Raw genomic sequence first — 275,248 nt, forward strand, 5'->3', positions numbered from 1 at the left:
CTTTATTTCACTTTTTAAAAAAAATCTGTTTTGTGGTTGTTATATCATTTAATCCTTACCAAGGCAGGTATTCTTAATTGCCTTTTTCAGACAAACAAATAGACTTCAAAGAGGTGAAATAACTTACTATAAGTTATATAGCTAATAAGAAAGGGTAATAAGACTTGATCCCAGGTGTCTTTATTATAAATTCTGTCATTTCTAAATTATTTCATCTTCATTTTTTTAGCCACAGGCTGTGATAAATAGTGTACTTTCAGGCTTTATTTTTTCTTTTTAGTTGCTAGGATATTGAAGTTTACGGTTATCATATCCCAACTCTAAGGTCATTTGTAGTGTGGGGGGGGGGTGTTAGACTTTATTCATTTAGTTAAAACCATTGCATCTAAAATTGCTAAAGTTTTCCTGGGTTATAGTGAGTTTGAGCTGAACTTTGCTGATAATGAGAGAACAACAGAGCAAATGACAGAATAAACAAACAACTCTACCCTCCACCCTCTATCTCAAAAAAAAGTTTGGAAAGCAATTCTGTAGTGGAGAGCTGTTGAAGATTTTATGCATGGAAGAATAGGATTTGCATGAGATCTCTTAGCATCTGCTTGTAATCAGGGAAAGAGTCAGCAATCCAGGTGGGAAATGGGCCCTAAATTAAGCCACTGGCTATGGGGATGATGACCTAAATTCCAATTTATTTTTAGGAACATAACTGACAGGGATTAGTGGCCCGTCATGAACGTGGAGGTGGTGAAGGTTGAGGGTCGACTTGGGCAGGGTGGAGGAAGACGTGCTTAACCTGGAAGCCAGGACATAGTACCTTTCTTCGATATCATAAGTGAAAACAAATAATTAAAGTTAAATATCTTACTTGCTCCTTTAGGAGAATAAGGCTCCGTGACTGGGAGTTAAACAGAAGCAGATTTTTTTTCAGTACACTGTAAGGAACCCATTTATGATTAGAACTCTTTTTGAATGGAGTGCATTATCTTGTGATTTGGTGAATTCCCCCAAACTGGAAAAGTGTTCAAGGCAAAAACTAAATAACCTCCTATTAGGATTGTTATTAGGGAGGAAATTGGGCTAGATGATCTGTAAATCTTTTCAAGCTCTGACCATGATTCTATGACCTTGAATTTAAAGTGAAGGAGATGTTTCTCAGTGCTGCAAATCCTAAAATCACTACATTAAGCAATTTCAGTATTTTCATTATGCCACAGTTTTTTTTGTTTTTTTTGGTTTTTTTTGAATTTTTTTTTAATTTTTATTTATTTATTTATGGCTGTGCTGGGTCTTCGTTTCTGTGCGAGGGCTTCCTCCAATTGCGGCAAGCGAGGGCCACTCTTCATCGCGGTGCGCGGGCCTCTCACTATCGCGGCCTCTCCTGTTGCGGAGCACAGGCTCCAGACGCGCAGGCTCAGTAATTGTGGCTCACGGGCCCAGCCGCTCAGCGGCATGTGGGATCCTCCCAGACCAGGGCTCGAACCCGTGTCCCCCGCATTGGCAGGCAGACCCTCAACCACTGCGCCACCAGGGAAGCCCATATGCCACAGGTTTTGATGTCAACAAGGAAGCATTTAAACTTCATTACCTACAGGACATCCTTAAAGTGCTAGGGGGAAAAATGTTAGCCCAAAATTCTATATAGGGTTAAAATATCCTTCAGAAACAAAACTGAAATATAGATGGTTTTGACAAACAAAAAAGAGAGTTGGTCACCAACAAGACTGCGTTAATCGAAATTCTTTAGAGAGGTCTTTAGTCAGAAGGAAAATGATCCCAGATGGAAATACAGAATGCAGGAAAGAGTGAAGACTTCTAGAAAAGGAGAATATAAATGAATGTTGCCTGTTATTAAAAAATACTGGTAATGTGGAGTATAAAATTTATGTAGAGTTAAAATACATGACAACAAAAATGGAAGAGTCAAAAATGGAAGTATAAAGTTCTAGCATTATCAAGGAAGTGGTAAATGTAATAATTTTATTAAATGTAATTCAGATGTAAGTTGTAATATGAAAAAGAATGGTAAAATAGGGATTTCCCTGATGGTGCAATGGTTAAGAATCCATCTGCCAATTCAGGGGACATGGGTTTGAGCCCTGGTCCAGGAAGATCCCACATGCTGCGGAGCAGCTAAGCCCGTGCGCCACAACTACTGAGCCTACGCTCTAGAGCCCACGAGCCACCACTACTGAGCCTGTGTGCTAGGACTACTGCAGCCCATGCGCCTAGAGCACGTGCTCCACAACGTAGAGAAGCCACCACAATGAGAAGCCCGTGCACCACAACGAAGAGTAGCCCCTACTCACCGCAACTAGAGAAAGCCCGCACGCAACAACTAAGACCCAATGCAGCCAAAAATAAAATTAATTAATTTTTTAAAAAGAATGGTAAAATAAAAGGAGAGGAAAAATGAAATATTTGAGTAATCCAAAAGAAGGCAAGACAGAAGAAAAAAGGTAAATGAAACAGTGAGTCAAATAGAAAACAAATAGATGGTAGATATAAAAGCACTTAAATCTGTGATTACATTAAATGAAAATGGACTAAATAAACTAAGTAATAATAAACCAAGACTAAATAAACCAAGTAATAAACTAATGTTATCAGACTAGGGAAGAAAATAAAACCTATGTTCACAAGAGACATATCTTAAGATGCACAGTAAGTACCAGGATGGAAAAAGATAAACCATGCAACTACTAATGAAAAGACTGACATAGCTATACTAATGTCAGATAAAACAGATTTAAATCAAGAAGCATTACTGGAGATAAAGAGGGATATTCTGTAATGATAAAGAAGTCAATCTACCAGGAAGATTTTATAATTTATAATAACATTGTTTCAAATGTGTAAGGCAAAAATAGACAACTAAAAGGAAAAGTGGAGAAATTCACAACCATAGGGTTACTTTAACATACCTGTGAACAGACAAAAGAGTAGTAAAAAGATAGATCTGAAGAACACAGTTAACAAACTTGACCTAATTGACATGCAGGAAACACTGTCAACAATGACAGAATTCATATTTCAGTTGAGCCCATATTTAAAATTTACCCAAACTGATAATAAGCAGGCCATAAGGAAAGCCCCAAAACATTTCAGAGGATTGAAATAATTCAAAATATGCTCTCTGACCTCAGGGAAATTATGGTAGAAATCAGTAACAAAAGATAACTAGCAAATCCTCAAGTGCCTGGAAATTAAACAGAACATACTTCTAAATAACCCATAGATCAAAGAAGAAATAACAACAGACATTAGAAAATATTTTAAGCTGAATGATAATGAAGATGTAGCATATCAAAAATTGTAGGCTGCAACTAAAGCAAAGCTTAGAAATTTATAGCCTTCACTACATTTACTATAAAAGTTTAAAGGTTAAAATCAATTAAACTTCACCTCAAGAGTCAAGAAGAATAGTAAATCAAATCTAAAGAATGTAGATAGAAGGAAATAATAAAGATAAGAAATAAGTGAAATAGAAAACAAAGCTAAAGAAAAATAATAAAGCTAGAAAGCTAGTTCTTTGAAAAGTTTGATATACCCCCAGTAAGACATCAGTAAAAGAGAAAAAAAGGAACATTAGGAATGAAAACAAGAATATCATTAAAGACATTACAAACATTGAAAAGATGTAATGACATAATGAACAACTTATAATGAAAAACAAAATTCGAATAAGGACAAATTCCTCAGAAAATTAAACTGACAAAATAAAGAGAAAAATCTGGAGAGTTTCCTTTATTAATGGAAACTGAATCAGTTATTAAAAGCCTTTCCACAAGGAAAATGTAAAGCCTTACCAGTGAATTCTTTCAAACATTTAAGGAAGATATTATCCCAATTTTATACAAATTCTTCCAGTAAATAGAAAAATGGAACACTTCCAAACTAAGTCCATCTACTCATGATACCACAATCTGACGAGGACATCACAATACATAGAAAAGGAACTTGCAATATATAAAAAGGATAATGTATCACTACCAAGTGAGGTTAACTCTCCATGTATGCAATATAGTTTAACATTTGAAAAGTCAACATAATTTTCCACCTTAATTTCTTAAAGGGAGAAAAATAGGTATCTCACATGCAAATTGAAGAAAGGATTTGATGAATTTCAAAATTTACTATACAAATTCATAGCAAACTATGAATAGAACTTCCCTAAACTGATAGAAATACAGTCTATAGCAGATATATTTAGTGGTAAAGTATTGAAAGTTTTACCTCTGAGATAGAATACCTGCAATCACTACTTTATTCAACATTGTACTAGAGAGTCTAGCCACGCAATAATGGGGAAAAAGAGAAATGAAAGCATAAAGATTGAAAAGGAAGAAATAAAAGAGCCATTTGTTTGCAGATGATATATAACTATGTACATAGAAAATCCAAATGAATTTACCAACTATTAGAATTAGTAGGTGAATTTAACAACCTGCTTATCAGTTCAGTACTCAAAAGTCATTATTATTTATATATCAACACCAAATAGAAAATGGAGTTTAAAATAACATTGAAATATCAATGAGCTAGGATATCTAAGGTGGGATATGTAGAGATGTTTATACATTGAAATACACAAAATATTTTGGTATAAATTAAAGAAGAACTAAACAAATGAAGGATATGCCATTTTTGTGGATTGGAAGATTCAATATTCTGAAGATAGGTGTTCTCCCCAAATTGGTCTGTACATTCAACCCAGTCTTCTTTATTCGTGTTAATTTTTTGACAAATATGCTTTAAGGTACTTTGATAAAGATAGTCTCATGATCCTCAGAGAGGCAGAGCAGGTGTTTTGAACTTGCCCTTAGTGGCTTCAAAGAGGATAACTTGCCATGGGATATACCGCTAGCAGGAGAAGAAGGCAATACATAAACCCATGGGATTCTTACAGGGACATTCTTTCTTTCTCCTTCATTCGTCCACCAAAGACTGCTCCAGTCCTGTTCTTCCTAGTTACGCTCCTTCCTCCTAAGATCTTGGCACTGCTGGAGATACATTATAGGATTTGACCCACCTCAAAGTCCAAGGCTTTTTTTTTTTAGTGTTCTACGTATTACAGAAAGTTTATTCATATGAATAAAGCCCTTGAGGGGCTTCCCTGGTGGCGCGGTGGTTGAGAATCTGCCTGCCAATGCAGGGGACGCGGGTTCGAGCCCTGGTCTGGGAAGATCCCACATGCCGCGGAGCAGCTGGGCCCGTGAACCACAATTACTGAGCCTGCGCGTCTGGAGCCTGTGCTCCGCAACAAGAGAGGCCGCGATAGTGAGAGGCCCGCGCACCGCGATGAAGAGTGGCCCCCGCTTGCCACAACTAGAGAAAGCCCTCGCACAGAAACGAAGACCCAACACAGCCAAAAATAAAAAATAATAAATAAATAATAAATAAATTTTTAAAAAAAGTAACAGCTAAAGAATAACCACGATTGATTAACTCTAAAAAAAAAAAAAAAAAAAAAGCCCTTGAATTTAAAGTTAGAAATGACTTCCATGCAGCACTAAGGTTTATAGGCAGATTGTCAGCAACTACTTTTGAGTTCTACTTTAAAATTATTGCTGTTCAGGGACACTCTGAAGATGTGAGCCTAAATATTTAATTAAATATTTGTAATTAGCTTTGTAAAAACAAGGTTCTAGGTATCCCCAGAAATTAAGACCCAATCTAGAGCAAGCCCTATATTATTTGGGATCCTGTGAAGATTTTATGTAATAAAGACAAAAATTTTCCTAGCATGAGGGAGTTGAGTGAATTGTGTTAGTCACAAATTCTTTTAGTTTATTCACTGAATAAGTCTTTTCTTTCCTTATTGCATCTCTCTCTTTAAGCTAAGTTTAATTTCAAAGAGAATTTTTTAAAGCCCATAATCTTATTTGGGCTAAGCTATTATCTGACACAAGTCTCCCCATAAAATAATGTGCCCAGAGCTGCACAGGGTTTCGTCAGTGTTATCTGACTCCCTTGCGATCACATTGACGTCCTCACCGGTCAGATAATATTTGAAGTATAATGTGTAATAATTCAATGTGTAACTTTATAAGACTGTCAACATACACCTGTTGGCAGTGGGGATGGAACACTAAAGATTTACTCAAGAAACTGAGGAACTATAATTGATTTTAGTGACCTATTACGAAAGTGGAGTTGGGAAAGTTGAGGCTGTAGCTGGACAAGGTAGAGAATAGTCAGAATCTGGAAAATGGTTGCATGATAAATGGGTGAAGACTGAGGGATGCATAGTCTGGGAAAGAGGAAACCTGGGGATGTGACAGCTGTCCTCAGACACTGGAAGTGTAAAGGGATGAGAGTCATAGTGCTTGTTTGCTCCTTTAGGGAGACATGTGACCAAGAGCTGGGATTTATAGGTGGCAGGTTTCTGCTCAGTAATACAAGGAAGTCATTTTACAGTTAGAATAGTTCTAAAATGAACATGTGGTCTCATGATTTCTTAGTCATTGGGGGACACATTCAAAACAAAAACTAGACCACCACCTTTTAAGCATAGTTTGAAGTGGGGGGAATCTTTTGGGAGAGATGTGGTTTAATAATTTGTAAAGCCCTTTCTAACTCTGAACCTAAGGCTGTTAAGGCCTTGAGTTAAGTGTAACCCTCCACTTAGACACAGCCCTGTGTGTAATATCAGCAGGGAGCAAATAAACCTCATTACCTGGTCGGGCTGCTTCCAAACATGCTTTGAGACACATGGCAGAGTCCTTGGCTGACAGCTTGTATCCCATGCTCTCAGCCCTGCCAGGATCATTGGTCCTGGTTCCCGGTCTCCTGTCTTATTGACAACATAAATGTGACGGTACTATTGTATTGCTATATTTGTAGATTTTTGTATATTTTAGAAAGCTTTAGGTTACATTATAAGTATTTCTTTATCACTTAATTCAGCAAGCATTTAATGACAACTTAGCATGTACCATCCATCCACTAAACCAGATCATAGAGACAGAACAGAAACTAAAAAATATTTCCTGTCCTTGCAGACCTTACAACCTAATGCTATCAGAGGGTGGCTCTTGGTGGGTTCTATTTTCACATTTAGAAAAGCCAGAATTGTTAAATACAATTTTTTTTCCAGGAATGAATAGTAGAATTTTTCTGTATCTAGTCTGAGAATAGAAACATTTTAAATTGAAGCTAAAATAGTATGACTTGTATTATTCCTAAAATATTGTCATTACCCATTTCTAAAATTCTGCAATGAATAATTAGGATAGTCATGTCCACAATTTTCTTTTAGGAGACTTTAATTGAAAACCATCATGAACTCTGTCTAAGTGGAAAGATGTCTTCTGCTGCTGATCTAGATCTGAGTTGTCAATAGAGTAGCCAGAAGCCACATATGGCTACTTAAATTGAAATTCATTAAAATTATATAAAATTAAAATTTTAGTTCCTCAGTTATAATACCCACATTTCAGGTGCTTTAGCCACATGTGTCTGGTGGCTACCATATTTGACTGTGCAGATTTAGTACATTTCTATCATGGCAGAAAGTTCTATCGGTGCTGACCTAAAGAACCATTACATCTAGAAGCTGGTATTGTAGATGTTTAAAAAAACAAACATTTGATAAACTTAATACCCCTTTATGATAAAAACTCTTAGCAAACTGTGAACAGAAGAGATTGTCCTTCAACTGGTTTAGTTCTCAGTAAATTACTTGAATCAGTAGCAATACATGATATTAGGAAAACAGATAATTTGAAAAATAGTCACTTTATTGTGTATATACAAAAGGCATCATAATGAAAAGTATATCTTGATGGTTTGTATAAATATGCATTGATAATGTATTAATCAAATGTTACAAATTCAAGTACAAGAATACCAGTAAAACTAATTTATCTAATATGTTTTATAACAAATGGGAAATTCTGCTGTGAATCAACACCAAGTAAGGAATGTGTTGTGTAAAGTGAGAATTCTCTAAGACCTCTCTGGTTTCACAGTTAAGTATATTGGTCTAACTGCTCAAAAACAGGGGTCAAACTAGACTTCTGAAATTCATAGGTGTTTTTTTTTAAATGCTTTTGGCTGTGGTCAGCCTTGAGCTCATTATGCACACATATGTATATGTATATTTTTTATTTCATTAAACGTACCACTAGGTTCATTGTTTTTTTTTTTTTAGTTGCAGAGTTCATAGACGCTGATGGAAAAGTCTCCACTGTTAACTGCAGTTTTATACACTAGTAGAACTAAATTCCATTTTATATTTGAAAATACAGCCCTGTATGTTAAGTTTGATCTGCAATCTAGTATCAATAATAAAATAGTATCAATAATCACAGGGTCCAAAAAGGATGGCAATAAAAAATAGCAACTTCTTACTTGCTCTATGCTGGGCATTGTGCTAGGTGCTTAATTCCATTTATGTTATTTCATGTAACAACTCTGAAATATAAAAAAAAAAAGGTAGAATTAGCCCCATTAAACTCATAATCCAGCAGGCCAAGATCAGTTTCATAAAATGGCCCATATCATGACCCTAATAAATCGTTCCGTCAGGATGTGAAAACCCAGTCTGATTCTTATATCTGTGCTTATTTCATTATCCCATTATCTAGGGTTCCTGGTTATGAAGAATAATGTCTTTTTTTCTTTTTTTTTCTTTTTTTTGGCTTTAAAAACAGACATTTATATCTCATGGTTGTAGAAGCTCGAAGTCCAAATCAAGGTGTTGGCAGATTTGATGTCTGGGGAGAACTTTCTTCCTAGTTTCCAGATGGTTATTTTCTTGGTATACCCTAACATAGTGGAAAGAGAAATGTCATTTTTTGAGTGCTTACAATATACTAGATAATTCTAAGCACTTTTCATGATTAGATCATTTAGGCCACACACCATAGATTCAACTATGATTCCTTTTGACAGATGAAGACACTGAGAGACAGTGAGATTGCCTTGCCCAGTGCAAAAGGGATAGAGCTGAGCTATAGCTGGCCACTGGGCTTCAGAGTCTCCACTCTTATCCATTACGCTATAGGTTTTTCCCTTAGAACTTAAGAATGCACTTTGGTACCTACAGCCCGACAGCAGTGTGTCAGGTCCCTTAGGGTGTTCTATACACATGGGGAAGGACCTGGGAAATCAAAACAAGAGAGCATTGCCCTGGAAACCCAGAGAAGAGAGGTCCACAATCTCAGGTAAGGAGGAAGGTCAGATGGAAAGACCACTGTCAAGTCATTTTGATGAGCTCCTGTCTGCAGACCGCTGCCCAAAAGATGGGAGAAGAACCTGGCAACAGGGAAAAGGATTGCATGCTGTGCTCAGGGGCAGTTGAAGTCCAAAGCCAGAATGCTGCCATGGCTCAGAGTTGTTTGATGTTTTTCAGCTATAAAAATGAGTGTGAGCAAAGAGCTGGAATTTTCCAGAAATGGGAATTTTTTAGGAGAGACGCAGCAAAAAGGGACAGGGTTTGAAGGAGCTCAGGGTACTAGTTTGAGAAAACATGGACCATGGGTCCAGACTTGATTAAAAAGAGAAGAAAGTTAAGTCTGGGAGTAAACAGTAAATGGGGAGAATGGCAATTTTTACTGAAAATAAAACTATTCAACCTTAATCAGACTGGATGAATATTATAGTCCATGTATTAGTTGATCAGTTAAGAAGGGCATCTAAGGCATTTAATATGATGTGCTCTCACTGTGGTGTGGGTTTAGTGTATCTGAAAAGCGGATTAAGTGAGTTGACAAAAGCCTTGGGATTCAGGGCATGTGCATTTGGTTGGTGTGTAAATTGGTGTAACTTTTCTGAGGTTAATTACCAATGTCTGCCTATTGAAATTATGACAACTCTTTGACACAACAATTTCACTTCTGTGAATTTGTCTTGTGGGATTTCTTGCTGAAATTTTTATAAATGGAACTTCATAGAAGCAAAATTTTTTCAAAAAACAGTATATTTTGTAGTCATTTGTTACATTAATTTAAATACACACACACATATATATAATTTTACAATTTCATTCAAAGTGTAGCTTTAATCTTTTAATGTAACTTTAGGGATAGGGATTCCTACAGAGTAGGGAGCAGTTTTTGTCTACTAAGCAGAAAGAAATATTCACTAATTCCTATGTATCCTATAAAGTGAGAATAACTTGTTTTAAAAAATTATATAATGTCTTTATTGTCCTGGGAATGAATCCATCTGTCAACTCATGCTTTTTTATCAAGTGCCACCCGAGTTTGATTCTGATATATAAAGTGACAACTCTTTCTTTTCTTTTCTTGTCAAATGACAGTATATACCTACTCAGAGACCAAGAGCTCAAAACATCATTCCTCCCTTAAAATGAAAAAGTCTGAAAAATCCCTAATCAGCTTCCTCTAAAATCTGACTAGACCCATAACTCTGCCTGTAGACAGACTTCTTACAAGTCCTCCTAATGAGAGAGAGGCAGAAACAGGAAATGTAAATTAAGACAAGTTTTGCAAGTGTTCTTCTATAGAATATGGAATATCACCATCTTGCCCATCATGGTGAAACTATCCAAGGGAAGTTAAGTAATTCAGTTGGCTGGATGTGAACCTAGGCTGGTGGACTTCTAAGCCTGTGGTGATTCTGCTATCTCATGATATTGAGTACATTATAAGAAATGTTGATCAGGACTTCCCTGGTGACACAGTGGTTAAGAATCTGCCTGCCAATGCAGGGGACACGGGTTCGATCCCCGGTCCAAGAAGATCCCACATGCCGTGGAGCAACTAAGCCCATGTGCCATGACTGCTGAACCTGTGCTCTAGAGCCCTCGAGCCACCATTACTGAGCCCGCATGCAACAACTACTGAAGCCTGCGCACCTAGAGCCCGTGCTCCACAACAAGAGAAGCCACCACAATGAGAAGCCCGCACACCACAACGAAGAGTAGCCCCCGCTCACTGCAACTAGAGAAAGCCTGCGTGTAGCAACGAAGACCCGACACAGCCAAAAATAAAATATAAATTAAAAATAAAAGAAATGTTGATCATAATAAAATAGCTAGGTGTACTGAGAATTTATTAGGTCAGGTACTGTTCTAAGCACTTTGCATTTATCTCTCAACAAACTGTAGTGAGTTCTCTATTACACATCTATGAACTCAGTCACACTTGGCTACTAATTAAATGCCCTTCAAGTTTGGTCTGTAAAATATTAATTGACATTTCCTTTTTTTCAAAAAACATCAGGTTTCTGGTCTTGAAACAAGATATTCTTTAAAAAAAAAAAATCAGTGAATATCTAGATCTCTCTCAGCTTCAAATTCTTGAACTACTTTCAGGGTGCTGAGAACATTGCAGCCCAAACATGCAATGACGTTCTATTAGTCTCCTGAGTGACTTTTAAGCAGTATGAACATCAACACGTTTTGTTTTTGAAACATAAATACAACATGCTGATTTTCAAGTTGTAAAGTTCCATTGGTTTTTTTTTTTTTTTTTTGCTCCTGTAAAATGATCTCTTTTAATCTACCTTCAAAAAGTACTGTTGTCAAGCAGATAGATACAATCAGTAAGAAACAGTTTCATTTTCTTGAATGCAACTAAGTGCTTATTTATAGAACTAAGTTTCTGACTACAGTGGTTAAAAAAAAATTAGAAACCTCTTCAGTATAAATTATGAAGTTATAAAAAGAGATAACAGGATTTTTTTAACAGTTGTCCTCTGTTAAATGTAAGCTTTTGTATTCCAAATGACAATTTACAGCTTCATTTTCCAATATTTTCTATAATAGTCAAAGGCTAGCAACTATATTTATATATTTTCATACCAGGATTGAAATTTTTACCAGCGACAGTCATCTGGATAGCACAAAGAAAATGCACTAAAACCTGTTTCTGAATCATGTGGTTTAATCTTCTTACTTGGATTTTAAAATACATTAATAGCTTACCTTTCAGCCCTTGGGCTTTGACATATGTAAATTTTAAATTTCCAATTAAATTCAATGTGGCAACAAATATTTTATATAATGGTGAAAAAAGTTCAGAACTGGGTTACAGATTTAAAAAACAAAGTGTACATAGAACAAAGAAGAAATATTGGAAGAGAGATGTTTTAAGCCATCAAACCATACTTCAAATAATATTTCCGTAACCTCACAATTCAAAGACCATCTTAATTATATTTTTTCATTGTAAAAGCACACAATATAAAACTGTCAACAACATATACACAGTACTATATATAAAATAAACAACAAGGATCTATTGTGTAGCACAGGGAAGTATATTCAATATCTTATAATAACCTATAATGAAAAAGAATCTGAAAAAGAATATATATATACACACACACACACATATATATAACTGAATCATTTTGCTGTACACCTGAAACTAACACAACATTGTAAATTAACTCTACTTCAATTAAAAAAAAAACTGTTAACAATTGAAATATGGGCATAAAAATAAATACAATACAGTTTTAAGCTTTTTCACAATTATATAAAACATTTAAAACATCATTATATATTTATAACATATCAATTATAATATATAATGATATATTTTTATATGTGAACAGTGCACAAATTGTTAACTAGTATAGAGATCAGATTAATTTAAGCTTGTTTCTGAGTAGCTGAGTAACTCAGTGTTATTTAGAGTATGATATATGGTTTAGTCCAGACCACATCTGGCCTGCCACCTGTTTTTGTTAATAAAGTTTTACTGGAATCCAGTCATGCCCATTCATTTACACAGAGTCTGTGGCTGCTTTCCTGCTACAACATCAGAGTTGAGTAGTTGGGACAGAGACCCTACGGCCTACAAGACCTAAAATATTTACTATCTGTCCCTTTACAGAAAAAAGTGTACAGACCTCTGGATTTGATGAATGAGTCAGACTGTGAGCTAAATATTACACTTGCTATTCCAATGTCTGTTTTACATACAGGAATTGCCTTTTCTGGGTTTTGACTAATGTGTCTAAAATAGAATATAAGACTGGCCAAGATAGCCTAAATGTCCATATTAGCATGTGCATATTATATGTACCAGTAGTAAAAGTTTTGTATGACCTTGTTACAGTTGATATATATGTAAACTCAGTTTTTGCAACCTATTTCAAGGACTCATGGCTCCTCTGAAGTCGTGATCTCTTAAGATTTTATTCATATCTGTGAGCCATTTGCTTGGTTTTCACTAGTATCACTGACACACCTGTTGATAATTGTCTCTGTTGAGGTATAAACACAAAATTGACTGTTTTGTTTGGATTTTGTGATTTTAAAAAAATATGTTTATCCTAACTCTGAAAAATTCTCTTCAAGTCCAAGTCCTCAAATTACCCAACAGAATCTTCCTGAACCAATACAGCGAATACGATAAGTTAATTAAGCAAGTTTTCTAAGCAGCCTATTAAAAAAGACTCAATGGAATTTTTGGCATTTTTATCATGTGAGGGCCACCTTGGTTTGTTCCCTCCCCTATAATAATAGGGGCCCTACCTGAAAGTTTTCAGTTTATGTGAATTGGGCCTTTTGAGCATCTTCAAAGAAAAAGCAACTTTCCAGGCAAGGTTGTTGCAGCTATTTCAATAATCATTGTGCATATGTCTCCTGTAATAATACTTAAAATCAGATGATGCTGACCCAGTTAGAGCTAAGGATTAAAGAAATCTGCTTAGAATTGAACTGAGTCCACTAGAGCAACTGCCAAGAGAAATACATTCCACTGAATGCCCTTCAGAGAACCTCTCATTAGCCAGACTGCAAACCTTTGATTTCTTTTCACCTAATATACAACTGCCTGGAATTCATTTAAACATGGATGTAATATACGTTCATATATGTTCACAGCATGTTGGTTTAGTCTTTCAATTTTTTTGTGGACAACATATGCAGTCTTATGCAGAACTTAGTTATTTGCAATTCTACCCTAAAATATAAAGGTCATATAATTTTAATACAAATTGCATACACTCTAGGTACATTTTTTGTGTAATTTTAATACAACTTCCAGTGCATCAGAATTCTGAAGAAGTTAAAGCATTTCCTTTTAAACTAGAACCACTTTTTCTGACTATAAGCCTTTAATTTGAAATTCACACACAAAACAACAACAGCAGAGTGTATTATTCCTCCCATCAACTAGATGCGATAGAATTTGCCTAGAGTTATCTCTGTGCTTCCCCTAACCTCTGCCAATTTTGCATTTATCCTTTTGTCTACACATTTGTTTCCTTGTCAGACTTAATGCTATCTACCGCTATTGTGTTTTTCCTAATATGTGTTCTTACTATATGCCCTATGACAGATGTATTTACATCAATATTACCTATTGTAGATTAAAAAATCTCAGAAGGTAAGATTTTTAATACCATGGCTTTGAACCTTGGCTCTGCATTAAGACCACCTGGGAGGTTTATACATTTGGTCATAAGGATATTGCCCCTGCTGGTTCTGATTCGGTAGATCAGATATAGGGTGGGCCTATACCTCAGTATTTTTAAAAAGCTTTATAGGTAATTCTGATACACAGCTAAGAGTTGGGAGGCACTCTTTTTAATATTATGCTTAATTCCATCCATTGCACCCAGTGTAATCGGCACACAGACAATCCTCAAAAACTGTTTATGATATGAAGACTTTCGAGTTGGGTTTCAACGAAGGTCCTCCTGCCCTGTGTCACTCGCGCCAATAGAAGAAGACGGAGTTTGGTTTAGAAGCAAAGGAAAGCGTTATTCTTTGATCAAAGAATGGAGAGGTGCAACTTCTCACTCTAGAATACACGCTCTCCAAAAAGGCCGTTGGCGGCGCCGCTTTATACGGTTCTCACCAGGGGCGGGGTGGGGGTGGGGGCAGAGCGCTTGCGCGTCCTGCGCAGGCGTGCTGCTCACGGCACTCATTCCAGATCGCAGTGCCAGAGGCGGCGTCTCTGCGCACGGCCCGCTGCTGCCATCTTGAATTGAGGTGTCGTGCGCAGCGCTGCTGCACACGCCCGCCAAGCTCTGTCTGGTGCAGCCGTTTTGCACTTGGAACGCTGGTCAGAAGCTGGTCTCTGCATGCGGGACCCTATGAGCAAATGAAACTAGACGAAGCACAAAGGAAAAAAAAAAGGTTAGACTTTATTACCCAGATTCTATTTTTATTTCCTGGGAATTGTTAGTGGGTTTTGCCGGTGACAAATCCTCCCTCTGCCGTTTGTCCTGCTCCTCATTTTTGAGGGCCGCTGACAGGCACAGGTTGGTCTTCTGAAACTGCTTCCTGCTGGTTTGGGCATCGTTATAACCCGGTTAGAGGAACAGAACTTCTCCCAAGCTACCTTTACTGTCACCAGGCCTCAGCCCTGATGTTCATGTCACTGAGAGACCACCATTTGTTTAATCTATGGAGACATAGGACACCAGACAGTTTAAGACACATGGCCCAAATATTAGCAAGAGAATAATGGTCACATGTCAAATTCTTCCTGAAAGTGAAGGTATCTAGGTCTTTTGCCTGTAGGCAAAAGTGTGCCCTGATGTCGTGGCTCACTGTCATGGCCAGAATCTCCATGGTCATTTTTTGTTGTTCTTCAGAAGAGAAGCTTTGTGTCGGAGTGAGGTTCCCGTGAGTAGCCAAGGGGGTTCATTGCCCCAGGTTGTGTCTCTGGAGGCTGGGGTTTAGGGGCCCTCTTCACTCGAGTGTGATGTGCCCACAGAATGACCCCTGCAACCTCAGGGCAGAATGGGTGGGGTGGTTAGGATCACCAAGTGGGGTCCGTTCTGCTTACGAGTGAGCTGATCTTACGGGGTACTGGTTTTCCAGTTTTCTAGATACACACAGTTTCCTGGCTGGAAGGCAAGGTCAGTGGGTGTGGGCAGCACCTGGTTACCATATTCCACGAGGGCTTTCATGGTTTCTCCTACCTGTAGGGCACACTTGAGTTGTTCCGTTTCAACTAAGGGGGTTAAGGGGGCTAAGGGAGTGAGAGGGTTAAGGTGTCCTTTCTCTCAGGCTTGGGGAATGGGTCTACCATGCATTAGTTCAAATGCTCTTAACTTTAACTTATTCCTTGGTACTAACCACATGCAGAGCAAGGTGATCCAAGTTTCTTGAGTTTCCTGACATTGGCTAAGGCCCATATCTTAGCCATGACTATTGGGGTCTCCAGGCTGAGTGCAAGGTCCATTTTATGCCCAGGGCACTTGTAATCCCCTTTGTCACTTGAGATTCAAATGCTAGACCATTATTGCTTTGGAGGGATCCTGGGAGCCCAAACCTGGGGATTATTTCTTTTAGTAATGCCTTAGCCATTTCAGCTGCTATTTAGGTTCTAGCAGGGAATACTTCTATCCACCCAGAAAATGTGTCCACTAGCACCAAGAGGTACCTGAAATTGCCTGGGACTCTTGGCATGACAGTGAAATCAGTCTGTCAGTCTTCTCCAGGGTATGTCCCTCTGGTCTGAATGGACCTTACCTGGGGGTCTCTGGGAAGTCTGGTGTTAGGGTTGGTGTTAGGGTTGTTCATTGAGCAGATGGGGCAAGTCTCAACTATTTGATTATACTTTTCATGCCAGGAGTTACCATGATCTCAACTAACCAGTTATATAGGGCTTCCCTCCCATAGTGAGTTCCTTGATGAGTCTCCCTGATGGCCTGACAACTGCAGTTTGGGGAAAGAAGTATTGCCCGTGTTCATTAACTAGTCACACGTGGCCTCCTGGATCTCTATTGAAGCCCCATTTTCGGACTTTGTCTAATTCTTCCTTTGTGTAGGTTGGGGAGTAATTGGATGGATCTGGCCTTCTGTGTATGAGGAGTAGTTGCCAAGTTACTGGTTTCAGGGTCCACCTTTTTGGCAGTTATGTCCGCCTTGTTCCCCTTTATTACCTCCCCATCCCTCTTTTGGTGACACCTACAATGAATCACTGCCACCTTTTTGGGAAGCTGTACTGCTTCTAAGAGCTTCGATATACTTAAGCCATGTTTTACCTGTTTATTCTCCACAGTAAGCATACGCCCTTTCTTTCCAAATAGCCCTGTGTGCATGTAGGGTGGCGTATGCATATTGGGAATCTAAGTAAACATTTATGATCTTCCAGGTCCTGAGCTCTAAGGCTCAGGTGAAGGTTATCAGCTCAGCTTTTTGGGCAGAGGTCCCGAGGGGTAGGCTTCTTGCTTCTATGACATGGGTCTGGGAAGTTACTATGTATCCCACCAGCCCTTTCCCCTCTCTCATAAAACTGCTCCCATCTGTGAACCATTCCTCTTTGGCATTTGGGAGAGGCTCACTTCCTAGGTCGGAGAGACTGGAACAGACTGTGTCTATGGTTTCTACAGAGTCATGCTCCAGGGGCCCCCTTTCTGTGGGTAGTAGGGTGGCAGGATTTAGCATGTAACATGTTTTTATGGTAGCCACTGGACTGTCTAAAAGCCCAGCCTGAACTTGCACCGACCTTCCAGAGGATAGCCATTGTGTTCCCTTAGAACTTACTAAAGCCTGTGGGGTCCATATAGTGATTGGCTGACCAAACGTTAATTTTTCAGCCTCCTTTAACAGGGTTGTGGTAGCTGCTACTGCCCCTAGTCAAAGTGGCCATTCCTTAGCAGTTTGATATAATTGTTTAGAGAAATAAGCAACCACCCGAGTAAGTGTTCCCAGTTTTTGAGCTAATACCCCTAGGGTGATTCCCCTTCTCTCATGCATGTAAAGGTCAAAGGGATTAGCTAAATCTGGGAGGGCCAGGTCAGGGGCCTGAAGTAATTGCTTTTTCAATTCTTGAAAGGCCCTTTTGCGTTCTGAATTTCATTCAAAAGGATCATCATCTTTCAACTTTTCATATAGAGGCCTAGCTATTAGACCATACTTAAGGATCCAGATGTGGCAAAACCTGGCCATCTCCAGGAAACCCCTAAACAGTCTTCTAGTTTTAGAAGGGCTGAGGCTGCAAATGGCTTGTAACTCTGGGGCTAATGGAGTACAGAAGAAGCCATCTTTTAAATCTAATACAGAATAGCAGGTCCCGGTGGACAGTAGAGTGGGCAGCAGAGTGTAGGGATTAGGAATACTGGATGTTTATCCTTGGTGGCTTCACTGACTGCTCTGAGGTCCTGTACCATTCAGTATTTCCCATTGTGTGTCTTTACAGGGAGAATGGGGGTGTTACAGGCTGATTGGCGTGGTCTAACAAGGCCCTGGTCAGTTAGACCCTATATAGCAGGGGTGATGCCCAAAAAGGCCTCACAGCAGAGAGGGTACTGTTTTCTATTGGGCCATGTATGTCAGGGTTTTAGATGGACTATCTCGGGAGTGGCTCCTACAGCTCGTCTCGCCAGTCCCTGGGCCCAGGTCTCGGGATTTACTCTGGAGAGATCGATTTACTCTGCCTGGAGAGGTTTATCCTCAGCCGCTAACATTATCATCTTGTGCCCTTTGTCTGAGGGGATGCCAGTCTCCAGTTTGTCTCCCATTAGGTGGATAGTAGCTCCCAATTTATGTAAGACATCTCTTCCTAGCAGAGGTATAAGGCATTCAGGGACATACAGGAAGGAATGGGTGAGTGTGTGTTCATCCAATTAACATTCTAATGGCTCTACGAATGCCCATTCTTGGGCCTTCCCTGATACCCGCATTGTTTTATAACTCTTGTGACTGAGTTTGCCTGATCTGGTGTTCAGAACTGAGTAAGTGGCAATGGTGTTGACTAAGAATTCAACAGTCTTTCCTTCTATGTCCAGTGTCAGCCAGGGCTCCTCAGGGGTCAGCTGGAATGCCAGCTTAGGAGTCTCCTGGCCCCATCATTCTTCATCTGTTTGGACTATCTGCCTTCAAGGGTAGTGGCTGGGATCTGCCATTTCTGTCCTCCTTTGGGGGCGCAAGGGCATTCTTGTCCCTCTTGTTTACATATGGCAAAGATTGGATCCTAGTTTCCTTGGCCCCTCGGTGGGGACCAGGGGTCACTCACGGGAGTTGAGAGTCTCTATGGGTGGTCAGTCCAGATCCCTGTGCTGACCCATTGACACTGGAAGGCAATAGGCTGTAGGTGGGCTTGCCTCTGGGCCTTTTTATCCTCTGACTTTTCCTTCTCTAAATCTCAGTTGTTAAACACCTGGTAGGCAGTCTTGAGCGGGTGAGAGGTAGGGGTATCTGGTTCTATTTCCAGAAGTTTATGTGCTTTGGTAAATGAAATATGACCTCGGGATTGTATTTCCTTCCAATGAAGGAAGGGACCCTGATACTATAGATACGGAGGCATCCCCTGAGGCACTCTAGGAATGCCGAAGCGTTTTCCATTGGCTCCTGATTGATTTCCTTTATCTTATTCCAATTAACAGGTTTCTTTCCTGCTGCCTGGATTCCCTTGAGGATCATATTTTTATAATGGGTCACACTCTGTCTTCCACCCCCTTCTTCATTGTCTCAGTCGTCTCAGTTTGGTTCATTATCTGGGACCACTTGATTCCCCAGTCTGAAGATAGCATGACCTAAATTGTTTCTCTTCTCTTTGTCTGCTTCCTCTCAGGCTTTTGAAAAGATTGTGGCCTTTTCTTCCCCTGTTAGGAGTACATTGAGGAGGGTCTGGATGTTAGTCCAGGTGGGGTCATGGGTCTGAAAGGTTCCCCTAATCACATTCAGGAACCCCTCTGGATCTTCTCTCAACCCCTTACTATGACTTTTCCAGTTATACAGATCAGAAGTGGTAAATGGAACATATACCTAGACGAGCCCTCCTTCTCTATCGGGGACCTGCCTCAAATGTAGTACTTTTCCTGGTGGGTTGTTGGACCCTGGCTGGTAATTAGTCCTGCTTCATGTACTTGCTGGCCTGGGTTCTGGGGAGGGGGCATCTTGGGCCTGTGGCCCAAATCGGAATATATGAAGGGGAAGGGCATTGGGAGGGAGCTGTAGGAGGAGGATTAGGGAAGAGATCAAGAAGGTCCTTGGCGGGGGAGGGGGGCGGGTCAAGGACTGGTATTACCTCAGTGGAGGAGGGTCCACATCCCTTTTGAAGGCCTTTGTTCTGATATAAGGCCATAAAAAACTGGACATAGGGAAAACTGGACGTCCCATTTCTTTTGTCTCTCACATAGCAGGTCCAATTGTAAAATAATATTATAATTTAGAGACCCATCGATGGGCCAACTTTCCCATCTCCCAGCCAGTATTGGGGTTAGGCTGTATTACACAGGATTTGTAGCTCAGGAAATTTGGAACCAGCACCAAACTATTAATGGACTCCTCAAAAGATCAAAATAGGGGGCATCCAAATGGCATGGACTCTGATATAACGGGGGGTCCCCCTTGAATTTGTAATGGCTTGTACTTGAGATAGTTAGTCCCTCTTGAGTCAGAATGTCCCACAGAATGGTTAGACAAGACTAACGGCCCAGATCGCTGGGGCAGCTGGTATTCTGTGCTGATACCAGGAGGAGAGCCCTTGGAATCTTGGCCAGTAATCACCCAAGATTTGCCTCATAAGCAGAGTGGGGAGGAAAGGTCGGGTGGTGGTGTTTCCTGTTCTTGTCAGTAGCTCACAGGGCTTCCTGATAATGGGGATCCTGGTCCTGTGAGCGGCTCACAGGGCTCCCCAGCCCACTTTAGAGAAACTAGAGCTGCCTGGAAGAGGTCAAGTCACAGTCCCATACCTACCTTGGGACACTTTCATACTGGGACATCAGATTGAGTGTCCTCATTCCGTTTTGTCAAGTGGCCCTTATTACCTAGCCCTTTTCCCAGTCTCACCTCTTGGCTCACAGGGCTGGCCATTTTCCTTTACCAAACCAAAAGTGATGATGGAGAATGCTACTGTTGACCCTGGAGGTTGGCAAGGAGGACAGAAAGCCCTGGTGCAGCCACTACTGCCTTGTATAGGGGTCCAGAGGACAACACTGCTAGCAAAACAGCGGGCAAGACTGCCATGGCTCCCTCTCATCCATAGGTTCCCTTCGCCCCCGGGCATCTGGTACCATGAAAGGCCGGCCAGAGGCAGCAGGCAGACACGTGTGAGTTTCAGTCTCCAATCCCCAATGATGCCATATTATGATCCCCTCAAGGGGGCACAGTGCAGATTACTCTGGGAGCTACACTGTGTGTGCACCACACCCAAGTGTCGGGTTCCTGGGCAGAGTTGCTCTGAGTTTGGCTGAAGGCTGCTGCTGTTCTACCTCATCAGAGTATACTCAAAGGCTAGAGTCATTCATCCTCACATGAGCCTCCCAAAGCATCTGCAGTTCTTCCTCTGGAGCTGGGGTGGGCCTGGAACCTAGTGGGTAGGTGCCGGCAAAAAGCCACCATCCATCCCTTCATGGTCACCAAAATTTGTTATGACCTTTTTTTGTCAGGCCCCAGTAAGGGTCGTCCTACCCGGTGTAGCTTGCAAATAGAATGAGACCAAGTTTGGATCAGAAGCAAAGGAAAGCTTTATTCTTTGATCAAAGAATGGAGAGGTGCAAGCTCTCGCTCTAGAGTACACGCTCTCCCCTAAAGGCCATTGGTGGGCTGCTTTATAGGGTTCTCATCAGTGGGGAGGGGGGCAGAGTTCTTCCAGGTTGGGTGCAACTGCCCTGCTCAGAGTGCTGCAGATCCAAATGCCAGGTGCAGCATCTTTGCACATGGCCCACCACTGCTGTCTTGAACTGAAGTGTCGTGTGCAGCACTTCTGCACACAGGCCACCCACAGGTGCAGCCATTTTGCACTAGGAACTTTGGCCTGAAGTGCCAGGTGCAAGGCCTCTGCATGCAGTACCCCATGAGCAAGTGAAACTAGACTAAGCACAAAGGAAAAAAAAGATTAGACTTTATTACCCAGATTCTGTTTTTATTTCCTGGGAATTGTTAATGGACTTTGCCGTTGACATTTACATAATTGGTGAACTGGTTTAAGGTGGAGCTTCATTTGAGGGGTCATTGGCAGTCATAACATCAAGTAAGTCCAGTGATTCTAAGTAAATAAAATACTGACAAAGCCACAGCTGCACTTGAGTTGTGTCATTTGAGCCCACCAAATTATTGACTTAATCTGGACAGGCCCAACATTTTGTAATTAAAAAAAAATTTTTTTTTTGTAAGGAGATTCTGGTTGCTAACAATCTAAGACTGCAGAAAGAATATAACTTTTTTATCATAAACAGTCTTTATGGAGTCCTTTTCCTTGAATTAAAAATGGGTTAATAACTGTGTGTTCAAATAAGCGCTTCACGTAAAAGATCCCAGAGCTGAGTTACATGATTCAATAAGTTAAAATTCCCAAAGATTTGCAGGTGATGTAATGGACGTTAATGTTATATTTTCTTAGTATAAACCAATTCCACTCTTGGTGGTTCCTACAACAGCGATTGGTTTGTAGCAATGCTAAAGCCATGAAAATTAATAGGGCTTGGATGACAGTGTCTGAAGGCAAACCCTGGCACCCCAGTGGAAGACAGGCCCATCTTTTTGATCTCTAGGGTGCTCCTCAAATGCTAAGTGCATCAGAATCACCTGGAAAGCTTGTTAAACATGCAGATTCCTGGGCCTCACCCCCAGAGATTCTAACTGAGTGGCTTAGCCACCAAGCCTGGGAATCTGTATGTTTAACAACTGTTCCAGGTTGATTCTGATGCAGGGGGTATGACACAGAAGGATTGGATTATGCCTTTTTTTCCCCCTACTTCCAGTATCTGAAGGTAACTTGTGCAAGGGCTTAACAGCCTAGGCCATTATGGGAGCTTTCTGTGCTAGGCAGGTATTAAACTGTTTCTTGTTTTAATCTGTTTTTTAACAAGTGTATTTGTATACCAAAGAACTTTATATGCCCCTTGGAAACATTTATTCCTGGTTGAAATTCAGTCTTGAAGCCAATGTTTTCAAGTCCAGTGAATTAAACTGTCTTACCAAAGCGGTTGGGAATGTTTTACAAATCCTACCCTTTAATCCAAATGAAAATAGAATACAGACGCCACTAAAACAACTGCAGATATAATTCATAATCTAATCAAGAGAGAACACCGCTAAGTAATCTGACGCGGATAACACTTCTCTACAGTGGGGAAGCAGTTGGTAAACAATGTTGCAAAAGTGCTCAGTTGAAATGGTGATTTAGACTGTGAAGCCTTTGTGGGAGGAGAGGAGAGAAGAATAGTGATGCTTTCCAACTGTTTGAGTACCACTGGGATTTTCCCTACTTGGGGTTTAGGGACTGTGAGAAGGACCTGAGGTTAGCACCTTTCCTTTCCGTCTGCCCTTAACTTTTCTAGTTATTTTCCCCCTCTTTCCCTTGCTCTCCATTTTTGCTTTCCTTTGCTTTTTCTCAGAGTCATGAGTGAAGTCTGGGCCCTAGAGCCCATTGAAGGGGGTATTTGACCTTTTAAAAAGATGGCTGGGTGATACCTTGACCTGCAGGCTCTCAGTCAAAGGTCTCATCTTCAGGATGGAAAGGGCACAACAGTTTGTAAAACCAACCCATTTTTCTCCTTCCTTTGCATGCCAGCAGAGGTAATTAAAGTCTACTGTGATACTTTCTGAAACAAGGAGGAAACAGGAAATTAGCAACCTGAAACTGAATTGGAATCCCAGACAAGCTGCCAACCTGTAGCTGAGTCACTAAATGGCCTGGAAACTATTTGCCATCTAGCAAGACAGAAGGAGGTTAGGATGGAAATCATCGAAAAACAGATGACTCAGTTTTCCATTTTATAAACTGTTCAATTCCAGCTGCCTGATTTCCCTGTTTAAACAAAAGGGATAAAACCATGACAGACCAATGGCATCTTGGATGGAGAGTTAATAACTGCTTCCTGCATTGGTGTCAATCAAAAAAGGGGATACTTCCCACTCACTGATGCATTGGGTAACTTTTTGCAGAAGCTTATGACATTATGTACCAGGAAGAAGAGATGTAAGTCAAAGGAAGATTCAACCATGTATTTATTTCCTGCTTTGTCAGAGACTCATGTGGTGGGAAAGAATGAGAAGGCCTATGTTTCTGCCCCAACTTTTCTATTTACACACTATGTGACCTTGGCAGGTCATCCAACCCTTCTGAGAGTGTTTCATCATCTGTGAAATGAGAATAATATCTGCATCACAAGGCAGTGGTGAAAGACAGGTGAGTTAGTATACCTGAGTTAATGTACATTGTAAGCCTATAAAAATGTAAATATCTTTGTTGCTGTGAAGGTATTTGGAGGGGTTGGCAATGGTTACTGGGTCACAGAGAGAGGTCAGTGTATTATTATTGCATTTAGAGGGGAAATAGTGAATGTTTGAATGGACTTACCCATTATCACAGGTGTATTTTTATATGTATGAAGATGGACCTCCATTTGAAACGTTCAATTATGTCACCATTGATTTCAAAATATTAGATAGCAAATGCATCAACAGTAGGCGTTTCTTATCAAAGTAATAATAGCCATCATTTAATGCTCCCTTTAGACTGAGCACAGTGATAATAAGCTCTTCTTTTCATACCATCACATTAAATCATTGCCCTGTGATGTAGGAGTTATCCACAGCCACTATCGACAACACCCCTATGCCAATAGGTATTATTATTCCCACTTTAGAGATGATGAAACTGATCAAAATTCAATTAAAAAAAAATTTCCCGGGGTCATACACCTAATAAGCAGTGCGATAGAGTTTCAAACCCTAGTATGTCTCACCCTAAGGCATGTGTCCTTAACTACCAAAATCTTGAAGAGAATGGAAGTCACACTATTTTCCATTGAATTGGAACAGAAGTCTTGCCTCTGTGACAAGTTGACCTTAAGTTCCTGTCTTTGAAATCAGTACATGATGATGAGAGTAGCTTAGACACCTGTACACACACACACCCCTCCCTCACACCTGGCTCTTGTCAGCCATGAGTTTGCTATGAAGGAGACGTGGGCTGTTACTGACTGATAAAGAGTCAGAAAGCTTAGCTCTTATTCCTGCCTTATTGCTGACTACCTATGTATCTTTGAGTAAGTAATTTAAAATATGAGCCTTAATTTCCTCTTTGAGTGAAGGTCATAATATTTATCCAGCCCACCTCACAGGGAGTTGGGAAGATCAAGTAGAATGGTGCACATAAAAGTATGTTTAGATATTAAAGAAGCTGGGGGGAGGGGGGGTCTTTGTTAAAAGTTTCTTCAGCCAGCAAGAGACTGGGAAAAGTTGTGGTAAGTAATACAGAAAAAGAAAAAGAACTCTTAATCCCCTGTAATAGTCACTCCTTTCATGATACATTTGATCGTCTAAAAAAGTGTTCTTCAAAGTATGGTGTGCCTACTGGTGGGACACAAGATTATTTTAAGAGGTACTTGAAAAATGTATTTTAATAGTTCTGTGCTCTAAAGTACTCTAGAAAAATAAAAAACCCTGTGATTTCCCAGGTTATTGTTGAGAATTCAGCTAAGTATAAAAAGTAAGTCAATTTAAAATGAATTAAATAATAAAGTACAGGTATTATGTGGATCTGGCAAACATGGTAAAAGTAGAAGGCGAATGATTTTAGGAAACACTGACAAAAGTGCTCTGTTTGAAAACACAGTCTTATCTCGGAGGAGCTTGTCAGGGCTGTCTCTGATTGATCTCTTGATCTCTTCATGTCTTCAACAACAGTAATAATAACAGTAAAGAGCTCTGTTGACATTCTCTCCAAAACTCACCCCCCACCGGCACCTCCCCAACTCTGTGTGAATTCACTTACCCCATAAGGAAGGCAGTTCGAGCCAATGGGTTGTTTTATTTTTTCTCCAAGAAATACGCTTTTTACCCTGCCTTACACAGAGGATTCAAACCAAGGATGTACCTCTACTCAGGGCATGAGTCTCTACTTTGAAAAGTGAAAATTTACTCTTGGTATCTTAAACATGTTTCAGAGAGAAAGCCTAAGTGCTCTGGAAAGGTTTGTAACAGCCGTACTGGGATTGATTCCTCAGCTCAGGCCCTGAGTATTTGCCGGTCCCTAGATGCATCTTAGCTGCTAAAGGTTGAAAGCTAGTGACAACTATCCTACTGCAAGGCTTGTTTTGCAAGCCTTTGATACAGGGCTTTCATTTAAGCTGGCTTCTCCAGGCTTGCTGAGAAACCAATATTGGCCTGATGTGACCTCAAAAGAAAGCAACATAGTCTTCTGTATTAAGGGACTTCAATGGACCATGTTCAGTTTTTCTCCAAATATAATCTAGCAACTTAAACAGCTGTTGAGAGTAAAATAAAGAAGCATCATTTATTAAAAAAAAAAAAAAAACCCCTTCAGGTATTTTCTTGAGAAGTTCCTGGTCTAATACAGACATTTTCTCTCACCAGCAGTCACACAGCTAGGGGTAGTCTGAGATGCGAAGCGGGGTCTCTCTGGTTCCAAAGACAGGGACTTTCCCCCATACCACAGTCCTTGTACTCAAACTCTGATTGATTGATTGATATAAAGGAGTAGCACTTTTAAAATAATTTAATTTCATTAAAGAGAAAAGAGAATTTGATTAAGCTGTGGGGACGGAAGTGCTTGCACACCATTCATGGGGGCCCCAGGGAGATTGCTGGGGAACTGCTTGGACCCCAGTGCTGCCAGGGCTGTCTGTGTTTGCTAAAATGGCTAAGCCACGCTCCCACTGGGGTTGAGCTAGGGATGAGCCCAGAGCAGGGACTGACACACAGTTTGTAGCTCTGCATGTGGACCTCTTACCCGTCCCCCTGCCCCAGAAGATGTAAAGAGGGGGGAAACAGAGGGCCAGGGGTGCTGAGTCATTAAGGAGTGGGGGTGATACGGAGCTGTTTGAAGAGAGAGTTTTCCCTCACCCGAGAGAGGTTTTTCTCCCTTTGACAAATTTAGCTGAAGGAATCTGACAGCAAACCACAAGCTTTCTTTGTCAGGCTGAGCAGGCAAGAACCATGTGAAATATTTTCCCACGCCACTTCCACCATCTCACAGAATGCTACCTAAGTAGTTTCCATTTTCCTCCTGTTTTCCTATGCTCAAGGTCAAACAGTAACTGGGAAGCTGACACGGTTTTTGGCTGTTGTGTGGTTTTGCCACTTGGCGGGTAAATTGGAGCAAGCTCTTCCTGATCGTTGGCCCGTTGTGAGGTTGCCCACGAGGCAGTCTCTGCACCTGTTGTTGGGTTATGCAGACACGCTGGGCAGGGTCTGCAGAGACTTCACTCGTTAACCTCCTGGCGGCAAATTCCTGAGGATGGGTGCCAAGTCTTCCTTAACGTTGTAATGAGCACACACCTTCTACACACGCACTCAAGTTATCCCTATTATTTGTCTTATTAAATGGATCACCACAAAGAACTTGTTCTGAGTTAGTCCAGGTCCCTGATTCTCAGTTATTTTTGGCACTGAAATATCTCTTTCCCTCCGCTCTTTAAGCCTGTCCCTTGCTTTGTTGCTTGCCTCTAGCCGGAGCCCTTCGGAATGTCTGGTTCTGGAAGCCGAGCCCATGATGCCCTGAGGTTGCCGAGTGGCAGGTCTGGCCCCAGGAGAGAGGTTATTCAGGTGATGTCAGACTCTGGGCATAGCCAGCAGCTCAAAGCCCTGCTGAGGCTCGTGTGATAACATCCCAGACTAATGGTCTGCTATGAAACACTCCTCAGCATCCCCTAAAACTCTGTTATCTGGCAAGTATTTTGTACTTAATACCCAGAAAATGTGAAATCTCTGGGCTCTTGTGGGTTTTCTGAATGTCAAGTCAGCAAAACTCTAAACAAATTTTGAAGTGAGTGCATAAAATGTGCTTGGGACAGCGACCTGCCTCCTCATTTCTGATAACAGCTTGATTTAGTCTCACTTATTCCGCCAGAGCAGAGTCCTTTATACTGGGGTATGTGGGCTACCACCCCCGCACCCTAAAACTCCTTGAAGATTTTCCAAAGGTATCACGCCAAGATAGCTGACATGAATACATTTCTAGAGCTTAAATTTCCATATGATAATTTCCCCGAATTGATCTGCCTTTGATGGAAGTGAGGATGCCAGTAGAAGTCCCATTGCAGTCTGAAGAATGAGAAGAAATTCAGACCAACTCCAGTAATATGGCGCTGGGTATCCAGGAAAGAGAAGAGTACTCTAGGGAAACCAACGAGGCCTGGTGGAGCAGCCGCGCAGGTTGAGGTGGAGGGTGAGACCCAGGGACTCAGACCTTGTTTTCCCAGGGACAGCAGACCTTTCAAAGGGCCCTGCCCTCCAGAGCAGAAGTAACTGTAACTGGGAAAAGAATCTCCAGAAAACACTTTTGTTGGTGCCGGTTATTTGTTTAAACTCTCAAGCTGAATTGATAACAAGTCTCTACCTATGATTTGCCAATTAATTAGGCGAATATAATAGCAAGTATGTGGGGGGAGGGAGATTTTCAATGAATAATTTGATTCCTAAGATTTCTACACACTGTAGATAAATAACTCTCCCATTATAAATGGCTAAACATATACTTTGCTTAACAAAAGCTCAAAGGGGGACAAAGGAAAGATGAGAACTAAATTTGCACGTCTGTTACCCATTTGTAATTCTCAAGGTATTTTCACATCATCTCATTTAATCCCCTAATATTTTTCCTTTGCCACATTTAAGATAGGAACCACTAGGGTGAGCTCCCTCTGCTCCCAGCCTCCGCTCCCTAAGTGAATCTGCACCTGCACCTTGCTGGCCTCCTTCCCACAGTATTCGTGGGATGCAAGGTGTCCCTGCCCCTGCCCACGGCTAATTCCACCTCCTCCCCTTCCCTGGGGCCCCATTAATCATCCCCACTAACTTTAGCATCTTCCTTTCAACGGGCTCTTTCCCACATATTAACATGGTCAAATCTCTCCTGTCTTCAGGGAAAGAAGACCTGCCTAACCCGATGTCCCTCTGTGCTGTCTGCATCTCACTCTTCAGTCGTCTGCTGTCTGGTTTCTGCCTCCCATAAGACTGTTCTGTCAGAGGTCAGTCATCAAATCCAGCTGACAGCTTTCAGTCTTCATCCTACTCAACGTTTCTTGAGCCATTTGGGGCTTCGGACCAATTCTTCCTCCTTGAAACCTCCTCTTTCCATGGCTTCCAGGGCACCCCTCTTTCCAGACCTTTTCCCATCATCTCTAGCTCATCCTGCTCATGTACCTTCACTGGGTTCTCTTCCTTCACCTGCTTTTTAAGAAACTATTATTATTGAAATATAACACACATACTGAGGAGTGTACAAATCCTAAGTTTACAGGCTGATAATTTTCACAAGCTGAACACGCCAAAGTAACTAGCGCCCAGATCAAAAGACAGACTGTTTCCAGTGCCCCCAGAAATGGCCCTTGTACCCCCTTCCAGCCACCATGCCCACAAAGAGTAGCTTGAAAATCAAGCATGAGTTTTGCCTGTGCTTGACCTTTATGTATTGATAAATGTGAACTATGAATGCTTTGTATCTGGCTTCTTTTGCTTAGCATGTGTGTATGGGAGAATTATCCATGATTTGCTAGATGTAGTTTGTTCCTGCTCATTGCTGTATGAGCTTTGACTGAGAGAATACACCACAATTCATTTATCCATTCTTCTGTGACGGGTGTTTGGTGAATTTCCGAGGTTTTGCTATTAGAAGGCATGGTGTGATAAAACGCTTATGTACCTGCTTTTTTAAATGATGAATTCCCTAGATTTCCATCCTAGACCTCTCCCTCTACATAGTCCCCCAGTGAGAATCTGGAATATTTACAGAGTAGATGGGCAAAGATGGCTTAGACATGAAAGCAGTGTCCCCTCTCACTAAATAAGAAAGAAGCTGTTAGAAATGTTTCACGTAAATTTTTTTCAATTGCTATTTTCAAAATCTAAAATTCAATAGCTGCGCATTAGCCCAACAAAAACCTGAAGTCCAAAATTCTTACAGGAAGGATTAAATTAGTACCAGGTAATGTGCAAGATTCTCATAGGAGAGATTAATTTAGTAAAATATTTGTTTTTCAGCAGATGGGGCCAATGATTCCATAATACTACTGAAAGCTCACGTTCTGTTAGTTTGATCATTAGTTTCTACTCCATGAAAATTAGTGATGGGGCCCGCACCTCTTTTATGACACCGTGTAAATGTTCTAGCAAGGCAAAGTAGAAAATGAGCATGCCAATCTTGCTGCGGTGATCAACCAAGTCAAAGCAACATATGATAGCCCCAAGCAACAAGGCTCATTAATAAGACCACATCAAGCAAGAGTCAAGATTGATTAACAGATAAAATTGAGCTGTAGATACTTTAGGTAAAAGCAGAGTTCTGGGATTACACTTGCATCAAGTCTGTAAAGGAATTTTTAATGTATTTTGCTACTGCTTTACTTGATAATTCAGAAATTATTTTTATTTTGGTACAACCATTCTCAGGAAAAAATGTCAATTTAAATGCAGTAATATAATTAGCAATCCATATTAAAAGGTACTACTTTTTTTTTAATAGCATGATGGTAAGTTTTTTTATTTATTTATTTATTTAGTTTACTTGGTTGCATGGGGTCTAGCTTTTGGCACGTGGGTTCCTTAGTTGCGGCTCCAGGCCTCCTTAGTTGCGGCAGGCGGGCTCCTTAGTTGCAGCTCACCAGCTCCTTAGTTGTGGCATGCATGTGGGATCTAGTTCCCCAACCAAGGATCGAACCTGGGCCCCCTGCATTGGGAGTGCAGAGTCTTGTCCATTGCGCCACCAGGGAAGTCCCAAAAGATATTAATTTTATACTGTCCTGAGGAGGTAGAAAAAAAGCATTGCCAAAAGTCACATGATTTCATTATTTTTCTCCTCCAAAGATATTTTTAAATACAAGACATGTAGAGATTATTTTTTGAAGAAAAATAATTATCTCTTCTACTCTGTGCCAAATGGTTTGGAAATATTCACCATTTCTCTCTGATGATAAACTATGTGCTATTGCTTCTACTTTTAAAAACAAAGAAAAAATGTGTTTACAGTTTCCCTTTGAGGCTCTTTAGAAAGAATTCTTGAGCACTTAGTGAACGGTAAATAAATGTTAAACAAAAAGCTGGTTCAAAATTGGAAACAAATAGCAATGTCCCACTTGATTCATTGGCCACCAAAGTACAGTATTTAAAGAATCAGTTGATATAATTTTCAGTTTTGATAAACTACGAAAGAACTTCAGTCCCAGCTAACAATGCACAATGGCTGGTGTGTTTTGAACCCGTCACACATCTTCCCACTTGTTATGCCTTCACACTGATTAGCATTTTTTTTAATAACCCATTAACTCATTAATTAATTAATTTATTTATTTTTGGCTGTGTTGGGTCTTCGTTTCTGTGCGAGGGCTTTCTCTAGTTTTGGCAAGCGGGGGCCACTCTTCATCGCGGTGCGCGGGCCTGTCACTATCATGGCCTCTCTTGTTGCGGAGCACAGGCTCCAGATGCGCAGGCTCAGTAGTTGTGGCTCACGGGCCTAGTTGCTCCACGACATGTGGGATATTCCCAGACCAGGGCTCGAACCCGTGTCCCCTGCATTAGCAGGCAGATTCTCAACCACTGCGCCACCAGGGAAGCCCTAGCATGTTTTTAAAAATTGTCAACCTTTTCCTAATGGATACAGGAATTGACGACATTGAATATTTTGAAATTCTTCTGCTTTCTTAAAAGATCCTTATGGCAGTATAGCTCTTCTTTAAACTTTGCTGCAACTCTATTGGGTTTTCTGCTATATTAATATTGCAATCATGTACCTACCCAGGAAATTTATTCAGATACATTCTATAGGCTGAAAATAAATTTTTTTGCCCTATGTCAGTTGTCCAGGTCATATCCTCGCCTGGATTAAGATAACTCACAATAGTCAGGAGTCTTTTGGTTGCCAGTGATAGAAGCCAAACTTGAGCTAAGTTAGGCAAAAGTGGATTTTATTGGAAGGATTGGGGTGTCTCACAGCTAAATTGCCTGAAAGAAAAGCAGGGGAGCAGCTGTGTCCCAGGGACAGCTGGAAACAGGGACACAGCTGCAGCTGGGACTCATGCTCTCTGCCTTGGCCTCTCCTGTGCATTCCCTTCATTCCCTCTTAGATTTCTCTAAGCGGTGGATCAGATTTCTCTCAGCGGTGGGGTACACAGCCTTGGGTCCACTGCCCGTCCTATGGCACTTTTGTGCAAATTAGAAGGCGGAGGCAGCTTCACAGTTGCATAGTTTGGTGAGCAGAGGCATCTTTGTGAATTGAAAAAAAAACACTCCTTTTTCTTGGATGCACCTCTATACCAAGGCCCAAGGTTTGGTCAGCAAAAGTAAGTGAGATTTCAGCCACTCCACTCTTCTCCTGCACAAACTACAAACTGAACCTAGTAACCCAGCATGGCCTCTGATTTCTCCAGCAGCTTCTGTACTTCTGTAATGCCGAACTCAAGCTTCTCTCAGGTCCACAATAAAATATTCTGTGACTAGGCTCTGATTGGCCCAGCTAAGGTCAGGAAACCACACATGACTAGTCAACTATGGCCAGGGACCCGCAGCATTTACTAGTCTACTGTAGACCCTTCCCTTGGCGTTGGGGCCACCCCCAGAAGAGAACAAATTCTTTGTGAGTTAGGCAGCCAATCTGTTGGCAGCTCCTACCCAGGTTTCGATATTTTTTTCGGAGAAAATTACATAAACTGATACTCACTTATTTCACTATTATCAAATATTATTGAGTACGCTGAGGCAATATTTATGTTTTTCATTATGATCGAAGGAGTTTGAGGATTTAACTGCCAATGATTTAGTTTTAAATTTGGTAGGAATGAACTCAAAGTTAGAAATCAAGATATTTTCCCTTTATCTTACATTGTGATGTCTCAAAACTGTCTTTATGCTTATGACATAGATTCGCAATGCTTCCCACCCTACCTATAATCACCGTTTTCAAAGAAATATATTTTCAGTGATGTGTTCAGGGAACATTTTACTTTCTTCAGCTTGTTTGAAATGAACTATGGCTATTTGTTGGTATTAGTTCATTATCAAATTTATCTCCACTCCCAAAATTACAGTGATTCTAACCATTTAACTTATATATTTTTCAGAGTATTTTTTCCAAATAGAAACTTTTTAAAATTATAAATTATTTTTCTCTGCTGCTGAATTTTTGCAGAATAATTGGTACAAATAACAGAATGTCTCTCTTTTTTTCTTTTGGCCATGCCACGCAGCTTGTGGGAAGGGGTTGAACCCCGGCCATGGCAGTGAAAGCACCGAGTCCTAACCACTGGACCGCCAGGAACTCCCAGAATGTCTCTTTCTTGATAACACTGCATTTCAACCTTCAGAAATAGGAGCGAGGAAGTCTTTAAAACTTCATCAATTGTCTTAAATTTTTGTACTTCTGAAGGTAAATATGGGTTGATATGTTAACTTCACAATTCCCAAACCATGCACAATTCCCAATCCACATGGAGGGTCCTAGCCTGAAACCACTGCATTCCTTACATTTATGTCACTTCTAGATTTACCCCAATCAATTAGTGTTATTTGTGATAATTATAAGAATAAAATACGAAGTTTTTAGCACCATTCTTGACTAGGCATATTCTCAGAGGTATCTGAGAAAACTAAGAACACAGCCTTTTATTTTGACATAATTTTTAAAAAACTGTAGTTACCTGGGGGGAGCGGTGGTGGTGAGGGTGGGGTGGAGATCACACCTAAGTGTAGTTATAATATTTAAAGAGCCTCAGCATCACCAGTCATTAGGAAAATGCAAGTCGAAACCGTAAGATACCATTTCATACCTGCTAGGATGGCTATTATAAAACAAAACAAAACAAAACAGAAAATAACAAGTGTTGGTGAGGATATGGAGAAATTGGAACCCTTGTGCACTACAGATGGAATGTAAAATGATTCAGCTGTTACGGAAAACAGTCGTTCTTACGAAAATTAAATATATATTTACCATTTGATCCAGCAATTCCACTTCTGGGTACTTACCCCCCCAAAAAAATTGAAAGCAGAGACTTGAACAGATATTTGTGCACCTATGTTCATAGCAATATTATTCACAATAGCCAAAATATGGAAACAGTGCAGATAACTAGGGATCAATGAATGGGTAAGCAAAATGTGGTATATATAGACAATGAATATTATTTAGCCTTGAAAAGGGAAGGAATTCTAACATATGCTACAACATGGATGAACCTTGAAGATTACACTAAATGAAATAAGCCAGACACAAAAAGAACATCATATTTGATTTATGTGGGTACCTACAGTAGTCAGATTCATAGACACAGAAAGTAGAATGGTGCTTGGCAGGAGGAGGAGGGAATAGGGTTATTGTTTAATGGGTATAGAATTTCAGTTTGGTAAGATGAAAAATTTCTGGAAATGGATAGTAGTAATGGTTGTACGACAGTGTAAATGTACTTGGCACTACTGAACTATACACTTAAAAATGGTTAAAACGGTAAATTTTATGTCGTGTATATTTTGCCACGATAAAAAGAGGGTCTACATCAAAAAAGCATTTGTGCAGGCAAGAACATCAGTTAGGTAGGAATAATGCCATTGGAGTATCATCAGTTGAATTGAACAAAGTGCTCATAGTTTAACTTTTTCTATTGTAACTCAAAGAAAAATAGAATATTTTTATACTATGACAGGACACAATTTACAAAGCTGATGTCTGATGACCACCACTTTTTTTCTTCCCTTTGGGACTTTGGAAGGAGGCATATTTCTTCACCAGCTGTAGCTCCCCAGAGCAATCCCACATACTCTCCAACTTTATCCTCCCTGGGAATCTACTTAATCACTCCCAGGGCTTAATCTTCTGCTTATATGCTGATGATTCCCAAATCTATGTTTCCATCCCAGAACTGCCTGCTGAATATCTCCACTTAGATGTCGTCATAGGGACCTCAAAATCAATATATCAAATCCAAGCCCATCTTCTCTCCCGCTTCTTCCTAATCCCCTGGCCCCTTCTCTGGCATTTTCCTCTCAGTTATGGGCACCACCACCTCACTATCCAGCGAGCCAAGCCCTAAACCCCAGTCATTCTAACTGACTTCTCCCTCCTCTTCATCACCCACTTCCAATAAGCCACCAGCCTGCTGTGTCTCCAGTCCCTTCCCTCTTACTGCCTTTGCTCAGGCCTCTGCTCCCCACCCCACCCCCACTCCACTGCCAGAGTGAATTTACCACTCTTGGCAGCCACTGGATTAAAATCTGCAATAGCCTCCTGCATGATAGAATCCATATTCTGTAGCATGCAACAGTGTCTTAGCGATTCTGCCCAGAGCCCGCTCCTGTTTGGGTGTGCCCTGCACCTGTGGGCCACTCAGAGATCACTTCATAGGTGCTCAGGAAATCTTAGTTGAGTCAATAATAATCATCAATTCATCAGTCTGGTCCCTGGCTCCCTTTCTAGCCTAGTCTTTCAGCACTCCTCCATCCATACCCTCCACTCCAGCCTGCTTTACTTCTTGGTGTTTCCCTGGGCAGGATAAGCTATTCCTGCCTCCCTATCTTTGCAGGGGGGTTAAATGACTTGTTTAGGAACCCAACGTTGTCATGTGTCACCCTGAGCAACGTATTTAACCCCACTAGACTTCAGGTTCCTTGCCTGTAAAACAGAGTAAATGCCTACCTCACAAAATTGTAGTAAGGATATAATGAGATAACATATTCAAAAGTGGTCTGTAAACCATAAAAATGCTATAAAATGTTATTTTGTAATTCATCAAAGCCTAGCTTTAATGCCACCACTTCCAAGAAGCCTTTTTGATATCCTAAGCAGAAACCATCCTCCTCCTCTTGGAAGCCATACATAGCCCGTATGCTCTCATGGATTCCATCACACTCCTTAACTTATCCAAGTTCATGTCTCATGTGTACAACCAGATCACAAACTCCATGAAGTCAGCATCCATTCCTACTCCATGACTCTCCCTCCACCCTATCAAGGTCTCAAGGGTCTAGAGTCTTTCAAAGAGAATCAACTTCTAAGATTTGAAGAGGTGGAGACTAAAAGTTCCTAGTGGTGAAGTAGCAGGAAGTCTTCTGTTTGTGATGCCCCTTGGGATCACGGATCCACCTCCAAATGACAAGTCCATCCACTGTGAGCTGGAATGACAGTAGCTGACCCACCCGCTGCCAGTCCTCAAGCCTGGACTGCGTCAGACATGGCTGGTCAGTCACAGGCCCTGTTCTGCTGAGCGTGGAGGGTTCCAGCAACTTTTCCAACACAGCTCCAGGTAGCCATGACTAGTTGATCAATTTCAGCCCAAGAGAGAAAAATCCTTTACCATCCACTAAGCTCAGAGATGCCTGCAAATAGCTGGCCTAAAGTCACTACAGAGCAAGATAAAGGGTTAAAAAAAGGGAGGGATGACTTCAGATCTGGCATGTGGGCTAGTTGGGCTTTAAAGTAGATGTCAATCCCTGGGTGCTGGCTCAGGGCAGGCTATTTCAGAGGACATGGCCCGCACTATATTTATGCACAGAGATTTTGTCCCAAACTGAAAGGTCGAAGATTCCCAAAGCATCCCCTTCAGGAACCCCAGAAACCCCTTTGATGGGGGAGGGAGCCTGAGGGTTTTGGTTTCCCACGAAATGGCCCCACCTCAGTTCACTTAGTGCTCAGCCACTCCTGTCTTCCTAAAAAGGTGCCAACGGAGTGTCAGCCTGTTTTCCTCCACAAAGGGATTACGTGTAATTAAAAGGGATTATGCTCTGAAGGAAGAAACTAGCCTTTAATCAGCCAGAGAAGGACACAGCAGCCTGAGCTGGAGGTGCTCTGGGCGCCATGTATGCCTGTTGCTGCCTGTGAGCCCCAGCCGTAGACAGAGGGCTAGGAGTGGTCTCCCGGTCTTCCGTGGTCAACAGCATGGGCTTTGCCAGACAGATCAAGCTTCTGCTCTGGAAGAACTGGACCTTGCGGAAAAGGCAAAAGGTAACAGGTGCAGCTTGTGGTCTCAAACTGAGGAGGTGTGGAGCAAATAGACAGTGGAGAGAGTGGGTGGGGTGGGAGTGGGTAAAGTGAGTAGCCAATGGGCTGGTTGCCATTTATCACTGAAGCATCAGGTAACTGTCTGGCTCCTCTGTGAGCCTCTCTGACAAGTGTCCTTCACAGGAAGATGTGCTTCTCTGTCCTGAGGTAGCTGCCTTCCACCTACAGCCCAGCACAGCCATATGATAAAGTTTGCTTTTGCCTGCCCTGAGCAGGAACCCACTGCCTGCCCATCCCTCCCCTGCCCCTGGTTTTTAAACCTGCTCCTCTGTCCACATGCCCTTGTGCAGCCATCCTGTGCGGCAGGAAGAGCCCTAAGTCCTGAAGATCAGGTGCAAAGGAAAACCATGCTCTCTAAGAGCTTTCCAATCCAATGATACTGTGTTTCATTGGTTCTACAAAGCACACTGGTTTTTCACATTTCTGAAATTGGACTGCAGCTCACAATCAAGTGACACGTTCTTTTCTTAGTGTGCAAAAAATAACAGTGCATCTAGCAATTGATGGTGTCTTAGATTCAATGAGATATCTTATCAACAACCACAGACGTTTACTGAGACTCCAGTGAGCACACATGGGACTGGGCTGGACCAGGGACTTAAAAGACACAGATCCTACTCACTTCGAGTCTGGCTGTGAGAACCCAAAATATGTTTTGAGACCAAGAACAAGAAAAAGGAACATAGGCCAAATATCCCCTGAGAACAGGCAAGAGCCACAGGAGATCAGAGGATCCCAGGGGTGTACATGTAAATCTGACTGGCCTTTTAAAATTTTTTCTAAGAAAGGGTAAAGAGTGAATATATAACTATAAAGAAATAATGCACATTGCTATGGCCTCAGGGGCATGGCAATGCCAGATGACTAAACGAGCCGAGAGAAGATGAAGGGGGGAGGATTGAGGGGTGGGCAGGGTTGAGATTAGAGGGAGCCAGGCAAGGCAAGAGAGCTTGGAAGGAGACAGGGAGGAAGACGGGCTGTAGGGAAGAAGAGGACAGATCTGTTCCAAGCCTCGATTCAGCGTGGGTTTGTGTGGGCAGGACAGGGTTTGTGTGGGCGTTGGAAAGAAGGTTAGAGAGGGAAGGGGGCCAACAGGTGGAACATCTGAAGACCTATGATGAGTGTCTCAGTCAGGGTCCAGTCGGAGGGACTCTAATACAAGGAGGTGTTAGCTAGTACAAAGCTGGTAACTGAGGATGTAACAGAACTCCAGGGTGACATGGAGGTAGCAATTGCAGGATGCAGCTACCACCCCTGGAGCTGAGAGAACCAAAGGGAGAAAGCGGAATACAGAGGAGAAGAACACAGAGGAGATGTTAGCAGAGGTGGACCTCAGACCTGTGAGTAAGCGATGCAATGAGGCTGCTGCTGGGGTCTCTGAGCCCAGTCTTAGGCCCAGACCCAGGAGGCCCTCACAGTCTCTGCTTCCTTTTGCTGGTGTTGGTAGGTGGCCCCTGTTCAGGGACTCTGTCTTCTCCAGTGTGCTTCCTAGGGGAGCACATTGCCAGCCCCTCTGCAGCGAGACGGGGCCTTTCAGGCTGAGGACCTTGACTGCAGGAATCTCCCAGGAAGCACCTAGTTGGGGCTGACATTTGTATGATGACATCATGATGGCCTGGAAATTGAGGTCTCTGTCTGGTGTGCCTCCAGCTAGCTTCCCCTCTGCCCCCACGTTCTGGAAATTTCCAGGATGTCTGGGTATGATGGAGATATCCCCACAGCCCCTAAAAGCTCTGATAGGGATCTGTGGCTCCTTCTGTAAACTTTTGAAGCTGTAAACTTTCTGGAAGCTTCTGCCTTCACAAAATGGTGACTCTAAGAAAGAAAAATACAACACACGCAGCCCATAACTCAGCTCCTAGGTTTTTAATTCCTCAAACTTTCATGGTTTTTGATGTTTACTCTTGTGAGCAGAGCAGGAGCAAAAACCAGATACCAAATTTCCCCATTCCTCCTCTTTATCACTAAGAGCATAAATGAAAGTCTTCAGATCTCTGCTTTCCTCCCTCCCTTTTTTTCTTCCTCTGTTGACATTATTAAGTATTACTAAGTGCCTGGCACTGCACTAAGTATCACCTCATTTAACCCTCACCTCAGTTCCGTGAGAGAGCTACCACTATTATCCGCCATGGGTACAGATGAGGTCGTTGAGGCTTCAGATGTTAGTGACTGGTGGGGCTGGATCCAGGACTCCAGGACAGGCAGACATGTCAGTTACCCCACACTGCCCCCATGTATAAAGCCCCGTCTAATAAGCTGGTCAGGAAGACCACAAAGATAGGGTGACTGTATAATTTATCATCCAATCCAGGGTAGTTTTAAAAGTGAAAGGAGGCACTATTAATAATTAATAATAGTAATAATTAATAATTGCACCAGCACAGTAAGTGTAAACTGATACTGGACCTAGCAAACTGCGCTGTATGGTCACCCTCTACGTCCTATATAGCCAGGTGAGTTAGACAGCCCCTGCCCTCATGGAATTCAGAGCCAGGTGGAAGCAGGTGTCTGTGCACAATTACTGAGCTGAAAACCATGTGCAACTGTGGAGTAGAAGGAAGCATGGGGTGGGGGATGAGGATGAGCTCTGGGAGCTCAGAAGAGAGATTGGGGTTGGCAGGAATAAGAGAAGGCTCCACAAGGAGTTCATTCCCCAGAGCATGCGTTTCCAGTGATAAGACCTCTCCCACTGGTGGGGACAAATACATGTGCGCCCACATTTTCGATGGGTCAAGCACTGTGTTGGGATGGTTTATAAAGACCATTAGATGTGTCTCTTGCCCCTTAGAGCCCACAGTCTAGGGCCCCTTAGTGTCATCTCCCTGGTCCCAGCTTCCGTATCAGGGCAGGATACTTGGGGAAGCCTAAGGATTCATGAGAGTACGGGGCTTATCATTTCTTGGACCCCAGACCTGGACATCTGGTACCGCTGTGACCTTTGACTTGGGGCCCAGAATTAGGTGAGGAAAACCTGGCAGGTGTGGAGAAGCTGGGCAGCCAGCTCCAAGCCTTCCCAGGTCCTGGGTCATATTCATCCAGATTAAGAACCCTGTTTGGGCTCTCGGTGCAGAAGGGAGAATCCTGCAGCTCATTTCAAAACTTGGCCACCCGCTTTCAAATTGAAAACAGAGTAGGAGGGAAGAAAACCTAACTGGCCAAGATTTAAAACAACAAGCACGACTCTGCCCTTCCATGTGACCCCTCCTCCCCTAAGAAGGTTGAGTGGTAAAGAGAGGGGGAGGGGAGAGGAAAAAAAAAAGGGAACAAGGAAATACCAGTTTGGAAAAAAAAATTTCCACCGGCCCCTTCTGAGCTTCGGCTGGGCTTAATTAAAGTTACAGACATGTTTAAAGAGAAGGGGTGTGGGGAGTCAGAGCTGCTCTGAAAACATGTTTTTAATTACACTGTGGAATTTCTCCCTAGGGTATGCCTGTGCACAGTTGAGCATCAAGGACAAAGATGCCGCTCTGGGGTCGGGGTGCTGAGTCCACAATTCTGGGGGAGGGAGAAGAGGTTGTTGTGAGGACTTGCCGGGCTAGAAGGGCTAGAAAAGAATTGCCGGTGGTCTTTGTGCAGGGAGTGAAGTGTGAAATGCAGCCCTTCCAAAACAAATGCTTGCAGAGTTGGAGCAGTAACACCGACTTCTCAAAAAATGCTTTTCAAAGATTACCAACCACTACCTGTGCCAGTGGTTCTCAGGCCCGGCTGCACGTTGGAACTACCTGAGAAGTGTTAAAAAACAAACAGAAGACACCGAGCTGATGTCCCACGGCCAGGCATCCTGGTGTAATTGATGTGGGGCATGGCCCAAACTCCCCACAGGATTCCTGCCTGCAGCTGCGTGAGAACCGCAGACCTAGGTCAACGAAGGTGGTCACTGGAGAGGCAGGGACTATAGGCAGAAAACAGCAGCCCTAACTCAGCGATATGGTGAAGAGGAGCTCCTGCAAATCTGTACTAGTCCTAGCACTAGGCAGAGGATGAAGGAGGAAAGGAAGATTCTGATCTGGCCTCCTCCTGCTGGGTGGACTTCCAAAGACCAGATACTTCAAAAACACAAGAGTGAGTGAGTGAGTGGGTGAGTAGATGAGAGAGGGTGTGATTCACATGGCAAAGAGGGATGAGATGCACTAGCTTAAGTTTGGGAATTTTATCCATGGGACAGTTAAGACAGGCTAGCTGACCCTCCCATGGTCCAAGGTCCTCTAACATATGGAGTAGGGGACAGTGTGTGGTTAGTTTTCTCAGGAAGCCCCGTGTTTCCAAACTGACAACTGAGCAGTTCTGACTCCAGAAAGGGAGAAAAGGAGGACAGCATGAATGTGAGTGGAGGGCAGACCTAGGAGTTGCAGATAATTTTAATTATAACTCCTTGCTCTTCAGACTTTATAATGTGCTGTCACCTACAATGTCCCTGTGACCCTTGGGAGAAGTGAGGGTCAATAATAAATGGCTTACGTTGATAGAATGTTACCATGTGCCAGACTCTGCTTTAGGTGTTTTACACAGTGGACTCATTTCATCCTTACAGCTGCTCTGAGAGGTAGGTCCTGATATCACCCCCATTTTACAGAAGAGACCCTGAGGCATGGAGAGGTAGAATGGGTTACCCAAGGTTGTACAGCTAATAGTGAAGTTGGCTAAGAACCCCTGGTATTGACACACTCTTAACCCTCAGTATAAGCTGTAGGACAAAACCCATTTCACAGATGAGAAAACTGAGACTTGGGGATTAAGCAAGCCCCAAAGTGACTCCTAATCTAGATCTTTCCATTCCCAAATCAACATCAGTGTCTCATACACCAGACAATTCCCAGATAGACATTGCTCTATGGAAGGTGGCTGACTTACTAGGTAGGAAGCCAGTTTTGCAAGTAGTTGTCTTAAGGAAGAGTCAAATGTGTAGAATCTGGACTGGTTGTCTCATTTCCTTGGTGAGGACACCACGAATAAGTTTTGGTTTCATTGCTTGCATGTATCACTCACATTGCTATCTTGTGGAACTTGCTCCCCGACCTTGCCCACTGACAGGGTGACCTGGGATGGAAGGCGTGAAGCCAGCATACATGTCCCTGGGGGAAGCAGTTTGTTAAGTCTGCAAACGGTTGTTTACCTAAGCCTCTAGTCACCTCCAGCTTTCCAGAGAAGCCTCCTAGACCAGTCTTGACAGAGACTCACTCATTCCACCAATATTTACTGGGCACTTATTATAAGCTTGGCCCTGTGTTGGGTGTAGTGACAAGAATAGATGTGGTCCCCGTCCTCAGGAAGCTTATAGCTAGTGAGGGGTCCACCTTCATGAAGGAGTAATGACTCTGAAGTACGATGAGTGATAAAACAGGGGAAGTGCGCTGCTGTGGGAACAGCTGTGCTGGCTAGTACCCAGCAAAGATGGATGAAGCTGTTAACAGTGAGATAGGGTCACCGGGGACAGTCTTTACCCTTCCTCCCTTGATTTGCATGACCTGGGGGGACTGCCAACATTTCTATGGCTATCAAGTATGCTTGGGGTCAGTCCTCTTAACACGGGATGGGACTTGTCCAATACTGGTGTTTTGCCATTTTGGGGGAGAATATGTGCCTTAAGGAAAAATCTTCTTTCTTCTTCCCATAATGTTTGTGTGAGTTTTTCCTCTAAAACATCCTCCCTAGACATATTTTGGATAAAACATTTTGTAAAAAGTTACAACTGCATAATCACCACCTACCCTGAACATGTTTTGCTTTTTCTTCAATGTATTATCTTTTTTCCGTCTTCGACTTATGATTTGTCATAATTCAGTTGCCAGCAGACCTCACCAACAGAAAAGGAACAAAGATTTATTGAGCACCTGCTATGGTGTCCACTACTTTGCTGAGAGTTTAAGTACATTTCTTTGGAAGGAACAGCAAAGGGTTAAATTTAAAACCATGCGAATAGCCCCTAGCAGATCTATATATACTTACATTTCTGTTCTTAGCCATCTGCCTTAATTCTCCTTTAAATCTTATGAGTTTCCTTCCTAAGGTCTCTGGAATGGGGGTTGAGTAGAAGAACTATTACATTCCCCAATACATACCCCCCCACCCTCCCCCCAGTAATCCCACACGTCCAACCATACCCTCATGTGCAATGCCTCAGGGTGTGGGCTGTAGCAACCAACTTGTTCTCCTTCCTTTGGAGCCAAGAGTCCTTAAACTCTAAATTGAACCTAAATTTAAATACCTACTTTCAATTGTATGTTGGTACCAGCAACCTCTTCCAGTGTTATAAAATCCCATGGCGGTATAAGTTTAAGCAACAAGAAATTGTTGAAGGAAAACGTTGGTATACCCAGATTTCTGGGTTTGACTTTGCTATGGATCACAGTATTTCACAGAGGCATTTGCACCTTCATTCATTCATTCATTCATTCAGTGACCACATATGCAAAGTCTAGCAGCACTAGAAGAAGACAGGGCCGGTGTGTGTGTGGGAGTGGGGGAATGTGGAAGAGCACTGAGCCGGGACACAGGAGGCTGGATTTTGGTTCCAATGCTGTCACTGCTGATGAGACACTGCACGGGTCACCTGCCCTCCGTGGGCCTCTGTTTCCTCATCTGCAGAAGGAGAGGTTACAAGGAGACCTTTACTACCTGCAGTATCAGCATTACCTGTGAGCTTGTTAGACATGTGAGATCTGATGGGGTCTTACAGAATCAGAATTTGCATTCACATGCACAGCAACGTCCAAAAACATCGAAGCGCATATCTTGATGACTTTTAACGAAAGTACTGTGCTAATGCAGTTTTCTAAAATAGAGGCAGAATGGAACCCAGAGGGACACCAAGTCTTGGTAGTCTAATATATCAAAGTAGAGGCAGTATGGGAGATGGGATTTTAAAAAAGGAAGTCCTTTAGGTAAATATACCACAACCAAAGTCCTATTGCATAGACAGACACTGAAGTGAAGTATGTCTGCTTTGGGTATGTTTCCTGTAATCTCGTAGCATCACTGGTCTTTCTCTCTTTTTTTTTTTTTTCCCAGATTCGCTTTGTGGTGGAACTTGTGTGGCCTTTATCTTTATTTCTGGTCCTGATCTGGTTAAGGAATGTCAACCCACTCTACAGCCAACATGAATGTAAGCATAATGGGGGTGAGGGTAGGGGGAGCCTTGCCAGGCCTGGAGGTCCTATCCATTTGTTTAGAAAGGTTTTGGGGGCTGGGGGTGCCAGGATCTGATCTGCTTATCATCATTTTATGCCTACGATTCAGAAAACAGAGATTCATCGGCGTTATGCAAACTAACTTTTAAATCCTACACATTCTATGCAGATACTTACATATGGTTACTGAAGAATTGTGTAATTATTTTTTATTTGGTTGTTTTTTTCCTATACCTAAACTCTTCCTGACTTTAAAGGGAGAAGATTATAGATGAGTTCTCTGAAATATTTTGGAGACAGTTCAGAGATATGTTAGACATGGTGCTAAAGAAAAATGAGAAGGGACAAAAAATAATATATTAATAATATAGTATTTCTTGGACCCCAGAGGTGTCCTGGGACCGAAGGTGAGCCTGTAAGTGCCTCTTTTATACTATGCCCCTCAGAGAAAGCCTTCGTCTGGGTTCTGGCCAGGATGCCATCTTCTGGCTCTAGACAGCTGATGGGAGGGCCTCAGGAGTTATGCACAGCTGCTCAGTCCCCTATTCTTGCTCCTCAGCCTCTTGTTTTTAAGTTTCAGGCCCCAAGTTCTGACTCAGCCTTCTACGCATCAAACTCTTGCCTTTTTACCTCACCCCCCAAGGAGCCCATAACCTGCGCCTGGGCCCCCTCTTGCATGCTTGGGGGTAGATGCTCAATACAGAGTTGTGGAAGGAATAGATGGACCTCTTCTCCTCCTCAAGCATCAGCAACTCGCGGAGGCTTCTTGCGCTAACATCTCTCTGCCTCTCCCCACGCCCCCACCGAAATGATGTGCTCCTCCTCTGTTCCCCCTTCACACTTCCGTCCATGCCTCTATTACGACATTTGTCCATCTCTCCACTACACTGGGAGCTTGAGAGAAGAGACTCTGTCTCCAGCAGATGCTCCTGCTTCTTTTTTTATTTTTTATTTTTTTAACAAATTTATTTATTTATTTTATTCTTAGCTGCGTTGGGTCTTCGTTGCGGTGTGTGGGCTTTTGATTGCAGTGGCTTCTCTTGTTGCGGAGCACGGGCTCTAGGCACACGGACTTCAGTAGTTGTGGCTCCCGGGCTCTGGAGCGCAGGCTCAGTAGTTGCTGCACACGGGCTTAGTTGCTCCGCGGCATGTGGGATCTTCCCAGACCAGGGATTGAACCCGTGTCCCCTGCATTGGCAGGTGGATTCTTAACCTATGCGCCACCAGGGAAGTCCCGCCCCTGCTTCTTAAATGTTGGTGAATGAAGGAAAGCACCAGAAGGGCAGGGGTCCTTCCTGCAGAGGCTCTAGATCCTAGGGCCTGCATCCTACTTAGCGTCAATGACTAACTCCTTGTCTTCATTTCCTGTCTTAAAGGCCATTTTCCCAACAAGGCGATGCCCTCAGCAGGAATGTTGCCATGGCTCCAGGGAATTTTCTGCAATGTGAACAATCCTTGTTTTCAAAGTCCCACCCCGGGAGAATCTCCTGGAATTGTGTCAAACTATAACAACTCCATGTAAGTGCTGAGATTCCCACCATACTAGGAGGAGGCTGTGCACCCTTTATTCTCATCTTGCCCTGGAGTTCATGTGTGAGCACACAGAGCATGTGATGCTGAATGAGTGTTTCTGTGGCTTGCTGAAGCCTTAAACTCAAAGGAGCAGGGCATGTTTCCTCCTTGGAGCATTCTATCAGCTGTCAGGGCACTTGAGGAAAAGGCTTCAAACTAAGACCACATAACACAATTTCTTGTTCCATATATCCCCAAGATGTGACTTGGAGTCTGACTTCAGCCCCCTGCTGAGATGTGTCCACTGCCTCCAGGCCATTCACCTGCTTGGGTGGAGTCACTGGATGAAAACAACTCAGTTCCCCTTCTGTTTCCTTACATCGCTCGCCACGCTGGATCAATTCTGAGAGATCTCTGTTCCTTTAAAAGCCTTCTTGGACATCTAAAGGCTAAGAAAAATGTCAGGGAACCTTCTGAGGGTGAATGAAATCAAGTTTACAAGGTGAAGTTTGCTTCTTGGAAGACAAAGACAATTTCCAAATCCTCTGTCATAAATGCCATCAGTTCCCTTGGTCGGCAAAATCTTAGTATACTGCTTGAGAGCAGAAGTTCTTAACCTGTGGGGCTGACGACCATTCCGAGAATCTGATGGAAACTGATGGCCCCTCTCCCAAGAAAGATGGACACACACACACACAAAACATTACACTGTGCATATGATTTCAGGGGACTTGTGGACTCCAGGTTAATGACCTCTGGTCTGGGATCGAATTCAGGTCAAATTCCATACGAAAAGGGTCTATTTTTGGAATTCCCTCTCAGAGCAGGAGGTAGGGGGACTTGATGTAACATGTTCTATAGACAGAGGCTCAGGGATGAGGACAGGATTGTCCTTCAGCCACTGGGCTGACCTCGAGCTGCAGCTTGTGGCATTTCACCAACAAAGGCTTGTTGGGGAGTAGGCTTCACCTACTTGTATAAACATCAAGTCAGAGGGAAACTGAGATATTTGGTTACTCCAGTTCTTTCCTTAGAGGAGATCTGGATATAATTCCTCCAGGACAAAACTGCATTTTGACTAAAATAAAAAGAACATTTGGTAATTCAGCTTAATACTCAGAGGTAGCCTTCCCCACTGGGAACAAACTGCGACTGCTTTTGCCCTACAAAGGCAGAGGTGAGTAGTTGTGACAGAGACTGCACGGTCCACAAGCCTATAATCTGTTTGCTAACCCCTGGATTATAGGAAGATGGAGGAGGGAACACAGAACACCCACCTTCCTGGGAAAGTCAGCAGATGGCATTTTAGCTGGGCTCCCATGGCTGCAAACACCACCTGGAAGCTTTAATTTACAATCTGTACTTTCAGCTTGAGCCTCCTTGAGGTGCCTGAGAAGAAACACCTGCCTAGAGATCCCACGGGTCCCATGATGGGATCGGGGAGACTTGAAGGCATTTCAGTGGAGGCTGTATGGAGCTTTGGTGGGACTGGCACTGACAGTGTCTACAGATTGAGAGGTGGGAGCTGGGGAAGGGAAGGGGTTTCGGACTCCAGCTGTACTCAGCATGTGAACAAGGAAATCTGGGTTTCATGTTTCACACACACATTATGAGTGAAACATTCATTTGCTTGCAAGGCACAGAAACACATAAACAAGTTTAAGCCTCAGAGGGAAAGATATAGTTTGGACGCCAGATCTTCTTGAAAAGCCAGGAGCAGCAAGGCAGTTCTCAGGGAGTGGGAGAAGAACTGGAGAGCCGTCAGGAGCTGCTCCCTCCCGTCTGGGCCTACAAGGTCCAGCCTCTCTGCCTCCCTCTGGCCTTCTACTCCATTTGCCTCTCTCCATGGACCAGTATCCCCTGCTTCTCAATGCCTGGGCTGGTGCTAGTTGCCCAGTTCATGGCCCCTCAGCTTGGGCAATCAGAAGAGCATCCCTGAGTACCATTCAAATTCCTGGGAACAAATCTGCTTAGCCCAGCTTTATTCTCCTTGTCCATCAGCCTTGGTGGAGGTGTGTGTGTACATGCGTGCAGAGAGGACTTTGCGGGTTAAGCATGGCTGTTAGAACCTGCTCATATGAATGGCTGGTCTCAGAGAAGTGGGTACTGGCTGGGAAGAGCCTCCAGTAATATCTCCTAATATCATCCTATTTAAGGGTTCTTGGGACAGGACACACATAGAGAATGGGGTTGAGAGGTGACCCAGCCCTGGCAAAGTTGGAAGACTTTTGACAACAAATTTCTCACTGCCCATGTTATCTTATATGTATAAGGAAGTAAAAATATCTTTCTCCTTTGCCTTGGCAATATTGAGAGAATACATAATGTAATAGATAGGTCAAGCAGGTGGTATGTTAAAAAATTATACAGGTATTATGATGATGATAATGATGTTGATGAAAATGACAGCTATGTCTTTATTGATGAGGCTCTTTCTTACAGCTTGGCAAGGGTGTATCAAGATTTTCGAGAACTCCTCATGGATGCACCAGAGAGCCAGCACCTTGGCCAGGTTTGGACAGAACTCTGCACCTTGTCGCAACTCATGAACACCCTCCGGATGCACCCCGAGAGGACTTCAGGTGACGTGGGCTTTAGTGTTCTTACTATCACTTGCCTCTCACTTGCCTTCTCCATCAGAGAGACTGAAGATTACAGGAAAGAGTTTGGAGATTTGGTTGCAAAAGATACCAGAGGGTGCAGGAAGGTATGGGACCTAGAGGCAGCATGAGGCTTACCTTGGCAAGAACTCCTCTTCCTGCCAGGCTTGAAGGTGGGAAGTTGGGAAAGAAGGCAGGAAAGGTCTCATCCCAGGTAAGTCCAGAGATAGGAGAATGCGGAGAGAGATGGTGCTCTGGGAAGTCTGAGGCCAGATGAAGGGCTGGGAGCAAGGGGAGGAGTGTGCGGAGCATGGTAAGGGTGTGGAACACTTTCACAGAGTCCTAGAGAGTGACCTACCCAGGACCGTGTGGAAGCAATGCCAAGTAGCAGTAAGGAGCCAGGGAGGTCAGAGCACATGTTTATCATGACATAAATATGTACAGTTATTCTGTTTCTTCTGGTAATATTCAGCATCCCAGGCCCTGAGGCAGAGCAGGTGCAGAGTGGGGGGATGCAGGGCTGGGGGCTGGTAGGGAGGTGCCACAGAAAGTCCAGGAGTCCAGGGGGTTGAGGGTGGTGATTGGACTACACGGATCGGGTTCAGGCTGCATATGGATGGAGGAGAAGCCAGAAGTACTGCAATTGCCCAGGGGAAAATGGAGGGGCAAGAGAATAGAGGTCTTGGAGGGTTCCATGACCCTGTTTAAGGACTGAGGAAATAGCAGGATGGAAAGATTGACAGATGTGGTCAGAATGTGAAATATGCGAATTCAGGATTTCAAAGGCATGCAGGACAGATGAAAACAAGCCCCCAGGTGTGGCCATGGTTGTTGAAGTGGAGCGGAGGTGAAGGTTAGGTGATGGGGAGGGGAAGGAAATGAGAGGCCACGCTGGATGGACACTGAGGTGGTGTGGGTAGGAGAGCCCGTTGGAGTCCAGAAGCGTGAGGAGGAAGGGTGGAGGAGCTCCCTCTCCCATGCCCCTCCTCCCCAGGGGAAGAACTAGAAACAAGCAAAACCCAAACCCAGTAACCACTCTGACATCTCTTTTTAGAGCACAAGTTAATGTTGTGTTTGTCACATCCGCCATAGACTCCTCTGTAGGTGGCTGGAGAGACTGGCCATGGCAGTGGCCTGGGCACCAGCTGGACCACATCCCCTTGCAGGGGCAGATGAGCAGCTGGAAGAGAACAGGGCTGCCAGGACCCCAGGGGTCACTGCAGTCCTGGGAGTGGAAAAGTTTTTTCAGGGGTGGGGCTCAGAGGCTGCGAAGGAAGTGGTTTGTTGCTGCTGCGAGATGTCTGCTCCTAGGATGGAGATGGGGAAGTGACTGTCAGGATGATCTTGGAGGATGACAAGGTTGAGGAAGGGGACATCCAAGGGGACAGGAGGGGCTGGATAGAAAAGCTTCTGCTCGGGGAGAATGGTACAAGCCAACCCCCCAGGGCTCCTCACCCATGCTGCACAGTCAGCAGATGTTTGGTGAGCACCCACCGAGCCAGGCAGTGTGCCAGTCCCTGGGGACAGAGAGGTGGTCAGACCAGTGCTCTCCCCTGAGGGGTCCCTGGGCAGAAGTGGAAGGACCAAGTGGTCAGTGACCACACCATGTGGGGGGCTGGTGGAGGGAAGCAGGGGGGCTTCAAAGAGCACAGGGGAGTCAGGAGGGGAAAGTTGTCCAAGGAGAACCTGACCCTCCTCCCACTGGGCCACCTTCTCCCTTCTCTCCCCATTGGAGTAATAAAGGACACCAGTGTGATCAGATGACCGTTAAGATTACTTCATTACATTCTAATTCTTTCAAAGATAGTAATGCATATACTTTAAGTAGTAAAACCAGATTACAAACACTGTCTTCTTTGCTACTCGGAAGTTTACTAAGATTTTACTTAGCTCAAGCTTAAAGGGCCTTGCAGGGTATGAGCACGGTTAGCATTTTAATAGTGAGGGAAGTAAGGGGAAAGCACAAACAAGAAAGCATTTTTTTCCCCAAGGTTAAACAAGCGGATGAGAACACGGGCTTATCCGACCCCTGGAATGACTGTCTACCTCATTCATCCAGCAGATATTTCATTTTGTTTTCTGATTGTCGGATGGAGTCCGGCTGGGAGGAAATATAAAGGAAGTCATTTCAAACCACAATGTCTCTGTGGTCTTTCAAGCCTGTATATGGGAACCAAAACCACTCCTTCCCGGCCCGACGCAGGACTAGTTTTGAATTGGCACGCAGATGCTCCTTCTGCTGGCCTTCAGGCTGTCGGCGAACGTTCCTTTCAAGAGGGCAGCTTCGGGGCGCTGGGAAAACTGGGTCAGGGAAGGCCAGCCAAGGCTCTCCAGAGGACTTTGGGGCCCGAGAACACAGACTCTGCAGAACCCCTGACCTTGGTGGCCATGAGAGGGTAGAGGGGACCATCCCCAAGAAAAGAGACAGAGTCTCTGAAGGAATTCCAGGCCGGGGACTGAAGTCCACCGTCAGAACTGAAGACGGTTTCAGAGTCTGTCCCAGGGTCCCCTGGGGACCTTGCCGGCTCTGAGCATTGACTCCTCAGCCCAAAGCTGCAGTGGAGGGTTAAGCCTTTGAAAGCGAGGTGGGTGGCTGTAACTGGGGTGTGCTTTTGCCTGTCAGTTCCCGGTCACCTGGGAAAGTATGCCAATGGTGACCCAGGGCATTTTCCTTTCCCAGCAAACCTGTAGTACTGCATTCTCCGCAGAGGAGGATTAATGGTAAAAGACCAGCCATGAAGCCCCCTCCGCACTCACCCCCAAGCAAGCTTTGCGGTCTCTCAATCATCTTTAAACGCTGTCTTCCCCTTAGCCTCACGCACACCTTCTCCTGGCTTCCCCCACCCCAGCCTCAGCTCCCCTGACCTCCATGGGCCTCAGCGGCCCCCTCCCCCAGCCTCTAATCTTCCCAGGGAAGAGAACAAGAAGAACCACATTTTAAACTACATTTATTTTTCTTTCCTCAGGCCCCCAGTTCACATTTCTCCCTCGGGAGTCTGGTGTAGCTGCTGTCTGGTATCGGCCACTGCTTACGCTTTCGGCCCCACGCTCTCCGAACAGGGTGGCCCCCAGCCCTCCTCAGGTGTGCTGAACCAGCACGCTCCTGCCCCTTCTCCCTAGGGCCACGGCAGCCCAGGCACCTGGGTGGGAAACTGGACCAGGGCAAAATCACTCCCAGCTTCCTTTGTTTTGTCCCTTCTCCCCAGCAAGGTATTTGTATGTAAGGTCAGGTGAGGGAGTTAAAGAATAACAAAGAGTTACACTAGTCAGATAGGGCCCTGACTCTCAGGTCAAGACAACAGATATTTATTGGGTGTCTCCTGTCATTCCGCAGACATTTACCAAGGACCTGATTCCACGTCAGGCTCTAATGCTGGGTGTCAGATAGAGGTGACTTGGAGAGCTTACATCTCTGTGCCCAGCATTGCTCAGTATGATGGGGAGTATAATAAAAGCAGGATCCTTAGCTCCCTACTCTCAAGAGCCTCTGTGTGTGTGTGTGTGTGTGTGTGTGTGTGTGTGTGTGTGTGTGTGTGTGTGTTCGGGGTTGCATTGCTGGAGGCCAGAGGATGTAGTATAATGCTGTATACAAAGAAATGATTCAGAGATGAACAACCAAGCTGGTGCCCCAGGGGAAGAAAAAAGGAAGCTGGGTTTGGAAGATGACAGGCATATGTTATTGAAAAGGAAAGAAGGCAAGAAGAAAATAGACCAGCCCCTCTCAGAACCATCCCCCTCTCTTGGGGGAATGCCCCCAATCCATGGTTTCAGTTATCTGTGGTCAACCACAGTCCAAAAATATTAAATGGAAAATTCCAGAAGTGAACAACTCATAAGTTTTAAATTGTGTGCCGTTCTGAGTAGCATGATGAAATCTTGGGCTAACCTACCCAGGATGGAAACCATTCCTTTGCCCAGGTATCCTGCGTGTTAGTCACTTACTAGCTGTCTAGCTTAGCTTATCAGATCGACTATCGCAGTATCACAGTGCTTGTGTATGAATAACTCTTATTTTATTTAATAACGGCCCCAAAGTGAAAGACCAGTGATGCTGGCAATTTGGGTATTCTTTCACTGTGCCTAATTTATAAATTAAACTTCATCATAGGTACGTATGTATAGGAAAAAACATAGTATATATAGGGTCTGGTACTATCTGTATCCACTGGGGGGGGTGTCTCAGAATATATCCACTGAAGATAAAAGGGACTATTATATATTATAGTCAGTTTCCCCTAAAGGCTTTGGGCTTTTCCTAAGCAAAAGGTAGTGATACTGAGCTACCTGGCAGTACAACTCTAAGGGACATCCATTGTGGTGAGAGAGGCTGCTGTGTGGTGGGACCTCGGGGCTGGTTCCCCTGCCCCAGCTGCACGGGCAGGCCTGTGGCTGGCCCATCCCCTTTCAAGAGGAAATTAGTAGCGACATCAATCTGGATAAGACATACACAAAGAAAGTCACAACCTGAACATGAAGGGTGACTGTCAAGCACTTGGGGGGCTAGGCCTCTCGGGGGGCTAGGCCTCTCGGCGACCTGGGGAGAATTTGGGGAGGAAGAGCACTGTGGTGTTAGAAGCTGGAAGGAACAGGGGCATTTGATGATTACAGTTAGTTAGTTAAAGAAGAACTAAGAGATAAGCAGTCAACCAGGCTCCCGGAGACGTTGGGATGTAGAGATAACTGTTTTCATGCAACCCAAATGCTTTCCCTTAATGTTGAAATGATTTCATAAATATCTGGGCCCGTCCCCCTCTTCTCTGGCTGGTGCCTCATGAACTGTAGCAGTGGCCAGCTTCAGAGTGAGTGTTGGCCCTGGAAGCAAGCAGAGAAGGTGGGTGTGCCTCCCCTGGGAGGGGTAAGAATAATATTAATGCAATCAGGTCAAGCATTTTTTTGAGCTGGGAGCTAATAAGCACTTTACACTCCTTATCCTGAGTCACCCCACAACGATCCTAAGAGGTAGATGTGGAAAGTGCAGACACAGAGAGGTTCAATCACTTGCCCCAAGGTCACCTCACCTGTTAGAAGTCCTTTATGCCTCCTTATAAAGAAATTTCTGCTTCCAATAGGTTTTGAGTGGAGCTGAAAGAATGTGACTGAGCTGATCAGGGCATGAAACTGCAAGCCCAGGCAACAGTCCATCCCCCTTTCCCCACGTGAAGATTTTCTTGCCCCAGACAGCTTGATCTCTCTTAGTACATGTCCATACCCTGAGCTTAGAGCCATAGCTGAGATGACAGAATCACCAAGAAGGGTTCTGTACCCCATGACAACGGCACTAATTCCCCTCCAATTCTAGACTTTCTCAGCCTTAGCACTATTGACCTTTTGAACCAGATAGTTCTTTGTTTTATCAGAGAAACGGGGTTGTCCTGTGCCTTGTGGGATGTTTGGTGGTATCCCTGGCCCCTATCCACTAGTATCAATACTTCCCCAGTTGTAACAACCAAAAATGTCTCCAGACATTGCCAAATATTCCCAGGGGGGACAAGACTGCTCCTCACCCCCACCCCATTGTCCAAGACCAACTCCACAAAGCATCCGATGGCCACCACCCCGACCTAACTTTTTCCACCTTGTGTGCCTTCTCACTAAATTTGGCTCGTCTGCTCCAGCAGTAAATGCTGTGACTGCCACTGGCAGGGACCCTGGCTCTTAGGCGCTCCCAGGGAACCCAAAACAGAGCCTTCCTCTGAGAGTCAAGTTAGAAATCAATTCTAGATGTTTTCCCTTTTTTGACCCATCTCTCCTCCAACACCCTGTTCTTTTTTTCATTCCTACGCAGGAAGAGGAATACGAATACGGGATGTCCTAAAAGATGAGGAAACACTGACACTGTTTCTCATAAAGAGCATTGGCCTGTCTGACTCAGTTGTCTACTTTCTGGTCAACTCCCAAGTCCGTCCAGAGCAGGTAGGTGGATGTCATTGGTCAGTGGTCCCTGGAGGGGAAGGGTGGGCACTGAGCCTGAGCCTGAGAAAGGCAAAGGAGACCTTGAGTTTCTTTTTTCCTTCTTGCTTTCACATTCAGAATCATTCACATTCATGCCGCACACTCAGGAGAATACCTGGGGGTCACTTGTGGTGATGAGCATTCCCATCGCAGGATTCTGGAGCGGCGCAAATCCTGGCAGCCCTTAAAACATCTCAGAGTTTATGACTGGAAGGAACCTTAGAGACCATGTGGCTCAAACTCCTTTTATAGTTGAGGAAACTGAGCTTTATTCATGTATTCACCAAATACGTAGAGATGTTTTAGGTACCAGAATACAGTGGGAACAATACGAGGAAACCCCTGACTCTGGGAGCTCATATTCCAGCGGGGGCGACAGGCAATAATCAAGTAAGCCAAGGGCACCTACGTGCGTTTCCAGATTGTGAAAGGGGCTGTGAGGAAGGTCTAGCAGGGTCGGAGTTAAGGAGGGACTGGGGGCAGTTTTAAATTCGATGGGCAGGGAAGACCTTCCTGAGGAGGTGCTATTTGAGCAGATCTAACTGAAGAGAAGGCACCATGCAAATGCCTGTGAGAGGAGAGTTCCAGCCAAGAAAAAGGCAAAGCCAGGGTCTGAGTGTGCTGAGGTGACCTTCGAGGTCACAGAGCCCAATAACGGCTGCAAGTAGAAGCAGACCTCTGATTTCCTGGACCATTTCTTCCCAGTGGCAGGCGAACTCCTTCTATTCCCCCCAAATCGATTTTGTCTGTTTTCATAATCTCCTGTATTTATTCAGAGTGTTTTTACCACTAACATATGACTTTCACATCTGTTAGCGCCTGTGCTCCTCACATTAATCCCGAGATGGGTCAAACAGATGGGGAAACTGACGTGCCTGGTGATTGACTGACTTGTGCACAGCTGTAGAGCTAGAATTGTCCGAGCTGGCACGGAATCCAGGTCTTCTCGTTCCTAGTCCCGTGCTCGTTCAGTGGTTCTCAGGGTCCAAGACCAATAGCCTCAGCAAGGACTGGGAGTAAATTCTCAGGCCCCATCCCAGACTGACCAGCAGTCTCTGCTTTAACAAGCCCTCCAGGTGGTTCTGATGGCTCAGGGATGAGAACCACTGCTCTAGTTTGGGGCCTCATGGGCTCCTGGCCCAGCATCCTGGGGGTGTGGATTCCTAGTGTGATGAACATGGTGAGAACGCTTGATAAGCAGGGGCCTTAGCACAGACGCCCCGCCTGGCTCTCCTGGCCAGGACTGCACCTCCTCTAGACTCCAGGGGAGACGGAGACGTAAATAGAGAATTTCAGGGCCTGTGTCAGTCCTGAGGCAAAGGTCTGCACAGGGTGCTGTCTGAGCCCAGAGAAGGGAGGGGACCCACCTGCCTGGCTGAGATTGGCTCCTTTGAAGGGGGTTTTCAAGCTGGTTCCCAGCACAACAGTGGAGAAGCCCATACCTGCTTTTCTGGCTTCTCAGACCCTGAGGTTTTCACTGAAACTAGACAAGGGGAGCTGAGGTTCAGCCCTGAGGCAGAGTGTCAGGGCCCTTAGAACCCGGCACCCCCAGTGCCCAGGCTTGGCCACAGTGCGCTCCTGGGGCGGCCCTTGGGGTCAGGCCTGGCTGCCCGGCCCTGCTTGGCTCCCCTCCCATCCCAAGCCGGGGGCGGGGGGTGGGCAGCATCACTTGCTCACTTTCCCCTTTGCTTTCTCTTCAGCTCATAAAACTCAAGTCCTGGAAATGCCTGTGATGACTTCCAGTTGGTAATAAAAGGGAGATGGAGATAAGGGCAGGAATTTAGGGGAAATTTCTTTCCAGTTCCTCACCTACGTGACATTTGGGTTTCTAGTTGCTGTGCTGCTGGCATTAGGGCTGAGGCCTTTCATGTGGGGAGAAGACAGGGCCTGGGCCACTGGGGTGTGCCTTTATTTAGTGTTGCAGTTTCTGATTAGCTGATGCTTTCCTGATCAGCAAAACTCAGAGCTTAGGAAGGAGCCCAGCTCCTGCACTCCAGAGGCCGGTCATGTGGACCCAGCTCCCTCCATGCCTCCGTGCCCACCCTGCTTCTTAGCCCGACTGCCTTGTGTGCCTTCCTCCTGATCTCTATCTCGGTCTCCTTGACAGAACTGTCCACGTGAATTTTCCTCCATGACAGTAGTGCTCTCTCTGTGCTGTCTGTAGGGTAGCCACTAGCCACATGTGGCTGGTGGGCACTTGAGATGGGGCTAGTGCAGCTGAGGAACTGAATTTTTAAATGTTATTTAATTTTAATTATTTTAAATTTAAACAGCTACATGGAGCTTGCAGCTCTCTACCCGATCATCCTCATTATACATGGAATTTCGTTTTTTACCATTAGAACTGGATATCCCTCTGCCTAGTGTCTGAGCACAGCTCCAAAGGGAATAACATCATTTGGTCTCTCCCCATTGAGGGAATTATTAGGCAATTAAAGTAATACGGTTCTCTGGTCCATCCCTCATCACACCTCTCACCCCCAGCCGTGCAACCTCCTGAACATTCTTCCAGGCCCAGCTCAAGTGTTGCCTCCTCAGTGAAACAGTTCATAAACCCTCCCTTCTTTGTCCTGCGCCCTCCCCCTTCCCTAATCGACAAAGAGCTAACGGGTAATGGTTAAGCACAAGCTGTGTGTTCAAATCTCAGCAAGGTCACAAGGTTCACTGCAAGTTAATAAGCAATCTGTTTCTTCATTGGTAAAATGGAGATAATAAAAGTACCTACCATATACGGTGGTTGTGGGGGTTAAAAGAATTAATATCCGTGAAGCAATTAGAATAGTGCATGGCACATAATAAACACTCAATAAATACCAGCTAATTTTACTAGCAATTCTCAACACTCCCTCTTCTGCACTCTGGTTTCACGACGTTCAGTCTAGCACCTCCTGCTGTTTAAATGCCTGCATTTCCAGCTAGCCTGGAAACTAGCCTAGCTAGTTTTGGGGAGGGCAGAAAATTCATCTTATTCTCGTTGTATCCCCAGTAACTCTCCTAGTCCCTGCAGAATGGGAACGCAGTGAATGAGCATTGAATGAATGAGTTGCATTTTCATGGTGTCCCAGCTTTCTCCCTCGCCTGTTGTGTAACCTTCTCAAGTCACCTAACCCCTTTTCCATCACTTCCCTCCTCTGGAATATTAGAGGTTTGGACTCTAATGAGCTCATTAATTCCCTCCACCTCAAAATGTTTCAGACTCTGGGAATAGAGTTGGGGTGAGGTTTTGCCTGGAGATGAGAAGTAAGGTATGGACAAAACAGGAAGGCTCTGTTGGAATATGCACCCAGTTACAGGCCCCTGAGATCCACGGAGTCCACACCCACTCAGCACCAGCTGTGACCTGGGCCTCATTTGGGGACTGGGCTTCTGTGTGTGGTCTGGACAGTTTCCATACAGGGGGCAACAGAGACCCACCTGCTCCGTTCTCCAGCCCAGAGGATTGTGTAGAAGGCATGGGACTGTGGAGGCCAGGGAAGTTCATGAACCTGTTCTATTTATGGTATTTAGGGTTTTGTCCACTACTGGGAGTCCAGGACTCCAGGAGGCCAGTTACTGTGCTGGGTGGACAAGGGTCCCTGGCCAGGGTTGAGGCCTCCTCGGCCTCTGGAGGCCATCATGGGGATTGTGCTCCACAGGAGCTTCCGGATGTGGGAGCTCCAGGGGTTAGCATCGTCAGATAAACTACAGGGTGCCTGGTTAAATTTGAATTTTAGGTAAACAACAAACAGTTTTTCAGCATGAGGATGTCCCATTTGGACTCTGTTTGGGACATAACTTGTACCAAAAATTGTTCACTGTTTATCTGAAATTCAAATTTAACTGGGCGTGCAGTATTTTTATTTGTTAAATCTGGTGAGACAGGAAGGCAGGGGTGGTCATCCACCATCACTCCAAATGCATTCTAGCCAGTCCCCCACCTCAGCTTCAGGAAGTAGTTCCTGATGGTACCTTAGCATCATGTGCTAAGAAGGGATGGCTTAAATTGTAAAGTCTCTCTGCTAAAATGAGGCCTGGGAATATATTCGTTTTCTATGGCTGCTATAACAAATTACCACAAACTTAGTGGCTTAAAACAATACAAATTTATTATTTTATGGTTCTAGAGGTCAGAATCTTTAAAGTCAAGGAGCCAGCAGTGCTGTGCTCCTTACTGAGGGAAGTAGAGGAAAATTCATTTTCTTGCCTCTAGAGACTGTCTACTTTCCTCAGCTGGTGGCCTCCCTTCATCTTCAAGGCAGACATTGTTTCTTCTGCTTCCCTCTTCCACATTTAAAGGACCCTTGTTATTACATTAGGCTCACCCAGGTAATCCAAAATAATCTCCTTATTTTAAATTCAGCTGATTAGCAACTTTAGTTTCGTCTGCAAGCTTAATTCCCCTTGCCGTGCCACATAACGTATTCACAGGTTCTGTGGGTTAGGACATGGACATCTTTGGGCGGGCCAGTCTTCCTCTGCGACAGGGAGGTTTCCAGTGTTGCTTTTCCTTTCTGCAGTTTGCTCATGGAGTCCCAGACCTAGTGCTGAAGGACATCGCCTGCAGTGAGGCCCTCCTGGAGCGCTTCCTCATCTTCCCCCAGCGCCGTGCGGTGCACACGGTGCATGATGCGTTGTGCTCCCTCTCCCAGGGCACCCTACAATGGATGGAAGACACCCTGTACGCCAACGTGGACTTCTTCAAGCTCTTCCATGTGGTAAGGGAGGTATCCAGCTGCCCGCCCCTTGGGGGGTAATTCCTGGAGGCAGTAGGGCCTGGTGGCAGGCCATCGGGGACTCACAAATTGACAGTCAGGGAAGGCACGAACCTGGTGTTCCAGACATTCCTTGTTCAAGACAAGACAAGACAGGCTCCAAAGGCCCGGGAATCAACTGATAGTATTTCCAGAGCCGTGGCCCAGACATCCAGGAGTCACCGTTAGGATCACCATTAGATATGTGCTGTGGCAGGTCTGGGTCCCCCCCCCAGATGTGGGATAAGCCCTCTTCACCACCTCTGGCAGTGTGGAAAGGAGGAGCTAGGTGATCGTGGAAAAATTGTTAACCTTTCCTGGCCCCATCACTCATCTACAAAACAAATATAATACTTTATAGATACATTAAAAATACATGCAAAGCATTTAATAAATTTCAGTAAATGAGAGCTTCACATTCCCTTCTCTGGGTCTGCTCTTGACCCCAAACTTTACTGTTTCTGGATTAAAAAAACAACAACAACAAAGCAAGAGAAAATGTCATAGAAAATTTCCAAAAATTTGGAAAGCCTGACCTAGCTCAGCACTGTGTTCAGAAGTGCATCCCAGACAGACTTCTTGGGATCCAGTCATATCTTCTCTTTTGCTAGAAGGGTAAGATGAGAGGGAATTATATAAAGGAGGCATCAAGCATTGGTTCTCGTACTTCAGAGTGTAGGAAAATCATCAAGGAAGCCGGTAAAAGATGCAAGTTCCACATTCCCACCCCCAGAGACTGATTCAGGAGACCTGGGCTAGGCCAGAATCTGACCTGTTACCTTAGGTGATTCTGATGGAGGTCATCGTAGGCCACGCTTTAAGAAACACTCAAAATTAGAATTAGAATTTTCTAGCATTGAATTGTGTTTTCTCTTTTGCCTACGTTTTAATTTCTGGAACTATGTTTCGGAGAGTGTCAATCAGTGAGAACATGGCAGAGGAATTTGTGTTTTGTCTTTTTACATTTGCTCTCTCAAGTCCCAGGAAACTTGCTCTAGCCTTGCCTTCAAAAGCAAGGTGAAGGCTTTTAAAAACAAAACAAAATAAAACAAGACCCCACAGTTTCTGGCAGGGTTCGCACCTCATCCCTTTCAGTGTGACTTTTCCTTGGAATGTTACTCCATAATTTCCCCAGCTCATCGGGGGGCCTCCAGGATGGGTAAGAGGGGTCAGATCTATGGATGCCACCAGCCCTGAGAGACAAGGGCCCCAGAGAAGGTCTCTGCAGGGAGATTAAAAAGCCATGCAGTTCAAACTTCTCTGTCCGAAGTTCCATGAGGAACCCGATTTTAGACACACTTCTTAGCTTGTTTTCAGAATCAGACAGGAGAGTGAGTAGGTGATAAAAATCCTTATTCTGAGTGGCTGAACCCCCCCCCCCCCCAGCACAGTGGGAGCCCAGTGCCTGCGTTTGCAGAGCTGTGGGAGCTTCCCTGGGTGCCTGGGATAGTGCAATCCTCTGGTCACTAGAAAACGGGCAGGGTCCTGCCTCTCTTTTTGCAGCACCTTGGCCACTGGTATAGTACATGTACCTTTGGGGCATGAGGACAGCCTGGATAATAGCAGGAGAAAGGGGAACCTGGGCAAAACTTTTCATTAGGGTCTGAACCCATACCTCAGGCTACTGGCTTCAGGATGTTTATTTATCAGATAAGAAAGACTAGACTGTCTTTCCTGCTGCCCTTACATGCTGCTCTGGCAAGTGTTAGAGTTCAGAAACCAGAGGAGAATTTTGGCCGGTCACCCTCACCAACCCGAGATGGACCCTAGGTACTCGCCCGTGTCCATGCACTTAAACCTGAATTGGGCCAGGCACTGTGCTGAGGCCAAGGGCCCAAACATGGCTTTCATGCCCTCACTGAATTCCCAGTTACCCTGAGACAGACAAACAGGCCATGTCACAGCACTGAGGCTTAGGACATTTGGCCCCTAGAGCAGTGGTACCCAGGCCTGGTTGCACACCGAGTCACCTGGGGAGCTTTTAAAAACTACAAGTGCCCCCCCCCCCACCTTCATCCCATAGATTCTGATTAGTTGCCTTTAGCATTTTTAAAAGCTTCCCAGATCATTCTAATGTCCAGCCAGGGCTGAGAATCACTGACCTACAACATAGGAGTTTGATTTACAGTCTCAATTTCTGTAGAGCAAGCCCAATAATAGTAGTCGTACCCAAATGCCCCTAAGGCTTCGAAGTACTTTCATTTGATCACCCCTGACGCCAGGATGCTATGCAGATGCATCCTGCCTGCTGTCCTCCTAACGAAGCCGCTGAGCGACCCCAGAGACTGCCAAGAGGAGCAAGTTGTGGCAGGAGACAGGCTTAGCCAGGAGATAGTGCTGCCCCTACCTACCATCTTTTTGTTCCTGCTGGTCTCTGTGTGGGAAGACCTAACCAAGACAGGACACATCGGCCCCAAGCAAAGAGGACAAACGCCCTATGTGGTGCCCTTGAAATGGGCTTTTCCAGCTGACAAATGGACTGAGTGGCTACACATTTTTTTTTTAATTACTAAGAAGGAAACCTAAAAGCAATTGCAGGCAGTAAGATGGGATTTTTCCTCCTGTACCCGTCCTATTGTGTTTTTAGTAAAATAGCCCTGAGGCGGGCACAGAAAGGCTCAGGGCAGAGCCTCCGACCCTCTCAGAGGGGCTTGGGCCAGGCGGGAGGCAGGGGCAGGGGCCTCTCTGGGACGAGTCTGCTGTTGCAGCTGGTTGGCGAGCAGCCATGCTTAGGTCCAGAGCCCAGAATGTTGTGCCTTGTGTTCTCCTGGGCTGTTTCTCACGCACACGTACACCAGCGTATAAATAAGGTTTCAGTAAATGCCAAGTTGGTGCTCACTAACAAAGAGAGAGGCCATCTCAGCAAACCACCGCACGGCTCCTGCCTCTGTTGTGTCAGGACCTGGGCGTGTGGGTGGAAGTGTAACCTCCAAACCTAGACCTTGGAGCCAAGAGACTCAGAGAGGGGCGTTGGGGACTCAGCACCAACTGGGGCCAGCTGTGTTTTTCCTCAGCCCCTTGGAGATCAGAAGTGAGTGTTTTCATCCTCCAATAATCCAAATGCAGTACCCTCGCCTCACTCCACCCCACCCATCCCCATATGTACGCTCGCGCCTGCGTGCCTACACATGCACGTGCACACACGCTGGATGGCCAGTGACCTAGGTGGGCTGGGACGAAAACAGCAGCCAGCTGGCTGGATTTTCTCCAAGGAGGTTTAGCCCCTCTTGGTTTCACCTGGGTTGAGACAGTTTGAAAGAGCTTGTCTTCTCCTGTGGCCTTTTTGGGCTTAACGCCCCCAGCTTGAAACCCCAGAGCTCAGACCTGGGTCCAAGGTACGGTGACTGCCAACACTACCTGAAACGTTTCACACCTCATAAAAAATGGTGTGTCAGTTTCGGGTGAGGGGTTGGGCCATTTCCCATCTGATTTGGCCCAGGGCGTTCGTGTCCCTCCCCCTCCTCCCCCTCCTCCCTCTGCAATCCTTCCTGTTTTCTCTCCGACTCTGGTGCACAGCTTTGAAATCTTGCTGAGAAGAGAATCTGTCCCCTCGGCTCTGCATGTTTATTTGTGGAAGTTCGGCGGGGAACTGAGGAGGTGCCAAGACCTGCCACATTGCTGGGAAATCTGTGTTCCCTCCCTTCCCCCTTCTCAGTGGATGTTGATAGAGGAAATTTGGCCTCCCCGGCATTTTGGCCCATGGTTTTCCCCTTTGCAGTTGCTTCCAGTGTGACATGATTCAGCTTTCTTTCCTTTCCCTCAACTGCTACTCAGTCAAGGTTTTTACTTTTCTGACTTCATTTTCCCCGTGTCTTTGTGACTATGGGGTGGCTGAACACTGAGTTCCGCAGAAGAAAGGCCGGTCTTGGGGGTGCTTGCTGCATGCTCTTTTCAGTGTCCCGCTTTGTTCTTGGCTCTGCTCCCTAAATTCCTGAATCATTGGGAATAAATGTGGGTGGAGTGCCCCTGCCCAGTGTGAGCTGGCCATGGTTTCTGCTCTCTTGGATCATTCGTTGCAGTTTGTTAAATTTCAACTATGCGTTTCAGTTTTCAGGTGATACTGCTGCGTCAAAATTCTCTGGAAAGGCCCCATGTCTCCAGGATTTTACCATGAGGTCCCATTAATGACTTAATTTCATGATCTCTCTCCCTTCTGATTTCTGAATCTTTGGACTGTCAACTTTCTCCCATTTCTGTGTGGGGGGTTTAGGGAGGGAAGAGGAGAAAGGAGTGGTATCCAGTGCCAGCAGTGTGGAGGGAGGTGCAGCAGGGCTGCTGAGCGAAAGCAAAACCAAGTCAGCAAATAGGATTTTTTTGTTTTTTGAAAATTATTAAGCCACAGCAAGTATAGTTGATTTACAGCATTAGTATTTGTTCTTCCTACATCTACAAAATTATGTGTCTATTATATTTCAAAATTTTGGCGAACTGATTTTGATAAGGAAGAAATAAAAAGGAAATAGAAGAGAGGAACATTAATGTACATTAAATATATATTAGGCCCATGGGCTTGATTGCCATTCGCCTGCCTTGGTTTCTTTTAGACTCCAGGCATGAGTAGGCTAGGGCTTATTTTCATGCCAGATCAGATGCTGTTTTATGAATTTAAAAAGAAAAAAAAGACTGAGAGGTCAATACTAAAGTCACTTAGAACACAAACAGGCCCCTACAAAGACTGCTTTTAGGATAATGGGTCCTGGGGTTCTGGCCTTTATTCAGTAGCTGTAGATTGAGCACCAACATGTTAGGCATCCGGTTTTCTCCAAGGTAAACTGGTTTAAAGAAGGATTTTGGCCTCTGACATTTCTTATCTCTCCAGAACAGTAGTTCTTAATCTTTTTATGGATTAGAACTGCCTTTGAGAACCTGACAACAGCTCTAAACCTTTTCCCTAGAGAAACGTAAGTTCACACAGACACACAGAGGGTGGGGCTCTTGGAGCCTCTGAAGTCAGACCCCAAGTTAAGAGCTTTTGCGTTAAAATTTCTTTCCTACTTACCATTAATATATGTCCTTTCCTAAAGGCTCTCAATATAGCCACAGATTCTTCCTTAACTCTCCTTATGAAGTAATCAGCTTCTCCCCTGAGCACAGGACCCAGTAGTGAGAGGACCAGAGGGTGGGCAGCCAGCTGGGGCCCACAGAGATCTCCTGGTGGTCAGGGACTGGGTCCTGGCTCTGCACTGGCTCCTTTCTTGCTGTCATTGAAAAGGAACTCAGCCTCTCCATCTGTAAACTTGAGATCGCAAAACCTATTCCATGTATCTCATGGGATCCAGGGGTGAAATTCACATTAGAGAAGAGTTGGAAAAGTGCTTTGAAACAAAAAGCATTTTTGCTCTTTCAGAAACAAGAGTGCAGCTGCTTTGTGGAGGGCCCCACTGTGCCCCGCCCCCATTGCTCCACTCCCAGAAGCGTCCTCCTCAAACACTTAGGTGGGACATTCTCCTTCCTCCGACCCTCAGACTAGGAAGAGGTCTATCTCATGGGGTCGCCTTTTGACTTCCCATAGATTCCAAAACCAGTTTTGCTTTCATCAACCACACATACCAAGACTGAAGTCACCTCAGAGAGAAAAAGGCCCAGTTTCTGTTGAGCCAAAAAAAGTCCCATAACTTGTCTGTTCAAGAGCCCACCCTCTCGTTCAGACTCTCTGCCCCCTCCAGTCCTGGGAAACAGCATGTCTCTGTGACCTCTCCCGGTAGAGACAGTTTGGCATTTCCCCCCTGCTCTGAGTGATTTAGTCTGAATTCTCCACTCCTGACGCATTTCCTGGTACTCAGGGTGTCCCCTCCTGGTCGCCCCCTCACCACTGAAGCTGGCTTCCTCTCTTTTCATCTGATGCTTCACAACTGTCAGGTTGCAGCAAACATGCTTCAAATCTACATTCCTCCAGTTGCCTAGCAACAACTTCCCTACCGGATAAATCTGGATTTCCTGTAGCGGCCCACAATTAAACACAGTGGGCCCCTCACTGTCTGTCCACCGTTTCATCTGTTCTTCACCTCTGTCTGGGTGCTTCAAAGGCAGCAGCTCATCCCTTACTCCAGAGCCTTCCACCAGCTCCCGGAGGCCACATTATCCCTATAAAGACACTTTTAACCCAAGGCTACCTATTTACCCTTGTGTTAGATAGATCCTCAACTTAGAAATCAATACTGTTTTCCAGATGGCCTTCTTTGAATCAGAGAAAGTAAAACAAAACTTTCAACTCATAAAACATTCCTTTTGTGTGCTGGCAGAGTGACATCTGTTTGATTAACCCATTGGATCCAAAGCATCAGCAAGAATTGCTCAAACAAGACTTTTTTAGTAGCTAATATGCCTTATTCTGCCGTAGGAAAAAATATTACACAGTCCCAAAGGACAGACATATATCTTGTCCCTTGGGAACCCAGAGACCTCATGTAGCCAGAATCTTCTTGGCTACTGTCTAGGACCTTGTATCCATTTCTTAAGTACTGGATCAAGGCCCAGGGACCCCTCAAATCAACCATAGCTGATGGGAGATGATAGAGACATACCTTTTCAAGAGCCCTATTTGTATATCCAATTTTCCTTCCTGACAAGGTCTAATCAGACCTTGAACTTGGGTTGGCAGTGCTGAGGCCAGTCGTGACATGGAAGGGTTGCTTGTTGTTTGGGAAATTAAGAGAACTTATTTGGCATAGGAAGCAGTGGTGTGTGTGTGTGTGTGTGTGTGTGTGTGTGTGTGTGTGTGTGTGTGCGCGTGTGTGTGAGTGATGATACTTGCCATTTTGGTCTGTGACCTTTTTTCCAGAAATGGTTTCACATTTCCATTCAAATAAATTTACAGTCCCTTCCGGTTCTTTTGGCAAGAACAGTCCATGCGAATTTGAATAGATAATGGGAGAGGGAGCCCTGGGAAATTTATTTTATAATTTATGGCAACATCAGTCAGACAATTGGTGACCAGATACGTATGAAGTGTTCCCTGGGGGGACGGGCACTGTTCTGAGATGTAGGTGGTATCTAAAACGAAAGTGTGAGTATAAGACCTTCATTATTTACCATCTCCACTGGAAAGAGCTAGGAAAGACATTGCAGCTATGGTACCCGGCACACAGCTGGAACTCAGTAAATATTTGTATAATGAATATTATTAAATTATTAACAAGACTGAAAAAGAAAATGCTAACCAGACACACAAGTGCATCTCAAGCAGTTGTTCCTCCTGTTTCTTCTTCCCCAAATTTCTGGTCTTATTCTTATCTGGCTGTCTCTCCAGTCTCTCTTGCCATCTCTCCTTACATTCCTCCCTCCACCTGGAATTCCTGGTCCTCCCGTTCTGTCCACAAATACTGCCCTCATCCTTATGATCATCACCTTGTCTTCTTTCAAACATTAGCCAAGTGTCACCTTCGCCATCCCCAGGTGGAACTGACCACCCCCTTCCTGTAAGTCACCATCATACCTTGTAAAAACATCTCTCATGAAATGTAAAATCACAATAGACTCCGTCTCTTTTCCACTAGAGTATATTTATTTCCTCATTAAGTAATACAACACATATTTATGGAGCATTTACTGTGTACCATACCCTGAAGATATAAAAACAAAATAAAGCCTATTCTTATGCTTAATGAGTTTACAGTGTAGTAGAAAGACAAATATCTTAAAAACTAATAGCAAACCAATATAAAAGTGATAAATAAATGCACTGAAGATTATAGAAGCAGCTAGGAGGGGCATCTACCCCATGGATAAGGAGGGCAGGAAGAGCATGACGGTGGGGGAAGGAAGGCTTTCTGGAGAAGGTGAGGTGGTTTCACATGAGTTGACTATGGCCAGTAGGGGTAAGGTGAGGATGGGGTGGAATGGGGTAGGTTGGCTGTCTTATCTATTAGGCCCTAAAATGATAGGCGTAGTACCTAAGGGAAAAAGGGTTTTCAGAGGCCTACAAGAATGTTTAAGAATTGAAAATTTAAAATTATGGCTCTGAAATACAAAGAAAAAGCTTTAGAATTAAAATTAATAAACATTAAATTGAATGTTTGAGAAAGGTAATATTATTCAACTTTTTGGTTAAATTTAATATTCATGAAATTTTAAACTAAAAAAACTGTTTTATAGTTCAGGTTTTCTACCTTTACAAACATTCCTAAGTATTTGCAATGATTGCTGAGAAATTGTACCAGATCATTCATTTAATGAGTTAGTCAAGGTCAAATAATTTCAAAAGCAAAATTAAGAACCTTAAAAAATTATCTATCTATCTACCTACCTATCTATATCAATATATAGATATAGGTACATATAGCTATAGATAGAGACACAGGTGCTTTTAATGTGTTGAATTTGAGGCAGGATGGAGTTTTAAGGCCAGAGTGTGCCTAGAGCCTATGGAGATGAAGGAGAGGGGATGGAAAGAAGATGTCCACTTAGGCAAAACATAGGCATGGATAATCTCCAGCCCACAGTCAAGTGAGGAAAGCAGACAACAAACTCACACAGATGAGAAAGTAATTAAAGGCGATAGGAGCTGTGACTGATTGATTGCTGTCCAATCTCTCTGGACACATGAGTGTGACAGTTGCTTATTTTCTGTGCCTCTGGGTTTCTAGTCCCTCTAGGTACCTCCCATTGTCTAGGACCCTGGTTGTTTTTCTCTGCACAGCTTCTCTAGACTCCATTCCTTGATTCCAGCTTCTTCCTAAGGTGGTCTTTCAGATATCTCTTTGCTCCCCTCTCTGCAATCTGAAGGCTCATCCTGCTCCAAACTCAGACCCAACACCAGCTCCTAAGTCACCAGGCTGGGGATTTTGACAATGGGATGGGAATGGGGAAGCATCAGTGATGACACTCAGGCTTTCAGCTCTGGTGAGTGGGCAGGAGGCAGTGCCACCAATTGAGGAAGGGCATCCAGGAACAGAAGCTGGTTTGGGAGAAGATGATGTGATCAGTTTAGGACAAGTTGGAGTTATGCAAATGTCCAACAGACAATTGAGGGATGGAGATGCAGATTTAGAAGTCATCGACAAAAAAGTAGCAGATTAAATGAGAGAGGGAATGAAAAAACCCAGAGAGAGTGTACAGAATGAGAAGAGTGAGGGTGTGGAGGTGGAGAATCTCAGCATATAAGGGGAAAGTGGAGGCTGAAGAGCTTGTGGGAAAGGCAGGGAGGGAACAGAGAAAACCAGGTGAGATGAGTGTCATGAAGGTAAAGAACATGACCAAAAGTGTCAAGAGCAGAGAGGTCTGAACAGACAAGAACCAAAAGCATCCATTAGACTTTAAAATTGGAAATTCTAGTGAGAGCATCTTAGTAGGATGATGCGGGTGGAAGACTGGGAAGTGTTGGTGAGGAAATGAATCACTGAATGTGAACTGTTCTTCCAAGAAGTGTGGGAATAAGGGGTGGAGGAGGGAAGACCCTCCCGCAAGTAAGAGAGAATTCTTCCTGCCTTACTGGCTTTGATATGGGACATTGATGTTTTTTTCTGCCTTTGGACTCAAACTGAAACACCAACTCTTTGTGTGTCTCCAGCCTGCCAACTCACCCTGCAGATCTTGGGATATGCCAGCTTCCATAATTGCATGAGCCAATTTCTTATAATAAATCTCTTCCTATTTATATACATCCTATTGGATCTGTTTCTCTGGGGAATCCTAACTAATACACTGCCCTTAATGAGCATACCATTTCATGGAGTATCAGGCATAGAAACATTTATAGTCAATCTGCTTCTTGCTAGAATATAAGTATTCATTCATTCATCATATTCAATATGTGCCTGAATGTCTACTATGTGCCTAGCACACAGACACAGTTCTTGTCTATATGGAGCTTAGAATCTAATAAGAGAGACAGATAACACGTAAACAGTAGAATAATTACCAGTGGTGAAGAGTACAAGGAAGGAAAAAAGGAGGACACCTTAAAAGAACATAACAGGGCAAGGGCAAGCAAAGAAGCATAGATAAAGAAGTATCATCTAACTCTACCGTGGGGACGCTGTCTTTCACATAGATAGTGGTATCAGGACTGAGACTTGAGAAGAAAACTTTACCAGGCAGAGAAGGCGGGGAGGGGGAACAATGTGCAGAGCCAGGAGGCATGAGAAAGGGACCAACACGTTAGGGAATGTAGAATGAAGTCTGGATGCCGGAAGAGAAGCAAGAGAGAAGGCTAGAGAGGGAGCCAAGCACCAGCTCACGAGAGGCCAGGTGTGTCCAGCATGGGTATTGACCTTCTCTCCTGGAGGCACTAGGGAGCCATGGAGGATCTTTGTGCAGGAGAAGTGACATGATTGGATCGGGCTGTTGGGTAACTCAGGCTATAGTGTGGAGGGTACATTGGAAGGAAGGAGACTAGGGGCAAGGGGACAGGAAGAAGGCTGTTCTGATAGAATGTTCTGAGACAGAAGCAAGGAGAGCCTGAGCAAAGGCAGTCTAGCGAGGAAGGAAAAAAGAGAGGAGAGAATATTGACTTATTCGTTCATTTATCCATTTATGCATGCAAAAATAAACTTTTTTAAAATTTTGAAATAGAAATAATTATAAAAGTAGAGAGAATAATATAATGAACCCCCATGTACCCATCACCCAGGTTCAACTATTATCAACATTTGGCTACTCCTGTTTCTTCTGTTCCTTTTTTTCCCTGAAGTCTTTTAAAGCAAACCACAGACAACATTTCATCCTCACATACTTCCCTATGTATCTCTAACATAAAAACTTACTTGTTTTAACAAAACCACAGTGCTATGATCACACCCAACAAAATTAACATTAATTCCTCAATATTACCTAATACCCAGTTATGTTCACTTTCCCTCTGATCGTTACAGCTGGTTTGTTCAGATCAAAATCAAAATAAGGTCCACAATGGCATTTTAATTGATGTGTACCTTAGATCCCCTTTCATCTGTGACAGATCTTATTGGAGATAGCTAGGAGGGAGAGTCAACAGGACTGAGTGATATCTTGCCATTGGCACACATTTTTACCTGCTGGCTTTCTCCCTTCCTACCTGTTCTTCTCGGCAATTAAAGTGCTTTGCCCAACATACACTGAAGCTATTTTCGAGGAGTTTGAAAAGTAGACTATGGCAAGACCAAAGCCTAGGCCCAGTGTTAAGGTTAAGGAGAGAAGACTCTTCTCAGGGGTATAGTTTCAATGGTGGCTTTGCTGCTCCTTCCTCTAGAAAATTCTCCACCTGTCTGCTTTGTAGCTCTCATATGTAACAAAGCCTTTCATTATTACAGTTAGAAAGTAAGCCTGAAATGTTGATGCTCCAAGAGTGTATGTACACTTATTCTTCAGTTCAGAGTCAGAGAGAATACGAGGGCTCCTGCACCTACAGCCGGGAGGGAGAGAGGGGAGCAGGACCACAGCTAGAAATAGGAGGCTGGGCTGCTCAAAGCCTAACTCCACCTGCTTCTCTGCTCTGCCACAGCTAGATCAGTACACCCATCATTTAGGAGAGCCACACTGGCAAATAAAAAGGCAAGGCTTGTGGCTTGTGGTCCATAAATGCATGAATCAGAATTATATGTTGAGCTTGTTAAAATGAAGATCCACTCAAGGCCTACTCAAGATGCACACTTGAGTTTGAAAATCGCCATCTTAAAAGTTAGAATTCAGTCCTAAAAAACAGACTCGGTGATTCAATCATTTTTGAAACTGTAAAGAATGAAGTTATTCATTCAGGACTTGAACTTGATTTCCGGAAAACAAGGTGTTCACCTCAGGCTCTGGGACTTGGAGCCAGCAAGCTTGTGAACTTCCACGTTCCCCACCGCGGTGGAAAACGCACAAACAGCTCTGTGTTGCCGCGTGGGCCTGGGGTCACCAGAACACTGGCGTCACTTAGAGAATCTGCAAGGGAACTTCTCTCTCTTTAAGGCTGCCAGTCGCAGCTTTAAAAAGAAAGGTTCTGGAGTTGGCCGAATCTTCCATAAGAGTGGTGCTGAACAGAGGAAGAGACACAACCTGTCTGGAAAGGACATAAAGGGACAACAATGACAAGGAAGCCCGAGGTGAACAGGTGGGCACCCTCTGCACGTGGCCTTCCTTTACACCCCAGCAGCTGTGCTCTGTCTTCCTGCCTCCAGGAGCCTTGTCTGGTGTTGCTAAACCAGCAATCAGAATCACTTTGGTGTATTTAATGTCACCATGAAACTATTTGTGATTGCCTAGCTCAGCAGGGCTGAGAATAAGAACCTTTGATTTTCTCGATTAGACAAAAGAAGTTTGTTTCTGAAAGCAATTTTTCAGAAGAGGTTCCGTGATCAAAAAGAAGGGAGGAAATGTTTTTCAAGCATACAGGAGATCAGATAGCACCCATGTATATATGTAGAACTATATATATATATATATATATATATATATACTATATTTTTTAAAATATTTGTTCCTATCAATTACAGCTTCCCAGACTCCTGGACAGCAGTTCTCAAGGTATCAATCTGAGATCCTGGGGAAGAATAATATCTGATATGTCGCCAAGAATTCAAGAAGTAAGTGGCTTGATGGTAGTAATATAATTTCATTATATCTTTCCACCATTTTATCACACTTATTATGTCAAATAATTTAATTGTACCTCAGACCTGTTCAAGGAGTAATATATTTGATCTTTCCATCTAGCAATTTCAAAATACCTGTTCATATCCTTAATTATCTGTGCTCCTGGGTCGGAGGCAGCAAGAAAGGAACTGTTCGTCTAATTTCACACCTAGAAAGAAATAACACTCTGTCTGGTGTAGCAGATTATCAGTGGACTGACAGCTGAATCTAAGTCTTTCCACTCTTTCTGATGTGATCCAATATTCTATTATGCTCTTAAAATCCACATAAATCTATACCATTAATAGTAATCGCATACACTTACACAGTGCTTACAGGTACTAAGTGTCTTACATACATATTACATACTCATTTCATCACAAAGATAGTGACTTTTTTGTGTTGTTTTGTAAAAGATGTGCACATATTAATCAAATGCCAAGCCATTGCCCATATATAAAATGATTCTCCACTCAACAGATGAGAGGTGCTGGGGTCATAATGATGAAGAGACAGATATGGTCACTGCCTTGTGAAATGTATAGTCCAACAGGGAAGAGAGATATGAAATGAACAATTATCTTCAAGTGTAATGAGTATTATGAAAGAGAGGCAAAAGGGGAAATATAATTTTCCCCAAACTTTTTTTCCCCTTCAGTATTCTCAGCTGACTTGGGCTTTGCCAACCTGGAAAACTGCATGGTTAGAATCTGTCCTCGTAAAACTAAGCTCAGCCTGGGCAGAGTGCTGTGCAGGGAAAGTTAGAGAAGGGCCCAATATACTGATGGCCACCTGCTGCAGGGGGAGTCTCTGTTTAACATTCTTTTCTTCATAAGCATTTTAAAAATTCATATCAGTATAATAGGGTTGAAGTTGATAGAGAATTTTTTTTTAAATCTCCAAAACATATTAAATTCCATGTGGGAGTTGCAGAAGGTTTCTTGCCTGTCTAGATAGCAAGTCTAGCATTCGTGAACTGGGTTGAAGCAGATGGCCCAGTTTATGTTAACTGATACTAGACTATTTGACCCTGGAACAGCCCCTTCATCTCGGAGCGCTTTGAATAAATGAGCAACATAATAATGGTAATAACCCCTTACAAGACTGTCGTAAGACTTACTGTTGTTGAAGCAATTTGAGATTCCATCTTTATTATTGAAGCCTAGACTGTGATTATAGGCATGACTCAATATGTGGATTCTACATGGCGCTCAGCAGTTTCAGAGAGCAAGTGTTGGCATGTGGACAGAGAGGAGATGACAGGTAAACATCACTTATTGCAGTGGGAGAACTGTTTTCAGTCTCACCTGTTTGAATCCTAATGGTTTTTTAAATCCCCAAGTGCCTTTGAGAATAAGTAACCAAGTGTGTTTTGGGAATAAAAGTAGCATGATTTTTATTTTGTATTTTCCTTTAAAGTCAAATGGTATTTATTATGGGAACTGAGACCCTGGCAACTCTGGCAGCCCTCAACTTAGTTCTCAGCATTTTAGATCTACCTTCAAAAAACGAGGCCACTGAGTGCCACCGGTACCAATATGGAGAGATGACCACCAGCCTCTTCTTAGTTTGGTGAAGAATTTAAAGAGAGTTTTCCCAAGAATGGAGACTTCATCTGTTCTATATTTGCTTAGATCTTAAAACATACATAAATACACACACACACACACACACACACACACACACACACACACACACACACACAAACAAACACTAAAAGAAACCACAAGCCACACATTTCAGCGAAATGGAAGAGTTCACATTTGGTAAAGCTAAGCTAATAAGAAGATAATTTTCCAAATATAGAAAGCTAAATTCTAAACTATTTGGCCAAAGAAATTTGCCCTGACTTTGCCTTTCTAGGACAGAGCTACTCCTCTATTTTATTTCCCAGTTTTCCAGTAGCTCCATCTTGGTGGGATAACAGAACCTAAGAACTGACTGATAGAGAAATATTCTCTGTGTTTCCCCAAGGACACATTCCCAAGGAATTCAAACTAAATGGACTGGAAAAGAGAAATAATATTGAAATACTTTGGAGGTTAACTCTTTTATTTTCTTTAAGGCTCATCCTAGTTTCCTCCTAGGCCCTGAGTGGACGGCAGTAGAATTTATTTCACAGCTGGATTAAGGATTGCTAAGCATATATATGTTTTCTTTTAAACGTGGAAATCAAATGCCTATGCCAAGGTCTCCCCAAACTTTGGAGCTTTGACTTCCCAGTGGATTGTGACTCTGACTACCTTAGCATAACCTGAAGCCTTTGCCTTGCCTCTCAGTTCATCCACCGACCAAGTGTTCAAGACTTGCTGTGGGTGACCAGGCCACTCGTGCAGACTGGCGGTCCAGAGACCTTCACACAGCTGATGGGCACCCTGTCTGACCTCTTGTGTGGCTACCCAGAGGGAGGAGGCTCTCGGGTGTTCTCCTTCAACTGGTACGAAGACAATAACTATAAAGCCTTCCTGGGGATTGACTCCACGAGGAAAGATCCTATCTATTCTTATGACAAAAGAACAAGTAAGTTTTCTAAGTCCTGCATATAAATTGGCTTCTGATGTTGGTTAAGCTGATGGGTTAACACTTCCAGGTGAAATTAATCCTGGGGTTGATTTTCCCCTGGTCTTGTTGAGGGGCCTTGGGCAAAGAGGTTTCTCCTTCCAGAGAGTCCACTTCCCCAAGTAGGAAGCGGGCAGTGCTCATAAAGAATTCTGGAAGTGAGCCATGGAAATGACTGAGACCCACTTGGAACGGGAACGGAAGGGACATTTCCCACTGATCTGATTGAACTAGGGTTACGTTCTAGAGGAAGAGAAAGATAAATGAGGAGGCAACCCAGAGTTGCAAGCAGAGCTGGGGTCAGAAGGGCTCTGGAGAGTAAACATAGCTGTGGGATGTTTTTACAAACACAATGTAGTGAAAATCCGTGTGTGTAGTACTGAATTACGTTCCAAATGGCAAGTTGCTGGCAAGTTATCTTTCCCACCTTTCACTATTTTTTTTGGCTCCTGTGGGGTAAAGGAGGGTGGGGTGTGGATGAAATGCAGCTGGGCAACCCTCTAGTTAAAAATTGAAAAGCAGCAGCAAGGCACACACCAAAAGCAGCTGGGCCCTAAGACAGCCACACACAACAGAGAAGTTAAGCAGCTAATTGAAAGGAAATTATTGGGACTAAAGCTGAGATTGCAAGGGGAGGCCTTGTTTGGCCTCTCGGTTCCTTTCATCTGAGAATGGCCTCTGTTCCTTGCAATAATCATAAGCAGGCTTCTCAACCTTCCTCTAAAGCAGAAAAAAAACCACAGGGCAAGCCCCATCCTTTGTTTCTCTGATGAGGCCTTTATTGAGATGCAGTGTGGCATTTTTACTTACTAATGATGAGCTTGTTATTTGTGGGGTACAGCCTATTAATTTAGGTTATTTGTCAAATCCTCCAGCATACAGTTGAATGAGACATGTGATTTGAACACACTAATGACTATGTTTAGCTCTGAGCAACGGGGAGTTTCTATAAAATCTGTCCCTTCTCTCCTGACAGCAACCTTTTGTAATGTACTGATCCAGAGCCTGGAGTCAAACCCTCTAACCAAAATAGCCTGGAGGGCAGCAAAGCCTTTGCTGATGGGAAAAATCCTCTTTACTCCGGATTCCCCCGCAATACGCAGGATACTGAAGAACGTAAGGTCCCAGCTGGTCTTGTCCCTTCTGCCTTCTCCTCTGGCTACCCAGTAGAATGAGAGTGTGTGCGCATGCATGTGCGCGTGTGTGTGTGTGTGTGTGTGTGTCTGTATTTTTTTACTGTGCCCTCCTGGTGGTGAGCCTCATGTTTGCTTTTTGCTAAGTGGACTCTTGGTTCCTCCCCCATCCACAGACATCATTGGAAGGCTTTGCACCAATGCCCCTGCCTGGCCCTGCCCTCTCTATGCAGCCTACAATGAGATTTTCTTCCTCACTTCCTGAATTCTATCCCTAAGGGAAGAGTTCACAGTTCTCTGAAGCCTGGCTACCGAGAACAGACAAAGATAGGGAGGAAGGGAGGAAGAGCGCTTGCTCACAGGGAGTCCAAATCCAGCTTTAATGAGGTTCTGAGACAATAGCATCATCAATATTATGAGTACCTCTGAGTTACTAAGAAATAAGATTCTGTCAATCTGGGAGGCTGGGAAATAGCTGATTGTTCTGCGAAATATCAATCAACTGAGAAAATAAAGACACTTCCTTGAAAAGCCTTTCCTAAGTATTGAGGGTTCGTGACAGGAAAGGTACAACCAAGATTCTCTCTCACTTTTTCTCTCTCCATCCTTCTGCTGTCTCTGTCTGGTTTTAGGCCAACTCGACGTTTGAAGAGCTGGAGCGTTTCAGGAAGTTGGTCAAAGCCTGGGAAGAAGTAGGGCCCCAGATATGGTACTTCTTTGACAAGAGCATGCAGATGACCATGATCAGAGTACGGATGGCATTAGAGGTCGGGAGGCGGGGGGAGGAGAAAGGCCAGGAAAGTTCCATTTGTTTCCTTTGCCCAATAGAGGGTTAATCACCCCTGGAGTTAGATCAAAATATAATAAGCACCAGTTTTGGAAGCTGTCATCATGTGGAATCACCAACTTTGGGTGGGATATAGGTTTCTGAAACTCTGGGGAAATGTGAAAACCGGCATAAGACCAGTGACCTCCTGAGGTTTCTTGCTGTTATGAATTCACTTGAGGGCCTCAGATTCAGAGGGGCATCTCCCCAAGGGGCCAGCTCTGTAACTGCAAAAGGTGGTTGAGTGTGTCTCTCTGGTCTCATTTTCACTTTCACAAAACCAGGAGATAAGAGTCCTGCATAGCAGGGATAATTAAAAGGGAACCAAAGAAAATCCTTAAGAAAAAGAAAGCTTCCTATATACCATTTCCCTGCCCCTCTCCCCCATCCCCACATAAACGTCTCCCCTCTGTTATAGAGACCTATGTATTGGGGGGAAATGGGATATAGATAGATATGCCTTATGATGGAAGAAAACCCACTAGATTTTTAGGGAGCCTTAAAGTCTATCCTATTTGTTAAAAATTAGAAATGGCCTAAAAACAAGACCAAAGATCCTGTGGAATTCTAAATGCTGTAACTGTATTGCTTCTTCCCAAGGACACCCTGGAGAACCCAACAGTAAAAGCCTCTTGGAATAGGCAGCTTGGTGAAGAAGGTATTACTGCCGAAGCCGTACTGAACTTCCTCTATAGGGGTCCACGAGAGGGCCAGGCTGATGACATGGACAGCTTCGACTGGAGGGATATATTTAACATCACTGATCGCATGCTACGCCTGGCTAATCAATACCTGGAGGTAAGGGCAGCGAGCCACCTGAGGGCCACATTGGGCCCCTCCAGGACAGCCCTGTAGGTGGAGCCAGAGATCCCTTAGCAAGTCAAGTGGTCTTGGGTTTCAAATCTCATTTTCCCCCCTGAAGAAACAAGAATTCCCACAGCCCCCAGAGATGGATTCTGTTCTCTAACAGCTTATCCACAATTAAATAGTTCCCTCTTCACATCTTCTGCCTCCTAACAGCTCCCTGACTCCTCCTTGGCTACTCCTTCTGCCTTGTAGCTCATACAGTGTCGTGTCTGTCCTCAGCCATCTCCTGTCTGCCATTGCTTCAGTGGCTATCCATTGGTAGTGTCCACCAAACCTCAAGTTCCAAGGTCCCCCTGCTTGCTGGACACTCCCACCCCCGGGTTATACAGGCACATCAGCCTCAACATGTCCAAAACAAATCTGTATTCTCCCTACCCATAAAGCCTCTCCTCCTCCAGCATTTCCTGTCCTGATCACGGTCCTCTGCAGTTTTCCAGATTCTCAAGCTAGAGGTTTAAGGGTCAACCTTAAATCACCTTCCACTCAACAGCTCTCATTTACTGTGTAACCTTTTGCCAAGCACTGTGCTAAGCGCTTTCACGTACCTTAGTTCATTCAATCCTCTGATAGCTCCATCAAGTGTATGCTATCATCATTCCCACTTTACAGGTGCAGAAGCTGAGGCTTAAAGAGTTTAAATAAGATCCCATCTCACAGCTATTAGGTAGAACAGACAGGATGCAGATCCGGTGTGCCTGAATTCAGAGCCTGCCGTCCTGACCCCTCCACTGCCTCTGTTACGTCCAGTCACTGAGCTTTGTCTCCTCATCTCTAGGTATTTCTCAACTCCTCCTCTTGCTTGCCAGGCTCTCTGAGCCCCAGAGGCCTTGTCATCTCTCCACTAGCCTGTTCTAAAGGCTCACTCCCTGGACTCCAGGGTCCAGTCTCTGTTGGTTCAGGCGCTTCTCCACGCTGACACCAGAGTTACATTCCAAACACACATCTACTGGCATCACTGTCACTCTTACAATCTTAATGACTCCTCCTCAGGGAACACAAGTCCCTTCCAAACCTGCTCCAGCCCACCTTCCCAGCCTCTGCTCACTCATACACCTTCCGCTCTGCTCCACACGTCCTTCCACCACCCTCAGGGACACCCCAGCTTCTCCTGATTTCATCCTTTGCAAATGGCTGTTTCTCTGCCTATTTATGAGAGCCTTTTTGCTTAAATGAAAAAGAGAATTTACTGGTTGACATAACCCGGAAGTTCAGGGGACCTAGGACACTGTGTCCTTCCATCTTACCTTTCTGTTTGCCTTGGCCCAGCTTTGATCTCAGCCAGACCCTTTCCATTTGGTAGTGTGTCAGCTGCTCACAGCCCTCAAAGGTCATCTTTACCCCAAAAACTACACAGAAAGAGGGAGTGGCTTTCCCATAGCATACATAATACTCCTAGAGAGTTCTCAGATTGGCCTGGCCACTCTACCTATCCCCAGTTCCTCAGCGGATTGTGTACCACCACGAGGTAAGGAAAGCACAGTTGGCTTCATCTGAGTCTCATGGACTGAGCAGGATTACTGTGAATTTGGGGAGGGTATTTCCCCGAAAGAAGAAACATAAGGCAGAGAAGTCTGAAAGGACTTTTCCTTCTCCATCTGTTGAGCTTCTCTTCATTCACTGTTTGAGACTTAGCTCTCAAATGTCACTTCCGCTTCGACGTAGGTTAAGTCATTCACTCCTCTGTGCTTCCCTGGCCCCCTCTTTACATCTCTTTCAGACCGTATTCAAGTTAGATTCAAGTTAGCTGTTAACATGTCCGTCTCTGGCAGATCAGCAGGCTGGAGTTATCAGAATCAAGGAGCCCATCCTAGTTATTCTTGAATTCTCGACCTCAAACTTCCAGGGAACATCTCCGCCTGAGGGCTTATCACACCTGCCACTGGGCCCCGTGTCATATAGAACCATTAGCAGGTAGAAGATGCTCTGGGCAGTAGGAGAGGGAGTTAAGCCAGTGGCCCCCAAGAGCAAGCCCCTCTCCCCAGACTCCTTGGTCCTGAGGATAGCTAACTAGTGAGAAAAAGCCCGGCACCAGCTGTCACCACGGTGCTCTTGAGGACTCCCTGCTGCCCTTGGCGCCCCCAGAATTTCCCTGGAGTGTGTGATGCTCCGTCTCCAGAACCGTGGAAATATTGGCACAGGCTCTCTAGGCGGCCTTTCAGCAGCGGTCAGGTGTGGCAGCAGCACAGCCAAAGTTCAGGTCATTACAGAGTGATTCCCAGCTTGTCTGAAGACAAGAATGACCATGGGTGCTTTTTACGAAACAGATTTCTGGACACAAACCCAGATCAACTGACTCAGAATTCCCAGGGAAGAGGCCTGGTAATCTGTATTTTTACAAACCTGTTGGATTGGTAGGATCTTGGAGTCCCCTTGTACAATTACTCAGTTGACATCGTCTTCTTCTCACGGTGCCTCTACCAGCTAAGTCCCCATCCCTGGCCATGCCCACCACCATCCACCACTGTGCTTATAATACAGGCAGGATTTTTTGGATGGGGTGCAGATGGAGGCACTCTGTTCCTTTATTCTTGCAGAATAGAGTTCAGTGGGTCTCACAATATTTTTGTGAGGTACTACGTATCAGTATAAAGAATACTTCTTAGGTTTGACTTGACATTTGCATGGTGATGTAAAGGGCTTGTTTTCTTGAAGGATCATTTTTTCCATGTAGCTTGTGCTTAATGTAGCACAAGGCACCCAACAGATACTTAGTATATATTAAATGGTTAAGAATTCAGTCTCTGGAGCCAGACCACTTGGGTTCAAATCCCTGCTAGTTGTGCCTCAGTTTCTGCATCTGTAAAGTGGGGATATTAATAATACTTACCTAATAGGCTTGTTATGAGAATTAACTGAGTTAATTCATGCAAAGCACTTAAGACAGTGCCTGGCATTTAGTAAGCACTTAATAAATACTAACTTTTTAGTAAAATACAAACAAACAAAAAATACTATTTGGGAGGAGGAGAGTGGAATTAGTGAAATCAGGCCCAGCCACTGAGCCACTCCTGGTGCTCCTCTAGGGATTACAAAACTGCTAATCGCATCTCACATAAGCCACCAACACTTCCCTGGGGCCTTGCAATCCCATTAGCCCAGCGAAATGCTCCTAAGCAAAGGCCAAGACTGCCACAGGTCAGTGGCCTGCCCCAGGGGTTCCTAAGAGGAGTTTTGATGGTGGCAGAAACCCAGCAGGTAATTATGCTGAGGTTTCTGATCTTCCTGCCCTGGGGAGCAGGGGAGCGGGAGGAAGGAGGAAAGTGATGGGGAATGAACTGAAAGGAGAAGACGGGGTGGGGGTGGGGGTGGGGGTGTTGGGGGCGGGTGTTGTAAAGCAGTGAGGTAGAATCCAATCATTACAACTGGTCCTGGAATTTTCCGCTTTTGTCCTTGTGTTTTGGGAAGTCTGGAGGAGCTTTGGAAACTCCCCAGCTCTCATCCTGAGGACTACTCAGTAGCAGACAGGGCATGAAAACCTCTTCATGATGGCCTCTCCAGGACAGGGCAGCAAGCATGTTCCTTCATAGGCTGTTCAAGGCTTGACTGAGCCTCTCCTTTTCAGTAATATGACTTTCATTAAAGAGCTTTGAGAACTTCTGGGCCAGCCTTGATGCCTACTTCCCTGCCTATTCCAAAAACGAAAAAAATCATTTCAGGAAAATTCAGCAAAAATACTCTAAAATGTAAATTATGTCAGTTCCGGTCAGTGCTGCACTCAGATGTGATATTGAACAACAGAAGGTCCAAGAACTAAGAGCAAACTTTTAAGCCTTTTGTCATTACAGGAAAGGGGAGTGATTCAATAAGTTTTCTCTTCACCTAATAGAAGGGCCAAGTCCTCTTTCTTTCTGCTCGGGGTGAGGCCTTAGTTACTGGACATTCCACTGAGTATCCTGGAGAGTGTCCCATTCCTCCGGAGCTGCCTTGCTTGGTCATTGTATGCCATGTTAGGCCACTGCTTGGGGAACCTTCTCACCTGCCAGTGAGGATAAATGGGCCTGGATCTCTGCCCATGAGCTACATCACTCTGGGAAAGACACTTTACCTGCTAAGGCTCAATTTTCTTATCTGTAAAATCCAGATAATAACACAACAGACGTCACAGCTGTTGTTAAAGATAAAGTGAGTGAAGCGTGCAGGGCACTCAATACATTTGTGCCATTGACTAGTTAAACCTGTGTATAAATTCTCTGCCCCCGATTCCCCATCTCTTAGGTGGGGCTGTTAGTGCCCCCCTTTCCAAGCGGCTGTGAGGATGAGATTGGAGAGGGCTGGGCACATAGTAGAGCCATTTGATGCATGGCAGCTCTTGCTATGAACCACAAGGATGTCCACCCTTGAACCACAGACCACGTGAGGAATGTAGCTTTTTCTCAGACTCACTTTGTGTAAGCATTAACCAGGATGTGAAGCCACTCTTCATATTAACCTTGTGAATTGGCTTAGAATCAGGACTTTCAGTCCATTCCTGAAGGCCCAGGAGGATGTCTCTGGGGCCATTCTGGCCCTTCTGTGGACAGTGCTTCAGTGGCTCCAGAACTCTTTCTGTCCTTGGAGCACGTCCTCAATAAAGGGCTTCTATAACCTTATTCATCCCATAACCATGTTTAGTCTTTCCCCTGATCCCCTGCCCTTAGCAGGGAAAAAAAAAAATCAAGAATAAAAGACAGACTTCCTGGTCAGAAGGTGGGCAGTCAACTAGGGAAAGGGGTGAAGGTGACATTTTGGGAGCATCACATCTCTAACACGTGGAAAGAGTCATCTCTACAGGCCTTCTGATCACCTTCTCCAAGTCTAAGGAGGCTGAGGGCAAATGAGTCTTCATGTAGGTAAATATCTTAAACTGGTATGTGTATACGCTTACATTCATAATTTATATGTCTTATTCACATATATTTTTCTTCTGAGAAAAGCACAATTAGAAAAATTCCTCTGATAACCCTTTAGTTAAAACAAATATCCACACCCCTCCCCTTTGATTTCTTTGTTTAGCGAAGGGTTAGGCCTGGCACAGATGGAATACTATTTAGAATTCACAGTGTATTTTAATTTCATAGTATATTTGAATTTCAGGTCTTGAATTTAGCATCAGAAAGCTGAATTCAGCCAAACTTTAATATGAAAATACCTCTGATCAAGGCATAAAATTGTACTTTAACCAGTTACAACTTCCTTTCCCTAAGTCTTGAAAAAACATGTATTCATTAACTGCTTTTACCTCTGCTGTCAACACACTCAATATATGTGCATAACTCTTTATTATCTACATGGTGATTATCTTGTTGATGAATTATCAGTAGGGGGATTTTTTGGACCACCTTTCCTCTGTGCCTTGCATGGTCCTGGCCACATGCCACCACTACCCAACCAGAATGTGCTCAGGGAGCGTATTTTTCAGGCTAGCCTAAATAAAAATAGGATAAGGAAGGTAAAGCTACTGATCGTGTAATTTACTTTAGTCAGATGTTTAGGGATTCGCATAATATCTGTCCTAGTGCTTTCTTCTGTTGATTCATTGTCTCCAAGTGTGCATTGGGAGGCTAGGGAGAAGTCAGGGGAAAGGTCAAAAGGGTACAAAAGTCTACACCATTAGAGCAATATTATTTTAAGAGCCATGAACTGGATCATAAGCAACTCATGGGCAATGACCTTATTTTATGGCTCATCGGTCTCTCAGAAACATAGAACTGGGCTGAGGAAGGAGAACACAGTTTGGGGAGGAGGGGGGGTGGGCTCGAGTTGTAGGTAGAAGAAAGGAACTTGTATTTGAGCCTGCTGTGAGCCAGCCACTATGTTGGGCACTCTTACATGTCATCTCATGCAACGCTCCTAACTACCTGCCCAGCAGGCGTAATTGTTATCATTTTATAGAATTAAAAACTGACTTGCCTAACATACCACAGCAGATAAGAGGTGGATCCAGAATTCTAATCCAGACCTGTCTGGCTCTGAAGAGGAAGTTCTTTCTTGTACCACAAGGGGCATATTAGTAGGGGGTTCAGTCAGTGTTGTTTGGATAAATTACATAATGAGTTGGATAGGGACAGCAATTATTTTGTTATATTCAGAATAACAGACACTATTGTGATTCAGTCTTTTCTGCTTGGAAATAACTAGGTTTAGAGTAGGAAACCAAAGAGATTTGAGCTCATTCAGTCATTCATATATTCGCATGAATTGAACTACCTACCTCTGAATAAATACAATTAATCCCTGACCCCTAGAAGCTCACATTCTATTGAGAGAGATAAGCTTGTCATTAAATAAGGCCTTAGTAGTGGTACCTCAAGGAGCTGCTAGAATTCAATCTAATGGAGGAGAAACAAGTTACACAAATCCAAAGTCAAAATGTCACAAATCCTCCAAGGACTGTCAAATATCTTCCAAATTGTCTCCGAAATCCCCCTTCCTCACCCTCTCCATGTTTACTAGGGCCTGTACCATCTCTCCTAGCTGGTCTCTGGGCCTCTGGTCTCTCACTGCTTCTGTTCAGCTCCCAGACTGCCTCCAGTGAGATCTTTCTGAAACCCCAGTCTTGCCATGATGTACCAGCTCTGTGATTTCGGGCAATATCGCTGTTCCCCTGCCTGAAAAATAAGGATGATAAGTGAAGCTACAGCTAGGACAGTGTTCACCAGTGTGGCTGGACTGGGTGTTTGTGACTGGCAGGTCCTTTCAATGGTCAGTGCCCAGCTCTGCTGATTATTAAATATTTTGAATATGGTAACACTTCACTCCCAAAGTTGCTGGAATGGTTAAACAAGAAAGCTTTGAGAGCTAAAATCCCCTGCCGTCGTCAGCCAGGCTGTTCTGTCTTTCCTTGGACCTAACTACACAGGAAGCATCACCTGGTGGCTTTGTCCTAGTGTGAGTCTTCATGCTCCAACCTGACCTTTTCATTTGTTTCATTATTGTATTTGTTTATTTTAGGAACGGACATTTTTTAACAGCTGTGCATTTCCTATCCCTTTGTTTTCCTGTCGTGGTGCATTTCCTCACTCTTTGTGGTTGAACATTTCAGATGTCTGTTCACGGTGCCCGGTGTGGTAGATAAAATGTATGGCAACGCCTTTGGCCTCTACCTCACCATCTCAACCAACTCAAACAGCCCAAAACTATTTTATCCAGTGGCTTTTTCCATGTGTTGGGAAACAAATCTTGAGTGTTATGGTCTAGATATGCCAGGAAATTCATTCTGGGATGTTTGCCCACATCCATTGGCATTTTCCAGAAGGAACCCCACGTGTCTCCAGGTCCACCAGCGGGACCACTTGAGACCTCAGTTGGCATTCATCAGCCGCTTTGTTCTCAGCCTGAGTGTGGAAGTCAAATTTGTAAGAGGCAGGATTGTAGAGGCAGTGTCTCTCAGGGTGTAGTGCTTTTCTTATCCCTCACATGTCCTGGGTGTATTAGTCAAAGTACTGTGTCAGCACAGAGTGCCAATCCCCTTTGATTATCAGGTTCAAGCAGAAAAAGAGATTCTTTCTCTCTTTGCCTCCACTGGACATCGTTTCCCACTTAATAGATAATTTATCTATTATTTAATGTGTTTGAATTAGAGTTGGAGAGGTCACAGTTGAAGAAGGAAGCCTGCTGCTACTGCAGCTTCTTCTCCCAAGGTAGTGTTTGATTTAGCTGTGTAAACAAGTGACTGCATTCTCCAGAGGTCTTAAACACAGCTGCCTGCCCTGGAGAGAGCCACACCTCTTCCGCCAGGGTGCACTCTGGTTCCTGGTGAGTATCAGCAAAACAACAAACAAGGAATTGTAGGATATTTGTGGGCTTCAAATGGCAGTGGTCCTGCCACCCAGATTTTGGCCACAGTAGTTGGGAACGGAAGGAGACAAGGAAACCTCTTCTCTTGCTTTACTGCCCTTGGCTATCACAGGGCATTATAACAATTCTCTTTGAGATTCTGAATTCTGCTTGCAAAATTTGCCCAGAATTTGCCTCTGAAGCTGTGGGACAACGAATTTTTAATCAGTGAAGATGCCCTTTGAATTTTTTTCCCAGTACTGGTGCTATTTTTATGCTGAGCCTCTTACACTAGCCATTACTTACCTACCTACAGTATTCTTCCCTAACATCCATGGTCACACAGTTTCTCTCTGTGTAGAACCAAATAGCTTTTATAAACAGACTCTGTGGCTTCAGTCTCATTAGAACCTACTATGTGTTAACTTACAAGCTAATCAGACCACACCAGATATGTCAAAATCCATAACCTTGGTTAAGGGTTTAGTCATTCATCATTGCCTCCCAAACACACTCATGTACACACTCTCATCAATATACATGCTCGTTAGCCAAGATCTTAACTTCAGGGACCAGAGCAAGTACCAAAAGGGAACGAGGTCATTTGCTGTTAGCCAGGTGGCCTCCCCATGAGAATGCAAGGGTACATCATGAGTCATACCTCAGTGGATGACCCAGGGAGTCATGTCCAAATCTGCAATTGCTCTGCCTTGACCTCAGGAAGATGTTCTGGATTAGCTTCATAAGACCTTCCTCTGGTAGAGTTGTCTGACTTTCACCTAATGGCCAATGAGCAAGCTAGTGAACACCAGTGGCTTAGGACCCACCCCACTGCCACCCTCCATTGCCCAGGGGGACACAGCTTTGGCTTCTGTCCGTAGCATTGTTCTAACTAGATGAGTTGCTATGGATCAGCTTGGGATGGGTTATGTTCCCAGCCATATTGTTTTTAAAAGATAACTGCCTTCTTCCCCAGACAAACAGCTGTCATAAATGAAAGGTAACCTGGCAGGGGCTTAAAAGCCACTAGACTCTTTTGATTTTCAAGATATTTTGCAAAAACAGTAATAAAAATGGTATTCATCGAGTCCTCATTACTTGTGAAATAGTTTAGTATCCTACATGGTTAAAACACAGGCTCTCTCCAGGGGAAGTTTGCTCATCATGCCTCTTAAGAGAGCTTGGAGTGATAATCGTAAAGTGGTTGTGATGATTCAAGGGGTTAATATAAGCAAAGCCCTTGGACCAGTTTTGGTCATATTGTGAGCCTGCAGTAAGCACCAGCTTTTATTCTTACCAGGCGGCACTGGCTGGCCCTTCCCAAACAAGTTCATGTGATCCTTAGAACACACCTGTGAGGTAGGCGTATCTCCAGCTCGCAGATAGGGAAAGAGAGGCCACACAGTTAGGAAACAGCAGAGTGGGGATGGCATTCAAACACTACCCTGTACCATCTTTCCAAAGATGATAATTCAACTTTGAAAATGGGTCAGATGTTTCAGGGTAAAAATGAGTGTTTGAGAACCTTTTGGTTTTGTTTTTCCAGAGAGTATCAGGGTACCAGCCTAGGGGGATACAGCAGGAAACATGACTGTGAATCAGCTGCCTGATAAAAGAGCCAGGATGGAGCCCACGTCATTGCAGGACTCAACGATATCACTGAAAACATCAGCGCTTATTCCAGTATAGATTTCCCTTTAAGACATGAAAGGAGAGTTCAAAGAGAATGGGCTAGATTGCTCGGAAAGTCACATTATTAAAATGTGTTTGTTTTTATTAGCTTTTTTGCTTCGCTGAGAGTTATACTGTTACTAACATTATATCAAAAATTCACCTTTCACTCATTTCTCCTAGTTTACCATCTGATTTCGGGTGTACAGGATTATGTTCACAACACACAGTAGTAAAGTTATATTTCTTGCAGCATTTGGGACTTCTAAATTTGAATTAATTCAATTCAGTAAACACTTATTGAGTCCCTTTCATGAGGAAATACTGTTCCAGAGACCTAATGAATAAGACATGGCCCCTGACCTCCGGGAACTTACTGTCTCTAGAGCTGTGCTAACCAATGCAGTAACCACATGTCGCTATTTAAATTTAAATAAATTAAAGTGAAAAATTCAGTGCCTCAGATGCACTAGCCACATTTCAAGTACTCAATCAATAGCCATATGTGGTTACTGGCTACCATGTTGGATAGGGCAGAAATAGAACATTTTCATCACTGCAGAAAGTTCTACTGGACAGTGCTGATCTACTGGACAGGGGCAAGAGATCTTATTTAGGAATTCTGTTGCTCTGACTTCGTAGTTGGAGTATGGCTTACTCTTAGAGCAATGTGAAGGAACAACAGCACCCTTCAGGCTTGACACTTGAAAACATGGATTCATATTCTGCTTCTGACCTATACTGACCTGGGGCAAGGCCCTAGGATGCCAGTTTCCTCATCAGTAAGCAAGCACATCAGACTGTAAGACCCCTCTATGACTCTGTCTGTCCAAGTGCCCTGTGATGCTATGAGGGAATTGGTAGAATACTCGTGTGTGTGTGTGTGTGTGTGTGTGTGTGTGTGTCACAGCTAAAAGAAACTGCAGAGAATTTCCATCTCCCCAAGAACTTTCCTGATTATTTTAGAAATTTAATTTCAAGTTCACTCTATTTGTCAATACTAAAACTCTATATATGCAGTCCTAAACTCGACAAACTGATTTAAAAGAAGAGAGAGACAGATTATTTTAAAACAGAGAGATAAGTAATAGCTGTGCTCTCTTACTTTGCAAGACAATCGTGAGCACATGGAGAGCCTGTGGATCAGGCTTTGCCTGTGGCTCCTGGTGTGGGAAGAAGTCTGGGCCTGGCGTTGAAAAATGGGGAGAGAACGCAGGCTCTGCCACTGTCTAGCTGCGTGACCTCTGGTAGGTCTCCTCTTCAATAAAATGAGGATTCCAGGTAACTCACAGGCTCTGTGGGAGAGTTAATGTGTTCCTTTAAGCCTGTGTTACATCAACAGCCTTCTAACCAGGCTTCCTGCTCCCCCTTCCCACCACCAGTGATCTTTCAGAAACATGGTCTGATCTCATATGTCCTACCTCTGCTTAAAACCCTACAGTGGTTTCTTGTGGCTTTTTAGGGTTTGCCAGGAAACTCCTGATTTTAGCATGGAAAGCCCTGCATCCCATGAAACCTCTCAGTTGGCCGGTCACCCTGCAAACCCAGCAGGGCAACTGACCTGGTCCCCACCTGCCTTCTTAGTACACATCTCTTACCTCTCACCTCTGCTCACCTACGTTCTTCTCTGTACATTGGCACAAGCTGGGGAGTGTTTGACAAAATGCTGATGCCTTGGCCCTGCCTCTTGAGAATCTGATTTCATTGTTTGGGGTGGGACTTGAGTATAGTTGTCTTTTTAACGCTCCGTGGTGGTTCTAAAGCACAGCCAAGGAAGGAAACCACTATTCTATTCTTGCAGGTTTCCAGAAACCCTGTGAGCTGTTCCCTGTGCCTGAGCTGACCTTTCCCTTGCTTTCTTCCCTTGGCTAATTCCTGCTTATTCTCATCCTGCTCAGTAGTCTCTTCCTCCAGGCAGCCCTCTGAGACCCCCCCCCCCCCGCCCCCGGTAGACTTAGCCTCATCCCTCCACTGGGCTGCTAGACTACCCTAGGCTTGCTTTCACCAGAACCTGATCATTCTGCATTCTGATTGTTGGTTTACTCCAACCCTCTCCCTCATTAGGTCTGGAGTTTCTTTCAGTAAGAGATTTTATCTTTCCTCCTTGTATCCCTGGAGCCAAGCAGGCTCTGGCACATTGCAGGCTTTCAGTAAGTATTCCATGAACAGATTAATCAAGACAAGGCCAGCTGACCTCTTGTGAGTTACATTCTGAGAAAGAAACATCGCACAGTAACCCCAGTGTATTATAGAAACAGGAGGTTAAGGATAAAACACATCCAAGTACAATACAACCGCTTTAACAAATCTGTAAAAGTGGACAACTCCCAATATTCAAATTAAAAGAAATTCTTAGTTTTGCTCTTTTCTGGGTAATGATTTTTTTCTCTTCTGGGGAGAAAAAAAAAAGACATGTTAGGAAATTCCTCCTCCATCCTCATTACCTATCATAAAATTGTAACTGGAAATGATTTCCCTGACGAAATCACTTTGACTTTCTGTTATTTTCTTTCTTCCTCCTTGTTCTTGCCTCAGCTGGCCATCCTTGTGTGTTTGCAGAGAGGCAGGAAGGTTTACCGCTGGGACTGTTTCTCTCTCTCTTTAAAACTCTTTTATTAGCAGGCTTTCTGATCTTCAAAGCAGCTTGTATCTGATGTGACCCCACTCCCTCAACTCCCCATGCTGGGGAGTGAGAGCTGGGAGTATTTTTGTCATTTTGACGACTTGCATACTTGGACAGCCCGATAGTGCGGTCCTCACTAAATCTGCAGGGATGAGAGCAAGTCAGCATTCCTAAGCCCCCTTTCACCCCCAAATCTAGACACATTGAAAACTTGACACCAGACCCCGGAGTTAAGCAAACAGTAAGTTTATAGGTCTCCTTGCTTTTGACCCATCCCCTAGGGCAGCAGCCCTGATCCTCTGCCATTTTCTTGCAGTTGAGTCTTTGCAGGTGGTGCTCCTCAGACTCTCTCAACCTTTGTGATTATCCACAGTGCTTGATCCTGGACAAGTTTGAAAGCTACGATGATGAATTTCAACTCACCCAACGAGCCCTGTCTCTGCTGGAGGAAAACAGGTTCTGGGCTGGTGTGGTATTTCCTGACATGTATCCCTGGACCAGCTCCCTACCACCCCATGTGAAGTACAAGATCCGAATGGACATAGATGTGGTGGAGAAAACCAATAAGATCAAAGACAGGTGATGTTTCAGGAGATCTCAGAAGGACCTGGGCATCCCCAGTGATGTATGAGGCAAGGAAAGGGGGCTCCTGTGGGCTCAGGCCACCCATCTCCTTCAGGGGCAGAAAGGTTACTCAGAAAGGCACAGAAGCACTTTGATATCAAAGAACTAAGCTAGACAGTAGATCCTGCTAGTTGGTGGGACCAGGAGAGTTCAGCTACCCTGTCTTTACCCCCTCAACTCAGCACTTGTCCCTGGCTGGCCTTTGTGCAATTTGGAGATGAAAACCTCTAGGTTTGAGTTATTGAGTTATCTTCACATAGAGATTCTGCAAATGAGGTTTCACCAAAGTCACTGGGAAATTATGTTTGGTACAGGGTAGGGGATTGAGACTGGACTCAGCCTGTAAATCAATTAAATTAAGTTAAATCAGAGGAAGTAAGATATTTTGTAAAGCTCAAAATAGAGTACTTGAATGAAAGCAATTACAAATCGTGCTGTGGCCAATGTTCATAATTGAGATTTAACCTGTGAACTGGAAAATAGAATCAGATAGTGTGGAAAAGTTCAGGGGAAAGTTTCAGGAGAGTGAATACTGAGTCCCCTCGTGCTTATGACCAGTGAGTGAGCTGTCCATTCCCATTCCCATCCTTTGTCCCTCTCTCCGGTTTCTTCTTAGGTACTGGGATTCTGGCCCCAGAGCTGATCCTGTGGAAGACTTCCGATACATCTGGGGCGGGTTTGCCTATCTGCAGGACATGGTTGAACAGGGGATCACAAGGAGTCAGGCCCAGGCTGAGGTTCCAGTTGGAATCTACCTCCAGCAGATGCCTTACCCCTGCTTCGTGGATGACTCGTGAGTCTGAGGTCCCAATCCCCCTCCAGGACAAGCTGATCAGGTTGCTGGGGTGGGGTGAGGTGGAGGTGCTCCACAGGCTTCAATCTCTTTGGAGAAAAAAACCCGGGGCCTGGGGCCGGCTCCGGGAGAATGGAGCTCTGATTGAGAAGCCTGCTTCTCCTCAACTCCGGGCAGGGTCAGATGGACAAGTAAAGTGGGAGAAAGGAGCTGGTGTTGTGGGTGGAAAAGGGAAGGTGAAAATTAAAGCAGGGGAAGTGAGGTTGGGGGAGGGGACAAAGGCTTTTAAAATTTCCACTACGTAGTATGTTTGGTATGTGGAAGGGTTCAGGTCAGAGTGTTTGCCCAGTGACTGCCAAAACAGCAAATTAGGACTCTGCATCACAAGTAGGTCCGGTTCCTAGGAGCCTTGGAATAATGCAGCTCCTTCCCTAATTAACATTCTCATGATGTATGCTTAATGAAAAGGTAGAGGGATGTGTTGGATGAGCTTGGGCCCTCCCTGCCTGCCCACCCCCATCCCCAGGCCTATACATTTGCTGGCCAGTAGCAAACTAAGCAAGTAGCCCACTGTTTTCTGAACATGCATTTGGGGGGTGGTAGAGGGAGGGTTAAAGAGGGAGAAGGGGCTGGGAGGGCTCATTTACTATGGTGGATGGGGGCAGAAATGCTCCCAAGGACAGCAGCAGAGATCTGCAGTTGGCTTAGGGATTCAACTCCTAGAAGAAAACTGGGAAGTTCACCATAGTGTACATGTGGGTTTGCAGGGTTCAGGGAGGAGATAAACGTGCACAGCCTGTAAAAGGAAGAGTCAAATTGCCAGCTGGCAAGGTAGTAAAATAAAGCCCAGTATGGGTGTAACACCTCAGTCCAATCCGTTCTCCTTCAGCTGTACAGAAGACTAAAAGAGATAACAGGGGCTGTTCTACAGTCAGTTTAAGTTTGGACAATAGGCAGAGATGGGAAATGGAGCCGGGGCAAAAGCCCAGCTCTACTTCTAAGATCAGAATAGGAGTAACCGGCAAGGAAGTGGGGTAAACAGTGAGGAGGCGGTAGGGATTCTGGCCATTCAATGTGGGAGAGCCCTCTGGTGGCAGGTCCCAGAAGGGCAGGCATTATGAATTTATGGTTCTCTCCCTAGGGCCATCTTGAGTGAAACCCTCCCACGCTGGAATTGGGCCCTTCTTGTGACACCCAACAGTTTTCAAGAAATAATAATCTCAAGGGCTTTTACTAGCACATCAAGCACAGGGAAAACATATGTAAAGTTCACAGTAGAGTAATTCCAGAATATCAACTCTGCCCTACTTACTGGAATGAATATCCATGGATGTACTCCACCAGTACATGGCTGGTGGAGTCAGTGACTATTGAATCACTGATTGATTTGTTGCTGGGTCAGTTATTTTGTGCCTCTTCTTGTGTAACTGGGGTTTGATCCTCCTGGGTAGACAGTGCTTCACTGGCTGACCCCTTGGGGAGCCCAGTTATTGACCTCACCACCACCAGTTCCCTTTGTCCACCTTCTTGGGCTTCAGTGTCAGTTAGCATGTATCTACCTATTCCAGTCACATCCCACATCATCAAGTCTGCAGTTCTTTCCTGGGAGATCTTACAAGAAGCTCTATACTATGTAACATACATAGTATGATTTTATTTACACATTTCACTTACAGAGCACTCATCTGGACTAACCAAAAAGCTGCCTGAGATCTTATAAAGAACATCTATACGGTGTAACATACGTAGTACAATTTTATTTACACATTTTACTCACAGACTTTTCATCTGGGCTAACCAAAAGGCTACAGTCTTTTGCTCTAAAGAAAAAGTAATCCTTTGGGACAAAGTGCAATGTATTAAAAGAGTCAAGTCCATTGAGTGCCTGGTGGAGATTTTTCTGCCTTTCCCTCCACCTGGGCTTTGTTCTCAACATATTCATTCAACAAACATTTACTCCACCTCCACCAGGTACAAGGCAATCTACTATTCTGCTTCTCTCCTCTTGCTTTAGTTTTATGATCATCCTGAACCGCTGTTTCCCTATCTTCATGGTGCTGGCCTGGATCTACTCTGTCTCCATGACAGTAAAGAGCATCGTCTTGGAGAAGGAGTTGAGACTGAAGGAGACCTTGAAAAATCAGGGTGTCTCCAACACAGTGATTTGGTGTACCTGGTTCCTGGACAGCTTCTCTATCATGTCGATAAGCATCTGTTTCCTGACAATATTCATCATGGTAAGCCAGATGGAGAAGGTTCAGAAAACCTTGAATAATTTTATTCCTCCCACTTTTCTTCCTGTTAATGAACTTGTGCCTAGATTAGTCATCTGGCCACCAAAGATAGCATGACATGTAGCTGCCTGGCCATTTCAGCCAAGGTGGAAGACACTTAGAGAGACAAAGTCTTCCCCGAAGAGCCACTGCGTCATAGCATCTTCCCTGCTCCCACTTCCTGCCTGGGGAACCACAATCTACGTAGATTATCCAACCCCATTACGTGGACTATCTGGAAAAGCTGCTGTTAGCAGAGCCCAGCACAGGGAGATTGTGTGTGCAAAGCATTCTCTCTTTTCAAATACAGAAGAAATGAATCCATTTCATTTCTTTTCTTGGGATTACTGTCCCAACCACCAGCTGGGGTGGGAATGTGGAGGGCCTTTTCAGTGTATTAGGAGAGGAGATCTGGAATGTTTATTAATTACCATCATGTCACACCATTCATGTCTTGACCAAAGAACATTCTGCTGCCTACAAAATCTCTAAGACCTCTCTGTTTTAAAGGGTGGAATTTGGAGTCCATCCTTTCTCAGTGACAGGAATTTTATAGGCGCAGATAGCATGCATAGGTCCATCCTCTGCAAACTTGCAGCTCCCTTGCAAGTTAGACTTGTAAATAAAACATTATTTCATAGCACACTGCTGTGCTTCATGTTTAACTCCTCCACAGTAGATGATCTTTTGTACTTGTTGAATGATAGGACATAAATTTAGGTAACTTTTTATATTTATTTGATGGGATTTAGTATAAGCCTTAGACTTCAGGCTTTGCAATCTTCTGATATAGTGTCATTAAGCTTGTTCTGCCTCTTTACCATGATGATATTAAGAGTTCCTTGCACTAAGCACTATATGTGCTGATGCACAGATTCTGACTGTGTCCCTTGTTATGCTGGATGATACCTGGTGCCTACCTGATCCAAGAATGTTCCATCCCATATCCTGTCCAACCAACACATATCCAGTTAAACCAAATCCTGCCCCTTCTCTTTGCAGTAAAATGTACTAAGTCTGAATGCTTTTAGTTTAAGTGTTGCACTGAGATTCAGTGAGCTGTGGCCTTAGCCAGACCCTGTGCTAGAGCCCAATCAAAACCAATGCTGATGTAGAGGTCAGTCTGCTCAATCTGACCAGACCCAAATGTAGCTTTAAATACACAAAGGGTCCCAGAGTTCCAGAGATGAGGGGAGAAGCTGAGAAACTTGTCTTCCTCTAGGGGTCCCTTGTTCCTTCCCATCCTTCAGTCTACTCCTTTCCCCACTACTAAGACATTTTGTGTCCTCAGAATTAAAGGAGTCAAAATGCATGAGTAACTGACTTGTGCAAAACTCATAAACATGCACGACATCTTGCAATGGCCCTGAGATTTGTTGCTAATAAGTGGCATTGAGATTTGCCTTCCTAAGAATGGACATTAGGACTTCAAAGCTTTTAGGACGTGAGGTAAAGAATGTTTACTAAGAGATTCTTGCACAAAGGGGTTTCTCCTTGTGGGAACCAGGACATTGTTCCAGTTTCCAGTGATGGCGGAAACAGAGCTTTCCACAACAAAATAGGATTTTCCTTTGAATGACGCTCTCATCTTTCCCCTGTCGTTCCTTCCCACCTCAACTATGCAGGAAAGAAACTGGAAGCTGGGACAATGGAAAGGTTCCATTGTTATTCAAGCTGTTAAGAACAAAAAAGAAAAGTGGTCATTAGAAGAAGACAAGGCCAGTGAAATTGTTGGGTCAGCCAAATGACTTTCATCTCTGCCTGAAGTCAATGAGAAATTATATAGCCTAGAAGTTTGTAGGACTTTGCTTTGAGCTGAGATAAGAAATTAATTTCATTCTTCTGAGAATAACAGCAACCATCTTAAAGTTCTTCCAGCCAGAAGCCACATGTTCAGTCATGGTCTTGCTTTTATTGAGTTGCATGTGATTAAGGATGAGGAGTGAGCTTCCCAGGGTAATGTCGGAAGTGCTTTCACACAAAATCAGGAACTCTGAGTCTTAACCTTGACTTTTATTTAGATTTCCTCAAAGTTTGTTCTAGTTAAGCATGGCTCTCTTCCACCTCCTTTGCCATTTGTTTTATTCCATTTTCCAATCTGTTCTGTCAGTGTCTGGCAGGCATGACAGCATGAATGAAGAAGAAACGGTAGCAGCAGGAGATAAGTGGCACATTTTTTCTACTCAAATCTTACATGCCCATTATATATATTGCTACTTGGTCTCTCTTTTCTACTGAGAGAAACCCAGTGCCCCACTACCAGTTAATCAGAACCAATTCAAGAGGTGAACCAGTTTGTACCTTTATGTTCCCAAGAAAAGAACAGGATGATCTATATGAATTTGGAGTTATGTGCAAAGGGTAAAAATCCTCATAGGAGGATACCTCATAGGTAAAAATCCTGTAGGAGGCCTATGGCAAAAGAGAACCAAGAAGGCCTAATAAATTTGAATGTCTCAATTTATCCTTTAATGTAACTGGACAGCAGCTCACTTATTAAAAATACCTAGTTTGGTCCTATTTTCTACATAGCCAAAGTGATTGACCCACTAGTTAACACGAAAGATACTGAATATTGCCCACAGATTCTACGAAATGTATTTGTATGATATTATGGGTCTGGAGGATTAATCCACTTCCAAGTGATGTGGATTAACTACTGATATTTTTATCTATGTGAGAGGCAAATCTCAGAATATAAGTATTGGGTTGGACAAAAATTTCGTTAGGGTTTTTCTGTAAGATGTTTCGGAAAAACCCGAACGAAATTTTTGGCCAACCCAATATAAATGATTAAGTTAGCAGGCCAGGCCCCAGGCAAAATGTTAAAGCTTGTTGGATGGTCTCCCACCTCCCTCTTTTGTTCCTCATCTACTCAGTATATCCCAAGAGCTACTGATGCTCCAAGACTCCCTCTGCAGATTTTCCTCCCCTGCTCTAGGCTTATTTCTCCACACTATCCCCTTCCCAAGGATTTCCTTAGTGAACACATAATAATTACTCAGTACTGATAGGTAGCTTAATATGTTACCCTCCTGGGGAAAAATGACATAATTAGAATTAAAGGAACTCAACACATTGAGTCTTAAATGTGGAAATTTGGACACCAACAACAGGCTGATGGGAGAGATCCCTTTGGGGCAGAGGGCTTCTGAAAGCCCCAGAATCACAGCACAGAGGTCACTCCTGAGAGGGGTGGTGCCCCTGGATGTGCGTGGAAATTACTGACTCAAGTGGTCTCTTTCGTTTCAGCATGGAAGGATCCTGCATTATAGCAATCCATTTATCCTCTTCCTATTCCTGTTGGCTTTCTCCACTGCTACAGTCATGCAGTGCTTTCTGCTCAGCACCTTCTTCTCCAAGGCCAGCCTGGCAGCAGCCTGTAGTGGTATCATCTACTTCACCCTCTACCTGCCACACATTCTCTGCTTTGCTTGGCAGGACCGAATGACGGCCGACCTGAAGCTAGCTGTGGTAAGGAACCCTGGGCTTACACCTAGAATGTGATGCATTCCATCTGAGGGGTATGTAGCAGTCTGAGAGGACCGGCTCACCCTTTGAGGGGATCCACTTTGCCTTTTGGCACAAAGGAACACAAGGTTTGAAGGCACAGGTACAAAAGTGGGAGCATTCTTCACCCTGAGCAACCTAAGAGTTCTTCCTCACCAAATCTGCTTGATTAGTCTGCCCTGGGAAGTAATTGAAAACCAGTTCAGCTCATGGGTCCCTTTGTGTATCCATAAGGGGAGAACAACTGGGCCCATTTCACTCAGGTTTTTTTTCCTAACATTTAGAAGATTCATAAGGGAGGGAGCTTGCCCCCTAACTATTCTGTCTAGAAAGATGTTTCCGTAAATTAAAAGTTTTTGTTTCTCTCCAAAAGAATTTGAATCGGAACAGCTCTACAGTGTCCTTGTCATGTTCTACCAGTGCACTCAGTGAGGGGTGCAGAAATGAGCCAGTCAGGCCCTCTTGCCAAGAGAGGTCTCTGGAAATTGACTGTGGATTGCCTTAGAGACCTCTTCACAATGCCCAAACAACCCTGTCTTTTTCTCTAATTGTTTTCAAATGATCTATTTACACCCTCTCATAACCAGGCTAAATAGCTTCTAAGCCCTGTAGGGTGAAAATTTCCTTGTCCTCCAGAATCTCCCTATCCGTACTTCTTTGTACAATGCAGTTGAGAAAGGACTACCACTGGCTTCTCGTTGGGGAAAATCTAAGTCAAACTTGTTCTCACGACTCAAACTTATTTGGCTCTAGTGTTGCCAGGGCATCTGCCTTTTATTTCTCATGTTAAATAAGAATTAATTGCTGTCATTTATGGCACCCAATTTTCCAACATGATCACAAAGGGCAAGAAATCCTTATGACTCAGCCTGTAGGCAGAGCTGGACTATCTTGGTACACTGCATAGACAGTTGGTACTTTGAAGCCACAACTAGTTTCTTGTGTGTGGGTCTACCAGGAAGCTATAGTTCTGGAAGCTCTGTGGACCAGGGCTGGGCTGAGATTTTTTTTAATGGTTTTTGTGAACATATAGCTAGAGAATCCCTTCCTTCTGCAGAGAGACACTCTGAACACCACCGTGGGTCCTTCAAACTAGAGGTAGGTCACCCAGCAGAGCAAGTGGGAATAGCTCATCCCTCTGCATGTGCTTATGTGCTTTCTGCCATGCCATGGACCACCTGTGGGGATGTGGATGGGGAACTTCCTCTTCAGACTTCCTTCTGTATGCCCCCTATTCAGTTACTAGGGCTCTCCAAGGAGAACCTAAGAAAATGATTGTCCCCAGTCTGGAGATGGGAAAAAGTGATAGTCAATGTAACCTGAGGGCTTTTTGGCTGACAGAGCTCAGGAGGTTATGAGACCATCCCCTGCCTAGCCCTCTAGCTTGCCCTAGAACAGTGATGACTTTATGGACACTTCTAATGGGATTCTCACAAAGCAGCTCAAGTAAGCTGCTTTGTTCTACCAAAAACTGTAAGATCTTAAGAAAGAGGTAGGAAGAAGGGGGGAAAGTTAGGAAGATAAACATGAAGACCTTTGGTCCTTTGCTGTGTTATGCTATGTGGTTTTGTCTTCTCCTGTATACTACTGTGTTCCATTGGACAGGTGAGAGGTGGCCCAGTGAGTATTGGGTGGGGGTCCCTGAGGCCTGAAAGGTATTCCCAGAATTATATTCCTGTGGGAAGACTGCCTTACCCACTCCCTGGGGTGGTCTTACACCTGGATACAACATGGATCCTCTTTTCGCCCTACTCCCTACCTTGTAGATTTCTGTTGGGTTGGGTAAAAGACCCTCTGCTCATGTTTCATGCCCTTTTTGCCCCACTGCAGAGCCTGCTGTCTCCTGTGGCATTTGGGTTTGGTACTGAGTACCTGGCTCGCTTTGAAGAGCAAGGCCTGGGGCTACAGTGGAACAATATTGGGAATAGTCCCATGGAAGGGGATGAATTCAGTTTTCTGATGTCCATGAAGATGATGCTTATTGATGCTGCTCTGTATGGCTTGCTTGCCTGGTATCTTGACCAGGTGTTTCCAGGTAAGTGTCCCCCTCCACAAGGTAAAGGTAATTAGGTTCTTCAGATCCCCAGCCTCCCCTTTTCATCTAGTTTAAGTCTTATTCCAGTATCCCATACTTTTGGATTGGAAGAATTAATATTGCTAAAATGACCATACTTCCCAAAGCAATATACAGATTTAATGTGATCCCTATCAAATTACCCATGATATTTTTCACAGAACTAGAACAAATAATCCTAAAATTTATATGGAACCATGAAAGACTCAGAATTGCCAAAGCAATCCTGAGGAAAAAGAACAAAGCTGGAAGCATAACCCTCCCAGACTTCAGACAATACCACAAAGCTACAGTAATCAAAAAAGCATGGTACTGGTGCAAAAACAGACATATGGATCAATGGAACAGAATAGAGAGCCCAGAAATAAACCCACATACTTACAGCCAATTAATCTTTGACAAAGGAGGCAAGAATATACAATGGAGAAAAGACAGTCTCTTCATCAAGTAGTTTTGGGAAAGCTGGAGAGCCACATGTAAATCAGTGGAGTTAGAACACACTCTCACACTATACACAAAAATAAGCTCAAAATGGCTTAAAGACTTAAATATAAGACATGATACCATAAAACTCCTAGAAAAGGATATAGGCAAAACATTCTCTGACATAAACCATAGCAATGTTTTCTTAGGTTAGTCTCCCAAGGCAAAAGAAATAAAAGCAAAAACAAACAAATGGGACCTAATCAAACTTATTAGCTTTTGCACAGCAAAGGAAACCATAAACAAAACAAAAAGACAACCTACAGACTGGGAGAAGATGTTTCCAAACAATGCAACTGGCAAGGGATTAATTTCCAAACCATACAAACAGCTCGTACAACTCAATAACAAAAAACAAACAACCCAATCAAAAAATGGGCAGAAGACCTAAATAGACATTTATCCAAAGAAGACATACAGATGGCTAATAGGCACATGAAAATATGCTCAACATTGCTAATTATTAGAGAAATGAAAATCAAAACTACAATGAGGTACCAGTGAGAATGGCCATCATTAAAAAGTCTATAAATAAAAATGCTGGAGAGGGTGTGGAGAAAAGGGAACCCTCCTACACTGTTGGTGGGAATGTAAATTTATATAGCCACTATGGAAAACAGTATGGAGGTTCCTTAAAAAACTAAAAATAAAGTTGCCATATAATCCGGCAATCCCATTCCTGGGCATATATCTGGAGAAAACTATACTTTGAAAAGATACATGCACCCCAATATTCAAAGCAGCACTATTTACAGTAGCCAAGGCATGGAAGCAACCTACATGTCCATCAACAAATGAATGGATAAAGAAGATGTGGTACATATATACAGTGGAATAATACTCAGCCATAAAAAAGAAGAAAAGAATGCCATTTGCATTGACATGGATGGGCCTAGAGACTGTCATGCTGAGTGAAATAAGTCAAAGACAAATATCATATGATATTGCTTATGTGTGGAATCTAAAAAAAATGGTACAAATGAACTTATTTACAAAACAAAAATGGACTTACAGACATAGAAAACAAACTTATGATTACCAGAGGTGATAACAGGGTGGGGTGGGGAGAGATAAATTAGGAGTTTGGGGTTAACATATACACAGTACTATGTGTAAAATAGATAAACAGCAAAGACTGTGTAGCACAGGGAAGTATATTCAGTATCTTATAATAACCTATAATGGAAAAGAATCTAAAAAAGTATATATATATATATGTGTGTGTGTGTGTATGTATGTACACACACATATATAGCTGAATCACTTTGCTGTTCACCAGAAACTAACGCAACATTCTATATCAACTATACTTCAATTTTCAAAAAAATCTTATTCTTTCTAAGGTCTTTCAACTTGGACTCTCAGAACCCGCATTTGAAACTTAAGTCCAGGAACCAAAAATCCATCAGTGAATGCTGTTGGCTCGACTTTAGAAACAGATTCAGAATCTGATCCCTTGTCACCACCTCTACACAACCTTCCCAGTCCAAGCCTCCTTCTTCTGTCATCATCTCCTACCAGTCTGTTTTCCACACTATGTTCAGAGAGATCCTTTCAGAATCTAGGTCAGATGGTGTCAACCCTCTGTTCAAATTCTTCAGAAGATGGCAGTGTAGGGAGATCCTGAACTCACCTCCCCTCATAGACATGTGAGTCTACAGCTACATATGGAACAATTTCCTCTTTAAAAAAAACCTAAAGTCTAGCTGAGTGATGGCTACACATCAGGCAAAGGAGAATAAAAACACATCAAAGTGGGTAGGAGAGTCTAGGACACAATCTCACCATAAGCCCCACTCTTGGCACAGTGACCCACAACCAGGAGGGATCTCGGAACCCAAAGCTTCTCCATGAGGAACAAACTGTTCAAACCCCACATCAGGCATCCCAACTTTTAAGACATGCACTTGAGATATGAGCCCCCAAAACATCTAATTTTGAAAACCAACAGGGCTCACATCCTGAGACCCACAGATGGTAGCAATCTAAGAAATGCCACTTAAAGGGCGTATGTGCTCAGACTCACCTGTCCAGGGCCCAGCTTAGAGGCAGCTGATTGAGTCCAGGCTTAAAATGAAGGAGACTCACCTACTTATACTGAAGTGTTAGCCTGAGGGGCAGGCATCTAATTTAACACACACATCTGGTAGCCTGCTGGAACATTCTCTGTGGACAGAGACTGGAGGGCGCCATCTCTGTGCTCTCCCTTTGCTTGCTCCAGAGCACCAGTGTCTCCCGGACAGAAGCCTTTACACGTATCTCATGCCCTGATTTTTGCGGCTGCCTCTAAGGAGATACCTCTTCATCTCCTGGCTCTGAAGGCTAGGGGAGCTTGTGTTCCTGGTCACTTGGGACTGTAATAATTGGTGTCACCCAGAAAGGAGCTCATACCCCTATCTGGTGACCTGGTTTTTGTGACTGCTGCCAGGGGACACCCTAATATCCCCTGACTCTGGTGGCCAGTGGGACTTATGCTAGTGGATCCTACAGGACTGTAATCAATGAAGAAAGAGTTCTTAAACAGCTATCACCACCAGGGCACAGTAAGAGGCAACAGACTCAGGAGCTAAGTCTTTCTGTGAAGAAGGCCTATTAGCTAATCCTCATGATTGTGGCCTAAGGGATAGGCTTCTAATTGAACATGCGCCTCGGGGTTAACTGTAACCCTTTCCAATCCTCGGAGTGTGGGCACTATCTTTGTGTTCTCCCTTTGCCATGCTCCAGAGCGTCAGTGTCTCCTGGAAGGGATCTTTACATGCATGTGGTACCTGATTTTTGCAGCTGACATCCAGAGGACATCCCTTGATTGCCTGACTCTGAGGCTGGAGTAGCTTGGGTTCTTGGGTTCCATGGAGTATGGCAATCAGAAGGATGGTTCTTGGCAGGCTACCACCCACAGGGCACTGCACAGACAGTGGACTGCAGAATACACACCAATCTTTCTGTGAGGGGCTGCTTTGCTTGTCCTGGAGCTTTGGACTGAGGGGAAGGCTTCAGGTTTGGCACATATTTAGTGGCCTACAGAGCTGCTCTCAAGGAACGCAGGCTGTGGATGCCATCTTGGCACTCTCACACTGCTCTACTCCAGCTCACCAGTATCTCCCAGAAAGGAGTTAATGCACTTGTCTGGAGCCTGGAGTTCTGTGATTGCCACCCAGGGGACACCTCCAGATCATCTGGCTCTGGTGACCAGTGAGACTTATGTTTGTGGCCCCTTAGGACTGTATACATTTGAGTATTTGTAAAAGCTGCTGCCCAAGGGTCTGGCTTCCAGTCACCTAGCATCTAGGTGCTGCTATCCTCCCCTTTGAGACACTGACAGGTCTTGGTACATCCTCAACTACCAGGAGCTATTAAAAATATAGTAGGTTGCTTGGACAAACACAGAGGTGTGAGGGACAACTAGAGCTGGGGTAGGGCTGAACAAAAAGTTTCATCTCCTACATCAAACCACTCCTTCAAGACTGGGAGAAGTGATTGTTTCATTTACTGTATAGAAGCCAACACAGAGAGTCAAGCAAAATGAAGAAACAGAGGGATATGTTACAAATGAAAGAACAAGATAAAACTTAAGAAAAAAAAACTTAATGAAATGGAGATAAATAATTTACATGATAGAAGTTCAAAGTAATGGTCATAAAGCTGCTCACCCAAACTGGGGAGGAATAGATGGACAAGGCAAGAACTTCAACACAGAGATGGAAAATATAGAAGTTACCAAATATAAGTCACAGAGCTGAAGAATGCAATAACTAACTGAAAAATACTCTAGAGGGGCTCAACAATAGACCAGATGAAGCAGAAGAAAGGATAAGTCAACTGAAAGACAAGGCAATGGAACTCAATCAGAGTAGCAAAAAGAAAAAAGAATTTTAAAAATGTGAAGATAGCTTAAAGGACTTACAGGATAATATCAAACAGACTAACACTTACATTATAGGCCTCCCAGAAGGAGAAGAGAGAAAGGGACAGAAATCTTATTTGAAGAAATAATGGCTTAAAACTTCCCTAACTTGGGGAAGGAAATAGTCATTCAGATACAGGAAGCCCAGAGAGTTCCAAAAAAGATGAACCCAAAGAGACCCACGTCAAGACACTTTATAATTAAAATGTCAAAGGCTAAAGACAAGGAGAGAATATTAAAAGGAGCAAGAGAAAAACAACTTGTCATGGACAAGGGAGCCCCTGTAAGACCATCAGCAAATTTTTCAGCACGAACTTTGCAGGCTAGAAAGGAGTAGCACAATATATTCAAAGTGCTATAAGAAAACAAAACAAAGCAAAAAACTTCCAGCCAAAAGTCCTCTCTGGCAAAGTTACTATTCAGACTTGAAGGAGAGAGAAAGCGTTTTCCACAAACAAAAGCTAAAGGAGTTCACCATCACTAAACTGGCCTTATAAGAAATGTTAAAGGGATTCCTTTAAGCTGAAAAGGAAGGGTGCTAATTAGTAACATGTGAAAGAATAAATATCACTGGAAAAGTAAATATATAGTAAAGGTAGTAGATTAACTACTTATAAAACTAGTAGGAAGGTTAAAAGACAAAAGTAGTAAAAATAACTGATTACAATAATTTGTTAAAGGATACACAGAGGAAAAGATGTAAAATGTGACATCAAAAACATAAAATGTGGAGGGGAGGGTAAAAATGTTGAGCTTTAGAATGGGATCAACTTAAGTTGCTATCAACTTAAAACAAACTGTTACAGGTGTAAGTTTTTATATGTAAGCCTCATGGTAACTACAAAAATCTGTGAGTACATAAAAGAGAAAGAGAAATGAATCTAACTAAGCATACCACTAAAGAAAGTTCTCAAACCACAAAGAGAATAAAAGAAGAAGAAAGGAACAGAGAGGAACTACAAAAACAGCGAAAACAATTAACAAAATGGCAATAAGCACATACCTACTGATAATTACTTTAAATGTAAATGACTAAACTCTTCAATCAAAAGATATAGAGTAACTGAATGGATAAAGAAAAACAACAACAAGACCCATTTATATGCTGCCTACAGCAGACACAATTTAGGTATAAAGACAAACAAAGACTGAAAATGAAGGGATGGGAAAAAATATTCCTTGGAAATGGAAACCCAAAGTAGCTATTCTTATATCAGACAAATAGACTTCAAAACAAAGACTGTAATAGGAGATGAAGGAAGGCATTGCATCATGATAAAAGGGTCAGTCCAACAAGAGGATATAACATTTGTAAATATTTATGCACCCAACATAGAAGCACTAAATATGTAAAGCAAATATTAACAGACCTAAAAGGAGAAATAGACAGAAATATAATAGTAGTGGATTTTAATATCCCACTTACATCAATGGATAGACCATCCAGATGGAAAATCAATAAGGAAACATTAGCCTTAAACAACATTTTAGACCAGATGGACTTAACAGATACTTACAGAACATTCCATCCAAAAGCAACAGAATAAACATTTTTCTGAAGAGCACATGGAACATTTTCTGACATAGGTCATATGTTAGGCCACAAAACAAGTCTTACGTTTAAGAGGGTTTAAATCATATTAAGCAACTTTTCTGATCTAGTGGTATGAAACTAGAAATTAATTATACAAAGAAAACTGGAAAATTAACAAACATATGGAGATTAAACAACATGCTAAAATAACCAATGGGTCAAAGAAGAAATCAGATTAATAAAAAAAAAACCTTGTGACAAATAAAAAGTGGAAATGTTACATACCAAAATTTGTGGAATGCAGCAAAAGCAGTTCTAAGAGGGAAGTTCATAGCAATAAATGCCTACTTCAAGAAACAAGAAAAGTCTCAAATAGACAACCTAACTTTACACCTCAAGAAGCTAGAAAAAGAAGAAAAATAGAAGCCCAAAGTAGAAGGAAGGAAACAACAAAGATTAGAGCAGAAATAAATGAAATGACTAAAAAGGCAATAGGAAAGATCAATGAAACTAAGAGCTGGTTCTTTGAAAGGATAAAATTGACAAAACTTTAGTTAAACTCACCAAGAAAAAAAAAGAAAGAAGACTCTTCCAGACACAATTTGCGAGGCCAACAGTACCCTGACAGCAAAACCAAACACCACACAAAAAGAAAACTACAGGCCAGTATCCCTGATGAACAAAGGTGATAAATCCTCAACAAACATTAGAAAATCAGATTCAATAATACATTAAAAGGATCATAACGCATGATCAAGTGGCATTTAATCCAGGGATACAAGAATGGTTCAATGTCCACATATCAATCAATGTGATAGACCACATTAACAAAATGAAACATAAAAATCATATGATAGTCTCAATAGATGCAGAAAAAGCACTTGACAAAATTCAGCATCCATTTATGATAAAATCTGTCAGCAAAATGGGTACATAGAGAACATATCTCAACATAATAAAGGCCATGTATGACAGCCCCACAGCTAACATCATACTCAACAGTGAAAAGCTGAAAGCTTTTCCTCTAAGATCAAGAACAAGACAAGGATGCCCACTCGCCACTTCTATTCAGCATAGTATTGGAAGTCCTAGCCACAGCAATCAGACAAAAAAAGAAATAAAAGGCATCCAAACTGGGAAAGAAGTACAACTGTAACATTTGTAGATGACATTATTTTATATATAGAAAACCCTAAAAACTCCATCAAAAAAACTGTTAGAACTAATTTAAAAATTCAGTAAAATTGCAGAATACAAATTCCATGCACAAAAATCTCTTGCATTTCTTCACACTAATAATGAACTATTATGAATAACAAAAGGCACTCTATTACTCAGGAAACTCCAATGGTTTTAGGAGCTCTGTGCCAGGAAATGAGGACAAAGACCAAGTATTATTTTGTATTCTGACACACACCTCAACATATCTTTTTTCAGGGAGGAGGGGGGCTGAGGGACACAATTCAACCCATAATGATGAATTTGAAAAATACACTTGACCTTTCTCAGCCTCCATTTTTTTCTATCTCACTGGGCCATTAGAGAGAGATATAATAAGTGCATATTAGATTGAAAATAAAATTTGTGCATTTTCAAGAGCTTTATTTTAGCCAACCTAAAGCTTTAATATGTTCAACCACTATGTACTAAGCAGCACCAACGTGTTAGGCTCAGCAGCACAGGTTCTGAGAAAAAAGGAGTGGGAAAGACTGACACAAGCCTGCCCTCGAGAAGCTTACAGTCTAGCACTGGCCATGAAAACACAGAATAACTATTAAATAAGCAAAGATAGTGTTCTCACAAAATCAACATTTATAGGCAGCAGAGCCTGCTAAGAGAACTGGACTAGAAATTTGGGAGTTTTTTCCTTGAAACCCAGGCAGATCCAGTAGGATGGGGTGGTTAAGATCAGTGGTATTAGAACCAGACTACCTATGTTGGAATTCTTGCACCTCTGTTAAATTAGCTGTGACCTTGAGCAGATGCTTCAAACTCAGTGTGCTTTAATTTCCTTATTGACAAGAATAGTAATACTACCTATCCCCTTGTGTTGTTCTGAAGATTAAATTATTTAGCACATAGAAAGCACTTACAGTTATGTCTGACACAGAAAGAGCATTCAACAAATGTTAGTGATTATCATCATTATTATTATTATCTGGTAACTGTTGAAAAGGGGTATGCTTGGGACTTCCCTGGTGGCGCAGTGGTTAAGAATCCGCCAGCCAAAGCAAGGGACACGGGTTTGATCCCTGGTCTGGGAATATCCCACATGCCGCGGAGCAACTAAGCCCATGCGCCACAACTACTGAGCCTGTGCTCTAGAGCCCATGCTCTGCAGCAAGAGAAGCCATCGCAATGAGAAGCCCACGCACCGCAACAAAGAGTAGCCCCTGCTCGCGGCAACTAGAGAAAGCCCACACATGGCAACAAAGACCCAATGCAGCCAAAAATAAATAAATTTATATTTTAAAAAATAACAATAAAATAGAATAAGAATATGTGAAAAAAATAAAGAAAAGGGGTATGCTTAGATTCTTTTTTGTTAGAAAACTAATGTCGGCCAAGATCATCAGTCTTAGTGTTGCCAGTTTCACCCCCAAAACATGACCTTTTGAATTAAAACATATTAGAAGAAGTAGTCTTGGAGGAAGCATGTGGATAGCCACATAATGCGTATGAACTATAAATATCTACAGTTACAATCTGAGGTTCAGGAAGATAAATTCTAGATCTTATACAACTGTGGTAAGGTGGAACTACTTAGGCTTTTCTCTTTATTTGCCTATCTATTTTTAGGGGACTATGGAACCCCACTTCCTTGGTACTTCCTTCTACAAGAGTCTTATTGGCTAGGTGGTGAAGGTAAGTTATTTTAAATTTTTTAATTAAAAAAAGAAAAATGAATGTTTGAAATTAGCTCCTTTGGCTCTGCGTGGGATGTGTGTGCATTGTAGAGGTGGCTCTTACATGAAGTGTGAGATTCCTGATTAGTTAGCTGTCTGCTGGGGCCTCTGCTCCTTGGTGTAGCATCACAGCCTCTGGGAGCCCGTATTTTGTGAGTCACTGGGCCAGGTTGATGGCTGAGCATTGATAAACCCTTGAGTCCTGGTCGTGCCCAGTAGATTAAGGCACACTCTTAAAAGAAGGCCAAACCACTTCAGGGTGCAAATAAGTTTTGCAACTTCCCAGTTTAAAGCAAACAGATCCAGAGAATCATAGAGGAATCTTTACATTCGTCTTCTGCTGCCTCCCCTCATCTGCTTTTTTATTCCTCTCTACTTTTTCAAATATAAATGAATTTATTTTCCCAAAGTAAGGGCCCATCTGGAGGCCGGGACAGAGCTGTGATCTTCAAGGCAAATACTCCCAAATTCTCTTAGTATTGGTCTTTCCTCTGGTTGGGAAAGAGGGTTAAAAGGACATTTGCCCAGAATGCATCCTAGATAAAATTTACCTTTCCTCCTGAATAGGCTAGGAGGCCAAGGGAGAGTTCTAGAATTGGGGGGAAACCACAGACTCTTGTGAGGTATGAGGAGGCAGAGAAATTCCAGAGCTGAGAGCTGGGGACTCCCCTGGAGCTAGGAGTTTCTGGAAGCAAAGGAAATGCTTTCCAATCTGTTTGTTCCTCACCTACCTGCTCCTTACTTTGTACTATTGGGCCTGGGCCAGGATTTATCCTTTAAGCACTAAGATAGATATTTGTTTTCTCTAGGCGATTAGCCTAGGACCTTTAAAAGTTTTGGGGTGGGGGGGGGTTGCCTTTTTTTAATGGTTCAAACAAACAGCACTTCAACAGCTCAGTTTGTTTGTTTGTTTTTTCCATTATATTAGCTTGTCTGTCTTTCTTGTCTATCTATAAACTTTTAAATTTCCACTATAATAAAGTTATAACCCATCATAAATGGGAATTTTCAACACAGAAGTCTGTTCCTGGAATGTTTCTAATTTCAATGAATATCAGGACTTGTGGGCATTTTTTCCCCTCTATAATCTCAGCAGATACGCTGCCTCTGAAAAAAAAAAAGAAAAGAGAAATCTTAAGACAAATGTGCTCCTTCAAAAATGAGTCATATTTTTGCCAACAGAAGCCAAATATTTTTCACCTGTCTCACAGGCTAGACTGAAATAGATTCCTAAATTTCTCTAAAATTAGAAAAGAGGTGAGTTTTTCCACCAAAACCCCTCCTTTCACAGATGAAGACATGGAGCCCAAGAGATATCCAGTGTCTTACCCAGTTCCCATTGTTCACTTGGGACAAAATCTGGAACTGGGACATACATTTCCTGGCAAGGAACTCACTCCAGTGACTAGAAGAATATCTCCCCCTGCTATTTTATTATTATACATTAGTGCAATATGATAGCTAATAAAGAGATCAAAGGAACTGTGGTCAATAGATTTAAAAGTCCTTCAGAAAACAGAAGTACTGGAGGGGGCGGGTCCCTGACCACCAGGCCCATTACTCGCCACTCCACCACACAGCCTGCAAATCTACAGGCAGCAGTGTGGACAGAGAGGCCCTGGTTGGCTGCAGCACTGAAAAATTCACCCTGCTCATGTATGTGCACTTGAGGCCAGAGCCTTTAGATGCCTGGCGACAATGGTTTCCTCCTGCCCCTGCTTTCTTCTCTGGCTGGCTTGCTTTTCTGCTTCTCTTCCGCTTTCAGGATGTCCTGATATCCTTTTAAACCAAATGCCAAGTTTATAAAAAGTGCCTCTGTGGCGGGGGGGGGGAGTGGGGGGTGGGGTGAGGTAGGTGTATGTGTGAGTGTGAGAATGAGTGTGTGTTTACACCACAATTCACAATTTGTGCAAGCCTGTACGTCAATCAGACTCAACTCTGGTATTAATCTCCAAATACTTGAATGCCCATAAAAGTAGATTTCTCAGGTAAACGATGTCTCAGTCTGGCTGCCCATCATATCAGCTTGAATGGACTTTTACTCAAGGTTCACCATGACTTTGACATGTTTTGGATTGGAGTGAAAAATACTGTTAACGAGCTAAAGAAAATTAACCCATTTCAAAGTTAATTTTTTGTTAATTTTTTTTTTTTTTTAATCACAATGTCTGACATTGTGGGCTCCTCCTGGCATTTTGAGAGGATGTGTGAAACTCCTGTTACAAAACTCCCTCTGGGCTCAGCAAAGGTTGCCAAATCAGCCAGCTGGGAGGCCCTTCCAGCCACTGCCGGAACTTCACAGCCCCGCAGGTCAGAGGTTGGCAAAGCCTTGCTCAGGGCTTGTCCTGGGAATGCCAACTTGGCCTTCTGAGGGAACTGTGTTTTCCAGCTACGGTAGGAAACTCTGCTCCGCCTTCTTTTCCCCTCCTTTCCTGCCTTTCCTGATTCTCCTGTCTCACCAGGAGAGTAACAGTGGCTTCTGGTTGGTGCAGGGTGTTCAACCAGAGAAGAAAGGGCCTTGGAACAGACAGAACCCATAACAGAGGAGATGGAGGACCCGGAACACCCAGAAGGAATAAATGGTAAAAACCTCAGTAAAGAATGCAGAACAGGGGCAAGGAAAAGGCTCAGAACACTGCACAGGGCCGCAGTAAAACGCCCCATGACTGAGGTGAAATGGAACCCAGGAAACTGACTGTCTCTGTTGACAAGGGTTAAACCTAATACCTTCTCAAGGGTCCAGCTGCACACGTGCGGAATGAATGGTCCGGCCAGACATTAACGCATATTTCCTGGAGAAAGCAAATCCAAAGTATGTGGTGTGTTTGTGCCCTTGTTAGGCAAACCCCAAGTGAATTGCACAAATGTGCTGACTTCCGAGGATTTAGCAAGAACAATAACTTGGGTCACTGGGTCTTAAAGCGGATATGAGCTATAAGGAAAGACAAAAATAAATGCTCCTGTGCACAGGGGGAAAGAGTCTAAAGGAGCTGACTACATTTCATTCGTGGTTTACAAATCTAGAAGTCCATTCATTCAAGCCATCAAAAGCCTTTCCTGACCGTGGAAGTTACCTAATAATTCCTCAACCCATGGACTAAGTTTGCAAGTGTTCCCCTGGCCTTTGCCTCCCTTACCTTCCCTCTTGAACCAGTTCTGTACTTCCCCCCGCACCATGTTCTCTATTCCTTAAGCATATGAATTTCTCTAGAATTCCTCTGTGGATACTAAATGCTCTTGCTATCCTCACCCTGGGTTTAGAGAGGCAGCATGGCCTCTGGACTTCACCTGATGTTGCATAAGAGGGTCCAGCCTCCATGCCTCTGGTCCATCCCAGGTGCCATTTCACAAAGCTGAGGTCAGAGACCTGTGGCTCCTGTGGTTTCCAGTCAGCAGAACTTGTGGGAAGACCCTCCTCCCAGAATGTAATTCCAAGACCAAAATCAGGAGGTTGGGGGCTGGTCCCACCTCAGTTTTAGGCGAGACCAGGAGGCACAGAGAGAAGAAGCAACGGGATTTTTTTTTTTTTTTTTTTTTTGCAGGGGAGTAAGTGCTCAGAACTACAATATTACGATGACAAATTAAGTGACGCTGTATAGAGTGAACTAAAGCAGGGAGAGACTGGAGGACAGGCAGAAGTGAACACCAAGTGGACCTCACACAGTAGGGGGGTGTGGAAATCAAAAAGTGGAGGGACAGAGTTTGAGGGACGATAGTGAAGAAGAGTGGACTGTTCCACCCTAATTGGAGAAACTCTGGAGTTCTGAGGAGCAAGAAGTCAGTTTCAGTCAGAGTTGGCTCAAAGATGTGAGCCAAGGTGACCAGGAGAATGGCAGCTCCAAGAATGAACATAGCACAGACTGAAGGAAAATGTTGTTTGGGGAAGAAAATGAGGAGCCTGAGCTGTTACAGGAAATCCATGAGGATTTCTAGCCCAGCAGACTATCAGAAATGAGGACCTGGGATTGAAGGCTGAGCTTAGGGCTAACTCTCCAGACAGACAGTGAGTGCGGTCTGGGTTTGAATCCCAGCTCTGACACTCATAAGCCATGTGACCTTGATTGGACTCCTGATGTCTCTGTGTCTTAGGTTTCCTCAGTAATAGAAATGGGCACAGTAATATCTATTCCCCTAGGGCTGTAGTAAGGGTGAAATGAGGAAATCCATATAAAGCACTTGAAATAATGCCTGGCACAGAGTAACCTTTCAATAAATGTTGGACACTATTATTACCATTATTATTCTGTAGTCATCCTTACAAAGGTCATAGCTAAAGCCATGGGGGCAGAAGACAATAGTCTGAAGAAAGAACCTTGGGAAATGTGTACACTGAGGCATTGTTACATCATGTTCATTTTTTCCAACAAGACTGCTTCTTTGAACGTGAGCTCCCAGGCTTGGTTCCCGGGGTGTGTGTGAAGAATCTGGTAAAGATTTTTGAGCCCAGTGGCAGGCCAGCCGTGGACCGTCTTAACATTACCTTCTATGAAAACCAGATCACCGCGTTCCTCGGTCACAATGGAGCAGGGAAAACCACGACCTTGTGAGTCTCCACTCATTTTCTGGCTCTCTTCTTCCTCTTTTAGCTTCAGTCTATTCTTTCCCACTGAATTTTAGTGACAAAAATGTGCCAATATTTGTGTCCCAGGAAGATGTAAAGCACAATGTAGTTTTCAAAGCTTATTCGCATATATTGTTTTATTTGATCCTCACATGAAATTGGAGACAGAGGTGGAGTAGTAAGTTTATTGCCCCCTTTGTGCCAGGGAAGTGGACATCCAGAGAGCTGAAGTGACTTACCCAAGGTCACCAAGTTGTAGTGGTTCCCTGGGGGCGAGAGCCAGGTCCTTCCACAATTGTCTCTTGTCTTTGATGCTGCGAGCCGGCCTCCCTACCCCCAGCCTACCCAGCATTACCGTCATGATGGTGGTGATAAGGTCATGGCCACCACCATCACATGCCTTCTGTCTGTAGAGTGCTACTTACTTTCAGAGAGCGTCCCTTTTCCTACCTATGAGGGTTGGTGGTAGTTCTGGAGAAAGTTAAAAGGGGCTGTGGGGTAACTGCCTGGCAACTGAAAACTAAGTTCAGGGAAGATGAAGGCTCTGCATGGACGCCTCAGGTCAGGAAGCTCCCCTCACTTTTCTAAGGGCCCTGAGCATCATCTGCTGCGAAGGAGAACAGGGCCGGCTAAGGTTTCCCGAGGAGCAGCAGGGCAGGGAACCCGTATGAACGCAGTCGTCAAGTCCTTTGGCTTCTTAGAGAGCCCCAGGAAGGAACAGCTGTGTACACCCTGCGTTGGAATGTTCTCTGAGGGCGGTTCCGTGTGAATGGAATGTGGGGCTGGTGCCATTATACTTGGTTCTGTTTCCCTCTAGTGGTCGATCAACAGGCCAGTTCAGAGAGCCTGAGATTGTATCTGGCTCAGGGACAGAGCTGGGAGGGTTAGCTGATTTCTCTCCTTGTTAACTAATATGGTCAGAGAGCCCCAAGCCCTGTTCAGGACCCCAAAGGCAAACACATTACTTCACGAATGTGAAATGCAATGTCCCCTGGTGGCTGGAACACAACGTTTAATAAAAGTAATATAGTATTTTTGAGTCTTCCTTTATTCTGGCACTGTTCTAAGTACTTTACAGGTATTAACTATATTTAATCCTCCCCAAAACCCCCATGAGGTGAGAGTCGACATTTCCCATTTCACAAAATAAATCAACATTGCTATTGGGCTTTTTATTATTTTGGATCCAAAATTATTGTGGTGATAATTCCCAGGCCTGGGTTCAATCAGTTAAACAACAAATACATGTTGAACGTTTGGGCTTCTCAATAAGACCTTGCCTTTCGTAATGGTGACATCAGGCAAAACCTGGACCCATGGGCTGAATACCTTTAACTGAGCCCCCTACAGCGCCAGGAGCTGTGATGGCTGAGTTGGGGAGGGATCTCCGGCTGCAAGTGAGCATTCTACAGCTGGGAATCAGTGTACACCCATCAGTGCTTGCCTGAAAGAACTAGGAAATAAGTGCTCATCCTCCTAGGGGCCTGGACGTACACACTGGTGCCAAGCCCCATACAGGAGACTGTTGGTTCCTGCAGCTGATGATGGTTGGGGTTTAATTGAGGGGCAGAATCACCAACCCTGGGGTGGAGGCTGCTGTCCCAAGGCCTTACTAAAGGCCAGCCTTTCAACCACTGACTCCTGCGTTCGGCAGGTCCATCCTGACTGGTCTGTTGCCACCGACATCCGGGACTGTGCTCATTAGGGGAAAGGACATTGAAACCAGCCTGGATGCTATCCGGCAGAGCCTTGGCATGTGTCCACAGCACAACATCCTGTTCCACCAGTAAGTAGAACAGGAACTGAGACCCTCCCCATGCCATAACCTCACCTTGCCCTCCAACAACATGTTCTCTAGAGCGCAGCTGAGGGATGCCAGCTCTGGGGGCAGAAGGCGGTACTCTTCTTTGGCTTCCCCCACATTCGGGGTCCTTTGTCCTGCTTGCAATGAGAAAGTCCCTCCGAACATGTGACTGTGCCTCTGGCACTCAGAGCTGAGGTCTTCCTGCTCAGAAGGGTGGTGCTGCCTTCTCTCTGTCAGGGTGGCTGGTCCTGGGGCCCCTTGCTCAGTACTTGCCCAGAAGTCTGGTCCCTTTTAGGGACCAGAGAGGAGGCCATCGCTCCTTTTTTCCTCTTCAGCCAGGCATTAAAAACTGACTTTTGAGGAAGCTTTTCAGTTGCTTTTTTCCCAAACTTTTATTTCTTATTTAAAAAGTTATATACAGTCATTGAAGCAAAGAAGGAGGGAAGACAGGAAGGAAGGAAATATAGATTAAAACAAAAAATAAAAGTCACCTGTAATTTCACCAGCCATAGAAAACCACTGTTAACACCTTGATATATAATTTTTCAAACCTTTCTCTTATGCATGTATAGATATACATATATACTTTAAAATTATAAAGGAGAATAAAACTCTGCATACCATTTTGTAACCTGCGGTTTTTTTAAACCTAAGATATCATGAACATCTTTTCGTGCTATTACATATCCTTCTATGCAGTAAGTTTTAATGTGTACATACTATTCCATTGTATAACGTGCTATTTAAGCTGTCTTAGATATTTTGGCGGGGTTGGTATCTTGTCTCATTTTTCTATTAGAAACAACACCATGATGAACATCGTGATTGCTAAATCTTTGTGCTCATCTTTAGTTATTTCTATGAGGTAAATTGCTAGAAGTGGAATTGCTGAGCACACTGCCTTTCTCATTGCCCCGTCCCCATAGCCTCACAGTGGCTGAACACATCCTGTTCTACGCGCAGCTGAAAGGGAGGTCCTGGCAGGAGGCCCAGCTGGAGATGGAAGCCATGCTGGAGGACACAGGCCTCTACCACAAGAGGAACGAAGCAGCTCAGGATCTCTCAGGTGCTTGGTGTTGGGAAAAGACAGGGCTTCAGATGGCATATCCGTGGTTTCCCAGTGCTCAGGGCCTTGTGCATATGCATGTGTGCATGTGTGTGTACGTGTGTATATTCTTAGGCTTATAACAGGAGAGCTCCTAAGGGTTGGAACATTCTATAAAGTTATTCTGACCATCTAAGACCAACCCACCTCTGGATTATTTCCCACATGGAACACTATCTTGCAGCAGCCTGGGCTGTATTTGCTCTGATGTTTATGTGTTTGAACTCAAAGGTGAGAACGGTCTTCAAATGGTCTGATCCTAGGAGGCAGGGATTTTCTTTCCTGCATTATGAGGCCTGTACCACTAGAGTTTTGAACACTGTATGAATACCTAAGGAGGCAGCATCAAGCTGCTGCTGGATCTAAGGTACCTTCCTTATGAGGTCAGCCCTGGGCCCTTCTCTTCCAATTGTCCACAGCTCCCGTGACCCTGCCGCCTTGTACCTCTAGGTGGCATGCAGAGGAAGCTGTCCGTTGCCATTGCCTTCGTGGGAGATGCCAAGGTGGTGGTTCTGGATGAGCCCACCTCTGGGGTGGATCCCTACTCGAGGCGCTCAATCTGGGACCTGCTCCTGAAATATCGCTCAGGTAATGGCCACTGTGCATCGCCTGTGCTCTCACTGAGGCTTTATGGGTGCTCTCCACTCTCTCACACCTAGCATTTTGCAACTCAGTATAGTAAGGGCCACAACTATACCCAGATGGGGCTTTATCACTGGCTTGGGGGAGTCTAAGTTCTAGATGAAGCCTCCTGATATATTTTACACAAGTACAAGCAGGGAGTTGCCGATGAAGCAGCCTACTTCCCAAAAAGCTCTAGAAAGTTCTCTCGACCTGCAGCCCTTCTGTCTGGAACAATGGGAGCAGCTCTAGTGAAATTCCCCCTTGGAAACCAGGTGTGAGGACAGTGAGCCTGTATTCAGTGCTACAGAGGACTGCTGCAGATGGAGATGTCTCAAAGTGTGACATTTCCTCCTCTGTCGTGGCACGTACAACCAGAGGTACAGATCCAGAAGAGACAGCAAGCAGAGCTAGTGCCCGTAAAAGCGGTTGTGTGGTTCAATCCTGCGGTCGATTTGCCTTCCTGGAATCCTCATTACCATTTTCTTTCAATGACATCTCCAGCTAGTATCAAAGTGTGTGTGTGTGTGTGTGTGTGTGTGTGTGTGTGTGTTCTTTGCAAAGATTATAAATGCAGTGCTTAATAACCCAGAGAATATACATATAGAACTCAAAAGATGCTGACTGACAATAATAAACATGTCCCATATATGGTGATTTATTTGCATCAGGTCCTATGTCTAATGAAGAAATGATCTGTGAAACAGTGCTTTACAATATGCAGGATGCTAAAAACGTTAGCTGTTTTCATTTTTATTCTAATATTCTAGACTTTATTGCAGAAAACTTGTTTTTATTTATTAACTCCCAGTTTTTGCAACCCATGTAATGGGAAGCTTGCCATACATCCTCTCCCATCCACACCTGGCCCAGGCCTGCCTGGTGATTCCCCTGACCCCTGCCCTTGCAGGCAGAACCATCATCATGTCCACTCACCACATGGACGAGGCCGACATCCTCGGGGACCGCATCGCCATCATAGCCCAGGGACGGCTCTACTGCTCCGGCACCCCGCTCTTCCTAAAGAACTGCTTTGGCACAGGCTTCTACTTAACCTTGGTGCGCAAGATGAAGACCATCCAGAGCCAAGGAGGAGGCTGTGAGGTCTGTGTCTGTCCAGGGAAGGAGCCTGTCCTGGGTGAGAAGGAACACACAGGGTGGTGCTGTCATTCTGGACACTTCTACCCAAATCAGACTCCAGCCAGCAGAATTGACCTCTTTGTTTCTGGAACCATTTGTAAATTTTGATAAAAGGGCATTCTGAACTCTCTTACAGAGATGCTTTACCCCAAATAAAACAACTAGTTTTAAACGACCTCTGATTGTTATAGGCCAGAATCCTAAACTACGCATGTGGTTTGGTGCAACATAGAAGGGAGTGACTTATTCTGCAAGGTTACACTAATTAAAGGACAGTAGTTTAAGTTCCTTTTTTCATTCCAACATTTATGTTCCCTAATTAAACCCAAATTTCATTGGTAAATGAAAGCTAAGAAAAAGATTCCCTGATAACTATAACCTGAAAATGGTGAAGTGAAGAAATACCAACCAGCAGAGACCAACTCAGCATGTTAGGAGCCCCAGGTTCAAGTCTGGGCTGCAAGGTGAACAAACTGTGTCATCCTAGGCAAATTCCTTAATTCCTCCTTGTTGTGGGGTATTTTCCACATAGAAAATGAAACTGATAATTGCCTCTCTGCTTCTTGGGGATGTGGTGAAGATAAGTGAGATAAAGTATTATAAATATGCTTTGGGCTCATCGAGAAAGGCATTGCTCGCATTCAAGTTGTCTTGTCATGCTTATTTTATGGTAGCATTATTTATGCCTCTGGCCCCTGTAGTTTAAGTGTCTGGCTGCTTCTGGGTTTTCCAGTCCTGGATAGACTTCCACAGCCCAGCGTGCATCCCTGGGGAGGGAGAAGCAGAATGTCTTGCACAGGCCAACCTATAGCTTTCACATAAGTAATGACAAGCTAAAGGGATCCTTCAAGGTTCTCTCTGTGCCTGATTCATACACTCTGCAGAACAAAATCAAACAGCCACAGCTTCAAAATGTTCAGATGAAGTAATAGATTAAAACAGTGAAGAAAAATGTGTTGACTACACTTGGCGTGAGAAACAAAGCATGGTGGTGACTTCAGTCAGCATCAGGGAGATGCTATAGAAATGACTGACATCCATCTGTTTTAGGGGAACTGCAGCTGTGCGTCTAAGGGTTTCTCCATCAGGTGTCCGTCCTGCGTTGATGAGATAACTCCAGAACAAGTCTTGGATGGTAAGGACTCAGGCAGACTGTACCTCAGTTCTTGTCTGGTGATCATCTCTGGGTATTGTTGGGTGTGTCCAGCTGTCGTGCATTTCAACGGGAGCAAATAGAACACTCTGTGTGTTTCTCAAGCCCACAGTCATGCAATTGCTCATCTTCTTCTTTGAGTTTTTTCTCCTCCTCCGTTCCCAAAGGGATGTTAAAGTCATGGACCTACGGGCCCTCTCCCTTTAATGACGAATCCAGTCTTTGTTCACTCCTTGCCCTTGCCCATAGTAAGCCTCCATTCCTGGGGTCCTCCTGCCTGGCTCCAAGCCACATTCCTCAGTGTCTGGAGAGAAGGGGATCTAAAGGTGCCAGCTGGAGCCCTACGGTGGAGCCACGGCGATGCACAGCCCTCATCGTGCACTTTTCCAGAGAGTCAGTTTGCACGGTGTAGATGCCAAATCTGAGGAATATCGCACATCCCTCCCTGTTACACTCCCAGCTTTCCTCTCAGTTTCCCAGTTTTCCAGTGGTTCTTGCTTGGATTAGGGTGTGTCAAACCTCATAAGGGATGCCTCCACTCCAGGAAGATGCCAAAGAGAGGCTGTCGCTGTAGCAGCAGTCATCGTGCAGGACCTGACCTCCTGCCCTAGAGTGCTTGTCAACAGCTCTTTCCATTCTCCTTGAGCGCTTGCCTCTCATCCTTTCCCCGGGGTGTCTTCCCAATTGGAATACCACACTTCCCATATTCCTAAGTAGGAGCAAAACTAAACCTATGTACTGATCCAAGTTAATGAAGGGGGAAAATACCTGCTTATCAAAGAAAAGACAAAGTTTCCTACTTAGCACAAATATTTTTCTAACTAAAATCTGGTGAAACAAGAAGACGAGACAGTATTTATGCACCATGCTTAAAAGCTGAGGGAAAATGCCCAGAGGTGCATCATATTTACTCTCCCACCCTCTCTTTGCACTGACAGAACCTGTGGTGAACATGAACACATCTTTTTAGAACATTTCTGTGTCTTTTTCCTAGTCTGCCTTGCCATGGGCCCCTCCCTGCTTTCTGAATAATTCTTTTTAAAAGAATACATTTAATTACTGTGTGCGCCAAAGTTAAGGTGGAAACAGAGCCTGCTGGCTGGGGTGAATTTTTTAAATATTACTTTACTTCTAAATAAAAGTTTATTTTCTTTGAATAGAAGAGGGATGCTGTGAAGGGTGGGAAGCACAGTAAGTAGTTGTACCCGAAATAAGAGAAGGAAGATCATTTCAGTCCCCATTAGCTCCTTGGAAGGCTTTTCACACACACACACCCACATACCACGCACACTCGCAGACCTCCCTGCCAGACGCTGAAAGCCCTACTGCCTTGAAGGACTGCTGCTGGAAAGGCTGACACACACGTCTAAGACACAATTCCTGGGAATCCAGCAGCTTCAGGTTCGATTTCCTTCCTAAGAGAACAATGAACGTGACCCCTAGAGAGCTGTTAGGGCAGAGCTGCTTCCTCCCGTGAGGAGCCCTCCGGCCCCTGCATGAAGTCATCTCGGAGCTGAAGACAATTGAGTCTAATTTGCATATTTGACTTAAAACAAGCCTTCCAGTGCAGCTAGGCAGAAGGATCTGGGTTGAAAGCCATGAAATCCCTCCACATGAGTCATTTCTAAAACAAAGAAGGAAAAGAACTCATTGGGTGATCCTGACTCTGAGAGGATGGCTTGCAGAAACACACAAGACCTGGGCTCTGAGTCCCCAGAATCCCTTCCCCGTTGACCTGCCTCTCAAGACAGTGTGCTAGGGAACTGTCTCTTTAAATGCATGCTTTAAATTTTTTAATTAGATTTTTAATTTTAAAGTAACACATGCTCATGCATAAAATTCAGTTCTGATGGTATGAGTGTATCAGGTGAATACTTGATACTGGACACTTCCCCACACCCCATGCTGTGCTTCCTGTACTCCATCCCATGGTCCATTTCCACAGCTTCTCAACCCCCTTCTGCATTTCCTGTGAGCTGGGGATTAAGGGTTTTGTTTGTTTGTTTGTTTGTTTGAGGAGGCAGATGCATTCCCAGGGGAAATGGTGCAGGCCTCCCAAAAGTTAGACCAGGCCTGGGTGTGTGACAAGAGCTTTCTTACTTGAGATTGATGTTCATGATAACAGTAGCAGCTAACACTCATCTATGGGCCAGGCACATCATTCTCAGTGTTTTATGCATGTTAACGGATCCAAGCCTCACAAATAACAATAAAGTGGGTGCCATTATTTTCCCCTTTACGCAGATGAAGAAACAAGGGTATGACCTGCCTAATGTTGCATAGCTTGTAAAGAACAGAACATTTGATTGAACAAAGGAGAAAACTGGCACAGGAGTGTTACATGAGCTCCCCAAGGTTGCACAGCTAGTTGGGGGGGTGGGGGTTGGCTTCCATCTCCATCTCCCTTTCAGTGCCCATCACAGGGCCAACTAAGCTAAAAACAGACATGATGGAGCGCTGTTCCTCCACAAGAGTCACTACCGAGAAAGGAAATGCCCTTTTCTCAAATGAGAGGCAGAGGAAAGTAGGGGACCTGGGCAAGTTCACAGTCTTCCAGGTTCTGGAAAACAGAGTTGATGTCAGCCTTTCTTCTTGTCTTAGGGGATGTGAATGAGCTGATGGATATGGTTCGCCACCATGTCCCGGAGGCGAAGCTGGTGGAATGCATCGGTCAAGAGCTCATCTTCCTTCTTCCAAATAAGAATTTCAAGCAGAGGGCATACGCCAGCCTTTTCAGAGAGCTGGAGGAGAGCCTGGCTGACCTGGGGCTCAGCAGTTTTGGAATTTCTGACACTCCCCTGGAAGAGGTAAGGCAGAGATTCCAGGCAGCTGCTGTCAGGTACCAGAAGAGGTGGTTCTTTGCCAAAGTCTAACACAAAAGTCTAGAAGGGAAATTCTGTAAAGGCAAAAAGCCATAATTCCTCACCCAAGCGTAGCAACTATCTTCATTTTTGGCTTATTTCCTCCTGCCTTTGTTCATACGCGTACATATTTTACATAGTTGTGGTCACCATATACATACACTTTTGTATTTATAGAAGACTAGGTTCTTAGACAAAGAGTCATAATGTATTTTCTTCCTATGATGAAGCAATCCCCAACAAAATTGAGCTTGGGTTAGATTTTTCTGAGAGTGGGAATGCCTAAACCAAATTCTCTCTTTTTTCCTTCTTGACAGATTTTTCTGAAGGTCACGGAGGATTGTGGGTCAGGACCTCTGTTTGCTGGTATGGCGCCCGAGCGTGGAGTTTGTTCCCTTACCACACCCACAAGCTCTATCTTGAAAGCCTTAGGAAAAGCACATAAAACAACAAAGCAGGCAAACACTCCTCCATCGCCTTCATCTGACCCCAAAATAACAGGCATTTTGCACTCTCAATTCCTTTGATTGACAAAGGAAAGACAAATGGAATTAGATCTGGGTGGGAAGACTCTAGACGAAATCGGGATTCTTAAGGAGGTCAGGCTGGGAGCTTCACCACCCCCAAGCTTCTCACCCCACTTCCTGGTCTCCTGTTCCTGCCACATCACCATCCTCATCTCCTCCTCTGATCTCTACCAGGCCTCTGATCCACTCCTGCTTGCATGAGTGACAGCTCGCAGAGTTCTTAGAGAAAATGGTGACAGTAAATACAACCCAGATGCCAGCTAGGACCTCCTGGCCTCTTTGAGATGGAGATAAAATTATTCTGAGCGCTCATTTAGTGCACTGCGGAGCTTCGAAACTGGGGGGACCATAATTGCTGTGGATTCTGGGGGTTTCTCTTCCATATGTGTGAGCCCGGCCACCAACCATCCCCTTCCGTGATTTCTACCAAATCTCAGAGCCACACAAAGCACTCATGAGTGCAGTGGATTTTACTGTGGAGGGTGGAGGATGGGGAGATGGACATGCAGGAGAGCTTACCTGCCGCAACACAGGCCACTTCTGATAGAACAACAGGCATCCACCCACTCTGATAAAATCCTCTCCCTGGCTTCTCCCTTCCCATTCCATTTTCCTCTCTCCTGGTCAGAGGCAAAGCTGTGAGGCAATTCTCCTTTGCTGTCTTGGGCACCTGCCATTGGTTACCTCTTTCTACCCAGTGTAACATATCACAGTATTTTCCTGTGCAAAGACTGTTTCCTCTTTGTTAGTTTCCGGTGCTAGCTCTACGTCACGGTTTTCATCTTGCTTTGTAAGTGATCCCAGCTATGCCTAGAACTAACAATAGTCAAATATATTAGCCCAGACATGTGCCATGATCCAGGTAGGTTGTGTGGCAGCCTGAAGAGGTGGCCATCCAGGCAGAGTGGGGAGGAAGGTGCAGTGCTCTGGAGGGGGTGGGAGCAGCTCACCACAGGGCCCAGGTCTTCTTTCCAGCTTTGTAGGCACAGGAATTAAATTCCCTCAGCTCACCCCAGGGCAAAAACTTACATTAACCAAGACCAGAATGAAAACATGCTAATTTATATTAGAAGCTATGATGGATTCAAGAATCAGGGCCTTTAATCTGCACAGAATGCTCCTTCTTAATAAGTAGATCCTGGGACTTCCCTGGTGGCACAGTGGTTAAGAACCTGCCTGCCAATGCAGGGGACACGGGTTCGATCCCTGGTCCAGGAAGATCCCACATGCTGTGGAGCAACTAAGCCCGTGCACCACAATTACTGAGTCTGTGTGCTGCAACTACTGAAGCCCGCACACCTAGAGCCCGTGCTCCGCAACAAGAGAAGCCACTGCAAAGAGAAGCCCACGCACCGCAACGAAGAGTAGTCCCGATTGCCCCAACTAGAGAAAGCCCACACACAGCAACGAAGACCCAACACAGCCAATAAATAAATAAATGAATAAATAAAATTAAAAGAAAAATTAGGTCCTTTTAGAAGAATAAATTACACATCAGAAGACTGGTCATTCTGGACACAGAATAGAATGTTCCAAAGAGACAGTCAAGGGTAGGGGTTAAGAGCATAGCCTCTAGAATGAAGCAGACCAAACATCAAACCTGAACTCTGTAATTTGCTAATTGAGTGGCTTTGGGTAGATACTTAGCCTCTTTTTTTGTTTATGAGAACTCTTAAGATTCAATCCCTTAACAACTTCTATGTATAACATGCAGCAGTGTTAATTAATTTTATCATGTTGTACATTACATCCCTAGTACTTATTAATACTTAGTTTCTTTGTACCTCAGTTTCCTCATATGCAAAATGGGGATGATAATAGTATCCACCTTTTAAGGTTATTGAGAGAATTAAATGAGCTAAAACATGCCAGGTCTTAACACAGTATGCAATTTCTGGTTATGATTCAGCAGCGCCCTAATCTCAACACTTACAAATATCTCTTACGTCAAACTCAGCCCTAGTTTATACTTTACAAAGGGCTAAATATCCGTTGTTTTATTTGATTGTCACTATAACCTCGTGAGGCTGGTAGGGCAGGGATTGGCCCCATCTGGGGAAACTGAGCTCATGTAAGTTGGATGACTTGCCTTAAAGTCACACAGGCTTTTGAGTCTTATTATTCCCTGGTCTCAGCTCTCAAATCTAGGACCCTCAATTATACACTCCCACTGTCTCCCATTTTTCAGGTGGCTAATTGCATTTGTTTTGAATAGGCTCCGTTTTAGAGGACGGCATTTTTCTGATCTTGTCTTCAGAGTCTGAAGGAGCCTGTGGCTGTCTGTGGAGTCATACATTGCATGGTACCAAGAGGGTCCAAGCCATTTCTGAAGGGTGGCTCACTGCCAGTGGCCTCTGGAGGGCAGCAGAAAGCCAGGGACAAACAGACCTGAAGCCCTCAACTCTGGTCTGGACGGTGGACTCCAGTCTGGATGGGGCATCAGGGAGAGAGCAAAGCTCAGAGGATAGACACGAGGACAGGCAGCGATCCTACCAGAGGGAGGGCCATCCACAGCAGACACCAAGTCTGAGCCCAGATCAAGAGAAAGGAAGTGGAGATGGGACTCTGGTGCCAGGTAGTCAGCGAGCCTGCAGAAGTTCTCCACCCTCTGAGTAGCAGGCCTGGTACACTGCAGGTGCCCGTGAACATTAGCTGAAAGGATGACTCAGCTGACCCAGCTCCCTTTGCAGCTGCTCTTGTCCTGGGAGACTTTAGGAGAAAGCAGCTAGGGGCAACTAGCCATCCTCTAGGCCCTCTATGTCCAACAACATATTCTGCAAATAAATATTAATCAGTGATGATAAACTATAGCTTCAACGTAACAGATGACTTGCAATGGTTTATAAAACACATTCACATGTGTTAGCTCATTTAATCTTCATAAAAACCTTTTTCTTGTTTTCATTTTACAGATGAGAAAACTCAGATTCAGACAGGTTGAGTCACTTTTAGCCACATTTGAACATCTGGTAAGAGTCAGGATTCAAACCCAGGTCTCCTGACTCCTAGTTCATTGCTCTTTCCACTACTTCTCAGTGACCTCTAAAAATTTAGAAAGAACCAAATCAACTCTGACTTTTACTTTTTTTATGTACACAGGTTATACATGAATATATTTTGTTGTTAAATTCAAATAATGCAAAAAACACTAATCCTTCCCACTTCATCCTATGCCCTTATCCAGCTCTGCCCCTGAAGCCGTAACCTCTTTTAACAATTGACAGGTATTCTTTCAGAGCTTTGCACATGTGTACACATTGTGAGTGTATGTGTATACATAAAATTTGTTTCTCTGCATATGATAAATGTGCTAACACAAATATGATCTTATTACACATATTGTTCTGCACGTTTGTTTTTTGGTTTTTTTTACTTCTATGTTTCAGACCTCTCTGTCTTGTTCCCTTTAACTACTGTAGAGGATTTTAAAGAAATTTCAGGCAATTCTGTCTATAGGTGATTTATATCAGAAAATAGAATTTTAAAAAGTTTATTAACCTTCCTGGCCTGATATTTTGTCACTGACTTAAATGAAGGGCAAATGTACACAGTAAGAAAACAATGATCTTGTGAATGTTTTTCTAAACTATTAATTCCATCTCCCAAACCAGGCGGCGCTCAGCGGAAAAGAGAAAACATCAGTCTCCGACACCCCTGTTCGGGTTCCAGCAGGAAGGCCAGACAGACTCCACAGGGCTCCCATGGCCACCCCACGGAGCCTGCTGCTCCCCCGGAGCAGGAGGGGCACAGCCGACTTAACACGGGAGTGCAGCTGGCCCTCCAGCACGTGCAGGCGCTGCTGGTCAAGCGCTTCCACCACACTGTCCGCAGCCACAAGGACTTCCTGGCCCAGGTATGACTGCAGTCTTCGGCTGTGCTTGTTTGCCGGTGGCCACGCCTACCAGCCCTCTCCCAGCCTCCGCATCCTCTCCCAGGCTTTCTGGTGCACGTGGGGTCAGACACGGCGATGAACACCCTCTTAGGGTTCTGTCAGCTTTGTCTCCTCCTTGCCAACTTTGGTTTCTTTTTGGTAACACGAAGCTTCTTTGTAAGTATTCTACCTCACTTAGCAGAGAAAATAGAATAATAGTGGATATGTTAATATTGCTTTTATTTTTATAGGGGAGGGTGAAGTCATGTTTTCATTCATTTTTTTGTAATGACCCTACATATCAAGGTCATTGTCCGCTTTTTCTTTTTATACTTTTTGTTCAGAAACAGAAATTCTGGTTCACCTCTGGCTGAGCCTTGGCCTACTTCAGGGTTCAACGTTGACCTGCTTCAACCACCCTTCAAAGGTTACCAGAGCATTCTGTGTTCTCCTTCACAGCCTGCCTTTGCACATCCTCCCATCATGTTCCCCAGAAGACTGACCTTCTCCATCAGGGCCCAGTTCTGAGGCTGCTGGATAAATGTTTAAAAGAGTGTGTGTGTGTGTGTGTGTGTGTGTGTGCGCGCGTGTGTGTGTGTAACATGCCACATACCACAGCCCCAGTTACCATGTGTATTTTCCCACAGATTGTGCTCCCAGCCACTTTTGTGTTTCTGGCTCTGATGCTTTCCCTCATCATCCCTCCTTTCGGCGAATACCCTGCTTTGACCCTTCACCCCTGGATGTATGGGCAGCAGTACACCTTCTTCAGGTGCGTAGACTCATCCTCAGATGTCATCATCCACCTCCTTGGGTTGTGGGGCTCCTGGGTCACCTGCTGCTTGGTGCGGCCCTGACCTTCCCACTCTCTGGGACAGTCACCAGCGTGATAGTGGTCCTCAGGCTGCCCTCAGAAAGGAAATTAATGTGTCTGCCACTTGGGAAAGGTGACCCCCAAGTGGACACGCAAGACTGCCAGGAGGAAGGAAAGAGAAAGCAAAGGTTGGGTGAGTGGCTTGAAGCTCCATTTTTTGAAGTGCAGACATGATATGGAATCAGACCACTGGTGTGTTCAGATAGCCTACCCCCACTTCTCAGGAGACCTATAGCCACCTCAGGGCAGCATCCTTTGCCTTGTTTACATGCCTGGCATGTAGTAGCCATTCAACAGACATTTGCTGAGTTGCATGTTGGCTGCTTTGTCCCTCTGTCCCAGTCACATGCCCATCGAGTAAGCCCCTCTCACTCTGTCTAGCATGGACCAGCCAGACAGCGAGCGGCTCGTGGTACTTGCAGACGTCCTCGTGAATAAGCCAGGCTTTGGCAACCGCTGCCTGAAGGAAGAGTGGCTTCCGTAAGTCCCTGCGCACCCCTGCCCTTACACCAGCAGCTGCCCTGGGAGACCCTGATGGTGGGGGCCTGGGATGGCAGGGCTGGGAGAGGCCCCATCTCAGTCCTGTTCTGTGTTACACGAACACTACCATACCCCTGAGCAGCGCTCACCCGGCCTCTCCATGAACACCTGTATGCAAGGGTGTTCACTACCCCTTAGGAAGCCCCTGCACCACAGGACAACTCTGTACTTCTGTAGTTCTCGATATAAAAGTACCATACTGAGTTGACATATGCTACTCACAACTTATTTGAAAGGAATCTGAATGGAGAAGAGGGGGAGATGGGGGATGTGCCCTTGTGTGATTGGACCTAGAATGGCATTAGTTACATATATGGCCAACTTTCAATTATTGCTTTAAGTGTGGAGAAGAGAGTTCTAGAGGGCAGTTGAAATCCACCAAGAATTCAAAACATTCAATGTAATTTTAACTGCTTCTCTCATCCAGTCTTTTCCAGAGTTATTGATAAGGCCCAAAATAGATTAATTTCAAAACCTCTTGTATTTGTTCTCTAAACAGCAAGAAATGCCAGCAGATAAAAGGGAGATTAAACCATCCACAAGCTAGATAATTTTTCCCAGCCCCACCCACATCTAGTGAATCAATAAAATTCTAGTCTTGATTTTTTCTTGAACGGAAACCAACCTCCAAGAGTAGAAGAAAATGCATGGGTCCGAGGAGGAAAGGCTCGGAAGGAGAGGGTTGGGTACTATTTCTCATTTTGAGGAATTTTTAGCAACCTTGAAGCTGATTGTGGAATATGTTCTTGTCTTCCATGAGGGCGTTCCCCTGTGGCAATTCAACCCCCTGGAAGACTCCTTCTGTGTCCCCGGATGTCACCCACCTGCTCCAGAAGCAGATATGGACAGCAGACCATCCCTCGCCTTCCTGCACGTGCAGCACCAGAGAGAAGCTCACCATGCTCCCCGAGTGCCCTGAGGGCGCAGGGGGGCTCCCGCCCCCTCAGGTACCTCCCCCTCCAGGGGCTACTAGGGCCCTGAACCTGCCTGTGACCACAGCCATTGCGCCTCCTGAGTTTCTAGCCAACTAACATTTCAAACTGACAGCTGAGTGAAGGACTAAATGAGGCTCCAGGTCCTTACCGCCTGGAGGAAGCCACTGACCAAAAGCTTCATTTCCACCAAACACTCCCCATTCAATCTAGTAAGAAAATATCTTTAAGTTTTGAGAAAATTACACATCAGGCATGACTGCTATAGAAAAATTAGAAAATACAGACAAGTCAGAACAAAAAAAAAATTACCCTATCACTTGGTGATAACCACCAATAACATTTAGTTTTTATCCATTCAAACAGGATTATATTCAAAATGCTGTCCTGAAACCTGCTATTTTCACTTAACAACGTATCATGAACATATGGCCATGTCAATAAATATACATCTACATTATCGTTTTTAATACCTGCACACTATCCTACTGTTTGGATTTACTTTAATTTATTTAACTACTCGCTCATTGTTGGACATGTGGGCTATCAGTTTTTCTGTTATCAACAGTGTTGTAGTGTCCCTTCAAATGCACACTTACTAACAATTTTAATTAAGAAACTCTCCATGTGCTGTGTAATTAACATGCATTACACACACACACACACACACACACACACACACACACACACACACACACCCAGCTAGCAACCTATGTTTTGCAGGGATAACAACAGTCTTGGCTCTGAGCAGCCTCCTGTCTCAGGAGTTCTGAATGCCATAATGTATCACAGTGAGCCGCTCCAGGGGTTTCAGAGACAGTGAATGGGGCCAGAGAAGTCTCACCTTGTCTCAGGTTGATAACGGGACTCCCAGCTGACTTGCACAGAGCTGGGTCCTACGTGGTTCTCTCTCATGATTTGCCAATGAATGAACGACTCCCCATGAGGCAGTGTGGCAGGTGGGGCGAGCACCGGCACTGGCATCAGAGAGCCACGGGTGGGTTACTTGGCCTCTCTGAGCCTTAATTTCTTCACCTATAAATTGGGGATAACTGCACTTATTTCTCAGCATTATTATGAGAATTCAATGAGATAAAGAAACTATTATTTAGAAATAGTTTCAACTCAAGTGATGACAACCTCAAACTAACAGTGGATAAAATATGACACAACTCGTTTCTTTCTCATGTAAAAGTTTATGTGGGTGGTCCATGGCGTTCTGTTTTGTCGCTCCCTCCTTTCTGGTAAACAAGTCTCAACCTCCTTGGCCAAGATGGCAGAATCTACTTTCCAGGCAGCAGATGGAAGAAGGGATGAAGAAAAAGGGAGGGCAAAGTGTGTGAATACACTATCTTTAAAGGAAGACTTCCAGAAGCTACCACAGAGACACTTTCATGTGTACATCATTGGCCAGAACGGAACATCACGGGAGACTGGGAACTATCGTCTTTATTCTGGGTGTCCTTGTACCCAGCAAAAAAGTCTATTCCTATGGCAAACGGCAGAGGGCAGAGCAGTAATGGGGGACAACTAAATTTTGCCACAGCGTCAGTCACAGTTGCTGGCTTGTATATAAATGATTCCGTGTTTATGAACATCCTACCTTTCCCTTTTTTATGCTAAAAGCATGTACCTTTCTATTTCTCAAGCAATATATTTTCCCTTTGAATCATAACTCAGCTACTGCAGCATCACAGGGATCCCAAAAGAGAGACTCAGGGGCTTGTCCCAATTCTCGGTACCCCAGAGGAAGCTTTGCTTCTGTTGGGTTTGCAGAGGACCCCTGTGGCTGCTTCTACTCAAATACATCCAGTGGCAGGGCACCGAGGCTGTGACCCTGTGTAGTGAGCCCTTGGCTGGAACAGGGAGGAAAGGCCAAGCATAGCTGTGAAGGGACTCATTCCTCAGTGAATCCTGACTTTAAGGCTCACTGCCTCACTTAGAAATGTATTTTCAGTGGTTAATCCTTGGTCCTTGAGGAAAAAATGTAAAAGACTTTTAGCCAAAGTCTGGTAAAAAGCAAATCAGTTCCTGTGATTTTCTATCACTCCTGCCTCTCCTCACTATCATTCATGCTTCTCTTGGGAGCGTCTGCATCAGGCATCTGCACAGAAGCTGCTCTGTGTGTGTGTGTCTCTCTCTCCTTCACACATACACGCACACTTATATTCACACCCACTCACCACACTCACTCACACACACTCCCCCATTTGCCTGGAATAAGACCAGAGAGTATGGGTTTGATTCAGAGATGGTAAATTGTCCTCATCTGGAAAATGGGGTGGTGGATTGTGGTCTTCTCTAGGGTCCCTTCCTGTTATAACATTCTTTGAATGGTGTTGGGTCCTGAGGGGGAGATGCTCCATCCCTGACTTCTGGAATACACAGAGATAAAGTTGTAGGAGGATCTCATTTGACAGAACTTTTAGAAAATATTTTGTCATAAATTCCCAGGCACCAGCCATTGTTCCAGCCTAGATTCCACCAGGGGAACCTGGCAGTTCACCTGGGTGCCATTTCCAGCTTGAGAAGCAGGTGACGGAGTGAAAAGAGCAAAGCTATGGAGTCAGACAGATGCAGATTCAAATCCTAGGTCCACCATCAGCAAGTTCTAACCTGGTGCAAGTTAGCTAACCTTTCTGAACCTCAGTTTCTCTGTCTATAAATTAAGGCAACAATTCTTTCACAGGATATAAGGATTAAGGGAGATAATGTAGAGCATTTAACACTGTGCCTGGCACACAGTAAGCATTCAGGAGATGCTAGTTCTCCTCCTAGTGTTAGAGAGCAACAAGGTGAAGAAAGTGAACTGAAGAAGGGAGTAAAATGAGAAAGGGGCGGGAAAGACAGAAACGACGAAAAATGAATAGTGTGATGATGATGGTGTTAACACTGCCAGAAATTTCCTCGGCTGCCTCTGGGTGGCACCCTTGATACCGCAGGTTCATGATTCACCAGAAACTAATCGCTATGTATTCCCAAATTTAAAGTGATATTGCCACCTGGTGGCCAAACTCATGCACTTTTTTTTTTTTTTTTTGATTCAAATATTTATTGAGCAGCTAGGGAGATACAAAGGTGATTAAAACATGGTCAAAGAGGTGAGGCAAATCCACAAGTAATAGAAAGCAAAGTATAAGGTTCACTGAATCACAGCAGTCAAAAGAAAGTGTTTTAGGAGATCAAGAGATTGCTTCCAGCCTGGAAGGGGGCAAATCAGGAAAGGAGATTGAGATTAAAATAGAAGACTTCAGTCTGGATTGTTGATGATACTCAGTTTGCACTATATTTGTCTCTCCTTTTCCTCTCTCCCCATCTTTGGGCTTAATTTACCAGTAGTGCCCAGGATTGTTCAATGCTCTTTTTCTATACTTGCTTGCATTTTTGCTTCAATGTCTTCTACAGACCTAGGTCCTTTTGGTGTTTTAGGAGTTTTTTCCTGTTTTTTGAAGGATTCTTGACCTTTTGATCTTGGTGTTGATGGTCTTGAGTCTTTTCCATTCTGGTTTGATTTTTGTGCATTTTTGGCTGGAATATCTCGTACAGATTACTTTACTGAAGCTTTTTCTTCAGCTTCCTCATCATCAAAGTCATCATCATCATCATCATCGTCATCGTCATCTTCATCGTCATCTTCATCTTCATCAGCAGCAAGTTTTACTCTTTTCTGTGGAACCTTGCTACCACTTCCAGGGGCAGAACGCTTTCCAGACATACTTAGAGGAGTGTCACATCCCCCTCCTCTTATCTTCTGACTCTGCATCTTCCTCCACAGCTACTAAGTGCTGTCCACTAATATGCACGGGCCCTGAGCCACACTTCAACCGTAAGACCACAGGTGGTGTTATTTCAGAGCCCCCAAGGGAAACTGTTGGCTGCACAGACATTTTCAAAGTTGCCAGTGTTACTTTAATTGGACTGCCTTCATAATTCATCGCCTCTGCTTTGACAATGTGCAATTCACCCTTTGCGCCAGCCCCTAAGCTGACCGTTCTTAAAGATAACTGGTGCTCACTTTCATCATTATCCATCTTAAAGTGATCATCTTTGTTGGCCTTCAGTTCACAACCGAAAAGATAGTTCCGGGGCCTCAGAGGGCTCATGTCCATGTCCATCGAATCTTCCATGAGTTGGTGGCATGCACTTAGGTGGGAGAGAAGGCGGACGGAGATTAAAGACTACTGTTCCAGGGAACAGTCGCGCAGGACAGAATCACACCAGGGCTCATGCACCTTTGCATTCTCTAATATCTTTTGATTAACTTGGAGTTCTTCTAGATGTATTTTGAAAGTGATTTGTAAATTGTAATGCACTGTTTGAATTCTTTCATTCATGTCACAATTTATGGTGCCAGCTATATGCCAGGTACTATTCTGGGTGCTGGGGACACAATAGCTAACAAGTCAGAAAAAGTCCTGGCTCTCACAGAATTTGTATCCAAAAGGGGGTAACAGATGAAAACAAGTAAACAAGATTAATTGGAAAGAAAATTTCAGGTAGAGACGAAGATGTGGAGACAATACTACAGTATGTGACTAGAAATAGAAAATACTTCTCTGAGGAATAAACTTTGGGCTGAGATTTAAATGATGACAAGTTAGCCATGAGAGGTTGTCCAGGGAGAACATTCCAGGCAGAGGGAGCTGCCGCCAAGTGCAAAACTACAGCAGGAATGAGAGGTGTGCATTTGAGAAACAGGGCGAAGGAGTGGGGAGGTGGGCAGTGGGGGTGGGTAGCAGCAGGTGAGCTCAGCCTCGGTAGTGGATTTGGATCTGATGCTAGGGTTTACTGGAGTGTGGTAAGCAAGGCAAATGGGATGTTCTGACTGATACCGTTAAGCTCAGTCTGGCTAATGAATGGAGGATGGATTGTGCAGGGCCACGGTGGAACCAGAGACCGGTTTGGAAGTGTCGGTAGAGGTCCAGGTGATGTGTAGGTGGAGGCTTGGTTTAGGGTGATAGTGGTAGAACTGGAGAGATGCTGATGGACTGGAGATTTATTTTGAAGTGAGAACTGTCCTGTGTCATCAGTGGAATAAAGAAAAGAGAGGGTTCGAAGGTGACTCCCACATCGTTGCTATGGGAACTGGGGAGATGCCAGTGCTGTACTTAGTATTTTCCCAGCAGCTGAGTCTATAAATAATTTTTGGAAAAGAACAAGAAGTTTCACCTCAAATTCTGAAGTAATTAATGCAGATATCTCATTGCCTCAGAGAACACAGCGCAGCACTGAAATTCTACAGGACCTTACAGACAGGAACATCTCCGACTTCTTGGTAAAAACGTATCCTGCTCTTATAAGAAGCAGGTAAGAAGAGACCTTTCTATACTTTTCATCCTGGCTCCCTGTGGGAAATATTAAGTAGGGACAGAAGATAATTTCCTCTCATGATTTATCAACAATCAGGGCAGTGGAATTTTTTCTTTTTCCTAATTTGAGAGCCTCATCCAATAGAAAAAGCAATGGAGGCATATACAAGTCGAATGCAACTTATGATTAATCTTGCTTTGTTTTTGATTTTGTTTAGGACAAGCAGTTAACGTTTCAGCCATGCACTATTACAAGTAAAATAAGAAAGTATAGAATTTGTCCAAAATACAGCCTCATATTTTAATCAGTTAAAAAACAGAGGTGCCTCATATTTTAATTAGTTAAAAAAACAGAGGTGAAGTTTGAAGGGAGGAAGGAGAGTAAGGGGAAATGGTAGAGACAAAGAGAGAAGCAAGAGGGAAAAGTAAGAAGCAAAAAGGAGAAAGGAAACAATTAGACCAAGATAGGAGAGAGGCGGTGGGATAGTCTGCATGAGCCCCCAGGTTGTCCAGGTTAACTGCACCTGTCACACTCTTAACTGTGAATTATCATCTGTATCACTGCCCTTTCAAATGCAGCTCTGCACCTGTTCTCACAGGCCCCACCCCGGGACTGCTTCAGCAGTCCCATCAGAGCAAGCAGCATGACAAGAGCATGCTATGGAGAGAGGATTATAGGGGACCCTGATCTGGGCCTCATGTTCTCTGGAACTTTAAAATAAAGCATACTGTCTAATTTTAGTAGTATTTACAGTTGCTTTCCCTCCCAGTCCCTCAACAAAGGATAAATGGACTCAGCTAACTACAACACATTGCAGACGGTGAAAGCAGCTGCTGAGGAGGCGGTGCCAAGCCAGCAGTTAGCAAAATGAAGGACAGCATCCAAGCACAAAATAAAAACAGGGTGCATAGAATCTATTCAGTAGTGCAGTAAGCAACGACCATCCCAAACTTTGTTCTCAGCAGCAAATCTGCAGTATGGAATTTTGGATTTTGTGCTTAATGACAATGATAGTTCATGGGGCTGAACTATGAGTACTAGAGTTGGTGTCTGCGTGTTTCCTATCTTGTAATTTTGCCCCTGATTGACTGGAAGTCAGTCTCTTAACTTTGGGCTAGGAGTAATTCAGAACTTCCTCCAAGTGTGCAGGTGATTATGAAAGTCTCGTTCTTACAGGGTGGAAGAGGGGAGGGCTGCCATATTTTCTGGGTCCAGATCATCTGACAGGTGACCTTACAACAGGGCCACCCAGAAAGCCCTGCAGGCAGGATGTGACTTGGACAGGCAGGATTGGAAAAGATCAGTCCTTTCTCCACATATTTATTCAGGCTCGGCCCCTGACCTGGGAGGTTTCCACATTGCTTGGACATCAGGAAATGCAAAAAATACCCCTGAAGACTGGGAGACCCCAGTGAGCGTTTGGGGAAGAAAGTTAACACTACTGCATACTTGTTGTATTCATTGTTTGATTTGTTTTGGCTTTCAGTTTGAAGAGCAAATACTGGGTCAATGAACAGAGGTAAGAAATTATTTTTGTAAGAAATTAAAATCTCAGAGTGATTTGTTTAAATTCACTGCACATAAAAAAGCCCCACCTCAAAGCCATGTGGCTGAGCTGTTCTGCATGTGCTCAGGAGCTCATAAGACATGCCTGGAGGATGCATGGCTGCACACACCCTGGGCCCGGAGATGCTCAGCAGTATATCTCCTTGGAGGGCGTAAATGAGAGGTGATGCTCCCTGAAGAGGAGTTCCAGAGCACTCTCACTCCAGGAAGGTTCTAAAACCTCCGAGCAACTAACAGTTTAGAGCAAGAGCACATGTAACCTAAGCCCTGGCACCCCTTGGCCCATTCCTTTTAAGCCTCAGGGCGTCTGGCCCAGCCCCAGCCTCACCCGTTCCTGAGGCATCCCGAAGGTTCACACGGTTCCCAAGGTTGAGAATCCTCTAGGGATGGCCTAGGAGTGAGCCCGCCTCCCGGGCTCCCTCAGGAACAGGACCTCTAGAATGAATGCAGAGCTGATGTTGACTTGATTTCCTGGGCAAATTCTAGACCATAAAAGTGAAATTCAGCTTTTAGAATTGTTCCCGAGAGGGAAGTGAGGGGCCTCAGCTGAAGCAGAAAGGCGGGGGGACAAGTTGAGTCCCTGAGAAATAAAGTTCTCCTCTGCCTTGCCTGTCCAGCAAATTAATTTTGTTTGTTGAGGAGTTTGGCTTTTATGCTGCCATTGAAGGGTTTTAAGCCAGAGAGTGACACGCCCAGGCCAGTGTTTGAGCACCGTTACTGAAGACTTCCAGAGCAGTGTGAAAGATGGGTTAGAGTGGGAGAGACCCAAGGCTAGGATCCAGTTAAGGACTAGAGCAGGAGTCAAGGCAGGGATGGGTGAGAGGCACCAAGAGAGGCACGGCGGGATTGGACCAGTTTCGATGAGTCCAGCACACCAGAAGTACCTGCAAAGTACAGAAGCAGCACAGAAAAAGAACCACTGGTAGGGGTGGGAGAAAGTCAGGGAAGACCTCAAAGAGAAGATGACACAGGACAGATGAGCTGGAAAGGCACCCGGGGAAACTGGGAGCCCTGCGAAGGCAGAGAGACACAGAGGCAGCCTGGACCACTGGGAGCTCTGGAAATGATTGCATGGCCGGAATGGGCCACTGGAGGGAAGACTTGAGGAGGGGTGAGGTTGGAGAGGTGCGCAGACACCAGGGTCAGAAAGGGTCAGTCCTGGAGGCAGTGAGGAAGATGTTAAAGCTGGTTTGTAAAGGGGAGCTATGTTTCCCGATGGGCCAGGCAATTCCTGCAAAAATACACACTTTCCTACAGAAACTGAGAGCTACAGCAACCACGAGGCACACACACATGGTTCATGGCACAGGTCTGAGAACTTCTTGTTCCCTTGTCAGGTACGGAGGAATTTCCATTGGAGGAAAGCTCCCGGCTCCCCCCATCACTGGAGAAGCCCTTGTTGGATTTTTAAGTGACCTTGGCCAGTTAATGAATGTGAGCGGGGTATGTAAACCAGCTGGAGATTTCGTAGGACTTTCAACTTGCCAGTTATCATGAAATAGAAATGATCATGAGTGCTAAGGGAAGGGGGAAAAAAAAAACCTCTTGGTTGTTTATTATGGTTTTCCAGGGCCCTATCACCAGAGAAGCCTCTAAAGAAATGTCTGCTTTCCTTAAATATCTAGAAACTGAAGACAACATTAAGGTATCGGCCCTACACAATCTGCCCTCATGTGAGCCGGTTGTTTTATTTTTATTTTCCCAGCTTAATTAAATTCCATCCCTCCTCCTGTTTAAATCTGGCATGGAATGTCTCCCAGCGGCCAAAACCTTCCTCCCTCTCACATTCTTTTTCCTGCGGCTCATTTTTTCTTTAAGCAGCTGCTGTTAGTGCAGAGTCTCCTATGTAGTAGCGGAGCCTAACAAAGCCACATCTCTGCCCTCTAGGTGTGGTTTAACAACAAAGGCTGGCATGCCCTGGTCAGCTTCCTCAACGTGGCCCACAACGCCATCTTACGAGCCAGCCTGCATGAGGACGGGGACCCCGAAGAGTATGGCATCACCGTTGTAAGCCAGCCCCTGAACCTGACCAAGGAGCAGCTCTCCGAAATTACAGTGTAAGCTACTGTGGCCCCGGCCTCACAGCTTTCTTGTCACCTTCTCCGCTCTAAACACCCCAAGAGGATTTTCACCAGCAGAAGCTGCTGGGCTGGATGGCAAGCTTGTTTAATCACACGCACACACGAGCATAAGACTTCGTGTGCCAAACTGCTTGGCCATTCTTTCTCCTCATATTTATTTGGAAAGTGAGCATATGTTTGGTTCCGTTCCCTTTTGGCTCTTGATAACACATTGCTCCTGGAGCTTACACAAATGCTCTCCTTTCCAGTATGCAAAATGATTGCCAGGAACTGGGAAGTTCAGTAAATCTTTCATCACCCCAGTAGTAATTATCTTAGATTCCGGTAATTTCCCCCAGACAGTCAGGCTTTGGGCATGTCGACAGATCCTTACCTTCCTAAAGCCTAGGCTCAGCTTCAAGCAGTAAAAACCTCACTCTTTTGCAATTTGTAGCATGTTTGCTTTATTCGAGGCCTACATTTGGTGAGAATGCCTTTGTTAGAGCAAACTCCTTCTGGAAGGCAGTTAGGGGACCCAATATACCCCAAGTGCCCTGAACGTGCCCAGGGTCATGGCTAAACTTGGGTGGGTCCTGGGCCCATGGGACCTTCCTCAGGACACCCTCTGAGGCCCTAGACTGAGGAAAAGGAGTCTATGTCCATTCCCACTTAGCCCAAGTTTCTATACCTCCTGCCAAGCCTCTTGAATATGAAATATGAGAGAGGAGTCTTTTGTGACTATAAAAATAGTATATAACATAGTATATGTTCATTAAATAAAGTTTATAGAATAGAGTTTTAAGAACTTAGTATTTATAACCCAACACAGTTTAGGGTGTTTCCTCTAAACATTTTTGGGTGTCTCCTTCCAGTAATTTGTTCTAATCTTAGTGTGTGTGTGGATCAAGCTATTTGTAATTTTAACAGGGCAGCGACTAGCACATATGGTGCCTTTGTGGGAATTAGTAAAAGGTGCTCCTTTCTCAAGGCAGGCGCTGGCTTACACCAGAGTTCATGGCTTGTATGTGAAGGTCGGGTTGGATTTCAGCCCACACTTTCCCCCTTAGCCAGATGCTTTCTATCTGATCTGGGAAAGGGTGAATAGAGCCAAGATCCTGTAAAATCAGCCTGTTCCCTTTTTACTTAAATTTATGTTATAACGTAACATTTCCCTATGTTATGATGTTTCTTGAAAGCATGATTTAACAAGATAATTTAAATAAATTAAAGATAAATTTTTCTTTTAAAAATTTCTTTCTTTTCACAGACGCTATAACTATCTACATAAAAATTCAAGAGTATTTATAGACAAATTATTAGAACTAATAAGAGCATTGCAGTGCATGAGATTAATGTAAAAATCCGTTTCTATACACAATCAACAAATAATTAGAAAATGTAATAAAAAGAAAATGTATCTAGAGTTTTATATTAACAGGGGACAATATTTGATATTAACCTTGATATTCAACATTAACCTAGAACAGGAAATGCACAAATATCCATTTACGCTTGACCCAGTTTGATTTACACAGTTGAGTGAGATGACGAGCTTCAGGCTGGGGAAGGGCATTCTGGAGGCGGCTCCCTGGCATCGGTGAGGGCTTCCGAGAGCCTAACTTTGTTCTCCTCCTGCTTCTGCTCCTCCTTCACCTCTCTCCCTCTGTCTCCCGCCCTTCTGCAGGCTCACCACTTCTGTGGATGCTGTGGTGGCCATCTGTGTGATTTTTGCCATGTCCTTCGTCCCTGCCAGCTTTGTCCTTTATTTGATCCAGGAGAGGGTGAACAAAGCTAAGCACCTCCAGTTTGTCAGTGGGGTGAGCCCCACCACCTACTGGCTGACCAACTTCCTCTGGGACATCGTAAGTATCAGGACCTAGCACCTCCCTCACCACCCTGGGCCCAAGGTGGGTGGGCGTTTGTGTGTGCTCTGACTGAAGGGACGTGGCAGGGTGGGGCTCTCTTACGGCCAGGGCTGCTGGAAGGTGATGTGCCCAGCGCCCAAGCTGGGGAAAGATGCAGGGCACAGCTTAGCAACTGCTGAGTGGGAACTCTGTAGGCCCTGCACAAGGGGCCTTCTGACGCACCAAATAATCACTGCTCTGCAGCACTGAGGCTGGCCTTCCTGAGAATAACCGGGAGCTGAAGAGATGATATCAAGAGGCTCTTCACCCTACATCCTCTTGTTAGGCCCCACCCCACCCTCAAAGGGGTAAACTGGAAACTGCTCTGTGGTAGAGTTGCCAGATAAATAAGGGGCACCCAGTTCAATTTAAATTTCAGATAAAACAATGAACAATTTTTAGTATAAGTATATCCTAATCGCCCCCCGCAAATATGGCATTCTTACACTAAAAAATTTATTGGTTGTTTGTCTGAAATTCAAATTTAATTGGACATCCTATATTTTTATTTGCTAAATCTGGGAACCCTATCCAGTGGCCTTATTTTGCCTACCCAACCAGAACTTCACTATATTAGATTAGCTACCACTTGGAGGAACATGAAGAAAAAATTATTTATCAAATCAACAGCAGACTACCACCTCTCTCACAATCAGGATTGGTGGGGGAAGAGAGGGGTCAGGATGGGTTACCTTACGACAGGCCACAGGGTCAAAATGACTTGACAGTGAAGGCCTGGTTATAATGTGGAAGTTGTTATGACACTAACTCCAGTTTATTCCAGGCGTCTTGGGGAACAAGATGTTTTGTTTTATCTCAACATTCTAAGACTAACGTTGAGTCTCCACTTCATGGTGATGATAATGTATATCACGATGGAGACCAACACAAACAACTGTTTCCACTATGGCTTTTAATAATGATGACAAATATCTTACTCAACTTACTAAGCAGCCATCACTTAACAATATAAAGCCAGAAATCATCAGTACCAACTAATCTTCCTTCCTCTCTTCTGTCTACATGAGGAAACACTTATGAACACATGGGGAGGAGGTCAGAGCCAATAAACCTCACTTTGGATGAGAACATCCCTTGCAGCCACCCAAGTTGGCCCTGTGCTTAAAACATGAGAGGAGCTAGGCTCACCTGCACTGAAAAGCTATTAAAGTGCTGGGTTTTTGCTTTCTACTTTTTTTTTTTAAGACAAGGAATAGAATTAACACTTGGGGCTGACCCACGTGTGTGCTTGACTACAGACAGAGATCTCTGAGCCTAAGGAGAAATTTGTGGACAGAAGGACAGAATGGGTGTCTGAATGAGAGATGATACTAGCAAAGTAGACACTTGGCAGCCTAATGAAGGGTTTGGAGACAGTGACTATGATGCCAGCAGGCTTCCTGATGCTCTAGAAGTTTAAGGCTGGCCTGGAATCTGAGCTCAAGGAGCTATGGTATTGGAGCTAAGCACCCTCCTTAGCCAGTGGCGAAAAGATAACACTGGCCTGGGGGTCATTGTTGAATAAATGAACAGATACTCATTGTTTATATCATTCATGCAGCGCATATATGATGTTGTAAGTTCTTATTTTTTATATATCATCTGTTTTTCTTTTCTTTTAAATTAGGAAACAACCACAAACTTACAGAAACGTTGTAAACACCATTCAAAACTATTTTCCTCAGCCATTTGAGAGTAACTTCCAAACAAGATAACCCTTCATACACACATACACATACACACCCCGGCACCTCCAATGTGTACCTCTTACAAACGAGGACTCACCCTATACAATCACAACGCAACTGTCAACATCAGGAAACTAGCACTGATGTATCACTTCCATCTAATCCTCAGACCCTACTCAAGTTTCGTCAATTGCCCTAATAATGCCTTTTATAGAAAAATATCTAGCTCAGAATCATGCATTGCTTTTAGTTGTCCTGTCTCTTTAGTCTCCTTCAGCCTGGGATTGTTCTCAGTCTTTCCTTGACACTCATGACTTGACACTTTTGAAGATCGTAGACCAGTTATTTTGCAGAAAGTCCATTAATTTTGGTTTGCCTGATGTTTCCTCATGATTGGATTCGGGTCATGGCAGCAGTTTCATGAAGGGATGCTCTGTCCTGCTCACTGCATCCTGTCAGGTAGCTTCTGATTTCAGTTTGTCCTATTACTGATGATGGTCACTTCAGTCACTTGATTAAGATGGTGTCTGCTGAGCTTCTTCACTGTAAAGTTACTTTTTTCCTTATAATTAATAAGAATTTAGAGAGATGTACTTTGAAGTTATGTAACTATCCTGTTTGTTTGTTATCAAGCTTTCCATTTATTCATGTATTTATTTATGCCTGTATGGAGTTGTGGTTCCTGTGTTAATCAACAGACTACAATCTGATACCATTCTTACTGATTTTGGTGCTCAGATTATCCCCAGTCTGGCCAGTGGGAGCCCCTTCAAGCTGGCTCTTGTGCCCTCTTGACTTGTGTCCCCACGTTCGTTGAGTACCTCCAAGTTCTCTGCCCAGGAAGATGTTCCTCCCCACAGCCCTACCCTGGAATCAACTGTCTCCCCCAAGGAGCTCTGGTTCCTTCCAGGGGAAAATGTCCCTCAAAAACCAAGATCTCGGTGTTAGATATATTCACTGGTCCCAGGCCTTCTCAGTGGAGAGAACTAGGTGAGATACGCAGGTATATACACAGACATGCACACATTTACATCTATACATCTCTATCTATCTATACACTGAACAAAACACTCACTAAAACCACTAGTTCCAATCCAGCACCACAGGCTCCCTCTGGTTTTCTGTCCTTCCATATTTTTAACTCCCTTCTCCACAAGTGAGAAACTGGTTTCTGTTGCCCCTGACTCATGTACCTACCTGAGCAATACACCTGTGTGTAATAAGTCCCCCATCTCTGCCCTCACCCTCTCCCCTGTGTGGCCACGCTCCTCTCCCTGCTCCAGCCACCCCCCAGGCGCAGGTCCTCCTCATGTGCTCTGGCTCTGATATCCCGCAACAGATCAGCCCCCTGTAAAGACACCCTCCTGACCCGCTGGGGCTCCAACACCGCACAGCACTCCACCTCCGTGGACGCCCTTCTCACCCTTCTTAGGTTCTCATTCTGCTTGGGACCACTCTGACTTCTCCCCTCCCCCCACCGTGGCTGCCCACAGTTCCCTGTCAAGCCTGCTGGCTTTAGGGCTTAATTCTGTACGAAGGGAAGGGAGGAAGTGATGTGAGGCCAAGGATTATACTTTAAGTTTTTCTGAATTCTGGAGACATGCTCAGAAAGTAGAATCAACAGGACTTTGAGATCGATTGGAAGGACAGAAGGAGAGATCAGGTGGAATTTTATAATTCATTCTTTCAAAAGATACAGACTGTACCCTCCCTCCTGTGTAGGGAGGTGGGGGTGGCATGGGGTAGGAGGACTAAGGACAACTTAACATACGTTTGCTAGCCAAGAAATGTTTAGACGAATGGAATCAGAATCCCAAAACATAAGTGCTGGAGGAGGCTGGCCCAGCCCTCATTCTGCAGAACAGGAAGCAGAGGTGCAGAGAGGTCAAGTGCCTCCCTCCCCTCTTCTCTCTTCAAGATGAATTACACTGTGAGCGCTGCACTGGTGGTGGGCATCTTCATCGGGTTTCAGAAGAAAGCCTACACTTCTTCAGACAATCTTCCAGCCCTGGTTGCACTGCTCATGCTGTATGGGTGAGTTGGTGTGGGCCATTAGCTAATGTTGCCAAAGGGAAGCCAGGGGAGGAGGCTGCAGTTCTGACAGAAAACCAGGGTTTGCAGTGCCAAGGTCAGCTTCCAGCTCCCAGCAGGGTCTGCGGCTGCTGACCAGGAATCTGTCTGGCTTCTGTCTCCGACTCCACGCACAGAGGGATTCCTGCAGCTCAGTCCACTCATCCACTCGGGTACAGTGGAGACGCCCCACAGGGCTTGAATCTTAATCTTCTTCCGCTCCAACTGTGACCTGACCAAAGTCTGGGAATCCATCACTCCCCACTTCCTCACTCAGCTCTGACTCTCATTCATCTGTGGCCAGTCCATCCATCTCAGTGTCTCCTGTACCAGCCAAGAGTTATTTGCACATGGGAGACTGCACCTGAAAAGCCGCTCTGGGTCAGGGCCAGAGGATAACACAGGGATTAAATCCAATAGAATTATAGAGCATGCAACTTTATATCCAGGCCCACCACTTACTATATATGTAACTATGGGCAAGTAATTCACCCCATTTGAGCCTCAGTTTCCTCATCTGTAAAATGGAGATCATGATACCTAGCCCTACCTATGGGGGGCCAGTAGAGTCTTGCCAGAGCAATGGTCTCCATTCATCTCTCTTGGAAATAGAGAATTCAGGAACCAGTGTGACTGTGACACGTCAGCTACAATGAACTATGAGCCTGTTGGGATCTCAGCCCAGCTTTGCTGAGCCAGACTAGAGTGGGAAGAACACTCCTATGTTATGTAAGGCTTTATAATTTACAAAATACATTCACAGCTTTTGCTTCTCACAAAAACTCCAAGAGGTGGTCAGGAAAGGCATTGTTATCTCCATTCAAAGATGAAGAGCAAAGACCAAGGGGAGAAGTATCTCTTTGGTTTCCCCAGGACTCTCACCAGTTCAAACATACCACCCCATGTGAGAGGGGAATGTATTCTATCTAGGGGTACAGTAGATGGAATGGAAATTGGAACTCCATCCACTGTGTTGTGCCATTTCACACAGATGGGCAGTCATTCCCATGATGTACCCAGCATCCTTCCTGTTTGATGTCCCCAGCACAGCCTATGTGGCCTTATCTTGTGCTAATCTGTTCATCGGCATCAACAGCAGTGCCATCACCTTCATCTTGGAATTATTTGAGAATAACCGGGTAAGCATGACTTTCTCAGCTTCTTTGTTTGATTATTAGGATACTGGAGAGTGTGATGGTCAAGCAGAGCCAGAGGCAAGCATTGTGTCTGTACAATCTTAGTGTATAAATGAATGTTGCTTCTTCCCTTCCTTTATCCTTCCCTCCTTCCCTTCTTCCCTTCCTTTCTTTTTTTCTTTAAGCTCCTTGTTCATTTGTGTGCTCTGAGTGTCATAGTTTTCTGAGCCCTTTCTGCAAGTTATAAATGACCTTTCATAATCCTAAGCTTTCAGATCTTCTTACTTCTTCAAGAAGGTTTCCTTGGGGACTTTGGGTGTTAGGTTTTATACACACGCACACACAGAGGTAATGCATTCATGTGATTTCAAAATTTAAAAAGAACAGAAAGGCATACAATGAAAAGTCTCCTTCCTACTCCTGTTTCCCACTCACCTAGTTCTCTTCTCCAGAGGCAACCTTTCATATGAGTTCCTTATGTGTTCTAGAGGCATATAAGCAAATACATATGTAACCTTTCTCCAAATTTCTGACATATATTGTAACAGAGTAACACATACTATTGTGCATGAAAATTAATCCTGAGGTTAGGGTTAGGAATTTGTAGTGCTGAGTGACTCATTTTTATGAGCTGTGAAGTTCAGTTGTCCCGTTCACACGCCCCAGACTTCTCCTTGCCCAGAAAGAACTGACAAGAATGAATCCTAAAAACAGCGGTGGTGACTACAGGGTTGTCTTTGCTCCACACTCCCTCTCCCAGACCCCTGTGTCTGAGCCCTGGCCATGACTGTCCTGGGAACATACCCAGGGATCGGTGGGCTCTCCTGTGTGCCTGTGTCCCCAGCACCTCTCTAGCCTTTCCCTCTCTCAGAAGGTCTTTGAAGTTGAGAGGGTTGGTACCAGCCAGAGCATCTGCACAGATGCCCTGTGGCCCCTGTCCCCACTCCTGCCTCTGGGCCCTGCTGGGAAGACCCAGAGCAAACCTGCACTAACCACTCAGTCCAATGGCCTGAGAGCGACTCTTTCCCTGACCTTGTCAGGCTTTCTGTGGCCGCTAAACAAGCAAAACCCCGTCTGTCCCATGACTGATAAAAAAACGTACCATGTCACAGTCAGACCCCAGCAGGGAGGTGGATGAGAACACAGACTCTGCCAATGGTCAGAGCATCCCGGAAGACTGAAAATGCTGCTCTTCGGAGCTGTTTGTGTCACAGGCTCACGGCTCACTAAGTCTTAAGAGAGCGTGTTACTTCAGAATAATTAAATAGCTTAGAGCAACTCAAAACAACTTCCCTCCTGCGGGCTGCACTTACTTAGCCAACAATTAACTGAGCGCACCCCCTCCCCTGCATAAAAAAAAAAAAAAAAAAAAGCTGATTTCTTTCACCTAAACTGTGGAATAGACAGATGCTGCAGAAATTCCCAGGATGCCACAGGAGGCTCCCCAGGTCCCAGAGGCATCCACTAGGTAAGCACCGTGTGATGGATGTGCTGATATAAACGAGCGTGGCCCCAGGAACTCCCCTTCCAGTCAGTAAGTGACCTGCGCACCAAGTTAGGAACTGATATAAACCACGGTACGTGACATTCCATGAGACAGTGTATGGCAGAACATCAAAGGAGCAAGACAGATAGAACACTACAGACCAGAGTGGGCCAAAAGAGCTGGGCTATGGGGGTCAAGAGGATCTTGGTAGAGGAATTCAGTTTGAGCCTGGCCTGGAATAAGTAGGATTTTATTATCCCATTTAATAAACAGTGAAGTACCTACTATGAACTAATCATGTGTAAGGTGTTTAGGAAGGACATTGAAAGGATTTGGACCCAGTTCCTGTTCCCTGGGGACCACTGACTAGTGCAGAAAATAGGCAGGTAAAAGAATAATTAATCATGGCAACGTGGTAAGTCCTGTAAGAGAGGATCGGATATTTTACCGTGGGAATCTGAAAAGGCTTGTGAGAGAAGGGGTTATTTGAGCTAGCTTTCTAAAGAAGGGCAGGAATCTGCCAGAGAGCAGGCGGGGAAAGAGCATTCTTTCCAGCTAATAGCAGTGGTTAATAGAAGCTGCAAGTGCAAAGGCCTAGAGGCAACAGAGCATAGTTCCTTCCAGGAGTAGTGGGGCGGGACCGTGGGGAGGGGTAGCTAGAAGGAGATGGGGTAACTTAAGCAAAAGTTCGGAGGCTGGAGAGGAAGGAGGTTGTGCAGCAGGGATTGGCCGGAAGAGTGGGTCAGCCTCACCCCCTCGGTGTCCCCTCTGCCTGACACTGACACTTGAGGCTAAGGCAGCAAGTACCTTCTACCACCTGAAAACAAGTCCCCACAACTCAACCCAGACACCAGGGAAAGTCTCCAGCCGTCTTTTCTGCTGGTGACAGTTACAGACAGCTGTAGCTGTCCTGTGGGAGCTGAGAAGCAGAGCTAGAAGATGCTCAGGGCCCGTCTCCCGTTTGGTACAAGCTAGGCTAAGATATTGCCAGTGACACAGCCGCAGCCCCCAGCGTGGCTCACAGCTGTACCAACGGAGAGGGAGCTTGGGCCACACTCCCAGCAGCTGCATCTCCTGCTAACAAAAGCCTTGGAGGGTTCCTGTGTACTTTCAAAGTGAGTCTGCAGTGAAAGCTCCTCAAGCAGGCTGCCAGCTAGAGGCACCTCCTGTGAGTATTCCAAAACTTCCTATCTGCTTGACAAATCCCTCCGGTAGCCAGTCTGGCTGCTACGTCCCCTCTGGCTGCAGGGCTTCCACTGGTCCTGGTCCGTGAGGGCATCCAAGCCCCACCCCGCTCAGAGGGGGCAGCCAAGCTTGGCCTCCATCACTGACTGTCCTGCTTTTCTGTATTTCAGACACTGCTCAGGTTCAGTGCCGTGCTGAGGAAGCTGCTCATTATCTTCCCCCACTTCTGCCTGGGCCGGGGCCTCATTGACCTGGCACTGAGCCAGGCTGTGACAGACGTCTATGCCCGGTTTGGTGGGTAGCAGTCACATGGCCCTGGATCCTCCAAGGCCAGGAGGGCTGCAGTGGGAGTTCCTATGACAGACCTGCAGCCTGGGCTGGGGCTGGGGGTGCCTGGTTGGTCTGGGATTTTCCTGACACTAGAAGGAACCAGAGTGCCTCTGTATCCATGGCTAAGGCGACTAGGAGGGGTCAAGGGCAGTTCCTACTCTTCCCTACTCCGACTTGAGGAGCCAGTATGAGACTCGGGTTTGGCTCTGACTTAATCCCTTGCATAAGGCCTAGTCTAGCTGAGCCTAGTGTTGTAACTAGGTCTTTCGGGACAGCTGGGGCAGCTAAGTGGACTTAATTCCTGTCGATTTCCGGTGGCCTCCATCCCCAGGTGAGGAGCACTCTTCAAATCCGTTCCAGTGGGACCTGATTGGGAAGAACCTGGTTGCCATGGCAGTAGAAGGGTTGGTGTACTTCCTCCTGACCCTCCTCATCCAGTACCAATTCTTCTTCAGCCTATGGTACGCTCGCGCCGCTGCCCTGAGGGTACCAAGGCCAGCTCCATGTGCCTGTCAGTCAGGGAACTTGATTTCACATCCAAGTGGTCATCTCTTTCCTCATTAGCCCCACTCCATAAAGTTTTTTATGCTCTCAAAGCCTGGCTTGTTCTGAATAATACGAGGAGAGGTACATTAAAACAGGCACGTTAGAATTTGTGCGTACTTAAAGTTTAAAAGTTTAAACTTTAAAGTGTTTAAAATACAATGCTGTTAATTTCAATCACTAATATTTAATCCCATTCATTTAAGAAACAGATAGTCATATTAAACTGCATCGTAGCATTGCAAATGATAATGATTCATTGGTATCCAAAGTACTAGGAAATAGATTTATGCATTCATGAGAAAATAGACAAAGCGGGCCCCTATGCTAGTTAGAGATTTGAGAATGGGGACAGGGCAGGGAAGGAAGGGAGTAATATGGGGGTGACATTCGGGGTGAAGGCAGCCAGGTGCAGTGTGGAGCGGGTGGGGCAGTGATTGTGCCCCCCCTGGTTGGGGAAGAAGGGGGTCACTGCCAACCTGACCCACCCCAGCTGTGCCGTTCTTCCCATGCTCTTGCCTGAGGCCCTGCATCATTCTGAAGTGGGTGCTCAGCTTTCCAGAAGGCAGCCCCCTCTGCAACCCAGGCTGACATTTACTGGGCTCAGCCCAGAGGCCCAGATTGCAAATCACGGGGCACTCAGAAGAAACTTTCCTTGACAGTGTTTGTCTCTTATCCTCTCATCCTCTCAGGCTGAATGTGCTCACATGTAAATAAAGATTCAGAGGACTTGTCTTTAGGTTTTGATCCACAGGGAATTGAATTGTTAGAAAGAGTTTGAATGAGATAATGGGTGTCAACACACTTAGAATAAAACAACATGGCCAGTACGTGGTTCTAGTGTGGGAGAGACGGTGTGAGGAGTCGCCGTCCACGGGAGCCTCAGCCCTTACAGGAGCCCCGCAGCTTTGGCCACATCTTAGGGGGCCTGGGGCAAGAGAGGGGGAGGAGTTATTTACTAAAACAGACTCATTAGCTTCAGACTCTGGTGTCAGCACCATTGAGCACATCCTGCCGCATTAGGCCAGAAAGAAGACCCGAGAAGTATTCCACAGTCTCTGGCTTCAAGAAGACAGCTATGCCCATACTGAGAAGCAACCAGGAAAAGAGAGGAAGGAGAGGGAGGAAGAAGAGGTGCTCTCGGTAGAGGACATGCCTGCCTGTGGGGAGTTCAGGATGTCCGTGAAAGGAGAGGGTGAGGGGGATGAGAGATGGGCCTGGAGAGGAGGGCAGAGCCAGGTGGTGAAATGCCCCCCACCTTGGTGAGGACATAGAATTTAAGGCTGAGGGCAGCAGAAAGCTGTTGGGGTGTTTTGCTCAGGGGAATGACATGATCTGCCGGGGTTAGAAGGGGAGAGACCAGACAGGAGGCTGCTTTGGCACCCGGGTGTGAGACAGTGGTAGCCTGGAAAGGAGTGGTGGCATTAGGAGATGGAGTAAAAGAAGTTGACTGGATAAATAGTAGGAAGTCTGTTAGACAGTACTTAGTAATGAACTGGATATGGCCAGGGAGGAAGGAAGGAAAGCATGGAGGTCAAGGTGTTCAGGGAGGGTTTCAGAGAAGACACTGTGCTTTTAAGGACAAGGAGGATTCTCCTCCGCAGGGTAGGAGAACGAGAACACTGGGCCACTGGAGATGCCTGCGGGGGCTCGAGCTGGGAAAGGCTAGCATGGGCTGGGGACCATGGGTAGATCGAGTGGTTGGCGGAGGAGTTAGTCCAAGAGATAAACGGGAGAGCGGGTGGGAAGAGTAGGTGCAGCCTGACCGCAGGGCTCTGGGATCTCAGCTGGGGAGTTAGGCCTTTAACGTACAGCTGCTGGAGAACTATGGTCGGGGGCATGAGATAACCTTATGGACTAAAAGAAGTGGGGGCTTGGGCGCTAGTAACTATCGTTTGCTGAGTGCTTGCCATAGACGAAGGGTTTTTCATGATAACAGCTCCCAGGTTAGGAGTCTTGACTCTGTGCCACACACTGTGCCAAGTGCATCTCCACCACAATCCCATGAGGCACACGCTCTTACCAGCCCCTCCCTATCTTATGGTTGAGGGAGGTGAGGTTTGGAGAGGTTCGGTGACATGCCTAAAGTCACACATGGGAAGCCCAGGACTGGAGCCCAGGGCAGACTCTGGACTCGAGCACTTGCCCTCTCTGCCTAATGCCTAATGCCTGTCCTGTGGGGAGTCCTTTTGAGAGTTCAAGCCTGCGGGGGTGGAAGGCCAGGCTGGGGCAGAAGCCAGGGAATGGGAAGAATGTCAGAGGAAAAGAACAGTGCCAAGGGTGCTGTACACCAGCCCACTCCGTCCTCTTTTCTTCATCTAGGACTACCGAGCCCGCTAAGGAGCCTATCATAGATGAAGATGATGATGTGGCTGAAGAAAGACAAAGAATTGTTAGTGGAGGAAATAAAACTGATATCTTAAGGCTAAATGAACTAACCAAGGTAAGGGAATAGTTGCCGGCATGTTAGTTTGGAGGTGCCAGGTGGACCAGAGATGGCACTACGTTGTAATTTGCCTTCTGTAAAATAAGCAATATGCTTATCCAAGCAATTCCTTTCCCTAATTTTATGTGAGGTTATAAAACCTCAGTGTTATAACTTGTCTTCCAAGAACACTCAATGCACTTTCCCTAGTATTCATCTTGGGCACGGACACAGGGCCTCAGCGACAGCCACTGCAGCTGAGCCCCGCTAACCTTCCTCCGTTCCATTTCCGCACGGGGTCAGCTTCGAGACTCAGTGCTCACAGCACCTCTCTGCACATTCGTGTCAAAATGTAACCTTCGCCTAAACCGTCCTTTGCTCTCTTGCCCTCCCTACTTAACCCTCTCTCAGTCCTCAGCTCACTTTCTCTGGATCTTACAGATTTATTCAGGCAGCTCCAGCCCAGCGGTGGACAGGCTGTGTGTGGGAGTCCGCCCCGGAGAGGTGGGTACTCTGCAGGCCACATGTGAAAGGGCCTCAGAAAATCAGCTCCTATGCTTGTCTCTGGTCTCCTCTCAAGCAGAGCTGGCCAGTAGACATAAAACATGTGCCACTGTAGGTCAGGTCATTCTAATTTTCTAGTAGCCACAGGAAAAAGTAAAAGCAGGTGAAATTAATCTTAATCATTAATTTTATCCAGTATATCTGAAATTGTATCACTTCAACATGTAATTCGTATAAAACATTATTTATGAGATATTTTACATTCTTTTTTGTTATTGTTCTAAGTCTTCAAAATCTAGTGTGTGTTTTACCTTATAGCACATGTAGATACATTTCAGGTGCTCAGTAGCCACTGTCAAGGAGGAAAAATTCCCCTTCCTACTACCCTGTTAGGTTCTGGGGCTGGGGCTCTGTCAACTGGCCTGACCAAAGACCGGTTAACAAGAGAAAAACAAAGAGACGTTTGTTAGCATGTGTACCGTACATACACAGGGGAGAGGACTACCCCAAAGGGGTGGTTAGAACTTGGGCTTATATAGCATCTTAGCAAAGGAACAATACATTTTTAGGGAAGTTGCAAGACAAAGGAAAGGGACTTATAGTTTCTAGGGTGGCAAATTGTAGGAAAGCAAGTACATGGGTAACTAATGGTAGATAAAGGCTAGTTAGTAAAGTTTGTTTTATAGATTCCTCTGGTTTCATCTCCAAGCTGGTAAGAGTCTAAAGTTGTCTCCAGTGATTAATTTTTGTCCATCTTGGTAGAGAAGAAAGGGAAACACCTTGTAAATTTATGTCCTGCTTTGAAGCAAATAGGGGGGAGGGCAGAGAGCTTTTCTTATATCTGCTTCTTCTCATTTGCCTTCGGCTCAAAAGCATCCTTATGCCAAAGTGGCACATTCTGCTGCCTTACACCGTACATGGCTAGTGACCTCCACAAAGGCAGCACAGGCCTAAAATGCCTCCCCCCACCCCACACACTTGCCCTAGGGCCTGACACTCCACACCTTCCTGGGCTCTAGGGCGAGGCCAATTCTGTGTGTTCTCCCTCAGTGCTTTGGCCTCCTGGGAGTGAACGGAGCTGGCAAAACAACCACGTTCAAGATGCTCACTGGGGACAGCACAGTGACGTCAGGCGATGCCACTGTCGCAGGCAAGAGGTGAGTGTCCTGCTCATCCTGTCTCAGGGTGTCTCTCCCAGGTCCTAAGCCATGTCCTTGTCCCACCATAGGAAGGGTAAGCATTGACCCTGTATCTGAGGGTGACTCTGAGAGTCTGAAAGATCTGTGCAGAAGGGTGGACCTCCCAGAGGACATGGTCCAAAAAGTCTAAGACATAGACTCTCTGGAAAATTTAATTGAATTGTGATTGTTAAGAGATTCCTCTGTTAGCGTGAATTCTAGGAAAGCTCTGAGAAGCACCAAATCAGTGGTTCTTAGTCTTTTGTGGGTCATAAGCATCTCATCCTTTGAACTTCTGATGAACACACGCACCTTCTTCCTATAAAAATACACCATTGTTTCCCATTACCTCTCTTCATACATTCTTTGCATTTGGGGAATTTACTGAGCCCTGAAGCACATTTATGACCCTACAGGAACTCCTGGACCCCAGGTTAAGAACCTCTGTGGTGACACATCCTTTCTCTGGGTTGAGTTTCTAGATGGGCGATGGTTTGGGGCCCTCAGAGGCCTTAATCCGCATTGGTTATTTCTGTGTCAACACTTGGCTTTGCAGGCCAAGGTTCCTCTATAAAGGGAAAACTGGCATGTGCCCTTGGATTCTGGGAGGGTGCCTGCTGCTCTCTGAAATAAGGAGCATGGAAACAGACTGGTCATCCACAGGACAGTACAGAGAACATGAGCTTGCACTTGTCTGCCTCTTTCCAGGCTGCCCCTTGAACAGCAGAGCTCACACACATTAGATGTGCCCAGAGAAACTCTCTGCCCTGGTTTATGGGTGGAGTTAGGCACTGCTGATATCTAACCAACTTCTGCTTGACTACGGAAAGCCATCCTCAACATGGCCCAATGCTCCCTGGGCAGGGAGAGTCCTGAGCATTCTTCACTGGCTCAAATAGGATGAATTTGGTTTGCCAGACATCCCTGTTGGGTCTAGAGCAAAGGGAATGGCAGAGGTGGAGCCATGGCTGGGTCTATCTCATCTTCAGATCTAGCTTAGCCAAGCAAATGACTTCATGATGGTAACAAAGGGGAAAGGGCAGGGAGTGGAGGGCAGAGGGATGTAATAGGTTTTACCATGAGACATCAAGTTATACTCCAAGTGAGACACAGTCAGATGCCCAGAAGGTAAAACCAAGACAGAAGCTAGAAAGAACGTATAGGTTTAAGACACAGGATTCAGGTTCTTCAGTGGAGTAGTTCCTGTGAATTTGGTGAAGGACCCTCCTTGCTTCTCTGGGTGGTTTTAATTGGCCCAGCCATACCTAAGTAGTTTTTGTCATAGTGGGGAACTACATGGCCTCTCTCTGTCCCATCCTGTTGCATACTGTTGCATCCATCCTTTATTCACAGACCCTAAGCTATAAGAGAAGGGGGAAAGAAATTAGACCAGTCTATGGACAGTTTATTTTTTCATCAAGGCAATATATTTTCTAGCGGGAGAGAATATATTGGTCAAAGGGAGTTGATAGACTCAGTTCATTTCATTTCTTCTTCTCTTCTGCCAGCCTCTTGCTCTAGGTGGTGATCTGATTGGTTCCTCTTTCATTGACTGTATCTCTGCCAGTAAACACAAATGGAGAAATTTACTTCCATTGGAAAGCACACGTCTTCTCTAGCAACTTTCCAAATGTTTGAAAGGGATCAAAAACCACTAGTCATTTTCTTAAATTTGATCTTCCCTTTGTTTTTAAGGGTGAACCAATCCAAAAGCATAGCTGTCTTTGGGTAGCAGGTATTCAGTTTATCCTAGACAGGGAAACGGGAGAATCTGACTGGATTCAAAGCTCAGAACTCCTGGAGTTTATCAGTTTCTAACCAAACAGCCCCTGCTCTGATTGCTAAATGTCGTGCACATATCTAAAGCAAAATGGGAGAAGAGAAGAGGCAGCTTTCTTATCTTATTGGCAGAAACTCCTCCAGCCCTAGATCTCTGGTCACCCACTTTGTGAAGGAAACCTGCTAACTGCTTTTTCTTCTTGCAGTATTTTAACCAATATTTCTGACGTCCATCAAAGTATGGGCTACTGTCCTCAGTTTGATGCAATCGATGACCTGCTTACAGGGCGAGAACATCTTTACCTTTATGCCCGGCTTCGAGGTGTACCAGCAGAGAAAATCAAGAGGGTAAATAAACATGGTTTGTTATGGCCACTCGAGAACCTGTTTTATGAGAATACATTTATTTAGAGACGGGAAAGCTGGAGCACGCTATCCATTTATTCATTCAACAAATGCTCAACTGAGTGTCTGCTACGTGTCAAGTACTGTTCTGGAAAACAGGGTATAGCAGTGAACAAAACAGATAAATAAAGTCCTGCCCTAATATCTAACAAAACGGTATACACATTTACCCTTTGATCCAGTACAAAATGCTTATGCACAAGGTTATTCACTGCATTTTACTCGTAAAATATGGGAAATTAGCTAAATGTTCAGACATAGGAAATTGGCTGAATAATTTGTGATAAATACATACAATAAGGTCTTATGCAGCTGTAAAAAAAAAAACAGAAGCAAAGAAAATCTCTGTGAACTGATATGGAGTTATTTCTAGGAGATATAGTTAAGTGAAAAAAGCAAAGTGCAAAAGAGCACATGTAGAATGCTAATTTTTAGTGTAAGAAAGTAGGAAAAATAAGAAAGCATAAATATGTCTGCTTACCTTTACAAATAGAAATATAGGAAGGATAAACTGGAAAACAATAAATGTAGTGATCAGCAAGAGGGAAATGGGAGAGAATAACACTTCTCTTGGTATTTTTTTTGTATAGTTTAAACTTCTGGAAGCATGTTAATGTTCTACATATTCAAAAAAATAAAACTAAATCAGTAAGAATGAAGAAGAGGTAAAAATGAAAACAAAAAGAAAATCCTAACACTGAAAGCAAACTAAAACAAATTAATCCAATTTTCTTTCAAATGAATGTAATATTCATACAGGAGGGGAGGAAAAGAACTAATACAAATAACTGATGATACAATATTTGACAGTATATCCTCAGTCTTGGGCAGGTGGAGCAGAGAGAAAGAGCTGCAAGCAAATTGTGAGCTCTTTTTAGTTGATTTGTTTTTTATAGTGGCATAGGCAAAGCAATTCTGAAACAATTTTACATGTTTTATAGGACTAAGTAAATGAATAAATGCGTTTATGTTGTTTGGAGCCAGAGTTCTCAACGTGGAAGAAGAGACATACAAATATGGAAAGGGGGAAAGTAAGAAAGAATCCTGTAAGGATGGATTGGAATTGGAGCTATCACTGTGAACTCATGAAATAGTTATGTGCTTATGTTTGTGCATGCATGCCGTATGTGCTCATGTATATTGCACATATGCATACATAGGTATGTGCATGTGTGTGTATGTTTGTGTGTGCATATATCTGTCCTCTGAAAAGGCCAAGAAGCAAAAATGCCCCAGTTAAAATGAGTATATTTAAATAAGTGTCCAGATTTTGATCTCTAATACCATTCCCCACTAAAAGGAATTATGACTCTTCAGACAACTGACAAATTCCAGGGCTGAGACACCATAGGTAAAATGAGCCTGGAACATCCTATTATGTCAGAAAGTAAAGAGTGCTTTAAAAAAAAATGATAGAGGCATGTCATAAGTGCACAGGAGCCATCTTGAAGGGGCTCCCAATGGCTAAATATGGGACAATTTAAGCATCAATGTAATTAAATACCATGACAGTTATAAAACATTGGAGGAAAAGTAGGGATTTATAACTCCATATTGTTAAGTAGATAAGTAAATAATCAGGAGAGAGGGGATGGTTCTTGCCTACAGTCAAATGCTGAGAGCCAGCTAGTTAGTGTGCAGGAAGTTCCAGAGCTCGAAAATCATTTTGCAAGGGTCAGAGTAAAGACTGGATTGTGACAAGATTTGTGGTTGCTGAGTCTAGGGGAAATTTTTTATGAAAAGCAAGATATCTTTATGGCTTAAAAGTATCTCCCACAGATTGCTTATTGGTTGTGAGGGGGAAGCCTGATAATCTTACAGTGGAGAAATTAGACAACACTTTAACTGGGTGCTCAAAACCACCATCACCGCTGAGGGTCAGATGGACATCCCACACCCCTAGATGTGATACCCTGAGAAGGACACAACTTCACCTACAGAATATTCTGATTGGGATGCATAACCTGAACCTTATCATGAGGAAACATTTGACAAGATCTAGAGGAACATTCTATTAAAATATATATATGTATATATGGGTTGTATTCTTAAAAATTATCAAAGTCATAAAAGACATGGAATGGCAGAGAAAGCCTATGGAGATGTTCCTGATCACAGGAGGCTAAGTAGACACAGTGACTGAATAATGTACACTACACTGCAGCCTGTACTGGAGAGAAAATAGTGCTGGAAAGGACATTACTGAGTGAATTGGCAAAACCAGACTGTGAAGGGTAATAATCTAGATAAAAGTATCGTGACAATATTAAATTTACTGACAATCATAACTGTACTGTGGTTATGTAAGAGGATGTCCCTATACTTAGGAAATAGACACTGAAGTATTTAGGAATGAAGGGCCAAGTATAACTGACCCTCAGATGAGTCTGAAAACATTTGTGTGTGTGTGTGTGTGTGTGTGTGTGTGTATTTTTGTGTGTGTAAGAGAAGGAGAGAGAAAATAGAGACTAAGAGTCTATGAGTGTTCTTTGCACTATTCTTATTCTTACACGATTCTGTCAGTTGGGGACTATTCCAAATAAAAAGTAAAAAATGGAGCTTATATTCTAGTGGGAGGGACAGACACTAAAAAGATAAACAAGTAAAATATACAATACATTTGAGAGTAAGAAGTCCTTAGGGGAAAAATAAAGCGGGGAAGAATTGTGGGGTGTGCACTTTTATGTAGGGCGGCCCAGGGACAGCTTCACAGAGGAAGTGACTTCTGGGTGAAGACCTGAGTGAACCATATGGATATCTAGGGGAAGAACATTCCAGGTAGAGGTGCAGAAGGCAGAGGCATGGTGGGCCTGTCTCCAAGAGACCTCCCTAGCTTTCCTTCTGTGCACATGCACATGCACACATGTGCACACACACACACACACGGTATTCTCTATCATAGTTTACTGTTGAGTTCCCTCAAAGCGCTGTTACAATCTGTCATTATTCTGTGTATTTTGGTTGTCTGTCACCACCCCCTGCCATCTGTGAGTACAGCAGCAATGGCCATGTTCACCATTATTCTCTAGCACCCTTCTATGCCTGGTTCATAGAAGGTGCTCAGTAAGTGTATATTAGATGCACACACAAGACTTCAAGTGTGACCGTGATGAGGGGTGGTATCAACAGGTCTGGGACCCACCATCTTCTTAAACAGACCCTAGGACTCTTCCTCTTCTACTCCTAGCGATAGTCCAGGACACTGGGTGAGAAGCATTGTCCGACTCTTGTAAAGCTGAAGGCCATTTCTCAGGGGGCTACACCCAACGGGTGTGGAGCAGACCAAACCACACTGAGATCTAAGGCCCACAGTGGAAAGGAGACGTCTGGCCCTTGAAGGCCACGAGCCACCCCATGAGCCAGCAGGTGGTCCTTTTTCAGCCTAGCTGGGTCTGTCATCCTGAAGGTGTGCGATCTGGGAGCCCAAGACTTTGAGTTGGTGGAGGTTTGGGGTGTTTGCTTGTTTGTTTATCCCAAATGGGATTTCTTTCTCTTCCCTAGGTGACAAACTGGAGTATTCAGAGCCTGGGCCTGTCTCTCTACGCAGACCGCCTGGCCGGCACTTACAGTGCAGGCAATAAGCGGAAACTCTCCACAGCCATTGCACTGATAGGCTGCCCACTGCTGGTGCTACTGGTGAGCACCACCGGGACCACCAAAGGGCTTGCAAGAGCCGAGTGCTGCATCTCTGTTGCTGGGTCAGCAGATTTAGAAAACGCAGCGGGCTGTTTTTGTCTGGGCTGTTGCCTATTCTGCTCGTTTTGAGCATATCAGCCTAGTGTTTGCTTCACAGCTCTTGGGGGGAGATAGAGTCGCAACACATTCTCACTTTGGGTTCCTGGGAAGCCTCTTGGGGGCTGCAGGCTCTAGCAGGGAAGTTCAGCCCCTCTGCAGAATGTCAGGGACTGGTCAAAAATTTTTACTGCCTGACGAGGCCTGTTTGGGGTCCTAACTGGACAGGCGCACTGGGCTGGAGCAACGGCTCATGTGGTTCTCACCAAAGCTGGACCAGGCCTGAGGCCCCCATACCCCTGTAGTCTGGGGTTTATGAGGGCATGGATCACAGGCCTTGGAGGGACCCTGAGAATCACCTGAGTTATCTTCCTGACTCCTTGCAAACATATATAGAGAATTTTTTCCTTTTTTTAAGATAACTCTATCATTGCCTTTTAATCAACCTTAACCCATTCACGGGCTGAAATGGGTCTAGAGGTGTGCATGATGTTTCTTCACGGTCCTGATTCACCTCCTGCCTTCCATGCCCTGTGCTGGCTTCCCCGGGTCTTGCCCCACGGGGGAGTGAATTTGTGCTTTGCCCGCCAGAGAGCAGAGCTGCTCAGAGGGAGTCAGCCAAGGAGGGTGCCGGAAGCAGCCCCCTGTCCTCTCTGCCTCCCCACAGGACGAGCCCACCACAGGCATGGACCCCCAGGCACGCCGCATGCTGTGGAACACCATCATGAGCATCATCAGAGAAGGGAGAGCCGTGGTCCTCACTTCCCACAGGCAAGAGATTCCCAGGGACTGGGGTGGAGCAGGCGGGCAATGGAGTCCAGTCCTCCCAGCCCTCACCTGCTCTCCCCCGCCCCCAGCATGGAAGAGTGCGAGGCCCTGTGCACCCGGCTTGCCATCATGGCGAAGGGCGCCTTTCAGTGTCTGGGCACCATTCAGCACCTCAAGTACAAGTAAGGATATGGTGGGGATTGCCTTTATTACCTTCTGGGGAGGAAGGGGCAGTCAGCCAGGGCCTGTGCTCTCTACTGACATGTGGGGGGGTCCTGCTGCCCCCTCATCCCACGGGCAGAGGTGTCTGGGCCTCATTCTGCAGCAGTAGATGGAGAAAGCTGTTGTGCTGAATGTAACTCCTCTCTATTGGGCTAACTGCCTATGGCTGAAGGCTCCCCGAGCCTCCAGATGGGGATTCTGATCGGGGCAAATGCAGAGCCCACTTGGGATAAGGGAGGGTCACTACCACTGCCTAATTATCCCACCACTTAGCCCAACAGATCCAGGACCCATGACCCATTTAATAAGAGTCCACAACCACGGTAGGAATGATTCAGAGACCAAATGGCCTGAGCAATCAGTGTTCCTTTCTGCCATGTCATATGCTTTTGAATTTGAGAAATGACCATGTATTATATGACAAACCAGCAATGCCAGTAATCTTCAGCAGGATTATCCCGTCCCTGTAAATTGTAGACAGCTGTAAATAATGTGTTATTAATAACAGTTTGTGCGCCAAAGCCGACCATCACTTAAAATAAGATTTTATTAAGAATGTCATGCTCCTTTGCCTTCTGATATGCTTTATAAACTAGGAAGGGTGGACTTATAGCTATCACTCATTTATCAGAGATAAATGAGAGCCCAGGACAGAAAAGTCACCATGCCCGTTGGTGAAAGGAAGAGAACCTAACTCACCTCATCTACACCGAGACGCTTCATCTCCATGTATCCAGGGGAGTGTCTTGCACGATACACATCATGCTTCGTACACATCATACAGATAAGTGGTTGAGAGGAAGGTCTAGTAGATTAGCTGCATTTGGGCACTTGACCCATGATATCTTGAGCAACTACAGCTTGCACACTACACAGATATCTAGGGGGACTTCAGCATGTGAGGTCACCAGACCCATGTCGGCAACTTAGAGTGGCCACCTGCTGGAGACCTGGTTGCTCCCTACTCCTTTCCCTCTCAGTCCTCAATATCCCCATGGGAGAGCAGGTGAGAGGGAATGTTCCCACGTGGAGGATGGTCAATTTTCCGGGGCTGAAAGGTAAAGGCATTTCATTGTAAAGGGGAACAATCCTGGATCGTGGAGGGAGCACTGAAGTAAGTATACCCTGGTGTAAGTGTGAAGGGAAGCCAGCTAGCCATGCATTCACTCTGGTGGACCATTTTTGATCCACAGGTGGGTGACCTGGTGAGGGGAGGAGGGAAGCACCGATGGCCCTGGCCCTGGCAGCTCCATTTGTTCTGGAAGCTTCCCCAGGGAAGCACTGCCTTCCCAAACCTTTGCTCCCACCAGGCCAGTCTCTTAAAGGGCCGGGCAGTCTTTCCACCACCGAGTAAGCACTGGGCAGCCTGTGATCTCAGCACAGGGCTCAGACCACCCTTGACTTCAGCAAGTATGTTAAAGGGCAAGGAGCAGGGAACACCCCTGTCTCCAAGAGGTGGACACAGGAAGCTGTGACACAGGTCTGGAGACCCACTTCACCACACAAGGCACTTAGACCTCTAAAAACTAGTATCAAACCACTTCTCCAGGAACCATCATGGCCCTTTTAATCCTAGTTTTAAACATGTACACAAGGTCTATAGTACATGCCTTTAATCCCCAATATTTTTGATGAGTCTAGTCCTCATTTCAGGATTTCCTTAGACCCAACTGCTAACAGGCCTGTACCACACCACCACATGCTTCCCTCAGGTTTGGAGATGGCTACATCGTCACAATGAAAATCAAATCCCCGAAGGACGACTTGCTTCCCGACCTGGGTCCCGTGGAGCAGTTCTTCCAGGGGAACTTCCCAGGCAGCGTGCAGAGGGAGAGGCACTACAACATGCTGCAGTTCCAGGTCTCCTCCTCCTCCCTGGCCAGGATCTTCCGGCTGCTCGTCTCCCACAAGGACAGCCTGCTCATCGAGGAGTACTCGGTCACGCAGACCACGCTGGACCAGGCAAGGCCGAGAGGGCGCCACGTGCAGAGCGGGGCCGGGCAAAGGCTGGGCTGGAATCCACACGAGAGCGAGGCAGGACATGCCCAAGTGCCAACACTCTAGTCCCTCTGTCCATTAGGGCAAAACTTGGAATATCAGAAATTGTCTTCTAACAATATTTCAGCCATCAGCAGACTTCATGGACTTTTTTACAGCATCCTTCCCCACAACTCTAGGACATTATTTCTCCTTCCTGGTTTGTGGTGGTGGCCATTTTTTTTCTTTTCAAATCAACTTTACTAATGCTTAATTTAAATACAATAGAAAGCACCCACTTAAAGTGTACAGTTCAGTGAGTTTTGATAAATGTGTGCCATGTGTCAGGTTTTTTAACGTGATCACTTTTTATTGTGGTTAAAAACTACATATAAATATATATATATATATATATCATAATTAACCATTTTTAAGTGGCATTACACTTCAGTGGCATTAAGTATTGATATATTCACATTGTTGTGCAACCATCACCACCATCCATCTCCAGAAATTTTTCATCTTCCCAGACTGAAACTCTGTATTCATCAAGCAATAACTCCCCAGTAACCACTCTCCCAGCCACTGGTAACCACCGTTCTTCTTTCTGTTGACTACTCCACGTACCTCATATAAGTGGAATCATATGATATTTGTCCTTTTGTGCTTACCTTATTTTGGTGAACATAATGTCCTCAAGGTAAATCCACGTGGTAGCATGTGTTAGAATATCCTTTCTTTTTAAAGTTGAATACTATTCAGTTGCATGTAAATGCCATGTTTTGTTTATCCATTCATCCATATGGACATTTGTTTCTGGGTTTTATTGGGGTTTTTTTGTTTTTTAAATAAACACCCTTAAAGACTATTCAATAAAGCAGTGGAAATAGGCAAGCCTCTGTTTACCCTTTGAGGAGCTTCTTATCAGCATAAGCAGGTGGAGGCAAGGACAGGCACACTGAAGAGAGAAGAGAAAAGTGGGGAGATCAGCTCCTGTTCTCCTGGCTTGGGATATTTTAGTTATTCCTTTAGAGTTTCAGGAGGACACCGGTAGCTGAGAATCTGCCTTGCCTTGTTGACCTTTTAATCCTCCTGTGGGCACTCCTTTGGCTTAGCTCACAATTCCAAGAAAAAGCCCTGTGCCCTGGGCAGGGCACAAGCTGCTCCAGCAGGGCTGTACTTAACTGGGGAAAACAGAAAGCAAAGTGGGTGGGTGGGTGGAGGTGCCGTTTTCTGGAAATATCTACCTACTCTTGCTCTTCCCCTGCCTCCAGGTGTTTGTAAACTTTGCTAAGCAGCAGACTGAAACTCATGACCTCCCTTTGCACCCTCGAGCTGCTGGAGCCAGTCGACAGGCCAAGGTACCCCTGCTACCCCTCCCCCATCCCCTGCTTGAGGCAGATTCTTGGTTCAGGGACCCAACTGGTCCACTGGGCCTGCGGGGCCCCAAGGCCCAGATATGCCTCCTACAGAGAGCCCTGCCCATATCAGACCCCCACCGCTGCCCTGCCTCTCCTCACCTGTTCTGTGCTGCAGGACTTTTCTATCAGTAGTTGTGTAGGTTCCTTTTATAATCAGGAAACCTTTCGGTGGTATGGGAGAGCATTTTTGAAAAGAACTTTCCCGCATAGTTTTGCTTACAGCAAAAAAGCACTTGGATTTTGGAAATAAGCAGGGAAGATAGGAGAGAATATTAAAACATTTCAGTTGTTGGGATACTTGACATATATGTCTGATCATATGTTTGAGTTTCAAAGGAAGGAAATTAACTGGCACTCATTTCAGTGGTGGACTCGTTTGGTTAGAGCAAGACTTACTGTCTGTTTTATGAAGAGGGCTCTTTGTTCTTTATCAAAATATCAAGACGATGAAGGAAGAAACAACACAAGGTATGCATCCTGGCCTGTGATAACTCTCGGGGTAGGTGCCTCCAGGTTCCTGCCCTGACACAGCGCCCCATGTAAGGAGCACGTTCATCCTAGTTCCCCAGAAAGAGAACAAGAGAGATCTGGAGAAAGTTCTGGAGGAGGTGCCAGGATCCAGGTGCCTTGGCCTAAGCCTGGGATGTTAAAGGGTCCAGCTAACTCAGCCATCCTCTCCTGACTTACCTGGACAGTAAATCAAATAAAAGCAAAGCATTTTTCCAATAAACAAAGAATGCAAAGCCTTATTTCCCATGAAGTTCTCATTCCTCCCACCAGTTTCTTTTTTTTTTTTTTTTTTTTTTTTTTTTTTTTTTTAACAATTTTGGTTTTTTTTTTTCGTTTGTTTGTTTATTTATTTATTTATTTTTGACTGTGTTGGGTCTTCGTTTCTGTGCGAGGGCTTTCTCCAGTTGCAGCAAGCGGGGGCCACTCTTCATCGCGGTGCGCGGGCCTCTCACTATCGCGGCCCCTCCCGTTGCGGAGCACAGGCTCCAGACGCGCAGGCTCAGCAGTTGTGGCTCACGGGCCCAGCCGCTCCGCGGCACGCGGGACCCTCCCAGACCAGGGCCCGAACCCGTGTCCCCTGCATTAGCAGGCAGACTCCCAACCACTGCTCCACCAGGGAAGCCCCCACCAGTTTCTTGATTGCAAGAAAAACCAAGTACAGGTAATGACTGAAACACTCCTTTCCAAGGCACGGCTTGGGATGAATTTTTCCCCTTTCTCTTGACCTGTGGAGACCTAATGGCTACTTAGCAAAGCTGACTTTGCCCAGAAATGCCTAAGTAAAGGCACCTGTCCAGGGAAAGTTAGTTTTGCTGAGATTTTCCAGCCACTCTTTCTAATTTATAGATCTCGTAGTTGCTGTTTACACCAGTAGAAAATTATTCTTTGAAAACCACTTGCAGTTACAAATCCTTTTTATAACTCAGAATACATAATTAGGTAGCAAAAGCATTTCCTAGAGCTACAAATGGTCTCCGCACCCCAACCTGGCATATGCCCTCTTAAAGGGCTAATACTAGGTCATCTCTGGGCCCAACAAGGGGCACTCACAGGCTATGATCTGCAGCAGTTAATTCCAAACTTTCCCCCCTTATTGGATGTGACCGTTTTTCTGTTTTGTCTGTCACATTTTAGCATACAAATATTAGAAGACCTACTGCAACACATTTATTAAATTGGTATCTTTCTATAATAAATTTGTGATTCAAAACCTAACTCTGACTCTATGACATACCACTGTTATAAAGGTTTGCAGAAATCCTCCTGCATAGCATTGTACATAAATAAATGTCATGAAACAAATAGTAATAACGTTTTTGTTTACATTATCCCACTTTAAAACAATTTTCTTCCGTAGGAAGTGGACAAAGGGAATTCTGCACCTCAAGGATGACCTAAATGGTGACTTCTGGGCTTTTGAGACAGTAAGAACATGATAACTTTCTTGGGCTAAAAAACAAACCAAAAGGCACCATAGGAAATCGTACAGAGGGCGTAGCTGACGTGCATGTCAACATGTAGCGTGTGGGGCGGGGGTGGGGTAGGGGTGTGGGCATGAGTCTTTAAAACGTCTGGATTGTAGAATCAGAAGGACCTTCAGGATCATCGGCTCCAACCTTTACAGACAAGGAAACAAGCATAAACTGTAAGCTTGGGTGATCTGAGAGACTTCAGTGCCCTCAGCTGAGCTTCCTTCAGAGATTGACTGACAGCTACTTGACTTAAAATCTAAAATCCATCGCACCACCTCTCCAGAAAATTGAGATGAGAAGAGTCCATCTGATCTCCTTCTACACTGCTTGTGTTTCCTCTGCAGCTGGAAAGGAACTCTGGGCCGCTGGAAGTGCAGGAGCCTTTGCCATATGGTCGTTCAATCAGGCCAGCCAGCATAAGTAATCCCTTGGCAGCAGAAACAAACACATGTGAGGCACACAGCGAATTCCAAATGGGGGCTCTTTTAGAAGGAAACCAGAACTGACTTGCTCACCTGGAACACCTGATGGTGAAACTGACCCAGCCAAACGAGTGCAAAACCCTTTTCATTGGAACCACAGAAGTGGAAAACTCGGTCCGTCTTCCTAGTGGCTGTGGCCTCCACACTGCTCTCATTTCAAGTGGATCTGCTTTTTTCTGTGTGTGTTTTATTTTTAAGGAGAAAATAAAATGCAAACATACTTATCACAAACTATCCAAATTCACTGATCTCCCTGTGTGCACCATCTGGTATAGATTTAGACATTCTTTGTGCCTATATGGCTTCCCATCATTGCATGAGCTTCTGTGAGAATTATTACCACAGGAGTGCCAGTCACAGCAAGATTCTGCAATGCTGTGGTGGAAATGAATGGACTAGTCTTGATGTTCCATGTCAAGTCAGCTTCATATGGTTTGAAGACAACACCCAACTGGCAATGCATGTAAACATTATCCACTGTCAGCTGGGTATTATTTGCATCTAGGTTTTCCATCTGTTTGCTCAGCTTATTTGAATGCCTATCTCATAGGTATAATTAAGACAGGATACAGAGAGGCAAGAACAGGTGAGAGTGGCTCTTTGGTTGGCGATGGGATCCAACATGTCTTTGTTTGAAGATGCTGAGGCCATTTCCACAGTGCTGACGTGTGCATTTCTGCAATGATGTTAGGAGGCAGTGCTTTACAGGACATCTACTTGTTCACATAAAAACACACCAAGAATCAGAAAAAAATACTTTCAAACCAAATTATTTCAAAAGACTTATGGACAAGAAGGGCAAATGGGCTTCCTTGCCAAGCAGCCTCCCCTCTGTGACCCACAGATGGGCTTCCTAGTTCACACAATTTCTAGAGCAGTGCAGCTCAGTGCACATTACACTGTGGGTATACTCCAGAGTCCGGGATAGAGGGAGGTGTCAATGAAAATAATCAATAAACAATCAATAATAAGAATAGGAAAGAGTTTTATTTGAGCCAAACTGAGGACTATAGCCTGGAAGCCAGCTTCCCAGATTACTCTGAGAAACTGCTCTGGAGAAGCAGTGTTTCTCAGCACAGTTTTATATCTTGTCAGAGCAAAGAACAGTAAACAAGTCAGGGATACATTTCTCCAAAAAAAAAAAAAGGACCAGCACATACACTTACAGCATATGCAGTATGGCCTTGGAACCTGGGAAGAGATTCTTATCATCAAAAGAGTACCGACATTGGTGTCCCAGGAAGAGGGGCATTTCATTTTCAACATGGACATTCTTTACTTCTGGTCAGTGTGCCCTTTTCTTTAATAATTAAAGCAGATATACAATGTGTGTTTGATAGGCCACAAACAGGCTATTTCAGTTAGTATAAAATTTAAGTTAACTCATGTATAAGCCAGAATGACTTCCCCATACTTCGATATGTGAAAACTTCTTTCATCAGAGGTAAGAAAGGAGGGAGGGAAGAGGAAGAGAAAAATGCTGAGACCCAATAACTGTTATTGAGAAAGGGACATGGGAGAAATTGAACATGAAGTGGTGACATTTTCCCTGGGCGACGAGAGTCCTGTGCTTCTGCAGAGGTAGAGAGAGGGCAGAAGGCAACACAACTTTACATCCTGCACAGCTGCTGGCTTGCAGCTTTGCAAATAATAGATTCTTGGCAAATAACTGCTGATAGAGTTTACAAAACCACTTTGGTAGCCTCAGAGCTTAATCTGGTTTTGACTTTTTTTTTTTAATCTACCACTGACCAAAACCAAAAAAATCACTTAAGCTAGGGTTAGACTAGAGTTTGGGAGAGCCCAGGAGTGTACTGTTGATCACCCTGATCACCTAGGTGCTTACATCACCCTGTTGTGTCCAGCTGGTTCTGTAAATTTATATTAGCAACTACAATATCACAAGGAAGAAGACTAAGAAGGGAGGGGCATCAGCAGTCATTCGTGGTGGGTGGTAAGGGTTTGAGGCGAGCATCATGGGCTGGGAAGAGTCAGGGATAGGTAAAATCTTGCCCTGCCTTGGGGAGGAAAGCTCAGTTTAACTGTCTGTCTCTACTACACCCAAGCTCTCCAATGGCAAGGTCTGTCTTTTTCATCATTTTCCCCAGCTCCTGACTCACAGAAAACACTCAAAAAATACTTGCTGAACTGAACACTTTAAAAACTCAGAAAAAAGAAAAAAACAGAAAAGAAGTAGGTCCAAAAAATGATGTTTCCAGACAGCCGAAGACAGTAGCAAAGGGCAGGCAAAACAACAGGGATGCTATGCTTTAAAAAAAAAATTTTAGTCACGGGGAATTCCCTGGCGGTGCAGTGGTTAGGACTCCGTGCTTCCACTGCCGGGGGCCCAGTTCCGGGAACTAAGGTCCCATAAGCTGCAAGGCGTGGCCAAAAAACCCCCCACACATTTAAAAATAAAAATTAAAAATACTAGTCACGAAACATAAGCAGGGAAAACTCGAGAAGGAGGAGGCATGCACACACTTTGTTTGGGTTTGAGTAACATTCAAGTTGGAAACTTGGCCCAAATCTCCTGAGAACATGTTAATCTATTGAAAAATCTCCCAATCTCGTTTAATAAGAGAGATTTACAAAGAAGAGGAGGAGAAAATGGAGAGAGTCAGTTCAGAAAACAAGACCACTCAGCAGATATTTCAGGAATATGACTTGCTGCCAGATTTTCTAAGCTTCCATACTTCCTTGTGGAACTCGAGATTTTAAAACAGCTGGAATCAAAAGAGAATCTCTTTTACTATGAGTGAACAGCTCATAGCTTCATTTGGTCCCACTACTATGGCTCTCCTAAAGAAAGAAGAAGAGGGAAGTGGGGCAGAAAACAGGTCAGCAAAGCTCTGGGCTTGGGAGAAAGGGTCTCTTGTGGCCGCCTAGGTATTTGCACGGGGACCAGCGAGGAGGAAGTTCTGCACCAGAGGCCTGCGGGGCTTATGGAGAATGGAAGGTTTTCCCCTAGAAAAAAATGGCAGCATTACCTTTCTGAAACAGGCAGAAGCAATCAGCCCCCTGGACCCAGGCTATTTGGGGCTTGGTTTCCTCAGTGTGGTAATTCAATGCCTCAGTAGGTCCTCTGGGATGAACGGTTCATGACTCCTGGTGTCCACAGGGCATAATTGCTGCCACATTTTGTCCAAGGTGTTTGTCAAGTTGAGGAAAGCACAGGCACTAGAAGTTTTCAGATTCATAGACCTACAGGCTTGCAGAGCTAGAAAATAGCTCCCTGTTCAAAAACTAAGCCCTTATGTAATTGTTCGGTTTATACTGTTTTAATGGAAAAGGAAACCAAGTCCCAGAAGGATTAAATTACATGGCTGGCCATCCAGCCTTCCCTTCAGGCCCCACTCTGGTCCTCCTCCAGTTACTTCACTCCCATGTCTGAGGAGATATGCCCACCAGACCCAGAAATCCCGGCCCAGCTGGTGTAAAGTCTGCTTCTAGGGCCTAGTGGGCCCCTTTCCTGGGTCACAGGTGGTCCTTGATCACACAGGTTCAAGTCTACACATGACACATGAGGCCCTTTGGGAAAGCAGGAAAGCAATGAAAAGAGGGGTGAGTCATGGGGCAGCTGGCTCTGCACCACCACTGTCCAATGTGGGACTCCAGAGTTGAGCCTAGGTCATCATGAAGGTCATTATTTAGCAGTTTCTTAGCTTAATTTATTACTTTAAGAATTGAGACATATATGGTATGAGAACTCCCAAAAGGTACTCTCCTCAGAGCCTTTCCCAAAGCTCACCATGACACACACTTGGCTTTCTGAGCAGCTGCCTGATATCAAGGCTCAGACATTTACGTCTCGTGAGTCAAGCTTTGGCCAAACCAGTCATCCTCTTGGTTTTGTACATTAGTAACTTTCATAAGGGACCACAGCCTCTTGTAGCTGAATCCCATAGTCTTGGGTTTTGGTGAGTTTCAGGGGGCACATGTTATCTACAAAGCAGTGCACACGTAGCACCTGGTCAGCAGCATCCCAGGCACACAGCTTTGCTGTGGTGCTATTCTCGTTTTCTACCAGAGCTTGGCAATCTCTTTGCTCTTGAATGATACTGACTGCTGAGTCCATCCTCTTATGCCTACTAGGGAAGCAAAGGTGTAAGAGAGAAGGGGAGAGGACACTGAGGTCAGGGGAGGGGCGGAAAACATCCAATTCTCCACATTCCGGAACTAAAGCAGTGAACAAGACACAGCCAACGTCTCTATGGTGTTAACATTCTCATGCGGGGGTCATCAAACTTTCTGAAGGGGCCAGATAGTACATATTTTTAACTTTGCAGGTCATACAGTCTCTGGTAGTAACTACTCAGCTTGGCTCTTTTTAGCAGGGAAGAAGCTGTAGGCAATATCTAATGGAAGGGGCGAGGCTGGATTTGGTCCACAGACCATACTGTGCCCACCCCTGTTCTAGTGAGAAAGCAGAGGTTAGAAGACCAGCAAAAGCAGCTCCAGGTGCCTTTTAGGGACCCTGATACCACTTGTTTCCTTTCCTCTGTTTTATAATAGGGACTTCAAGTAACTCCAGTTTAGATGGGACAGCAGATGTTCAAAGATAAGTCCAAGGACAGAGAATGGAGATAATTTTCAAGCTCAGAAACTATCATTTCAGATCTCCAATCTTGACTGATGCCCCAGCGTACAAGATAATCCTTAGTGATAACAACTGACAGCAGCCCAGTTTACAGGAAGGTATAACTGAGCCTGAGTTTTTACCTGCCTTGTATCTACCTCACTTCATGCAACAAGACGTCTTAAAGCACAACATCAGTTCCTACCTATAAACCAGTGGTGTTTGAGGGCCCAGCTCCAAACATCCATGTTGGTTTCCTCAGCTGACTCAGAAGCTCTTAGAAACAATAGCATGGTCAATAGGGTTGATACATTTTTAAATTTGGGCTTTTGGGCAAAGGTGTCATGGAAGAACCAGGAAGTCCCCATTTATTTTTAGTCCCCCCCTTTGGAGAGGGGCTCCCTTTTTTGGAGTACCCAGTGGTATTTACCACTATAAAGACATGAGCTTTGAGAACTACAGAATTCTAAGCAATTATACAACTTTACACTTTTTGTTATTTTAATTGTCACTCTCTGAAATTCTGAACTGATTAGTTTCCTACTTCTATTACTACGTATGTATTTACTTATTTGAACACTCCCCCTAGAAGTAACTAATTTCCATCTCTGCCACCACTCTCGCTCCCGTAAGGATCCCACCTCACAGTACTAGGGCTCTGATACCACACTTTCCTCTCCCTGCTCAGGCTCTGACTCTCCACACCAGTCCACCTTCCTGCATGGATGCCCTCCTCACCCCTTCTAGGCTCTTACACCCCACTCAGGGCCATCAAGGCTCCCCCTCAGCCCCACATGGCCATCTACCCTGCTCTACCCCAGCTAATGGCCTTACGAATGATTTGCTCAGGAAAGGAAGAAACAGAAAAGGAAAAGGAAGAGTAACGGAAGACTTTTGAAAAGCCAAACCTGAAAATTTTAGGAAGAAAACATTAGACACTGTCTTCATCACGTTGGGGTGAGAAGAGTTTTCTTGAACAATAATGTTTGTTGTTAACACTTAACTGAGCACCAGTGGTGTGCCAAGCACTGTTTGACACACTTGACATGTTTAATCATGTAATCCTTACAACTACCTAATAAGCAAGAACTGTGATTATCTCCATTTTACAGATGAACAAACAGAGGCCCAGAGAGGTTAACTTCACCTAAATTGAGCAGTAGTTGTGGGGCTGGGATTTAAACCCACAGAGTCCTGCTCCACTGCCCATATTTTTTTCTTAATTTTTAATATATCATTATTGGAGTATAATTGCTTCATAATACTGTGTTAGTTTCTGTTGTACAACAAAGTGAATCAGCCATATGCATACATATATCCCCATATCCCCTCCCTCTTGAGCCTCCCTCCCACCCTCCCTATCCCACCCCTCTAGGTCATCAAAAAGCACCGAGCGCCAAGCTGATCTCCCTGTGCTATGCTGCTGCTTCCCACTAGCTATTTTACATTCGGTAGTGTATATATGTCGATGCTACTCTCACTTTGCCCCAGCTTCCCCCCTACCCCCCCACGTCCTCAAGTCTATTCTCTATGTCTATGTCCACTGCCCATATTCTTAATCACTACTCCATACAGCCTCTCAGAAGACACACAACAACTGAGGAACCAAGATGGCAGAGTAGAAGGACGTGCACTCACTCCCTCTTGTGAGAGCACCAGAATCACAACTAGCTGCTGCACAGTCATCGACAGGAAGACACTGGAACTCACCAATAAAGATACCCCACATCCAAAGACAAAGGAGAAGCCACAGTGACATGGTAGGAGGGGCGCAATCACAGTAAAATCAAATCCTATAACTGCTGGGTGTGTGACTCACAGACTGGAGAACACTTATACCACGGAAGTCCACCCACTGGAGTGAAGGTTCTGAGCCCCACGTCAGGCTTCCCAACCTGGGGGTGCGGCAACAGGAGGAGGAATTCCTAGAGAATCAGACTTTGAAGCCTGGTGGGATTTGACTGCAGGACTTCCACAGGACTGGGGGAAACAGAGACTCCACTCTTGGAGGGCACACACAAAGTAGTGTGTGCATCGGGACCCAGGGGAAGGAGCAGTGACCCCAGGGGAAGGAGCAGTGACCCCAGGGGAGACTGAACCAGACCTACCTGCTAGTGTTGGAGGGTCTCCTGCAGAGGCAGGGGGTGGCTGTGGCTCACCATGGGGACAAGGTCACTGGCAGCAGAAGTTCTGGGAAGTACTCCTTGGTGTGAGCCCTCCCAGAGTCTGCCATTAGCCCCACCAAAGAGCCAAGGTAGGCTCCAGTTTTGGGTTGCCTCAGGCCAAACAACCAACAGGGAGGGAACCCAGCCCCACCCATCAGCAGTCAAGAAGATTAAAGTTTTACTGAGCTCTGCCCACCAGAGCAACAGTCAGCTCTACCCACCACCAGTCCCTCCCATCAGGAAACTTGCACAAGCCTCTTAGATAGCCTCATCCACCAGAGGGCAAACAGCAGAAGCAAGAAGAACTACAATCCTGCAGCCTGTGGAACACAAACCACATTCACAGAAAGATAGACAAGATGAAAAGACAGAGAGCTATGTACCAGATGAAGGAACAAGATAAAACCCCAGAAAAACAACTAAATGAAGTGGAGATAGGCAACCTTCCAGAAAAAGAATTCAGAATAATGACAGTGAAGATGATCCAGGACCTCAGAAAAAGAATGGAGGCAAAGATTGAGAAGATGCAAGAAATGTTTAACAAAGACCTAGAAGAATTAAAGAACAAACAAACAGAGATGAACAATACAATAACTGAAATGAAAACTACACTAGGAGGAATCAATAGCAGAATAACTGAGGCAGAAGAACAGATAAGTGACCTGGAAGACAGAATGGTGGAATTCACTGCTGCGGAACATAATAAAGAAAAAAGAATGAAAAGAAATGAAGACCGCCTAAGAGACCTCTGGGACAATATTAAACGCAACAACATTCGCATTATAGGGGTCCCAGAAGGAGAAGAGAGAGAGAAAGCACCCGAGAAAATATTTGAAGAGATTATAGTCGAAAATTTCCCTAACATGGGAAAGGAAATAGCCATCCAAGTCCAGGAAGCGCAGCGAGTCCCATACAGGATAAACCCAAGGAGAAACATGCCGAGACACATAGAAATCAAATTGGCAAAAATTAAAGACAAAGAAAAATTATTGAAAGCAGCAAGGGAAAAATGACAAATAACATACAAGGGAACTCCCATAAGGTTAACAGCTGATTTCTCAGCAGAAACTCTACAAGCCAGAAGGGAGTGGCATGGTATACTTAAAGTGATGAAAGGGAAGAACCTACAACCAAGATTACTCTACTCGGCAAGGATCTCATTTAGATTCGATGGAGAAATCAAAAGCTTTACAGACAAGCAAAAGCTAAGAGAATTCAGCACCACCAAACCAGCTCTACAACAAATGCTAAAGGAACTTCTCTAAGTGGGAAACACAAGAGAAGAAAAGGACTTACAAAAACAAACCCAAAACAATTAAGAAAATGGTCATAGGAACATACATATCGATAATTACCTTAAACGTGAATGGATTAAATGCTCCAACCAAAAGACACAGGCTTGCTGAATGGATACAAAAACAAGACCCATCTATATGCTGTCTACAAGAGACCCACTTCAGACCTAGGGACACATACAGACTGAAAGTGAGGGGATGGAAAAAGATATTCCATGCAAATGGAAATCAAAAGAAAGCTGGAGTAGCAATACTCATATCAGATAAAATAGACTTTAAAATAAAGAATGTTACAAGAGACAAGGAAGGACACTACATAATATCAAGGGATCAATCCAAGAAGAAGATATAACAATTATAAATATATATGCACCCAACATAGGAGCACCTCAATACATAAGGCAACTGCTAACAGCTATAAAAGAGGAAATTGACAGTAACACAATAATAGTGGGGGACTTTAACAACTCACTTACACCAATGGACAGATCATCCAAAATGAAAATAAATAAGGAAACACAAGCTTTAAATGACACAATAGACCAGATAGATTTAATTGATATTTATAGGACATTCCACCCAAAAACAGCAGATTACACTTTCTTCTCAAGTGCTCATGGAACATTCTCCAGGATAGATCACGTCTTGGGTCACAAATCAAGCCTCAGTAAATTTAAGAAAATTGAAATCATATCAAGCATCTTTTCTGACCACAACGCTATGAGATTAGAAATCAATTACAGGGAAAAAAACGTAAAAAACACAAACACATGGAGACTAAACAATACATTACTAAATAACCAAGAGATCACTGAAGAAATCAAAGAGGAAATCAAAAAATACCTAGAGACAAATGACAATGGAAACACGATGATCCAAAACCTATGGGATGCAGCAAAAGCAGTTCTAAGAGGGAAGTTTATAGCTATACAAGCCTACCTAAACAAACAAGAAAAATCTCAAATAAACAATCTAACCTTACAACTAAAGGAACTAGAGAAAGAACAAACAAAACCCAAAGTTAGCAGAAGGAAAGAAATCATAAAGATCAGAGCAGAAATAAATGAAATAGAAACAAAGAAAGCAATAGCAAAGATCAATAAAACTAAAAGCTGGTTCTTTGCGAAGATAAACAGAATTGATAAACCATTAGCCAGACACATCAAGAAAAAGAGGAAGAGGACTCAAATCAATAAAATTAGAAATGAAAAAGGAGAAGTTACAACAGACACTGCAGAAATACAAAGCATCCTAAGAGACTACTACAAGCAACTCTATGCCAATAAAATGGACAACCTGGAAGAAATGGACAAATTCTTAGAAAGGTATAACCTTCCAAGACTGAACCAGGAAGAAACAGAAAATATGAACAGACCAATCACAAGTAATGAAATTGAAACTGTGATGAAAAATCTTCCAACAAACAAAAGTCCAGGACCAGATGGCTTCACAGGTGAATTCTATCAAACATTTAGAGAAGAACTAACACCCATCCTTCTCAAACTCTTCCAAAAGATTGCAGAGGAAGGAACACTCCCAAACTCATTCTATGAGGCCACCGTCACCCTGATACCAAAACCAGACAAAGATACTACAAAAAAAGAAAATTACAGACCAATATCACTGATGAACATAGATGCAAAAATCCTCAACAAAATACTAGCAAACAGAATCCAACAACACATTAAAAGGATCATACACCACGATCAAGTGGGATTTATCCCAGGGATGCAAGGATTCTTCAATATACTCAATCAATGTGATACACCATATTAACAAATTGAAGAATAAAAACCATATGATCATCTCAATACATGCAGAAAAAGCTTTTGACAAAATTCAACACCCATTTATGATAAAAACTCTCCAGAAAGTGGGCATAGAGGGAACCTACCTCAACATAATAAAGGCCATATATGACAAACCCACAACAAACATCATTCTCAATGGTGAAAAACTGAAAGCATTTCCTCTAAGATCAGGAACAAGACAAGGGTGTCCACTCTCACCACTATTATTCAACATACTTTTGGAAGTCCTAGCCACGGCAGTCAGAGAAGAAAAAGAAATAAAAGGAATCCAAATAGGAAAAGAAGAAGTAAAACCGTCACTGTTTGCAGATGACAGGATACTATACATAGAGAATCCTAAAGATGCCACCAGAAAACTACTAGAGCTAATCAGTGAATTTGGTAAAGTTGCAGGAACCTTGAAAAATGGTACAGATGAACCGGTTTGCAGGGCAGAAATTGAGACACAGATGTAGAGAACAAACGTAAGGACACCAAGGGGGGAAAGCCACGGGGGCGGCGGGGGTGGTAGTGTGATGAATTGGGCGATTGGGATTGACATGTATACACTGATGTGTATAAAATGGATGACTATTAAGAACCTGCTGTATAAAAAAATAAATAAAATAAAATTCAAAAAAAAAGAGGACATACAACAAGACAAACATATGTGCGCATGCACACACACACACACACATACCACAGGGGAAAGAATAATTAACTTGAATACATTAACATGAAAAACTTCCTTAAAACAAAACACACTCTAAAAAATAAAGACGGACCCTAAAGAGAGAGAAATTATTTTTCAATACACATAATGAACAGAAAGTTAGTATCCAGACATAAAGAATTCCTATGATGCAGTAAGATAAGACAAACAACCCAAAAGAAAAGTGAGCAAAGAATATGATAGGCACATCACAGAAGAGGAACTCAAACGGTCACTAAACATATGAAAAGATGCTTAACCTCACTAACAGACAAGGAAATCAAAATCCAAATAAAAAAGTCATTTCACAGCAGCAAAAACACAGCAACACCGCAACACATGGGTGTTTCTGCCCCAGGAAGCCCATTAGTGACGCAACACCCAAGGTTTCCATTGTGTCACATAAGCACTTTCCAACTAGCAGGTTCCAAAATTCCAGACTCCCAGAGGGAAAGTAAGTGCTCTGCATAAACAACAATGTTGTACAGTTGAAGCACAGGTAACCACCCTTATCTGTTAAAGAACAGTGGGAACACTCCAGAAATCTGAGTTCGCAGGCACCAGCCAAGGGCCAACCTAGCAGGCAGGCCCTTCTAGAAGGCAGCAGCTTCAAGTCTGCTATGGTAACCCTTTTCTGCAGAGTGTACATGGATATGATCATTTTGAACAGCAATTTGGAAACATCTAATGAAGTTGAAGACATGCATGTCCACTGGCCCAACAGTCTCCTCCTAGGCCTATTCTGTATTAGTGCATGTGGAGACATGGTCAGGGGTACTCTTTGTAGCCTTGTTTCTAATAGCAGAATATCAAAAATCAATCTGAATATTAATCAACCGAAGAATTAATAAATGAATTATGTCCAATTCATGCTATTGATGTCATGAAGCAGTGGAAATGAACTAATTAAAAGTATGTATTTCAAAATTGATAAATCTCAAAACTTAATGGTTAGAAAAAATATCTAATGGCAGCAGGATAGAAATAGCAAGGCCTTCCTGGCTACTCAGTCTAAAATTTCAACTGTCCATCCCCATCCTGACATCATACCCCCTTCTCTGCTTTTTCTTATATCCTTAGCAGTTATCACTATCAAACATACTACATGTTTTTACTTTCTCTTCTTGCTTATTGTCTCACTGCTCCTCTAGAGTACAAACTCCATGAGGGCAGGAATTTTTGTTTAGTCTCTTACTTTTTCTGGTTGTTATTAACCAAACCATTTTTTATTTTTAATTCTTGACATTACAGAACTAAACTGAATTTAACATTCTGCTCTTACGTTTCTTATCAACAAACACAAATAAAATCCATGAGCCAAAAAACCCAAAACAAAACTAAAAACAGAGAAAAGCTTATAAAACTAAATATGAATCCCAGCATTATCAACTGAACAGAGAATGTGATTTTTAAATTCTCAGGGGAAGATAAAGTTGTGTAGAAACTGAACACTCAGAAATAATTTAAAACCTGGAAATCACTGACCAGAAATTACACAGCTGGATTATGAGAATACAGCATAAAGGGGTTATGAGTGAACCTACACCATTCTAGCTGCACCTCATGCCCTTCTCAGAGGATAGCCTGGCATTAATTAGATTCCGGCCCAGACTAATACTGGCAACAGAACCAGTGGCAGTAATCTACCTTCCAGGAGAGCCTTCCACTGGGTTGGCAGTTCTGATCTGGGCCCTGGACATCTGGCAGATATCATTAATGTTGGTGCCTTGGTGACTGACTATGCAGCCACTTAAGCTATTTGGAATGGTGAGTTCATGGGTAGTTTGACTAGATGCGTCCAAACTTGCCCAATAGCCTTGATCTCTGGAAGGCTGGAGTCAATTCTGGTAAATCCAGTCTCACCGTGCATCACGGCAAAGTGAGAATGTTGTCTTGCCACCTGGTTCAGCTTAGCCAGATGGAGTGGAGAAATGGTGTGTTGTCCTTGAATTGAGTAAGCATCTAGAGGTGGTCCCTCCAGGTCATCGATGGTGTGGGGTAGCCTGCAGCATCTCTGCACCAAAGAGAGCATCTCCAGCATGCCTAGGCAGATCTGCTTGGTACACTCGGTAACAGACTGCAGCACACCAGCAATGGTGACGGCCCGCTCGGTGGAGTTGGCCAGCATTTCCCCCACCACCAGTACCGAAAACAGTGCCTGGCCATAGTAGCTGCTCAGTAAGTATTTGTTGAATGAATGAATGAATAGTGTATGCTACCATTTTTATAAAATTTAAAACATGTGAAAGTACTAACAATTATTTATAGATACATATATAAGCAGTGAAAAATACTATGCTTGAGGGTTATGAACACCAAATTTAGGACATGATCACTTCTAGGTGGGAGGGAGGGGAATGAGATTCAGGAAGAGACACAAAGGAGGCTCAACTATATGTATAATATTCAAATTTCTTAAAAAGATCTGAAGCAAGCATGGTAACATATTAAGAGTTGACAAAACTAAGTGGTGGATACATAGACAGTTGTAAGATCGCTCTCTCTATTTCTTGTAGGCTTGAAACAATTCATTTAAAAACTATCCTATCCAGAGCTAATATCTTACACCACCACCCGCTACCCCCTGACAACAGCACCACCATCAGAGGCCACCCCAGGAATATTCACAGCAGCGTGTGGAGGACTCTTCTGAATGATAACTACTCCACTTCTCTCACCCCCCTGCTGAATTGGAAGATGCCAGATATTGAACCTCACTCACCTTTGCATCCCATCCTTCCTGTGACCTTTCATGCTTGTCTTACTATAAAATGGATTTTCAGTTAATATTGAATAGGGTAGAATGAAAATGCTACTTTGGGGAATGGCAGGCAGAACTGGCTACATAATTTTGCGGGCCCAGTGAAAAATGAAAGCTTATTAAAAAATTATTTAGAATTTCAAGATGGCAATAGCAGGGCGTTAAATCAAGCACAAGCGCACAGGCCTCCCACCCATGAATCCAACCCTGAGGGCAGGCTTTGAACACAGAACTCATAAAGTAACTGAATGATTTAAAAGAATAGGCTACGGGGAGGCGGCTAACTATGCACTACATCCTTCTTCTTCCACAATAACAGAGCAGTGACTTGGTGCCAAGTTGCCCAGGTGGAGACAGCATTAGTCAAGCCTTGCGGTACATGTGGCCTGGTCACTAAGCTCTCTTTAGCAGAATGGAGTGGAAGTGACAGGTGTGACATCGGACCAGGAGGTCCGCTCCACGCTCTTTCCCCAACTCTGCTGACTGGAACTTGATTTTGTGGTAACCATGGAAACAAGCTTAAGGATTCAGGATGGCAGAGCCACAAGATGGAAAGACTCTGGGTCCTGAGTGTGTGTGTGGAGCAGAGCTGTCTAGCAGTGCAGCACACTGCCCCCTACCATTAGGTGCCTCAAATTAGTCTGCATCCTGGTTCCATTACAGCAGCCTAGCTTGGTTGACTTAGGTGGTGTGATAGAAATATCATTTTTGATTCACTCAACAGCTAAAAATAGGCTATTCTAGACAAATCCAATGCTATAACGGTCCCCTAGGCCCTGTGCACTGGCAGCAACAGGCCCTGGCCCAGCCCCAAAGAAAGAGCCGGGCTTAGAGTGGAAGTAATGCATACGTTCCCTCCAAAAAACTCAAGCAGCTGCTTAGAATGTTAAAGTTCCTTAACAGAGAAAGCCTGTAAATCCCTGCATAGAAGATGTCCTCAAAATTCCCCGAAACCCTTCCTACAAACCTGGGATGGGCTGCCAAGAGCTCTGTGGCAGCTCCTCGCTGACCATTCAGAGCCTTTCTCTAGAGACACAGTAGGCGATTGCCGGCCCTGCAAACTAGCCGGGCTGTGTCAGATGGACCAGGGGAAGAGACTGTTTATCAAGCAGGATTGAAACGCCATAGTCATCTAGTTCCCAGCAAGGCTATGAACAGCTCCCAAGGCACGTTAGACCCCAAATCCAACCAGCTACTCACTGGATAACATCCAGGGGTCAAGGATCAGATATTACATAACATAGCAGGTGGCCCAGAGCACACGCACACACACACACCTTTCTTTGGCAACAGGGCTTGGCTTTCACAATCACATTCTACTTGAATTTGCTCAGGAGTTTGTTTTTTTTTTTAATAGCTACAATTAATGAATGCCTATGCCTGCTATTCCTATTCTGATGAAAAATGAGACAGCTACCTGATGGTGCTCAAGCAGAGGGAAGCTAGGGTATCTGACCCTGGACTTGCAAAAAGAAATTTGGCATTTGCCAACGGATACAGCTGTGCCGTTGAGCAGATATTTTCAATAATTAGTGTTTTCAACAATATTTAGCATGTCCCCCAGAAACTCCTGGACCCTTCATTAGAGTCTTCATTCAAAATTTAAGGAACTCACCCAAGGCCAGAGGGAGACTCAATGTCAGAGATAGATGAGGCTCAAGTCTTGATGACCCCAGTCCTGTCTTCAGCCCGTGCTCATACCTGCCTCCCTTTTAATTAAAAAAAGCACCAAAGCAACAGACCAGTATCAAGCAAAGGCCCAAAATTGCATGTATATACTTGTCAGACCCTCTTCTCAAAAGCACAGTACGTCTACAATGACCACCAAAGGGCACTGCAGTGCTTAAAACACTAGGAGAAACAAACTTTGGGATTGGAACAGCAAGGTTGGATGGAGAAGGGGTTGAAATGATGATGAAACAGAGTACAGTGGGACTGGGGGGTAAGGGTGGCCACCTGGAGGCGGGCACACGCCCAAGGTCATGCACACAGCCAAGCTGGGAGGACCAAGGCCCAGGACAGAGGCTGGAGAACACAGAAACAATTTGCCTCTCTGATACTCCCCTAAAGCATGGTTCCATGGGAAATCTGGTGAACAAACATTGTTTCATTCAACCTTTTGATGAGGTGAGAAGAATGGCAGGTACTGGCCAAACTGGAAATAAAAAGACAAAAGGATTTAAGAAAGCTAAAGAGGCATAAGTGGTGAGACATTTGGAACAACCACTCCAGTGCTGACACTCCCTGGGGCTCTGGGAAGAGACTCAGTTAATCCAGGGAGGCCAAATATGAGCGTCCCGTCAGGCCAAGGTTGAAAGAAAAGTGTGCAGAGGTAAAACAGGCAGCAGTGTTTAGGGACCTGCATCTTGTATCAGAGACACCTGCTGTAAAGAGGCCCACAGCTTTCAGAGTGTTACTAAAGTTTCAAACACGCAGACTCAGAGGCTTACCATTTCACGAGATGACTTCATTGGAGGGACAGGGCAGTTGATGAAAATGTCACCATTTACGGTTGGCCAGAGCAGGAAGAGGGATGGTGGCCTTTTCCAAAACCACAAAAGCCGTGGTCAGTGCCAGAGTCAGAGACAGAACAAGAAGGCTTGCTTCCTTTCTCTGCTCTTGGCCACATGAAGATATAATGAGAAGTCAGGAGTCTGTGACCCAGAAAAGGATCCTCACCAGAACTCTCCTGTGCTGACACCCTGACCTCAGAGTTCCAGACTCCAGAACTGTGAGAAATAAATTTCTGCTGTTTATTTTTAAAGGGAGAGAGGTGGGGGCTGGGGAGGCTGGTAAGAATTTTATCAGGGGTTCCTGACCATGCTGTCCAGATGCCCATCCTCCCCTAGATGTCATGTTCCCACGAACACGTGCCCAGGGCCCACAGCTACCTTCAGCTGACTGCCCAAAACAAGGCCTTCGTTATAAAACCCCGTTGTGCAGGCCTGGCATGCTATCCCAAGGGCTCCTGGAAAGAAGTGCTGGCCCGCCTTTTCCAAACTCTTCACCATTCTTGGCCCACTTTTTACCCAACTCCTGACTCTTGATGATGGTGGTGTTTGTGCCTCTACAAACTGCTGCCTTCAGGATTTGGTCAGGTTACTTAATCCTGGAAGCAACCACCCTCAGGACACCTGCCAGTGCTGACCCAGACCTCTGACTCCTTTCTCCTTGGAGGTCCTGACCCCCTATCTTAGCTTCAGCCCTGGGTTCCTCAACTCCCAGCGGTGGCCCACCCGTCCAACACCCCCTGCCATCTAACTCCGGCCCCCTGAGTGTGATTTTGTACAGTGAGGACAGGGCCACACACCATGATTGTACCTCCATTTGAAATTTGTTGCACATATAATGCCTAACTATCTCCAGTAAAGTGTACGTAATTCATCTCATAGCCTAAGTTTATTAATTCTTTATTATTCCCATCGCTGTCTTTGAGAGATTAGAATTTAAAAACAATCACCACTGCCAATATTTGGGTTTTGTTAAGAAGATGTATGCAACCCAAATAGACCCAAGGCTTTGGTACCTCTAACTTGAAAACTTGATTTATTCCCAACTGTTTCTGAGCCTCTCCTAAGGGCCAGGGAACATAACACACACTTGGAAAACAAGACAAGACATGGCCCCATCTCACGGAGCTCATAGTGCAATGGGAAGAAAGACAAGTACCAAACGGTTTTGAGTCAGTGTGGGCACCACTAAGAGGTACCTAGAGGAGGCATGTCTAATCCAGAGAAGACAATGGCTGAGCTAATTGTTACGAATAAAAGAGTAAGGAGGGGAATGGAGGTGGGGCTGGGAGGGAGGGTGTTCTAAGTAGTAGGAACATCATGGAGGTGAGAGGGAGACCCTAATTCTATGAGGTGCATCACTGGGGGTGCAGGGAAGGTAAGTGCTTCCAGGATGGGTGAGAAGATAGAGACAGGCATAGCAACATCCTGGTGGCCCTTTTCCCCCAGGCTAAGCAGTTTGGACTTTATCCTGTAATGTACTTTGGTTCTCTGACTTTAGTGGGGAGCTTGTTTTAACTGTGGTTCCTGAAAGCTGCACACAGAAATTCAGATTCAACCGATGAGGGAGTAGACTCAGGAATCTGCATTTTAATAACTACTCCATCGGCTGGGTGAGTTTGATGCAGAGTATGGTTGGGCAACACTTTTCCAAATACAGCTGCAGGAGACACAGAGCCATAGAGGGGTGGCATGATCAGATCTGTTTCAGAAAAATCACTCTGGCAGAAAGTACCCGTACATGCTCACTCAGCAAAGCCCCCTAATCCTTTGATAATCCTCCAGTAACCTTGTGTTGCCCAGAGCCTGCAAAGCTCAGAGTTGGCTCTGAAAGAGACAGTCTCCTGAGAAGAGAGGCCACTGGAAAAGTTATGCCTGAATGCTCCTGGACTGTTGTTTGGACCTTTGTAGCCCCAAACCCAGGGCAGCAAGGGGTGCTGATTGTGAAATCATGAAAGCCTTGGGGCCCCAAGTCCACTGATGGACTTCTGGATGCTGGAGGACACAGGCTCTGCTGGGGGCTGAAGCCTGGAGCAGATCCATGTCTAGTCTAGTCAGGCCTCCAGGAGCTCCTGACAGGACAGAACCTGTGCCCCTTTGGTTAACAAAGACCCAGGGGGATTTGGGTGCAGGCCATGTCAGCTATTTACCCCTGAGACGCCTCTTATGGCATCTCAGAGAACTGAACCTATCCTGATTAGCGTGGCCTAGTTTCTTGCAACCAATGGTGATAAATACACTGATAAATATTTTGTGATGGCTACAACAATGACATTCCAACCAAGAGCCTGCACACTCAGTTTCTGGAACTGCCAAATCAACTGAGCTGCAGTTCTGCAGAAATTGCCTTCTTATAACCTGGTGATTCTGAGCATGATAAGAATCCAGGCTGGGACTTCCCTGGCGGTCCAGAGGTTAAGACTCCGTGCTTCCAATTGAGGGGGTGTGGGTTCGATCCCCGGTCAGGGAACTAAGATCCCCCATGCTGCATGGTGTGACCAAAAAATAAAAAAAATAAAGAAATCCAGACTGACTGATGCTGACTGACAGCACAGAAGTCTGGGTGATGTTCTCCCTGGTTCACCACCCACGCCCACCCCAAGATCCAAGCCCGATGAGCCTTCAGAGCCCAGCACCTGTTCAATCTTCCCATGCCTCGTCCACAGCAAAATCTCATCTCTCCCAAAGTTGGACAATGCTGTGGTCCGTAACATTTTGTTTCATATTCTACCATCTCAGAGGGCAAGAACCCTGTCTTGGGCTTCTTTTTTCTGGTTCCCTCCACCAAGCAGCTACTCAGATGAGCAGGTCTGAAATGACCAAGAGGCCTCCGTGTGGGTGGGCCAGCCCTCACTCTCAGCCCCCGCCAAAGTGCGAACAGCTCAGATCTGCCGTTGCCCAGGCACTAGACCCTAGACTGGGACATTTGTTTCCTGAACTCTCTCCAGATAATTTTTTTGGCTTATGCTTAGCAGGATTGCCCCTTTGCCAGCTGAATCCTGACTGGAATTTGGTGGGATGGAGCCTCATGGACTACCTGGCAAGACACCATTGATGATCTAGAGAAGAAAATGGAAAAATCGTCTTATTCAGGTGCTTTAAACAGCCATTAGGAGATGATTCCATTTAAATCAGCTACAGGGGGCCTACCTCAAACATTTGGGTTTTTCTTTTTTTTTAATTTTTTAAAATTTTTATTTATTTTTGACTACGTTGGGTCTTCATTGCTGAGTGCAGGCTTTCTCTAGTTGTGGCGAGCGGGGGCTACTTTTCGTTGCGGTGCGCGGGCTTCTCATTGCAGTGGCTTCTCTTGTTGAGAAGCATGGGCTCTAGGTGCATGGGCTTCAGTAATTGCAGCGGGCAGGCTCAGTAGTTGTGGCTCGCCGGCTCTAGAGTGCAGGCTCAGTAGTTGTGGTGCACGGGCTTAGTTGCTCTGCAGCATGTGGGATCTTCCCGGACCAGGGCACGAATCCGTGTCCCCTGCACTAGCAGGCAGATTCTTAACCACTGCACCACTAGGGAAGCCCCATTTTGGCTTTTCTATGTTAACTTGTTGGTCAGTTTCTAGGCCATAAACATTTAAACATAATTTGTGTGTGTGTGTGTGTGTGTGTGTGTGTGTGTGTGTGATCTAACGACATTTGTGAGCATGTAGTTGATACCTTAAAAAATCTAAGAAACATCAACCTGATATTATTAATTGAAGGGTAAGTTTTGACATAGGGTCAAAACATTTATAATTACTGAGTTTCTAGAGAGTTGATCTTTTGTAATTAACTTTCAATACCATGATTAAAACTTGAAGAGATAGCCAACAAGGATACTATTTACTCTAAAGAACTAAAGTAATAAAGTCATTACAATTCATTAACATGAGGAATTGAGTGGTTGGCTTTAGTGAGACCAAGCCAAGTACCCATATGTCTTGGTACAGAGGCCAAGAGGTCAGGACAATCCAATGATGATTGTCTCTCCACTGCCTGTGATGTCTGGGCACAGGGGTCTGGAACTGGCCCAGCTGGTTGGCCCTGTCACTATGCATTTTGACCTGGGATAAAGATAACTAAAATCTCAAGAGAACTTTAAGATCTAGCAATTGGTTTATTTTAATTAAAACAGACTTTTAAGTAGCCTTCAAAATGATATGTTTGTGTCATTTTATAGCTATTTTGTTAAAAGTAAGGACATACATGTCAGGCACTTCCACATACATGACATTCATTTTATGTCATTTAATTCTAGATATTATTATCCCAACTTTAAGAGGCTTAACCTGGGGCTCAGAGATTCATGATAATATAACTGGTAAGTAGTGGAGTTGGGATTCACCCAGATCTGTCTGCCACAGTCCCCATATTCTTTCCACCACACTTTCTTTCCACCACACCATACTTAGGATACCTTGGTTTGCTGCCTTGCCTAGAAGACACAGCTGTTTCTCTGTCTTATAGTCAAGGATTTCCCTCTGATGTAAACAAAGATTACAACAGGGCTTCCCTGGTGGTTCAGTGGTTAAGAATCCACCTGCCAGTGCGGGGGACACAGGTTCGATCCCTGGTCCGGGAAGATCCCACATGCCGCTGAGCAACTAAGCCCGTGCGCCACAACTACTGAGCCTGCGTGCCACAAGTACTGAAGCCCGCATGCCTAGAGCCCATGATCTGCAACAAGAGAGGCCACTGCAATGAGAAGCCTGCGCACTGCAGCCAAGAGTAGCCCCCGCTCACTGCAACTAGAGAAAGCCCGCACGCAGCAATGAAGACCCAATGCAGCCAAAAATAAATAAATAAAATAAATACATGTATTTAAAAAAAAAAAGATTACAACAAAAACTCTACCTTTTGGTCCTGTGTGGCCTACTGGCCTAGGATGACCCCCAGCATATTTATACAGTGCCATTAAGGCAGGAATCAAAATCAGGGACCCCACTGCCACGCTTCCACCCCTCCCAAGTGCCCTCAGCTCAGAGACACTACTCAGAAATGCACAGAGTTTTCAGACACCATATGACAAACATGAGTTTCAGGAGACCAATATTTACACACACACACACGCACACACACACACACACAAACACACACACACAGCTGGTCTGCCCTTCATCTTAACAGCCATACAAAAGGCTTTGTGTGCACCTGCCTGGTCCCTCTCAGAGACTGTACTTCAGATGGGTTGGGCTGAGTCCTTCCCATTCTCAAACTGTCATCTTAGTTCATAACCTCCAACTACCCAAGCTGTAACAATCATCTGGCAAAGCCTATGACTCTGTAACCCACCCATGGCAAACAGAGAAGCCTGAAAGGACATAACAGGTGTGGGAGGAATATTAACAATTGTCAAGTTCCCATTACAAGCAAAAAGCTTTCAAAATAATCCTGTGAAGTATTTATTCTTATCCCTGCTTTTTAGATGAGGCCACTCAAGCTCTGGGAGACTGAATGATCTGCCAAACTCATACAGCTAGTGAGAGGCAGAGTAGGATCTGAACCAAAGTCTGCTGCTCTAAACACCCACGTTATTTTATTTCATTAATAGAATTTACTCTTCTTCACATAATGATGAAGGTATTATTATGGCTACTTTACAGATGAGGAAACTAAGATTGCTTTTGAAATGAGTTTGTCCTCTGGAACACTCAACTCAAGCATTTTTCCACACTGTCTCATATAATTATTATTAATACACAAGTCAAGACTCTTAACAGAACACAAAAGAAAATAAGTTTTTTGGAGGACAAGCCCCTCACAGTGATTGCTCAATCTCTTCATAGTTCCAAGTAGACTAAGTCTTAATACACGCCCTCATAATTTAACATCATAACCAAAATGGTAATATCGTAATAACCTATATTAAAGAACCATGACTTCTAAATCTAAAACTCATATCTGAAAATAAATGATGTGCTTAGTCCTCAGCTTCTAAGATTCTTGGCTAAGACTTTTTTGGTTGCAAATAACAGAAACCAATCTGAGTTAGCATCAATAAAATAAGGGTTTTATTGGAAGGATGAAATCCAAGAACTAGGGCAAGACAGCTTGTAGGGAATCTAAAGACCTTCCTTTGACAGCTGAGGCAGCTTTCATGACTCAGTTCCCAACTTTGGGACTCAGGCCAAATTCTCGGAAGGAGAAGTGAATGGTTCCAACTAATCCAGTTAGTTATGGAGCAGGGTTACCTGGTAGAAACATGGCTGCCAGACTCACCCCTATGAGGGGCAGAGTTCTTAGTCACTCTTAATATTTATTCATAAAAAATATGGTTAACTCCAAACTCTAAGCATAAAAGTATAATATGGACAGACCAATATGATGGGGAAAACACCATATAAGAAGTCAGGAGACCTGATACCCATTAATTCTCTGCAGTGTCTTTGGGCAATTCCTGCATCTATAAAATGAGGTGTTGAAGTAGATGACCAAACGTCTTCTAAACCTGCCCTCAGTTCTAAGTCTCTCTTGCCAGTTCTTGTAACAGTCACTTCAATAAGACTGTAACACAGCTCTCTGAGGAATGTGCATGTTTTGATGGACCCCAGGGTTTGTTTGAAGCTTCTTCCTACAGAAACAAGTGAGTACAACATCTCAAGAATGTCAACATCCAGCTCTGTAATGAGGGAAGAAAAGATAAATCTGCCAATTCTAGGTTCAGTGCTGGCCTCACGGACCCCATTTCCAAGGGGGCTTCTTCCACACCTATCTAGTGCTCTACCCATCCTCAGATCACCTAGCAGACCACATGACTACAATGTCACATTACTGTGCTGGGTTTTTGGTCAGCACTTTATTTTAAGCCTGCCTCAAATTAGCTGGGAACCTGATTCAGAGTTAGTGCTGACATTACCCTTGTCTGATTCTGACCACACAAAATTGAACACAAGTCATTATTAGAAGGAATAATGAATCAAGGCAATTCGTTTCAACCATATGCTTTATTTCTTATTGCGCCCTCCATGTCCCTTCTTTTAATGATTCTATTCTGCACCAACCACAGTACTTGGGTTTCTGTCTAAAACTAAATGAGTTCTCACCTGAAACATTTTTAGAATTGTAACACATTTGCCAACCCTACCTACCTGCACTCCAAATCCTCCTTACTCTGCTCTGCCTTTTTTCCCATAGTAGTTATCACCTTCCAACATATCATATAACTTATTGTGTGTATTCTCCCACCAGCCTGTAAGCCCCACAAGGGTAGATATCTTTTTTTTTTAATTTAATTTAATTTAGTTTTATTTATTTATTTATGGCTGTGTTGGGTCTTCGTTTCTGTGCAAGGGCTTTCTCTAATTGCGGCAAGTGGGGGCCACTCTTCATCGCGGTGCGCGGGCCTCTCACTATCGCGGCCTCTCTTGTTGCGGAGCACAAGCTCCAGACGCGCAGGCTCAGTAATTGTGGCTCACGGGCCTAGTTGCTCCGCGGCATGTGGGATCTTCCCAGACCAGGGCTCGAACCCGTGTCCCCTGCATTGGCAGGCAGATTCTCGACCACTGCGCCACCAGGGAAGCCCAAGGGTAGATATCTTATTGTGGTACATATATATCTGGACTTTGCCCCTGGTTCCTGGGACAGAGCTCCTAAACCCTTGGAATTTTCTAGTGATAGGCGTGTCTTTGGTATTCATAACAAACTTCTTTCTAACCACAGTTGAGTAATGCTGACGAGGTGACTAGTGGTGAGGCCCTAGGTAGCTTCAGGATGGAGGCCAGTGGCCAGAGAAACCAACCATGTGATGAGAGTGGTGGGATTTTCAGCCCCACTCTCAGCCTCCAGGAGGGGAGAAGGGCTGAAATTTGAATTCAGTCACAATGGTCAATGATTTAATCAATTGTGCCTGTGTAATGAAACCCCACATAAAAACCCTAAACAACGGATTCAGGGAGCTTCCAGTTCGTTGAACAAAACCACATGCCTGGAGCATGGTGCACCCTGACTCCACCAGGACAGAAGCTCCTGCACTCGAAGCCCTTCTGGATCTCATCTTATGTACCTCTTCATCTGGCTGTACATTTTTATCCTTAATCCACGATCATTAGTGTAAATTCCTGAGTTATGTGTGTCACTCTAGCAAATTATCAGATCTGAGGGTGGTCACGGAAAACTCAGTTTTGTAGTCAGCCAGGCAGAAGTGCGGGTACCCTGGGGGCCCCATTTTTGGCTGGCATCTGAAGTTGGGCAATCTTGTGGAACTGAGCTCTTAACCTATGGAGTATACGATAACTCTAAGCAGTTAATGTCAGAATTGAAGTGAACTGTTGAATACCCGGTTGGTGTTGGAGAAGCAGAGAATTGGTTGTTGTTGGAAAAATAACACACTTATTCTCCTAGAAAAGTGCGTGGCACATAGCAGGCATTCACCTAATATTTGCTGAATGAGTAAATGGATGGATGTCATCTTACATAGGACTGCCATTAAATTTCTCCTGTTTCGACCATCATCTTCTTGGGAATCCCCATTCCTTCCTAATGGATTTCTAACAATTCAACAAATAAATATTCCGAGGTCCCAGCACATGCCAGGCACTGAGGGCCCATCATTAATGAAGTTAACCAGGAGGTAACAAGGATGCCACTTGATGCCATGGGTCTTAGAACAATTCAAGAACTCATGGTTTTTTGCCCACCCCGCCAGCGTGGAGCCAGGCCTTGTGGACAGGAGAGTCCTGGCCCTCTCTGACACTCAGTCCTCATGGTCCACAGTGATTCTTCAGTTTGCCCTCACAGGCAACAGAATGCAGCCCTGAGCATATTCCTCTCAACCTCCGAAGCCTGGATTAAAATCACACGGGAAAGACTGGCTCTAAAGACACCAGGTTTGAGAGTCATTCTCAGCAGGAAGCAGATGGAACTCCAAGCTGGCCAAGAACACAATCCTCTGTGTTTTCAGCAAACAAGCTTCCCCCGCACAGGGCATCCAAGAGCCCGCTGAGTTGCTCCCTCCATCTCTTCTCTTAGCTTTTAGCCTCTATACCCAAATCTATGGGGAACTTTAAAGAAATTCCACTCAACACATGACATTCACGAAAACAAATTCCAGATAGTTGAACTTAAATATACAATTCCTACATTACTACAAAAGAATATTATTGTAATCTCGGGGCAGAACAGTCCTTTATAAGCAGAACAGAAAACACAGAGGTAACAAAGGAAAAATTAGATGGATTTAATTAAATAAATTTGGAAACTTCTTAAGAACAAAGCACAAGACTAACAATGTTAAATATAAACCGATACAAATATTTCAATGTAGATCAATAAGAAGGTTAATAGTGATAATGTATACAGAGCTTCTACACATTAATATAAACTCTTTGAAGATAAAGGACAGGAGGGAAGAGACTTTCCTTTGTGAGGGTGGGCAGAGGCAGAGAAAAGGGAAAAGAGCCATGAGAGAGAAGAGCATCTCCCCTTGCACTTGACCCCCAGACTGAATTTGAGGGCCCTGCAAGAGGCTTTAGCAGAGAAGCTGATGGCACCATTTGGTAGAGATGTCTCGAGACTGAGGATCTAAGCAGAGCAGCCTTGGGACCCCCAGTGACGAAGGATGGTTGGCACACAGTGAGCAGGTGGCCCTTTCCCCAGCTCTGCCTGAAACTCAACATCCCAACTCTGCCGAACAGGAATTGGTAACTTTGAGGTACAGGCGCTGGGGGGACCGCCCTCCCCACTCGCCCCTGCTCCCGCAGGCTCCTCACGGTGTACCCCAGCACCCAGGCCTACTTCAAGCCCCTGGGCAGCCACCCTGACAAGGTGCAGCTGCTGAGCCACGGACCACGCATGCTGGAGGCGGTGGGCATGACCATGCGGCATGCGGACAACCTGCACGCGGCCCTGAGCCGCTCGCAGACGGGCATGCACGCGGGCTACGCTTGGACCCCACCAACTTCCCACTGCTATCCAGTGTCCGATCTTGTTGCAGGGCAAGTTCACAGTGGAGATACAGACGGAGTGGGATAAGTTCCTGATGGGCCTGGCAGTGGTGCTGAGGAGAAGTTCCAGGCCCCGCGAGTATAGGTCTGCGCATGTCAATAAACGGGCCTCAAAAGGCTGGGCAAAGTTTAAAAAAACAAAAAAGAATTGGAAACTTTGGAGACAGCACCCGTGGCATGGACTTTGGTGTCTGGCTTCTGTTAACTTCTCCAAGCTTCCGTGAGCAGCAGACACACGAGAAGCAGGGAAAAAGGGAAACGGAGAGGTTGCCATATGGAGACACAACCAACAGACAGGTTTACCGGCACAGTTGAGGCACCCTTTTGGTGACTTCCAGAAAGAACTGGAGGACATTTTGAGGGGCCTGAGAGCCTTGTTTTACTTGGGATATTGCAACAGAAAATGTCTGGGCATACATATACATGCATTTCTTTTAAAGTCTGGCGGGATAATGGTTTTCTTGGGGAAATGGGATTATGAGAGGAGGGAGGAAATTCCACCTTCTATTGTATACATTTCCAGGATGTTTAGTTTTTTTATAAGGAACATATATTACTTTCATAATAGTAACATACAAAAAGATAGCCCCATTGAGAAAAACAAAAACAAAAAATACCCAGAATATGGCATTTGGCTTTCAAGGATGGAGCTCTGCTCTGCAGTGTGGCTGGTGACAGTATGAGCCCACAATTAGTCATCTAGTGTATGTTGTGACCTGTGACAGGGGATAAAGCACAGAGCAGTGAGATGCACGAGAGCTTCCCCGGCCTCAGTGTCTGGAACTAAACCACATCCAAGGGCAAAAGCTGGTTCGGTGGCCAGCATGGAATGTCAGGGCTAGTGATTATCCCTGGCATAGGGGCCCTGACTTGTTCTGCCTTGAGATCTCTTAGAAAAACACATCCTTTTGTGGGCAGTCAACTCAGGGTTCAAAGAGTTTCTCTCTCACCCATGCTAGGTTGCAAGTGAGAGATGGAACTGAGGTCTCACGATCTGCTGCCCTCATGAAAATGTCCAACGTCTTCATCGTGATTCACAAGACCTGGCCCCTGCCTTCCTCTCCAGCCTCATCTATCTCCTCTTCCAGCTTGTGTTCCTGGCACTGAACCAGGTGTGATCCCCACACAGCCTCCTCTTTCTAACCTGGACCCCCTCCCCTGCCCCTTCCCTCACTCTTCCATTCCCAGCTGCATTGTCATCCCCTGCAGAGAGTCCTCCCTGAGCCCTCACTGGGTGAGACACCCTCCTCTCTCCTGCCGGACACCCTGGGTCGTGCTCTGAAACATCACCACTCTGTAGAATGGTCGCCTGACTGCATGTCCGTGGCCCCCAGCTAACGGCAGCTTTTTGTCTGGCAAGGGGAGAGTATTACCGCAATGGCCTCCCGTTCTGGGCATGAGGCTCCACAAATATTTGCTGAACAGGAAACCTGCTGGCCTGGACTCACCCTTCAGGCATCCTCACGTGAGGCACCCCTGCGTGTTGGCTGACTCACCTGTAAGCTCCTCACAGTTCATGAGGGAAGGATGGTGGCACAAGTCCAGGAAATAACTGCACTTACTAAAGCATCTCTTCCTGGAAGAGAAACGTCAACACAAAAAGAGACTTAAATGCTCACAGAGGTAACTGGGACTGCAGACCTCCCACACAAAGTTCTCACTGGGTCAGTTTACCAGGAACAAGTAGGAGTCACAGAGCCTGGCAGGGCAGAGGAAAGCACAGGGCACTGGAATTCTAGCTGAGGCCCTACCCCAAACCTCTGTGACTGTGGGCAAATCCCTTCACCTCTCAGGCCTGTCTGCCCTGAGGCCTGTGGAGTAAAGGCTGGGTCAGAGGCTCCCTAAGCCCTGTGGGGAGGTAAGAGAAGAGCCGACCAATCTGAAAAGCACATCCGCTGGGCTCCACCCAACACTGACCTCAGCCCTGGATACAGCCCAGCTCCAATGCTCCTGCCTCATACAAGCTCTCCTCACAGCAGACATTCAGTCTGGGTCACAGGGCAAGAACCTCACCAAGGCCCTTGCCGTTGGTGCTTTTTACAAACAAGCAAATCTAGACAGGACTGGCACCTTTCCTTTGAGGCGAAGGATGCAGGCCTCCTCACACCCCGTTTCCCAGGGTACAGGTTTTACTCGGACCTTATTTCTCCAAGACCAAGCGATCACTGGCCCCATAGTGCTGGGCTCTGTCACCAGCCTGAGCCTCCCTCCCTGCGGCAGCGCTGGAGGCAAATCCGTACCCCCTTTCCGAGGTGCTGGAGTTGGGAGGCTACTGACCATGTTACAAGGTAGAGGGGACACGTCTATTGCCACGGACTTCGCTGAGCTGGGGGACAGGGGAGAGTTTGTTGATATTTTTCCTCCATTCTGCTAAATGCACAGGCTTGGGCATCAGTCAGACCTGGGTTCAGGTGTCAATTCTGCCTCTTTCTAATGAGTTGACATTGGGCCAGCTTGGTTTCGAATCTGCAGAGTGGGGACAGAATGCCCACCTCGAAGGCTTACCTTGCAGGGTTGTTATGAGGATTAAATGCAACGACATCTGTCAAACACACAGCACAGGACCTGTCTAGTTGCTTAGCGAATGTCAGCAACTGTTACCAGCCTGGAAATGTCTGGTAAGAGCAATGGGGCTTGTGTTTTTAAAAGAATTTCCCCATGAGTCATGATGAGAATCAAATCCTGATCCCATAGCCCAGAAGTCAGGTCTTTTCATGCCACCCCACTCATCACCGCCCCATAGTTCCAGCTACTTTAGATTAAACTGAGAACTGTAAAAATGAAAATCGCCAGGCAAAGACTAGCCTGTTCCTGACCCCAGCGGCAGACCCAAACCCCAGGAATCCCCACAGCTCAGATCTGCTGTCCTTTCTGCCCGGGCAGCGCAGCCCTGAGATCAGGATGCCCAAATTCAAGTTATTGACTTTGAGGCTGCAGTGCCTCTACCCCAGTGAGCTTTTGCTTACTTATAGTGAGACCTTCGGAGTAGTTACTTTTTAATCTCATGAAAGATCCCTGCGGCCTGCTTTGTAGAGGAATAAGTACCAGGAAGTTGGGAGCACTTTCAGAATGCGTGATAACGGGTGGCACCTGGAACTGAGAGGTGGGTGTCCAGGTACCTCTGCCAGCTCTGGGGCAATAAACCTTTTTGTTCTGTTTGGGTTGGCTTCAGTTTCTTTTTTAACAAAACCAAACCAAAGGATCAAGATGAGACAGGCAATAGGGTTAATAAAGACTAATGCCCCAAATGTAAGTTAGCTTCCTCAGCCAAATTCTCCCTGAGTTGATTAATAAATAAGCCAGTGATTAAGCTGCTCTAGCACATTTTATTCTGTAGCCCAGAAGGAATCCTTCCCAGTAGGGGGGACTTAGACACTAGATTAGTAGCTTCAGTCCCTGTTCAACTTCCCTGTGCCTGTGTCTGCTGTATGTGGTGGGTGAGAAGACCATCTCCACCCACAGGTCACTTCCGGGACACCACCAGGACCAGAGAGGACCCAGAGACCAAGGAAGGCTTCTCGGGCCCTATTGTACAGGATTGGCCCATGAGGGGGTGGTATGTGCCTAACACCATATCTCTTCGGTTAATCCTCATAACAACCCCGTACTACAGGAACTGTTATTAGTGTAAAGGCTCAGAGAGGTTAAGTGGCTCAAAAACCTGGCAGCAGCAGGTCTTAAGCCCCATATCCTGATGTGGGAAGGTATCATGTAATACTGGCTTTACCATTTTACTACCAACGACAAACATAGTATTTCCAAAAATTGGCAGATTAGTGAGCCGTGGAGTTACTTGGGAAGCCTCAGTGGAAAGGGGGAAGGATTTGGAGGGGTCCCAGGGAAGGGGAAGATGCCAGGCACGCACGTGCTGGGAAGGAGTCCGGCATCCTCAGGAAGCGGGGGCAAGACCAAACACAGACTTTGTTAAAGCAAAATTTTCTCACATCCCTGCTGTAATGTGTCTAATCTCTAATTAAAGCCTACCAGAACACGTACAAATGAGTGCTGTTAAAACCCCTGTTAATTTTAGCAGCTAGCACTCAGGATGAGAGAGCTGCGGGCAGGGAGGGATGCATCCTTCCACGCCTTCCCTAAGCCAGCCTCTGCTGACGTCCTGTTCCCTCCGAGTGCCTAGGGCTCTGCGAACGGCGAAGGGTCACAATAGCCCCCTCCACGCAAGTTCTCTAGGCTCAGAATCCTTTTAAAAAGAAAATTGCTTTCTCTTTGTGCTTTGGAAATTCCGCTGTGCAGATGGTTCCTGCAAGTTTAATTTTTTTGCTGTTTAACATTGAGAGAAAATATTTTTTGTTTTTAATAGATCTCTACAAATCAAATACATAATATTTCTCTTAAAATTGAGGTCATCTGGGTGACTAGTTCAAGATTCAGAACAAAACACATGCCAGGTTGTTCTGACACAACCAGAAAGGGCAGTCACTGCCTGGTGGAGATCCGGCTCCCTGTGGGAGAATGTTGAGCCCACATGGTCAGTCCCCAGCTCCCAGACAGCATGAGTCTCTCCCTCCTCATCAGGCCCTCAGCCCTGGGTCTATACCATTCCTGAAATCTCTGCCCCGACCCCATGTTATAGCTCTCTGTGACCAGGCCACCATGCAGGAAGTGCCTGGAGGTAAGGGTCATGCTTCATCCACTCTTCCAACAAGTATGCCTTAATACCTTCTACGTGCCAGGCAAATTGCTGGGCCCTGGGATACACCTGCAAGCAAGACTGTCCTGGCATCATGCTTAGGAGTATAGGCTCTGGAGCTGGACTGCCTGGACTGGAATCCCAGCTCTGCTACGTGCTAGCTGTGTAGCCCTGGGCAAGTCACTTAGCCCCTGTGTGTCTTAGTTTCCCGGTGTATACAATGGTGATGATAACAGTACCCACCTTACAGCAATGAGAGGATTAAGTGAATTCACATACTGTTAAGTGTGTTTATGGTTAGTTCCCATTAAGTCCTACATATAAGTTAGTATTACAGACTATAATGATAATGAAACAGACTGCTACAATAAAATACAAGTGGTCTCTATATCAAGGCTAAGTACAAGATGTCTTCGGAGGACACAAGAGGGGTCCGTAAACCCAGACTCAGGAGGGCTTCCCGAAAGATACCACCCTTTAAACAGGGACTTAAAGCATCAGTTAATCATAGTAAGGAGATATGAGGACAGGGGGAAGAGTGTTCCAGATTGAGTGACAGCACGTGGAGAGGTGTGGAGGCAAAAGTCCATGCTTTCTGTGGTGAGTTTGCTTCATTTTAAAAGATAGAACACACGGTAAGTCAGTCACTGAGTAACCGTTACTACAGAGTTTGTAACGTGCCTTCTATCCATTGAACCATTAATGTACCAACCACAGGGAATTCGGGTTCAGATCTCAAAGAGCAAGTCTGAACTCAAGGCATTTTTGAAGCTTATACCAACAAGGTCACAAGGGCTCACAAGTTCCCTTTTTATTTTCAATAGGAAACAAACATTTATGACCCTCAAAATTTTAGGTTAATTGAATACTTTCTTGAATGATTTCTGGTCTATAGGCTCCCAGGAGAAGACATAGTACAGCCTTTGTTTTTACTCCTCACATTGCCTCCAACACATTTTCCACAAGGTAGCCAGCAAATGCCTTTTTTTCTTTTATACTTTAATGTATTGAATTTTAGTTTGCATCTCAACTTTTTTTTAACAAGTGCTTTTTTAAACGGCAGACGTTAAAATGAATTCTGCCAATGCCCAATGGTTCTCTTTCCACCCAACTCACAGGAAGGCAAGTTTGGGCCTGCCTCTGATCTCTTAGAGCAGAAAGCTAATCTCCAAGGTGACCTCACCGCAGAGTTGTGTCTTATAGTCAACTAGCAAATCTCAGCATGAACTGAGAACAAAGGTTGGAAAGGCAATAAAAATATAAACAAGCCAGGGCTGTAGAAGTCAAGTCAGTTCAGAGAACCAGCTGAACCTATGATTAGATTTCAACTTTAAGAAAACTAAAGGGAGAGAAATCTTCCTGAACAATAATAATCCTTTTCAGAAGACCAGTACAGCCTTTTTCTTATTAGTAAATGAGGAAGTAGGGTGCCTAAGATAATACAAGGAGGAAAGGGATTTTAAAATTCATCTAAGCCAGGGATTTTCAAACAGGTTTTGACTGAGGAATATTTTGTTCAAACTAAATATTACCAAAAGGTATGAACAAATAAAAACACACCAAGATGGAGCTGCTGTGCTTGAAGGTGGGATCCAGGCCCCAATTCCAGCTGTTGCCCCCTACCCCTGAGCACTTCTAAAACAACTCATTGTGGTCTAACTACACTGGCCCTGCCATTGTGCAGAAGGAAGACCTGAGGCTGAGAAAAAAAATACTTGACTTGTCCAAGGTCACACAGAAGCACCAGGATGAGTCCTTAGGTCTGCTTAATCCAAATTCAGTGACCCTTCCATTGCACCATGCAGAGGGTAGGGAAAATATGCTTCCTAATGCAGAGGGTGGCTGATGGGAAGGAGATCGAGCACAAGAGGAGAAGTATTGGCCTGTCCAATGCACAGAGGGACAGAGCAGAACAAAGTCATGTACTGGCTACTAGCTGTTTGGGGGCTACAAGGTGCCTACTTAAATGAGAAGACAGCATATCCCATCTTTCTCCTGGATCACCAGCCTGCGATGATTTATTGGCATGGTCAAGTCAACAGACATTAAAGCATCTGCTGTCAGGTGCTGGGAAGCCCGCTGAGTACAGCAATACAAAAACGAATAAGTCACTCTGTCATCCCAGGTGCTCATGGTCTAGTACAGAAAACAGACTGGAAACCCTAACTAGAGAGAGTATGAGACTGCAGTTGTGGACCTGTGGGGTAGCTACACAAGTAGAGGGAAGGGAAGAGACCAATTCACTGGGAGAACCAAAGATGGCCCAGCAGAAAAGACACCCATGCCGGCTTTCCAAGGATGAGTTTGTCTGCAGGATGAGTTTGTCTGCAGGTGGACAGGTGAGGAGAGGCATCTGGTTCAGAGAAAACAGAAACAAGTTTCAAACAGTGGCAAAGATGCTCATTTGCAGTTTAGAAAGATCATCGAGGTGGCACTGTGGAAATTCAAGCATGAAGAGGCTTCTGCACTTGGTTGAACTAGGGCACTAAGAGTAGGAATGGAAGACAATGGTGGTTTTCAGGAGGAAAGTCAGCATAAGGAATGGGAGTGCTAAAAAGGACAGGAGGGTCCCCCTGGCTCTCCTGGTTCCCGAGAACTGCTGGAAGGTGGTGCCACCACAGGAGATAAAGAGGATCTTCAGAAGGGAAATAAAGAGCCAGCTTCAGCTGTCAAAAGTTCAAGGTGCTGGTGGGTCTTCCAAGTGGAGATGTCCAGCGGGGAGATGGGTGTAGGGGTCTGATGGTGCACTACAGCACAGGCTGGGTTCATGCCTCAGCTTTAACTTCTAAAGGAAAAAGCATCACCTATTTCCCCTATGTGCAGCAGAGCTTGTTTTAGCCCTCTACTCTGAGGGCTTTTAATAAGTAGAATTTACTGAACTTTTGTGTTGGGTGTTTCCTAAGCTATCTAGTGGAATCCAAACCCTATCAGCTTTTACCACAAGTTAGATGGGGAGTGCAGCCACACCCCAGAGAAACTGGCTTCCTCTGTTACATCTGAATTAGGAAGCAAATTTATTTATTTTAAGTAATAATAAAAATATGCAACACTGAAAAATACAGCATATGTCCAATTTAGCTTTGTCCCATCCATTCTTTTATGGAATAAAACTATCACCATTTTGCCAGCAAGAAAAGAAAAATATGAAGAAGGTAAATGTTCAGTTCCCAAGCCAGGGAACCCTGTAGTTACTCAGAATTGAATTAGGTACATGGTTAGCATTCAATCAATATGTCTTCACCAAGTAACTTACAATACTGAGACACAACACTCAAAACCATGGGAGATATTAAAAACAGAAAAAGCCTAAGAAATAGAACATCAGCTCCAGGAGCTGATAATTAATTGTCTAGATAAGCAAGTACCAAAATGAGAACGTAAGGACAGATGGAACAAATGTCAATAGAAATGAAATGTCACAAAAGTTCAGAGGTAGGAAATAGAAGTTTAACCAGAGTAATGAAGAAACATTTCATGGATGAGAAGTGCCATCTAAACTTAGTGTTAAAGGATGAGCTGGGTTTGGACAAGCAAATAAAGGAGAGGGCAGTGAGGATGGAGGGAGAGAATGGACTGAAGGTGTGACATGGGTACCACCAAGTGTTTCAAGACTAGAGAAGAGACAATTCTGATTGGAGCAGAGGGTCCACACATGGGAGTGACCTCAGCAGGATTGGAGGGGGTCTGAGGGCCCTAACCCCGGTTGGACTTTATCGTGGAGGTCATGGGCAATCCCGGAAGGGACTCTGAACAGAAAAGGACATGGGGCATCAGAGAGGTGGGAGTAGGGGATATCCAGACAGACAGCTAACCCATCATAACCCAGGGGAGAGCGCCAGGAGGGCACGAGAGGAGCAGAGCAGGACAGAGGTGAGGGTGGCTGTGTGAGGAAGAGAGTGGGTGAGGTAGGCCTTGAAGCAGCCTTGGGATGTTGTGATGGAAGAACAAAGTCATGGAGGCTGGAAAATGTGGCCCAGATGAGGAAAAGCACAATGTCCAGCTGCCTAGGGTGTGACTAGGAAGTCAAAGGTGTGAGGGGAAAGGCGGACTGGAACTGAAGCGCTGGTCTGTAGAGAGTTGGACTTTTTGTCCTAAGAGCAGTGAGACTCCCTGGAAGTGGTTGATAAGGGGACTCACTGGAACAGAAGCTGTGTGTGAGGAGCGCTGGGTGATGATAACTTCACTACTTAACAGTCAGCAATATTCACAGCATTTCAGCTGGTAGTCAACATGGTCAGGACGGATCAGGGAGAGCTGCTGAGGCTAGGCAGACAGGTGGAAGGAGCCAGGCACACAGCAGGGCCGACCTCAACGGGAATGTGGGCCCTGGGAAGAGTAGGAAAGAGGGACATCTGGGGGCCTGACCTGAAAGTCTGAACGTGTTATGGGAGAGGAGGCTTGGAACAAACATCCTCACAGACCTTCTGCTTCTATGAACTATGAACTGTGCCAAAATAATGTTTATCTCAATGATACATCTAAACTTTCCAAGTATAAGGATCCACCCTGTCCCTGGCTATTTTTTAAATCCTCTCTACACACATGCTTGAAAGGTACTCTGAGTACAGTAAGAACTTCTAAAAACACTCATAAATTTTGAGCCTTATCATCTTTATAGAAAAAGTAAGTAAAACATATTGGTGCAGCTTAAAGAATTATTATAAGGTGAATCCCTGTGTAATCTCCTCCAGGTCAGGAAATAAAATGTGGCAGCACCCCAGAAGCCAGCTGTGTGCACCTCCCAATTCACAACCCCACCGTCACTCTCAGAAGTAACCCCTCTCATAAACATTGTGACCACCAGTTCCATCCTTTACTTTCAACTTTTCACATCTACGTATGCATCCTCAACTGGATGGGATAGCATAGTCTCATCAATGTAAATTACATCATGAGACTAAAATAAATTAAAATTTAAAAGCATGAGGTGTGCTACTGGATAGACTACAAATCAATGGAAGAAGATTGAAAGACTAGAACCAGACCCAGTCTATAGTAATCAAGACACGATAGTAGTGGCATAAAAGCAGACCCAGTCTATAGTAATCAAGACACGATGGTACTGGCATAAAACCAGACCCATAGACCAATGGCATAGAGCAGAGAGTCCAGAAATAAACCCACACATAAATGATCAGTTAATTTACAACAAAGGAGCCAAGAATATATAAAGGGGAAAGGATAGTCTTCAATAAATGGTCTTGGGAAAGCTGGACAGTCACCTGTAAAACAATGAAATGGGACCACTCTCTTACACCATACACAAACATTAACTCAAAATGGTTTAAAGACTTGAAAGTAAGACCTGAAACCATAAAACTCCTAGAAGAAAACATAGGGAGTAAGCTCATTGATATCAGTCTTAGAGATGACTTTTTGGATCTGACTCCAATAGCAAAGGCAACAAGAGAAAAAAATCAACAACTGGGACTACATCAAACTAAAAATCTTCACAGCAAAGGAAAGCATCAATAAAATGAAGGCAGCCTACTGAATGGGAGAAAATATTTGCAAATCATATATCTAATAAGGGGTTGATATACAAAATATATAAAGAACTCAACAAAAAATAGCAAAATAGCAAAAAATCCAATTTAAAATGGGCAGAAGTGCAAGAGGGTTCCCTTTTCTCCACACCCTCTCCAGCATTTATTGTTTGTAGATTTTTTGATGATGGCCATTCTGACCGGTGTATGTAAATTGATACAGCCACTATGGAGAAGAGTATGGAGGTTCCTTAAAAAACTAAAAATAGAACTACCATACGACCCAGCAATCCCATTACTGGGCATATACCCTGAGAAAACCATAATTCAAAAAGAGTCATGTACCACAATGTTCATTGCAGCTCTATTTACAATACCCAGGACATGGAAGCAACCTAAGTGTCCATCGACAGATGAAGGGATAAAGAAGATGTGGCACATATATACAATGGAATATTACTCAGCCATAAAAAGAAACAAAATTATTTGTAGTGTTATTTGTAGTGAGGTGGATGGACCTAGAGACTGCCCGTATGCTAACACATATATACGGAATCTAAAAAAAAAAAAAGGTTCTGAAGAACCTAGGGGCAGGACAGGAATAAAGACACAGACGTAGAGAATGGACTTGGGTACACGGGGAGGGGGAAGGGTAAGCTGGGACGAAGTGAGAGAGTGGCATGGACATATATACACTACCAAATGTAAAGTAGATAGCTAGTGGGAAGCAGCCGCATAGCACAGGGAGATCAGTTCGGTGCTTTGTGTCCACCTAGAGGGGTGGGATAGTGAGGGTGGGAGGGAGACGCAAGAGGGAGGAGATATGGGGATATATGTATATGTATAGCTGATTCACTTTGTTATACAGCAGAAACTAACACACCATTGTAAAGCAATTATACTCCAAAAAAGATGTTTAAAAAAAATAAATAAATAAAGTGTTAATTCCTGCCTGGGAAAAAAAAACCAAAAAACAATAAAATGGGCAGAAGATCTGAATAGACATTTTTCCAGAGGAGACACACAGATGGCCAACAGGCACATGAAAAGATACTCAGCATCACTAATCAGCAGGGAAATGTAAATCAAAACCACAATGAGACATCACCTCCCACCTGTTAGAAAGACTATTATCAAAAAGACTAGAAATAACAAGTGTTGGCGAGTATATGAAAAAAAGGGAATACTTGTGTACTGTTAGTGAGAATGTAATTGGTGCAGCCATTATGGAAGACAGTATGAAGTTTCCTCAAAAAATTATAAACAGAACTACCATATGATCTAGCATTTCCACTCCTGGGTATTTATCCAAAGAAAACAAAAACACTAACTCAAAAAGATATATGCACCCCTCTGCTCATTGCAACATTATTCACCATACCCAAGATATGAAAGCAACCTAAGTGTCCATCAATGGATGAATAGATAAAGAAAATGTGGTATATACAATGGAATATTTTTCAGTCATAAAAAAAAGAATGAAATTCTGGTATTGTGACAACATGAATGAACCTCAAGGGTATTATGTAAGTGAAATAAGGTAGACAAAGAACGAACGGCAAATACCGTATGATCTAATTATATGTGGACTCTGAAAAGAACAAAACAAAACAAAACCCATGCTCATGGGCAGAGCATGTTGCCAGAGGCAAGGGGTGGGCAGTGAGTGAAATGGGGGAAGGGGGTTAAAAGATACAAGCTTCCAGTTAAAGAATAAATAAGTCATGCAGATGTAATGTACAGCATGGTGACTATAGTTAATAATACTGTATTGCATATTTGAAAGTTGCTGAAAGAGTAGATCTTAAAAGTCCTCATTGCAAAAAAAATTATAACTATGTATGGTGACAGACGTTAACTAGACTTAGACTTGTAATGATCATTTCAAAATATATACAAATACTGAATCATTTTGTTGTACACCTGAAACTAATATAGTTTCAATTCTGTCTCAATTTTAAAAAACCAGACCCAAGTATGTGTATGAATTAGATGATACCTATTTCATATCCTTTATCAAAATAAATTACAAGTGGAGTAAAGATTTAGTGCAAAAACCAGAGCAATAAAAGTACTAGAAGAAAACAGAGGGAGATCTTTATGTTATCTTGAAAGCCCTTTCTAAGCATAATACCGAAGGCTAAGGCCATAAAGGAAAAGAATGCCAGATTTGTCTATTAAAAAATAAATAAATAAAAAGCTTCAGTAAGTCAATAAACACAGTAACCAAAATGAAAAAGAAAACTCCAAAAGGGGAAATTATATGTGACGTCATACTAACAAAGTAATTATGTCCATAGTTCTTACAAATCAGTAAGAAAATAAAGCAGTGGAAAAGTGGCTAGGGTGATGTCTCAGTTAGCTATTGCCACAAAAAATAATAAATAATAAAGAGGCCCAGAATTCAATGGTGTAAAATAATACTTATTCTCACTTATGACAGGCAGGTCAACTAAGGTCTTTTGAGCATTGGGCTCAGTACAGGCGGGGTCCAGGCCTGTTCCATGTGTTTCTCGTGCTTTCAGCAGCAGGCTGGCCAGGGCATGTTCTTGCAGCGATGGCAAAAGACCAACAAACACTCCCCACCACCCAAGCACATTTTAGACCCTTAGTCACGTATCTTCTGCCAACATTTTATTAGCAAGTCACATTGCAAAGCCTAACCTTAATCGGTTGTGTAAATGGACTCCACTGCTAGTGGGAGTGAGGGTAATCAATATTTGATGATGGAAAGTGCCATAGACTGAATGCTTGTGCCACCCCCAAATTCATATGACGAAATCTCATCCCCAGTGTGTTGGTATTAGGAGGTGGGGCTTTGGGGCAGTGATTAGGTCATGAGGGCTCTGCCTTTATAAAAGAGACCCCAGAGAGCTCTCTTGCCCCTCTGCCATGTTAGAACACAGGGAGAAGAGAGTGTCTACAACTAGGAAACAGATCCTCACCAGACAATAAATCCGCTGGCACCTTGATCTTGGACTTCCCAGCTTCCAGAACTGTGAGAAATAAATATAAGCCACCCAGTTTGTGGTAACTAACTATAGCAGCCCACATGGTCTGAGACAGCAGGTATCAACAGGCTACTGGAAAAACATGGACAAATGACCAATTAGCATGTGAAAGAAAGTGCAGCATTATGAATATGGAAAACGCAAATTTAAAAAAATATCATTAGTGGCCTATCAGATTGGTAATTACAAATTGACAACATCTGGTGTTGGTGATAATGATTAGAAGCAGGCCCTTCAGTACTTTGTTTGTAAGACTGTAAATTGGTATCACCTTTTAGATGGTGATTTGACAACATTTATAATATGTATTCATATGACCTGCAATCTTACTTTTAGAAAACTATTCTACAGACTTACCAGGGTGACAGCCTAACAATGAGTCACAAGAATATTCAATATAAAGTAGTTTGTAATAGCAAAGAACTAGAAATAGTCCTAAGCCCAACAATAAGGGATGTTAACAGGACATAGAATTACATGAGAAAAGCAGTATTTGAGACTGTTTTTAAATTGGAGATAATGAAAGAAATGCTACTAACCAGTGTTGTCAGGAATTTATATAGGAAATTTTATGTTATGCATTATTTGTTAACATAAAAATATTTACAATATAGTAAATAGAAATAGATTATAAAACAATTCAAACAGTATGATCATGTTTTGTTTTAAAAATAAATCTATATAAATATGCAAAAAAGTTGAGACAGTGATACATCATAGTACAATGTGATTTTTGGATGGTAGGATTATGGATTTTATTCTCTTTTTTTCTTTGTGTGTTTTAATCTTTCTATAATAAATAGGTATTAATTTTGTCATAAGATAAATGCAAGTTTAAAAATGTTAATGGTGCTTTAAGATAGTTTTAATAACATGGAGGAATGTTTGCTATGATGTTCAGTTGGAAAACAAAGGAAGATACACAGTTGAGACAGTATGAGTAAGAGTCATGTAAAAAATACGTATTTGAGAAAACAAAGTAGATATGTTTGAGTAGTATAAATGATTTTCCTTCTTTCTACTTTTCTGCGTATTACAAATGTTCTGCAATAAAATTACATTCTTTTTATAATGAAAAAATATATTTTTTTTGATGAAAAAATATTTTTTAAAGAGAAATTCTGGGCAAAATAATTTAGGATTCCTTAACAAATTAAATTGTCTCTGTCAAAGAAAATAAATATACAAGACCACTGGTTCTCAAATTGCAGTGACTCTAGAGACCCCTGGAAGACTTGTTTAAAAGGGCAGATTTCCAGTCCCCATCCCCCAAACCAAGATAATCCGCCTGGCTGTACACAGCTGCCAGTCTTTGATCTCTACTATACAATTGTATCTGACAACCCCAAATAGTATAATATGAATATGAATATCTCAACTCAGTCTCTTCTAATATGGACAAATTTCTCATTATATCTCTAAGTATTATAATACAGTTCCTTATTTTATCTCTGAATTTCAACCCTTATGATAATAAGCGTTTAAAACTTTGCTTTCCCAGTTGCCAGTTATTCAGAAAAGTTCTTTTTGGCCAATGGGCCAGTTGTTGGGCAACGGCCTCGTCCAGTTCAATTCCTTCACTTCACAAATGAGGTTCTGACCCCAGAGAAAGTTCATAGTTTGCTTAAGTCCTCTCCGCTGCTGACGGCCTGAGCCCCTGCCCCTGCTCCCCTGCTCCCTGGGGTCCTGATTCCCCAGCAGCCCAGGGTTTTCTCCAGCCCCTGCAGTTTCTCAATGGTAATTTGTCATTTCATGGCAAACATGCTGATCTTGGGGTGGAGGCATCATCAGGAACAGTTAAGGCAGAATCTAGGTTTCCACGTTCCACTGCGCACTGATGCGTAGACTTGCTGCTAATGTCCACCAGTCCCCAAACCAGCAAGCCACGATTTAATGAAAGCCCAAAATGGGCTCAACGCTAGTCAGATTTTGAATATAACTTGTACAGAATTAGCAAGTATTAACAAGTTTCAAAGACATTCAAAGGTAATTTCTTTCATCATCTAGTATTTCCTCAGGGATTTTGGATGACTCTTTGAAGAAGTGGGCCAACATACCATAGAGCATATGAAATAATAAATAGAAATAACTAAAACTAGAAACCAATAAGTACAGTTTCTTTACCAGAAACTCTTAGACTCCTTGGCCTAATAGTCTTGTACTTTCTAAGTAAATCATGCAAAAAAAAGTAGTTTATTTCCACGATAGCTAACATTTATTGAGCTATATAGGCTAGACATCATGCTCAGAATTTTATATATATTCTCTCATTTACATAGCAACTGTATGAGTTGGGTGCTAGGATTACCCCCATTTTATAGATGAGAAAACCGAGGCTTCAAGGGAATAAAAGACTTACCCAAACACATGCTTCTGGCAAGTGTTGGAGCCAAGGTTTGAACTAAGGTTGTCTGATGCAATGTTCCTGCTCTCCCAACCATTCTAGTACATGCTTCTCTGGCTAGTATCATCTGTCATTCATCTATCTATCAATGAATATAACCCTCAAAAATGCACATCAGAATTGAGTTTTTCCCTATTTTTAATCTTTCTAGAACTCTACTATTATATTTTCATATAATAATTTTAAAATATGTGTATCATACTTATGGGTGTGGTTTTGTGGGTATAATTGCAAACTAAAGTTAGTGCTTTGCCCAAATGTGTAAACACTTGTAATCAATGTATACTTAAAAATTATGAAGTGATATTTGTTTGCCAGAGATGAGAAAAAAATTTATATTACATTTTCAACGTAGTAGTGCATTTTTTTCGTAGTAGTAACACATTTTAAATTTGATTATAAGAACAGAAATGGTATCAGTCAGGGTTCAATTGCAATAAACAGAAACCACTCTGTTTAAGCAGAAGATATTTAATTCAGGAAGTTAGGTGCTTACAAAATTGAAGGTGGGACAAACAAGCTCTGGACCGGGTCTCTAGGAATGACACAGTGACACTGCTCAGCTATCTCTCCAGGAGAGCTAGCTGCTCCTGAGCCACAATAAGAAGGATGAGCAATCAGGAGGTTGCCATGGAATCATCATCACTGTGATCCAGGGATCAGAAAGTGGCTCTAACTGCCTCCCTGACATCCTGACCCCAGCAAAGCTGGGTATAGGACATCAGACCATGGCTGCAGCAAAATTCAACAGCTGACAATGCAGGAAGATGCTCTCCGTCGCACTTCTACCTTTGAAATCCAAAACTAGTACATGGAATTTATGTAATCTAATTTGTACCTAGAATAAGAGCTTGCAAGGGATTCTGAGAATTAATTACAGTGTTGCGCTTGCAGGCTATGTCATACAGGAAGGCACCCTAGGAGGAATTTGGGGATTACGTGGCAATTTAAGATTTTCACCACAAAGCACATTATCAAATAACATGGCACTGAATTCCTTTAGCTGCGAGGCACTGTGGTCTGTGTCCCACTGGCAAACCACCAACTCAGTAATTGGATGGCAGCCTCCAGTGCTTTATGAAGAGGTATGCGATGTTATCTAACATGCTCCATTGGAATTGCTACAGAAACAGGAACCAAGAGAGAAGAAACTTGGCTTGTGGATTTTTTTAACTGTCTACATCACCTCTTGATAAAAGCTTGTTTGTCTCAAGAGGTTATATACTGTCAATAGATATGTGAGAGCTGCCTTGATTAAACATGTTCTAAGACCAAAAAAAATAACAAGAATTAGCAACATTCTTGTCTGAGTGTTAACAGAGACTAGAAAATAATTCAATATAATAACACGGGGAAAATGCTTATGATACAATATTAATTTTAAAAGGATGCAAAATTATATAGAGTATGATCACAATATATCATAAAACAACAAAAATCTTACTAGTAATCAAGGAATAATGAGATACCACTTGCTACCCATCAGATTGGCAAATATTGAAAAGACTGATAATATTCAGTGTTGGAAATTATGGCAGGAAATGAGTAGTCTTATGCAATTTAGATTTGAGTGTAAATTGGTTCAGCGGTAGCTGTTAAAGTAGAAAATAAGCACACCCTTCAGGACAGCAATACAACACTTAGTTATCTATGCAAAAAAAATGTTCCCCCATGTATAAAGAGGCAAGTACTAAGGATGCTTATGGCCACCTTGTTTATTCTAGTAAAAACCTGAAAACAACCTACCTGGGCGTCAATACTGAGAATAAATAAATTATAGTATATTCATATAATAGAATGCAAGGTTTTTAAAATATAGATGAAGTAGAAATCTATGCACTGACCTACATACATATATATGTATATATAATTATTCAATAAATTATATACATGTATATATATAATTAAATTTAAAATAAATTGCATAAAATAATAGTGTATTCACATTTATGTTAAACACACAAAAAACACATATGTAACTAACATTTATTGAACACGTTTCAGGCACTATTCTAGAGCTTTATGGGCTTTGACTTATTTAATTCTCACAACACCACCATGAGCAATGTACTATAATTGTACCCATTTTACAGATGAAGAAATCAAGATACAGAATATTAAGTTACTTGGCCAAGGTCAAATAGCTGCTAAGTGGTAGAACTGAGATTCCAACCCAGGCAGTCTGGCTCCAGAGTCCATGCCTTAAAAGAAAGAGATAGGAAAGGAAACGAAACTTAGTTCTGAATGACTCTAAAGACCAGAATTTCATTTAATCCTCATTTTTAGATAACATCATGTCTGGATTTTCCAGAAGATGGTTGGTCATTTTACCAGGGTGGTCTGTGGGTGCTGTGCCCTACTCACAGTGAAATACTGGAATTTCAGGAGCCTGCTGCCCAGAATTCTTGCCAAGTTGTCTGGTATCAGGAGAATGGGTCCAACCTGCTTTGTGAAGGTGAGCGAGGCCTACCTGAAAACCAGAGAAACTCTCAGGAAAGTGCGGCCTTCTGACCTTCTGAAAAATAACTCTACACAGCCTCATTAAAAATCTGCTCACTCTCCTTGGTAGAAGTAACTTGACCCTAGATCTCCTCTTCCCAGTAATGGAAAGACGTAACAGTTGAAGCTATAATGGTACAACTCAAGTGCACAATGCCTGGGCATAGCAACGAACAGATTATAGGCATTGTTATAAAGATTGTCAATCTCCCACACACTCCATCACAATATCCTTTCATTTTCTTCATAGCCTTAAATATTATTTGAAATCATTTTAAAGTTTTATTTTATACGTCTTATGTACTAAAATTAAGGAACATCTCTATCTTGAAGAGCCAGTCCAAATCCCTTAGAAAAGTTCTTAGATGACACATTAGATATTCAATAAGATTTCCTGAATGATTGAATAAATCAATTTATGCCATTTATTTTCCAGGGATGTTGTGGTCCTGTGCATCATAAGGCCTGTGAATGACTGATTCTACTTCCCTTTTTCTATCAGGCATAACCCATTTGAAATCGCCCACCTGCCTGCTCTCTTAGAAAGGGCTGTTTTCCCCTCCTTTGCCTAGACTCCCCAGCAGAGTTATGGGACAGGGGCAAGTGAGGCCAGGGTTGGAGAATGGGAAGGAGGGGATTGCTTCGGGCCCTTTCTTTCCCTTAGGTTCCAGCTGCTACAGTAATAGTTTAGCAGTGGCAGAATGAGGATGATTTATCTGGATGATTGTGACCTCAGAGAACAGCCAATATGTGGACACTCATCCCAGCTCTGAAACAAATCATCAGAAATAGCACTCATTCCTTCATTTATTCATTCAACAAATATTTATTGAGCACGTACCACGTGCCAGGCACTTGATTTGTACTATCAGGAATACTGTCTATATGAATGAATAGATCACTCCTTTGGATACATCCTATAATCCACAATCTGATAAGTAGTAGATAATTACCATAAAGTGACTGCACACACCTGAAAACTGGATGTGATAAATGAGGGCCAGAGAGTGTTAGGATTTCATCAGATTTTCTGTCCTCTTATTGATATGGAAAAATAACATTAAAGGCTAATTGCTACGTTTTGGCTCTCTGACTTTTCTCCATGCCCTATTTTCTACTTTGTTTGCTTTAAGTAAATCTTATCGGTTTTTCTAACCCCACCATGGTAACCTGATTTCTCTCCTTTCCACTAACTGGGGCAAAATGAAGGCACATCTATTCCATTTCGATGCATCGTCACAGCCTCCATTCACTGTGGGCCAGGTTCTCACTAACCTATGTTTAGGTGACTACCAGAGTCTTCACACTCGTCTCTTGGCATTGAATCACTCCCACTACCATTTTACATACCACTTGTACACTTATAATATTTGTGCCCCTTCTTCATAGTAACAACCACAGTAGAATTTTACATTTACTTGCAATTATATGACTAAAGTCGGCCTCCTCTACTGGACTGTAAATTAGGTGGGGACAGGGATAGAGTCACACTTTGCTCACCCTAAATTTGTAGTGACTAGTCCAGCACCTGACATTTTTTTTAAAATAAATTTATTTATATATTTTTTTGGCTGTGTTTGGTTTTCGTTTCTGTGTGAGGGCTTTCTCCAGTTTCAGCGAGCGGGGGCCACTCTTCATCGTGGTGCGCAGGCCTCTCACCGTCGCGGCCTCTCTTGTTGCGGAGCACAGGCTCCAGACGCGCAGGCTCAGCAATTGTGGCTCACGGGCCTAGTTGCTCTGCGGCATGTGGGATCTTCCCAGACCAGGGCTCGAACCCGTGTCCCCTGCATTGGCAGGCAGATTCTCAACCACTGCGCCACCAGGGAAGCCCCCTGACAAGTATTATAATAGACACATAAGAAATATCTATTGAGTAAATGAATATTATTTTAAATATAGATTCTTTTTTTCTTATTTATTTCTTGGAGTCAAGACTCTGCTTTACTCAAGGTCAAAGTCTTCTTAAACTACACCCAAAAGCCCCAGCTTGCTGATAACGGTCTTCCATTAACCACACTCTCATTCCCTTCACCTCTGAGGGGTACTTCTGCTCAAGGTAGGCGCCTCCCTTTCCTATCTTCAAAAAAATGCTGTGGGTGTTTCCACTCCTCTGCACTTGCTCATGTTCTTTCTATTCCAAACCACTGGTCTGTTCTTCCAAATCGTGTGACAGATAGTGACCGTTGTATTATTTCCAAACAATTTGGGTTTCAAAAATATCCTAGAGAAATCCTTTTAAAAACCTTCACCTCTAGAGTGGCCATGATCCAGTTAGTGACTCCTGAATGTGGTAACACTAATTTTAAGAATTAAAACAAAATTTGAGAATTTAAATCAATTTTACCTGATTAAGCATGAAAGGTACCAGGTGGTCCCATAATAAGGTGAAATAAAATTTACTTTTCAAATTTTGTTTGTTCTTATATAGACTATGAATGAAAATGTGATCACTTCCTACAACAATTTATTTACGAGACCATTTTTTGCTGTCTGTTTTAATCTAAACACAGCTCATGAGCCTCTGTTGGGCTTCCAACAACACATTATAATTTTTAAAAGTGTTCTGTGATCAAACATGGTGAGGAAACTCTCACATGTAGTGTAGTTTATTTCAAGCTAAGCGAAGAGAGTGGTTTTTAAAGGAGAGCGTGGACAGTAGTATCAGATCCTGGAAAGGTCAAGGAGAATGAAAAAAGGGCAGTCAATGTTAGTGACTCTTCGTATTTACAGGTATTTGCAGAAGAATTTTCAAGTATCTAAAACCAAAATGTATACTGAGCGTTTTTTCCTCTTCCATAGACAGGGGGAAAAAAGACTCATTCAAAATAACTATATAGTAAAAGTCTTCTGATTTTGCAGTCCCTGTTTTTGTCACCAAATAAATTTAGACGATTAAGGTTTTTTCTCCCAAAACTATGATGTCATGGCAAGGGTATCATTAAGCATAATATATTGTAAAATAAAGCTGTACAAGCACAAAAAGCATATAAACCATGCACATACACATTCAAGAATTAAAATTACCTCAATAACTACACTTTATGTAGCATAAAGTAAATTGTAGTATGGAAGGGTAAGGAGTTTGAAGATGGAGGATCTAGGTTTTGATTGAGGCCCCAACACTCAGTACTACCTGAGATTTTCAACAAATTACCTATCTGAGTTGCTGTGAAGAGTAAAGGAGTTCACACATGTAAATTTTTTTTTTTTTTTTTTGTCAGTGCCCTGCGGCTTTCGGGATCTCAGTTCCTCCACCAGGGATGGAAACTGGGCCCTCCCACAGTGAAAGCAAGAGTCCTAACCAGTGGACCGCCAGGGAATTCCCCTAAAAATGTAAATTTTAAAAACATGACGTGATGCTGCTGTGAATTACATCATGAATTTGCCAGTGTTGTGAGAACTGGATTGTAAGCTGGAAAGACCGGAGGCGTTAGTTCTAAGCGCTCTCACCTATTGAACATTTACTATGAGCCAAGTACTGTACTAAGGGCTTTCATAAGTTCTCTCATTAGTTCCTCACACCTACCCAATGTAGTAGATATTGTATTAGGTGGAACCATGGGAACTAGACATTTCTGTAGATCAAAAATAGTCAAGTATCAGCAATGTCATGTAGTTTAAACTATCATCTGCCGAGACTGGGAGAAAGTGAAACACAGAGACTAAGTGACTTGTCTAAGTTAAAATAACCAGTACCTGGCAAAGTCTGATGCAAGCCATTCGGGTTTATGTCAGTGACCAGTGTGCTATATAAATCGCCAGCGAGGAGGTAAGTTTAATAGATTAGGAGGTATAACCTCTAAGCTTTATTCAAGTATTATTTGTGTGGTACTAGAGAATACGAAAGAAGTCAAGAAATGATGCCACAGGAAATGCAGCATAAGAATCAAATGTTTACATTAATTAAAATAGCCCATGTTTGTTCCTGCTTCTGGGATTACCCTTATCTTCAATGAATTCTTACCTTCATTCAGCCTACAAATATTTACTCAAGATCAGGCTCAATTTCTAACCTCTTACACCCCTCCTCTAATTCTTACTAACTGGAATTCATCTCTTTTTAATATCATTTTGCTTTTTAGTATATCTGATTACTCTCAACAAAAGCAAAAATTTGTTGAGGAATGCTCAATAAATGTTAAATTTGAGGTTCATACCAAGTCTACTACCTATGAAATTTAATAGGAGTAAGAATCACAACCACCTGTAAGGGAATGGGTCATATCTTCCCTGATCTCACCGGTTTAAGCGTTCTCTTTAATCTGAACTCATCTGGAAACTACGATATTCTTATATTATTACTCATTGTTTCATACGCTTAGGCCTTGTATCTGTAACTAGAGTTTAAGCTTCTCAAGGGCAGAGATTGTCTTATTCTTTGACTTCACACTCTGGCCAGCAAATAGTGTGAATCAATAGACCTTTAATTAATGGACTTGAAGAAAAATGAGCACTTTGGGAGAAAGCCCTTGAGAAAGGAAATGAACCAGTAAGTGGGTAGCAAAGCAAAGTTGAAGGAGAAAGGAGCCCTTGTACGTTAAGGCTCGCTTCTGAGAACTGAAACCGGCTAGTATTTCAATGCCTCAGTAATTTCTCTTTTTTTAAATTAAATTTCTTTATTTATTTTTGGCTGTGTTGGGTCTTCATTGCTGCGCGTGGGCTTTCTCTAGTTGCGGCGAGCAGGGGCTACGCTTCGTTGCGGAGCACGGGCTCTAGGCGCGCGGGTTTCAGTAGTTGTGGCTCGCGGGCTCTAGAGCGCAGGCTCAGTGGCTGTGGCGCCCCGCTTAGTTGCTCCATGGCATGTGTCATTTTCCCTGACCAGGGCTCGAACCCGTGTATTCCTGCATTGGCAGGCGGATTCTTAACCACTGCGTCACCAAGGAAGCCCATAATTTCTCTTTTTAAAGAGATGTCTAGGGGTATAACCAGAGTGACTGCCGGTCGGCTGGGAGGTGAGACCTCGAGCGCAGTCTGAGGTATTAGGTGGAGGTGGCGCGCCGCCCTCTGACCGACAGGGGGAGCCCTGCCAAGCGCCCGGCCCCAGGCCGCCGGCCCCGCCCCGCCCCGCGCGCCCCCAGCTCTCTGCTTTCTCCGCCTCGCGCCAGCCCTCCGCCTGGCGCCACGCCGGCCACAGGCCGAGGGCTAGTCACCCGCGGGCCGGCGCCCCTGCAGCCTGGTCGCTGCGCGCCCCCGCCCTGCTGCGGGACGGGTAACGGTTACGAAGCACTTTCTCCGCCGCGATTTCTGCTTAGTCATTGTCTTCCAGGAAACGACTCTTCAGTTGGGAGTCAACTCTCCCGCGGCGGCCGCAGTAGCAGGAGCCGCAGCCACCAGCGCGTCCTTCCCGGGCCGCCGCTCCGCCGCCGCCCTGCCGCCTCCCGGCCTCCCTCGGGCCCGAGCGCAGGCCAGGGTCCCGCCGCGCGGGGCGAGCAGCCTCGCGCTCTGCTCTCCGGCCTCGGGCGCCGCGTCCTACGGGGGCCCTCCTTCCCCGCCTGCTGCCCCGTCGCCGCCGGGCCAGGTCCGTCGGCTGCTGCCATGGGCACCGACAGCCGCGCGGCCGGGGCGCTCCTGGCACGGGCCAGCACCCTGCACCTGCAGACGGGGAACCTGCTGAACTGGGGCCGCCTGCGGAAGAAGTGCCCGTCCACGCACAGCGAGGAGGTGAGGGTGGCGAGCGTGCCGGCGGAGACGCGGGGCTCCCGGGGTAGGCCGCGCGGGCCGGACCGGGCGGCTCCGAGAGGCGGGGAGGCGCCGGGAGGTGAGGGCGGGTGGTCGGGCTCCGTGCGCGCAGTGGTCGCGGGAGAGGCGCACACCTGGGCTCCGCCCGCCGGAGGAGGCTGGGTCGGCTGTCGGCGCGATGTCGCATCCGAACCTACTGTTGGGGGCACAGCGTCTTTAAAAATTCGGCAGGTGCATCCTCACACCGAGTGCCGCCTCTGTCAGTGCACTTGATTGTAACTTTAGTAGGAATCAGAATCCATACCATACTCTGTGTCCAGGATGCACCTCAGTTTGTTTCTCTTGTTTTTTTAAAACCACCCTCAATTGTGCTATTTCTCCCAAAGATAAATACTTCTGTGTTTTATACTAGACCTTTAATTTCTCCAGGGCTGATGGTTCAATACAGTATTTTGCACGTAAATAATACTGGGTGAAATTTTCTCTCTCTTATCTCACTCAACACATGCTAAAGTAGTCGTTTTCAGTTTGACTGAAAACCCAGTAAAAAAAAAAATGCATTTTGCCTTGGCAGTCCAATTCATGGTTTACACACACACAAACACACGAGTTTCATGAAAAGATTTTAACCCTTACTATATACTGTGTATTCTGATTTTTTCTCTTACTTTAATTTTTAAAAACTTGATTTCTTAATGCAGTAATGAGTCACACCCCACAGTTTAAGAAACATCGTTCAAAAGATGAATTGTGATTTGTGTATATTACTTTGGGCGCTGCATAAGAGGGACCCAAAACTAAAGAAACTTGAAAACGTTTGAGAAAACTTGAAGATATGATAGCATATGTAGAGAAAACATGCCAGCTTGATTAGAATAGAGAGGCATGTTTTGTTTCTATGTAAAGAAGAGCTTTGTAGCAACCAGAGCTCTAAATTGGGATACACTACTTGAAACAGTTTAACCTCATTGAATAAAGAAACTGACTAAATCACTCATGATTGAGAAAATTTGCACATTGCGTAGAGAGAGATCATTAAATTTCCTAAAAGGTCTTTTCTAGTCTAATGTTTGTTTTTTGTTTTTTTTTTAATTATTCTATGATCTCTGCCGAGATTTTTTGCTTCACTAGAATTTTATGAAATCAAGTCTTGTTTTTAAAATGGGCCATTATAGGACTATTTTGACCAGTTATTTGTTGTTAGGGTATTTGATCATGTAGCATTTTTTAAACTCTTATACAACCCCAGATCTAATGATACACTAAATTATCATGACACTCATCTTCCATGATACTATGTGATGTGTGTCTAATAAGAATGAAGAGAGCAGAGAACAAAAAAGTACAAGGTTAGTATTCAGTCAATATAGATAACATATAAAAGATTAAAAATCACTAGGTTTGTGATATAGTCAGTGAATTTATCATATTATTGTAACATTGGGCTGTTCCATGATTTGTCCTGACAGAAGGGAGCAAACACTCTGAAAATATACTTATCTTCATGAATTGAGAAATTCATCAGGAAAGCCTTATGCAAATTAACCATCCTTCCAGAGGAAAATTTCTAAAAATTCTCCCATGATTTGAGCCATAGCACTCCTGATAGAATTGTTAACTTCTAGTTGGTCCTGCTGCCTCAAATTTTATTAATTTTTCAAAGAGTATTGACTTGTAATTCTGTCTAGAATGATTATCAACTTATTTTTATCTACTGACTTGAATTTGATTACAAATATACCTTTCATAAAGATATAGACCCTGTAAATTGTATTCATGTGGGTTATTGTGGCTAGCACATGAATTGCTGTTGTAGACTGTAAATCTTAAATAGGTGACTCTGAGCTCTTAAATTGATAAACCAGTTGTCCATTGTAATTATCTGTACTGAGATATAAGCAATAAAGTGCTTGTGTCAGTTTTTATCATAAGCAATCATAGATCAGATAGTGAGTTCAGAAGTTTAATCTCTGTTGTTGGTATTAGGAAAGTGCTTTTGCAATTCAGTGCTGTACTTCTAGTTACTCATTTATTTTTTCATTGATTGTCCACAGAATGCAAAGCACTGTGCCCTTGGTATTTATAAGGCAATGATTTCAAACTGCTAGTGTTGGCCCATGTGTGTTATCAGTTCAGTGAGTCATGGAGAAGCGTATTTTTTTTTAAATTTATTTATTTATTTATTTTTGGCTGTGTTGGGTCTTCGTTTCTGCGCGAGGGCCCTCTCCAGTCGCGGCGAGCGGGGTCCACTCTTCATCGCGGTGCATGGGCCTCTCACTATCGCGGCCCCTCCCGTTGCGGGGCACAGGCTCCAGACGCGCAGGCTCAGCAGTTGTGGCTCACGGGCCCAGCCGCTCCGCGGCATGTGGGATCCTCCCAGACCAGGGCACGAACCCGTGCCCCCTGCATTGGCAGGCGGACTCCCAACCACTGCGCCACCAGGGAAGCCCCGTATTTTTTTTCTAACTCATAATAGAAGCCCTCAGAGTATCTGGCATGTAGTAAGCATAAATACTGCTTTATGAATTTTTGTTGTTATATGTATGTAGGTCCTTACTCACTGTGTTAGTGTATGTCTTATTATTTTGGACCACTATTAAATAAGTTGGAAATACACTGTCATAAGAGATAAAAGATAAGTAGACACTTTAATGAATTAACAAAATACTATAACGTTAGCATAATAAAATTGTTTGTTTATATAAGAAAACATTGAAGACAGATCGAAGGTCTACCTAACTGTTAGGAAATGACTTAAGGACTGACTTTATGCAAGTTGACTTCTGCAAGATAGGGAGATAGTGGTTTCTAGACTTTAGAGTACATTTTGATTACTTGGACGCTTGTTAAAATGAAAGTTCTGCTGCCTTTAGAAAGTCATTCAGGAGGTCTAGGATGCGGCTCAGGAATTTGAACTTTTAATAAACACCACAGGTGAGTCTAATGTAGGAATTTCTTTGGCCACACTTAGAGAATCATTTGTTTGCCTTTGAGGAATATAGCGTAGTGGTTAATGTTAATTCTAGTCAGGTTGCCTGGGCTTGAAGTTCCTCCATTTATAAACCTTATTCTTGAAAAATTTTTTTGTTTCTTTATGAATGCTTTTACATCTCAAAAGTTTACTTAAATTTTCATTGGTACAAAAATACTTTTTAAATAATTAGATTACTGCTTTAGGTCAAGAACATTTGAGAATTAAGAGTAGGATAAAAACGGGTCTAAATCAATCTTTGTTAAAGGAAGCAAAAACCTTATAGAATTAAAATTTTTGTATGGTATTTCCTATTGATATGTTCCTTTTCCTACTTAACAGACTAGTGTAGTCTTATTGTAGAAGTACAGAAAAGTGTAGCGTATGATTAGCAGTTTCAAAATGCATTTCTTTTGCAGCTTCGAGATTGTATCCGGAAGACCTTGAATGAGTGGAGTTCCCAAATTAGCACAGATTTGGTCAGGGTGAGTGAACTGTGAATGAAGAAATCATGTAATAAGCAGGAAATTAACTTCCTCAGGTTTGATAGGGAAGTCAGATAGGCAATTAGCATGAAACTTATTGTGGTTGATTTGCTGAGATGAGAGTCTGACCCAGTAGGCTTAAGCATGAAAGAGAAAATCTGACTCTAGTCAACTCTTCAACTAGACAAGCTACTAAGAGTCCCACCACAGTTTTCTCAAAATGCGTTTTTTTCCAGTTTATATTTGGTCTAGTAGAGGAATGACTATCAAACAATTTGGGTTAGTAGATTGCTTTGGTAGACTATAACCCAAAATATAGCCACTAAAAATAATTTTTTAAGCATCAGTTTCTTACGAAACAGTAAAGAACTGTGTTTCATTGAATGTCAGTATATGGCCATTATCATAAATGTTAATATACAAAACACCTGTCTGTAAACCACTCTTTGGAATCCAACTTAGCCAAAGGCTTGTAACAGATTACATAGACTACTTAAAAAGTATGGAAGAGGACATATGCTGAAAATAATTGTTTCCTTGAGCATACTGCAAGTTTGTAACTCTGTGGCTGCTAGGCAGACATTAATTAATGTCTTCTGTCTGTCTCTGTTTTTCTGAAGTGACCATTCACTCTGTGCATGACTTGTAAATAGTTAATATGTGCCAGGCATTGTAATATGCTCAAGAATCATGGGAAAATCCTCACCGTTTACTTTGTTTTAATCTTGTAAATGTGAGTTAGTATGTTTCTGATTTATGTGTACTAATATTTTATCATTTCACTCATTAACTACTCATTTTTATGCATTGGACTGGCCTTTACTTTTTTTCCATTGCATTCAGAAAAAAATATGTTTTGGCTTAAAATGTTTGTGATTGATATATAGGAAGTATTTTAACATATTGGTGTCCAGAAGGAAAATATTACTTACTTTTCACTGGTTTCTTTTCTGAGTAAAAGTGTTTACTGTGTTAGTGGTTCTCACTCCTCACATACTGCCCAATTTGTTTGTTTGTTCGTTTGTTTGTTTTTGATCATACATCCCTCTGAGTATCTCATCAAAATGAGATACTTTTTCCCAGAAAATGGACACATACACACACAGCACTTTACCTTTATTTCAGGGCTTTACAAACGTTATGAAGCCCATCTAGGCCTCAGGTAAAGAACTCTATTGTCTTATGGGTTCTCTGCTTCTAAAGAGTGTTATGGACAATAGAAAATATATAGCTAATCAGAAACACTAATTTTATATTTATTGTAAATATCATGTGTTTATTATAGGAGTTTCCAGATGTCTTGGAATGTACTGTATCTCATGCAGTAGAAAAGATAAATCCCGATGAAAGAGAAGAAATGAAAGTTTCTGGTAAAGTCCAGCCTTTACAGTTCATTTTGTTATACAGTGGATGATAGTGAGGTTTTGTCAGGCATGGGACTAAACCTTTCCTTGCTTCTGGTAATGAGTAACTCAATCACTAAGTGTGGGAAATATAGAGATTTTTTTATAACATAATTTTAAAGTCAGCTTTAAAAAGGGAGTTATAGGAGGTCACTATTGGCTACTTCAATGGAGTCAGAATAGAACTTCACCTCTTCATGATGTTCTCATTAATTTATTTGTAGGACATCAGAGCAGTAGGAAGAGTAAGGTGTAGGAAATGGAAAGAATAAAGGGAAGACTTAAGAGTATTGCCCACCTAAAGCCAGCATAAGCCCTCCGTTCCTGGTGTGATACTGCTAAGCAATGGCTGAGGTTGCCTGGGAGCAGAGAAAGAAGTCTTGGCAACAAGTTGCATGAAGAGAAATCAAATACATACTCTACCCATTCAACAAAGGTGAAATGACTCCTACTTTCCAGAGATAGTGCTGAGCTCAAGGAATTAAGATGTTCTTGTCCTCAGCTTACAGTCAGCATAACATAGTCATTAAATGCTTGAGCTTAACTAAATTGAAATTCCTGGATGTGCAGATTACTGACTGATATAATCTGGGGCTAACAAATGATTTAACCTCTCTGAGGTCAGTTTCCTCATCTATAAAATGGGGGTACATCTGTTTCACAGGCTTCTTTGTAAGTTAGATGAAATAACAAAAGAGGCACTTAGCATGGTGCTTGGCACAAGTAAGTGCCAGATAGCTGTTATTTATTACCATTTGTGGTTGTGTTGTGGTTGTTGTTATTTTATTATTACTCTTATTAGGATGAACATGTAAGATGAGATAGGGCATTGTCTTTTGACTCTAATAATAATAAGTACCATTTGTTGAATCTTTCTTTATACCAGGCACTGTACTTGACACTTTATGGTTATATTTCTTCATATAATTTTCAAAGCAGTTCTGCAGGGTAGGTTTTTACCCCCATTGCAGAAGTGACATTAAATAACTTGAAAGTTGTTATACAGCAAGTAAGTGGTTGAACCAGGAATCCATCCAGGTATGCCTGACTACAAAACCCATTTCTTTCTGTTAATTTCACATTATTATTTGTGTTGGAAAGGACATCAGAGCAACATTTCTCTGTGGTTGATTGCAGTTCATCATGGTGTAGATCCATCTTGGAGCTCTTACAAGTTGTCCTCAGTTCCTGGAAGGCTTGAGGTTTTTGATAAGTATCAAGAGCTTTCCTCTCTTCACCTACCTAAAAATGCCTCATCTTTCAGAGAGAGGAGACCGTTTCAAATGGCACAGATTCATGGCCAGAGGGATAGTGATGGGGAGGGTGTTCACAGAGCATAATTACAGGAGCTAAGGCTGGAGCAAAGTGGTGAAGATTGACTCTCACCTGGTAAGGAAGTTGTGATGGCTTTTAAATAGAGAAGTAACATGAGGAAAGCAGTGTTTTAGGAAGATTATCTAGCAGTAGAAAGGAAATGACAAATATAAGAAATGTTGTACAAGGAAAATTTGTTGTATATGTTGAATGCCAGGCACTTTACATAAGGGTGTTTCATTAACCCTGTTTTCTCTCCATTCCCCTTTCTGATTTTCCTCTTCTTGCTTTCCTATTACTCCACCTATTTGTTGAGTAAATTTAGATTTTTGAACAGTGAGTTTACATAAAGTAAATATATACATATAAAGCTGAGTTGAAATCAAGCCAAAGCCTCAATTTCATAAATATGAAAAACTACTCAACTTTCCTGGTAAGCAAAGAAATGCCAATTAATGTTGTTCTGGGCAGGTATATTTTGTACCTATCAAATTAGCAAATATATATATATTTTTTTTTTGTTTTGTTTTGTTTAATAGCATCCTATATTGTTAGGAGAGCAACTCCTAACTTTTAGTGCTCTGGTAAACTGGTACAAATCTTTTATAAAATAGGAGGTAAATAAAGTAGAACACGACTCACAAAAAACAGATCATATTCTTTGACTCATAATCACATTTCTGACGGTTTGTCCTTGGGAAATGCTTCAGGCTTAAAGTTGAACAAGAAGTTAGCATAGATGTTTATTTCAGCATTATATGTGATAACAAAAAACTGGAACTAATCTAAAAGTCAAAAAAGTAGGAAATCATTCAGTAAATTATACCCTATCAAAATTACAGAATAATGTTCACCATTAAAAATGAGTGCGTAAAATTATTCATTAAAAATACAGAGTACAGGGAATTCCCTGGCGATTCTGTGCTTTTACTGCTGAGGGTCCGGGTTCAATCCCTGGTTGGCGAACTAAGATCCGACAAGCCATGCGGCCAAAAAAAAAAAGAAAAGAAAAATCCAGAGTACATAAACATCTAAACGGTAATTGCTTTTGGTGATGAGACTATTGGTAGAGTTTTTATTGTTTGTTTGGTTTTTTTTTTTCCCCTACTCCTATAGATTTTCTTCATTTCTAGAGTGAATACATTACTGTTATGATTTTTAAAAAATTAAGATAATACTGCATAGAGATGTAAAAATATTTGTTACATAAGGGTAAACCAAGTATGTGGAAGTAGAAAATATATACTCTGCTTTATATGACCAAGAACTTGAAGGTAATGTCGTCTAAAAATGAAAATGATTGTATTCAATATTAGGAAGGTAGGATTGTGGAGTGTATGTTTGTTTTTGGTTTTTTGGCTTTTTTTTTTCAATTTTCTTCTCATTATAAGCAATTCTAATTTAGGCTTTATATAGACTTTAGTTTATTGGAGAAAATAATATGCTCCATTAATGTTTAATTCATAAAAATATACATTTTGAATAAGTTTCTATATTTATCTGCCCTGCCTTCTAATAAAGGGGAAATTAATATTTGCTTTTTTGTTTTGACAATCAGATTATTGTTGGCAACTAGCATATAATTTTAAAATTACAGTGGAAATATCCTTTTAGGTCTTAAAATGAAAACTATAAAACAATGCGACTAGGAAAGGAAAAAATTCATTCAGGATTATCTGTCATCTTAGTATTTTAGCAGTATTACTACTATGTAGTAGAATGTTACTCAAATATAGTAATCTGTTTTGTTTTCTTTGTCACCCAGCAAAACTGTTCATTGTAGGATCAAACTCTTCATCATCAACTAGAAATGCAGTTGACATGGGTAAGCAAAATTTCAACTTTATTTTCATGTGGACTTTAAATTAGTGTAGGTGTATTAGTTATATCTTGTGTTCAGGTCCAGGTAAAAAAGAAAATGAGCTCATTGCAATTTTATCTTTTAAAGTTCTAGCCTAATCTGTTAAGGCTTCTGTAGAATCACATCAACTTATGTAAGGTCATATTTTAATATATAAAAGGAATGTAAAAGATGTAACATAATTAAATGTTAACTATATGTTTAGAGATAGAAATTCTCCTTAATCATATTCTTAACTCTTTTACTACAGGTGAAATATCAAAAGAATAACAACAACAAAAACAAGCATTTTTATCTATTTTCAGCACTTGGTTAGGTTACTATGGCAGTATAGTTATTCAGTGTTTTTTAAAACATTCTTCCAGTATTTATATACATTGAGCAGTTAAATAAATAGCTCTTTAATATAACTATGGAGTGAACAATAATCATTAAAAATAAACTCTTAAAATTATTTTTATAGAAATTAAGAGATTATCTACATCTATAAATATAGATTAATATATAGGTTAAGACCATAAATTCAGTTTTTCAGAGTCTCAAGCTTATTCTTTGCTATGACTACCAATTATAGACTATTAGGTCAAAGGCTACCAAAAAGTCCTGGGGCCTAGGCAACAAGGAGGCCTGTTCCTCAGAAAGAGGAACCTTTAGTAGTTGTGAGTTTCCCCAGGAATGAGGCAGGTCAAAGAAACCCACATGTCTGCCACATAGACCAAGTAGATGAATGGGCACTTTATACTCTTTTAAAAGATGGAAATGTTCTAAATGACAGGTAAATTATGAAACCTAGTGAAATAATCTGTTATGTAGAATACTAGTGAACTGTATGGACAGAATTCAGTGGGGTACTTAAAGAACATTAGAAACAACTTGTTTTTATTATGTAACAAACATTTATCCTCTTTGTGTTTTTCCTTCACATCAGCCTGTTCAGTTCTTGGAGTTGCACAGCTGGATTCTGTGATCATTGCTTCACCTCCTATTGAAGATGGAGTTAATCTTTCCTTGGAGCATTTGCAGCCTTACTGGGAAGAATTACAAAACTTAGTCCACAGCAAAAAGATTGTTGCTATAGGTACCTCTGATCTGGACAAAAGCCAGTTGGAACAGCTGTATCAGTGGGCACAGGTAAAAGACGTCTAGATCACGAGCACTCCAGGAGGAGCCTGTCTTTTACAGTCTTTGCTGCATCCCATTAAACATCATGCTCATAGTGGATGCCACTGTGGGGTGACTGTTCCAAACATGGGAGTTTTGAAGCAGGCTTTGACAAAAACACTAGAAAGTGTGTGTTGAAGCATTCATAGCCAAATGAATTAAGGCTCTTTCCTTCAGTTTTAATTATGTGATAAAAATATTATGTTTTCCTTTAGGTTTTATTAGTCCATGGTTCTAATTTCCTAAGTGAGAGAAAATCATATATAACAAATATTTTGCTCTGTTATTTAAAGATATATAAGACCTTCTGTTCACATAACTTGATGTGGAGTAGGAGTCATAAATTAATCACTGCCGCTCTCTAGCCTAATAACCTATAAAATTATTAGGGAAGTTGCTTACAAGTAGTTTACTGTCTGTATTTTTCTTTATTCCTTTTCATTTATCCCCAGCCTTTTCATTTTCTTATGGGCAGGAAGACCCTAGAGAAAAGTTGCCCTTTGTCCCTTTGGCTTGGTGATAGCCAGAATGTGGCTAAGATCCTGTTGGAGAGACTTAGATGATCTGAGATGTATCTATAAATTAACTAGAGCATCTATTAGAAATTACCTGATTCTTCTCTTTTTCAAATGTCTGATTAATAACCATATTGTATACTTCAACATTAAACATACTTATCATTTGTATTTGATCCTCTATCTTTAAGACATATTTCCTTTGTAGGTGGAACCATACCACTTAGAATCATGTTAGTTTCCAAGGCAGATGTATTAGATGGCAGGTTCGAGCATGAGACTTTTATAATAGTGTAATAATATATTGGCTTTTTCCCCCTTGCAGAGCTATTTTTCCTTTCTCTGTTACCACTGAGTCAGAACAGCATACATTAATAAATATATACATGTAAAAGTGTTTTATAAACTTTAAGTATTGTAGAATGTGATATTTCATATGTTCTAAAATTGAATCCTTTTATTGCTTTCTACTTTTTGTAGTACTTAATTTAGTGGAGATGTCATTTTTTTTTTTTTCCACTTCTAGGTAAAACCAAATAGTAACCAAGTTAATCTTGCCTCCTGCTGTGTGATGCCACCCGATTTGACTGCATTTGCTAAGCAATTTGACATACAGCTCTTGACTCATAATGATCCAAAAGGTAAGACTGAGGTTTTCATTTATAGAGATTGATCATGAGCTTTTATCTTATAAGAAGCTACTTGTTAAGATTTAATTTTTAATTGTGTACAGTGATAAAGGTACAATGCTGTCACCTAGAACTATTCTTAATAGTTAGTTCAAAACATACATGCCTTTATTTTAGTTTCAGAAAGCTTTAATTTTGTCTTTGTACCAATGGGAAAAGAAGTGAAGGGGTCATTTCCTGAACATCCAGTCTGCTGAGGTTTATAAATATTAAGCTACACAGAAAAGATCTTCTAAGATATTCTAAATAGTGTCACATATAATATTGTCTAGTATAGCAAAGATTGCACCAAAGGGCCACTTAATTAAAAAGGATAAATATCTGGAAAAAGAAGCAGATAAAATTCAATTTGAAACTTACGCATCTTAGGATAGGTATTTGATTAGGTATTTTATTAATCATTAATATCAAGACATATGCTTGATGTTAATCAGAAACATTTGATTAATGAGAATGGCTTGTCTGCCTTTTGTAGAATAATTTTTATCAACATTTTACAAGATAACTTGGAAAGCTGGGAAGATAATATTTTACACTTTATTAGCAGTCTGCTCCATTTTCGTTTTTTCACACTTTCTTAGGGAGCAGAGGTAAATATACTAAGCATATTTTACTTACTAAATATACAGACTCTATGAACCAGTATTTTTGGTATAGTTAAGTGAGAGATATCTTGTGAAAGTTTTAAATTTCCATGACATTTTTGTAGAAGTTCTAGTTTAATAAAAATTGGAGGCAATTATATTTTATAGGTGATTCCTGGAGAAAAACATTCAGTTTTTACTTTCATTTCTAAAAAGATGGCATTATATAGGTGGTTTGATTCAATTTATTTTTAGGATGCTTATGGATAACCTCTTAAGACTTTATACCTTATTAGCAATCTGCCTCAGCCTCTTTTTTTTTTTACTGTTTTGTAGGAAGTGGAGGAGGAGTTTTGATATTCTTTCTCAAATGCTAGGCATCATGCTAAATGTCTCAGAGAGATTATCTGTAATCCTTACAGCAACTGAAACTAGACACTTTATGGATGAGGAAACAGAGCCTTAGAGTTTAAGAAACTACCCAAGGTCACCCAGCTGGCATAGGGCAAAGTTTGAACTTAGATCTAGGTCCTGGCTGAATTTGGAGCCTTTTCCCCACCATACTGTACTGTCTCTCTGACTTGAAACATTAGTATTGTAGTATTTCAGACTGAAACTGTACTTTCTTATCAGTTTCCATTTAAATCGTACCAGAATAGGACATAGGGACTTTCCCTCCCCTCCAGCAGAGCTTTCACACATGAGTAATTAGATTCATTTTTTTAAAAAAGGTCATTTTAGTGAAAATCTAACAAAGAATTGCTGTGCTGATTTGTTCTAAAATATAAACCACTGAAATTTTAACTTTCTATACATTGGCAAATAATATATCATTTTTCTGTTTACTCGTGGGGATTCTTCCAACTGTAATTGTTACCAACAGCTGATGGGTGGTCCTGTACCCCCTTCCACCTCCACCTGAAAAACACTCTATCCTTTTTCCAGTAAGAAAGGAAATAGGAAAAGACTAAGGTGTCTAGTATTTTATTTCCACGTTATCTAAATGTGGGCATGGGGATTATGTGCTAATACATCATTGTTATGGAAAAATATATTGCACATGTATATAAAAAGAGAGATTTAATCCTGTGGGGGGAAGTATGTTTTTGTTTTACTGGTGTAATTTGACATTTGGATGTCTTTTTAATTTTAATTCTAAACCCTTTAATTAGAATTTATAGTCTGATCCTGCATATACTATAGACGGATCTTCAGACAATTTGATCTGTAATGAAGCAATTCTCTTAAAATTTTGTCATGTTTACTGATTCTAAAGAGTTAACATAGTTGAATTAAAAGTATGTAGTTAATGAATAGCATAGTTCTCTGACTTTGTGTCAGATTTATTTTTTAAGTGATCAAGTTGTAAAACATTTAACTCTGCGTGTCATCTAAAATAGAATCTTGTTTATAAGTCACCTAAAGGCCTTCCTCTGTTCTAAAATTACCCTTTTTCTTCAGAAAGGTTTATTTTCCATTATTCTTTGTCCTATAAGTTGTGGTAATAGTTTAACTACAGTTAGGGTAAAATTGTGAAGTAGGTGATTCTGACTTTCAAACTTTCCCCTTTTTATTTACCTTCCTCCTGTCACCATTCCCATTAAATCTAATCTATATTATGCTGCATTCCCTCAGGGTTAGACAATCTGGTAAACAAATCCATGTTAATGTTACTTTTCCAAAGAGATATTTGCATTTCATTTATTAAAACTACCATTTACTAGCTGTGTGACCTTGGGCAAGTTATCAAATCTCTCTGTGTCAGTTTCCCCCTGTGAAGGGAAATAATATTACCTATCTCTTGGGTTAACATGTGGATTAAAAGAGTTAATAAAGTACTCCGAAAAGTGGCTGGAAATTGAGTTATTTGTAGTGAGGTGGATGGAGTTAGAGTCTGTCATACAGAGTGAAGTAAGTCAGAAAAAGAAAAAAAAATACAGTATGCTAACACATATGTATGGAATCTAAGGAAAAAAAAAAAAAGGTCATGAAGAACTTAGTGGTAAGATGGGAATAAAGACACAGACCTACTAGAGAATGGACTTGAGGATATGGGGAGGGGGAAGGGTAAGCTGTGACAAAGTGAGAGAGTGGCATGGACATATATACACTACCAAACGTAAAATAGATAGCTAGTGGGAAGCAGCCACATAGCACAGGGAGATCAGCTCGGTGCTTTGTGACCACCTAGAGGGGTGGGAGGGGGAGAGTGGGAGGGAGGGAGATGCAAGAGGGAAGGATATGGGAACATATGTATATGTATAATTGATTCACTTTGTTATAAAGCAGAAACTAACACACCATTGTAAAGCAATTATACTCCAATAAAGATGTTAAAAAAAAAAAGTGGCTGGCACGTGACAATAGCTAATATTTACTGAGAGTTTACTATTGATGTTATTCAAATATCACGGCAGTTCATTTTAGGGCAGGTTCTTTGGCATTCCCGAATCATATTGTATAGATGGTCACCTAATCCTTATCTATAGGGTTGGTTCTGACTGCAGTGGAATCTTTCCATATTGACTGATTCATTCAAAAGACATTTGAGTACCTACTATGTGCCAGGCATTGTTCTAAGTACTAGAAATACAGCACCAAGTCAAAAATCTCAACCCTCATGGAAATTATATTCTGATGGGATGAGACACAAATTAAGATAAATGTTGAATGTGATAAATGGTGGTGTATGCTATGGAGAAAAGTTGGCTGAGGGAGGAAAGAGTGCCCAGGTTAGGGGTTGTTGTTTTATATAGAATGGTTGGGGAGGCCTCTCTGCTAGGGTACATTAATCAGAGACCTGCAAGAAGGGAGAGAGCCATGTGAGTATCTGGAAGTAGAGTGCTCAGGGAAGAGGGAGCAGCTGATTCAAAGGCCCCAAGGTGGGAATATGTTTGAGGATTTCAGGATACAGCTGTGAGGCCAGGGTGGCTGGAGAAGAGGAAGTGAGGAGGGGAGTAGCAGATCGGAGCAATGGTAGAGGGCTTAGGTATAAATGTGGAATTAGAAAATAATAATTTCATCAAGGAGATGCTGATTAAAAGATAACCACTGGGAAAGATGTTTTAAATGATTGCTGGTGCTAGTGAGGATATGGTAAGATTGGCACTCCAATATTATCTATTAACTGTAAAGTACAGTCTTTCTGGAAAGCAACTGGCAATATACTATGTATCAAGCCTTCAGAAAATGTACTTTGACCTTGTCGTTCCATAGCCAGGCATGCATTTTAAGGATGTTCATTAAGTATTATTTTTATTAGCTAAATATTTGGAAAAACCTAATTTTTTGACCAACAATAAGAAAATGTATAAATTATGATATCTATAAAATGTAATATTGGGAGAATTATTAAAAATGCTTTCACAGATTATTTAATTACATGGGAAAATATAAGTGAAAAAAATAAGTAAATTAAGCTATAACTACAGTATGATTTCTAGTTTTTAAGATATGGATACATACATATATATATAAATATATACAGAAAAATAGTTGGATGGAAATACATGGCAATGGAAATGGTCCATCTTTGGTTGATAGGATTATGGGTAACTTTTCTTCCTTCCTTGTACTTTCCTGTATTGTCCCTGGCTGTACATTAGAATCACCTATAGATCTTCAAAAAATACAAATATCCAGGCTCCACTCACCAGAAATTATGAATTAAACTGGCTGGGTTACAAGTGTAGATACTTTCTAAAGAACTGTCTGGGTCTTTCTGATATACTGGTTCAGATTCATAGCACACATTAAGGATAAATATAATTTATATTCAGTTTTGAGGTGTTTCTTTTGTTGTATTTAAATGCTTACCTACATAGTAAAGTGCTTTTGTTTTCAAGTTTAACAGTTTGGGTTTTTATTTGTTGTTTGTTTGTTTTAAGAACTGCTTTCTGAAGCAAGTTTCCAAGAAGCACTTCAGGAAAGCATCCCTGACATTCAAGCACATGAGTGGGTGCCACTGTGGCTACTGCGATATTCAGTCATTGTTAAAAGTAGAGGAATTATCAAATCAAAAGGCTACATCTTACAAGCTAAAAGAAAGGGTTTTTAACTACAATTTAGGATCATAACCTACTGACCTGTATTTTCCTTGAATATAAGATAAAATTGAGATGTGTAAAAATCTAATTACTGCCTGTAAATGTGTCATTGAGGCAGATATTCTTTAGTTATATTTGACAATATGTTATCTATCAAGTTTGAATATTTCTCTTGCTTCCATATCAGTTCACTCACATGAACCACTATATTGTTTTCATTAAACTATTGTTTTCTAATTGAAATTGTCTATAAAGAAGATACTTGCAATATATTTTTCCTTTATTTTTATGACAGTAGAAATCAAGAAAATTTGTTGTTAGATATATTTTGGCCTAGGCATCAGGGGAATATATATACATATTTTTTATTTCTAAAAAATTCATTGCTTCTTACTCTACAGTATAACTAAGCAATTTAATTACAGTTGTTAAATACTGGAAGATATTTTTCCTGTCATTGATAAGATGATTATATCTCAGAGTAACTGGAATAGCTGGGATCTACTAGTAGTGTAAATAAAAGTCCTTTCTTCAACATGTGAATGGAAGCTTAAATTTTTTTATTTGTCCTTGCTTGCAGTTTACCTGTAATGATTTAACCTGTATTCTTGTGCCATATTTGCTCTTGCTGTTATTACAAAGACAAACCAAAGTAAATACGTAAAGGAGACTAGGAGCTTTGAAATTATTGTTTGGGGGTTTTATAAAAGCAACTATTGTTACCTCCAGATTCTTTTTAATTCTCGATCTGTCCTTAATATTTTCCTACTCATTCAAAAATATTCAGTAAGTATTGAGGACTTACCATGTGCTGGGCACTGTGGGTTCTGGAGAGAGGAGGGAGCACAGGGATTAAGAATCAGTTGAGTAAAATATGCAATATTTGTTCCCCACTCGTAACTGACAACAAGGGACTAAAAGCCAAAAAAGGGGTGAAAACTTTAATTCAGGATCATGTTGTCTACTTAGACAACTTTGAGACATGGTCTTAACTGTTTAAAATCAAAACAATATAACCAAAACTTTAAAGCTAAAAGAGACTGTAGATCATTTAGTATAATTCCTCATTAGTTTAAGAACCAGAAAATAGCAAATAAATAAGCTGTGACCTCTTTGGTATATACTATAGGTCTTTGTAATTCTATAAATTTGTACCTGTAACCCAAATAGTTTGAAAAATTCTTTAAAAATCTCTTGTATCTCAATTAATACTTTTAAACCATGTATTTTAATACATGGTTTATAAAACTAAGATAATTATATATATATATACACACACACATATATGTAACTAATGTATAAAACTAATTTTGCCCAAGTTTTTTCAACTTAGGGAAAAGATCTGTGGTTCCATATTCAAAATAAATACACTAAAAATTAATAAATAAACAAATAAGACTCTTTTCCTGTTCTGAGTAACGTTTTGTGGTTTACTAGTTGGATAATTTGATCATTAGAATTGTAATGGGAAATCAGCTGATTTACCTGCTAAAACTTTAGACTTTGAGCTTCCTAAAGCCTTATGTATAGCCTTTATATTAATTGTATGTAATGTTATTAAATGTATATAGTTAACTTTTTAATTTGGAAATGTACAACATTTTTTCATGTAATGTAAGTCTTTAAACAAATGCTCATTTTAATTTAAGCCTATACAGTGAATTGGCCAAGATATTTTGAGGGTACTTTAATATCACATTTATTATTTTTTAAAACCCTGGACTTACAAAAATGGATTGTTTGAAAGGTTATTCTGAAAATAGAAAAAAACATATGTTGCTAATACATCCATACTTCAGCAGGAGCTTTTTGTGTGTTTTTTCCCCAACTCTTGACAAAGTAGAAAGATTATAGATTCATTTTGTGAAGGGGATCATGTGTGGCTTTTTTAAATGAATTTTTTGTTTGTTTCGCCTCTGTACCTTTAATTTCTGTTATTGAATGACCTTTTCTTTAAAAAACTGATTTTTTTTAAAGGCTTTATCTTCTCTAAGCTGATATTCACTTCTTTTTTTGGTGAACTATCAGAATATAGTGAATGCTTTTCAAGTATTTAGGGACTTAATGTTTAAAAAGCCATAAAATAGAGTGATAATACTACCAAATAATTGCTTAAAGCTGAAAGCTAAGTTAACAATAGTGTATATAACAGATATGTTTTCTGGGGAGCTGTGTATCCAGTGACCCAAGGTATAAGTTTTTTTCCAGTAAATATGACAAGAAGCTGCAGCTTGTTATTACATGTCCAAAATACACTGGAGCCTTACTTTAACACAATGTCCTGTAACTTGGAATTTGTGCTGTGATGAGTCTGTTTTGAATTCTCGTCTAAGAAACTGTCGTCAACAGAAGGACCAAGGTGTCTTACAAAACATGTTCACACGGTGTACATTATGAAGACCACATTGTGCCAGTATGATAATAGAAAATTAATTTAGGAATAGCCAGTGCTAGAACTTGAATCACAAATAATAGCTAATAATTCTTCCATTCACGGGAAGGATCATTTTCGACAGCTGTGTGAAATGGAAAATGAAGTTATTCTATTTTGAATGAATGATTCAGAGTTCCCTACCAGAGCCAAGTAGTAACTGAAATAGGATCTTGATTTTCAGTGATAAAGGTCTAAGTCTTAATTATGTTTCTTTTTAGAGCAGATTTTCTTTCTAACTTTTCCACCCAGATTCAATATTTGGGAATGTAAGCAGTTGATATATATATTGTGTGTATATATATAGTATATTGGCTGACAATTCATCTTTCTGCCAAATGTACATTTAGAGAAATTTGAAGTTTTAATGAGAATTTAGTCCATTTGTGTTTTCATACTCAAATATACCAACTTATGATTCCAAATCTATTTTTTTCAAAGTTCCTAACATACCAGAACTTGTACCTGTCATTTTCCCATAAAGTTGGTGGCAGGATATGTCAGTTTTATTTTTTAAAAATATGTACTATAATTTTTATTAACTTTTTAAATAGTTTTCAGAGTTAGAAATATACTTAGGAGGGGAAAATGTTTTAACTAGATAATTCTACTTTTATGTGTCTTTAGTAGTGTACTCTAAAATGAAGGTAAAATATAAAGCATTATTAAATGATTATAAGTTTTTAATTTTACCTATTTATGAATTTAAATTGTGAGTTGTGTATTTTTTAATTGAGTTGTTTTAATAGTTGTAAGCATCTTGGAACATTATATTGGTTTTGAACTATTTAAACTCAAACTGAGTATGGTTTGAAAATAAATTATGAAAAAAAATTAAATACCAAGCCATAAAGTTATTCATACATTCATTCAACAAAGATGTATTGAATTCCTACTATGTGCCAGGCAGTGTGCAAGATGTTGGCAGACAGAAACAGAGATGAAAACAGCCCTATCTTCAAGGAGCAGATAAGTATATTTGGGGGGCGAGAGAGATCTGTACATGAACAAGAGCAATAAAGGGCTGCATCTGTTAATGACAGAAGCAGTGAAAAGGGAGTGGGGTCACGTGGAAGGAGTGGGACTGCTGGGAAGCAGGATAAGGACGAGAAAGGCTCCCCTGCAGGAACTAGCCTCAGAGTAGGATCATAAGACGGGGTGGGGGTATGCCTGGTTTGTAAATACACTGATACTGAATAATGAACAGTTTATATGTAAACTTGAGAAATCCTGTGAAAACACTTTCTTCAAGAGCTTGTTCTTATCAGATAGAAAGGAATGGCTTCTAGTGAGACAAGAGTAGGTAAGGTTTGAAAAGTCACATTTTATAAAAGAGAGACAGAAACTTGCCCCAATCCCCTAAATATATTAGGATATAGCTTATGTAGTTTCACTACCAGAAAAGTCAAACAAAACCTTAATATGTATCCCTCAGCAATGAATAAATGTATAAAATGTCATACAAGATTTCGGTCTGTGTTTTGGTCCATTATTTTAATAAGGTTCATGTTTTACAATAAGCATTATTAATTTGGACTCAGCTCTGTTTCCTCTGTTTCTTTGCTCACTGCTGATTCTTGCCCTCTAGTCCATTTACATTTACTTTTTTCTTAAGTATATCCTTAGTAATTCTTTCACTGAAGGTCTTTGGACAGTAAACCTCCTAGGTCTTGTTTGTCTGAAAATGTCTTTATTAACAGTCTTAAATCATCATTTGACATTATAGAATTCTAAGTTTCCAAACACTTGCCCTCAGCATCTTGAAGATAACATTCTATTGATTTCCAGCATTTATACTCTTGCTAATGAAAACCTGCATTTTCTTCCCTAGAAATAATCTGTTTTTCCCTCTGGTCACGTTTTTTTCATTTGAAGTATTCTATTCATTTTTATGTGTATGGAATTAGAATAAAGAAAGAAAATGAAAACTGGCTTCTGAGTTTTCTGATAACACCAAAAAAGTAATCATAAAGGAAAATATCAATAGCCAGATTTAATCAAAATTAAAATCTTCTGTTCTTCAAAATACACTTAAGAAAACAGTGTATTTTGAAAATGTGAAAATGTGAGCCACAGACTGGGATGAAATACTTGCAATAAATATTTCTTTGAAAAATAAATTGGACAGAATCAAATTTTTTAAATTGTACTTCAAAAAACACCATCAAGATAAACCATAATGGAAAAGAATGTGAAATAGAATGTATATATATATTTATATATATAACTGAATCACTTTGCTGTACAGTAGAAATTAATACAACACTGTAAATCAACTATACTTCAATAAAATAATTTTTTTAAAAAACTTCAGAAACACCGAGAAAGTCAAAAGGCAACCCATAAAATAAGATAACATATTTGAAAATCATATATCTGATAAGAATCTTGTATGTGGAATGTGTAAAGAACTCTTACAGCTTAAGACAACCCAATAAAAAGTAGGCAAAATGTTAGAGCATATTTTTCTCCAAAGAAGACACGAATAGTCAATAAGAATATACAACATGTTCAACATCATTAGTCACCAGGGAAATGCCAATTAAAACCACAATGAAATATCACTAAAATAGCTAAAATTTTAAAAAACTGACAGTACCAAGTGGCAGCAAGGATGTGGAGGAAGCAACTCTCATAGTGCTGTTGGGACTGTAAAATGGTATCAATACAATCACTTGGGATTTCTTACAAAATTAAATGTACATGTACCATGTGACCCAGCAATTCCACTTCTAGGTATTTACTCAAGAGAAATCATATATCTGAAATAGCCACATATGAATGTTTATAGCACTTTCTTCATAATAGCTGAAAACTGGAAACAACCCACATGTTTATCAACAGTTGAATGGATAGTTGAAGTATAATCAGCAATAAAAAATAACTACTGGTATACAAAGTAACATGGATGAGTCTCAGAAATACAGTGAGTGAAAGAAGCTAGACATGAAAATACATAATTTCCTTTACATGAAATTTTTAGAACAGACAAAATTAATATTGACTGTATTATCTATTGCTGCGTCTGGGTACCTCAAGGCTTCTCAAAATGTTGCAATCAGGGTCATCTGGGACTCCAGTCTCTCCTGTGCGCTTGATTGAGGTTGGTCTGCTTCCAAGCTTGCTCGTGAGGTTGTTGGCTGGACTCAGTTCCTCTCTGGCTGTAAGCCAGAGGCCTCCCTCACTTCCTTGCCACATGGCCCTCCCCATAGGGCAGCTCATAACAAGCACAGAATGAACTAGTGAGAAATTGCAAGATGGAAGCCAGCTTTTTTTGTAACCTAATCTTGAAAGTGACACCCATCACTTTTGTTACATTCTTTTCATTATAAGTCACTAAGTCTAGCCCATACTCAAGGGTATGAAGACCAGAGGATAGGATCATTGGAGACCATCTTACCCGTCAAACTTAATTTAAAAGTAATGTTTTGTATGTAATAATGCAAAATGTACTTTTAGAAGGCTTATGCACTAAAACGCTCATCTTTTGGTTAATGCCTAAAATTCCAGAGAGAGATTCAACCCTATAATTTAAGAGTTTTAGTTAGTAAAATATAGACAATCATGGGAGAGTTTCCCTTTGGGCCTGTGTAATAATTACTGTGTTTTTATACTGTGTTTTCCCCAAATCCACTTTGGGTAAAGAAGAGAGCAGGTAAAGAAGGTAGAGATAGGGAAACATGGCAGACCTGGTAAGCTCGCATAAAACAAAAACAATACTTTGCAGTTTTGCCCCTGATCAGCAGACCAGCTCAGTCTTCTTATATTACGAATATGTACTAACATTTTAATCTTAGTATTTAATGTTTGTTTCTTGAACTTTTTAGATTGTAAATATTTGGGAGTGGTTTGTTTGTTTGTTTCATTTTAAAGGGGCCATGCTTGTAAGTGAACAGTACACACTGGTGTTCTAATACTCTCCCAATTTTCTACACCCACTCCTGTAATCTTAATTTCTATTTTCATGCATTTGCTCATGTTAAAGTTGTCATATATATTAAATGAGTTAATGCATGTAAAGCACTTAGTACCCAGCATACAGTAAGTGCTCTACTATTACTATGATGGATGCTGTTGTCCTCTGCTGCTTTGATCTCCATTACCCACCTCCAGTTGCTTCATCTTCCTTCCTCTACACCACTCCACCTCCTCTTCAAATTTAGCCTGTCTTCTGTTCTTTCTCTTACCTACTCTCCTTGCTACTTGGCCCTACTAAAACTCCTTCTTTTTGCTTCTTACCACATTCCCCATGACAGTCAATCTAAACTTTTTTCATTCTTCTGAGCAGATGAATCACCTTCTTCTTACAGAGATTGTTATCTACCTCGAATCCCCTCCTCTTCTCCCCACTTCAATTTCCCTGCATTTATAGTCTCCTCTCTGCTTCAATTATCAACTCTTCCCTCTTGCCTCAAAGGAAGGAGCATTCTTTTGTGGCTAACTCCTCCATCTCCATTCTTTTTTTTTTTAATTCCGTTCTTTAGTTGGGATTAGGCTCACTGCAAAACACAGAAAACCCCCAAATAACTGGTTTAAAAAGAGGTGTTTTTCTCAGGTGAAACAGCTCTAAAATTAGGCTATTTAGAACTGATACAGCAGTTCCACAACTTGTCAGAAACTCAATTTTTTTCTTTGCTACTGCTCTGCCATCCTTAAAGCATGGCCCTCATCTTCATGGCACAAGATTGCTGCTTGAAAACCAGGGAACACAACTTTCCACGGAGTGAAATGAAGTTAAAGAAGGCAAAGAGGACCTCCTCTCTTTTAAGATGTCCCTAGAGAACTACAAAACACTTAATTGATCCGTAATTAGTCCAAACCTAGCTGTATCTGGCTGCAAGAGAAACTATGAAAGGAGCTATTTAGCTGAATGGCAGTGTGCCCACTGAAAATTCTGTACTTCGTGACTTTAAGAAAAAAAAAAATTGGTTTTCTGTTCTAAAGTAAGGGAGAAGAGATTTGATGAGGCGCTCGTTCTCATCTCCAACGACTGTTTACTTACTTCCTCAATCCCTTTCCATTACCCTCAAACATATCCTAGCTCTCCACCCTTTATCCTAAAAGAAAAATCAAAAAGTGTCTCTTGAGTCTAGTCATTCTCCTCCTTTCACTGCAAAAACTTTTTTTAAAATCTCTCTCCTTTACAATTTAACATTTCTTCTATTCTGCTTATTCCCAATTCCTACTCACCATTGCACCTTTAAATTATATAGCTTCCTAACTAGCCTCCGAATTCCTGGGCATTTAACATATACATCTTTTACCCGAACCACATCTTTAAATTTTATTTTATTTATATTTAACTTCACAAGTAATACAAGAGTATATGATTTTTTTAAAGGTATCATAAATAATGCAAACGTCTCCTTTGGCCATACCCATGGCTGCATTAAGACCTCTGCTGAACAAATGAGAGGATGGACGTAGTGGGGCAGATGATGCTATTTTCATTTTTTTTTTAATTTTTAAATTTTATTTTATTTACTTTTTTATACAGCACGTCCTTATTAGTCATCCATTTTATACACATCAGTGTATACATGTCAATCCCAATCTCCCAATTCATCCCACCCCCGCCCCCCCGCCACTTTCCTCCCTTCGTGTCCCTACATTTGTTCTCTACATTTGTCTCAATTTCTGCCCTGCAAACCGGTTCATCTGTACCATTTTTCTAGGTTCCACACATATGCGTTAATATACGGTATTTGTTTTTCTTTCTGACTGACTTCACTCTGTATGACAGTCTCTAGATGCATCCACGTCTCAACAAATGACCCAATTTCGTTCCTTTTTATGGCTAATATTCCATTGTATAAATGTACCACATCTTCCTTATCCATTCGTCTGTCGATGGGCATTTAGGTTGCTTCCATGACCTGGCTATTGTAAATAGTGCTGCAATGAACATTGGGGTGCATGTGTCTTTTTGAATTATGGTTTTCTCTGGGTATATGCCCAGTAGTGGGATTGCTAGGTCATATGCTAGTTCTATTTTTAGTTTTTTAAGGAACCTCCATACTGTTCTCCATAGTGGCTGTATCAATTTACATTCCCACAGATGATGCTATTTTCTAATTCGTTCGTGTGTAACGGGGACGAGGGCCCTAGGCCACGCCGGGAAGGTCTCTCCCTGCACAAGGCTGCTCTGTCTTCTACCGCACTGTCGTGAACGCTAATACCCGTCTCCTCTGGGCTCCCGGGGTGAGGTAGCCTTGGCCTAGGTCGGAGGGGCGGAGGCGGTAAGAGTTCTCGAGTTCCGGGATTCTCGCGGGAAAACGCGAGTGTGGCGCTTCTCTGACGCACTTCCGGAGCGCGGAGGGGGCGCCGCGGCGGCTGCACGCTTGGAAGATGGTGGTTACTAGGTCTGCGCGGCCTCAGGCCGGGATCCAAGCCACGTCAGTTGAAAGCTCCCAGCAGAAGGTAGGAGATCTCAAGCCTCCCTCATTTCTTCTCGCTGCTTCGCAGAGCGGTGCTCAGGGAGGTGGGTGGCACTGGGGTCCCGCAGAGTCTGGGGAGGAGCGGCAGAAAAGCCGGAACTGGCAGCGCGCAGCTGTGTACCAAGCTCCGCGCTAAGCCTGTAGCTTCCTCTTCAGACCTCACTAGGGTCTTTTAATGTAATGCTTGGCAGGGAATAGAGAGATTAGGTAACTTATTTTGCGGTAGTTCAGCTCCGTAATGCAGATGCACAGCTCAGGCCTTTTAATCTTAACTGCTAACACCGTGCTAAGGAGGATTAATTTCGGCCACCAAGCGTGAGCCTCATTAGCTGGATTGGATGGAGCAGGCACCATTTTCACGTGGGAAGACTGGCTGTGCCCCGACAGCACCTTCTTCTGGCGTGGGGAGGGCTGTGGTGACGCCAGCTAGTAATTAAGTGGCGCTAGTCGTCCGCTGCCTCCGATGTTGCGATGAAGGGAAGGGAGCATTAATTCGCTTAGGTATGAAAACGGAAGCACAGCGACCGATTCTATCTTTTGTCTTTTCCTATATGTATGTCGGAATGTAGGTCCACCTAGCATATGTGACTTTGAGTGGAGAAATTTTCCTTTTTCAATTATTTGTTTTGTTCCCTAAAGTCAGATCCAGGACTTAGGTGACGCTAGTGAGGCAGGGCCTGCAAATTCAGAGTCAGATCCAGTATTTTGATTTTTTTTTTTTTTTAAATTGTGGGTGGTGATGGTTGTTGTTATTGTTTTGCATTAATCTTGTTTACTGAGTTTTTTAGTGCCCTGTTAAAATTTGCTTCTGAGGGGAGTGCCTCATTCACTTTGCTCTTGTCTCAGCCCTGTGTAAATCACAATGTATTTTCACTGGCTTATAGAATTCTGCCACAAGAATTCAAGCACATCCAAAAGGCCGGAAGGAATCTCCATCTGATGACCCAAGTATTGCTGAATCACAGACCACTAGGGAACAAAGTCCAGCTCCTAAAACCAGGAAGAGGAGGAGCGGAACTACAGGTTCATTACCAGGAATGAACAAACCGTCTACTGATGGAGAGATCTCTGAAGCAGAGTCAAACTGTTCTTCTGTGTCTGAGGCCCAGGATCCCATTTTAAGAGTAACTAGGAGAAGGCAGATCTTAGTTGCAGGCACCCCAGTTTCCAGTGTAAGGAAAAAGCTGAAAATAACTCTAGTAAGTGAGTCTCATACTGAAGAAGAAGTCTCTGAAGCAGAATCACATATTTCAGGTATTTCTAGAATTGTGCATCCCACAGAAATAACAAGAACCAGGAGAAGTAAGGCTAAATCCCGAACCGATCCAAACCAAGAATACCATGTGGAAGCTAATTCTGATGCTGAGTCATCATGCTCAGACATTTCTTCATTTTCTGGAATTGCAACTAGGAGAACAACAAGGAGTATGCAAAGGAAATTACAGGCACAAACTGAGGAGAATGGTACTAACATTGTACCAGGAAATGAAAAGCAAATCATAAATACACCTGTGAATTTAGAGGATTCAGATACCAGACGAACTTCTTCTCGTTTACTAGCAAGATCGCTTTCTCAGATAAATAAGCCACATATCTCTAATAATGAAACTTATGATGACCCTGATAATGACTCCTTCTTTGGAAATTCAGGAAAAAAACTAATAGTGGAAAAACACCAAAGTTTTAATATAAGAGAGGAAAAACAGGACGTTTCACCTCTCAAAGAAATAACAAAGAATTGTAAGAGCTTAGATGAAGAAGCCAAAGGAATAACAGATGTGGGAAAAGAAATTAATGAGAAAAATTCTCAGTTGAAGAGTCTTTCTGAACTTCAGGACGCTAGCCTTCAGCAGTTAGTTTCTCAAAGGCATTCAACCCCCGAAAGTAAAACCACCTCAGCATCCTCAAACGTGAACTCTGAGGCTGTAATGAAATCGTTAGCTCAAACATTTGCAGTTGTGGAAGTGAACAGATGGAATGAAGAGAGAAACAGCAGCATAAAAACAAGTGACTGGCCAGAACTTGGTGATGGTGGTGATAGTGATGAAGAAGAGTGCACAGTTATAGGTGTTGGGGAAGACATGAGCAAAGAAAGGGATGTAGATTCTGAGTGTGATACCAAACTGTGTAAACTTGAGCCCAGCACATCTCAGGATAAAGATGATTCTGTTTTATTAGTTCTCAGCAGTGATGAAAGCCAGCAGTCTGAAAACAGTGAGAATGAAGAGGACACTGTGTGTTTTGTTGAAAATAGTGGTCAAAAAGAGTCATTAAATGGAGACTCAGAAAATACATCACGTGACAATGTGTTGTTTGTAATTGACACAACTCCTCGATTGAGTGCTGATAAAAATTTTTACTTGGATGAAGAAGACAAGGCAAGTGAGGTTGCCACTGAGGAAGAAAAGGAGGAGGAAGAAAGTGAAGAAGAACCATCAGACAGTGACAGAAGTAAAGATAATGAGTTTAGTGATGAAGACAACTTACTAAATAGCACTAAATCTAAACTGTAAGTTTTATCTTTATTTTTTAAAGTAAGTTTTTGATACATGTTCGAAGTGGCTAATTTACCATAAAAATATTACAGTCATAGAAATCGAAAAAATTATTAATTTGGGTTCTTTATGGAAGAGCTTTTTTATCCAGCATTTCCCTTGTTTATGTGGGTATCTTTGTTAGTCATATTTTTCCCACCAATGAGAGCTAAAAGTACTCCATTTGGTGGTATATTAAAAATCATCTGTTAAGGTTTTCTTGCATGATTATTAAGAGCAACATATAAAAGGGAAGGGAGGTAACTTGGTTTTTTCTACATGTTGATTGTAGAGAAATTGAAAAATAGAGGAAAACCTGAGAAAAACAATAACCTATAATCCCATCTACCACCCATTGAAAAGCACTCTTTGGGGGCTATTTCTTTACTTTCTTTTTTGTTTGTTTTTCAAATTTGTTTTTCCTAGGCACGGGCCCTTGGTGGCAGTGTATCCACTGGAAATACAGGTATCCTTGGTAAGGAACTATCCATTCACAGATGCTCAGTCTTCACTCTAAAGCAGTGAAATCTCTGAGGCTAGTCTCAGGTGTACTTATTTTTTAAAATCCACACCCCCTCCCCAGGATAATTGTAATGTACACTCAGGGTTGAGAATCACTGCCAAGGCACTACAATTGAATGATTTCACTTTCCAGTAGAGGTTGATTATCAAAACTTTCAACTGCTCAGTTTATATGAATAATTAGGAAAGAAACTGACTGTAAGTCCAAGTGTACTTGTTTATAAAAAGGACTCTTCAGTAATATAAAGTAGAAATTTTTACTACATAAATATAGCAGGAGCCCAAGCCAACTGCAGAAGATTCTGATTTGGTGGATCTGGGGTAGGACAGTTATATTTTTTTTAAAGCTCCAGTGGAAAATACTAATGCTCATTGTTTAAAACTGACTGATTTAGAGGCACTACTAAATGCCCTTAAATCACCCAGAAAAACATTCCAAATTTGGATAACTTAGAAGTTGGGAGTAGAAGACCCTGTCTTTCTCATTGGCTTTGGAGATGGAAGTATGTGGACGTATATTAACTCACTACCTATACGTGAAGTTAAGCTAAATTGCCAGATGTATTTCCTCCTCTTTTCTGTAATTCTTTCTTTATAAAATCCCTTTATGAAGTCTATTGTCATGTAATATGGTCTTAATCCTCTTCTAAGAAAAACTAGGGAATAAATTTTGATGTGCTTCCAAAAGGCTTAATTCATTATTCATCCCATAATTTTCTTCTAAATAAAAATATAGTCTCAATTGTTTCCATTTTGAATTACTAAATGATCTAAAGATCATTTCTTAATCACTTAAAAGTGATCATTTCTCTTTCAGTCTGAAGTTGACTAGCAGCAGCATAGATCCTGGTCTGAGTATTAAGCAGTTGGGTGGTTTGTATATTAATGTCAATGCAGACAGGCTACAGTTGAACAAGAGAACCCTAACACAGATCAAGGAGAAAAAGAAAAATGAGGTAAGTTGCATAAAGCATCCCATTGGTTTTCATAGAACTAACCAGTCACTTCTAGAAATGATTAGTCCTTGGTAAGAGACTAATTTTCCTACGATGCAACCACATTAGCCTACTGTGCTTTTTTCCCTCTTTCCAGGACAATCATTTCTTCTTTTTTATTATAAAGTCCTAGCTATAAAAGATGAGACTTGAAAACTAAAGTGATATAGGATCATTGTTACTCTTCTTGCAGTCACCAGTTATGATCCCAAGGGTTGTGTTTTTTCTTTTCTTGCTATACTTTTAGTTCTTAACTGCTTTGGACTGTGTTGAAAATCTGAAAGCTGTGAGTGCCCACTAACCCCACCAGGAAAAAGAGCACATAGACATAAAATTGTACATATATTTTCAGAAAGAAATTACAGATTAGGTAACCTCATCCAAACCCTCAGTTTCAGCTGTCACCTTGAATGACTTCCATATCTTTAGTATCAATATTTTCTAGGCTTGCAGCCTACCCAGGTCTTTAAATCCAGGTGCCTATTGTTTGTTCATTCAGATGTGCTCAGGCACTTGACTTCACTAATTGCCCTTCTCTTCCCTACCTAAACCAGTTCCTCCTTTTGCAAGGGAAAATCTTTTTCCCTTTTGCAGTCAACAGCTAAGCCTAGGGGACGGTGCTTCTTATATACTTTCTACTCTGCCCCCTCCTTTCCACCCCACTGTCACTGACTAGTGACATCTGTTGTGTTTTTCATCTAGACTATTGTAGTGGCCTCCTTACTCTTCTTCAAGCCATCCTCCATGGTCTTGCTAGATTTCTTTTTCTGAAACTACAAATCTGACCATGATATTCTGTTTAAGTCCTGTAGTGGTTCCTCAGAGTATTCAAGGTGCCTCTGTTCCTCTAGCTCTGACTGTCCACCTGCTGTGTTCTTACCATTGAAAATTACTATAGTTCTCTGAACACACCCTGGTCTTTGCCAGGCCAATGCAGAGATTATAAATCACAACCTTTAGGAAGCATTCTTTGACCCTAGTCCTTCCCCCTACCTCCTCTCTGCTTCTGCAACACCCAGTATAGATCTAAGTGATTATTGATCATGTGGTATTCATTGTTATTTTACTGACTTTTATCTCTGGGCTGGATAATTCTTTGTTGTGGGAAAACGTCCTGTGCCTTATAGGATGTTTTTAGCAGCTTCCCTGGCCGCTACCTCATAGGCGCCAGTAGCATCCATCTCTACCAGTGCACTGCCCCCCCCACCTCAAAATGTCTTCAGATATTGCCAGTTGCTCTCAGTTGAGAACCAGTCTAAACCCTACTATAGTACTTGACACACAACCAGCTCTTAATAATCTATTAAATAAATGTCATGCTCTCTTCTCTGACTGATAGGAAAGTCTAGACTGCTACTGTGCTACCCAGCAACTTCTAGTCCTGAACCTGAATTGAGGATTTCTGAATTGATAATTGACTTCTAAATTGATAATTTCAAATGTTATTGACCAAATTAATATTTGCTGTATTCCTGTGAACTGTTTTGAGGACTAAGGAGCAGCTGTCTTTAGTTCTTGTACTGGGGAAATGACTAATTACCCTGAGGTTCCTTTTAGTCACATACACAGTATTAAGACAGTATTTAATCACCCTAGGCAAGTAACAAAAAATGCAGAAGACATTTAGGAAAAGATTAACAGATCTGACTACTTAAAATTTTAAAACTTAACACAAATAAAAACACCTTAAAGACAAGTAAAAGACCACAGGTTAATACCAAGATACAAAATACATTTCTACAAATTAATAAGAACACAACCCTGTATAAAAATGAAAAATAACCCCCCCCAAAATACAGGCATTCCACAGAAGAAGATTTATATTACAATACATAGCTAATAAGTACTCAAAAAGATGATCAACAGCAAATGGAAACATTCATGAAGTACCACTGACAAAACACAAAAGGATAATCTCCTGTGTTGGCTATGTAAAGAAAATGGTACTGATTAACTCTTGGTAGGAGTTTATACTACTTGGATGCAAGGCAATTTAGTAGTACCTATCAAAATTTAAATGACACACTTTGGAATCTGTTTTACAGAAATAATCACAAGTGTGCAGAGATGATGTTTACAATGTTTCATGGAAAAAAGTTTAATGGAGACTTATTAAACTAAATATCAAGAAGAAAAATTGTACGTAACAGCTGTTAAAAAGAATGAAGTTGATCTTTGTATGAATTGACGTTGAAAGAGCATCTTTGATATATTGTTGGGTTGCAAAAAGCAGATTTGCTTGATGGCATAATTTCATTGGTATACCATAAAAAGCATATGTTGTTTAATCAAAATCTATACTGCTGTTTCTTATTAGTAGTCTAGCTGGTCTCCTCAGATCACAGAAAGCTGTTTTACCAACATCGAAGAACTTATTAAAGCCTAGTCAGGTTTTTTCCAAGGGAGTTCAAGAACTCTATGGCATTGTTCCTATTGTCTTTCGTTTCCAGTTGGTTGGTGCAGGTGGCTGGTTGCAAACCAATGAAATGCAAGTGGACACATTAACGTATCTGGTGTGTGCAGATTCAGATTAGAAAAAGAAATTTGAGATGAATATTAATTTTATAGATTCCCTAAAATAACCCTTCAGTTTGTCTCCTAAAGCATTTTTATTTTGATATAATTCACAAATTTAAGGACAGGAGCAACTTTGCAGTAGTATGTTTGTCCATAAAGAAGGTTAATATATCTGGAGTAGTCTTCAGTGTGGGAGGTGTTTCCTTTATAAGGCAATAATGTTGAAACAATAATGACATTCTGACATTTTAAAACCAATTTAATATTTTTGCAGCTTTTGCAGAAAACCGTCATTACTCCTGATTTTGAAAAAAACGACTGTGTCCCACCATATAGTGAATCAAAGTATAAACTTCAGAAAAAACGCAGAGTGAGTACAGTGACTCATTATTTAGAATGTTTAATGTGTTTGACTATATATGTTCAGTTTATCTAACATGGCTGTACAATTAAGATATATATGTTTCCAAAGAAAATTGTTACAGATATCTAAGAGCCTGTAAAATATGGTTCCGTAAACAACGTTTCATATAGATTTTCACAAAGTGAAAGCTCTTTTTTACCTTCCTTAAAAACAGTGGCAGCCAGCATATGAGGTCACTGTCCACACCACACCTTTTGGCTTATAGGTACTGTTCACAGAAGTCTGGGAGCTCTATTGTGGGCTTTTCTAGGGAACTGAATGTAACCATTAAAAACACTGGCCTATTTAGTCTGCCAAACGAAAGCACAGAAAGTATTTTCTTTAGTAAAACACAGGGGACTACTTCCATTTCAACTAATAAGGATAAAGAAATTATTGAGAGAGCTTAAGAGGAGATTTAAGGATGGTGCTCCAGTAATGTCACTAATATGACCAGAGCACCCTGGCACATGGTAAACACTCCAATATTTGTTGTGTGAATGAACAAAAAATGAAATTAAGCAAATAACTTGCTAGGAGTTTTCAAAAAAATAGAAAGTTTTCCAAAAAATAGAAAGTTTTTGAAAGTTTTTCAAAAAAATAGAAAGTTTATTTTAGAAGTAATACAAATTTCTGGACTTGGTAGAGTGAGTAACTTTCTGAGACAACTCGGTGACTCAGTAAAAGTGTTAATGTTTACATAAAAGCTCCAGAAGTAAAAATGTTTTTTATACATTACATCTTGTGTAGGGTATTCTAGACAATAAAAATTGAAGCTGTGGGTTACTTTCCCAACACATCAGCAGTTCTTACTAAGATACAAAGTAAATTTTAAGGAGCCCTCATTTATGAAACTGACAGTGCTGTGCCTAATTTATCAGAGAAATCGCTTTTTGTGATCTAATCAGAAAGGTGAATCTGGAGACTAATATATACATTCCTGTAAAATAACCTTATTTGTTTTTCATGAAATTTTCTTTATAATTTCAGGGGGAGTGAGGTATAGTTTATACACTGCTTATTAAAATTAGAATTTTCTAATTGTTTCTGAAATTTGAATTTCAGCAAGAGAGACAAAAAACAGCAGGTGATGGCTGGTTTGGTATGAAAGCTCCAGAACTGACAGATGAACTGAAAAATGATCTCAAAGCACTGAAGATGAGAGCTAGCATGGACCCAAAAAGGTTTTATAAGAAAAATGATAGAGATGGCTTCCCCAAGTACTTCCAGGTATGAAGCAAACAGAATAATGGTAGTGATGTTCTGAGGATTTTAGTTTGGAAAGCACTATAGTGATTTGTTTACTCTTAAATGAATATTTACAGAGCACATCTGCTCGGGCCGTATAATAATGGCCAGAACCCAATTCAGACAGCCACCAGCTTGTAATGGCTTTCCATATAGAAAGACGGTGTTCCAGACGGTAACTAGGCTTCCAAACGGTAACTAGCTTTTCATAATTTCTTCTCTAAAAATTATGAAACCTATAAGATGGGTGTACCATATATGAGTATTATTAGCCTAAGAGCAAGACTCCTTGCAGGATGGGGCAGGAAGGAGGGACTCATGTACACCAAACTCTTCTTTTTTTCAAGGTTCTTTATTCTGAAAACAAGTTAAAAGTTGGTTTCCAAAGTGTTTTCAGATGAAAGTCCAATTGATTCACCCTCTGGTAGCTCTCAAGTTCATTTCGTTCTTCTTGGCTACCTTTCTTGTCACTCATGGATTACTGTAATAGTCCTTTGCCTCCAGGTCTGCTCTCCCTTTGGGTCCATCCTCTACGTTGTAGGCAGTCATCTTTCCTTTAAAAAATAGCAGTCTGTTTTATGACATACCTCTGCTCAGTGATAATCAGGATATTCAATGGTACCTTAAATGATTCTTTATAAACTATAGGATAGAGTCTGTACCCTTTAATGTAGCCCTTCACCACGTGCACCCAAACCAGGTCACCAACCCTTTTTTTGGTCACATAGTCTCCTCTTAAGCTCCAACACACTCAGCTACTCAGTCTTCTCAGGATATGCACAGACTGGTCTAGTTATTCTGACTTTACAAGTGTTTGGCTCTGCCATGTTTGCGTGGTGAAATTTTACCCGTACAAATCCAAGCTAAAATGTCATCCTTTGTAAAACCTTCTTTGCCTCCATTAGGTAGAATTCGCCATTTAGTTTTCAGAGCATCTAGAGTGTTTTGTTCAGCATAATATTAGGTTATGCTTTAATTTTTTAGTTGCGTACCTTTGGATCTTCCTTGAGACTCTGGGGGCTTCCCTGGTGGTGCAGTGGTTAAGAATCCGCCTGCCAGTGCAGGGGACATGGGTTTAAGCCCTGGGCTGGGAAGATCCCACATGCCACGGAGCAACTCAGCCCGTGTGCCACAACTACTGAGCCTGCGCTGTAGAGCCCGCGAGCCACAACTACTGAAGCCTGCGCACCTAGAGCCTGTGCTCCGCAACGAGAGAAGCCACCGCAGTGAGAAGCCTGTGCGCTGCAACAAAGAGTGGCCCCCGCTCGCCGCAACTAGAGAAAGCCCTCGCACAGAAACGAAGACCCAACACAGCCAAAAATAAATAAATAAATAAATTTATTAAAAAAATAAAAATTATTTTAAAATTAAATAAAATAAATAAAATTTTAAAAAAAGATTCTGGCCCCCTCACTGGCAGGGACCAGATATTCTTTGTCTTTGTTTCCCTAACACCTAGCACAGTGCCTGGCACATAGTAGACACTGTAAATTTTACTTGGTTGAACATATGCACAGATGCAGAGTGGTCAGTAAGAAGGTTCTAAGTTGGCAGCAATTATGATAACCTAGGAGATCAAATAGGTATATAGTAGAATGTATGTGTCAATTTCGTTAAATTGGAAAACTAAAAAGACTTTATCTGTCCCACTTTTCCTCCTCTATTTAGACTGTTCATCAAGAATTTGCCGTCTAGCACTTACATAAAAGGAATTTTGGTTTTACTGTAAACTAATGAAATGTCATTAGTAGGACCCAGTGCAGATTGAATAAGTGATTTTTTTTCACTTATTCAAAACTAATTTTAATATTGGTAAATTGTAAGCTGTGTTTTCCATTACTTTCTATAAATATACTTTGTTAGAGCTACCCTGAGATATGAAAGATACTTGGCCTTCAGGTATTGCATGACTTATTTCAATCAATCATTCATAGATTGGAACCATTGTTGACAATCCAGCTGACTTCTACCATTCACGAGTTCCCAGGAAACAAAGGAAGAGAACTATTGTGGAAGAACTGCTGGCCGATTCTGAGTTCAGAAGGTAAAGGAATTTATGTTTCACTTTATAATATGTGTACTTTCACTTAGAATATGCATAAACTTTAAATTCAAGATAATTTTTAAATGCTTTAGCACAGAGTTTCTCAAGAGCAGCACTGTTATATTTTTTGGATGGAATAATTATTAGGGGGGACTGTCCTGTACATTGTAGGATCTTTAACAGCCTCCCTGGTGTCTATCCACTAGATGCCGGTAGTGCACTCCTCTCACCCCCAATTCATGACACTCAAAAATGTCTTCTAGCAGTTTCAGGTGGCCCCTGTGGGGCATAAGCATTCCCAATTTAGAACCACTGCTTTAGAGGAAAGGGTGAAAGTATTTGGCTGACTAGAGGAGAATGAGCCCACAAAGGAGACTGGGAAAGAATAGCCAGGGAGGCATGAAGAAAACCAGGAGAGCACAGTGTCATAGAAGTCAAGGAAAGGGACTTCCCTGGTGGTGCAGTGCTTAAGAATCCGCCTGCCAGTGCTGGGGACACGGGTTCGATCCCTGGTCTGGGAAGATCCTATATGCCACGGAGCAACTGAGCCCATGCACCACAACTACTGAGCCCACGTGGCACAACTACTGAAGCCCGTGCACCACAACGAAGAGCAGCCCCTGCTCGCCACAACTAGAGAAAGCCCGCACGCAGCAACAAAGACCCAACGCAGCCAAAAAAATAAATAAATAAATAAATTGGGGGGGGAAGTCAAGGAAAGAGAACGTTACAGGCAGGTATAAGCCGGAGGGAGTGGTTAACAGTAATAAGTGCTGCTGAGAGCTCAGTTGAGGTAAGAACTAAAAACTGTGGATTTAGTACATGGAGGTCACAGTAACCTTGGCAGAAGGAGTTTTCAGGGGAGTGATGGGGAGGAAAGCACACTGGAAGGTACTTGAGAGTGAGTTGAAGAAATAAGAGATAAATCTTTGAAGTTTGGTTGTGAGCAAGACGAGAGAGTCACAGCTAGTGGATGGAGTTGGATTTTTTTTTTTTCCTGCGATGGGGGCAATTTGAGTATGTTTAAATGTCCTTGAAGTAGGTATGTGTATAGTATAGATTTAAAAGCATACCTCACATAGAAACCTCTGCTGAACTTCCAGATTCGTTTAATAGCAAAAGTGAAAATGTTTATCAAGGTTTTTTAAACTGGTGTAATATATAGACATGGAAAACAAATTTAACTCGAGTGTTAGGTAAACTATTTAATGAGTCTGGTTTATGGTGAAATTTTTAGAAATAAGCAATGCTCTTTTCTCACTTCTCTCTCCTTGGAAATCTCATCCCCACAGAGTTGTATTAATCTATATACTGTTGACTTTCAAATGTGTATGTCTAGTCTAGATCTCTCCTGAGTCCAGAGCCCATAACCAGCTACTGCCTCAGGAATATCTAATGGGTATCTCACAAGCCCCTCTAAGAGCTAACTTGGGGTCTACTGACCTCATCCTCCCTGTACATTCTGGTCCTCTCCCAGTGTTCTGTATCTCATGACCAAACGGCATCGCCCTCCATCTATTAGGGCAAGTCCTGATACCTCTTCTCCCTTCAGTCCCATGTTCAAACTGTCAGAGTCCCTCCCATTTTCCTATCTCTCAAGCCTGTCTATTTCCTTCCCCACAGAGGTGTGTGGTACAAGGTGACTGAGTCTTTGCTTACTTAAAATTGACCTATATTTTGTAATCTTCATGATGGCAATCCCAGAAATTACAGCATGGGTCTCTAGTGGCTGAAAGTTTTCAAAAGCCTTCCTCTGCCGTTGCCATTTTTTTCTTACTAGACTGCAAGCTCTGAGGGTAGGGACTACTATGGCTGGCTGGTTCACTGCTCTGTCCCCAACACCTAGTATGGCTTCTTACACATGGTGGAACTTAGTGCAGATGTGATGAATAGATAGTGAAAATGCAAAGAAAACAAAAAAAATGAAATTTAGAAGTGCCTCCCTGCCGCCGCCCCACCTCTCCCCACCAAAAGGTTACATTAACTTCTAATGTTTGGTGTGTCATACTTTAGAACTAAAAGGTTTGGTTTTTCTTTTTAGATATAACCGAAGGAAGTACTCAGAGATTATGGCTGAAAAGGCAGCAAATGCAGCAGGAAAGAAGTTTCGAAAGAAGAAGAAGTTTCGCAATTAAGATTCACCAAGCAAATCACAAAATTTTACATCTCCCCTTTATTTATGACTAAAAATATTTTGAAAACTAACACGACCATCACATAAATTAACATAGCCTGGCCCTATTTATATATAGGGATTTCTCTTTGGAAAAAGTTGATTTTAGAGAGGATTAATCACATGCCCCTTGGGATAAAAATAGGGGTGTCTACAAAGGATCCACTCATGCTTAGACCCTCTGAGGAGGAAAAAAAGGAAAATAACCTCAATCATTTAACATTTTTGTAAAGTTTTCAACATTTGGTTATTTAAAGAAAATTTAAAACATTTAGAAAATATAAAGTTTGCTAACATTCAAAAATTTTAAAGTAATATGATCAAAGATACGTGAGCAATATTGTAATTATTATGTGGAGATGTGTGTGTAGGGGGGAGATGGTGCCCTTTTGTCAGTTGCACATTCAAGTCCAGAAAATTGGTGAAGCTGGGATACAGAGATCTTGTTGCCAGTATAACAGTCACAGTTGAAACCAAAGAAATGTTATATGTGTTCCTGGAGCATGTGTGTGTTAGTATATGACCAAAGAACTAAATGAAGCTATAAAAAGGACTTAAAAGATAGACTACTTGGAAAGTTTGGGTTAAAGGTAGAAGCAGGAGAGCTATTTTCCTTCTTTAGCAACTGAAACAGGAGGAAAAATAGATTTTATCCAGATTCAATGTTGTGTTCCAGTGAAATAGTATTAATATAATTTTAATTTGGCCAGGAGGTAACGTGGCCCAGCCTATCTTGTCTCCAGTGGCAGAAATATGCATCTTGGCTAAAGCAACTCACGACACCCAAGGAGTGTTGGTCATTTCTATTAATGCCTCTTGGTGGGTTATTGCTTCCTTTATGTCGTTATTCACGGGACGTCTATTTTGTAGCATACTGCTTTCTTGGGATTTCAGTAAATAAGAAATCTCCTATTTTGTGTTTACTGCTTGGAATAAGCAGCCTAGTAATAAAACTCACAATGACATTCATAGGTGGAGTTAGTGAAACATCTCTATCTGCTCTCTTTTATAGAAAAGCTTTTATTCCAAGAATATTTAAGTTTTGCCTTTTGGGTAAAATAAGGACCTGCTATGAGAGAATTAAATATCAAGAAGTAATTTACTCTTTACACATTCTTCCAGAAGGAGACATTGTTAGTAGAACGTTTCTTCAGCTCATGCTACTATGCTATAAGAACAGTCAAAGCTGTCAGTCCTTTTGTATGGTGTTTCTCGGCGCAATTGAGGACTTACCCAGTTTTTTCTCAGGCTTAAGGTGTGTGTCAACTTTTTATCTATTCATAACTTTCATGCTGGTTTCTGACTAGTGAATGCTAGAATAGGTTGAATTATTTGATACTTCAAAACTGCAGTTAATGACAGATATTTGATACATTATAGTGCATTTTACAGGGAAAGCAAGATTGGAGAACTCTAATCCTTCCCACACAGAGCAGCATTAGAGCTCTCTGGATTGGAAAGCAGTGATGAGGAAAGAGAACTGAACCTAGGCGCCAAGTTCAGTTCTCACTAACCCACCTTAGAGGTGCTCACAGTATGTGTTTTGAGTACAGTTGACTCGAACAACACGGGGGTTAGGGGCGCTGAACCCCATGCAGCTGAAAGTCGGAAACCTTAAATAGTAGGCCTTCTGTATCCACAGTTCTGCATCTGAGAGCCAACTGTTCAACTGCTTGCAGATCATGTAGTATCAGTACTTTAGTGTGGATTTATTGAAAAAAAATCTGTGTATAAGTGGACCTGCCCAGTTCAAGCCTGTGTTGTTCAAGGGTCAACTGTATTATAGTTACATTTTAACATGCTCTTTTTTTGTCTCCATTGATCCTTTTTTTTTTATCTTATATGTATTTTTGTAAGCCACATAAGTAACTTGGAACAAAGTAGAGAGTTATCAACAAATGTAAAATACCTTATTCAGTGAAATAAACTGAAATGCTTCAGCTAAAAATCATTTAAAGTTATCTCTATTAACATTTACTTTAAGGAATTAAAACTGGTAAGATGCATAGTAGCTTCATCTCAAATGTGATCTTCACAAATTTATTTTAAATCTTCAAAACTGAGTATCAAAATATAACTCAGTAAAGGTCAGAAGGAAGTCTCTTAGTGCTCCCAGCCTTCTACAAAAATCTATTTGAATAATGTATGTATTTGTCTTGTTTTTTTTAAGCAAAGCAACTGTTGAGAAAAAGCTTTAGTGACTTTGGCTCCTGTCACTAAACTCAGTTCACTTACAGGAACTATTTTAAGGCTTAATGACTATCAGAAGTACCTTGACTTCTCAACTGAAAAGCATTATAAAGCGTACAAAGTGCTGATGTAGTGTGCTAATGAAAGGAGGGCCTTCAGAATACCTTAAGGTCTTGAAAGATTTCTGAAATGCTTTTAACACAGCTTATTAAAAAAAAAAAAAGCCTACAAAGCTAGTTTTTTTTATTTGTTTTCTAAAGTGAGGAAATGAGGGAAAGGAAAATGGAGATGGAAGAAGTTAGAAAACTAACAGTTGATGAAGGCAGGCTCTGAGCTTCCTGGCATCTAACACAAAAATCAGCTCTGTGTTCAGTGTTCTGCCACAATATAAAAACGAAACAGCTGCTTTAGAGAAACACCATTATACCTATTTTTAAGACCTGAAGAAATGTCGCATGGGTCTCATAACAAGGATGTCAGACTACAGGCCATGCTTGGCTGTCCAGAGGATAAATGGCAGGGTTTTAAAAGGAAGAAAGGCTGTATAGAAACATTTAATGAAACTTTGAGCAACTGGGATAAATTCAAGGGGTCCCACTCTTAGAAATAGCAAATTATAAGAAAACATCACATGAAAAAAATTTCAGTACCACTTCTGGAATATGTGCAAATGCTCATTCAGTTCAATCCCTCAAGCAATGACAACTACTGTTCAGATTAACTACCTACAACATCTTACTGAAAGCGTTCAGTTAGGATTGAAACAAAATGATTTGTGAACTCCCCAAGCATCTGACTAGAATGTAAAATTCAGGTCTCATTGTTACACAACTTAAGTGACAAATGAGTGCTTTCAATTTCTAATAGCTTTCCAGAAGCAGGGTCAGTAGCATGACCTGCAATTGAATGTCTTAAGCAAATCAGTGTTTTATCAAAGAACTGGAATGTCTCAAACTATGAAATGTGAATTTAGATAACAGTGGAGGAGGTTCTGAAAGGGAAATGGTTATGAATAAATACTGAACACCAACTGTGAAAAAGGCAAAACTATTTTAGGTTCAGGTGATGGGTGGTGGATGATGTATGTTCATTCCAATTATCACTGCATAGAATTGCCCCAAGACTCAGTGATTCAGAACCACTGTTTTATTGTATCTCATGATTCAGTGGGTCAGGGCTCGGCTAGGTGATTTTTGCTCTACATGGTATTGAATGAGGTCGCTCAGTGGTATTCAGCGGGCTGCTGAGCAGATCTGGAAGGCCTAAGACACTCCCTGACATGCCTGACACCTTGTAATATTTTCTTTTAAAAGCATAATGACAATTGAAATTTATCTTCAGTTTAATGGTAGTATAGCATAGAAATTGCTATAAAGCCAAAACACGACCCACACACTTTGGCACTGCATAGTGTTTAGGAAGTCCTGCTCTTCCCCACCTTCCTCCTTCCTAGTCGCCCCTCCTGAGGGAAGAGGAGTTGCTAACCAGATCGAAGTGAGCCCAGGATACTCACTGGGCTGTAGTTTTACAAATGAACAAAGTTGCTGTATTAACAAACAGGTCAGAAACGATTTGCAGTCAGTCACTTTTGCCCTATTAGGGGGCAGGCCTCTCATCCTCTCTTCCAAACGAGGTGGGAAATTAGACTTGGGGCCTTCTTGAGCCAGGCTTTCTCTGAATGGTAGGGGATGATAGGAACACGTCATTCAATCTCGGCTTACCTGAGAAACCCTGCAGTCAGGGTTGCTTCTCTAAAGCTATTACATGAGTGGTATACTTTCTTTTCCATTGGCTCATCTTCCTTATGGTTACAACCTCCTTGGCAGAATTGCAAAGCAGGAACTGGTAGGTTTCAGGCACCAAAATCCTGACCTCAAACCCCATGCAATGTACTGAAGTTCTGAGGTTTTGTTCATTAAGGGGAGAAAAATGAAATATGGATATGAAAACTATGGTTAGATTTAGTCCAATTACCATATGAATTTTAGCTCTCATATGCAGTGAGGAATACTATAAATGACTTTGAGAGGTGTTCCTCAACCTTTTTAAATGGTAGGAAAGAAATATGTGCACGCAGTCATCTATATGAAAAAAAATTTATGTGAAGTTTTGTTCAGCCCCTCCGTCCTACATCTACTCCTCCACCCCCATAACCCAGGGAAGTTCACAGGAGTAGTGTACTAAAGAGAACAACAAAAACAAGGTACACATTGTAGTTAATAAAATTTTTCTATATCTTGGTATTATCAGGAAGACCTATTTTTTCCCATTTTTATATATGTGTACGCGCACACACACACCAAAATGGCTGGCTATGAGACAATGATAACAGGTCATGGCTTAATTCTGTAATGTGAAGCTCATCAAAACCTTGGCCGATTTATCTGTAACATCTGCCCTTCTAGACAAATCTGCCACTTACCTTCAACTGTCAGCTGCCCTCACCTGCCAGGAGGGGAGTGGATGTCAAATAAAGTGAGATGAAAAGATACAAAACAACTGGCTCAGTGCCTCTACCTGTGCTTTGGTGACTGCTGGATGAATCACAACTTAAACGCTTTTCACATATTTTACCTGACTGTAGTCCTTTAGGGTTGACTCTTGGTTTTTCCTTTAGTGAAAATCATTATCCTGATTTAGCCAAAGGCATTTGAATCAAGATGAGCCTGCATTTCCTTCAAGCTCAATCTTATCAATTCCAGTTACCTTCAATTCCACTCCACCTCAGTCAGTCACCATCATGGACTTACTTGAAACTGGTCAAGATACTGAATTCTGACTACCTCAATCTGTGATTCTGTTAGCCTTCCCTCCAGTTCCCTCTAACCCAACCCTGAATGCACTTTGGAATTATTCGAGGTGGCTCCAAAAGTACTGATGCCTGGGCCCCACCTCCAAAGACTGTAAACTCATGATCTCAAGTATTTCAGCCCCTCTCATTCTCCCAATCCTCCACCCCCATTAGGATACATTTTCCTCCCTAATCAGTCTGGATCCGTTGGTCAGACGTTTCTTCGTATGTGCCACTAGTCTTGTTCTTTCTTTTTCTGATACTCTCACCTGCCACTCGCAGCCAAGGAAACGCCTACTTTTCCTTCTGTGACCTCACCTGTCTAGAGAAACGATTCCTCCATGCATCCAGCTGCTATACTCAATAGCTGTTCCCTCTGTCTTCATCTCTTCTGGCCAGGAACTGTTATTTGACACTCCTGACCTTTCCTTCTTGAAGCTCCAGCTTCCCTTGGCTCCTGCGGGAAGATGAACTTTCTGCTTCTCCTATCCCTCTATTCTTTTTCCCTTCACTGGTTTTCTTACTCTGCCCACTGCTCATTGGTCCCCCGTAATACCTACCCTCTTATCTTCTTCCTCTATACTGTCGTCTAACTTGAATGCCTTGTCCTCCCTCTCCTTCCGCATTGCTCTCACCCCTCCGCGGAAGACTCCAAAGTCTCCATCCTTACACTTCTACACCCCTGCTCCAGATGCACAGTTCCTGTTATATGTGATACGCCCATCCATGTATCGTGAAGTCATCTCAAACTCAACATATCCAGAACCAGATACATCATCTTTCTGAGATGAATAAGTGCTTAGCACCGTGCCCGGCACATGACAGGTACTCAAAGGGAAGCTACTATTCCCTGTTCTCCATCTTCCCCATTGGGGAAGCCTTCCTAAAACAGTTTTAATGATGCCTTTCTGCTTTTTTTACTTTCTATGGCCTACCTCTGCCTAACAAAACATGAGGAAACCCCTATATTCAAGATCTGACATTCAAGACTATAAAATGACACCACCAGGGGTTTATATTCATCACTCCCCCGCTCATGCTCCAAACGTCATTTGTGCTGGTCATCTGCCTATTTCTCTCACTGCTCTGCTCTGGACTACAGGAAATGACATTTCCCAGATGCCAAATGACTTTGCAGTGAGACACTGACCTAAGACAAGGGCAGGAGAAGCAAGAAGTCAGGGTATTTCTCTCCCTCTCCGCCTTGGGTTGGGTTGCAGCTCTGCCATTTCCCACCTCCTACCAGGCAACCTCCCACCATTGGATACCCCAGGATTCTGGGTTCTGGGAACACCATCTCCTCTCATTGTCCCCCTGGCACTAGGGGTGATTGATAGCGGTTTCTTACTATTGCAATATCTGGGTTGCCTACACTTTCATCACCTGTGTGACAATTCCCCATATTAAATTCTCTAAAGTGATGTGTCTTTCTGCCTAGACCCGACAAATAAATTTCAGCCAAACCAAACTAGTTGATATTGAGTGGTCAGTCAACATATACCAAGTGCTGTGCATGCCAGCTACTGTGCTGGATACAGTGAGTTTTCTCACCTTTTATCTTTGTTCATATGGGTAACACCACCTAAAATATTTTCCTTGCCTCCAACTCACCTAACAAAATACTACTGACCTTTCAAGCCCATTCTGAAGCCAGTAGTTTGAGCATCTACTCTGTGCAAGGCAATGTGCCAGGTGCTGGCAGTGCCCAGGGAAGGAATGAGACCATCCCAGGCAACACTGAGCTGACACTCTACATTTCCTCATAAAATATTTTTTCAGATTTTTCCCCACCGATATGTACATTCTTGAAATTTCCATTTGTGCTTATTTTTACTTTGTTTTTAATAAACGCTATATAGCACTTACTTAAGTGCCAGGCACTGTTCTAAGGACTTACAAATACAACTTACTTTATGTAACCATTATATATGTATGTACATATGAAACATATTATATACATATGTAACAATTTAGGTAACCTTTAGGTAAACCTAGGAGGTAGGTACTACTATTAACCTCATCACTTTATGAATGAAGAAACCGAGGCACAGAAAGGTTAAGTAACCTGCCTCATGTCACAGAGCTAGTACGTATAACTCTGTCACACTTTCATTTTAGCCTTGCACTATAGCTATCTGCATACCTATTTCAGCATCAACAGCAGAAACTGCTGGATTTTTCCCCCTTTCTTTTACAGTTACAGAACACATGGTTTTTAGCTGGGACTGTGTCCACCTTGGGGAAAAAAAAAAAGCTAAGATTCCCACCTTTCCATGGGATGTGAGTGAATGTGGTATGTGCATCTTCTGGGAGGTGTCCTTCAAAGAAGGATGAGCTTGGAATGGGGCTCTGTCCCTTTATCTTCTCCCCACTAACTAGTATTCTGACCTGATGGCAGGGGCAGGAGCAATCATCTTGGACCATGAGGTGGAACCTGCATTTTGAAGATGGAAGAATAACGAGCCTGGGTCTCATGATCAAGCAGCTGCCATTCCCTGGACTTTCACATGAGAAAGAAACCTCTATCTTGGACTTCCCTGGTGGCGCAGTGGTTAGGAATCCGCCTGCCAATGCACGGTACACGGATTCGAGCCCTGGTCCAGGAAGATCCCACATGCCGCAGAGCAACTAAGCCCATGTGCCACAACTACTGAAGCCCGCGCGCCTAGAGCCTGTGCCCTGCAATGAGAAGCCACCGCAATGAGAAGCCCGCGCACCGCAACGAAGAGTAGCCCCCGCTCGCTGCAACTAGAGAAAGCCCACGCGCAGCAACAAAGAACCAATGCAGCTGAAAATAAATAAATTTATTAAAAAAAAAAAAGAAGCCTCTATCTTGCCAAATCCACTGTTATTTTGAGTTTCCTGTCACTCGTAGCAAAACCAACCCTAATTAATGGAATCACCGATCCATGGTCCCCTGTCCCTCACTAGGACGAACGCTGTAAGAAAATGCACTCTTACTCAATTTTGTATTTCTTTCCAATATGGTTCCTTGTACAAAGCCAGGACTCAAAAAAAAAAAAAAAAAAAAAAAAAAAATATATATATATATATATAGAATAGAAGGTGGATGAAGTTGTAAAATATTTTTAAAATGCTGATGGATGTACAAAGCCCAAGAGGAAGTTGGAATGAAACCACCCCTAGCCACTAGTCTTTAGAGTCTGTACTGGGTACAGGTGGCACAAGATGGGAATGTCTCCACCTTTGGGGCAGCTCCCACTTTGTGACTACCTTCCTGGAATCCTGGGTGTGTGAGGTAGAGCAGTGAAAGAGGGCACAAAGGAAATAGGTCCTCAAACATGAACACCTATGATTTTCCCTTCTCCACCTTCATGCTTTTTCCTCTGCCCTCTTCCTACTTGCCTCAGAAGAGCAGGCACTTTTCCATCACGCCGAGGCTAATCCTTTCAACTTACGCCCATAACATCTTCACACTCTAACTTTCTCATCCATGAAATAGGGATAATTCATACTTCTTAGGATTGGAGAGATAATTAAATGGCAAGGGTTAAATAAAGTTGCCGGCATAAAGCAGGTGTTTAGAAAAATGTGAGATGTCTTCCTTTTCCTCTTGACTCTGTTCTCCTCAAGGGGAAACTTGCTCCATCAGTTCTTGGAGATAATGCTTTCTTCTCCTGGTTTTCTTCCTACCTCTCTGGCTACCCTTTTTGTTCTCTTTGAAGAACTCATTCTTTACCTATCCTTCAACTGTCTGTGCTCTGGGTTTCTGTCTTCAACCTTCATCTCTCCTTACTCGATCTATACTCTCCTTGCACGATCTCACCTGTGTCCAGAGCTTTAAGTGCCATCTGTAGGTGAATAAATTTTAAATCTCAAGCCTAGATCAGTCTCCTTAGCTGCAGACCTTCTCTTCTTTTCCTTCCCTCTCTCCCTACTTACTTTCCTTTAGTTCTTTCATTCAATAAATATTTATTGAGAGCTTGCCATGTCCTCGGCATTGAATATCAACCGCCAACTGTACATCTTCTCCAGGATGTTCCACAGAGACCTCAGGCTCAACACATAGAAATACGAACTTAGTTTTCCCCCAAACCCACTTCTCTCTCCTTCTGTCTCCTTTGTGACTGTTTCAGCATCCACTCATCTGCCCTAATTAGAAATGGGAGTCTTTTCTGACTGTTCCCTTTCTCTCCTCTATATATCCCTTAATTGATCAAGTCCCATCAATTTGGCCTCCTTTAATCTCTCTCCAATTTGTATACTTATCCCACTCCCCAGCCACCTCCCAAGTTCCAGCCCTCATAATTTTCTTACCTAGATGACCTTAACTGCCCTGAACTGGTTGTAGAGCTTCCCGTCTTGTGCTATTCCAGCCTGGAATCCACAATGTGGACAGAGGGCTGATACAGAACACACATCCAAACCCACAGCTAACATCATACTCAATGATAAAAAGCTGAAAGCATTCCCTCTAAGATCAGTAACAAGACAAGGATGCCCACTCTCGCCACTTTTATTCAACATAGTTTTGGAAGTCCTAGACAAGCAATCAGAGAAAAAAAGGAAATAAAAGGAATCCAAATTGGAAAGGAAGAAGTAAAATTGTCACTGTTTGCAGATGACATGATACTATACATAGAAAATCCTAAAGGTGCCACCAGAAAATGACTAGAGCTCATCAATGAATTCAGTAAAGTTGCAGGATACACAATTAATATACAGAAACCGGCTGCATTTCTATACACTAACAATGAAGTATCAGAATGAGAAATTAAGGAAACAATCCCATTTAACATCACATCAAAAAGAATGAGGGGGCTTCCCTGGTGGCGCAGTGGTTGGGAATCTCCCTGCTAGTGCAGGGGACACGGGTTCGCTCCCTGGTCTGGGAGGGTCCCACATGCCGCGGAGCGACTAGACCCGTGGGCCACAACTACTGAGCCTGCGCGTCTGGAGCCTGTGCTCCGCAACAAGAGAGGCCACGATAGTGAGAGGCCCGTGCACTGCAATGAAGAGTGGCCCCCGCTTGCCACAATTAGAGAAAGCCCTAGCACAGAAACGAAGACCCAACATAGCAATCAAGCAATCAATCAATCAATAAATTAAAACTTTAAAAAAAAAAAAGAATGAGGGACTTCCCTGGTGGTCCAGTGGTAAAGAATCTGCCTTCCAATGCAGGGGATGTGGGTTCAATCTGTGGTCGGGGAACTAAGATCCCACATGCTGTGGGGCAACTATGCCCACGTGCCACAACTACTGAGCTCGTGTGCTTCAACTAGAGAGCCCGTGTACCACAAACTACAGAGCCCATGCACTCTGGAGCCCACGTGCCACAACTAGAGAAGAGAAAACCCGCACACCACAACTAGAGAGAAGTTCACGCACTGCAATGAAGAGCCCGCATGCTGCAACAAAAGATCCCGCGTGCCTCGACAAAGATCCTGCGTGCCGCAACTAAGACCCGACACAGCCATAAAAATAAATTAAAAAAAAAAAAGAAGAATAAGATACCTAGGAATAAACCTATCTAAGGAGTCAAAAGACCTGCACTCTGAAAACTATAAGACACTGATGAAAGAAACTGAAGACCACACAAACAGCTGGAAAGATATACCATGTTCTTGGATTGGAAGAATCAATACTGTTAAAATGACCATACTACCCAAGGCAATCTACAGACTCAACACAATCCCAAACTACCAATGGTATTTTTCACAGATCTGGAACACAAAATTTTTTAATTTGTAGGAAACACAAAAGACCCCGAAAATAATAATAGCCAAAATAATCCTGAGAAAGAACAGAGCTGGAGGAATCATGCTCCCTGACTTCAGACTATACTACAAAGCTGCAGTCCTCAAAACAGTATGATACTGGCACAGAAACAGACACCTAGATCAACAGAACAGGATAGAAAGCCCAGAAATAAACCTACACACTTATGGTCAAAATTAATCTATGACAAAGCAGTCAAGAATAATCAATGAAGAAAAGACAGTCTCTTCAATAAATGGTGCTGGGAAAAGGGGACAGCTACATGTATAAGAATGAAATTAGAGCATTCTTTAACACCATATAAAAAATAAACTCAAAATGGATTAAAGACCTAAATGTAAGACTGGATACTATAAAACTCCTAGAGGAAAACATAGACAGGACACTCTTTGACATAAATCGCACCAATATTTTTTTGGACCTGTTTCCTAGAGTAATGGAAATAAAAACAAAAATAAACAAATGAGGCAAAATTAAACTTAAAAGCTTTTGCACAGCAAAGGAAACCATACAACAAAAAGACAACTTATGGACTGGGAGAAAATATTTGCAAACGATGCTACAAACAAGGGGTTAATTTCCAGAATATACAAACAGCTCCTACAGCTTAATATCTAAAAAACAACCAATCAAAAAATGGGCAGAAGACCTAAACAGACATTTCTCCAAAGAGGACACACAGAGGGCCAACAGTCACATGAAAAGATGCTCAACATCACTAATTATTAGTGAAATGCATATCAAAACTACAATGAGGTATCACCTCACACCAGTCATTATGGCCATCATTAAAAAGTCTACAAGTAATAAATGCTGGAGAGGGTGTGGAGAAAAAGGAACCCTCCTACACTGTTAGCGGGAATGTAAATTGGTGCAGCCACTATGGAAAACAGTATGGAGGTTCTTTAAAAAACTAAAAATAGAGTTACCATATGATCCAGCAATCCCATTCCTGGGCATATGTTTGGAGAAAACTCTAACTCAAAAAGATACATGCACCCCAATGTTCATAGCAGCATTATTTACAATAGCCAAGACATGGACACAATCTAAATGTCCACCAACAGAAGAATGGGTAAAGAAGATGTGGGGTGTGTGTGTGTGTATGTATAGAATTTTTAAAAAATATTTATTTTTTAATTTATTTTGGCTGCGCCAGGTCTTAGCTGTGGCACGCGGGATCTTCATTGTGGCATGCGGACTTCTTAGTTGCAGCATGCATGCAGGATCTAGTTCCCTGACCAGGGATTGAACCCAGGCCCCCTGCATTGGGAGCGTGGAGCCTTATCCACTGGACCACCAGGGAATATTATATATTATATTAATATTATATATTCCATATATATATAATGGAATAAGTCATTTTCAGCAATATGGATGGACCTAGAGATTATCATACTAAGTGAAGTAAGTCAGAGAAAGACAAATATCATATGATATCACTTATATGTGGAATCTTAAAAAATGATACAAATGAACTTATTTACAAAACAGAAATAGACTCACAACTAAAGAAAACAAACTTATGGTTACCAAAGGGGGAAGGGGGGGAGGGAAATTTGGGATTAATCGACAGAGACTACTACATATGAAATAGATAAACAATAAGGACCTGTTGTATAGCACAGGGAACTATACGCAGTATCTTGTAATAACCTATATTGGAAAAGAATCTAAAAAAGAATGTACATGTATACGTATATGTATAACTGAATCACTTTGCCGGACACCTGAAACATGGTAACTCACACTATACTTCAATAAGAAAAATTAAAAATTAAAAAAGAAAAAAGCTAGGCTATGCCTTTAGGGCAAAGTCCACACTCCTTAACATGGTGTACAAGACCTTCAGGACATGGTCCCTGCTGGAACCGCCTTGTAAAGAGAGATCTTGTTTACATATTTCTCTATGCTTAGTAGGAGGAGCTCCTAAAGGGTGTATTTATGGCCGAGATCCAGCATGGAGCAGAACATAAGGAGATAATAAATGTTTGTTAAATCAAATTCAGAAAATCTTTAATGGATAAGCAGTATCAGGGCTGACTACTGGAAAGTGAACTTAAGAACAGGCACCAAATGCTTTTTGTTCCTTCCTCATTAGCTTAGGAATTATTTTTGCTCTATCTTTTTAAAATTAACTTATTACAAGGATAAGATAGGCTTATTATAAAAAAGACTCAAACATTACAAACAGGCAATCAGTAAAAAGATCCCCACCCTCCATACCACTGTCCCTCCTGCCCCAGCACTGTTAACCGTTCATATATCCTTCCAGAAATTTTCTCTGCACATACAGTCATGCTAATATACATTATTACTACTATTATTATTAGCATTACTTAACACAAAAAGAATAATATTAAGTATACTCATTTACGCATCAATTTTTTTCATATAATCTTGGTTATTTTTCCATAGCAGTATATATGGATCTTCCTCATTTTTTAAAGGTCTGCACTGTATTCAATTCAATTACAAGGTTCTACCATACTTTCTTCAAACAGTTCATTATTGATGGACATGTAGGTTATTTCCAGCTTGAGGCCATTCTATTAAAAAAAAATTTTTTTTTTGCCCCACCGTGCAGGGATCTTGTGGGATCTTAGTTCCCTGACCAGGGATCAAATCCAGGCCCTAGGCATGGAGTCCCAACCACTGGATTGCCAGGGAATTCCGGAGGCCATTTTAAACAATGCTGCATTTACAGCAGAAAATTAAATGTCAGTCTTACCAACAACATACCCTACATGTTATGAAACAGCTGAAAGATGGTTCCTAGTTGTAGTTTCAATCCATGTCTTGTTATGAGTGAAGGTGAGCATCTTTTTATACATAGAATAATTTGTATTTCTTTTTTGTAATTTATCTGTTCTTGAGTTTGGTCATTTTTCTATTGCATCGTTGGTCGTTTTCTTATTGGTTTGTAGGAGTTCTTTACATTTTAAGGAAACCAGCCCTTTTTTTGTGATATGTATTGTAATTATTCTTTCCCAGTTTGTCTTTTGATTTTGTTTATGGTATCTTATTTTTTGTCTTAGAGAAATTCATATATTTGTATTTATCAATTTTTTAAATTCTTCTAGGTTTGGGGTTATATTGCACTTAGATTATTAAATAACTTCATCATGTTTTATTTTAGTGCTTTTCCTGGTTTTATTTTTATACCTGTATTTTCTTCATCCGGAATATACTTTTGTAAAAGGAGTGAAGTGGGAATTTTGTCCCAGAACCACTGATAATGAACATTCTTCCTCTTCTACATTAATTTGAAATGCCACTTTTATCAGTTAGTGAGAGTAAAATGGATACAATCTCTATGAGAGCAATTTGGCAGTATCTATCAAAGAATGCACAAATAAACCTTTGACACAGCAATTCAACTTCCTGGGAATCTATCCTACAGATACCTTTGCACTTGTGTACAATAATGTAAGAATAAGGATGTTCACTGAAACATTGTAACAGGAAAATACTGGGCACTTAAATGACCAACTATTGGGGACTATTAAATCATTATGATACTTATGTGCAATGGAACAAGGCAGCTCTATTGTATTAATAAGTGAACTAGCAAGCATAATATACTACCAATCGTAATGCTATATCACCTATATCAGTAACATCAACAAACATAAAGAAAGAGAATAGATATAGAAATGCTGACATGTGCATAAAATAAATCTGAAAATACTTCCAAGAAACCATTTTCACTGATGGCTTATAGAGAGAATTGAAAGGCTGGGATATAGGAAGAACAAGGATGTTTACTTTTCCCTGTACCTTTTTTGACAATTTTGGATTTTGTATTTTTTGGATGAATTGTTTGTTACAATGAGTTTTTAAAATTTCATTCATTCATTCGCCTTTAGCGAGGTGGAACCCTAATCTCGTGTAAAGCTATGAACTGTCAGGAGAAGTAGTACAAGATAGTCATCCCTGCCTAGAGCAGCTGACAAGCAGAGTGGACCTCCGGTCTCTTTGCACCGGAATCGTGGAGGAGGGGAGAGGGCGTTCTTATTCGAAGGTCAGATTCCTGGGCCCCACCTTGATCGACTGAATGAGAGTGACGCCCAGAAATCTGCATTTCTGACAGGATCCCACTGGGGATTCAAGTACATGACAATTCGGAAGCCTTGTGGGCTGGAGGGGCAGCTCACTGTGTGGGCGCGTTTCCTCGTCCTTTGCTCACCCCTCCCTGGCACCCAAGCTCGCGCTCCTGGCGAGGGGGCGTACCCCCGGGGCCTGGGGGCAGGTCTCCCGGAACACCCTAGACCCGGGCCTCCCCCGCGCTCTGCTCAGGCCGAAACCGCGAGGCTTCACTTCGCCGCCGCCCAGGCCGCTCTTCCCAGTTCCCGGATCCGGCTCCGGAGTCGGCAGGGCCCAGGCCCAGAGCCACTGAGCCAGGGAAGCAGGGGGAAGGAGAGACTGGAGGTGCGAGCGGCTAGAGGTGAAAGAGCTGCAGAAGCCGAAGGCAGTGGGCAGAGGATGCGAGGCCAGTTCAACCCTTTAGGAAAATGAGAGAAATGACAGGTGTAGAAAATAAATTATGTACTGGGGGGAAAAACTGCGACTCCGCCGGGACTCGAACCCGGAACCTTTGAATGCCTTCACCCTCTAGAAGTCCAATGCGCTATCCATTGCGCCACGGAGCCACCTGTTGGACTCTTTGCGCATCTGCTCCGTTAAGCCAGAGGCGACGGCCCCGCGCCCTTCCCACCACCCCCTTAGCTTTCGGTCTGTATCGCAGAGGCCAGGGCACTGACAGACACCGGCCGCAAGAGCTCGTCCTCACCCGGAGACCGCCTCTTAACGAAACCGGCGAGTCTTGCAAGCGAAGGGCGGGCGCGAGTCCGCCGGGTGCCGGCTGGTGCGTCTGAGGACAGCCGCAGCCCGGTCTCCGGCCCGCCCTGGGCACCGCCGTACCTGGCCGCGCAGGATAAATCACGCCCGCACTCTTCCTCCCCAGCTCCCTTCCTGCCCGATCGCCCCCGCCTACCCGCTCTCCCGCGGCCGGTTCCGCCCGGCCTGGCCCCGCCCCGGCGATGGAGGCCCCAGGCTCGCCGTTGCGCCGTTGCGCCGTTAAGCCGGGCCGGTAACGCCGGGCACTTACGTCGCACCTTTTAGCGGCTGATCCCGAGCAGCGACCCCTCGGACTTTGAGGCGTGGGCAGCGGCCCCTCCCGGGTCCCGGGCTTTTTCCTGGCCGCCCGCGGCCGGGATCCGCCGCGGCAAGCGCGGGTCGCGGCGACGTCTGTGTGAGTGCTTGTGCGTGTTTATTTGCGCGGGGTTCGGTAAAACGGTGTTTGGGTTGCATTTCGCTCCCCACAGACCCAGAGCCGAATTTCTGAGGTATCCGGGCTCTGGTGGACTGAGGGGGGCGACGCGCCCCGCGCTGCGGCATCCTCCGAGAGCTCATCCCAGCGCCAGCAACTGCCTCCGCGGGCGCCGCGCAGCACCGGAGCCCGTGCGCCGGGAGCACGAGGCTGCGTGGGCGGTGCCGGTGGAGGGCCTGCGCGCGTGGGAGCGCCGGGAGCATGCGTGAGCGGGCGCGTGCGGTCGGGGGGCGCGCGCCCGAGCGTGGCCGCGTGGTTTTCCGGAGGCAGCCGGCAGCCGAAGGAGGCGGCGCAGCCGGAGTCCCGACGCGCTCCCCGCTGCTCGAAAGGGCGCGGTCGCCACGAATCAAGAGTGTCAGTCTGAGGGGGGATTTTTCAGTGCCCCTGTAATTCGCATCAGTAAGACCCCGAAGCCACTTGAAAGAGACGATCTAAGTAAAAATCGCGTGGCTGCCTTGCAAACGCCTCTGCATACAAAACCGTTGGTCCCCGCTCCAATCGGCTTGCGGTTTTCTGAGCCCCGCCTACGTAGAAATTGCGGAGCTGCTGCTGTGCCCTGTGGTCCACTCCATTCCACGCTGCCCAGATACATCAGGCATCAAAGCAAAGCAGTCTCTGTCCGTGTTCTAAAGAGGGAAGGGAGCTCCCAGGAAGGGTCTAGTGGAGTCGGGATCTGTACATTCTTATTTAACTTCACCCCACAACAATGCTATGAGCCAGATACTATCGTCCTCTTTATAAGGAAGGGAAACTGCAGCTAAAAGAGGTTGAATAACTTGTGTAGGGACACCTCCCTGGTGTGTGTCAAGAACTTTGAGGAATCTGCTATTTTACCCTACTTGCAGGCTAACGTGTCAGCTCGTCACAGTTTCATGGATGTTGACAGAACACACAAGACTCCTGGGTCAGAGATGAAAGACTATCACAGCAAAAGCATTAGCCAGAGTGTCAACATGATCGTGTCGGTTCTCTGAAGCCCAATTCTCACAGGAACGAAGCAGGTGGGCCCAGATGGATGCTTGCACACAAAATGGGTGGCATTATAGAAGAGGAATGCTGAGCTTGGGGGACCTACCAGTTTATAGCAAGCAGTAAGCAAGCCTGCTCTTTGTCCCACAGAGGGACATTCCCTCATCCCTCAAGGTTGCTCGCTGCAAACACAACCCTGAAGAATGGCCCAAATGAGCAGGATCTTACATTCTTAGCACACTCAGCAAGAATGTGCAAGGATGCTAAGGGCCCACGTTCGTTGCCTCTCCAAACAGTTAGTGGCAGAGCCCTGATTGATGCCAGGCATGTCTCTTTCATTCTACCATAATACATAAAGTTCCTAGACAGTAAGCATTTTATGTAAAACATTGTTATGCCCCCTTTAAGATTAATGAAATAGAACAAATATCCTCACATGCAGGAAGGAGGAATTCTGACATATACAAAATTAACCCTTAAAATAGAAAATGACTTCAAATTGTATTTGTTTAAACAAATCTTTTTTGAACTCTGAAATGTGCCAGGCACTAGTGGCATCTCAGGGTCTTCACTGGTCCTTGGAATTGCACATGGCTGAACAGGGGACAAGTGATGCTTAATGCTTCTTTGGAATACCATACAAAGGAATTCTCCTGAGGGCATTGGAGCCAAATCTCAAATGATGAGTCATTGATATGATTAAGTAACAATTCAGACTCATATATAAAAGTTCTGGGAAGGGGGAATTGAGAAAGAAATCACATGCTAAGGAAAGATGCGTGTGTCCTTAATTCCACTTAATAAATCAAAGAATTTTTAGATATTTGATTCCTTTCACTAGTTGAGATCAAAACGCCTTGTCTATGTCATGGAAAACATTACCAAGATATGGGGTTAGCAGACAGTGTGGGAAAACCAGGCTTGTGTGAGCAACTCTGTGAGCAATCTAGGTGTACTTTTTACACCTTACAATTAGAAGCCTGAGAAAGCCATGGCAGAACAAATGCTGTGTGTGTTCTCTGACAATTAAAAAGTGGTTTGTAACGAGTCTGGCTTTAGAGACAGCAGTGGTAGTATGTAAAAGGAATAAAAATGTGTATTTAGTTTCCATCTAAGGAGAAAGATCCAGTAGGTTTTCTCTTCCCGTTTCCTAAATCTAAGAGCTGAATTTTCTCAGGCAGTGCATGCCGTGAACAGCAGCCATCACACAACCTGAACCAAGAATTCCTGCAGGAAAAAAACCCAAAAAACAAAACCTCTTCCTTTCTACCGACAGAGGGAACCAAAGCATGGACTATAATCACCTGTGAGTGGGCTGATCGCTGCAGTTTGCAATTTGAGTTCCCTAAATTAAGCGCTACTTCATCTTGCTGTTTTAAAGTTCAGATCCATTATACACCTCTGGGAGTCTGCAGTAACATTTTTCATGTTTGTACAGAAGGATTATTTTTAAGTTCCTGTGTTCTATTTGCAGAGCTTGGAAGCAGCTTCAGCCTTCCCCAGAAGCTCTAGAAATCTACTGTATTTCTATATATTTTTTATTTCTATATATTTCTACAATATTTTTACTTGCTTGCTTTGCTCCAGAGGGAGAAGGTCGCTGGAGTACCAGTTTAATTCAATTCAATGAGTATTTAGGGAGGATACATTTGGGCCTACTGTGGGAGATAAAGTGGAAGTTTAAGACACAATCCCTACCTTCAAGGATACTTCAGATTCCTTGGAAGAAATACCTGTGAATATGAAACAGTAAGCAAAATAATGCAAGATGACATATGAAAAAGTGGCAAACTGTGATTGGGTATCCCTACCAGTAAAACGTTTTTGAGTTTGCATTTCCAAGTAATAAGCATATACTAAATACTATACTAATTATCTTTTTAAAAAGAAATTTTTAAAGGATGAGATTTTTTTTAACATCTTTATTGGAGTATAATTGCTTTACAATGTTGTGTTAGTTTCTGCTGTATAACAAAGTGAATCAGCTATATGTATACATATATCCCCATATCCCCTCCCTCTTGCGTCTCCCTCCCACCCTCCCTATCCCACCCCTCTAGGTGGTCACAAAGCACCGAGCTGATCTCCCTGCGTGCTATGCGGCTGCTAAAGGATGAGATTTTTAAAACTCAAAGACTCTCAAGAGTAGAGGTTAGGAGCATAGGCTGTGGAGTCAGACTCCTGGTGTTGACATCTTGGTTCTGCCTCTAATTGTAAGGCATGATCTTTAACTTTTCTGAGCCTTCTTTTCCTCATCTGAAAAATCCTAAAGTTGTTATGATAGGAGTTAATCCTTGCAAGGGTTTCTCTCTGTTCTGGCACATGGTAAGTGTGTAGCAACTGTTTGTTGTTACTATTAGCAAGCAACTCTCAATAAAGAAATCTCACATCCTGCAGGAACAAACCAAAGTTCAGATATAGCATCAGTTAAATTTGTTGCAAACCAAGAAACATTCTCCACCTCCTTACCCAACTCCTACTCAGCTATAGACATCACATCTACGTGGTGTACCAAACAGACCGCTCGGTTTCTCAGACTGAAAACATCTACCTTCAGCTTCATGGTTCCCTCACGGTTCTCCCCCAAGAAACTTGGGTGGATTCTTATTTTCATGTGTCCAACTGCGTGGTTTCCCAAAACAAGGGGAAAAGAATCTTTCCCTGAAGGACTTGTGAAGACTCTTCTCTTGCCAGACAAAATCTGCTCACAACATTTGAATGATGGCTTTTTTCATCCTAAAAATCTTAGCGCTGAGTTTCAGCCAGGCCAATAACTAAACTAGGTGGCAAGATGGGAATAGGCGAAGGGGAAAAAAAAAAGTGCCAGGATGAAGAAATTTCGATATTAACACAGAAAAGAGGGACAAATGGGTCCTGAAGAAAGTATAGCTGGGGTGAGGGGTTGAAGTGTCAGGAGGTTGGGCAAGTCGGATTGAGGCCACATGTAGCAAAGGGGCTAGGGCAAGCTTGATTCAGGATGAGGCATGTGGATTTCATGCAATAGCCAATGCGGGGCTACAGTTTCTTTTGGCATGAGAATGGCTGTGTTTTATAATGGTTCATGTAGGGGGGTGATATACAGGCTGACTGGAATGAGGCCCAAGGGTCGGGGAGACTATTACATCTCATTTGATTTGTGCTTGGTGTTGTCTTATGACTTCATCTCTTCAGCAAGCAGTGATTGAGGGTCTCGTTGACATATCCATACAAAAGAAAAAGACATGTGCCTGGCTTACTGCCTAGTAGAAATGATGATATAGGTACACAAACAACTGTGGTGCAAGGTAAAAAGGTGTCCAAGTGAGACAGGCACAGTGGTTTGGGACTTCAGCGAGAGAGACTGAGATTACATCCTGAGAGGGCGAAGCAGGGAGGAAGACTGCATTTGGAAAAAGCTACCTAACCTAGGGCCAACTTGCATGCAAGGAATTCCAGGTAAGGGTTAGCAAACAGACTGGAGGGATGGAGGAAGAAGATAGGACAGGGCTAGGGAAATGGTAGCAGCTGAGCAGTCCAGTGCACCGTGTCTAAAAGGCTCCAGCTAACTTGGCCTTGGTTGCAGCAGGCACTGATGGAGAAGGTCACTGGGGTTCAGGGCACTGGTCACAAAGTCAGGCTTGGATCAGTTCCGGTTCTGTGCCATTAGCCCATTCACAAGAGGGCAAGAATCACAGCTGAGGATAAAAGGAACATGATCCAGTCCCCAAAGGGAAGGGTTTGAGAAGAGCTGGTTGAAAGTCTCGGACCAGTAGGCTGGTATTCAGAGAAGAGGGTCTAGTCACAAAGGGAAACTAAGGCAGAAGCAGGTATACCGTGTCTGAGGCAGGCAGCACCAATGATTCCAGACCTCGTGGCTGGTTGACTAGGGCTGCTGACCGGGCTTCCAAGCCTGGAAGAGCTCAGGTAGGATATAGGACCATCCTGTAGGTGGCAGTCACTACCTGCTGTCGAGACGGCTAGACAAAGGCCAAGCCTGGCCTGACCTGGATCTTCAAAGATGCACAGGCTCTGAGCCGGCAGAAAGCACATTTATGCATTTAAGCACTGAGCACAGTTAAATGCCAGGGTCTCTGCTGGTCTCTGGGGACACTGTGGTGAGGAAGACAAATGCGTTCCTTGCTCCCATGTACCCTGCAATCTTGAGCAAAGTCAGACAGGAGAGCGTGGATAGGTACATGGAAGCGAGCTTGACTTGCCAGGAGATAACAGCTGAGAGAGTCAGTGGGAAAAAGATCCTGAAGGACTTTGGATGCAAGGCTATGGGGACCTGAAATTGATCAGCCCATGTCACCTCCTCCACGTGCTTTCCCAGACCTTCTTCTTCAGCCTGGTCTGCTGGTGGGGAGGGGCTCCTCTTCTGGGTTCCCCAAGCACCCTGGGAGTCGTATAATTTTCTATCTGGTTTCTGTATCCTCTCCGAGACTATAAGCATCTTGGGGGGAAGGAACATGCCTTCTTGTGGATAGATCACAGCAAGCGCCTTTAAATATTGGTTGAGTAAATGGGTGAGTCCTGTAGGCAATCAGGAAGCTACTAGACCACGTGCCTAGCTTGTCTTTTTTTTTGGCTGTGCCACGCGACTTATGGGACCTTAGTTCCCCAACTGGGGATCAAACCCAGGCCCACAGCAGTGAAAGCGTGGAGTCCTAACCACTGGACCACCAGGGAATTCCCTAGCTTGTCGTTTTTAACCAGAAGTTCTAGAAAGCTAAATATCCTTGCTTTCTAATTTAGGCAATTCTCCCCAAGGCTTAGCACCATGTCCTGTACAGAGTGGGCAGTCCAGAAATGTTGCCTGAATGATCTTGTGGGAGTAGAAGTTGATCTTCAGTGTCCTAATTCTGCTTTCAGTTACCCAGTTTGTGGGAGTAGGTCTTGAATTCCATCCACTCAGACCCACTTCTCTTCCTTCCAAGTTCTCGCCAAACAAAGGCATGTCCCCACTCCTGGCCCACAATGGATAACCATCTGTTAAAACGTAAGTAATCTTAAGTCTTTAGCAGTTGAGAGTAATCACGAAGTAATAACGCATAGTGCCAGACACTACACTGAGGTCTCCGTGAATACATGAATGTGCTCCATCCTTCTGTTGACCCCCTGAAGGAGCAGAGTCATTGCCCCTGTCCCTGGATGGGAAGGCGAGCCACAGAGAACGAAGCAGGATGGGTCCAGGTACCTGCCCCAAGTTCCCAGTTACCCTGCACTGCAGCTGCTTCTCCCAGGAAGGGGATCAGGAGGGAACCAGCAAGCAACTGGGAACAGGCTCGTTAGACCAGTGTCCTGAAACTCTGCCACACACTAGAATCCTGATGCCCAGGATGCACCTGAGACCAATTAAAGCAGACTTTCTGGGGGTGGGGCCCTGGCATCATTAGTTTGTTAACCATCCCAGGTGATTCTCATAAGCAAGCAAGTTTGAGAACAAGTGCTTTCCAGCCTTCCTGCTGAAATGCCGACCATGGCCCAGGAGCGTCAGCATCACCTGGGAGCTGGTTAGAAATGCAGGACCTCAGGCCCCAGCCCTGCTGAATCCAAATCTGCGTTTTAATAGATGTCCCAGGTGATTTATTTGCATTAAAGTTTGAGAAGCACTGGTTTAGGGCTTAGGTATTCAAACCCTTATTAATCCACTTGGCTTCTGTTATTAGCATTAAGTCCTTAATAAGCAGATCTCAAAACTCCATCAGAAAGCTCTGAATCAATCTGATTTATTGGCCCAAAAAATGAGCTCAGAGGAAACTATGCCCTTTTACTTCCCACTGTGCGGGGAACTGGGGAAGAAAAGGTCTATTGCTAGTGATGTCCAACAGAACCTAAGTCGAGTCCACTCCAGAATAGGCAGAAGAATCACTCCAGACTGTCTTCCTCCCTCTGAGATAGACTCAAGGACACAGGTAGACCACACCTGGGCTCCCAAGGTGACTGATAAAATCCTCCAGCCAGAGGTGTTCAAGCTTTCAGGGCTTCAACTGTTTCTCCATGGCATGTCTGTGTCATAGCTCCACAAATGACACCAACAATCCTTTGTCCCAGTGGAGGTCTTGTTATTTGTCATCAACTTTCTGACTTTAACTAGAAACACTGTCCAATTTTTAGTTCTTTCATTTATTTGCCATTATTTTAGAATGCCATTTGCTTCCCCTCATCTCTGCCAAGTTCTTGAAACTGCTTCACAAGGTATGTAAGAATACGATTTTTGCAGGCAGTGGTAGTTTTCAAACCCTCATCTACTCCCCATCCTATGATCATATAATCTCACCATTAAACCTGAGGCCAGTATCAGAACAGCCTGCGGGGCTTCCCTGGTGGCACAGTGGTTGAGAATCTGCCTGCCAATGCAGGGGACACGGGTTCGAGCCCTGGTCTGGGGAGATCCCACATGACGTGGAGCAACTGGGCCCGTGAGCCACAACTACTGAGCCTGTGAGCCTGCGCATCTGGAGCCTGTGCTCCGCAACAAGAGAGGCCGCGATAGTGAGAGGCCCGCACACCGCGATGAAGAGTGGCCCCCGCTCTCTGCAACTAGAGAAAGCCCTCGCACAGAAACGAAGACCCAACACGGCCAAAAATAAAAATTAATAAATTAATTTTAAAAAAAAGAAAAAAAAGAACAGCCTGGTTCGTCTCTGTATGTCAGTGGGAAGAAGAGGAGAAAGTCTCAGAGAGGCATGACTGCGTGCGGCAGCATGGTTCAGAGGGACCTGAAGGCAGTTGTATGACCCTAGGAAATTACTTGACCTCTCTGAACCTATTTTCACACCTCTGAGATGGAGAAAATAATTTCTGTTTCACAGGATTGTCGTGAGAATAAACTGAGCTGCTGACATACACTGACTGACAGTAAGGGGTATAATAGTTAACTATGGCTGCATTAACTAATTATCCCAGACCTTAGCAGCTTGAAACCATAAAAATGAATTATTGCACAGTTTCTGTGGGTCAGGGAGCCGATTAGTTGAGTAGTTTACACTCAGGGTCTCTCTTGAAGCTGTTTGGGGCTATGATTACCTAAAGGTTTGACTGGGGCAGGAGGATCTGCTTCCAAGATGACTCACTCATATGGCTGTTGGCAGGAGGGCTCAGTTCCTCACCTCAGCCCTCTCCACAGGGCTGCTCCCCCAGAGTGAATGATCTAAGAGAGAAGTGGAAGCCACATGTCTTTTATGACCTAGCCGCAGAAGTCACATACCATCACTTCTGTGTTCTATTGGTCACACAGATCAACTCTAATACAATGTGGGAGGGGACTACACAAGGGTGTGAATAACGGGAGGTGGGTCCATCTGGGAGGCTGGCTTCCACAGCATCTTTAATGTTACTTTCTGCCCCCTCCTAATATGGCAGACATACTCTCCCTCCTCCACTCCAATCAACAAATATTCTGAAAAGGAAGATAGTTGAAGTGATTCAGTTTTGCTCTTCTCACACTAAGTTACTTTGACTGAGTTGGAAGCTTCCATCCTCATATCCGGTTTACAGTCATGACTCAGAAATTTGGGACTAGACTCAGAATTTATCCCAGTTCATCTGAAGGACATGGAAATCCACTGGAATGGTCCTTGTTTTACTGTTCTTTGGTCCTTGTCCACTTTCCCCTTGAAAGAATCCACTCTGTGCATTTTGTTATATCTTCAAGGTGTCGGGTAGACAGGCTCAGGCAGCATCAAATATGCTGGCTGAAATTCCCCTCCTTGTTCTGGAATATCTGCCCTTGAATACAAAGGGTTTACTTTTGGATCCCTGAAAATTTGGTTATATATATGTGACCCCACCATTATACAAATGAATTCACATTTGAAAGGAAAGGGCTAGTTAATATCAAGTTCTCCAACCCCAGCAATGTGAAGATGTAAAGAAATAAAGAGAGGGGCCAGCCCTTCCTGCCTGTTTCTCTGGGTTATCCTCCTTGGTGGCCAAGGATTTGTCATTTTTCAGCCTGTGGTAAACAATAATGATAAATGGAAAGACCTCCAGGGTATTGTCACAGCAGATTCCGTGCTGGAGCCTTGAAATGACTCATGCAAGTGTTGAATGAACTGATGGATGGATGCATGGATGGATGGATAGATGAATAGATGGATGAATTCTTCAGGTAAAATATGACCATGGGTATATGACCCATATACCTAGCTGGTAGTGCCTCAAGTGAGGGCCAGGGTCCATTCCCATTGGTCAGACCTCCACTCTGCTGGGCTGGTACCCACACTGTATGGGTCATTACAGACAGTACCTAGTCTGGGAGAACGTGGCTCCACGTTGCAAACTGGGTTACAAAGAAATGTTTAGAACCCAATTGATATGGCTTACTCATAGGACTGGCTAGAGCCTGAATGGCTGGGAATCTGGAAGGAGCAGGACCTGATAGACTCAGAGCTGCAACAAATGGATCTTGGAGCAGGTATCAATCAGAATTCAAAGTAGATCAAACTGAGAATGGATGAATATAGCTCTTGAGTAAATCTGGAGGTGAAAGCTGGGAGCAACAAAGGGGTACAACGGGAAGAGAGACCAGGAGCAAGGGCTGGGTGCACAGAGGCTCACTGAAGTTGAGGGGAATGGAAAAGGAGCAGGAGGGAGGAAGGTTATCAATGAAGTTCAGCTGGAAGTGACAGAAAGCCCAAAACAAGAGAGATTTAAACTTCATTCTGTTTTAGGTAACGAAGTTTGGAAGTGAGCCCTCCATAGCTGATACAGCAATTTCAGGATGATCAAGGATCCAGACTTCTTCGATCTTGTTACTTCACCGTCCTCAACATGTGGCTTCCACTGCATGAACAAAGATAGCAGCTCAGATTCCAGCCTTTATGTCCACACTCCAGTCAGCAGTATAGAGGGAGAAGCAAGATGAGCACACCCCCTCCCTTTAAGGCAGGGTTTCTCAATCTTGGTACTACTGGCATTTGGGGTCAGATAATTCATTGTTGTAGGGTCTGTCCTGTTTAGCAGCATCTCTGGCCTCTACCTATCAGATGCCGGTGTAACTTCCTCCTTCCCAAGTGTGACAAACAAAAATGTCCCCTGACACTGCCCAGTGTCCCCTGGAGGGCAAAATCTATCCAGATAGAGAACCACTGCTTTTAATTGACTTCTTGAGGCTGCATCTGATCCCTCTGCTTACGTACCACTGATCAGAACTTAGTCACAGAGGCAACTCTTAGCCACAGGGAGCTGGGAAATGTAATCTTTATTTCAGGCAGCAATGTGCCAGCTAAAACCCAGGAGTTTTATTGCTAGAAAGAAAGTGAGAAGAGGCATAGGGAGATTATGCGAGTGCAAGGGCTTAGCCAAACTTTGGCTGTTTCGTTCCAGATCCCAGCGCCTAGCTACTGGTTAGGGACGGAACAACGTTAAGTAGGAGGATGTGTGGTCACATCTTCAGCCAATGGCCTCTTAGATCTATTGGGTGGAAACACTCCTCCCAGAGGCTGAGCCTTCAGCTGAGAAAGGTGAACACTGGGTTCTCAC

General features: G+C 43.1%; 4 protein-coding genes, 3 long non-coding RNA genes and 1 pseudogene across 15 annotated transcripts; 5 read left to right on the top strand and 3 right to left on the bottom strand.

Annotated features, from left to right (window-relative positions):
- Nucleotides 1–36,698: 36,698 nt before the first annotated feature.
- On the top strand, nucleotides 36,699–163,196 carry ABCA4 (ATP binding cassette subfamily A member 4). Its single transcript, XM_082386887.1, has 51 exons — nucleotides 36,699–36,779; nucleotides 43,845–43,938; nucleotides 45,340–45,481; nucleotides 47,918–48,057; nucleotides 53,861–53,988; nucleotides 58,524–58,721; nucleotides 71,150–71,239; nucleotides 73,568–73,808; nucleotides 74,824–74,963; nucleotides 75,613–75,729; nucleotides 76,407–76,604; nucleotides 89,096–89,301; nucleotides 89,963–90,139; nucleotides 92,154–92,376; nucleotides 95,665–95,886; nucleotides 97,753–97,957; nucleotides 106,717–106,782; nucleotides 109,316–109,405; nucleotides 111,192–111,366; nucleotides 113,039–113,170; nucleotides 114,115–114,254; nucleotides 114,744–114,881; nucleotides 115,825–116,018; nucleotides 117,105–117,189; nucleotides 119,809–120,014; nucleotides 120,386–120,434; nucleotides 124,207–124,448; nucleotides 125,114–125,238; nucleotides 125,722–125,820; nucleotides 126,641–126,827; nucleotides 132,025–132,119; nucleotides 133,609–133,641; nucleotides 135,026–135,131; nucleotides 135,259–135,333; nucleotides 135,576–135,745; nucleotides 137,433–137,610; nucleotides 141,259–141,374; nucleotides 142,402–142,549; nucleotides 145,388–145,511; nucleotides 145,879–146,008; nucleotides 148,413–148,533; nucleotides 148,957–149,019; nucleotides 150,070–150,176; nucleotides 152,183–152,324; nucleotides 155,883–156,017; nucleotides 156,781–156,884; nucleotides 156,971–157,063; nucleotides 158,816–159,065; nucleotides 160,355–160,441; nucleotides 162,369–162,435; nucleotides 162,594–163,196. Exons 1-50 carry the CDS (start codon nucleotides 36,714–36,716, stop codon nucleotides 162,402–162,404), a joined length of 6,828 nt encoding a protein of 2,275 aa, XP_082243013.1. The 5' UTR covers nucleotides 36,699–36,713; the 3' UTR covers nucleotides 162,405–162,435; nucleotides 162,594–163,196.
- On the bottom strand, nucleotides 129,836–131,108 carry LOC309626055 (nucleophosmin pseudogene; annotated as a pseudogene). Its single transcript has one exon. The product of its transcript is annotated as a nucleophosmin pseudogene (transcript).
- LOC309626504 lies at nucleotides 151,602–191,200 on the bottom strand. Its single transcript, XR_014243237.1, has 2 exons — nucleotides 190,199–191,200; nucleotides 151,602–151,757 (listed from the first exon to the last, which is right to left on the bottom strand). It is a non-coding gene; the product is annotated as an uncharacterized lncRNA (long non-coding RNA).
- On the top strand, nucleotides 175,536–181,954 carry LOC309626540. Its single transcript, XR_014243255.1, has 2 exons — nucleotides 175,536–175,684; nucleotides 176,023–181,954. It is a non-coding gene; the product is annotated as an uncharacterized lncRNA (long non-coding RNA).
- Nucleotides 191,201–211,838: 20,638 nt separating the features above from the next.
- On the top strand, nucleotides 211,839–231,356 carry GCLM (glutamate-cysteine ligase modifier subunit). The gene is made up of 7 exons (XM_082386128.1): nucleotides 211,839–212,411; nucleotides 215,820–215,885; nucleotides 217,171–217,255; nucleotides 220,368–220,427; nucleotides 221,392–221,594; nucleotides 222,666–222,780; nucleotides 227,300–231,356. The coding sequence occupies exons 1-7, from the start codon at nucleotides 212,286–212,288 to the stop codon at nucleotides 227,467–227,469; spliced, it is 825 nt and encodes a 274-aa protein (XP_082242254.1). The 5' UTR covers nucleotides 211,839–212,285; the 3' UTR covers nucleotides 227,470–231,356.
- A 4,508-nt stretch (nucleotides 231,357–235,864) lies between these two features.
- Nucleotides 235,865–250,713, top strand: DNTTIP2 (deoxynucleotidyltransferase terminal interacting protein 2). 4 transcript variants are annotated; one of them, XM_082384188.1, is made up of 7 exons: nucleotides 236,163–236,309; nucleotides 237,211–238,835; nucleotides 240,182–240,338; nucleotides 243,169–243,264; nucleotides 244,363–244,527; nucleotides 246,480–246,589; nucleotides 248,631–250,713. In XM_082384188.1, exons 1-7 carry the CDS (start codon nucleotides 236,238–236,240, stop codon nucleotides 248,722–248,724), a joined length of 2,319 nt encoding a protein of 772 aa, XP_082240314.1. In that variant the 5' UTR covers nucleotides 236,163–236,237; the 3' UTR covers nucleotides 248,725–250,713. The 4 variants fall into 4 exon arrangements, 3 of the variants coding, with proteins under 3 accessions (XP_082240316.1, XP_082240314.1, XP_082240315.1); XM_082384189.1 differs by having other exon boundaries at nucleotides 240,200–240,338; XR_014242315.1 differs by lacking the exons at nucleotides 244,363–244,527; nucleotides 246,480–246,589; nucleotides 248,631–250,713 and adding an exon at nucleotides 242,423–242,516 and having other exon boundaries at nucleotides 235,865–236,309.
- LOC309626100 (uncharacterized protein) lies at nucleotides 244,879–265,666 on the bottom strand. 5 transcript variants are annotated; one of them, XR_014242963.1, is made up of 3 exons: nucleotides 264,600–265,666; nucleotides 258,843–263,986; nucleotides 254,209–258,525 (listed from the first exon to the last, which is right to left on the bottom strand). XR_014242963.1 is itself a non-coding variant. In XM_082386498.1 (2 exons), the coding sequence occupies exons 1-2, from the start codon at nucleotides 265,015–265,017 to the stop codon at nucleotides 263,799–263,801; spliced, it is 606 nt and encodes a 201-aa protein (XP_082242624.1). In that variant the 5' UTR covers nucleotides 265,018–265,666; the 3' UTR covers nucleotides 258,833–263,798. The 5 variants fall into 5 exon arrangements, 1 of the variants encoding a protein (XP_082242624.1); XR_014242964.1 differs by lacking the exon at nucleotides 264,600–265,666 and adding an exon at nucleotides 264,275–264,460; XR_014242961.1 differs by lacking the exons at nucleotides 254,209–258,525; nucleotides 258,843–263,986 and adding an exon at nucleotides 244,879–245,099 and having other exon boundaries at nucleotides 264,600–264,684.
- LOC309626379 lies at nucleotides 264,596–267,330 on the top strand. Its single transcript, XR_014243148.1, has 2 exons — nucleotides 264,596–264,736; nucleotides 265,660–267,330. It is a non-coding gene; the product is annotated as an uncharacterized lncRNA (long non-coding RNA).
- Nucleotides 267,331–275,248: the final 7,918 nt, after the last annotated feature.

This window comes from Balaenoptera borealis, assembly GCF_965194805.1.
Source record: "Balaenoptera borealis genome assembly, chromosome: 1".
Taxonomy (NCBI): domain Eukaryota; kingdom Metazoa; phylum Chordata; class Mammalia; order Artiodactyla; family Balaenopteridae; genus Balaenoptera; species Balaenoptera borealis.

Bases quoted from the DNA above. Each gene is read 5' to 3' on its own strand.
- ABCA4 (XM_082386887.1), top strand. From the start codon at position 36,714: ATGGGCTTTGCCAGACAGATCAAGCTTCTGCTCTGGAAGAACTGGACC. The intron at 71,240-73,567 runs GTAAGTGGCTTG...CTTGCCTCTCAG, and splicing joins TGTCGCCAAGAATTCAAGAA to TTCATCCACCGACCAAGTGT. The intron at 141,375-142,401 runs GTGAGTTGGTGT...CATTTCACACAG, and splicing joins GCACTGCTCATGCTGTATGG to ATGGGCAGTCATTCCCATGA.
- GCLM (XM_082386128.1), top strand. From the start codon at position 212,286: ATGGGCACCGACAGCCGCGCGGCCGGGGCGCTCCTGGCACGGGCCAGC. The intron at 217,256-220,367 runs GTAAAGTCCAGC...TTTGTCACCCAG, and splicing joins AGAAGAAATGAAAGTTTCTG to CAAAACTGTTCATTGTAGGA. The intron at 222,781-227,299 runs GTAAGACTGAGG...GTTTGTTTTAAG, and splicing joins GACTCATAATGATCCAAAAG to AACTGCTTTCTGAAGCAAGT.
- DNTTIP2 (XM_082384188.1), top strand. From the start codon at position 236,238: ATGGTGGTTACTAGGTCTGCGCGGCCTCAGGCCGGGATCCAAGCCACG. The intron at 236,310-237,210 runs GTAGGAGATCTC...ACTGGCTTATAG, and splicing joins TTGAAAGCTCCCAGCAGAAG to AATTCTGCCACAAGAATTCA. The intron at 238,836-240,181 runs GTAAGTTTTATC...ATCACTTAAAAG, and splicing joins AATAGCACTAAATCTAAACT to TGATCATTTCTCTTTCAGTC.
- LOC309626100 (XM_082386498.1), bottom strand. From the start codon at position 265,017: ATGCTCCCGGCGCTCCCACGCGCGCAGGCCCTCCACCGGCACCGCCCA. The intron at 263,987-264,599 runs GTGCGACGTAAG...ATTTTCCTAAAG, and splicing joins TCGGGATCAGCCGCTAAAAG to GGTTGAACTGGCCTCGCATC.